Source organism: Ctenopharyngodon idella, chromosome 9 (genome assembly GCF_019924925.1).
Source record: "Ctenopharyngodon idella isolate HZGC_01 chromosome 9, HZGC01, whole genome shotgun sequence".
Classification (NCBI taxonomy): Eukaryota; Metazoa; Chordata; class Actinopteri; order Cypriniformes; family Xenocyprididae; genus Ctenopharyngodon; species Ctenopharyngodon idella.
Genome location: NC_067228.1, coordinates 21,834,909 through 22,073,454, shown reverse-complemented (window position 1 = coordinate 22,073,454; position 238,546 = coordinate 21,834,909). Strand labels below are relative to the sequence as shown.

At 36.8% G+C, this 238,546-nt stretch overlaps 2 protein-coding genes across 2 annotated transcripts; one reads left to right on the top strand and one right to left on the bottom strand.

Moving 5' to 3' along the window:
• Window positions 1-885: 885 nt before the first annotated feature.
• chpfa (chondroitin polymerizing factor a) lies at window positions 886-12,587 on the top strand. The gene is made up of 4 exons (XM_051904624.1): window positions 886-1,391; window positions 4,149-4,713; window positions 9,270-9,452; window positions 9,710-12,587. The coding sequence occupies exons 1-4, from the start codon at window positions 1,102-1,104 to the stop codon at window positions 10,970-10,972; spliced, it is 2,301 nt and encodes a 766-aa protein (XP_051760584.1). The 5' UTR covers window positions 886-1,101; the 3' UTR covers window positions 10,973-12,587.
• A 721-nt stretch (window positions 12,588-13,308) lies between these two features.
• asic4a (acid-sensing (proton-gated) ion channel family member 4a) lies at window positions 13,309-121,746 on the bottom strand. Its single transcript, XM_051904636.1, has 10 exons — window positions 120,628-121,746; window positions 29,914-30,058; window positions 29,544-29,671; window positions 26,346-26,499; window positions 25,353-25,406; window positions 23,288-23,441; window positions 23,080-23,171; window positions 22,331-22,410; window positions 21,977-22,096; window positions 13,309-18,686 (listed from the first exon to the last, which is right to left on the bottom strand). Exons 1-10 carry the CDS (start codon window positions 121,201-121,203, stop codon window positions 18,570-18,572), a joined length of 1,620 nt encoding a protein of 539 aa, XP_051760596.1. The 5' UTR covers window positions 121,204-121,746; the 3' UTR covers window positions 13,309-18,569.
• Window positions 121,747-238,546: the final 116,800 nt, after the last annotated feature.

Below are 238,546 nucleotides of genomic sequence, written 5' to 3'. Positions count from 1 at the left end.
AAAGTTTTAGTTACGAGTCAAGTTTTGTTCCCTCTTTCTTGAGCTACTTACTGCAAGGGTAATTCATGTTATGAAGTATATTTTCATGTCCACATTATATATGTCATATATATTAATTATTTATTAATTTGTTCATTTATTAAAAGTTACAGAAATTATTGCATGAAAGGAGTGACCTGAAAACCCGTAGAAGCCCTGATTACTCATGCAAACATTACGCAATCCTGTCATTGGTGGGAGTGTTTTTTTGTTTTGTTTTGTTTTTTGTTTTTTTTTACAGAAAGAACTAAGTATTAAAGGTCCTCTTAGAAACCTCAATTGTCAAGGTATTTATGAAAATTATAAACTTCATATCTTGTTCCATTACAACTATATTCATCAATGCTTGAAAAAAAGGGCTAATAATTGCTTTTAAATATCACCAGGAAATCATGACACTTAGATGACTACCTCGGTGCAAAAAGAAGTCATCAGGAGCATTTATTATTATTATTATTATTATTATAATTATGCTATTAAACATGACATTTATTTTGTCTGATTACAGTGTAGTAGTCAGCCATCATTAATGTGAGCCCACATCGCCCTCTAGTGGAAAAATACAGGCTTATATTTAATAAGCTTCAAAGTCCGAGCTCATGACAGAAAATATAAAATGTTATGATGTTTGTAAAGTGGCATTGTGACCTAAATTCTGTTCAGGTTACCATTTTGAAATTTCATTGGCGTTTTAAAGGGACCGCTGAGCCTTCAGAATCAAACGTCATTACAAAGAGACAGTGGCTTTAAATGTTATTGGGCTTCAAATGGGGAACGCCCCGCCCACAGGAAATGTGAGCCCCGCCTATTAGGGGGATACCCAGGCTCTTTGTAATGACGTTTGGTCTTGTGGGCGGGGTGCTCGATTTCCTTAGGGAGGAGCGACAGAGCCACTGACACGTACGAATGTCTCAATAATTTAGAGGAAGATGATACAGTTACAGGAAAGGAATACGTCCAATGCGTTTCCGTTAGTATTCGAACCGCTTTCTTAATGTGCCCTTCTCTGTTCAGAAGGTCGCGCTTAAAGGAGGTGTGTACCGCACCAGAAGTCGGAGTACAATGAGGTTTTCTATGTTGATCAGTCTGTTAAGGCCGATCGGCCCGGTTATTATCGGGATCTCTCTGGGATTTACTCTGAGTTTGCTGAGTGTGAGCTGGGTCGAGGAAAGCTGTGATATTAATGCCATAGGAGATGAAGGAATCGTTTTATCCCAGGATGGAAGTCTGAAAGGAGCCCGGAGACCCAACTCTATTTCCCCTGGGAATGATGGTGAGGAGGAGAAGGATTTCCAGCCGAGAATAATCCCATATAAACCAGTGAAACAGACTCAGCCCAAGAAACTTTTCAGGTAGACAAACCATTCTGCCTGCTTCATCTATCTTTTATGTTGTGGTTCACGCCAAAAATAACATTTCAGGTTAAAACATAAGGAATAAATATCTAGGCCAAATATCTGTGTGTGTTTTTGAACAGGCATACCTGATGGAGGCCTGCCTTGTTTAATTTTAAAACACCGTTATGTATACGTGTATACTAGTAGAGACAAAAATTCTTTAAATGTTCCCAAAGACAACTGTTGGGGCAGAAAAGTTATGTCTTAAATAAAATCTAAAATAGCCCACTTAAGGGATGGAGTGGGGTTGAGGTCAACGTAAATGTACAGTAATTATTATTATGAAGGGCAGCTGTGAATAGGACGTTATGTATACAAGCTTCTCTGTGTTCTCTGTCTGTGAGAGAATATTTCCCTAATGACTGTCTAAAAACTGTAGAAGAACCACACAAAAAACATAAACATTGTTGTTTACTTATGCTGGAACTGAAGGCTGTTTTCATGAAGTTCAAGGTTATTCTTGTAAATCAGTCGTGAATATGTTATTGATTTCCTCAAAATGAAAGAACGTTGAGATTAAAATTGCATTTTGCAACATAACCTTTTAATTCTTTACATAGCTACTAACATGACAGCCAATGACATTTTGACAAGATAAGTGATAAGATGAGACAAGATAAGTAGTAAGTTAAAGATTAATATATTTTTTTCAGCCAGTGCAAACATAAACCTTAGTTTATTTTCATCTCATAATGAAGACTAAACACAAAATACTACTCTTGATAACTGAGAAACTCTTAAAAAAATAAGATACTAACTGAGAAAGCTTTGAGTTCGGTTTCAACATTTAGTAATGTGACTTGAACTCTACATGTCAATGCTGGTGGTTTATGCTTTGACAATTACAGATAAGTCAAAATATTTGCTTTTGCTATTTAAAGGATTTTGCAACAAGATTGCCAGTGACTCAGTGGCATTTCAAACACTGAGAGGTATTTCAATATTTGTTTTTTTTTTTCTTCATGGGAATGAGATTAAACGGGGCTGTGGCAGGCTTATACTGTAACTATACCACTCTCCTACTTTTGATACGTCCCATTGGGAACTCTGTAATCCTTACGGGTGGCTCCCATGGTGCTCATTTCTCAATTTCAGTCATTGCTTACAATATTCAGAGGTAAATTAGGAAGGTTACAGTCAGTACTGTTAAAGGGTTAGTTCACCCAAAAATGAAAATTCTGTCATTAATTACTCACCCTCATGTTGTTCCACACCCGTAAGACCTTTGTTCATCTTCAGAACACAGATTAAGATATTTTTGATGAAATCCAAGAGCTCTCTGACTTCTCCATAGACAGCAATTTAACCACCACTTTCAAGGTCCAGAAAAGTACTAAAGACATCGTTAAATTAGTCCATGTGACTACAGTGGTTCAACCTTAATCTTATGAAGCGACGAGAATACTTTTTGTGCGCAAAAAGAAAACAAAAATAATGACTTTATTCAACAATATATTCTCTTCTGTGTCATTCTTCTACGTTCAGCGCTTCCAGGTTCTACGTCAGAACGCTGGCTCATTAATGGCCGGCTCTTGCGTCAGCATCACACGCATGCGTCGGCCAATACTGAGCCGGCGTTCTGACGTAGAACCTGGAAGGCTATAAAAGGCTCCCCACACAATGACATCTTCCTCCTTGCTTCACTGTGGTAGAGATGCATATATTATTAGACTTCTCACTAGATTTTTGAAGACATCGCTCTGGAGCATCACCATGCAACTTGTGTTTCAACTCTGCCAAACCACTCTGAATCAAATTTATATTTTACTTACATTACTTATAATATAATGTTATAATAGTTGTTATTTCTCTTTGTTGCGACATATTTTTTTTTATAATTGCAAATGCATTCTGTATCTCACAATTGTCTTTATATATCACATATTTAACTTTAGTGCTCAATTTTAGTGCTTAAACTTTTTTCCGTTAGTTGCAAACGCAACATTTCTCATTTTTATTTAATTTTATTTAATCTGTTATTTACGTTTGATTAAATTTCTGCCTTATTTAATTTACCTAAAGTGTATATATTTTTAATAGTTTTACTTTCAAATTTTATTTTTAATTAACAATAGCTACAATGTTTTCAATGCAACTTTTATAATTGTGATTATATAAACAGTCAAACCAAAAATTATTCAGACATTTTTGATTTTTTTGATATATTTGTACTAGTGGGTGCAGGACACTATAGTTCATTTATGTAGGTGAGGATAGCAAAATAAAGTAAACTGTGACATATTATACCCAAAAATTCTTCATACAGTGGACCACCAATAAAATTGATAAAAATTTGGAACCAAAAATTATTCAGACACTTTGACCTGACCATGTTTCGCTGAAGTGTTATCTGACATAATTAAGATTAAATTTTTCTGACACAGTTTAACTCTGAGATCTTGTCATATTTTATTACCATTTTTTAAACTTTAGTGAATAAACTGTAATAATGAATGAAATGTTCAAGGTGTCTGAATAAATTTTGGTTTGATTAGATATCTCGTACCTTTATAACATGCAACTGAAAGTTTAAATCTTACAATGTGGCCAATTTTCCTATCTCTGAAATTACTAGTTTATTTATTTTTTTTTAACTCTAATGTGGAAACAGGCTTCCATGGTTGGCGTAATTAATCATTGCCATGACAAAGTTACAGTCCTGAGTTGAACAATCATGAGTTATAAATTGTAATGATCTGTCTGTTTCCACAGGGCGAAATACATCAGCACAGAGTTGGGAATTCGAGAGCGTCTTTTCGTGGGAATACTCACCTCCAAAAACACCATCAACACTCTGGGTGTGGCCGTCAACCGCACCATCAGCCATCATCTGGACAATGTTGTGTTCTTCACCGGCACACGAAGCCACAAGATACCCCACGGGATGATGGTGGTCACCCACGGTGATGAACGCCTCATCTGGAACATGTTCCAGACCATTAAGTACATCCTAGAACATTACATCACAGAGTACGACTGGTTCTACCTCGCCCAGGACGACACGTACACGCAGGCGGATCGTATCAAGGCTCTGGTAGAGCACTTGAGTATGAACCGGGTGCTGTACATGGGCAGCCCAGAAGAGTTCATTGGAGGTGAGATGCAGGGGCGGTATTGCTATGGGGGGTTCGGATACCTGCTGTCCCGCAGTCTTCTGTTAAGACTCCAGCCCTTCCTGGAGAACTGCAGGAACGACATCCTCAGTGCCAGACATGACGAGTGGCTTGGACGATGCATCATTGACTATGCTGATACGAACTGCGTGGAAGAATTTGAGGTGAGATATGTCCTGCTTTCAGTGGAAGTTTACAGATAAAGTGTAAATAGTTCCACTATGTCTTAGAGCTGCATGATTAATCATTAAGAGATCGTGATCTCGATTCAAACACCAATGCAATCTTATTCCTAAATGACAACAATTTGGCTATTAAACCTTTGCCTTTGTCTTGACAAGTACAATCACAGCAGACATTCAAATCTGCATTGGCGCTGACCCAGAGAGAGCAGTTGTCATGTGTAGGTATTAAATAGCTTCACAAACAGTCTTTCCAACCACACAGTATCATTACTGCTTTGTAAAAATCATTGAAATTATCACAGAAGTACTGGGATAAAAGTTTATAGTTCAGATATATACACTGATGTCTAACGGTAGCGATCAAAATAGAGTAAATCATCTTTTGAAAGTAACTTGGCGCTTCAAATAAAGATTGTATCAATTATATTGTTACACCAGTAGGTGGCAACAAGTGACTCTTAAAAAATTTATTTCTCATTGAATCATTCATTTAAAGTCCCCCTGTGGTGAAAATCAAGTTTTTAATGTTGTTTATGTGGTGTTTTTAATATGCTTTAAGACAAACCATATGCAAATTCATAAGTCAACACCATTGTATTTTCTCTTTAAAACTGCAGTGATCTAAAGACAGTTTCAAAAACGTGCAGCTCTGTGTCTTAGGAAAATCTGTTTTTATAATCAATAAAGTCTGTATCGGTACAAAAATATTGTATTATGAACTGCACTACCGTTCAAAAGTTTGGGGTCAGTAAGATTTTACTGTTTTAATATATTTTAAAATGTTATTTATTCCTCTAATGGCAAAGCTGAATTTTCAGCATCATTACTCCAGTCTTCGGTGTCACATGATCCTTCAGAAACCATTCTAATATGCTGATTTTAATCTTACTGACCTCAAACTTTGAACGGTGGAGTAGTTTCAGACCTGTGACTTAACGATGACACTGTGTAAATGACATGTAAAACGACACGCATGGCTGTGTTAAGGGATAGTTGACTTCCATTGACTTCCATAGTATGGAAAAAAAAAATACTATGGAAGTCAGTGGGGCCCATCAGCTGTTTGGTTACCGACATTCTTCAAAATATCTTCTTTTGTGTTCAGCAGAAGAAAGAAATTCATACAGGTTTGGAACAACTTGAGGGTGAGTAAATGATGACAGAATTTACATTTTTGGGTGAACTATCCCTTTAAGAGTCGTCAACTGACGGTTAACAAGCGGCAACATGTTTAGCTCATTTGGGCAATGCAAGTTCAAGTGAATCATTTCTGATCCTGTACCTGTTCGTTCCACTATTTTCTCTCTTTACAATCAATAGCAGTCAAGCTTCAGTTTTCCTCTTTCTGTCCAAAAATACACAACATAATGTGTAATCAAATATATTTAAAGGATTAAATACACCTGCACGTCACCTCTGTTTTTCAGAGCAAGCGCACAACCCTGAGGCCAAATGTAGTCTGATTAACGTGTTTACATGCTGGATGAGGCTGAGCTACAATCACATTATCCAGCTCTATTAGTCAGACTTCACAAAAAGCTGTCTAATACAATTTCACTCAGACTAAAGCATTTACGTGACATTTTAAAAAGACAGTTTTTTAGCGTAGCTTATATCAAACCTTTTAAGTGTATTTAAACACTTAATGACATATTTCTTTGAGCACCATAGGCTAATCATAAAATTAAGTGCAAATTAATAGTGGTGTCTAGGGAATTTTACAAGTTTTACAAGTATTATCATTGTTTTATTTCCACACATAATCATAATTATGTTTGTTAGATAAATGTCTGTGGAGATATTAGACTTTGGTGTTAATGGAAATGCTTTTGTGTAAAAAAAAAAAAAAACTTGACATATTTTCAACACCATATTATTTGAATGAGCTATCAGTGTCTGTAATTTCCATCTCTGTGGCCTTGATTGAAGAGAGTCAGACTCCCTATGGTAAACCTGCAGTGTTTGATGACAGACAGCTTTATACTAGCAGTGTGTCTCAGTCTTACTGCGAGGGACCCAACGGAGCCTTATTCTTGATGAAACTAAATCTCACTGCCTTTCAACTCACCAGCATACGTATGCAACAACCAAAGACAAGATTCAGATGTCTCCTTTGAAATAGGCTGCTGTTCTCAGCAATTAAAGGGAAGGTCTCCAGTCTACTGCTTTAGTCTGTCAGTCAGCGCAACATCTGAAGTTTCACCCCATTCAGGTCTTTACACTCACTGCCAGTAACTGCTGGAATTAAATTCAAGACGCGTTCTAGTTGCTCTTCCCACATCTTCAAGTATAGAAACAGTACAAAACAGTACTCTTTTGTAATGTTTTTTTGCAATTGTAATGTGGCATCATGACTTTTCTCACCTGAAATACCTTTTAGATTTTGCAGTCTGTCTCTTCTGACTCCCGTAGACAGAGGTTGGAGCCTCTATTTCGTGCACGCAACGTGGATAAGCTACAACAGTTAAACATGTAAGCTGGATAGATGCTAGCTCTGGATTGTCAATATTAATTTTCTCGATTTTATGGTATGGTTTCTTTAATCTAAAATCTTTTAGTCTGTGATGTTTTCTGTTGATGCGCAGCGTGAACAACTTTGTGCTTTGTTACTTAAAGCTTCTTTCCGTAACTTTTTTTTGGTTAAAAATGATCCAAAATCAATTTTAGAGCAAGTACATAACCAGCCAGTGTTCAAAACTATCTCCTTACCTTAGCCCGATTCACAACGGTAAGCTTGTAATAATGTTTTATAATTCGGGTGGTACTGGTGGGGTTGCCATAATGCCTGTCTTGTCTTATAAGTGCAGACATTCACTTGTACATATTTATACATTTTACTTGTTTTTAGGTTTAGGTTGTTTATGTGGCTGTGATTTCATTTAGAATGGTGCAAATTGTGGCTTAGTGTTTCCTCATGTTCTTTTAATAGTTTGATCAGATTAGATTCACTTTTCTCTTTATGCAGTCTAATCGGCTCAGGTTCTTAGTGTCTGCACCCCACAGGCCAGTGTACACCTAGACATTGTTTAGCATTGCCTTATACTTTGTTTTTGTTTCTTTTACTTAAGTTATAAAGGACTACAGGAAATGTGAAGCATGATAAAGATTATGCATGTGCTTTGTGGGAATAACCTACTACAACAGATCTCTGGCAGTATTTATGATTTCTATTTTTTTTTTAATACAGAAAAAACTATTCAACTATTCATTGTGGGTTGTTAATATAGTTTCCCTACCATTTTTGTACTACAAATACCTTAAATTATATATTCTATGCAAGATATTCTGTGCAAAGGATACCAAATTCCACCCCTTAACCACTTCTCAATAATAAAAAACACAGGCAGATAATAGTATTTTAAAGTATCATAAAATTTTGTGTGTGTAATTTCAGCCTTTTAATAACATTTCTTTATTGAAATCTCTCTTTTTTTTCTTTTTTTTTTTTAACTCAAATTCCCCACAAAAATATCAAAATGACATTTTGTACAGGAAATTGTCTAGTGTATTCAATTCCTTGTCTGTGTGATCTCTATACATTCTAGAGCCATATATAAAACAGTTTGTCAGTTGCACAGAAAAGGACTAAATGTCTTTAATGCAGGCCTCACACTTTCTCTTTTTTGTGGTTCAAGTAGTTCTGAAAACCTCTTATTTTGCCTTCTCTTTCATGCTACAGTGGTCTTTCTCTGGTCTTTCATTTAGCTTGTATAAACACCTGCTAAAATTTGTATTGGACTCATTTTCTTCTAAAATACACTACCAATACTGGCAACTTTTTTCTTTGTTAATTAATCACAAGTAAGCATAAGAATTTAAGCTAATAATTTAAAAATAAAACTTTCATGTTTGTCTTCTTTTTTACCATTGCGCTTTGGCACCTTTGGCCCAGACAGAATCACAGCTCAAAATTGAATCTCACCTTTAGAGACCGAACCATATGTCACACTTTTGTTTGGAGGGGTCTGGGGTCCTCCGGTTAATCTGTTCTTGAAACAGGTACTGAGACCTCTATTAATCCATCAGAGGAGCATTAGATGTCTGGATGTCAGTGTGGAGCTACTGGGGAGAAAGAACCAGTGAATCAGACACACTAAACATGATGTACTGTCTCCATTTCGGCATTTCATCCAGTTATAAATCCACCTCTGCCTTTACCATCAAAGCACTTTCTGTCTTTCAGCACATCATTGTAACGCCTCCTACATCCTTTTATATAGCAGAGCTCTTGCAGGGCCAAAATTGGAAGCATTTACTTTGCTTAAAAATCATTTGTTGAGACCTGGAGCAAGCGTTCAGAAGAAATCAAGTACCTCCTCTGAACAATGATTTCCAATGGAATACACCAATATTGATACAGATAAGTGTTAGATGTGTTAGATTATGGCAAAAGGTAATCTAAATGTAAAAATGGTAGCAATGAGCATGCGCAATTAAACACACTAATGCACACTAATTGACATTTGAAATAAAAACCTCTCACTAACAATACTTTATTTTTATTTGTGTGTTTTTTGTTTTTGTTTTTTCTTCAGGGGCAGAAGTATTATTATTATGAAATGGGAAAAAATTCTGACCCTAGTAAGGAAGATAATGTGCAGTTTAATAATGCACTGACTGTCCATCCGGTGTCTGATCCTGAGCAGATGTACAGACTTCACAAACACTTCACTGAGATCGAGCTGCAGAAGACATACGAGGAGATCGAAAAACTGCAGGTACCCTTATGCTAAACCTGTGCTGACTAGTAACTGCGAAGAAATGGTGTTTTCTCTTGACCTTTTGAGCACTATGATTCATTATGTGCTTTTTGTAAGGGTGTGTAAAATTGCTAGCACTTTCCTTTCTTCATTTTCAAAGTGCTCTGGTAAAGTGCAGCATTACGAATTTTCAAATGGAGGTAATAATCTGCTACTTACATATCTTAAAATGCTTAATGGTATATCCTACACCTTCTTCTCTACTTTTTTAACAGGCGGAAATAAAAAATGTGAGCGTGGTGGCTTTTGAGGGCAACCGTAGTGCCTTGTGGCCAGTAGGAATCAATCCACCCTTTGAGCCCAAAACACGTTTCGAGGTCCTGCGGTGGGATTACTTTACCGAAGATCAGGTATACTCTTGCATTGATGGCTCTCCAAAGTGTGAGCTTCGTGGAATCGATAAGCTGGACGTAGCTGACGTCATTGAGACGGCTATGGGTGAGCTGAACAAGAAGTACAAGCCGGTTCTGCACCTGAAGAAGCAGCAGCTTATTAACGGATACAGGCGCTTTGACCCCACCAGAGGGATGGAGTACACCCTGGACCTACAGCTGGAGGTGGTTAACCAGAAAGGACATAGTCGCTCCATCACCAAGAGGGTTCACCTGGTGAGGCCTCTCAGTCGTATTGAGATCATCCCCATGCCTTATGTTACAGAAGCAACTAGAGTCCACATCATCTTACCCGTCACTCTTCAAGACCGAGAGCATGTTCAACAGTTTTTGGAAGTATACGCCACAAATGCGTTCGAAACCAGCGAGAATGCCATCTTGACATTTCTCTTTATCTACGATCCAATTGAAGCCCAACAAGTCAACCAGAATGACATCTTCGCCAGTGTCAAAGCGCAAATCAATGCTTATGAGCACCGCTATCCTACGGTCAAAATCCCCTGGATCAGTGTGAAAAGCGAAAGTCCCTCTCAAATCAAATTTATGGACATCATCTCCAAGAAGCACCCGGTTGACACGTTGTTCTTCATCGCCACCGTGAAAACCAGCATCAACTCGGAGTTCCTCAATCGCTGTCGGATGAACTCCATCAACAACTGGCAGGTGTTCTTTCCCATCCATTTCCAATACTACAATCCTGACATTGCTTATCATAACCAGCCTCTTCCCAATACATTGGATTTGGTCAAAGAGGCTGGCCACTTCGATCGCAGTTCCTTCACCGAAGCATGTTTCTACAACTCGGACTACATGGCTACCCGAACGCGCATGTCTTCGGATGTCCAGGAGAACGAGGAGATCCTGGAGAACCTGGATATTTATGACATGTTTGTCAAATACTCTGGCCTCCATGTTTTCCGAGCAGTGGAGCCGGCCCTGCATCAGAAATACAGCTACCAGCCATGTAATCCTCGTCTTAGTGAAGATATCTACCAGAGGTGTGTGCAGAGCACCCTCGACAGCCTTGGATCACGCTCTCAGCTCGCCATGCTGCTGTTTGAACAGGAACAGGGCAACAGTACTTAAAAACCAAACCTTGAAGATTGAGAAATGACTAAGGGGTGATAAACTGTTTTCGTCCATTAGGCTGATGCTTTACTAGTAGGCAGCCTGTGGAGTCACAGCGCTGAACACATCACAAATGGTGTCGGTACCAAAAAAATGACTAAAAACAATTTAAGCCTACTTAAAAATAGCAGATTTTTGTGACACCAGGGGATTTATGATTTTGCTATCTTTCTCATTTGAGCAGATTGGTTTATGTTGGCTCCTAAACCAAGCAGCTGTTAGCTGTTGAAATGATCACTATCGTAACACATCTAAATCGCTGTGCCTTCAAAAATATGCTGTCCTTTTACTATACTTTTGTCCGCAGACACTTTTCCTTAAGCAGATTTGTTTAAAAGAGTTTTAATATTTATTTAACGTAACAGGGTTTTTGTAGTATGAAGGAACCGTATCCAGATTCTGTGTTCTAGCAGTCGGTTTATTATTGTTGAAATGTTTTTAAATGTCAATTCACACTCGGTACTGAATTTATTAACCCTGTAGCGCTAACTTGTTAAATCTTAGGCTGATTTTAAAGTAAAATCATTGTCTTACTGACCATTAGTGCCAAAGAAACAAATGTCAAGAAAGTTTCAAACACTACTTTGACCAAAACTTTTCAACCAGCATGGTTCCATGTATAATTTATGCTTGAATTCTGAACAGCAGAGCACAGACATTATTACAAATACTTGCATTTAAATGCATATCAATATTTGTAATATTGAAACCACCTCAAAGAGATTTGTCAGATTAAACAAGTAAACTTTTTATAGTTTTGCACTAATAATTTCATTGCAAATCTGCCTTGTATAACGGTAATACTGCACAATACGCCTGTCAAAGCATTTCATTTTGTTCAAGAAAAGATTATAGGGTACATTACACGGTTATAGTTAGTTCCTGTGCTGTCTACCAGAGAGGAGTGCAATACTAGTGCAATACTATTAAGATGGTCTTCTTAGAGCCTGCTGATGGAAACACTCCAGATGAAATATACATCTGTTAATACATTTTTGAAGATGCACTACAGAGAGCCTCTATTACAGACCATTCTAAAACACAATGTGTTTTCGTGGGAACATTGGGTTATATAAGATAATTTTTTGTGGGTCTTCTTTTTTGTTCTTCAGAACTATTTCTTGGTACGTGTTACTGTATTTACTTAGTGTTGTGTCGAAGTTTTTTATTTAAGCAATCATAAACTTAATGCAGTACACTGACGACATCTTACAAAAGTGACTTATGTTAACACAATATCATGATGCTGGATGTCAAATGTTTGTGCGTTCGACGAGCTGTGAAAGGTTTTACAAAGTGGTGTTTTGTACGTTTTTAAATGACACATGCACAACATGAATGGACTCATCACAGACTGAGCGCAGATTGAAGACGCTACTGGCCTTTAGGGGTCAGCAAAGGAGCGTGGGATTACAGCTGCTCTCAGATATGTATACTTTCACAAGACTGTTTCTTAACCTCACCTTTGTTGATTTTTTTATTTCACTATAAATATTCTCTATAAATCTATTGTATTTTGTTTTAATATTATTGTACAAAATGTTTAATAAAGACTTTATTTTAGGGCTCAGTACGCGCTTGTCTTTTTTTCCTCCTATGCTTTCATCAAGCCTCTTCTTAATACTGTTTATATTGCATTTTATATTTATTTTCAGGTCAGATTCTCTTTACCAAAGCAACTGATAAGACATTTAATGCATATATTTTTCTGTGACCATTGCTGTAGCATAAATGAAAGGTTACAAATCAACACCCAATAGGTTCCAGATTAAACATCAGGCTTAAGGAGATGCTGTAAATTTTCATATCTATTTATATGTCCTCTCTTTTAGAGCCCTTAACCACACACTGCCTTTGGGCACACATTGAACCCATAAGCAAAAGGCAGCTGAAGTCAGCAGTATCTAATTATATAGGACTCATTTTACATGGGCTTTCACTCCATCTTATCTTTTTCCCAGCAGTTCACTCGTATATAGTTCAATTACATTAATCTATTTACATCCAACAATTACACATTTCTTTGTCATTTCAAACATTGCTCTCTCTCTCTCTCTATATATATATATAAACACACACACAAAATTAGACTAAAACGAATTAGCAATAAAAAACTACAACTCTTTTTCTTTTTCATTGTTCATACAATGGAAGTAAATGATCACCAAAACTGTTTGGTTACCGCATGCCAACGTTATTCAAAATATCTTTTAATTCCACATAAAGTCACATAGGTTTGGAATGAAATGAGCAAATGGTGACAGAATTTTCATTTTTGGGTGAACTATTCCTTTAACAAGTGCTTAAAAATGCTTAATTTTGAACTTTGTGGTTGATATCTAGATGATATTGTGGGAACTTTAGATCAAGATGTCATGAAATTTTATATTATGCTGAATCTTTTAAATTTAACATTTGTTTCTTTATACTTTTTCTTCAGGGTCTATTGACTGCATCTTTGTCATGCTGTTGTTTACCACAGAAAATTATCTTTAGTTTGTAAAAACAAAAATTGTGGTTATATTAATGTTCTTCTTACAATGGAAATGTGAGGAAAACATTCTGGACAGAAATATGCAGCTTGTATTTTTATTAAAATGCTTTTTTCTTTCTTTTTTTTGTTAAATAGCCAACACACTCTCATGGCAATTCATAATATTTTAAGTTTTGGCAGATTGGTGACTAATTTTATAAATTTGTATGATCTCATTTGTACGATCTGCTTGCATCCAATTGACGGTTAGGTTTAGGGGTGGAACCTCATGCTTAATTCTTCTCTAAAAATTATGCAAAATCGCCACCTTGTAAAATAGTTCTCATGAGATCTGTTGGTAAATAACAGAAATGTGTGTTATTTCAGTTGTAAAGTTGTCTAAAGCATCCCATTAGCCTTCTGGTTATGCATTGCAAAAGTAAATTTTTTAAATTTTTTATTGTAAAATGAAGGACAAGTCAAAATTATTTTCTATGGTAATCTGCTATGCTTGCTATGGATACTGTCAAGAGGGTTCAACCCAGAACATTCACTTAAGGTTGTCCAGCATCCCCAGTGGAATCATAAGCCATCAAAAAGCACATGGTGTGACTTGCTTATATCTCAGTGAATAAAAGCAAAGCAATTAATTTATCAAGATTTTATTATTGGACTGCAGTACGTACCATCGTTACATTTATAAAATGTGTTCTAACAGAAACCACGGTCATAACAGCAGACCTTTGTACAAACTGTATTATGCGTTCTCTGTCGTCTGGTATACAGTCCATTAGGTTCTGGAGTGTAATGGGTAATTAGCCTGATTAGTCTTGATGCCTTTAATCGTGTGGAAATCTCAACAGTCTGTTTGCGCTATATGCTGCTTCAGTGCCTCGTTTTATGGCCCCCTCTCGGAGCTAAATGGTGCTCTGGCTGGCAAAAGCGGGAGGAAAGGAACAGCATGTCAAAGTTAAAGCAGCGTAGCACAGTTTTAAAAATACACACAGAGCTCAACGCTGCCCCAATCAGTCCAGGATGGAAATGACATGTGAAGATGAATTAATAGCAGATAAAGCAGGGGTGTCCAAACTCGGTCCTAGAGGGCCACTGTCATCCATCTTGCCTCAACACACTTGCCTGGAAGTAGAATGTCTAAAACCAGCTGGTTCAGGTGTATTTAATTGGGGTTGGAGCTAAACTCTGCAGGACAGTGACCCTCCAGCTAGGAACAGGATTGGACACCCCTGAGATAAAGGAATATTACAGTTCTCTGGACAGATTTTACATATTTCTCCAAACTAAGCTCAATAACTATTAATATAGAACTAAAGGGATAATACACCCCAAAATTTTGTCATCAAGAATGGCAGTAACCAAACAGATCTCACCCCCAATTGACTACCATAGTATTTATTTCTCCTACTATGGTAGTAAATTTTATACAGGTTTGGAACAACTTGAGGGTGAGTAAATGATGACAGAATTTTCATTTTTGGGTGAACTATCCCTTAACACAGCTACCCAAACTCCAGGTTTATGCTAAATTCAGTACTGAAGAATCAGATTGCTACCTTTCAGTTCATGAATGTGAATTTGAACTGAATTGGCTACACTCCACAGGAAGTTGAATTTATGGAATTTACTGAATTGGTCCCACTATATATTAGGTGTCTTTAACTACTATGTAATAACATTTAAATAAATAATTTGATACAATGCACTTGTATATATATATATATATATATATTTTTTTTTTTTTACATTGTACTTATATTTAAAAAAAAAAAAAAAAAAAAAATCCCTACATGTAATTACAGCTGTATTTAATATCTGTAATTACATCTATAATTACACTGTTGACTCTTCCCTTACACCTTAAAGGAACACTCCACTTTTTTTTGAAAATAGGCTCATTTTCCAACTCCCCTAGAGTTAAACAGTTGAGTTTTACCGTTTTCGAATCCATTCAGCCGATCTCCGGGTCTGGCGGTACCACTTTTAGCATAGCTTAGCAGTCGCAATGATATTATAGGAAAAATATCAAAAGTCTTTGGTCATTTTTGAGCGAGATGCTAACGGTCTAATCAGATTCAATGAACTATGCTAAGCTATGCTAAAAGTGGTACCGCCAGACCCGGAGATCGACTGAATGGATTCGAAAACGGTAAAACTCAACTGTTTAACTCTAGGGGAGTTGGAAAATGAGCCTATTTTCAAAAAAAGTGGAGTGTTCCATTAACCCACCTTTAAACCTACCCATACCACCAAACCTGTCCCTAACCTTACCATTCTATATAGCAGCAAAAGTGTTTTGCAACACGACATGAACACAAGTACATTGTTGAACACAAGTACATAAGTTAAACACTAAAGTGTGACCCTGAATTGTTATTCAAAGAAAATAAATGCAGGTAATGCATTCTGGGATCTATCTTGTTTTCTCAAGTTATGGATCCAAGAAAATGAAGTTGTAAATACATTTAAATCCAGTTTGGCATAGAAGTTGTGGTTGAACACTTTTCGTCCCCAGACAAACTACTCCACAACTGAATTTAGAAATGGAGAATTTGCTGGAAGAAACACTATAACAAAATGTGGGTGATTTTTAATCCACTCACACACCAACGCTACATGGTGGAATTGGACATTGTCCCAAACCGCAAGTTGCTCCGGTTGTTCCTGCTGTGCCTCCAATTTTGCTCTCTCATTTCCCTTTCCTCTTCCTACATCTTCTCCAATTTCTTGCCCATCATCTCTTTCACCAGTAGCGTTTCAAGAAAATGATGTAATTTGTATGAAATCATGAATCAGTACAAAACATTTAGGAAAAGATAGCTGTGTCAATTGCTTAACAACATTGAGCTCAGTTTGGAGAAATGTCTAATTGGTGTGCAAGCATCAGATCTTCCTGCTGGATTGCACAAAAACACTGTCAACTGCTCCATAGAAAACAGTTTCCACCCTAATAGCAAGGACTATAAAAGATAGTCCCCTTTTTAAAAAGACCAGTGAATCGTGCACACGCAATTGCATTTCAACATTTGGGGCAATTCCTTCTGCACAGGTAAGATAGGCCACAAATGCAGAAATTTACAACTGTACAAGTGCATGAGGTTGACAGATAATGCCAAATCAAATCTGAGTGATTTGTTCCAGTGCAATTCTTGGACATGCACTAGTATGTCAGCTCTTCTGGTCTCACTGCTGACAGCACAGTTATTTATGGCAGTAAATTGTATTATTATGCATAACCGGCTCAGTGTGCCATCAAGACTCTGACTGGGAACCTTTAAAAATGCCACTGTGATACAGTTTTATGAATATTAAAAGCCAATATTAACCATGATTACTTTCATATGGATGGACTATGTGCTGCATGTTTTGGATATGACATCCAAATACGAGATGCATCCCAGAAAATATGAAAATGATGCAAAATCTCTCTTGTTGATAGGATCTACCCAACAGAGCAACTAATCTATACAGGATATACAGCTCTGTCACAGATATAAGACAATTCTGTTGTGCCCTATTTCTGAATGTGGGGAAATAAAAAAAAAAAAGTTAAAAAAAAAGAAATTATATATTTTTATATGTATTTATTATATAAGTTCTGCTCATTTTAATAGCACAACCTTTAAACCATGTCTTACACACATCATAATAAATTAGAAATGAACCCAATAATAATCAGGCATTAATCAGAGAAGAACTGCACCTGAAATGTGTGATCACAAAGTAATACATGTCAAAAAAAAAAAAAAAAAAAAAAGAAAGAAAGAAAAAAATGGGGTGCTACACAGTTGACTTACAGTAATATTAACCATATCTGTAAACACCAATTCAATATCGGCATTTGTGATATTAGGACTGTAGTGAAAATGGAAACGTTTTTAGTCTATGAATTGTCAGTGCCTGCTGAATTTTACACCCAGAACAGCCGGTGGTTTCTGATTGAAATGCTTTGCACATCTGGCCTTTTGTCAAAGAGACTGCTAGACATTTCACAGCTAAGAACCCTGAGAAAAACTCATCGACCGACTTTTAAACATCTAGCCATACGCTGCGGTGCATCAGATTACTCATAGTTTGCGAGTATGCTGAGCAAACCTGGTTTATCATTCTCTGTGGAACCGCTGCACTCTGTCTCATTCAAAAGTGAAACTAGGAACATAAGGTCTGTTTTATTAAACACTTTTGGAGGTCTGGGAGAGTGGATCCATCAGCTGATGGATGGATGAAACAAACCTTTTCCATATGGTTACCGCAATGGCTCTGGTGGGCTGGTGGGCTTACTGTACGCATCATTTGGCTCTCCAATGGGAAGTAACCTCACAAGAAGATTATGTTGTTACTGCTAATGACACCCATTACCACTCACACGTTACATCTCTATAAATAACATTACAAAATTTGTGGATTATTCAATATACTTTAAGTTAAACCATTTGAGATAAAGGAAACATTTACCAGACATATCCAATAGAGATGGATACAAATTACTTTTCTGAAACACTTAAACTATTCTACACCGTCCCCATGATTTCAGTGAAATACCAGAGTTAAGATATTTCTCTTAACCTCTGGATCCTAAGGGTTGATAGCCATGATTCAAATACATCATTTACATTTGTAGATTAATCTGAATTATAATATTTCACAAGATAAGAACTCACCGAATAAAACTAACAGCTGACAAAATATAAAGTAAGAATGTAATGCTTTAAACATGATCTGAAGTATAAAGTGGCTCTAGATGTCATGCAGTCTATGCCTTGATATAGTAGAGGCCCAATACCAAGGTATTCGGTGTAGAAATCGCAGAGTTTCCACTGATGTCATTTCCTGCGAGATGGGGGGGGGGAAAGGACAGGATTTCAGAGTCTCCTGCTGGACCGTAATGTCCGATCCGTGCCTGTGTTCGGTTAGAAGCGAGGGTTTAGAGTTCGACTTTGGCTGTAGCTTTAACTGGTGACAGCGAGAGAGATTAGCGCTGAGATCTGAGGGTCTTTCATTGAGCCCACCTTCAGCACTGAGGGCATTCTGCAGACGTCAACAGCGCTAGACTTGCCAGGCGGCTTCCTAGCAGGCAAAGTCTTCGAACACTCGGTGGTGGGTACGGTGGTGATGATGGTGATTTGGGAGGATGGTGTTAGCATAAGCTCCCTCTGAGTGGCTCCGGCTCTTCTCGTCAGAATCCTGTCAGGAACAGAGAATGTCAGATGGGATTCTGCGAAGATACTTTAACTCCTACTTCTTACACACTATTCCATTGTGAATAAAACGCCTTGAATGACTAACCCTGTGAATCATTGTTTAATCTGTGGTGTGATAAAAAGAAAAAGCCACTCGAGGCTGAGAGTTACAGTGGTTTATCATAGTTAAACCCCTTTGACAATAATAAATTCACTGTTATACATGGTCTTAAGTGGCTTATTGCATATATAAAATGGTGGCAAAAGTACAGTGATTAAAGACAGCATCTGACATGTAGTGACACATATTCATCTATAGGCTGTTATGAATTAAAAGTTCTGTAAGTAATTTCAACTGCTTCCTATTAGACTGAAATAGGCAGCCTCTATCTATTCAACTTTCTTTCCAAAATCTTGTCACCAAAGTCATGCCATCACAGGGGTTTTTAAACAGGGGTCCGGGAATCTCCGGGAGTAAAGGAGGCCCATGGAAACTTTCAGAAAAAAAGTATATACACTACGTTCTACTTTTAAAAATGTTAATGAAAGAGGTCTCTAATGCTCACCAAGGCTACATTTATTTGATCAAAAAAATACAGCAAAAATTTCGCTCCCCTTGTGACATAGGAAGGGGATCTTATTATAATATTACCGCCTGTTTCCACTCACGGCACCGCCATTTATTTATTTTTTTTGCAAGCGACAATGGTGTACCAGTATTGTTTATACCTCAGTGTATTGGAATTGCAAGCTTGAGGGCGGGGAGCATGAGCTCATTTGCATTTAAAGATATACACAACAAATCAGTGCATTTTTTCTCCCACTCATAAATAGGCAGTTAAAGGGATAGTTCACCCAAAAATGAAAATTCTTCATCATTTACTCACCCTCAGGTTGTTCCAAACTTGTATACATGTTTTTGTTATGTTGAACACAAAGGAAGATGTTTTAAAGAATGAGGGAAACTGAACAGTTCTGGGGCACCATTGACTTCATAGTATTTTTTTTTTCCTACTATGGAAGTCAATGGTGCCCCAAAGCGGCCTGGTTACAAACTTTCTTCAAAATATCTTCCTTTGTGTTCAACAGAACAAAGACATTTTTACAGGTTTGGAACAACTTGAGGGTGAGTAAATGATGACAGAATTTTCATTTTTGGGTGAACTATCCCTTTAAAACATGGTATAATAAAAAAATCCATGGGGTATTTTGAGCTGAAACTTAACAAGACACATTCTGGGGACATCTGAGAGTTATATTAAATCTTGTAAAAATGGGCATAATATGTCACTTTTAAAATTTAATTTATTCCTGTGATAGTAAAGCTGAATTTTCAGCATCATTACTCCAGTCTTCAGTGTCACATGATCCTTCATAAATAATTCTAATATGCTGATTTGCTGCTCAAGAAACATTTATTATTATTATTATGTGAAAAACTGAAGTTTTTGTGCTGCTGAATATTTTTGTGGAAACTGTGATACATTTTTTTCAGTATTCTAAAGTTTAAAAGAACAGCATTTATTTGAAATCTTTTGTAGCATTATAAATGTCTTTACTGTCACTTTTTATCTATTTAATGTATTCTTAACAAATAAAAGCATTAATTTATATTAAAAATATCATACTGACCCCAAACCTTTGAACAGTAGTGTATATATATTTATATTTAACATTTATGAGATTTCATAAAATTAATCACAACTATTTTAACTCTATTATGATAATATTTTCACCCTTTTTTTTATTTTATACAGTGATAATATACTGTAAAACTCAATTATGTTTAGGAAACATCATGTTGTCTTCATAAAAAAATCGTACTATTTTTCACACAGTATAAACGCAACTGTATACATTAAAATAAATATATAAAATATATAATACATAAAAAAATAAAAATAAAAAATAAAAACATGTCTCTATATTTTAGGAAGGGTGTCAAGGTGATAATCATATTTAGTGGTCCTTGGCATCAAAAAGTTTAACAACACCTGTGTCACTCATCCCAAATGTGCAAAAGAGACTATTTCTGATTGCTGTTGACGGAGTCTAGGGTGGTCTCAGAAAGGTGTGATTTCTCAGAGCTCTATTTCAGTGGTCTCTGACAGATAGCAAGAACATTTTATGTGGCATTCCCCCCCCAAAAAAACTCTTAACAGCATCTTTAATACTACAAAGCAAGTTAATACTTGCAGGGTTGCCACCTCTCACGTTTTCAGGCTCTGTCTCACACTCTCATGCTGCCCAACTAAATCTCACACCAAATAAGAAGACAAGCAAAATAAATGGCTAAATCTGCTCATAGGATTTTCCGACCAGCACTGGACTTGTTAGGTCTAACACAGAGACTGAAAATTTCTTCCCGTACTCCGCAAGGTGATCACTACAGAGCTAGGAGAAATCCTAGCAGATGAGTCGCGTGTTTGTGTCCCCAAACAATAAGGGCGCGAAATTAACACCTGCCAGGCTCCAACTGCGGCTGGACACTCTGGCAGCTGATAATTTCATTGTCTATTAGTTGAATATGGAACCTTGAGTCTCTTTTTGACAATATGTGTCAAGATTAGAACAAATTTTTAATATTTAAAATATATTTTGTAATATGAAACATGTCACTGCCCACTAGGGTGAGGAGCCCACTAAAAGGATTTAAATACCATTTCCATGATAACACAATGTCCGACTTCAAAACATTTTGAATTTTGACTTTTTAAGCTTTGAAATGATACCTAATTCATGATGATTACTGAAACATGTGATAGGAAAAAAAGACAATAAAAAAAGAGGTTAAAACCTTAAAAAGGGGCGTGCCCATGTCATCAAAATCTCACTCCAGCAGGAAACCAAAGTTGGCAACCTTGACACTTGAAACATTAATATAGAATTGAAGGACACAGGTAAGCATAACCTACATATCAGCTATTTCACATCGGTTTCAAAGTTATTCAGATTTTAAGGCTGGAACTGTCAGTTTTATAATGATTGAACAATCTTAGGTCACGACCCTCTGGCCGTGCTGAATCGAATTAGTTTTGAGCATACTCCATTTCTCATGAATATAATGTGCTCTGCCAACATCTGTGTTCTTCTTCCATGAACAGAAGATCGGATTGCAATAAGAACAAGGGAGATTTGATTCAATCCTGGTCTAAGCAGACAGCCTGGCATCCCAATCATGGCTCAATATCCTGCTGCTGATGTCGTATTTCCCTCCGGGCTTTGTTCCTATTCAGAGAGTTGATCTGTGCTGCATCCTAACACTAGCGCTCCAGAGATTAGCATGTGGCTTACCTTAGCTTTCATTTCCTCCAGGTTTACTGTGGCGACTGTGCTGGCCTGTTGCTGCTGCTGGGTTTGCTTTTTGTCATCTCTCTGTGGCCTGAGCAAACGCTCCAACCTGTGTTTGATCACCTAGGAAAGCGAGGAGGAGTGAGGGTGAAGAGGGCAGCAGGGAAAGTAGGACAAATGAGGGCTATAAACAGTTTTGCAACATCAGCATTTCTGCTGCTCAACTCAGAGGTCCAGTCTTATCTGCTCTTATGGGAAATACTGCTCACAATGGAGAAAACCAATGCAAGAGAAGAGCTATTAGTTAAAAATGAATGATTGTGGAATAGGCAGAGGGCCAAAACAATGTATGCTTACCTCATATACATAATCCAGAATCTCCAAGATGGTAAGAACGCTGGCTCCTATAAAAAGACCCATCTGCCCGCCAATGTCCCCTGAAAGCAAAAAAGACAAATAAGATTTTTTTTTTTTATGTGAATTTCCATTTTCAGACCATTTAACTTTTTTATATGCTATATTTCTGACTGAAACAGTATTGTTATTGTTAAGTGAAACTATTAAAAATGTTTTTGCTCATTAAAATAAAGCTGAAATAAAATAAAATGTAAATATTTGATGAAACACTTACATTGAAATGAAAATGAAAATTAGAAATGTAGCCTTGGCAGTTAACTGAAATAAAATAAGTTAATGTTAATGTGATAAAATTACTAAAACTAAAAAAATACGAAAGAAAAAGCACAAAGTTATTAAAAATTTTATATATATATATAGTTTTATATATAAATAGACTGAAACAAAAATGTTGAGTGATCTAATAGTCTGTTTGGCTTAAGTGATTTAAACAAAAAAGAAAAGTAATTTATGAGAATGCAGAAGTTATTATAATTTGGTTAAATTATATAAAATTATACAAAGACAAACATTTTCTTCTTTGGAACAATGTGAACCAAGGAATTGCTCACAATAAGACCAGGAAAGTAAACAGTCAATTTTAATTTCATTTTGCCTTTAAGCTCAGAAATGCTCCAGTTCAGATGCACTGAAAATTAATAAACAAAGTTTATAAAATGATGTGGTGAAATGAAGCATAAGAGACCCACCTAATAATCCTGCAACGTCATATGCTTTTTTCTGTTCTATTGTTTCATAATTTAGAGCTTCAAAGAAAATGTCCAAAACAAGAAAGTTGTCTCTAAAACAAAAGGACAATAAAATAGTTATTTGTAAATCATACAGTATATATTTATTATATATTCAGAATCAGAACAGTACAGCCTTTATCTGTTTAAGGTGGAAAGGTTGCCACACCTGATGTAGTCTTCTGACTTGTCGTATTTTCTAGATAGGTAGCGAGCTGAGCCCTTGCTGGGGATTTTAACCATGGACAGCTCTTTACCATAACGGGTCAGGTTACAGGGAGTTTCACAGGAGCATGTGTCACCTGAACTTTTCTGTAGCAGTGCTGCAAAGAGGACACACATGTCAATTTAGAGCAGGAGACAGGTGTGTGTGTGTGTGTGTGTGTGTGTGTGTGTGTAAGTGAGAGAGAGAGAGAGAGAGAGAGAGAGAGAGAGAGAGAGAGAGAGAGAGAGAGAGAGCAGGTGCTCTAGCCCACACCTGCACACCCATTCTTCATTCATCAAGCTAATGTGGAGAGATAACACCAGTGCTAAATAATCATCCATAAGATGCTTGAAACACACTCAGCATGTTGTTCAGATTTAATTTGGTTTCTGAAGGGCATCCAGAAGAGAAGCACACACACTCGACCTCCTTGAGAGGAAGTATCACGAATGTCATGCTTATAAATTTTGTGTACACTGAATGCACCACGTATTTAGCATTAGTGCCTTCCATTTACAACAAAATTTAGTAGACACACCACAACATCGTCTATTTGATTTATATTATTATATGCAGGTGTTAAGGAAGCTACTTTGCAATTTGCCAAGCCTTTCATAATTTAAAGTAGTTCAGTCAAGCTACCCTTTTGAAAGACTCGAGCCACACACATTTGACTGTGCTAAAGTGGAACTATTGCAAGTATACTTTAGGTACACTTTAAATAACTTGCATTTAAAGCCTGATATTATACAAAGGTCATACAATCCTTAGTAATAGTGATATAAAAACACTTTTTAGGCATAATAAGAAATGTGCATTGTTCAATAACGAAATACCCCAAATAAAGTTTAATTATAATTTTATATCAGTTAGTCTTAAGTGATTTGTCAATAAATAATGGATTTGAAGTATACTTAGTATGAAATAAATGTATTTTAAATAAATGTATATTTAAAATTAAAATATATATACACACACACACACACATACATGTAACTAGCATCATATTTCATACATAGTATATACACAACTGTTTTCTAATTTAATGTTTTAAAATGTAATTTATGTGATGGCTGAATTTTCAGCATCATTACTCCAGTCTTCAATGTCACATGATCCTTCAGAAATCAAACATTAATATCAATGTTGTGCTGCTTAATGTTTTGAAAACCGTGATACATTTTTTTTCAATATTCTTTGATGAATAGAAAGTTCAAAAGAGCAGCATTTATTTGAAATATAAAAATTCTGTAACATTATAAATGTCTTTACTGTCACGTTTGATCAATTTAATTCATCCTTGCTGAATAAAAGTATTAATTTCTTTCAAAAAGAAATTAAAAGATACACTATAAAATACTATATATACTATAAAATGATAATGCTTTATATAAGAAAGTGGCAAGTGTGTTTGATTAAAGATGTTTTTTATGCGTTATTAGGCTGTGTTGTGTTGTTATGTGTGTGACACATAGACATGTTTGCGTATTAGAGTGAGAAAATAAATAATTATTAAAGTAACTTTTCAAAGTAGAGATTTCAGTATAATATTTGAATAGGTCAATCCAGTGAATGCAATCCATTCTTTCAAGATATATCTGCATTTAGTTCAACTACCCATTAAATAGGGTCGGGTTTCCTTTTGACTGTGGAGATAATTAAATTTCTGGCTTATTAGATAAGGACTATCATAATTGTACCGATACATCTCTCATCATCAACTTTTCATGAGCCGCTCCATTTAGAGTGTCATAAAATCAGTGGAACAAGACACCTACAGCGAGTGATAACACCGTGAGGGTATGAGAGGGTAATGCACTACAGGGATCTCCAGTTTAATGCTGCCCTGTAAAGGATGTCAAAGCACTGGAGAACATTCTCCTTCTTGGACTGACTGAATAATCCTGTCTCTCCCACCCCAGACCACACACGGAATCATCTGTTTATCTGGGATTTAATTATTTGTGCCCACAACCTCCAGAGATATTACACTCCAGGGCGTTAGCAAAAATGAAAAATGCTTGCTTACCAAGTGCTTTGTCCACACATTTGATATTGCTGGGAGTACAGATATCGGCATCTCCTGAGAAACAAAATACATAATGACTCTGATCAATCACGAGCAAAATGATTGCTGTTATTTCACCGCCAGCCAAGGAAGAAAAAGTGCGAGCGGCAGAGAAACAGACAGTGCGGCTCTGCTTTGTTATTCATCCTAAAATGATGGAAGGCAGCGTGTGACTGAGGGAGATGGGTTTGCTTTCACCACGCCTCCCTCATGACCATCAGTCTAGGCCTAATTGCACCCAAAATGAACTGATCCTCCCCAAAGGCACATTTATAAAGTCTTTAAAACCCAATCCTCATCGACACACAATACCGCAGGAGGTCCAACTCGCCCCCCGAATCCATCAAAAGCACAAGCGGTCTGAGGAAATATGTATGGCACCTAAGAGAAAATGGCCTTTGAGTTAATGCTTTTGGTCTCTCTTTTCAATTTGCATTATGGGAGATTGATTTGGAAACATTAAAGGAGAAAAGCAGAGAAGCAGAGCTTCCATTAGAGCCCGGCCTCCAACAGTCACACGCTCTCTGAAAAGCCACACTGATAGCAACTCAGGTGTGGTGGAGTTAATTAGAAAAGAGGTTTCTGGGGACAGAGAAAGTCCTTCCATCCATACGTCGTCGGTTTTCAAAAGAGAAAATAAATGTGTTTGCTTTTTTGCAGTTTGTCAAATGATTCGAGTGGAACGTAACAAATCAGCAGGTCTGGTTTCATCGTCGCTGTCAGATTGCGATCGACTAGATTTTCCCCCCAATCGCCCGAATGAACTACCCGAGCTCCTTGTATTGTGTGACTAGACAGTAAGTTAATTTAGAGACTTGCATTAAGCTTTCGGCTCCACTGCCTGGAGCAAATTAGATGAGAAGAGTTTATTCATTTAGTATTTTAGCAATTAGCAGAATACATTAGCACGCTGATTAGGTTGAGTGGGAAATGAATGCAGCGGTGTAGCGTTACCCGGCATGTGCACCATCCTGCAGTTGCACTCACGCAGAACCTCAAGAGTCTCGCAGCGCAGACGGCAGGCGCTGATACTGTAGGTATCGTAACCTGGGATCATCTGCTCACTGGTGGAGCGGCAGTTCCCCCATGGCTGGGGCAGATAGGTCAACTACACACAGAGAGGGAGAGCAATGAGGAGAACAAGGAAGATAAAGAGAGAGGGAGGCAGACAGAGAGAGAGAGAGACAGAAACAGAGAGAGAATGAGTAAATGCAAATTAAGTATGCAAATAAGCAGCGTTCTTAAGCTGAGCCACAATTTTAGAGAGCGTAAAAACCTGAAGCGATTGAGAAAAGTGTAAGGTTTTATTTATGTGGCTCGATGTTCAGAAGGCAAGCTTAATGAGTGGCCTGCCTTTGAAACAGAAATATTGCATTCAGCACTCATAATATTGATCATGTTCCAGTCTGACAGGGTGCTTTTAGACAGATCTGAGTTTTAAGACAGAATACATTGCCCCACATTCCAAAATATACTGGACTACAAAAGTTTGCGTTTGTAATACAAAAGTACTTTTGAACGCACTTCACCCTATCAATTTCAAAATGCATGGTATTGATGTCATTGTGAAAGATACATGCATCCTCGTAATTTTTAATCAAAATGTCATAACTTTATCTTCCAGTGAAGCAGACTTCTCTCTCTTCTGACGTATTCCGGACTTCTCCAATCCTTAAGTCCCACCATTTTCTTACAATCGACTGCAAGCTTGCATTCAGATCTGCCTTCAATCAACAACCGATGGATAGAAACAAGTCCCCACACTAAATTTTTTTTTTCTTTTTCGATAATCTTTCTCACACGTATGTAGTGCTGGGCGGTTTGACCAAATATCTGTATCACGTTTTTTTTAAGATTCTGGCGTTTCCACGATATGTCACGTTTTGTTTGTTTGTTTGTTTTTTTTCCCCCCTTTTTTTACTGGACCTTTATTTTGGCATATTTTACTGTCAGAAGTACATTGAATATATTACATGAATATTGTAAGGACAAATAAAAATTTATTAAAAATGTAATCAAATCAGTTCATAAAGCTAACAATTTAGGTTAAAATGTAATCATATTAAAATTATTATTTATTTTAAATTAATATTAATAAGTAGGCTACATTTTTACTGTGCAATTTCGGTAATTTCAATGAAGACCTTTGAGTTTGTGTCTTAATAAACAGTGTTATTATTATTATTATTATTATTATCTCTATTAATCGAAGTACACTCGATTGTACAATAGCATATTTCTGTTATTTCAAGTTATACCGAACTTTTATTTTGACAGAGTCGTGAAGACGTTTGACTTTCTGTGTATATGATATGACAAATGTCGATAGTTTTATCAAATTAAACGGTGAAATGTTCATAAAGTGACTCTAAGAGCAGCTCTGCAGATGAAGTTCATGTATAGTGAGTGAGACAGCAGACACTGAAATCATCGCGAGCGTCACGCGTGCTTCAGTATGTGTCGTAGTAGACGAAAATGCGGCCTCAATAATACAGACTTCAGATTTCAATAATAGTCTTTTTTAGCTTTAATATTCACAGACACTAGTTCGTATCGATATCTGATTCATTGTACACCCCTACTTTTGATTTATTCATCCAAAAATGGCCAAATTCTGTGACGTTCCGCTTTATACAGTAAGTTGTATTTGTGACTGGATTCTCTGATTTCATCCGTGTTTTCTGCATCGCGGAAATCATATGTCTCTACATGGTATTTGCAGTATTAAAGAGAGTTAATTTTGTGAGTTATTTATTGTTGTGTTATAAAGTTGTTTCCATTAGTGTAAGAAGGGTATGCTTTTAATATTAGTCTGCTCTTTATACACTCTACATAGCGCTTCATGGCCATGGAATAGAAACTGTTTCAGCTACGCACCAGTATGGCGTACATATCGATATGTATACATATCGGTCTCGAAATTGAAACCGGTATACCATATGAACCGGTATGCCACCCAGCACTACACAGATGTACATTACAATATGGGGAAAAAAGTCGGTCACTACTTCAATTTTAAGTAAAATTACTCATCTGTCAGGACTATAGTTTATTATTATTGGCAGTTCAATATGCTCTATGCTCCTGCTTAAAATACCTGATGTCAGTAGAGTTAAGGGGCTTTCGCACCGGAGGAACCTTTTCATAGGTACTAGAACTATTGGCTGAAGTACCCGGATTTTGCCGTGTTTGCACCGCAGGAACTAGGAACAATTTTAGTTCTAGAAACTACTTTTGGGGGAACTAAATTAGCTCCTACTTCAGAGTAGGGTCTAAACCAGCACTATAGGAACTATCAGTGACGTGAGTGTACACAACAAACACAGCTCCGATCACGGTGTCTTCTACCACTGTTTTTTAGCGTTTGTATATGCTGCGCTTAAAGATGCTGCTGTTGGCCGCTTCACAGTTCCTATTCCCGGTGCGAATGCAACCAGGAACATGGCCTGGGGGAGAAATTAGTTCTCGGGGAACTATCCTAGTGGCTAGTTCCTATAACTGAGTTCCTAGAACTATTCGGTGCGAAAGCCCCTTTAGTTGGGGTGCTTGGGCTCGAACTGCAATTATTGATTGAACTCAGACTTGGACGCACTTGGGTGGACTTGTACTTGAACTTGACACGGACTGGACAACAAGTAACAACATAAACTAAAGATGACAAGACATTAATAAATGTCTCACACTCAAACTCAATTGGTTAAGGACTTGAACTCGACTCGACATGGTGCACTCGGACCCAACACTAGGTACAGTAAAAGTCATCCATGCCTATGTCACAAATAAGTAAATCTGGACCTGGTAATACATGCCTTATTTGTGGTTCAACTTTGCAAGCAAGTTGGCCCTTCAACTGCCAATCACTTTCTCAACTCTGTGTCTCTTACAAAGAAATCCTCCTCCACTAAATGCATGCTTTTATTTCTTCACTTCAATATAACAAGTAACAACGTGTTTTTTTCTGAAATGTTGTATAGCAAGAGCTGCCTAACAATTAATCCAAAATTTTTACTTTTGTGTTCAGAAAAAGAAAGAAAAAAAGCAATTGGGGGAATACTGATGTGACTAGATGGTACTGTACTTGGAAGGTCTGATTTCATTATAGGTGGTACTTGGCCTGAAAAGTTTGAGAATGATTCAAGGGAAGGGTTATACCCTTTGTTCTTGACAGGATACAAAGGTCTGGAATCCCGGAGAGACTCCAAAGCCCAGCTGATGGATGTAGGGCGGCTCATCCTGACTGTGGATCTGAACACGGATTCCTGCCTCTAAAGATGTTTCATCTGCAAAAAAAAAAAAAAAAACTGAGGTAAGAAAGCAGAACAGGCAATATGAAAGGGAACACAAAGATAAGCCTCACCTATCCCCCTATCAATACAAATGGGAAAACAACATCACGAATAAACCTTGAATTTAAACATGTTTATCTTAACAGCTTGTGCAGACACTTCTGAGAACCAGAAAATATGGGATGACTTTGCAACTTTCGGACCAGAAATCATCTCTGTGTGGCATTATAACTTACTTGTCTCTTTCCAGATAGGCAGATATTCATCTTGCTGGATATCCAACATAATCTCCAGCCCGTTTCCCATCCCTCCTTGCTTTGTCTTCCTGGAGGTTGATTTGTTGCCGTTGAAAGTATAGCATTTCCCGTATCTTGTGTAGACCTATGAAAAAACACCAAAGATTAATTAAAACTGTCATACTCTGGCATCGGGGAAGCTATAACAACAAACAAGCTACAATCTTTAGAAGCCATAATTTGTTTCTATAAGATTTAATGAACCTTTTGATCCCTCACAGAGATGCCTTTTGAGATGCTTATGATTAATTGGGGAAAAGGCCACTTTAAACATCAAAAGTTGTGAAGCATTTCCAGCTCACATGAAAAGCCAAAACAGACAGTAATTAAAAGTTTTACAATGTATCATTCTGTCAGTGGGCATTTGTATTCAGTGGCATATTAAACAATGTTTTCTCTGTCTCATTCCTGTCATATTTATTTTGACGAGAGAGTGAGACAGTTCTACACTTCGTACTACATTATCATGCAATGTGTTTGTTCCTCAAACAAAAGGAAAATGAACAGTCCACATCCTCAGAAACATATCTGCCTCCACAATGAAATCATCACATCAAAATAATTGCTCCACATGGGTAATAATATTGATAAGAGTAGACTAAATCAAAAGCAATAACATTTGAAATTGTACTTAATATCCTTACATAAACCACAACCACTAAAAATAAATAAAAAGCATGCAATTTGTTATTTATAGTCCCTTTCTCTCTTCAAGCAAAAGTGACAAAAAGACTATTATTTGGGTACAATGCAGCCTGATGCACAGGACTCCATAATGAAATACTCAAGAATAAAAGACAAAACCACTGGCAAATAAATGTCAGGAGGTAATGGATCAACAAAAAGCACATGTGGATGAAGAATAACTCTAAGTGGGTGTCCTGTACCTCAAAATAAAAAGGAAGAAGAAGAAAAAAAAAACCCAGACACAATAAAAAACATTTTCATGAAATAATTTCTCTTCATATCAGTCCTGGGAGCCCAATTCTTTCTGACCTTTACTTCAGAAGGTTTTCAGTTCCAATCTTTAGCTAACATGCCAAATCGAACCACTACCACAAATAAAAACAAAGCCTGATTTGTTGGATTAACTGAAAGCAGACAAAGAAAGAAAGAAATGTTAGAAAGACTCTTGGCATTTCTGAAAAGTCCAGTATAGCTCTGGTCTCCAGCACATGTTGTGTTTTGGATGTGGTCCCAGTATGGGATGAAAAAAAAAAAAAACCCCGCCTGTCCTCAATTATTCAACCTCATATCATTCAAAACCTGTATAGCTTTCTATCGCATGATACGAAAAATATGATACTTAGTGTGATTATGAAATCGCAAAGGCTGCGATTATTTTTTTTTTTTATGCGCAGCTTGTCAGTGAAGTACGGCTCCAAATACTAATCCATCTGAAAGCACTGCGAGTTTGAATCGCTTATAATGTACATTTGAAAAAGCAACACGCGTAAAACATCTTTCCAGACATGAGAAGCATTTATTAACATCTTGTCCAACAAAAGACAACATTTAATAACATGTTTTTACTCCAAACTCACTTCATAACGACATTTGAGCATCCTTCTGTGAGATGATGTAGCTTCTCACACAGAATAAGGCAGTCGTGTGTTTATTAGTCATATTTAGTTAATCAAAGCGTTTCAATCTGTTTATTCAGCTACAGCGATATGACGCGTACTATCTACTTCTACTGCAGGGCATATTTAGAGTTTCTGTGCAAGAGCGCCCTCTGGCTTTCAGATGGAGAAACAGAGAGCTGTAAAGCTCTGACAAGCTGCGCATTAATTAATCGCAGCCTTTGCCAAATGGCGTGCGATTTTATCTGTTGACAGAGGCTATTTACACTAACTCATTGGTGTGGAGAGTTGGGTGGGTGGCGATATCTTTTAACTCTTTCTTTTCCCTTTTCTAATCACATATCAGCTTGGAGTAGTGTTTATTTTAAATATAAATTAAGAAAAACAGATTTTTAATAGTGGGAATAAAGGGTTAGGAGTAGGTAATGTGAAGGACAAGTATGGTCCCAATAAAGCAGCACCCATTTATGATTTTAATAAATATAATAATGTGCACTAAATATGTTATTACTGCATACAGTTTTATAATATACTTCAAGTGCAAATAGTATCTGCTACTATTAGTATAATTAGCATCCAACAATTTACATTTAGTGCAAAGAAAATACTGCTATTTGCACTTAGTGTAAATAGCATCTATCACTGTTTGCGCTATTTGAAAACATAAAAATAAAAGCCAACTCAAAAATATTAATAAAACACAATTCATAACGAATGTAATGTGTACAACTCATGCAGTAAATTTAAAGTCATACAATGGACTAGGTGCACAAGATGATGCCGGTGAGCTCCGGCGATGCAACTGTGCGCATGGTTACTTCCACTCATGCCCTTCCGGTCTTAGCACTTGCATTTGGTGCAAGAAGAAACTTAAATATGAAATTTGGCTAGATATAATAGATTTTTTTTTTTAATTAAAGAGAAGATGGTGGTCTATCAGATGAAAGAAAACATCCTTGTTATATTATTGTGTAACGTTACTTCTGTGTGGAAATTCAACGAGATACGCGGAGATACGCAATCTTTGACTTTCAATCTTTCTCCTGTTGATTATGGGGTTCAGGCTCAGCGGTGATCCACAGGGATCTCTTTATCCATATAAAACACTCAAGTGTGTAATATATATCTCCTGATTTTGTTGTGATAGCTGGAGGACAAAATGGCTCAAAAACCGCCTTTTCTTTCTTCGTGGAACAACACTCTTCATGAAGATCTAATGTTTACGATTGTCAACCAAAGCATCAGTCCTCATCAGAGATAAATAAACATGGGAATATGATATGGACTCAGTGTAAGTAACTTTATTTGGTAACATTATTATCGCTAACTGTATTATTTAGTAGCCATGTAATTTAAATGCATAATTTTCAGTGTTTGTATTTCCCCTGTGCGTTTCTATTAATTACTGCATTTATTTAGTTCAAGTGAGACAAGTAAAGAGCATCTGTTGCATAAATCATTATCTGTCTCGTCTAAGCAGCAAAAAAACGTATTTTGCTACGGGTAAAAAAAAACAACCTATATTAAACTGTTTGTGCTACAGTTAAAAATGTAAATTAATCACATTCTTTTCACAGCCCTTGTTTTTATCTAAAAAGATAATTGATGGAAAGAAATCGTAAAATATGTAGTGATCATATTGATGGAGCAATTTATGTAGATAAGTGAAAATATATGCGCAGAACTGAGAAAATAGTATTTATGGAAATAAATTTATCACAGGGCAAATGTGTGAATGTTCACAAGGCATTTTATGCAGACAACTCTAATCGTAGTTGTATATTTACAGGCATTATTGTCATTGTATATGCGTATGCAACATGAGTTCGTTAATCTAACCAATGCATGCATGCATTTAAATGCCATTGGCTGATGTGATTGTACTATATATCTTAGTTGTATTTTAAGTGATATACTGTAACTTTTTCAGATCCTATAAACAACTATAAGAGATCATTTTCAGCTTTCTCCGGCACTCTGCACCGGCATAAACGAAACCGGAAGTGTATATGCGTACACTCGCTGATCGAAAATCCAACATGGTCAATAGCTTTGTGTGAGAGATAGATTAAATTTAAAGCTGTTGCTTGGCCATTATCTTTCAATGTATGGAAAAGAGTAACATAGACATTTTGCAAAACTCATAAGTTTTACTTGCGAACAGCATAATTATGGTGATCCACCAACTAGACTAGTACCTACCCAGAATAAACCAGTCTACAAAGAAATCCTTGCTGGTTTAAGACGATCTTTTAATCAGAGTGACTGACATTAAAAATGCTCCAGCAGTGAGGCTTGTTCTGATGAGAAGGGAACGTTAGGGGCCACACTTGTATGTAACACATGGCTGTTCATTTAGCAGCCTGCATGTGGAGTCTGATCTCAGCTGGCTCCGTGCTGAATCATAGCAGGGCTCTCCGAGCAATACGGGCATGCAGTAATTGCCAGCTGCAGCTGTGGAGGCCGCACACCATACAGCTGTAATTAAGGTTGGAGACAGCCAGTGTTTTCACAAGCAGACGCTGGTCAAACGTGATAAAAGAACACGGATAAACATCATTTTACATAATCAGACTGCAAACGGAAAACACACAAACACCAACATAGCTGTACTGTTTAGTATATAAAACGCATATAAGTGTGTCAAATACATTGATGCAACATGATAGAATAAAGAGTAAAAGGACACTATTTTTAATATCTTGTATAAGCCAATGAAAGAACTTTTAAAATGGTCAGAATGTTAAATATGACATTTAAAGTAGTCATTTTAGTCAGCATCAAAGCCAGGTTTTCAGCATGATGGTGTGCAAACTGCCTTTTTGACTGACATGAGCTATTAATGTGAGAAGGGACAGTGGAGACCGGCAACAATCGATTCAGTCCTGTTTATTGACATGTTTAAGTTTCCATTGCTGCTCTAATCCGGTCCGATAGAAAACCAGGGGGACTGTATAGAAAGAAACGATAGGAAGACCTCTCATTCCACAGTTCTGCTCTGAAACTTCAACTTTCAGGGGACGGTCCACTTTGTGTTCACAAATGATTTTTGGGAGGGCAATGGAAGCTTTCCCATCATGCAGCATTGGAAATGGCTGCTGGCACAGTCTCCTCTGCCTCATTTCTCTGCTTTAGAGCCCAGTGCCCAGAGCGCCTTTGATTGATGGACCATTTTCTCTTGTAACATCTCGCCCAAAGTCAGCAAAGGTAAACAGTCCAACTTTAGTCTGTTCCCAGAAACAGCCACCCTGCCTAGTGTGTTACTAAATCCCCCAGTTGAACAATTGCCACTGTTTGATGAGTTAGGGGCATTCAGATTATTATTATTATTATTTAAATGTAAATCTAAGTTTTGCTTAGGCCCCCGGATTGCTGCTGATTGGCAGTCGGTCCAATCCACTTTCAACAGCGTTTCTCAGAAATCACCAACAGCACCTTTACGGTAATACTTTTTTTTTTTCTAACTGAAAAATGTATATATATATTATGCTTAAACCTTCAAAATCCAAAATATATTACAAAATGTACTTTGAGAGGCAAGAAAATCTTAAATCTGTTAAAAATCTATTAATATTTTGGACATATCTTCTCCATCTGCAAAAGCTAAGCTGAATTTAATGAATTTGCTGGAATTACATTCATATAGCTGTCTGGAGGTGGAGAGGATAATTTTGTTGTGACAAACACAATATTTGCTTACCTTTGAAACCATTTCACAGTGAACCACTAACACACAAGCTTTCATCCTGAAGCAAAGCATTTGCATAAATCTTCCCTTACCACTAACACCCAACTTAATTGGGCTTAATGTCTGGCCATTAACTGTCCTCAGCTACTATTTCCCCTCTAAATTGCTTTGTTTCTTTCCTCTTCCACTCAGTTTGATGTGCCTTTACTGTCTTTCACTTCCTGCACTGAATTTCTGCACAAAGATGAAGTAAACCCCAAAGCCTCTCATTTGTGGCAGGCATCTGACAGATTCCACTGTTGGCTGTTCTTCAATTATCCAGGGAAGCTACATGAGAACTTCAGTTTCTTAACATGCAGGATGTGAGTTGGTGGAAAGAGTCTAAGTTTAAAAGAATTTAAATTCAGCACTGGTGTTTGAAGGATTTGAGCTAACTGCCTCATAAGAAATTTGTGAGGATCAGAGTGCTTGAGAGTGTAAAATGTATCAGTCGTTCTCTGGTCCCAGTAAAATGTTGTGCTTTGATTGACAGAATGGTGATTTAACCATTAACCCAAAAGATATAGCCGAATGGTACAACTACTGACTGAATCTCAATGTTAAATTAGTAGAATTTAAGGGTACCCTTGTACATGACAATCTGTGGTGCGTTTCCCAAAAGCATCTTTAGCCAACTATGTTCACAAGTTTCATCATTAGCAACATAGTTCAACAATTTTGTGTTCTGAAACCCACTCTCAACAAGTGGTTAAGAATATAGTTTCTTGTTAGTATGACATGGACTAAAATAATAAGCTAACATGCAGTACAATCTATCCCTGTTGCTGGTTAGGTATGTTTTGAAGCATGGCAGCTGGTTTGAGCTGGTTTAAGCAGGTCCTTAGTTGGTCATGAGCTGGTCATGAGCTGGTTTAAGCTGGTCACGTGCTGGTCCTAAGCAACTAGCTCCAGCTCAGGACCAGCTTAAACCAGCTCATGACCAACTAAGGACCAGCATAAACCAGCTCAAACCAGCTGCCATGCTTCAAAACATACCTAACCACAACCAGCATATGCTGGTTTTTTTCAACAGGGATATCTTTCATTCTATACTATATCTAATTTCTTTTTACAACTTTTAATTTGTCAAGAGAATAAAAGCTCCATTTTTGAAGAGTGTGAGCTCTTGTACCCAGGTGAACACCAGAGTATGTTTTAGAGGACACCTGTGATTGAATTAAACACCTGCAAATAAAGCAAAACAACAGAGAACAAATAGCGAATTAGTCCTCATAAGCCATGATTGTTATTTACAGCAATAATAGGACAATAATTCAGTCTCACATTTATTAATTACCATATTTACCACCTGTGTGGCCTCAATAACAATGGTTTTATATTGTTGAACTAACATGGTTACTACATCCACGGTTTTGGGAAACAATTGTGACTAGCTAGTTAATTTCTCCACGATGCATCATTCGATGGTAAAGCCACAATGAAATCAAAATCGACAATTCTTATTTTTTTTATGGAATATTGCAGTATTTATTATAAATGATTTATCTGTGCACATTATTATTTATTTTTTTAAAAATCCATGTGCATCTTAAATTAAAATAACTTCCCGTCCCTCTTGCAGCGACATCTCTTCTCTGTGTTTACTGGCGTGAGGGCAGGACAACCTGTCATTCACATGACATCACAGCAATAGCAAACCACAATGATCCAATCAATTCCTGATAGACAAAATAAGTCCCGCCTTCCATTTTTTCTTGCTGGAGAAGCCGTTTCACTTAGATATACGTCACAATAGGGAAGAAAAGATGATCGAAACTTCCATTCAATGCCAACTTTGATCAGAGAGTTACGGCATTGCACAGGAAATGCACCCCTGAGCAGCAGTTGTTAATTTATTCAGTAGTTATACCCAGAACAGGTAAACATGTTTTTCCACATATAAACAGAAAACAGGAGTCATGTCGCTTAAATTTACCAAAACATAATGAGACAAAACCAAAAATGTGTATTCCAAGATTGCTACATTGCTAAAAACAATAGTTGCAGAAAACTCAATTGATTTTCACATTAACATGTCAATTAAAAATAATACATAGCAGACATAAATATTGTGTGAAATAGTCATATTATTAAATATTATGTCTTCAAGGGTTAGTTTACCCAAAAATGAAAATTCTGTCATTTATTACTCACCCTCATGCCGTTTTACACCCGTAAGACCTTCGTTAATCTTCGGAACGCAAATTGAGATATTTTTGTTTAAATCCGACGGCTCCGTGAGGCCTACATAGAGAGCAATGACATTTCCTCTCTCAAGATCCATAAAGGTACTAAAAACATATTTAAATCAGTTCATATGAGTACAGTGGTTCAATAGTGATGGGCAATTTTAAAACACTGCTTCAGGAAGCTTCGGAGCATAATGAATCAGCGTGTTGAATCCGCAGTTCGGAGCGCCAAAGTCACGTGATTTCAGCAGTCTGGCGGTTTGACACGTGATCCGAATCATGATTCGACACGCTGATTCATAATGCTCCGAATCTTCCTGAAGCAGTGTTTTGAAATCGGCCATCACTAAATAAGTCGTTATTTTTTTTTTTTTTTGGCGCACCAAAAATATTCTCGTCGCTTTATAATATTAATATTGAACCACTGTACTCACATGAACTGATTTAAATATGTTTTTAGTACCTTTATGGATCTTGAGAGAGGAAATGTCATTGCTCCCTATGTAGGCCTCACTGAGCCATCAGATTTAATATCTTAATTTGTGTTCCGAAGATCAACGAAGGTCTTACGGGTGTAAAACGCACGAGGGTGAGTAATTAATGACAGAATTTTCATTTTTGGGTGAACTAACCCTTTAAATACTGCCTCTATAGGCAGCTCACTAGGTTTTACAACAGAGCACTAGTCTTTCTTTTACCTAACATATCAAAATCTTCAGAGTAAACGGCGGAGACTTTTAAACAGTCAGACTAAACAGTTGAGCCAGAAAGTGCCGTGCAGCATTACGCTCCATTAGTTCAGCTCTCGTGGGCAGCCGCTCAACTCTGCATCTACGGTATCTCTTTGGCAGGCTATCAAACACGTTACATTTATTGTATAAATTCTTAACTTCATTAAACAACTGACTGGCAGTATCTTTTCCTAAGCAGCTTATCCCTCATGCACACCATGCAGAAAAATGGGCCACGTCTCGAGGACTCATCGACACCATTTTACACTTGTTCTGAGAGGATTATCACAGTTCTTTATCTTTCTGCATCAATCTGAGGTAGAAATGCTCACAGATCCGACACAATCTGACACTAAGATGGGACATATCAACACAAAAGCATGTCCATCTCCACTGAGTAGAGCCCCTCTATTGTGACTGTTCTTAAACTGAAAAATACATCAAGTAATCACAGTAAAGAGGACTATCAGTCAAACGTTTCAAGGTCTAAGGGAGCATGGGAGTGTGATAATAATATAATGGGGGAAATCCCTTCAAGATAGCATCAAAGCTTTCCATTACAATGCTACAAACTGAGAATACTGGCAGAAACATTGTGCCTCCTTATAGGAATATTTCAGGTTCAAAACAATTTAAAGGGTTAGTCCACCCAATAATGAAATTTATGTCATTAAGTACTCACCCTCATGTCGTTCCAGACCTGTAAGACCTTAATTCATATTCGAAACACAAATTAAGATATTTTTCATGAAATCTGAGAGATTTATGATCCCCAAGAGAAAGCAATGTAATACCACATTCAAGGTCCAGAAAAGTAGTAAAGATATCGATAAAATAGTCCACGTGACTGCAGTTTAACCTTAATGTTATGGAGCAACGAGAATGACTTTATTCAACAATTTCTTCTTCTTGTCAGTCTCCTTTGTGGTTGACGTAGTGAACACAGTGCAGCACTTCCGGGTTCTATGTCAGAATGCCGCTGTACAACGTAAACAGGAGACTGACAGGGAAGAGAAGTAGAAATTGTTGAATAAAGTTATTTTTGTTTTGTTTTTGCGCACAAAAAGTATTCTTGTCGCTTCATAACATTAAGGTTGAACCACTGCAGTCACGTGGACTATTTCAACAATGTCTTTACTACTTTTCTGGACCTTGAATGTGGTATTTACATTGCTTTCTTCTGGGGATCAGAAACCATAAGATTTCATCAAAAATATCTTAATTTGTGTTCGAAGATGAACAAAGGTCTTACGGGTGTGGAACGGCATGAGGGTGAGTAATTCATGACAGAAATTTCATTTTTGAGTGAACTAACTCTTTAAGCTCTATCGAAAGCATCTGTAGCATGCTGTTCTTACTCTTTGCACAGTTTGTGAAAATAAAAATCATGCACTTACAATGTATTTACATGTTTTTATGTATTCTTTAGGTAAATACAAATGCCAAGCAAATGTTCTTGGTTCATAGCTATGCCTATAGTAGATTTAGCTGTGTAGATGTGTTTGACTCCTGCACTCTTCTTCAAGGTGAGATGTCACCACGGCTTATTCTCAAACTGTTGCTGTCCTCCTCAACACTATCAATCAGACCTCCAGAGAGACTGAAAAGTGAAGAGGATGAAATGCTGAAGCATCTCTCTGTGCTGCCGCACCATTAAAAGGTACATACTGATAATCTCCAGGGACCCCCAGGTAAGCTTCCTTCCTTTCTCTGTCTACATGTTGGAACATGTCAGTTTGCAACAGAACGGTGGATGGCCGCAACTCTTTTGACCCCGATCACAACTATAAACTGAAGTACCTGTGAACTCTAGAGAGAAACATAGACTACTGTTCAAAAGTTTGGGGTCAATAAGACTTTAAGCTAATAATTAAGTTAATAAAACTGATCAAAAGTGACAGTAAAACATTTATAATGTAACAAAACATTTCTGTTTCACATAAATGCTGTTCTTTTCAACTTTTTATTCATCAAAGAATCTTGAAAAGAATGTATTAAGGTTTCCACAAAAATGACTGTTTTCAACACTGATAATAATCACAAATGTTTCTTGAGCAGCAAATCAGCGTATTAGAATGATTTCTGAATAATCATGTGACATTGAAGAACGGAGTAATGATGCTGAAAATTCAGCTTTGACGTCACAGGAATAAATTACATTTTAAAATATATTAAAATAGAAAGATTCCACAATTTTACTGTATTTCAAATCAAATAAATGCAGCCTTGGTGAGCAGCAGAAGAGGCTTCTTGCAAAACCATTAAAAATCTTACTGATCCCAGACTTTTAAATAGTCGTATATATATATATATGTATATATGTATATATATATATATATATATATTAGTTCTGAAAAAAGGGTTATCCATTCCATATAGACCTATTTTTTTTTTTTTTTTCAAATATTACAGACTAAGAGTATTGAATATTATACTGCTATCACATATGTCATCTGTTTACTGTACACACAGTATTTCTTGAGACCTGATGATACACTCTCTGCCTGAGGGTGGTCAGATAAACTATTTTACTTGAACTCTGATAGCCTGAACCAGAGCTCAGCTGAGCGGGGAAATTTGCAGCTGTGCAGCTTGTGTAGCTCTGCAGACCTTTTTTTTTTTATTAACCATCTGCCATATGGGCCAATTTTGGATTCACTTGTCCCCTTTTCTCCACACTTTTACTTTGCCGCTCAGTGATTGTTGACCGTGTCTGCAAATAAGCAAACACCTTGCCAGCAGCATTAGTCGAGCTGTCGCCTATGTTTTTGAGATGTACTTTGTTTCCTTCCGCTTTAATTAAGGTGCCTTTCTTATTAACATAAGCCTGCATTTTACCTGCTTTCAATTTCTTACCAAGGCTCAGACGAATACCAATCCAGTCTGAGACCACAGAACAGCTCTTTCACTGCGTCTTAACTGTGATTGCTGAGATATAGCTGAGAAAGAAAGCAAAATAACTTCCTTAGGTGCTATCAGCATGACACCTTGATCATATTAAAATGGTAGAAAAATACAAGTGAATTAAGTTCGTGTTTTTACAGCTTCTGGAATCAGACCGCATGCCAACACTTGACAAACAGGTTTAAGATGTTTTAAAAGTGCTCAGAATGCAAAGTGTGTGCGACAGAGTAATGAATGTCACTCCTCTCATGTGAATAAGACATGCAACACTTGATTTATTCACAAGGTGGTGCAATAGCCACAAAATAACATACTGTATAAGCAAAAAAAAAAAAAAGTATTTGGTATACGAAAAGTTCAAGTCATTTGATTACAATGTAATGAAATAAAATTGAAAATGCAAAAGTGTGACGTGATGTGACACAATGTTTGAAAACCTTAAGAAATATGAATATCAGCCCATCTGTCCAGAGCTTTCACACCTCCATTATGGGACTTTGCCTGCATTTCTCTCTCTCTTCTAAATGAAGAGATGTATCTGAACTGCTGGTGTGCTATTAGTGGTGTGGAGCAGGGCCATCCTCGCAGATGTTCGGCATGTGGACTCCATGCTTGCCAAATTGGGATCACAAGATGGCAAGGTACTCTAGTGAGGCCACTCTGTCTCCCTATCAGGGTCGAATGGACGGTCAATACTCTTCTTCCATAAAGAGCAACTAATAAGCTTAGCTTTCTCAAATACACGTTTAAAAAAGTTTCACACTGCTGACTCGCAGCTGCTTGATTTGCAAGTTTATCTGGCAAACATGTCTTAAATATTATTTTTTTTCTCATTCCCTGCTGAATGAGTGACAGATGTTTTTCGGATGCATTGCAGGCAAAAGCACAAGATTCTACATCAGAGCCTCTTACAAGCTTACAAGTGATTCCTGGAGTCCTGAGTGTAGCAGACAAAATGGAAGAGGAATAGACATTTAAAATATGTTTGATATATTCTCTTTTTTTTTTCTTTTTTGGTCTTTCTTAAAACATTATATATATATATATATATATATATATATATATATATATATATATATATATATATATATTATATATACACAGTCAAACCAAAAATTATTCAGACGTTTTTGATATTGTTGATATACTTTTCTAGTGGGTGCAGGACACTATTTATGTAAATGAGGATAGCAAAATAAAGTAAACTATGACATATTTTACCCAAAAATTCTTCATACAGTGGACTACCAGTAAAATTGATAAAAATTTGGGACCAAAAATGATTCAGACACTTTGACCTGACCATGTTTTGCTTAGTTTTATCTGACATAATTAAGATTATTTTTTTCTGACACAGTTTAACTCTGAGATCTTGTCATATTTTATTAACATTTGTAATAAATATTATATATAATTTATTTCACTACTATAGTGAATAAACTGTAATAATGAATGAAATGTTCAAGGTGCCTGAATAAATTTTGGTTTGACTATATATATTAATTGAAATAATATCCACATTTGAAGTCAGTAAGAGTATCTTGCACCACATTTATTTATTTATTTTTTTTTTTTGTCCAATCAAAGGCTCTTAAGGAAGTTTTATTTCAGCCTCAGAGTAAAAAAAAAAGTTACTTATGATAGTTTAAGATAAGAAACAAAATAAATGAATAAATAAACAAAGACTTTTTTTGAAAGATACAAAGACATTACTGTGAGTTGTAAAGTCATATAGCCTAAACTTTGTGTTTCAATAGGAAATACAACAAAGGATAGAAAACTTCTCTTGTTAGGTAGATATTTCAAAGAAATGCAAACAGAAAAAAGACTGTTTCAAGACCGTTTTGGTGTCAACAAAAATGAAGGTAAATACCAATCTCCCCCCATTTACCACTGTAAAAACAGTCTCTCTTCCAGTCAAATTCATGTGTTATTAACATGCGTCAATAGCGCTGAACTATTCCTAGCCGAGAGGGTGTCAAATAATGTGCATCTGAAAAAATTGCCTGTTGCTTGGCATTTGCATTCGGCGCAAACATCATTTGAATTTTTCATTTTCTAAAGGTTCTTTATGATTTTGCAAATGCAGTTGCAGTGACACATGCTGGTTATCCCTGATTCCACCTGTGTGCTGTGCAATCTGGAGGGGTAGAAGTGACACGGATGCCCTCGCTGATAACATAAACTCCATTCTTGGAATTATTTTTTACATTCAAAGACTGTCATGAGATGGAAGTTAATTGATTGATTCACCTTATGAGCCCCAGACAACCCTGAGCTGAGCGAGCCGAGAAACATGCTTCAATATCTTCCCCTTCATTTGGACTGAATGAAATTAAGATTTTGTTCAATTAATCTGATGCGCCACTCAAATTCATAATGGAGCTGTGAACTCTGGGCAGGGTGAGCCAGAGTCATGTACAATGTTGAATTCCAGAAAGTTTGATCTTGTTTTGATTATTTTTTCAATCAAATCTCAAGGTTGTGAAACAGGGGACCAGAGAAATGGAAATCTATCCGCTGATATCCACCACAGCAGCTGACAGATTTTCACTTACCTAGTCGCACAGCTGAACCTAATCACAGCAGAATACAAAATATTGCGTTTCATCACTGAATGCATTAACAATTCCCAATAGCACACATTATATATGTAAACAGCAAAGCGTGTTGGCGGTGAGATAAGAAAATGCTGTGAGTTAATGATTTGAGATGGTAATCTTGATACACAGGTCCATTACGTGTAAATAGCGAGGGCATGAATTTGTAAGGCGGGGGATTTTGTCATTTTAAAATGTTTAACTGTATCAATTAGTCTCTGGCAAAATTATTTTCGGCAATAACCTGAATCTGTTTCGACTGGTGAATAAACAAAGGACAGAGGTCCGGATATCCATAAAAATTTGATTTAGAATGCGAGACAAAATAAATTACCAAGCTGTCAGACAGATGCGAGCTCTTCTCTCTCTCACTGTCTATCTCTGTCTCTTGATGTGGACATACTGTCCTGTAAAAGGGGAGCTGACAGAATTTTATGTGACTGCTTGGTGCCTGAGATGAAGGAACAGAATTAATCATGGTCTAGAGGTCTAGTATAGCATTCAATTCAGGGTTTAATGAATCAGCTTTCGTGTCCTTAAGTTCACCTTGCATGTTTTAACATTTGCTATTAGTATTTATTTACCTTGAATTAGCTTTTGTTTTCATGTTTTCAGTTTTAATTTTATGTTTAGTTTTAGTAATTTTATTATGTGCTTCTGTCATTTTTTAATATTTATAATTAGCTTTAATTTATTTTTATTTCAGTTTTAGTTTATATCAATATATCAATCATTTCAGAGTAAAATTAAGGAATGTGAAATGAGAAAATAGTGACAAAATTGTCAAAAGACAAACTATGACTAAAACAAAAAAACAAACATTATAAATTAAGCATTTTGTGAGTAAAAAAATGCACAAAATGCTCAATTTAATGCACATGGTGGCAATAGATAAAATTTTTTTTTTCTTTTTAAAGCTTATTATCATAAATCAATTATGTTCTGCACAATAGTTGTTACACCTTACACTTTTCATTGTACAAACTACAGAAAGAGTTGCATCAGTCAAAATTTAAATGAAAACATTTTTTTGTGAACTGAAATAAAAAAAAACATTAGAAATTTTTGGAATTAGAAACACAGAAACTAAACTAAAATATATTTTCATGACTCCAAATCTTTAAAATTAACAATTAAATTTTAGCTTTTGATACATAATGATTGTAAAGGTTATAAATAACACACTTGCAATCAAAAATGAAAATGTCACTAGTTAACACTATCAATAAGACTAATTTAACACTAACTTTGGCAGCACAAAAATATGTGACCCTGGACCACAAAAGCAGTCATAAGGGTCATTTTTTTTTAAATTGAGACTTATCATCTGAAGGCTGAATAAATAAGCTTTCCATTGATGTATGGTTTGTTAGGATATTTGGCCGAGATACGACTATTTGAAAATCTGGAATCTGAGGGTGCAAAAAAATCTAAATATTGAGAAAATCGCCTTTAAAATTGTCCAAATGAAGTCCTTAGCAATGCATATCCACTCACAAAAATAAATTTTTGATATATTTACGGTAGGAAATTTACAAAATATCTTCATGGAACATGATTTTTACTTAATATCCTAATGATTTTTGGCATAAAAGAAAAATTTTGACCCATATGATGTTTTGTTGGCTATTGCTACAAATATATTATGACTTATGACTTACGACTTATGGTTTTGTTTTCCAGGGTCACATATAAAAAAACAACAACAAAAAACTAAAACAGAAAAAGCCAAAATGCAACTAAAACTTTTTTAGAGAAAACACATATTAAAAAAAATAATATATTTAAACAACAAGAACAACAATAATAATAAAAATAAAATTCAAAAGTATTTTTTTCTGGCATAAGTTTGGGACATCAGTTTGACCAGCCAATAGCAGATGGGAGGAGTATTTGTGAAACCTGTTTGAAAACAGACATTATATTTCCAGTTCCGTTTGGTGATGCTAGTGGTGCAGAAACAAAATATTTCACCTTTAAAACTGACAATCATCTAGATTGTCATGGCATCCCTGAGGTGAAATGCACAGCAATCAATCTACCTCAACGAATCTTCAAGGTCTAGGCTACACCTTGAGGTTTACACACACACAGAGTGCACATTTTTAGAGGGTATGCAACTCTATTGATGTGTTTGTGTGTGTGTGTGTTGTGGTTGTAGTTGGTTGTGGGGGACAGTGAATATATAGATCAATGAGGTTAGATTCCCTGAGTTGCTCTTTGTCTGGTGGTAATGCTTTGTGCAGAGGTGGCAACTCCAGGCTTGCTCCCACCCAGGGGGGTAAAGTCAGACATCTGATACTGATGTCCAGGAGTTTGTGCTGAACCCAGGGATGCCTAAAAGATTTCTCAAGCAACCATGTCCACCTCCTCCAGCCCAGCACCAGCAGCCACCCTCTGGTTTGCTTGATGGGTCATTTTTAAACACAGCAGGGCCCAAAAAACACCAGCGAGACTGCTGTTTCTTCATCTATCATTCCTCCACTTCTCTGTTTTAGCTATAAATCTTAAACCTCTTAACTGACACTTTAAAGTTTTTCTTAATAATTATATATCTATTATCATAGATGTTATTTTTTTAAAGGTTGTTTCCTTTAAAACTTTTTTGTGCACTGTTAATCTGTTAAAAAAAAAATTGTTTGCTAACAAAGGGTTTTTATAACAAAAAAATGTGAGTTGTGTACTCATTATAATTTTATGTTCTTGTTTTTCACAACAAGGACAGTCAAGTAGTTTTGTTGAATATTAATAAATGTTTACCATAACATTTGAATATTTGGAAAAATAAAAAGTTATTTTTTTACTAAAATGATGCCATTTTAAAGAAATAAAATTAGTTTCAGAGTAAAATTAAGGAATTTGAAATGAGAAAATAGTGACAAAATTGTCAGAAGACAAAAACTATGACTAAAACAAAAAAAACAAACATTATAAATTAACAGTACTGAATAAAAATGCACAAAATGCTCAATTTAATGTTTATGGTGGCAATAGATAAAAAAGTTCTTTCTTTTTAAAGTATCATAAATCAATTATGATCTGCACAATAACCTAAACCTTACACCTTTCATTGTACAAACTACAGAAAGTGTTGCATCAGTCAAAATTTAAATGAAGTTTGACCCTTCCAGGGAAATCTCCAGACAGAAAATTAACAGGTGTGTGCCCATTTCTTTCCTCTTTTGTATGTCTTGAAGTTCTCTGTAGGATATCAAAGAATGTGAGTAGTAAATTAAATCAAAGATATTGGACAGCCTGAACCCTTGTGGCTCCTTTGTCCTCTGTAGACACCGTGAAGTCTAACTTGAACAGAATTTCAGCCATGAATCTCATTATCACTCCAGAACATACAGAACATTACCTAAACCACATGCATCACCCATTGAGAAAGCGGATTCATTTAAGCAGTTTATATTTTGGCAATTTACATTCAATGTAACAGATTGTGATCTCCAGTTAGTGAGGGGTTATTTCTTTTTCCAGACCACGCAGAATGTACTCCATATCTGATCTAGTGTGATGCTCATTTCTCAGTGACCTCTAACCCCACACATTAGCTCTGAGTGTACGATACTTCATAAACAGATCAACAAACTCACCCTTTCAAAATCCCAGTTTAATTAAAACCCAGCCTGTCATACAGTAATTCAAGGTCTCCTTTATTAAAAAAAAAATATAATAATGAAAAAAATTAAAAAGTGTCCTCTCCAGAGAGTCCTCCAGTCAGTGGGAAACAGTTTGCAACAATACAGCTTAATTTCCCATGAGACCTTGGGCATAGCAAGTATTTAACAATAGGAGGGACAAGCCCACAGTGTGTAAGCAAAAGGTAAGGTCTTTTTTCCACCCCAACGTCACCTGAGAGCCATCTCAGTATTTTACTGCAGGATTGCACTTTTCATGACACCTGATCATAAAAAAAAAAAAAAAAAAAAAAAAAAAAACCTCTTTGGTACAATACAAACCATGTCCCAACTCTGATCTAATAAGACCCTTTTGTGTTGGGGCACAGAGTACAAAATCAATCTGTTCTGCCTTCTAAAACATGCACAGTGTGCAAATATGCTAATTCACGTGTGGAATCACCTCAACGGTACACAGGACCAACCCCTACATGGACAGAGTAAATATAGCCTTTATGTGGGAAAATGCGACACAGGTTTGGCGAAACGGGTTCCTTGCGAATGCATAAACTATGCAGCAATGCTTTGCACCTCAAGCACAATGGATCCTTTGAAGAGCTTTGCAGTCAGAGCCTGACTGAGATTTGGTGCTGAGGGAAAAGACTCCACTGGTGCAAGCCTGGGTGCTTTTGTACGCAATGGCAGCATGCAGAACAAACTGTTAGAGCTCTGTACAAAAAGAAAAAATATATAAATATATGAGTATAATTTATATTGTGGGTGGTATTGTTCTCTCAATCTCCTCTACCGGAGGCTTAAGAGCTTCAAGACTTGGCACTGTTCTTTGGATTGTGGATATCGTTGTTTTTCCATGGAATCTGTAGAAGACATTCCTCCAGCTGGGGTTTCGAAGTCAGAAATGGATCTACCTTGACATACTTTTTCTAACTCTTCCTTGAGTACCTGGTATCTCCAGTTTCTCATACATCTTCTATTCAATGTTACTGTCAGTTGGGACAACCACATCTATCATTTATGTCCTGCTACTGTCTATGATCACTATGTTGGGTTGGTATTTGCTTGTGACTGGATGTTGAAGTCCCATTGGATCTCAGGCTTGTCATTTTGAACTGGGTAGTTTTCAGCAAGTATTCGGCACTGACGTATGCCAGGGAATTGTTTGTGCTGTTCACTGTATATGTTGTTGCCACCTGCATCTATCTTCCTGTTGTAAGGCGTTGGATGGTCTCTGGGGCTTTCTTGCACAGTCTGGGGTCTTTTGTGGCATTGTAGACCCTTGTCACTATTGATTTGGTGCTGAGCGCTCATGATTAGTGCCTCTGCGCTTTCCCAGTTTGGCCAATTCCAGTAACAGAAGGGATTTTCCACAGTCAGTTACCTTTGTTATCTAGGTCATGCCATGGCATGTCCTGCGCTCCCTTCTCCAACAAATCTTTATTAAATACATTCATTGGCATAACCAATTACTAGATAGATGCAGAAGAGAAACTCTTCCTGCAAGGTACATCGATAAGCCAGTTGGAGTCATTTGATCCATTCACTTAACAGATTCATTCAAAAACACTGATTCATTCATTCATTCATTCAAAAAAAAAAAAAAAAAAAAAAAACTGTCTTTACAAGTGAGTCATTTGAATTATTCACTCAACTGATTTGTTCAACAACACAGATTCATTCAGGAACATATCTACTTTGGTCTACATATGGGTCAATGACGTGACGGGTCTTTTTTTTTTTTTTTCAAAGACCTTAATAATAATAAAAAACAAAGATATGACATCCAAAGTATGTAAGGTAGTACAACTAGATCTCTTTTATTGAATCCAAAAGTTTTTAATTATATTTTGCTACATATAAAGGTATTGTAAAGATTTTGAAGGGTCAAAAGGTCATTCGGTTTAACCGTCCAAAGGCCAATACAGCCATTTCATTTGTGATTAAAATATCTTAAAATGTAATAAATGTATATATTTTTTATTTTGGCATGATTTTATAACATCATATATAAACATAGTGCAAAATGGTATAAATATTATGTGTAGAAATCGTTGCTGTGTTATGAGAAAGAATGTCCGGAAAAATTAATTTCATTGATGTCATTTGGAGTAACCAATATAAAGGGGACATTTTGGATCAAGTCATGCGGTCAGTATCATGTGACAGGATGTGACATCATTCAGACACCTGGTCCACATGGTCATGAAGCAAAATAACTAACTCTCTCTTAACTATTTGAAAAATTCATGTTTTCACTTGCTCATATGCTTGTCCCGAAACATCAGGTCATTCGGTTCAACCGCTATAAAACATGGAAAATGTTGTAATATTTTAAAAACTCTCCTTTTGCTAGGTAGCTAGCAATCTAACTAGCTAGCTAGCTAGATATTAGCCTGTTAGCGTTGTTTGAAAATATCATCATTCTGCATAACCAAAAGTGTCATTCGGTAAAACCGAAATTTTGGTTAAACCGAATGACTTTTTTTCGTGACAAATTTTGTCCATCTTGTAAAATAATTACAAAAGCAGTGTTAATTGAATATAAAAACCACATAATCTCATTGTTAACACTTAATAAAACTTCAAAATTAATTATATCTCCATTATGTTTTTTTACACTTTTAAAAACCTTATTTGTTAACGACCCATATACTAAACACACTGTGGTTGATTCTTATATGACTTTGTTTGAAACTATTTTTGTTGATAGAGCCTTTTGCTTTTAATATTGCTTACATTTTTATTTATTTGGTAAAAATATGCTGTTTTCTTCTAAACAATCTGATTTAAAAAAATCACACAAAGCGTGACATCTGGCTTTCATCATAAATCAGACTGATTTGATTCAAGTAACAGCTGAACTGCTGTGATCTTCTCAAAGTAAAAGTAGCATAAAGAAAGCTAAAAATTTCGTAACTAATCTCTGTAACTACAACCTGTACAATGAGTAAATCTTGAATGTGCTCTACTGTGTGGAGAAAATGAACTAATGCTCAAGGGAAGAGGGTTATTTAGGGTTATGCTCAGATTTAAAATCTATCTTCACTTGAAAAACTTCTGGTTAGATAGAACACCAAGCTGAATGCAATATCGGCCCTTCAGGAGAAATATTGTTTTACTCACAGCAGCTAAAGCTCTTTGTTTGATGCATGTATTTCATGAAGAGCGTTTGACTCCTCTGGGCCTTATGTTGCTGCTGTAGAACAGAACGGTCAATTACGAAGAGCCTGGTGCATTTTTTATTAATGCATGGAAGCAAATATCATACTAAATCGATCACAAGACAAGTGTCAAATGCAAACAGTGTTCCATAGATAGAGCTGATTGAAGAATTCATGTGGGGATTGAGGTCTAAGATGTGTGAATGATATGTATACAAGCTGAAATTCATGCAATTCACAGAGGAAAGCTTAGCCGTTCCAAATCTTTGCTTTTCATGCAGCTTGTGTTCTGACTGAGGCTTTCTATTCTATTGACAAACAGCATATACAGAAGAAGATTTCATGCAATTCACCCACTCAGTATGGATCTTTTTGAGGAGATCTGGGGATTAAGGCAATAACTTGCAGGGAAAAAAGCGGATGATCTTATACTGCAAAATATGTAAGATATCTTTTAAAAAAAAAAAAAAAAACTCTTTTACTTAGGAAGAACTTGGGAGCAACTTTAAAGGGTTAGTTCACCCAAAAATGAAAATTCTGTCATTAATTACTCACCCTCATGTCGTTTCACACCCATAAGACCTTTGTTCATCTTTGGAACACATCTTTGGAACACAAATTAAGATATTTTTGATAAAATCCGATGGCTCAGTGAGGCCTCCATTGACAGCAAGATAATTAACACTTAATGCCCAGAAAGCTACTAAAGTCATAATTAAAACAGTTCATGTGACTACAGTGGTTCAACCTTAATATTATAAAGCGACTAGAATAGTTTTTATGAGAATACTTTACGAATCTTTTTTTTCGAATCAGCCAAAGTCACGCCCCCCAGTGGTGAACCATTGAAATTTCGAAACATTTATGACGTAACAAAGCTTCGTTTACTGAAGTCACGTGACTTTGGCAGTTTGATACATGCTCTAAACCATTGATTCGAAACAAAAGATTCGTAAAGCTTCGAAGCTTCATGAAGCAGTGTTTTGAAATCGCCCATCACTAGATATTGTTGAATAAAGTCGTTGTTATTTATTTTTTTCCACACAAAAAGTATTCTCATTGCTTCATAACATTAAGGTTGAACCACTGTAGTCACATTAACTGTTTTAAATATTTCTTTAGTTGCTTTCTGGGCATCTGAAAGTGTTAATTATCTTGCTGGCAATGGAGGCCTCACCGAGCCATCGGATTTTATCAAAAATATCTTCATTTGTGTTCCGAAGATGAACGAAGGTCTTACAGGTGTGGAACGACATGAGGGTGAGTAATTAATGACAGAATTTTTATTTTTGGGTGCACTAACGCTTTAACTTGAGCAATGGGATGTTCTTCTACGGTTGTGGAAAAATATGAAAACCAGCAGTGAATGAAAAGAGGATGGCAAAATTTAGTCAATTTAAATATGTATTTCACCAAAAAGTAAAAAAATAAATAAATAAAAAAGTAATAATAATAATATTCTGGTCTGTCAAGTTTTGAAATTAAATATATATACATACACACATATTTTTTATATATATATATATATATATATATATATATATACACATATATACATATATATATATATAGCGTCAGTGTAAATGAGTACCCTCTTTTGAAAAGTAACATTTTAAACAATATCTCAATGAAAACAAAAACAATTTCCAAAACGTTGACAAGACTAAGACTCTTCAGAATTCCCCATAGGTGTTTGATTGGGTTCAGATCAGGAGCCACTGAATCACTTTTACCCTGTTTCTTCTTCAGAAATCAGAAAACAGTGGCCTTAGATGTGTGTTTAGGATCATTGTCATGTTGGAAAAGTGCACAACGACCAAGGGCACGAAGTGATGGTAGCATCTGCTCTTTCAGTATAGAGCAGTACATCTGTGAATTCATAATGCCATCAATGAAATGCAGCTCCCGACACCAGCAGCACTCATGCAGCCCCACATAAGGACACTGCCACCTTTGCGACGCCATACAGTTTTGAAGCCATCAGTTCCAAAAACATTTATCTTGGTCTCATCACTCCAGAGTATAGAGTCCCAGTAGTCTTCATCTTTGTCAGCATGGGCCCTGGCAAACTCTAGGCGGGCTTTTTTGTGCCTGGGCTTTAGGAGAGGCTTCTTTCATGGACAGCACCCATGCATGCCATTCCTCTGCAGTGTACGCCGTATTGTGTCACGGAAAATAGTCACCCCAGTTTGGCTTTCTACTTCTTTAGATAACTACAGTGAACTTGCATGCCGATTTTCTTCAACCCTTCTCATAAGAAGACGCTCCTGTCGAGGTGTTAACTTCCGTGGACGACCTGGACGTCTCTGTGAGATGGTTGCAGTTCCATCTTTTTTAAATTTTTGTACCACTTTTGCTACAGTATTCTGACTGATAAGTAAAGCTTTGCTGATCTTCTTGTAGCCTTCACCTTTCTGGTGTAAAGAAATTATTTTCTTTCTCAGGTCTTGTGACATTTCTCTTCCATGTGGTGCCATTGCTGACAGCATGAAATGAGAAGGGGTTTTAACACCCTTTTATAGTCAACTGTCTGCTGGTTGAATTCTTGTTAAATTAGACATTTGTAGTCTAAAATTTAGCTTTGCTCCAGAGACTTTCAGTGGGGTGTACTCATTTTTGCATCACCCTAATTTGAGTAAAACTGAAAATATTGTTCTCTAAGTTATATTATTAACCTTACTTTCATGTTACAAGTTAAACAGATGTTATATTAAACTTAGTCTTAACTTTTCCATTTTGGAAATTGTTTTCGTGTTCATTGAGATATTGTTTAAAATGTTGCTTTTCAAAGGGTGTCTACTCATTTACGCTGAGCACTGTGTATGTGTGTGTGTGTATATATATATATATATATATATATACTGTATACATACGCATCCTGCATTCGGTTGTGCTCCTTTCAGCTGTTTTTAAACACAAACATATCATGTTCGCCCTTCTGACCTGGGTTAGGTGAACCTGATTAGGTGAGACTGCCTAATCATCGAGGGCTTCCTTAAGACAAATTAATAAACTAGTCATCCACAAATCCCACATACTGGTCGATTTTGATTTTATGTAGGTTTTATACATCCCTAACATTGGGTAAATTACAAAGCTTAAACAATAATAAACCCTGAAGCACCAGCTTGTATGTTTAGTCGTTGGCAGATAATGTCTTAATCTATGTGTAATACACTGCATGCTGTTAGCGATGACACTAATCAATAGGCTCTTATAGGACATTCTAATCCTTAAATATCCAGTGGGGCATTCTTTTATCCCTCCAGTTTGCTCCTCACTGCCGTGTGCTGAGTGGCAATAGAGTGGACGTCTCACTCCCATCAGCTGTAAAGAGGGATTAAGTGATAGATTTAGAGCCCTAGTCTCCACAAGACCAGCCAGAGGATCTGGAGCGAAACAAGACCGGTTTTGTACTGAGAGTCCACTGGCATTTACGAAAACAACATAAAGCCCAATAAAAATAGGTAGCGAGGGGGACAAAATGCTATATTGTATTAAAAAAAAAAGTCAGGTAAAAAAAAAGTGCTTTGTGTAGTTTTATTCAAGTCAGAAATATGATTTAATATGACTGAATCAACCTGACTCAAATAGCTTACAAAGACAGAAACATTTTATGGATTAGAGCAAATGGAAATTGTTTCTTGAGGTAACAATTGCACCAATCTTACAGTACATCAGACTGGCAGATGAAAGCCATCTGTTATACTTAATGCTGACATTTTTCTAATTGTGAATATGTAAAATGATTCACTGGGTGGGAAACTCTCCTGTGTACCTGAATATATGACAATATGGTGGAGGATGGGAATAAGCAAAGCATCTGTCTTTAATTCCTGCCTCAGTAGATAATATCTGTATCTTTATCTACTGTATGACTCTCATGCAAAATATGCCTGTCACACCTTGGTTTAGATGAGGGTAAGTGCATATACAGTATGAGGGTATATACATTCATGCATAATAGATATATATGTAACTAATAGAAATCCTGAACAATCCTGAAATCCTGTTGCACTACTGTGCTTGTAATGTTCAAGGTACAAGAGGGTTATTGTACATCTATGGTTCAGCTTCTCCACAGCTGGGATTTTACAGCCTCCTTTAAACTGTAATGTGAAGCATTTCTCAAGGAAAACATGAGGTGAGTGGGTTGGGATATTGTTGGGGAGAAAAAAGGCAAAATGTGTCTAAAAATTTCATTTCTCTGAGTGTACTCTGTAATGGACAGGGGATGATGAAAAGGTAGGTTTTTCCTAGATGGATGTGGCTTGAGTTGGGCATTACAACCCACTCAGTTTGCATCAGTAATCCTCTTAGGAGCACTTATGCCACATTAGCCCTGTTTTCAGCCCAGGAAACCCAGCTCACCAGCACCTCCATTTCCCTTCTATTTTAGGAGACCCAAAATGGGCGAAAAATAAAAAAACATAAGTGACATTGAATTATTTCTCCAGCCGAACACTGCATGCGACTCAACATAGAACTAACAGCAGATCTGAGGAGAGAGATGGCATATAATTGAATCGAAAAGCACAAAGCCTCTGCAGATCGCATTCAAAACTACTCTGAGCCTGCAAATTTGCAAGCAAGTCACGACCCCGGCGAGCCCTAAGTGCAATTCTACGTCAAATCTTGCTCGCCTGCTTGTGTGTCTCTCTGTCACAGGCAATCCAAATTCCCCCATCAGCTGGGTGGCAGAAAACACGATCCCTGACAACTTTTCACATCAGCCAGGGATTAAGGAAGAGGGGTTTACGCTGGCCTTGCCAAAATCAGGGATAACATTTTTTGATTCAGCAATTTAAACTAATTTCAAGGCTGGCTCCGCAGCAATTTTCTGGATCAATGGAATGTCATAGTTGGCTTGGTCACCAGCCCTCTTATCGCAGGTGGCTGCAAGAGAACGTGCCTATGCTAATAGCTGACGTTTGGATGGTGGAGTGTGGTGTATTTAGCGCATCAAAAAATTGTCCTGATTCGAAGAGGCAGAAGTTTTTATAAATGATGCTGGAAAAAAAAAATATTACTTGAGACTTTATTCCAGCAAATAGCTCGAGTCGTTTTAAAAAGGAATCCTATACGCAGCTGTGATCTGATTTTCAGTTTCTTTGATTGCCGTTTTGAAACTAATTACATATTAACATTACAGCATCATTTTGCAAAATTAAGCTGTCTGTTAAACTGCTAATATAGTCCACAAGCTGCTCTAAAAATGTCCAAGTGATTCCCTCATTAAACTATAAGGATTGTGAAGCTATGTGAGTCACGAAGTCTTGACTGATGAAAGTAAAAGAAACCTGGGGGAAAACTAGAAATGATCCATATTATCGTTGCTATTTCAATTTTTTCAGGCAGCATATATTATAAAATGCATATAAAAAATAGTAAATAAATAACATAAATAATGTTGAAAATATAACCAATAGTTTATTGTTACCCTTGTTTTTTTTTTTTGTTTTTTTTTTTTACGAAGGATGAGATCCAAGAAACACTGGACTCTATTGACTTTCATTGTATTGATAAAAAAAAAGATATATTTTAGATACATTTTATTAAAAAAAAGATACATTTTAAGATATCTCCCTTTGTAATACAAAAGAAGAATAATAAAAAAAAAATAAAAAAAACCATACAGGTTTGGAATGACAGGAGACTATCCCTTTAAGTATAAAAAGGAAAACTCTGTCATCATTTACTCACTCCTGTTGTTCCAAACCTCTATTACTTTCTTTTTCAGTGGAACAAAAAGTTTTAATTTTTTTTGGATAAACAATTCCTTTAAAGTGCCCCTAGTACTGTGCTATTTGAAATGTTCCTAATTGTGTTTTGGAGGTCCCCTACAATAGGTTTACATGCATCCAAGGATCTGAATTTCAGCTCCGGAGGTTTTCTCTTAACTTGATTTCAGACAGGACCACTTTGGTAAGTTACTTGAGTTTACTGAAACACAATTTATCTTTGGCAGTATGGTTCCTTATGGGGGTTCTTGCTCCAAAATTAATTGAACATACAAGAGCTTTAACATTAACCCCCCCAAAACCATCAGCTTGGAAATACATAGACAATTAAGACACTTAGTAATGTCTTCAAAAGCGAACAGTGGTAATCGTGTAGATGTGGCAGTGGGACATCTATACTGTAGCTTGGTTATGAGGATGAGTGTCTCTCAGCAGTGAGGTCCATGCCAGCCAGGACTTAAAAGCCTTAGTAATCTGAAACAAAAGAAGACGACAACCAGAAGGTGCACAGTAATATGCTCATGCTTATAATGGGGAGGGAGACAGGGTTGCGAGCAGTTTGAGCATACTTACCAAGCAGTAATGCCACATATATATATCCCGTGTCTAATCGGAGAATGGTAGTGATTGGAGCGATTTGACAGCTGACCGCGTCAGCTGGTCGCAGCAGTATGGCTACGTGGCCTGACTGAATTAACGCTGCGCTCGATATTCAGTGATACGAAGTGTAACGATGGCATAGTTTTTTCCGTATCAATTCCAGCATGAGTCCTCATTCTTTTGAAATGCATGCGAAGTGGATTCGTAACGCTGAAAACAGTGTCTTCTTGACATGACGACAACATGGACCAAACTTTTCCAGGCCTCAGCTACATCTACAGTGTTTAATGGCGGGTCAATAGATGTTGTTCGTGGGCAGCCAATAAAGACCATGGGCCTCATTTATAAAATGTTGCACAGAAACCGTCCTAAATTTGATCTTACGATCATTTCTCCAATGTGCGTACGTGTGATTCACAGAATGAACGTACACACAGAAAACGAGCATACGCCTCTCTTTCATATGTGAAATCTATAAATCGCAAATGATCTTAAACTTGCGCTCAGCTGAATGGTTTCAGTTCTCCGCGTTTTAAATTACACTAAATTAATATCATTTACATATATATGATCACCAGTCATCGTCCAAATCCTTGGTGAACTGCAAGAATAACTTAGATTTCCAAAAACCTGCAGTAATCTGACCAGGAAAAGTGTGTACTCTTAGTGTGCTCTAAGCACTTTTCCACGTCAAAGACCGTTTTTATAAATATGAGCGTTGGCGTGGATTTAAGCGTACGCACACTCTAAGATCAAATCTGTGCGTACGCACGCTTTATAAATGAGGCCCCATAGGCTGGCATTATGCAAATTTGTTGCATTTTTATGTAGGTATGTACCAGGAAGCGAAATTGGAAATGCTGACGCAAAATCTACTCTTTCTTTTAGGATACAATAACTTTATTTGTCACACACTTTGATCTTTAAAACTTGGCACTCACAAACAGCTATATTAAACACTGAATGGAAGGCAATATGCAAAAAAGCATAGGGGCACTTTAAGTTTACTTATAAGATTAATTAAATGAATTAAACTAAAGAAGAGATTCTTGATATGAACACCTCCTTTTATTGCTGTGTAGTCACACCAAACACAGTACACCACTGTATCTCTTCATGATAGCAGCACAGACCACCTCAGGCTACATCATAAACTGAACTATGTAAATAACAATAACTTCATTTCAGTGAATTCACTTCAGATAACATTTTGCACAGCAGACATGAGAGTGAATATTTTTTTAAAAAGGGCAGTCAGACTCTTTGGTTAAGGGTATGGCGGAAAGCCTTGAGGCTGTAAAATAAATAAATATCTACAAATCATTTCAGTCGAGTGGCTTCAGGGTGGTACTGCTGAGGACAGTGTTATAACATTCTCAATTTACTGGAGCTGCCGGCACCTTCATTACTTTGAACATGAATAACTCAAATGTGCGTTGGAATCCTCAAAGTTATTGCATTTTGTGAATATGGAAAAAAAAAATAGATATCACTATTGTAATTCAGTAAATGTGTCATTTTAGACACATCCAATGTCCAGTGCTTCTGCATGAAGTCAGTTTTTCCTTATAAGTTAAAAACAAGAACAGACCTTTTTTTGTGCTTAGTATGTAGATATGTACTACTTGTGGGGCCGCTTTTACTTACAATTTACTCTTGTAATCACTATTATAATTAAGTATATTAATATGGGTAACACTTTACTATTAGCCGTCATTAATGTTAGTTAATAAAAATGTTCTTGTTCATGTTAGTTCACACTTCACAGTGCATTAAAGTTGGCATGAAATGGAAGCTATCTAATTAAACATCTGTTGTGGTTTGCTACCACTGTGATCTCATGTGATTGACAGGTTGTCCCGTCCTCGCACCAGTAAACGCATTACCAGTAGTTAATTGTTAATTCATGTTAACTAATGTAGTTAACTAATGTTAAAAAATGAAACTTTACTGTAAAGTGTAATGTGTGTACACAGGGCCTAAAATGAACACTCGCCAAGTGCCAAATATGAGTGAATGAAATGGTTTCAGTCACCAGTTGGCCAGTAACAATTTTTTGAATTATAACAATACAATGTCGTGAATGTGAACAAACGTGAACGACTCTCTGTACAGTTGACAGGCCAGTGCTTCGTCATCACGAATGTTTCAGCCTTTCCAATGTAAATATTCAAGCGCTAGAACACGTGAAAGGGAATTTGTTACTCACGCGCTGTGTAGGATGTTTAACATCCGAAGCGTGCTTATTGAAAGCCGCGTCTCTCAGACAGCGTGCAAAGGTGAGCTCTCTTTCATGCCTTCCTGCGCTTCAATGGACAAATTCACTCTAAATTATGTAAAATAATACGTCCATCTCAGTAAGTATCCTAGTAAACATAGTCGGTTATGTCTTAAAGGATTAGTTAACCCAAAAATGAAAATTTTGTCATTAATTACTCACCCTCATGTCGTTCCACACCCGTAAGACCTTCGTTCATCTTCCGAACACAAATTAAGATATTTTTGATAAAATCCGATGGCTTAGTCAGGCCTCTATTGCCGGCCTCTATTTTTTCGAATCAGTAGTTCGGATCGCGTATCAAACTGTCAAATCACGTGAACTACTGAAATTCCGAAACACTTATGACGTAACAAAGCCTCGTTTTGTGACTTTGGCGCTCCGAAAAACTAATTTGAAACAAAAGATTCATAAAGATTCGAAGCAGTGTTTTGAAATCGCCCATCACTAGATATTGTTGAAAAGTCGTTATTTTGTTTTTTTGGCGCACAAAAAGTATTCTTCATAACATTAAGGTTGAACCACTGTAGTCACATGAACTGTTTTAAATATGTCTTTAGTAGCTTTCTGGGCATCTGAAAGTGTTAATTATCTTGCTGGCAATAGAGGCCTCGCTGAGCCATCGGATTTCATCAAAAATATCTTAATTTGTGTTCCGAAGATGAACGAAGGTCTTACGTGTGTGGAACGACATGAGAGTGAGTAATTAATGACAGAATTTTCATTTTTGGGTGAACTAACGCTTTAAGTGAACGCAAACACAAAATGCATGAACCGTGTGTGCATTCGGTCTTAAAGTGACAGCATCCTAATAAACCTTTTTACATTTTTCTACATTTTTAACGTTAACCGAACAACAAAGGACAATCTAAAATTTTGGTGTCATACCTGCCTGTTTTTGTGTCATGGCTGGTAAAAAAAAAAATTTTGGCCGGTAAACGTTCTTAAGTCACTGGCCATTGGCAGGTGTGGTAAAAAATTAGTTTTAGGCCCTGTGTACACACTAATGGAAAGTGTTTTTTCTGTTTCAAATCCAAGTTATCCTGCGTTAAAGAACATCATTATGCCCATCATGACATCTTTTTAAATTTATGGTGGCAAATGTTGGTGGAGACAGAGAGGTGGTGGTGATGGGGGGAGGGGGGCAGATAAGGACTGGTGGAGGAAGGAGAGGTTAATCCCCCTGTTTAATCTCTAAGGGTATGGGAAGCCCTTATCTCCCTCTTTCTGGTGCCGACACACACTTTCTGCTCACCGAGGCTGACTGGCCGAGATCACTGAGCAGAGGGGCAGGGGAGGGCTGACTGCCAACCCTCATGATAGTCCCTCCGCCTCAGCCAGGCCCCAGACCCCGGCACGAACAACCGCACCGCTGATGCTATCGGCTGCCCTGCAAGCTAAAAGCATGGTGTTTCTCCCTCAGGCTGTTTGTTTTTCAGTAGGAATGATGAGGGAGTATCTCTGGAGGCCCAAGGCTCACCATCAGTTCAAACATGGGCTACAACAGACTGAAATCAGAACAGAGAAATAAGCAGCACCCACTGAATAATAGGCCGAGAGCCTTTCCAAGACAGAAATGTACAGCTTGTCAATTCAAAGTCTCCATGATGTCACTATCAGGACATCCATTTAAAAGGTGTTTCACAGCCTTTAATCAACCTTCCTGCTCAAAGTGTTAATGGTAATGCCAACAAAAGATGTTTGAACATTTTTTCTTTGGCTTTTATTCTGGAAGAGGAGCGGGAGGATATATCCATCTCCCTTGTGAGATAAGAACAAAGTTTGTGCTTGAAAAGAAAAACTCAGTGGGTGGAAAAATGAGCCTCAATACGCTGTGTACCTGTTCATTTGTTTTCATATAAGGCAAGCGTTCCACACTGACATTAACCTTACAACTCTTATTAGTGGATGAGCATGAAATATGAGGGTAGAGATGAGAGAGAAAGGGGGTTTGGAAGAAGAAAAGGAAGAAATGAGAAGGAAAAAGAAAAAGTGTGTGTGCTTGGCTCGCTCATCAGGTTAATGCTGTGGATTGCCCAAGGAAGAAATGTCACATCAGCTCTCTTTTAAAAGACCCACACCATCCGGTCATTACCAAGGACAGTGAACAAATGATTTTAAAAACTTTCTTTAGCCGCTTTTCCACCGTCGAGCCGAACAGTTCTAAGAACGGAAATGAACGGTTCCAGTTATATTTCCACTTGAGCTTGGTTCGGCACGGCACGATTACAAACCAAAACTCTTGGTTTAACGCACTCAAAGACTTCTAACTGGAAATGGACACTGCTCTCAAAATATGTGACCCTGGACCACAAAACCAGTCATTAGTCGCACTAGTATATATTAGTATACTGAAACCAAGTAGGTAGCACAATAATTGTTTCTGCATACAAAATCAGAGACTTTACACATTCAGATCATGCCTCCAACATGCTCCTGTTGCATTATTTTCACCATCTAATGAGTCTGCACAAATTGAGTTTACAACAAAAACAGCGCACAAGCACTAACTGTAAACAAATGTCGATTTCATGTGGCGATTTGCCCATAACTTCCTGTAAATTGCACAGATCATAGATCATGGCACATCATCATTCAGATTAAAATGAGCCCAAAGACAACATAATCCTATTGTGGTGATCACGAGATATTACTCACGGAATGTTGTAACATATTTGGCTAAAAATATGTCTCTCGTCTTTCCGGGATGCAATGTGTTATCCAGTGTTCCCGGAACCGTCCATGCTTATTTTCCAACGTGGAATAACACAAAATAGGTATAATTTTAAAGCTTAGAAACTCGGCTTTTAATGCATCTAACCATTTTGATCAACTCTTAGTGCTGAGTAGTTTCTATAAACCGGAGTGTACCGCCCGCCGGCGCCACCTAGCAACTATGGGCCGTGTCCCAAATGGCACACTTCATGTTCACTTTCGGTCCACAAGACCGTAGGGTGTCCCATTCGTCATTTAAGCTTAAAGAAGGGTGCTCGTGAGCGCCCCCTTTGCGGCTGCTATGCGCCCTCGATGCGCACTTCTGCTGAGCCCGCAAGTCTGTGAGCTACGCAGGCCCTGTCCCAAATGGCACCCTAACCCCTCACGGTCTTCTTCTGAGTCCGCATTTTCACGACGTAATGCTGCTTCTGCGTAGCTCACAGTCTTGAAGTGCGCATTGAGGGCGCATAGCAGCCGCAGAGGGGGTGCTCACGAGCACCCTTCTTCAAGCTTAAATGACGAATGGGACACCCTACGGTCTTGTGGACTTAATGGACACGTGCACGCAGCGGCCATTGTAAGTCCACAAGACCGAAAGTGCACATGAAGTGTGCCATTTGGGACAGGGCCGCAGAGGACTTCTACCCGGCAGTCAAAGCGGCATTACGTCGTGAAAGTGCGGACTCAGAGGAAGACCATAAGGGTTTAGGGTGCCATTTGGGACAGGGCCTAAAACATGAAAAATATATATTTGTTTGTTTTATCAGCAGTTTCTCAGCATGAGAATGTCCAATTGTAATGTAATTTATATTTTCTAAAAATTTTAAAAGTGTTCTATCAAACAATACCTACCTTTTGACTCTCCTTGCTCCAGTTTTGGAGATATGAGTCTTTACTTTTGTGTTTGTCACTCAGAAAAAAACAACTCTAAAAATGCCTTCAGGTCTTTAAAGGTAATTTTCTCAATATTTAGATTTTTTTTTTGCACCTTCAGATTCCAGATTTTCAAATAGTTGTATCTCGAACAAATATTGTCCTATCCTAACAAACCATACATCAATGGAAAGCTTAGTTATTCAGCTTTCAGATGCTGTATAAATCTCAATTTCAAAAAAATGACCCTTAAGACTGGTTTTGTGGTCCAGGGTCACATATAGTAAATTACTATAAACATTACACTATATATGTCAGATAATTAGCACATCTAAAGATAGGTTCTCTTAATTGCTACAGTTTTCTATCCAAACATCAAATGCATTTCTGAAAATCAACTAAAGAGAATGCGAAACATTGCGTGTGTCCATCAATGGACCTATGTTGATTATGTTCAGAGAGCGTCCAGGTATGCGAAAATCCGGTAAATGTACCTGCTGAAACTTTTATGTGAATTTTGAGAGTTTATGCACATATCAAGCATTTTCATTCAAGACGTCCAGCAACTGAAATGAAGGAATAGTGAGGAAAATATTGAGGCGTTCCAAGCAAGCCACCTGCTTTGTGAAAATGCAAACAGCGGGCAAATCACGTTTGGATTTGGTTGGATGCTAATGAATTTTGATAATGAATTACTGGCTATGCTCAGCGGCTCAATTTAAATGGGTTGAGAAGATTGTTCCCAGTTAAGCTGAAATGGCACAGCATTAAGTCCAAATGGGAAATGTTCCCTGAATCAATTTTCGCTACAACAAGAAGAATAAAACCATCGCCTAAACCATACGGGAACTCTGACCTAAAGCTAAAAAAACATAAAGCATTTCTCTCCATTTATTCAATAGGGATGCTATTCTTCTGCACAATAATGACACATTTATGTAACTATTATGTGCATACGACTGACAATATACAATACGTGCACAAGTTTCCCCAGTTGTGTTTTAAACTTCATGCCAGAAAGTAAAATTCTTCTGTATTCTTCAAGAGTCCTAGGCAATTTATAGCGGTTAACACACCCACAAAGGCTAATGGCTGACATATTAAGTGATCATAAGCTTTTAATGGCCATTAAGTCTCAAACACTTGGAGAGATCATCTATTTAAAATGAGCAGCTGAAAATAGCCCGTACAGCTGTCATCTTGTCAGTCTGGGAGACGGCTATGAACCTCCAAGACCAACTCTCTGCAACTCTTCAACACTTTTCTAAATGAATACCAATCCGAAATAGCATAAATTTTTGTTTGAAATGAAAGGCACTAGTGAAAAGAGCCATTAGCTTAACATTGGTAACAACACTCAGGCCTACATTTGAAATAGTTTTTGACAGTTGTTGTCAAAGTTTTGGAGAACGTGACAAACAAGAGAAGCTCTTGAACAAAAACAGATGCTAAAATGAGAATCATTAGTGCTAAACGGCGAGTTTAGATTTATGGTGGCGGTGAACATATACTGCCAGCCGAGCACTTGTTCCTGTCTCCTCCTGTGACAGAGAACACTTCCTGCATCTCAAAGGGCTTCAGATAAAGAGTCTCAAACTGATCACACACCCACATAGTGTAAGTTCAGCACCCCCTGCTGAGAGCTCTGTAGATTACTGTCTCTCACTGATCACTACCCATTGTGCAATGCAACAGTCTTCAATACTTCTGCCTAGTAAGTCTGTGATGGAGTATGTTTTATTCAGCACTGGTAATAGTTGCCCTTATACATCTGGAACTAAAGTGAGTTAAGTTGTTCACCTTATTCATTTAATGTTTGTAAAAGAAGTCACAAAGACTGGGTTTATTTGATCAAAAATACAGTAAAAATTGTAATAATTTGAAATATTATTACAATTTAAAATAACACTTTTCTATTTGAATATATTTATATACAATGTAATTTATTCCTGTGATGGCAAAGCTGAATTTTCAATGCATTACTCTAGTCTTTAGTGTCACATGATCCATCAGAAATCATTCTAATATGCTGATAAGAAACCTTTCTTATTATTATCAATATAGAAAACCATTGTGTTCTTTGATGATCATAGGGCCATTTATTTGAAATAGAAATCTTTTGTAACATTATAAATGTCTTTACTAGGTGTAGGACGGTTCAGATTTCTCACGGTTCGGTTTGTATCACGGTTTTAGTGTCACAGTTTCGGTACAGTTCGGTATGTGCTATATTCAGTAAAAAATAGGACGATTGTCAAATAAAGATAAAGAAAATAAAAACAAATAATCTAACTACAAGAAACAGCACAAATAAATAGGCTACATGAGAGCTAAGATATAGATAAAATAAACTGCTTTATTTTTGGTTTTTCAGGTATCTAACAGCTTTCAGGTACAGAAAATGAAAAAAGTAATCAAATATAAAATAACACTGCATATAAACTTCTTTGAATAGTTAAATAAAGATGAAACATTATTGAAGTTACAAAAGCTATTCAGTCAAGAGTGATTTCTTCTTCTTTTGTCGTTTGATTAACATTAAAACACAGAGAGCAGGAATATTAGACTGCTGTCCCTTTAAGACATAATTCAAGGATCCAGTACACTGATACTGATACACATGCGCTGTCTGTCTCGTTTTTCTCCTAAGACATAACCTAATGTTTGTTAGGATACTTGCTAAGATGCGTGTGTTGACATAATTTTTGTGTGAATTTGTCTGTTTAAGTGCAAGACTTGAAAGAGAATTTGCGCGAGAGTATTTGCGCGCTGTGACGCGGCTCTCCATGTACGCGCTTCGGATGAGTACTCACAAATCTCCTCACAGAGCGTGCGAGTTCTCTTTCGCGTCTTACGGATGAATGTTTAAATTGGAAAGGTTTAAATGAGTTTAGTTTAAACACAGGTAGCAACATGAGATGTTCAGGTCTCACCTGTGCTCGCGCGCTATCAACACCCGGGTGATGACGGCGTAAATGACTGGTCATAGAGCTTTCGGCACGTCATTGAACATTTGTTTACAACGAGTGACTGTTTTGTCCATGTTCTTTTGATCATCGCTGTTGTAACGTATTGGGAAACCAGAATGCATATCCATCGACTGACGTTGTTTTCAACAAACCATATTATAGATGCGTCGTCAGATTTGGGATAAACCGCGGTGCAAGCGCGTGCCGAACCGTGGGTGGAGAAACGAACGGTTCAATTTTTTTTTTTACAGTGAACCGTCCCACCCCTAGTCTTTACTTTCACTTGAATCAATGAAACTGCTGAATTCAACTTACGGAAAAAATTTAACTGACGCGACGCCAGTTTACACTTTCTTCGTAACTTGAATATGGAATGTGCAGGATGTAGCATAAGCTTCTTCGTAACTTGAATACGGAAGGCAGTCTAGCGGAAGCTAGATATTTTACTTCATAACTTGTTAAATATGGATTTTTTTTTTTTCACACTTTCTTCAGCTCATACTCTTGAACCCTGTTTACTGCCATTATAAAGCTCTGATGGATCAGGATATTTATTAATATTTCTCCGATTGTGTTCATCAGAAAGAAGAAAGTCATATACACCTAGTTTTACACCAATACACCAATTTTCATTTGAAAGTGAACTAATCCTTTAAATCAAGCAGGGTCATAAAATTAACAAATAATGCAGTCAATGTGTGTTAAACCACATATTCTCCAAATGTTCCAGAATATGTATAATAAGATGCAAAAGGAACATTTAACTTACTTCTCTCAAATGGATGCATGGAATTTTAATGATGAAGAAATCTGAACTCGGCAGGATGATTTTCCTTCATTTAAAGTGCATTTGTTTCCTTTTGTGTTCCATACCTGTGTGGTATGAGGAACTTGGGCCCGGTTTCACAGACAGTGTTTAGCCTAAGCCAGGATTAGGCCTTAGTTCAATTAGGGCATTTAAATAGCTTTTATAAATGTTCACTAGAAAAAAACATTTCCTGGAGTGCATCTTGAGACAAAACAATGGCTCTGTCATATTTTAAGATATGTCAGTGCGAGTTATACTGTATTCAGTTAAAAAAGCTCAAACATGGACTTTAGTCTAGGACTAGCTTAAGCCTTGTCTGTGAAACTGGGGGATAGGGTATTATTACAGTCATCATAATCGATTATTACATTATATAATCAATGCATTTTTACACCCCTAATAGCAAGACTGTTTGTGCATTCAAGGCAAAGAAGCATTTTTCTGACTCATTTGCCATTAGTATCTGTTAGGGAGACCTGCTCAGCACCAGCAGGCCTTCTGAGGCAGACAGAAGCCGTGCAGACAGCCATACAAGAAGCACATCTTGTGACTTTCAGCTGTCAATATGCTTACTTTCCTGGATCAATTCATTTCCTTTTTCTTGGCCACTTCACACATTTCATCAAGCCTCATTTTAAATGCCAGTGGTTTCATTGATTTCCAATAGGGTGACTCATGTCTCTTGGCCAGAGCCGGGGCAGGGAAATTTTAACATTCACTCCTAACACACTCCATTGCACTCAGATATGCCGCAACTGTACACAGCCCTAGTGAGAGGGTGTAAAATGTGTTTAATTCAACCGCTACACGCCGTCTGATATCAAAAATATCCCACAGACCACCTCAAGAAAATCAGACAGTTGAGTGTGAAGGAGGTTCAACCTTCTTGGTGTTCTAATATCTTTTCCTGTCAATGAAACGTTGCCCTTCAACCTCCCGAAGCTGTCGGGATGGAGTGGACACCATAAGAAATGTGGAGTGCAGGGTCAATCTCTTGACGAGTGCTCGACATAGAAGCGCACCCAACAGCACTCAGAGCGGAGGCTCTGTCCAGGGGACATACTTGGATGTCACATCGTATCACATCACAGGAAGTAGGAGAAGGTCAGTCAGTGCGCGAACGCCTCAATGTAAGTCTCTGAGCTAATGGGGGGAGGGGGCTCTGCGACTGGACTAAGCCAAAACAATCAGTCCCTTGATGATTAGAGAGTGTGAAAATAGCCCTCAGATCACACCCTGAATCCATCAGACCCTTAGCACGGAGACTTTGTGCCGCTGCCGCTACTAGGCAGACAAAGCTGCCCACACCATTAGTGTAATTGTCAGATTGAAAGCTTTACCGTAATTGGCCGGCTGGCTGCTAATCTCCAAGAGAGTCATCAGAGCTGCTGATTAATGTGTCATGGTCAAAATGTCGCCATGGACGATGAACATAGGAAACATGGTCTTGATGCGGTCTCCATGGTAACTCACAAGTGTTAATATGGTTTATCTCATTGTCTGATCCTTCTGTACGGAAGCTGCTCATTTTCATTGCTTATCTGAGTAATGCTAATTGCCCATTATTTCCAATTACTGTACATGGCTTCTTACAGTATTTTAACAAAAAAAAAAAAAAAATTATCAAGATGTATTCAGTTGAGCAAAAGTGACAGCAAAGACATTTATAATGTTACAAAAGATTTCTGTTTCAAATAAATGCTGTTATTTTGAACTTTCTATTCATCAAAGACTCTTGAAAAATTGATTGGAATGATTTCTGAAGGATCATGTGACACTGAATACTGGAGTAATGATGCTGAAAATTCAGCTTTGCCATCACAGGAATAAATTACATTTTAAAATACATTCAAATAGAAAATAGCTAGTAATTTTACACAATATTACTGTTTTTACTGTATATTTTTGATCAAATAAATGCAACCTTGGTGAGCATAAGAGTCGTCTTTCAAAACATTAAGAAAACCGTACCAACTCCAAACTTTTGAATGGTAGTGTATCATGATTCTTTTTTTATAATATCACAACAATACTTTAGATCCTCAATATTTTCATTTATTTATGAGTTAATTCCTATAATTTCCTACACCCAGTTAATGAAGAAGCTCGTCTCAACTCTGAAACCTTCTTAGTGTGCTCAGAGAAACTTCTACAAGACACAGTCCTGGACAAAAACGAACCATTTAAAAACCTGCTTTGGAGTTTGCTTTATGGTTGCAAATATTTATTTTCATTCAGCTGCTGTTTTCAAATCATGTAATGTGAACATTTGGTTTAATCACTGAAACACAAAATAATTTTCATTCAATTTAGACAATTAGTTCAATAGCAAACAATGCAATTTACACATTTTAAGAGGCTGCGAATACAAGATGTTGCATTATTGTTATAAACAGTCACCACAATAATGAAAATGCTTATATTAACAAACTAAATTGACATAAAACCCATAATGCATGTAACATCTATCCATGTGTGATCAAAAGGTTTATTACCAAATAAAGCCTGAGGTTTTCTGTTATGACAGTAGAACAACAGAGTGTACCATCATCAATACGGTAAATAATGTGTAAGAACTGGAACTAATGTACTCTAATCCATTTATGGTTTACCACTGTACTGTACTGCATAGAGACTTGACAGTATGTTCTTACAGTATGACTGACTTGATGCTTCAGTTGACCTTTCTAGACAGGGTTGAGTTACAGTAATTTGGTGGCCCCTGCCATGGTAAGACCTCTGTTTATCACATGGCGGACAGTTACGTCCAGGACTTCGTTTGACACAACGGTTCCCTGCCCTCTGCCTTACTCTCTCTCTCATGCCTGCCTCTTTCATAGCGCCTGTGCCGGCGTGCCCACCTCTCTGACCTCTCTGATGGGCCTCTTGTATAAAATAGTCATTGATTGGCTCTTCTCTCTAGAAGAAGTCACATTCTTGATGAATACGGTCAACAGCTGTAGTACCATTTGAGATAAATTGACGAAACTTTAACAAAAATGAATTGTCTACTTGTACTTTTTTCAAACAAAATGTATATTGATATAAAATGAATAAAAAAAATGAATGAAAGCCAAGCTAAGCCAAGTCTTTGTTTATTGGTTCACGTTTATTTGGAATAAAGCTACACATGGGTTCTTAACAACTTGCCTTCAGTGGAAATCTATTACAATGACAGTATTTGTGAAAATAGTACCAAACCAAATTAAATATACAGTATTTTCCATCAAACCAAATAAAACCTCAATCAAATTACATCTAGGTTAAAAAAAGCAACAATTACTCACACGGTTGACTTCATGAGACATAATGGGTCTGGGGGGGGGGGGGGTGACTCAACAAAGATGTATGATTATCACAATGCAATATTCCTCTGCAAAATCAGCCAATAAACTCACATCAGTGAGCACAGGGCTTAAGCTACATTCATATAATCAGTGTTAATCTCTATCAGTGTCTAATCTCTATCTGATCTTCTTGTGTTAAGCATTGAAAATTACAGTCATGTAATGCAAACACTAAATAAGTAATGCGCCTGCAGAACTATGATGATCATACCTGATGTCTTAAAATATTCTGACTGACAAATTATGCACCTAACAACAAAGCACCTGTCATGTCAATGTGAAATTCCCCGTAGACAGTTTTAGCTTACCTATGCACCTGCTATGACCACTCAGGTGACACTGATGATGCCCTGAAGACGTGGAGATCAAGGCAAACCTCATCAAGGTCTCGCCTAAAAAAGCAACGGCATTAACAGCACCTTGCTCTTGTCAGCAAAAAGCCACCAATCCGAACACAACGTTAGCTAACCCAGCACTCTGTGAGGCTGGATGGAAATCAAGTCTTCTCTCAGAGTCAGCTGGTTCATGTTATGATATGTTTGGGGAATAATTTTGCGAAAGGTAAAGACTATGAGTTGATGATGTGGAGGAATGAGAGCTCCTGCTGCAACTGATGAATTATTATTGATTTTACAATCATAAACACAGACAGAGGGATCAGAGATTGTACACAAGCACAGATGCTTCTGATTATGTGTTCCCTTGACAATTTCAAGATAAAATATATATTTAATACATGCTCACACACAAAAGAAAGAAAATGCCCTCCTGAGGAGAATTTTTAAAAAAATTGTATGCTCTATATTATTACTTTGTTACATAATGGAGATAAAGTAAATTGTCCATGGTGATGGATAAATGCCATTTTGGTTATAGGGCCTTATAGTTAATTAAAAAAGAATATTTTGTCGGCATTTAGTCAGCCTTATATTGCTCCAAAACCATTCGACATCTGTTCATTTGCAAAAAACAAATGAACATATGCAGATAAGCCAAAACATTATGACTAGTCACAGGTGAAGCGAATATCGTTGATAAAACAAGGCCACATATTAAGGTCTGGGTAGATTAGATGGTAAGCAAACAACCAGTTCTCGTAATCAACGTGTTGGATGCAGGAGAAATGTGCAGGAATAAAGATCTGAGCGACTTTGGCAAGGGACAAATAGTTATGGCAAGGTGACTGGGTTAGAGTATTTCTGAATCGGCTCCCGGTTAGGAGTGAGAATTTACCAACAGTGGTCCGAAGAGGGATCTCAAACCACAAACTCATCGATGCACGAGGGCAATGAAGCCTATCCTGTCTGGTCCAAACTGATAGAAGTTCTACTGTGGCACAAGTCAAACAAAATTTGAATGGTTATGGGAGGACTGTGTCACAACACACTCTGCTGCGTATGGGGCTGCATAGCCACAGACCAATCACAGTGCAAAATTTTCATTTTTCAAAAAATTACAAAAAGACATAAAAAGTAAAAGTAATCCATAATGAATATAAGTGGTTTAATCCACATACAGTCAAACCAAAAATTATTCAGACATTTTTGATATCTTCAATATATTTTTATAGTGGGTGCAGGACACTATAGTGAGGATAGCAAAATAAAGTAAACTGTGACATATTATACCCAAAAATTCTTCATACAGTGGACTACCAGTAAAATTGATAAAAATCTGGAAACAAAAATTATTCAGACACTTTGACCTGACCATGTTTTGCTTAAGTGTTATCTGACATAATTAAGATTATTTTTTTCTGACACAGTTTAACTCTGAGACCTTGTCATATTTTATTACCATTTTTTAAACTATAGTGAATAAACTGTATTAATGAATGAAATGTTCAAGGTGTCTGAATAAATTTTGGTTTGACTGTATAAAGAGAACAAACATCATTCGTTTTTGAGCATCAAGCAAGCCCAGTTTAGATTCTGTTTATCATATTTGATGTGCTCTATGTAAGAATGGTGATAATATTTATGTGAATAAAAGCTTAAATTAAATCTGTTCATCATAAAGTGATCGTGTCTCTTCAGACGATTTGGATTAAACTGCTCACTTCATATAGATTTCTTTTACGTTGTCTTTTTGTACTTTTTGAAGCACAAAATGTTGGTTTGCATGAACTTTCAATGGATGGATAAAAATGATGAGAAAATAAAATTGTAAAAATATCTTCAATTGTGTTTCAAGACAACGTTTTTGGAATGAGGGTGAGTAAATGACAGAATATTAATTCCTGGGTGAACTATCTTAGACATATTATACCCAAAAATTCTTCATACAGTGGACTACCAGTAAAACTGATAAAAATCTGGAACCAAAAATTATTCAGACACTTTGACCTGACCATGTTTTGCTTAAGTGTTATCTGACATAATTAAGATTAATTTTTTTCTGACACAGTTTAACTCTGAGATCTTGTCATATTTTATTACCATTTTGATGATGAACAGATGTATCTAACTTAAATTAGGCACATACTTCATTACAGTAAATTACTTTACAAATATCACCATTAGAGTAATTTTGGAGTTTGGGAAAAAGGTCAAAACGTCACTAAAGATCATTGCGCTGTTGAGATTTCAGGGAGGTCCTACATTTGAGCTTCATTTGAAATGAAAATACTAACAGACAAGAAAGAATCCTCTTAGGTTTACATTAGGAAAAAGAGACTATTTATATGTTCTGATGAAGCAATGTTATAAAGGGGGGTTGGGAACTCGGCGATGCCGTTTGCGGTTGTACTCTCGAGGCATTTCAATGGCTCTCTGCTGTTCACAGATCCCTTTGCAGAACACAGCAGCCAGTGGAAGCAAATGTTAATTAGCGCTTGTCAGCAGAGCCTTGCCTTTAAAAGGGGCCGTGGAAAAGGTCAATGTATTACATTATTATTTCTTCTGCTTTGTGACACAGGAACTTTCCTCCCAAGTTTACGAGTTAGTAATGATCTAGTGAGCCACACCAGAATTGTGCTGTCCAATTAGCTAAACTCACAAAGCCATATGGCACCTGGCTATTAGAGCTTCACAGAAGTCATCTCTGGTGTTGTGTTTTTAATGTTTTTATTTTAAATTTGGCAACAACAGTTCTCTTAGATAAATCAAATGGACAATTTTATCTTCTACTTTTAGTTGACCTTTGGAAGTCTCTCTTGTGGGCTGAAAATCAAAAGTGAGCCGTTTCAAAATCAGCCTCAGTAATCTCTCTGTGTGTGTGTGTGTGTGTGTGTGTGTGTGTGTATGTGTGTGTGCGATACCCTCAGCTCCATTAAGATAAGATCGTCCCAGCTGCATTAGAGTCAAAACAAAATTAGATCCATAAGAAACAGGTGTTCAAAATCAGCACAGTGCCGAACAGATTGAGGAGAAAGCGTGCGCCTTAATGTATTTATTGGTTTTACAAAGCAGTCAGGGTCTTAATGCTTCCAAGTCGCTATATTAACAAAATTTCATAACTGTCAAATGAGTTTCATGTAAGTCTCACGTTTCCAAATTTGCATTTCGAATTCATAACATAATTTTATCATTTTAAATCCTCTGCCATGTTCGGTGATAACAGAAATGAACAGTCGCTACTGCCAGAGCTGCATCACTAGGCGTGATTGCGTACGCCTCTCTTTTTAGCGGAAAAATCCTCATCCAGGTGAGAGTCTTTACTCCGGAGTGGGTCATTAATCAGGTATCATTCTCGTTCAATATCAGGCGAACGGGAGGGCAGAGATTATGCAGTATTATCGTCTCCACCTTCATCATCATGACATTTGTTACGCCTCACCAAAGAGGGGCAAATATTCCTCTGATGTGCTGCAATGTTTCAAAATCATCTTGGGTAAAGAGACAAAGGCTCAGACGCGGAGTTGTGCTAGCCCTTTTTAAAGATGCCTGTCCACTGACAGAGGTGGGGGTGGTGGTTTATTACCATGTCAATGGCAACCAAAACAGCCATGCTTTATATTCACTGCGTCCACTCGGCCCTGGCACAGATCTCCTGCACTCTCCCTGTAACCGGTCCACACACTGGTCCAATCACAGGCCATATATCCACAAACACATTTAGACTTTTGAAAATGACATTTCTAATCTGCAGCCTCAAGCCAGGTGGGATGATCTACAGCAGTTTACATCTTGGCATATAAAACATAAATCTGACTGGCTCGTAACTTATGAACATTATAATCCAGAGGCTCATGTGACTCATTCGGTGGAGCATCTCTTCCTGGCAGAGGAGCATCTTACAGTTCACTTTGCAAAGTTTACAGCTGTCCATTTTTTTCAGGAGTTTTGTGGAACATTGGGGAGACCGGGGCTAGTTGTCACATGAGGAACTTGTCACAAGGTTTATATCTCAGTACTGTATTGGTCAACGTGTGTTAAACGAAATGTTTTCTGTATATTTGGGTAATATTGATGGACATGCTCGATAGTTGTTGTTTTGTCAAATACACTATTTTGTAAATACAGTGTTCTATGTATAGAAATTGAATTAAAAAAATGAGTAAAAAGTGGAGTAAAAAGTGTGAAAACTAACCTCAATTTTAGTATATTTAGTATATTTATTTTTTTTAATTAATATTTGGAATTAGTTCTTATTTTTACATTTTCTGCTTTTTTTATTTTCTAATTTTATTTAAAATTTTAGTAATTTTGCTGTGTTTTTAGCATTTGTATTAGTTTTTTTTATTAGTTTTTATTGTTTTGGTTAATTAATTTAGTTATTGTTATTTGTATTAGTTTTGTTAGTACATCAAGTTAAACTAAATGAAAATGAAAAATGTTGGCCTTGGCAAGTACAGTAGCTGATACACTTGCATTTTTTCATATTATATTTTAGTTAAAAAAGTTTTTTTAAAGGTTTTAGTTTTAGTTAACTATAATATCACTGTACCTTATATCATAAATACTGTATAATATGGAAAATTCCATTTAAAAATGACAAAAGTAAACAATCTTGATAAAATAATGATAAAGAAGACTGCTGACACTATAATTAGATGGAAATATTTTTCTTTGAAAAAACATAAATCATGAATCCTATGGATTAATGTTTGTCTTAAAAAATATACAGTTTCAACTAATGGCATGTTTCTTGAAGGAGTGAAATGCCCTATAATAATAGCTTACACACTGTGGGTCAATTAATTTCACTTTCTTTTGATTTTCTTGACAGGGTTCAGGCTTATGAATTTATTTTAGTCTGAAATGTTTAATCAACCTTGTAAGCTTTAATTTAATAATTGCATACTTGCATGAACGAACAACAAAGGTGTAGAAATTAGATGCTTCCATGGACCAAACCAGCTCATTAGCTTTAAAGGGTGTGAGAGTTTGTCTTGACTAGAACGCTTTATCTTAATCTTAGTTTAGTTTAGTTTTGCATTACTCAAATAAATTGTTCATAACTGCATCATGTTGTTAGCTCATCCGGCTCACATAATTTCCTGACCTTGTTCCCCCTCTTTCTCTCCCCATCATTTCTCTACACTTAAAATACAAGTCTAAAGTGGCTAACTCGCTATTTATGGCTGTACACCTTTAAGCACTCTAGATTCATTTTCGGCCAGTTAGTCATCAGAGGGAGCAGATGGCTAATTTGAGGCACTTGCTGTGTGTGTTGTAGAGGATGTCACGGCTCACGTGTGCACGGTAAGATCAAGAGGGCGACTGTGGTGTTTTAGGTTCATGCTGTTACATGGAACCCAGGTATACTTGAGCTCCCTTGGGGCTCAACATGAAAGTCATTTACACTTCCACCGTGCTCAGTGTCACACAGAGTACCGGCACTATACACACATACTGCATTAGGGCGTAAAGTTACAGCTGCTGTAGACCTCTCCACACCACTCACCCCACAGAACACAAGCAGTTCTAGGATCAGTTAATGGCTGGGGCTTCTGTAAATCTATATGAGGACATCCTTTGAATAAATATTAGAATATGTCAAACTTTTTTTCTCAATATTATTAGAACTAAAAAGGTCCAACTAACTTTAGCCTCAGGCTTGACCAAAGAAACTGGCATCATTTAAAACACTGTAAACGTGCTTTCAATAAACTGATGGCAGTGATCGCTGAGTGATTTCTAAATTAAAATATATATAGTTGATGGATAATTATTATGTAATATTAATACTTCTGTCATGTTAAACTCTCTGTCATGTTAAACGCGGTGCTGTTGCAGAGCAAGTACAGAGACTTGCTACTGCCAATACATTCACAGACATCGCTGTGAGCATGTAAGACATGCTGCTGCTGCACATATAACATACATGAAATAAACCCCATAGCAGATTTATACAGGTGGAGCTGGGGGAGGTGGAGGGTTTCTGAAAGCGTGCTGCAGACTGCTAACAGCAAACAATAATGTGATCACTACCAAATGAGTTAAGGTCTTATCAGCCAGCGCCATCTGAGTTTCATGCCAGAACTTTGTATTTGTTATTAACAATCATTATTAACCCTTTCACACGTAAGTTCAAAATATACTGGTTGACCCCCCAGCGTGAGATTTTCAAGGCAAGCTTTATTTAGAATGAATAAAACGGTTCGTTCCTGTCTTTGATTCTGATTGGTCAATAGCTCTGTTTTATTCACGATAAAACACGACTATGGCCGCTTCACCCAATGTTCATGTGTATCACTACACAACACCTTTAGCAACCACTCTTAGCAACGTAAACTGTATGTTCTCAATTGATATTGTTCATTGAAGCTTATTGTGAGTATTGTGTAACAGTATTGTGAGAAAAATATTGAGTGAGCGTGTTTATTATCTGCATTCAGATTTAGTATTTTCCTTCAGGTCAGTCCTATGTTCATAATAAAAAATCTGTTTAAATGTCCGATGTATTATTTTGTCCTTTTAACAGTTAAGGGGTTTTCCCGTGACTGACAGCGCTAGTCAAAGCATTTGTCAGTTGCGTCTTGTTCTGTGTTCACAACAATTCAGTCTTTTCAATATAAAAGTCTTTGCTACTGACTGACACACTCATAAAGACAGTCTTTGCCGCCATCTAATGGCGTGAAAATGTAACTTCTGTTGCTGGTCACGGTCAGGGACTATTTTTTCTGACCAAATTTTTCACTATTTTTTCACTATTTTTTAGTGAAAGTTTACTTCATGAAAGTTGCATTGATACATATTTTTGGCTTTAATGTTTGTATTGTGTGGTAACCGTTTTATAAAAGCAATAATGTACTCAAGGCTAGTGCTAAGTTATATTCACGATACAGCACAGCCTCTCGTACCTTACTGCTTACGTATCACTTTATTGTTTCCATGGCGACGTGTCATTGCTTGTCATGTAACACACCGCAGCCACAATAGCGCTGTATGACTGATGTTTTGCTTTTGTTTCATATTTTCTCTTTTATTCAAAATATTCACAAACTTGTTAACTATAACATGAAATAAGTGATATTCCGATTGTCAAATATGTGTAAGTGGATGTGTTTTGTTGTTTAAACGTCTTTATAATGATCACGTTAGTTGAGCTATATGTGCGATGGGCACTGCCATGTTAGTTTGCACTGCAGTTCAGAGAATCGCATCTTTTGGATTTACAACACGTGAATTTATCCACTTTTCATGAAATGCATGAAATATTAAGTGGCCGGTGAACTGGGAGAAGAATAAAGTAAATTTTACAGTTACTTAGCCCTATACTATGTGTATCTGACATGAATAAAACACGTCGTCTAATTATAATGGAAAGGATTATTATTGCTGCTTCCATGGACATAAATGTGTATTTTACAAACTCTAAATGTATTGTTTTGTTAATACTTAATGTGTATTTAAAATGTCTGAAAACTAAAATAAACATTATGTGGTTGAAAACACTGCATATGGCTTAGCGTCAGCCAAAGCATGCAAGCACATTTGAATTTAGCAGTTGATCCAACCCGATCTCATGGCAATTTGTACGTATTTTAGGAGGTGGCTAATTCGTATATATATATATATATATATATATATATATATATACGAATATATTATTTATATTATTTAATATTTAATTTAATTTAATTTATTTAATATTAAAATTTAATAAATAAATAAATAAATAAATATTTATCTATCTATCTATCTATCTATCTATCTATCTATCTATCTATCTATCTATCTATCTATCCTGAAAAAATGTAGCAATGTTTCCACAAAAACATTTAGCAGCACAACTGTTGTCAACATGTAGAAATGTAGACCAAAGTAATGGCTGCTGAAAATTCAGCTTTGACAATAATAAATTACATTTAAAATATATTCAAACAGAAAATAGTTATTTTATCCAATCCCAAACATTTGAACAGTAGTGTATATCATTAAAGCTGAATATTTAGAAGAAAATTCAACACGCAAAAAATATTTTCGATTAATAGCATGAACTCCAAAACATTAGTTTATGTAAAATGTAAATAACATTTATTGGTAGCACTTTATTTTAGGGTCTTTTAACTAGTTGCTTATTAGCATGCATACTACTAGAATATTGGCTGTTTATTAGTACTTACTAAGCACATATTAATGCTTTATTCTGCATGACCTTATTCTACATTCTTAATCCTACCAAATACCTAAACTTAACAACTACCTTACTATCTATTAATAAGCAGTAAATTAGGAGTTTATTGAGGGAAAAGTTGTAGTTAATAGTGAATATGTGTTCCCTATATTAAAGTGTTACCCATTTATTTTATATTTACATAGAATTTATAGAGAATTTATGGCAAGTCAAACATCTAAAAATAGTCAAACCTTTATAATAGTAAATAAATAAAAAGCAAAAACCACCCCTAGCACCATCTAAACAAGCTGCCAAGACTGCACGCACCGTTAGCTGCTTATAAAAACTCTGCAGCCACCCAAGGAAGATCTGCCTTGACCAGAATCCCTATCATCCAATATAAACCAAAGCAGCAGTGGTAAAATGGCTATCAGGTTGCTGAGGCACATGTAGCTGCTCCAGGTTGGAAGTGTGTGGAGGTTGTGCAGTGATCTGTTCTACCCTACCAGACTACCAGTAAAGGTCAGGCGTGTTTGTGATGTGCTCTTTATCTGTCTCACAGGCCGGCTTTTCTTAAATTACCTCATTATGTTCATGACAATATCAAGTGCGCCCAGGAGGCCCATGTTCTGTACTACAGATGATGTCGCCACCTTGCTTATGCATAGTCACACGCTCCCGCCTGCTGTGCATTACAGCCGATAAGCCAGCCAGGTCACGGGGCCTGTAACCGGCAGCACGCAGCAACATGAGTGTCTTACAATCGCTGCCGTTTACATGATCCCTGTTTTAATTCACGGGGTGTGTTCATAAGACTGGACATCCCAAGGGCAGAAAGGTTATACGGCTGTTTTAAAATTCACACCTTTTGGGGAAAGTATCATTTGAAATATGCACATATTTTAAATACTGAACGGTAGGAAACGCAAATCCTGCTGGCCCCCCGTGAACCAAAAGACCGGGCCAGAAACTAGGCTAAAGGCTAAACCAAACATCATACAGTGCATTATAACAAAATTGAAATATACAAGCCTAGCAGGAAAACAGCTCCTGCGTTGTTGTGGAAGTAATTTCCCCAAATGTTATTGTGTCTATGAGAAACAGATTCAGAGTCTTGCTTATGGTCTTTGAGTCAATTCAAAAGCTCAAAATGTAAAAGCACCCTCTGAGAGTTAAGACAAGATCTTAAAAAAATATCAATACAGAAGTCATTGATTTTTTACTGGGGGAAAATTGGCTCCATTATTTCTTCTGCAATTCAAGCTTATTGTGTTTGCAGGCAAGTTCTTTTATGCCTGAAAGGGTGAACAACATTAATGCTGTTGACCTATGCAAACTCAAAAAGATCTGGCAAACACAGAGGACAAGCAATAATTACAGCAAAACCAGATCAGTGAGCGATGACAACTACCTCAACCACTTATCCAATGATTAGCCTCTCCATGACCCCCATCCAGCACCACAATCCAGGGGATTCTGGGGGATTAACAACATATTTGCATAATTAGGGTCAGAAACATTTAAGAAAAACCTCCTGCAAAAAATGTTGCATATAAATGCATAAGGTTTAAAATAAATTAAGGAGAGAATGCAATATCCATCTTTACTGCTTAAATACACACTGGTCCACATAAACAATCTTACCTGATATTGATCAAACTCATTGATCATTGAGGTTTGGAAATTAAGCACCAGCGTCTGTGCAATGCTTTGTGAAGAAGTTCATTATTAGAACAGGCGCTCATGATGACCATGATCCATAAGGTCAGGACATGGAGGCTGAAGGTCAAGTCTACCCTTGAGAGAATCTTGACAGATCCCAATATAGTGACGTTACAAATATATAATTGCTGTAAACTTTATTACATTAATCTTAAACACAATTAAATTACTATTAAATGTAAATTGCATTAACTCTGCATTTATTATGCAGTTATTTGGCTATTGGTTCGCATAAACCAATAGGTTGTGTTGCCTAAAAGATGCAAGTCAAAAAGAACAAATGGACCAATTATTGATATATAAACCCCTGTATCAATAACATATTGCTATAGGAACAAAAATCAAAATTTACTCTTTTATTGTTAGCCAGTCCAATATTTGTTGGCTAGATGGATTTGTTTGCTGAAACACAAGAGTGATGAAAGTACACTCTAAAAAATGCTGGGTTAAAAACAAGCCAAGTTGGGTTGAAAATGGACAAACCCAGCGATTGGGTTGTTTTAACCCAGCGGTTGGATTAAATCTTTGCCCAACCTGCTGGGTAGTTTTATTCAGTGTTGGGTGTAACGCGTAAGTAACGCGTTACTGTAATTAAATTACTTATCCACTGAAAAAGTAAAGTAAGGCATTACTGTTCATTTTTAGGTAATTTAATTACAGTTACTTATAATGTACTTGCGTTACATACTGTAAATTAGTTCAACAGTTCTGTATAAATCAATATTGAATTTAAAACCTAAATTTGTCATCTAAAGTTAAAAGTGAACGCTGCCTCTTTAAAATCGTTAGCTGTATTGAGTTGCGCATGAATTCGCACCAGTTGGCTGTGTAGTCGCTGAAGATGTCGGCAGAAGCGAGTGGCTGTTTTGCAGAATGGAAATATTCCTGTTACTTCACTTTTGACACAGGTAGGCAAGAACATTACGGTAAAATGTAAGCTATGTCCTAGACAGAAAAAACTGCGGGCGCTCTCTGAGATACGGTCTTCAGTCAGTGCGCTCTCGACCAAAGCGCACACACATAGCCCCTCTCGCGAGTGTCAGATTTTCGCGGTTTATTACACATAAACGTTCAAATACACACACATTTATGTCAAAATGCCCGTCTTGGCGTATATTCGCGTTGGTTATGTGAATGTGAACAGAATGTGTAACAGCATATTGTCTTTTAAACATGCTACCTTCTACTATTGGCTGTCTGTATTATAAATGATAATCAAACAACAAAAGAAAAGCTTTAATAAGGATTAATATATATTTAACTTAATACAGTTATGAGTTATTTTATATCTGATTATTCAATTTCTGTGGTATTTTTACTAATAGAAAAATATATATATAGCCTAGCATTGTTTTATTTGTATCTTTAAATATATATATATATATTTTTTTTTTTTTTTACCGTGGTATCGACTTTGGTATCGAGTATTGTGCACTTTTGGTGGTATCGGTACTGACTACTAGACTTTTGGTATCGTGACATCCCTATTTGTTACTAAAAATTTTAAGTATTATAGTATGTTTTAATAAAGCTAAAATGTTTTAAAAAGCTGTAAAAGGCTAAACTATTCCATGTTTGATTCATATTTAAATTGAAGAATTTCTTTCTTTTGTCTATCCGGTCAAGCTTTATAGGTATTTTAATAAGTAATAAGTAATGAGTTGAGTTACTTATTCAGTAATTAAATTACTTTTCAGACAGAGTAATTATAAAAGTATTTAACATTGATGATGTAATTAGTAATTAATTACTTTTTTTTAAGTAACTTACCCAACACTAGTTTTATTTAACTCAACTATTGTTTAAAAATTACTGTATTGCTTGCTTAAAATGAACTCAAAATATGTTGGAAATTAACATTTATCAACATGTTTAAGAAATGAACATTTATTAATAAGTTTAATTAATAATAATTAAACAATACACATTTATTAAATTGCTTATTAATAAATGTTCGCATTTTGATTATTACTGTTGCCTCTAGTAATATATAATAATTTTTAAACAGTAGTTGAGTTAAATAAAACTGCCTATCAGGCTGGGCAAACATTTAACCCAGCCGCTGGGTTAAAACAACCAAATCGCTTGGTTTGTCCATTTTCAACCCAACTTGGGTTGTTTTTAACCCAGCATTAGATTGGTTAAACCACAAACCTTTGCTCACCATTGTGTCAACTCTATTAAACTCAAAAGGTCAGACACTCCTTGAGGATCTGGGTCTTTAATCAAATGTATTCAAGATTCAAGTACTCAAAATATTAGTACCAGTAAAAACAAATGCAAACTTTGACCACAGTATGGTCAAATCATATTTCACTGAATTATGACAAAAAAATATCCAACAGCTAATAATTAGCAGTTTCATGTGTATTATGATTATGAAACCAGACCACCCACCAACACCTATAAGAGGTATCATTCTCACATTGGCAATCTATCAGTCTATTTCACACTACATATCATTAGAAAACACCCACTGCCACATAATTATGAACAAGTATATCAAAACAAGAACAGAACAAATGTAGCATAAAGATTGTTTGCACTCAAATTGCTCTAAGGCTTTGTACCCCCTCTTCTTTTTCTCACCCATTTGAGAGAGAGATTTTGCATATTTCATCTGTTTTAGGAGGGGAGCTTTTATGACTGCTGATGTTTGAAGAATAGCTTTGAGAATTCTTGCTTTTATTAAGGGCTTGTGAAGGCTCCTGCATCTTGTGTTCCACAGTTATTCTTTCAAGCATGTATAACACCAGTAGTACAAGAAGACTGAACCAGAAATCACAAAACTGTTCAAGGTTCATACAAATATTTTTGTACATTTGGATAGACACTGAAATGCACAATATCAACATATTTACAGCATCTAACACTTTAAGAGATGTACAAATGTTTATGAATCCTCTGAGGATTAGTAAGAACTGAAATTGCTGGAACATTTGCGAGGGCACAGCCGTCGGTGACCCAGTTTACTCAGACAAAGCCATATTTATTTATAAATGAAATTCAGGTGGGACTAATAAAAGTGAAGTGATATGCACTCTTTGTACGACTGAAATTAATTAAGCTCAAAACATTTTACATGTTTCTTGCTGTATTGGGTTGTGTATTTCAAGAACTCAAACTGAAACTGTTAAACTGTGTTAAATGCACTAAATAAAATTGATGGCAGCAAACAATTAAAGTGTCCCTATGTGCTATTTTAAAGGCTCCTAATTTTGTTTTAGAGGTCTAATACACTAGGTTTATTTGCATCCAATGTCAAAAAACACTTTAATTTTCCCCATAATATACATTGCAGCATCACCTCTTTTCTCACAGTGTCTGAAACGGTTCGATCAACGATCTGGTCTCTCAAACCCCGCCTTTCTGAGAGTCCACTCTGCTCTGATTGGTCAGATGGCCCAGTCTGTTGTGATTGGTCTACTGCTTACAGTTTGTGTCAGAAACAAAAGGCCCATTATATCTGAATTTCAGCTCCAGAGGCTTTCTTAGCACTTGATACATACAAACAGTAACAATGGTGTCGGTTTTACCATAGCAATTCGAGCATCCTCATTCTTTGGAAGTGCATGCAAAGTGGATTTGCTTTTGAAGTGCAGAAAACAGCTTCTTCTTGACATGTCGACAACACAAACCAAATTTTTCCAGGCCTCAGCTACAACTACAGTGTTTGATGGCGGGTCAAAGACCATAGGATGGCATTATGCAAATTTGTTACAAACCTATGTAGGAAGTGAGACTGCATTTGATGAAGACTCGTTTCAGGCAGTTCAGAATCGGTTGGGAGAAAATAACTCCATTTAATGTTCACGTTGATCTTTGAAACTTTGCAGACCTTTTACATTCACAGACAGCTACATCCACCTTATTTTTCACATAAGAGCAGGTGCGGCCATTTGTAAATTCTATGAGTCTGGTTTCCAGTGTCATCCACTTCCAGTTATTTTTAGCTGTACAAAACAGCTTATGCTGCTTGATATTGCAAACTGGTATTTCTTACCTTGTTATTTTAATGCATTGTTATAATTAGAAACACACTGGTTTGTAGCGCAAATAGTTGCATTTACTGCACTTTTTTATTCTTCTCTTTATTTCCCTGTAGCGGCTGATGAATCAGAGGTCTTGCACATTCATAGAAATCAGCTTACTTTCACGTTGAAAAACAAGGTATAACTCACTACATGAAAGTTATTATCTGAAAAAGCATAATAAGGGCACTTTAAAATAATTTGCTATACCATAAAATCATCCCATTAATTTAATATTCTGAATCTCAAAGGATTCATAAACATTTGCACATTTCTAAAGAGAAAAAAAAACCCAGCATTGTAATTGCTGTCTGTCCATATTTTCAAGGTTTTGTTGTCTGCTTGAACATATGAAAAATGTATGTGCTTTAACCAAACAAAATAAAAGAACTTATGGTCACGTTGCAAGAAGAGTACTTGTACTTGTGTTTTTTTTTGTGTGTGTGTGTGTGTGTGTGTGTGTGTGTGTGTGTGAAATCCAACAGTCACAAAGCACATTTTTCACTGCTAACCACTTTACAGTTACCAATAACAACCATCTTACTGGAAAGCAGCACATTCAGTGTTTCAGAGAACTCTTCTGTTGCCATCTTTCTGCTGTTGAGGGGCTATATTAGTTTTTGTCACCAGTCTTTGGAGACCTCTGTGAATTTATGCAGTAGCAACAAAGCTGTTTTACTGTGTAAACTGCCTTTTGTTTTTCTTTTGAAGGTCTTCATTTCTGCTTTTGATTCCATGGTAGGGCTGGACGATTAATCGAAAAGTAATCAAAACCGAAATTCAGAACCTCTAACCGACGTAATTTTCCCATGTCGGTTATTTTCGGTTTTTTAATCTTGTTAATACTTCCCACTTAAAAACATATTACCGCGTGTGTAGCCACGTGACTCCGCCCGTCCAGTGAATGGCATGGAAGCAACACGGAGGTGAACGCCGAGTCAACACACAGAGATGGCACGCGAGCGGTGGGTGAGCCTTTCGTCTTCACAAACTTTGTCAGTTGTATGTGTTTACGGTGTGGCAGTTTGGACATTCAAGCGATTAGACGATCGGATGTGTATTATTATATCGAGCTACTGCTCGCGCAACTGAATTTTGACACAAACACTCATACATACAGTATCTGCACAAAACGTGAAGATCGCGCGCACAGAGAGGAATGCAGAAACTAGTTGTCAACGCTGTCCTCTGATTTATCACTAAAGTAGCTTAGAAACTCAAAAATTATTATAGCATATATTTTTATACTTTTGAAGTAACTATTTACAACCCACAGCTTCACAATTAATAGAGCGATATTATGACTAACCATAGATAAAATCACTGCTGAAAGTGAGCTATGTCAGATCACTCTTTCAGTAGGAAAAAATCATGCATATTTACAGTATAAAGTGAACTTGTAAGTGAACTATGAGGGCAAAAAAAAAAAATAAACAGAAAAAAAAAATAAAAATAATAATAATCGTTCATTAATCGCAATCGAGGTAAAATGTTCAATTAATCAAGGTTTTGATTTTAGGTCATAATCATCCAGCCCTATTCCATACACTATAAAAAAAGATACAAATAAAAAACAGCACTGCAGTGAGGTCTTTTTACTGCTATGAAATGCCAATACTGTTGCTTTCAGCTGCAGAACATGAAATAGAGGCATCAGAACAAACTCCTCTAGCATCCAGATTCTACTCATCTAACACAATCAACATCAATGATGCAATATCTATTAAAAAAAACAGAGACGTGCTAAAATAACATAGTAGATGACATATGTATGTAGAAGAGTATATTTTAAAGCAAAAGATGTTTTTATGGAGCTGAGATTGTCAGTCACTGCAGTGTTAAGAAAGGAGGCACTTCAAACATTTAATTGATTAGAGAGGGAAATTATGATCCCATAATCTCAATTCAGATATGGGTGTTTTAGACATACTAATTAAAACAATTTACTCAAAATTATAATGATAAAGTAGTTCAGAAAATAAGCATTTAAAAACGACAGCTGCTATTTGCAGTGGCAGCATATGCTATTTACACTAAGTGAAAATAGCGATAGATTCTATTTACACTATGTAAAAGTACCAGTTCCAGAAAAGTACCAGAGTAAATAGTAATTAGATGTTATCTATACTTTATACTTTATACAAAAATACTAAGGTGCAAATAGCATCTGCCACATGCTATTTGCACTTAGTGTAAATAGACACTCCGTTAAAAAATATCTATACCAAATCTTTCCACATTTGCATTTTCTTCCTTTTAATAGTTACATTTAATGTCTGTTGTTTATATAGTGAACTACACTATTATTAGAGGTTGGGGAACCCATCTGGGTGGTAATTCTGGCACCCTTAGGCAATATATAAAATAAAATAATCATCTTCAAATACAATTTACATATATGATTACACAAAATAATATAGGCTAATATAATATTTTGTCATTACATTAGCAGTAGCGAGTAAGGTTCGCAGACCTGGCTTTTAACGTGATCAACGCGGGTTCAAATCCGCCTTTTGCCGAGCTTGCATTTATTTTCAATAAAAATGAAAATAATGTTCTAAAAGTGGAAATAAACTTAAAATAAAATAATAATAAAATAAAAATCTTCAAATACAATTTAAATATACGATTACACAAAATAATGTAGGCTATTACAATATTTTGTCATTACATTATTTCCCATTGAATGGATTTGGATTCACTCAGAATACATCACACTACAAAGTTATGCTGTTGCAAGTTGCCTTAAAGACTGTTGTCATAAAGTAAAGAAAGATGAGGAAGTGAGCAAAATTTCAACTCCTAAAAGTAGCATAATGCTTAATATTAACTTTTAAGAGCGAAAACTTGTGTGTGTATATACTGGAGCAAACAGGAAAGGGAATGGATTGACAAAGAAACACTATAACCCCTGGTCAAAGGATAAGGCTGCAGGTGTACAGTATATGGTGAATGGTGCAGATGAACAAGCTCCTGTCTCTCTTCACTGTTTGACATAGCATAGTTGGAAGTGGCGTCTGAGTAAATGCATCAGAAGCTGTAGTTAAAGTCGTCTGCTGCCCATGTGCGGTGACTGACAGCCTGGTGACAAGATACAAATGTGAGCCTTCATCACTCTGGGCACACATATAAACACTCGCCACCCCCGGGCTGCACTTTGAATTGCTAATTCATTTGCCACAAAAAAAACGATGAGGCGCGTTGGGAGAGAGAGCGCCGCCACTTTACACGCCTCGCATCCTCAGACTTCCAACGATGTCATCAGTTCAGGTTGTTTTTTGCTGTCCTGCTGCTGGCGGATGGACCGGACAGTCTTCCATTTTCAGTGGCTTTGATAAGCCTCGGTGTGGCACAGTTGGGGATGTGAGAGGGGAAATGATCAGTTAGAGATGCTGAAGCTAGGTGCACTGCAGAGAGACTTTGATTGACTTTCCACTATAGGGATAAACTGTGTTTGGGCTGAACATTGATGGTTTACAGCACTGCTTGAAGGAAACCAGGGGAGTTTGATGATGAGAGAAATAATTTAGAAGAGATGAAGTACAGTGCCTTTGTTTTCGCCTTAATATGGACCCTCCCCAGTCAATATAAATGTGGAAATACAAACCAAGCCCCTGCTAGGAGCTGAAATTTAGCCCCCTTCCCTTATCTTCCTTTATAACAATATTATTCTTAAAAACAACATGCAACAGCATTTGCAACACATTTAACTTTAGTAATGTGAATTACCTCTGATTGAAACCAAATATTCTGTGGGAAACAACAACAAATATTCATATGCATTTATATCAGGATGATATATATTTTGTGTTAAAGAAGGACAGATAAACGCTTGTTGTAATAAACTGCTATAGCTGCATCTTAAAGCAGCACAATATTTCTTTTAATTACACAGTTTTAATAACCTTTGACACAGTCATCTCCAGTTTATTTTTCTACTTTGTGTGAGAAGTTCTTTTTGTTTGTTTTCCCCCAATATTAGTCATTAAGTAATTAAACTTTATTCACTCCAGAAGAGCATTTGTTGTGAACAAATGGAGGATGATTATCATAAGTTTTAAAAATAAGTCTAGACCTAGAATATACAAGCCTATTGTGTGCAAATGTAACAGGCTACAAAACATGTTCAGTGTTTAATTGAACTCTGTGACATTATCTCTGTCTAAAATGGATCACGGGCTCAGGCCCTGATGTTGGCAGTCACGCTGGGAAATTTGATTAAATTTAAGGAATTAATTGGTTCAGATAGTTCAATGGAGGGGAAAAAAATCAGAAACTTCTCAACACTACTGAAAAGTAAGACCTAAAACATACCCAAAACAAGCAAATTTTGTACATTGTTGCTTTCCAAAATGTATCAGATTGCAATTAATAACACACAAGTACTCAATGCATTCTCACAATTACCTCAAGGGGTTCTGTATTGGGTATAAGCATAAATTCCAGTGTTATTTTTCTCTTTTAGGTAAACATCTTCAGCAAACTGTTCATCTGACATGACAGATCTTAATGAGGAAGTATAGACTACTGTTCAAAAGATTGGGGTCAGTAAGATTTTTTTTTTTTTTTTAAAAATATGTTTATTCAGTAAAGATGCATTAAATTTCTCAAACATAAAAGTAGTTAGTAGATAAACTGGTAGCAAATATCACTGAAAAAAAAAAAAAAAAAAAAGGAAGTTGCTGCAGTAGGGTATTGTCATATATAATAATTTACTTACGCCTCAGAGCATGCAGACGAAACGCAATAAACATGGTCATGCAGATCTGGGAGGGAATTATACCGAACAAGTTTGACGACAGAGTTTGGCTAAGGCATTTCAGAATGACCAAAACAACAGATGCTGTACAAGATCGGTCCGCTGGTTAGTCCAGTATGCCGTCCCATTGTGCAAAGTCACAGGACATTTTTTACGTGCACTGAGGAATGTATTCAGTAAATGTGTTTCCATTGTAGTTTATGTGCATGTCTTCTTATCGGATAAAAAAAAATTATCTAACTCAGTTGAGCGCAAAAATTTATGCTCATCTTGGCATTTCCATCCAGCTTTTTTTTTTATGCGATATCCCAAAATTTGCATAAAAATATAGTAAAGACTTTTATAATGTTACAAAAGATTTATACTTAAAATAAAAGAATCCTGAAAAAAAATTATCATATTTTCAACTAAAATATTAAGCAGCACAACTGTTCAACATTGATAATAATATGAAATGCTTCTTTAGCAGCTAATCAGCATATTAGAATGATTTCTGGAAGATCGTGTGACACTGAAAACTGTAAATTCAGCTTTGACATCACAGGAATAAATTACATTTAAAAATATACAGTATATTAAAATAGAAAACAGTTATTAACAGTAAAAATATTTTACAATATTACAGTTTTTATTGTATTTTCGATCAAATAAATGCTTGGTGAGCATAAGAGACTTTATAAAAAAAAAAAATCTTACCAACCCAAACTTTTAAACAGTAGTGTATGTTTATAGTGATTTAGCTGAATAATAACTATTTTCATGGCACAGATATCTGATGGTTACTCAATTGCCCCCCTTAAGAACTGAGGTTTGTTACCACCAGACCAACACAAACTGTTCCCACTGTACTTGCTTGAGCATGCTATATTTTTAAACATGCTCTCAAATCATCAGTCCCGCACTATATTATAAAAATACAGGTATCAGTATCAGCAAGTACCACAAAAAAGTCACAGTACTCGTAATGGTATTAGTGCAATCACGGTTTAAATTATTACTGGAGAATAGCAGGTTTAATAGAAATTCATTGCATGCAGAAGGAGCAATCTGCACTTCTGTACTTGATTGTTTTCTGCTTATGCTGTACACGTTAACATATGCCGAAACAAGATTTTATAATTGATGTGATACCTATGTGGGTGCGTTCTGCAACAGATGGGTTCCACCAGGTCTGAAATAGATGGGATTAGCCAGAGAGCAGCCTCGTCCTTTATGGAGAGATCTTTGTGTTCTGGCCAGAGCTTTGTCTGGGGACTTGTGCCTTGGCTAGTAGGGGTAACAGATGGGTTTCCCCATCTGATGCACGAACATGCAGCACTGGCTCATATAATTCCATTCATCTTTTAAACAAGTTTGGTGAAAAATCAATTTCAGGCTATTCAATAACAAAATGCTTGGGTCAGGAAATGAAGATATGAAGTGGTTGTTAATTTGCTGAAAGGCCTTTTGTACAGCACATCAATAGCATGCGCCATGAACTTCAGCAACGAGCGACCACGCTTAGAGCACTCAACATTACTTGTGTTTGGCTTTCTTCATTTATGGACTTTGTGGTTCAACAAACAAGCTTCTCCATATGGAGAATTTTGAGCTTGTGTCTAAGAACCTCTCAGGGAGAGATTTTCATCTGCTTGGCAGGTGTGCAACACATCTCTCAGACTCGTCCTCTATTGTAGAACCTCTTGTGCTGTAGAACATGGAACGTTAATGCATAAATGACCAGAAAGGCCATCAAGCCAAAGGCCTGAAAAGACAGAAATACAAAGCATTGTATGGAACACATCAACCTCTACTACTAATTTGTAAGGAACCAAAATGTTCAGATAATGGTATGAAAAGTTTCTCTTTTCATCACACTGATTGCTCCCCAGTGAATATTGCCATTTTCGTTATAAATAGCCACAGTACAACCATGGAAATGTCTCATATACTGTAGGAAACATTATTCTGCACCTTCAAGTCACGCTTTGCGTCGTGCCTAACAACACCCTTCAGCCGTGATTTATTCACGATAGAGCACTAGCCTCGAGTACTTTATTGCTTTTATAAAATGGTTACCACACAATACAAATATTAAAAGCCAAAAATATGTATCAACTTTCATGAAGTAAACTTTCACTAAAGCCTACTTCCGCCGGAAAAAATAGTCCCTGACTGTGAACAGCAACAGAAGTTACATTATTACGCCATTAGATGGCGGCAAAGACTCTTTATGAGTGTGTCAGTCAGTAGCGAAGACTTTTACATTGAAAGGACTGAATTGTTGTGAACACGGAACAAGACGCAACTGACATGCTTTGACTAGCGCTGTCAGTCACGGGAAAACCCCTTAACTGTTAAAAAAGGACAAGATAATACATCTGACATTTAAACAGATTTTTTATTATGAACATAGGACTGACCTGAAGGAAAATGCTAAATCTGAATGCAGGTAATAAACTCGCTCACTCGATCTCTTTCTCACAATACTCCTCTACATAATACAGTTAGCTTCAATGAACAATATCAGTTGAGAACATACAGTTTACGTTGCTAAGAGAACCGTTGGGTGAAGCGGTCATTGTCATGTTTTATCGTGAATAAAACACAGCTATTGACCAATCAGAATCAAGGACAGGAACTAACCATTTTATAATATCACATATAGCACTGGAGATTATAAACTCTGGATAGACATATAAGGGTAAAAGCAGCTGAGGTATCCTGTGATTAACCAAAACCCGACATTAAAGCGTCTTTGACAGGCTTTAAAGCATTTTAAGCAACTCCAGGCATGGTTTGAGAACCTACAGAGAATGCAAAATGATCAGGCCGCCACACACTCCATAATCTCCATGACTCTCCACGCTAAAGCTGATAAATTGTATTAGATTTCTCTTTAATGCACAGGGCTAGGACCGAGCCAGCCTCTGAAGTTTGGGCACATCTCTTTTCCCCAGACGGAGTGTCTGGGGTGACATGAAGAATTTAACTCAAACTCCGATGGGAACACACCAATCAGGTAGATATATTACAGGCCTGTCTTGATCAACTGATCCCGCACTCCGCTCTCAGAGCGCCCACTCCACATCCAATTTTTTATTTATCTGTTTTCTTCCTAAACATGGTTCTCTCTCTTACAACCTAGGCATGCTTTCGTTATTCAACCTTTTTTTTTTTGCACTACAAATAGGCAGGTTGGCTTGCACAGCTCTATAATGATTCAGCAAGCATAGTCCCTTCAGTGTGGATTTACAGGAAGTCACAACAACATTCATGTAGCCTCTCGCAAGTGCCTCGACGTCCACTAACAGGTGAGTTGATAAAATTCAAAGCAGGTTCCAGTCGAGCTCGGAGTCAGTCGGGACACTGCTTAACATTCAAATCATGAGGCTTCTGGCTAGTTTTAAAAAAGAAATGTCAGGTCATTATAGATTGCAATTTTTGCCTGAGTAAAATGAATACATGAAATCTTTATTACCCACCAGACACCGAGCAGGGGTGGAGCGACAGCTTCAGAATAACTCGGATTCTATTCTCTCCCGCCTTCCCTGGGTACATCAGAGAAAGTTTTCCCTTTTTTTTCCTCCTCATGCTTCTTTTACAAGTTCTCGGGCCTGTCATGTCAGGGTCAGTCTCTAATCACGAAAGGTCTTGATCAAAGCACCAGGAGTGAGGAAAGGAACACAGAGCCTAATTTCTCAGAGGGCAGGAATTAATACCGTTCCCCTGTCAGTGCAGAAACCCCAGCCCACCCTCTCCCACCCCTTCCAGCCTATACACTGCCTCTCACCGGGCCTGGCAGCTCACACACCTGTTAATCAGGAAGATTAAGTATATAAGGAGAATCCCGAATATATACTCCCGACAGATAGATGATAGAGCTGATAACGGATAGAGGCTAGCCAGACTCTCTCAGCAACCTGATTAAAAAACTTCTAAAGTTTGGGACTCTCTGGAATGCGCTTCCTTCCAATCCCAACATCAGTATGTTACAATGCACATTCTTTTATCTTGTCTTGTGAGCAAGGATGATTATCATTGTTGAGAATGACTCATGGAAACCAGCCAGGCATAACTCAACAGAGAGACAAACAGAGATGTTAACCGGTCAATTAAAGTCATTCTCTGTAAAAGACTAGACAAAATTGGACATTGAACTGAAAGCAAAAAGCACGTAAACAGAAAAAATGGCAAACAGAAGACATACATATTGTTGCTGTCAGGCTGAAACCTTGTCCAAAACGCTGGGGCTTTATATGTGGCTTTATATGTGACCCTGGACCACAAAACCAGTCGTAAGTCACATGGGTATATTTGTAGCAATAGCCAACAATACATTATATGGGTCAAAATGATCGATTTTTCTTTTATGCCAAAAATCATTAGGATATTAAGTAAAGATCATGTTCCATGAAGATATTTTGTAAATGTCCTCCCATAAATATATCAAAAATGTATTTTTGTGGGTGGATATGCATTGCTAAGGACTTGATTTGGACAACTTCAAAGGCGATTTTCTCAATATTTTGATTTTTTTTGCACTCCCAGATTCCAGATTTTCATATAGTTGTTCTATCCTAACAAACCATACATCAGTGTAAAGCTTATTTATTCAGCTTTCAGATGATGTATAAATCTCAATTTCAAAAAACTGACCCTTATGACAAGTGTTGTGGTCCAGGGTCACATACTGTATATGGTCAGACACTTGCATCTGTCATTATATTAAAATTTTACCAAAATCAAGCGGAGTTACAAAGTTTTTGACCAGCGAATGTCAGAAATGTTTTGTCTGCCATTAGAACGTCTGCATTTGAGGAAGTAAGTGCATCGCAATGCATTTTAATCAACTTACAGATTATTACATTTATTGTGGCATGCTCAGTTTTTTCTGTCATTTGGCCAAAATCTCATATTATAAAAGATAAAGTGCTACGCACATGCCATTTAAGATAGTATTGACTATGAATCGACAACAAATGTTCGACTGAGACACTCTTCTCCACTCTTCAAATACATAAAACATCTTTATTTACCCTTGCATTGCAAATAAGTTGAGATGGTCCAAAATATTTGCAGGCACTTCATTCATGCTTGATCTGGGGTGGCGTTATGAGGTTTTACAGAGTTTGAGGATCCAATGGAGTTACGAGGTTAGGAATATTTGCAAAACCCACAAACAGACGTAAAGGGTGATCAATAGTAATGATTTATCAAAAAAATAAAAATAAAATATGGAGATACGTTTCTGCCAGACAACGACGACATTCACCTTCTTCCAAGAGTTCTTGTTTTCCAGTAAGAGTGTTTTATATTCAACTTGCTTTGCAATTTATTAACTAATAGAAGTGAAAGCTTAATTGCTTTTGTAATTTTTTTTCCATAAATTTCTATGTAACTAGTGTTTAATTAGTATTAAATACATACACAAACAATATAAGTTCTGCATACATAAGGTACAAAAGACAAGACAATCTTTAAAACCCCCTGAACATCATTTTGATACCATATAATGAAAAGTAAACTACCAAACTGTTATATTATATTATATTATATTATATTACTATCTAAATTAGAAATACAACACATTAAAGCGCAAACCAAAATAAAGACCACATATTACTATTACTACTACTACTTGGCTGCTACTACTACTGCTACTACTAGTAATAATAATAATACTGCTATTATTTATTTATTTATTATTATTATTATTATTATTATTATCATATCAATAAGTATTTAAAGGTTGTCTTTCATGGACTTCTTTGGTATGATGAACAGCCGTGCATGGAGTTTGAAATTAAATAAATAATTATTTATTTCTTGGAGCTGTAATGCAGACATTTTTCCCCTTTATTTACAATTTTATTTCTTTTATTGTTCGAGCCACTAGCTTTTTGGATGTGTATGCTTTTGTTTATTTTTAATAGCTAAGCATTTACATTATAACAGCTACCTATAGGTTTAGCTTGAATAGCTAAAACCTGCATACACAACATGTTCTGCATTCACCGCATGGTTTGAGGAGGCTGAATATAACCAGCTTAAAAAAACAACATGCTGTATATGTTATCAATCAAATGGAAAGAGCACACATCCACTCTCTTTGGAGGGCATTTTTGGCCCGTGAAACTCCGATAACAGCATAACTGAGTGAGAGATCTCACCTCAATTATGGGTTTTCTGCTAATGAGAAAGGTGAGAGATAATTTTTTCTTGGTCAAATCAAACTACTTCAAAGCTTGTTTGCAACATCATATATGCCTATAATTTTGCAGCACACCCTGCACTGCAGAATCAAGTTATTGGAGTCAAAGTGAAGAGCTGATACCACCGGGCCAATCTTATATCCCTACATGCCTCATGGTGAGTGCTCTCAATACAGCCTTACTGGGGGGCCTAGCATGACACGAAAACTACTAGAGACTGGGGTGGACTAACATTCACTTCATCTAGCAAAACAGCACTAATTCGACCAGATGTTGAGAGCATAAAAGAAGCCCCACTTCTACAGAATCTGCTCATCTGAGTGTCGACTGCTTCATGAGGCTCTGTGCCCTAATGACGGGCAGGTTATTTGATTCTTGCGATTGTACATGCCCCGCTGTCAACAAGCCCCTTGACTCCTTTCGTTTGCTGCTCCGGTGAGCAGGGACACTTATCTGCGAGAAATGAAATCAAGGGTAATTGCATGTTCATGCCACAGAAAACGCCGACTACCAGACAGCGGGAGACTCCTTCCTTTCGCCAAATTATCCTGCTAACAGTCTGCTTCCAACTTGCTCTGTTAAGCATCCTGTAGAAAAAGATTTTCCTTGCTCTGTGTGTACAATTTAATACAAATCTTTCTCTCAATCTGTCTTTCCCTATCTTTCTCTGTTTCTGTCTTGTGTGCCTGCCAGGGGCATTTTCTTTAAGGAGAGACGCAGTGCCTCCTTAAAATATATTTGGATGAGAAAATAATCAACAGTGCAGAAATAAATCAAAACAAATATTATGAAATATGAGATGAAATCATGCGTAAATCACTCATTTTTCACTCAGTGACACGGTCCAACAGTGACACCAGCGTCTTTTTTGCCTGACTTGAGCTCATTATGCTTTCATAGAGATCCGTAAGTGTGGTGTACAGTAAATATGTGGGGGGAATCGCATTATATAAGTCACTGTGATTGGCTGAATAGTCAGTGTGATTTAAATGCCCACCTATCATGTTCGGAAATTGGCCTGAATGGGTCAAACTGGTAAACATGGATAGTTTAATTTCAAAGTAAACAACTTACTCATATATTCATCACCACTTTCACCCTAAATGGAAATGACCTTGAAATGACGATCCTGTGAGTGAGCTGGTTTTTAGTAACCACTTAATTTGATCTCCTCCGTGCATTTGACCTTCATTCTTTTATCAAGCATTTGATGACTAATGGTCCACAAAGAAGGTACTAATAAATATATATATATATATTTTTTTTTTAATTAACAAATTAAAGATAGAGGAATTATTCGTATTATTGTAATGTTGTAGTATTTATTTTTAAAAAGTATAATTTATTTTTAAAAAGTATAAACTTCCTCACTTTGAAGTGACTTGGTTTTAATAAAAAAGTATGTCAATATAAGCATACAAAAAACTGTAACATTAATAATAAAAACTGTGTTCCACATGGCTTTAACCCATAAACCCATAAACATCTAATTAAACTGGAACATGAATTTACATTGGACTAAAGACCAAAACGTTCCACATTTCGATCTGCATTTCAGAAGTCCGCCACACGCTAATGTACACAAACAGACTCGCAAAAAATACCACTGAAATATACAAATTCTCAAAAAAAAAAAAGAAGAATAACAAGAACCACAAAGTATCTAATAATAAATACGTTGTAAATAAAACTTGTAATATAAAGTTAATTTCTGATTCAACAACCTTGTGGACATCCCTGAAAGTTGTTACTATTCAGTGTAAGGTAAAGACGCTGCATGTTTAATTCATTGTGAGCTTTTCAAATCAGAGTTCATGAGCTCTTACATATTCCGAGCAGGCAGACCGCAATGGTCCCACTCTTGCTCCGCGGTTCACACCTTTTGTCTGCAAACCTTCACACTTCTGTTTTAATGAAATGCTAATCCCAGGCAAGTTATTCCACTGTTTGGGTTGGAAATGCTTTTATTTATGCAACATCCAAGTACATGTTCTGTCTACAGAGATCAAGCCACACTCCAAGAGCTGCATTCATAAAAAAAGAGAAACAGAAAGAGAGAAACAGAAAGAGAGAGAGAAAGGTGACCTCGTCGTGAGCTTCATTACACCTGCTGTGTTGCTGCTTTTCATGTATAATCTAAAGCTTTCCACTCAGTTTCACTGACTCATTTCTGTGTGGTTCCATTATTCGTTCAAAAGTTGTCAAAGAGGGGCTCTGTGAACGCTGTGGTTCCATTACACATAAAATATGCCTGAAATATGCCGCATTTTCTGCCTGAGAAATTTGCAGTGGCCTTGAGGTAAATAAATGCCTGGCATCAGCCTCAGGTTCATCTCAATTACAGATTAAACGAGGAGAGGATTATGTGATCTGCACTGATTGTTGGAGTTAGAAATCCCACAGAGAATCAAGGATTCCTCTACGTCACTGTTGGGGAAAATTGCTAAGTAGCATCTACATTTAATGTCATTTTATCTGTTCTAAATCTGATACTATCGCTAAATGAGATCACTAACATTAAGTCATTCAAATATCTTCAATGCAAAATAATAATAATAATAATGGTGATTTTTCTTATAATAATTTTTTGTATTTTTTAAAACTTGTTTTCCCATTAAAACAATATAAACTTGCGACATAAATAAATAAAAAGCAAGACATTAAAGGATTAATTCACTTGAATTGAATGAAAATTTCCTGATAATTTACTCACCCTCATGTCATCCAAGATGTTTGTCTTTCTTTCTTCAGTCGAAAAGAAATTAAGGTTTTTGAGGAAAACATTCCAGGATATTTCTCCATATAGTGGACCAACAGGGTTCAACGGGTTGAAGGTTGAAATTGCAGTTTCAGTGCAGCTTCAAAAGGCTTTACACAATTTCAGAGGAGGAATAAGGGTCTTATCTAGTGAAACGATCGGACATTTTCTAAAAAAAAGAAAAGAAAAAAAAAAATTACATACTTTTTAAACACAAATGCTCATCTTGCACTAGCTCTGCGATGCGCCACGCATTACGTAGGTCACACATGAATGAGGTAGACGGAAGTACAGAGCAACTGTTTACAAAGTGAATGTGCAAAGACTGTCAAACGGCCTTTACAAATAAAAGGTAAAACAACGATGTTGGACAATTTTGAAGTTGGAGGAGAAAATGAGATGGAGTTTTTTTTCCCCCTACTGCTGTACTTCCACCTATGTCACGCGTGACCTTTCCAACATGATTACGTAATGCGTGACGCATTGCAGAGCTAGTGCAAGATCACCATTTGTGGTTAAAAAGTATATATATATTTTTTTTTTTTAGAGGAAAAATCCTTGGATGGGATCATGTACAGCCCTTTGAAGCTGCATTGAAACTTGAACCTTCAACCTGTTGAACCCTGTTGAAGTCCACTATATGGAGAAAAAAAATCCTGGAATGTTTTCCTCAAAAACCTTAATTTCTTTTCGGCTGAAGAAAGAAAGAAATAAACATCTTGGATGACATGGGGGTGAGTAAATTATCAGGAAATTTTAATTCTGAAGTGAACTAATTGACCCTTCGCCGGGAGTTTGATTGACAGGCGATCTAACCAATCACAACGCCAAATCCGCCATTTTGTCCGACAAAGCAGTCAGGGGAGTTAGTAAATTTACGTCGGTGGACTTGAACTTGAAAAATGGTGTGTACTGACGTCTTTCCACAGTTGAAACAACATTCCTTCTGATGTTCGTTCATGTTTATTTGATGCTATCAATGAATTTGTAGGAATAGATGATCGCTTCACGAGCCGCTTGAACTGAGGTGCTACAGCGATCTGTCACGACACATTAAAGAGCCACAAAATGGTATTTATTGTTTAAATTTCTTTAAAAATTACAAAATTTGAAATTTAAGAGTTTGTTTCATATCAAAAGTAACCTGCTCTGTCTTGTCTGTCGACGCGTTGTCAGTGTCCTCTTTGCTCCGCGATGTATTTTTCACTGCGTGAGAGCAGCCTGGCTTGTCGGACGTAGCAACAGTAACTAGAGGGGGCGGGTCTTTGCGAACGGTCAATTCTTTAAACTTTGGGTTCAAAATAAGATATCTTAAATTATTTAAGCGTAAATCTAAAAATGTATGCTTAAATCAAGAAAAACAATCATCAAATTGTTTTAATTTAAGATATATTCTTTCTCTCTCTCTCTCTCAAAAAAAAAAAAGTCTTGAAAGGGGTTCTATTATGCCCTGCTACAAAGTCTTGATTTTGTTTTTTGGGTGCACTAGAATAGGAATAGGAAAGACTCTGTTTCATTCCTGTTTCGCTAAAGCCCCTCCTTCTGAAATGCTCTGATTGGCTAGCTGGCCCAGTGTGTTGTGATTGGCGAACTGCTTAGCGAATGTTCTGTAAATGTCACGCCCCTTACCATAACAGCGAGTTTAATCTGCTCAGGTGTAAATATTAATGATGACATCAAATTTTGCCATACCAATTCAAGCCCTAAGAATGTTTACGAACAAGAGGATCATGCAGAACCTTTCCAAGCACAGGATTTTACAGGACGTTTCAGAGTTCCATAGCTAAACACTACATCAACACTACAATGTTAGCTAGCAGGCTAGCAGAGCCAAACAGCTTTCCCCTTTGTTTACATTGTAGCAACAACATAAAACTTATAACTGGAACTGTTAATAGAAAACACAACAACAAATAATAAAACATACTTATAGGTTGTGATCCATAACTGATTGTCCAGAGTCCCGACAAAGTGGGAACTGCTCTGTCTTTCAGGAGAAGTGTTTGTGCATAGCTGGCATTGTAATCTCTTAGGTTCTGGAAGCTGTCCTCCATAAAATGTGCTGCACCCAGAAAAATGCATAATAGGACCCATTTAATATCATATCAAATTTTGCTTTTTAAGTAAATGTATCTTTTTGTACTGATAAGACAAAAATACTGATTAAGAAAAATGTTATGCGTTTGTCTTGTACCTAGCTACTTTAATAATGTCTTTCAACTATAGTCCAAGCTTATGAATTACTATTTAACTATAGTTTCAAAAGGTCCTTCCCTTAGCATTGCTCTTTATTAGCTGTCGAGGATGGATGGCAAGAACCTACTCCTGACTGTTTGGCTCACACTGTGGAATCTAAAGTTTGTATTGTAATATCACCTTCAGACAACATACATTCACTTTTTATTTGGCAAATGAGATTCTGGGCTTCTTTCAAGGGCCTTATGCATATAAACGAAATGTTAACATGTTCTTCATTTTCCCAAGAACAGGGCATGAAGGTCAAGAAGGACGAAAAGAGGGGAAAAATTGCACCGTGATTTGTGACTGAACAGCTGTGACATTTATTCCTGGTCTTAATGGTTCCTTCCTGAGGTGCTCCATTAGCTGTTCTTTAATCCCGACGAGAATGTCAAGGGCAACTGAAAACACGAGCCAGAGTTCTATCCTTCATTAACAGACGTATTTACTCTAAATGATGCCCTTATCATTGGCTTGAAAATACAAAAGAAGGATGAGGCATCATTTTTACCTTTGCAGCTCAGTGACATTTTGCTGAAACGCGTTTTGGGAAATATGCTACGTGGATGACGGCGATTCTGTTCTGGACAGTTTATGTGGCTGTGTGTGCAAAATCCACTAAAATTAAAGCTGCATTAATGCAGAGCTCTCTCCAAATGAGTCACTGTGCGAAAATCTCAGAACACTCAGGAGTGACGTTACAAGGCTAATTTGAAGTTAATTAATGAGGACTAGACTTCTTTTGTTTGGAATGATTTCCTATTTTAAAGTGAACAGGTGTACTCTGCATGAAACACTTACCAAACAGAAATCAATCCATTTGTTCTGCTTCCTGCTACAGAAAGCGTGAACAAATTCTTATACAATTCTGTGGCGAGTCACGGAATTGTTTGCTTTTACATTTTATATGGAGCTCATAAACGGAGCTCATTCTGCCGGGGAAAGCCAGGGACATGACACGATATTAACAGCCCAGCATCTCTCTCTCCCTGCATCTCCCGGGACACAAGTGTTAATCGGAGCCATCAGGTCCTTTCCTGCTGGATCAATGTCAGCACAAATTTCAGATTGCTTTCCTGATGCACGCCAACTTATCTGTGATTCAACTTTAATAGGTTATTGAACGGCACAAGCATTTAGGGAGCAGGGCCGTATTTCAAGTTATTGACAATCAAATCCACACAACTTTCTCATTACCATACATTAGGACAAACAGAATTAATCTTTGGGAGCACTGTCAGGTGAAAGGACAGCACTATGATTGAAAGAGGTCACAGCATGGGCTGCAAGAAAATAAATGAATAATATCCAGTTGGTATGATAATGCTTTTACAACATGGGTTCTGGGTTTTGTTTAACTTTCTATTAAAAAACTGATTATATGTCTATCTTTAAAAACAAACACGAGTATATACAGTAGCCAACATCTATGCATATTGTAAGGCTAGTGTTTGTTTTTAAGTGTCATGTGATTCCCACATTTCCCTTGTGTTTATGCCATGTGCTTTTGTTTTTATTTGTGTTACGTTGTCATTGGTTCATTGGTTTCATTACATTCAGGTGTTGTTCATTTGCTCATTAGTAGTCTGTGTATTTAAAGCCCTGATTTTGCCTTTTGTCTTGGTCTAGCTTTATCATCTTTTGATGCTGTAGTCCACTGTAGTGCGTTTCATGTCAACACCATGCTTTACTTAGTCAAGTTTAAGTTAGGTTTATTTTCAAGTTGTTGCTTTGTTTGTGCACTTTTCGAATCATGGAATAAACTGCATTTGGGCTTAGAAAATTTACTTAGCATCAGTGGAACCATTATACATATACAGTAGTGGGGTCCAAAAGTCTGAGATCTCAATTTCAAAATTCAAAATTTGTTCAATGTATTTTTTTTTAATAAGATTTTGAAAACTTTAAAAAATCTAAAGTTGTGGAGACAAATAAATAAGAAATGTATACTATTCTATACTATATGCTGTATATGATCAGTCAGGTAGGTTAGGGTTCAGACTTTCTATTCATCAAAGAAACTTAAAGTATCACAGTCCCGAAAAATATTAAAGCAGTCATGAATTGAGAAATCAACTATTCCTTGAGCTTTTGATATACAGGTGCTGGTCATATAATTAGAATGTCATCAAAAAGTTGATTTATTTCACTAATTCCATTCAAAAAGTGAAACTTGTATATTACATTCATTCATTACACACAGACTGATATATTTCAAATGTTTATTTCTTATAATTTTGATGATTATAACTGTCAACTAAGGAAAATCCCAAATTCAGTATCTCAGAAAATTAGAATATTACTTAAGACCAATACAAAGAAAGGATTTTTAGAAATCTTGGCCAACTGAAAAGTATGAACATGAAAAGTATGAGCATGTACAGCACTCAATACTTAGTTGGGGCTCCTTTTGCCTGAATTACTGCAGCAATGCGGCGTGGCATGGAGTCGATCAGTCTGTGGCACTGCTCAGGTGTTATAAGAGCCCAGGTTGCTCTGATAGTGGCCTTCAGCTCTTTTGCATTGTTGGGTCTGGCATATCGCATCTTCCTCTTCACAGTACCCCATAGATTTTCTATGGGGTTAAGGTCAGGCGAGTTTGCTGGCCAATTAAGAACAGGGATACCATGGTCCTTAAACCAGGTACTGGTAGCTTTGGCACTGTGTGCAGGTGCCAAGTCCTGTTGGAAAATGAAATCTGCATCTCCATAAAGTTGGTCAGCAGCAGGAAGCATGAAATGCTCTAAAACTTCCTGGTATACGGCTGCGTTGACCTTGGACCTCAGAAAACACAGTGGACCAACACCAGCAGATGACATGGCACCCCAAACCATCACTGACTGTGGAAACTTTACACTGGACCTCAAGCAACGTGGATTGTGTGCCTCTCCTCTCTTCCTCCAGACTCTGGGACCCTGATTTCCAAAGGAAATGCAAAATTTACTTTCATCAGAGAACATAACTTTGGACCACTCAGCAGCAGTCCAGTCCTTTTTGTCTTTAGCCCAGGCGAGACGCTTCTGACGCTGTCTGTTGTTCAAGAGTGGCTTGACACAAGGAATGCGACAGCTGAAACCCATGTCTTGCATACGTCTGTGCGTAGTGGTTCTTGAAGCACTGACTCCAGCTGCAGTCCACTCTTTGTGAATCTCCCCCACATTTTTAAATGGGTTTTGTTTCACAATCCTCTCCAGGGTGCGGTTATCCCTATTGCTTGTACACTTTTTTCTACCACATCTTTTCCTTCCCTTCGCCTCTCTATTAATGTGCTTGGACACAGAGCTCTGTGAACAGCCAGCCTCTTTTGCAATGACCTTTTGTGTCTTGCCCTCCTTGTGCAAGGTGTCAATGGTCGTCTTTTGGACAACTGTCAAGTCAGCAGTCTTCCCCATGATTGTGTAGCCTACAGAACTAGACTGAGAGACCATTTAAAGGCCTTTGCAGGTGTTTTGAGTTAATTAGCTGATTAGAGTGTGGCACCAGGTGTCTTCAATATTGAACCTTTTCACAATATTCTAATTTTCTGAGATACTGAATTTGGGATTTTCCTTAGTTGTCAGTTATAATCATCAAAATTAAAAGAAATAATCATTTGAAATATATCAGTCTGTGTATAATGAATGAATATAATATACAAGTTTAACTTTTTGAATGGAATTAGTGAAATAAATAAACTTTTTGATGATATTCTAATTATATGACCAGCACCTGCATAAGTGGTCATCATACTATAAGAATATCCTGTAAGTTTCAGAACTGAAAACTTCCTTGTTAGTCCAATAAAAGTGAACGTCTGATCCTGGAATGTGCCTATCTATGACAAAGATAGGTGAAACGCCGCCTCCACAGAAGAAATCAATGCCTACTTCCTCGTTGCAACATTAGCCCTGCCCACTGGTGTGTTATTGAGATGAGGAGAGAAGAGCAATACACAACTAAAAAATAACATTACCTTTCAATGGATGCTAATGCTAGGAATATGGTTATTTATTTTTAACAATGTGAATGTTTCAATTGAGCTTTATTTATTTGTATTCGGTACATTTCACTGTGGATTCTTTGGTAAATCAATCGCATTTTGGCGCAGGCTTTGGCTCAGACTTTTACGATATGGACTTGACAGTAAAGCAAAAATATGTTAGTAACTGTGTTCATTCTAATGCATGATCTGATATGTAATGATTCATGTACAGTCAGATGTTCTTTGTCTATGTGTCAATAAATCAAACCAATGACTAAACGGTCAACTTCATGTTGTTTTTGTCTTAGTAGGATGAAAATAATCTGTTATTTAAACAGTCATTAAATTATATATAGAAAGCGATCAAACAATGCTCCCTTTACAATCGCTAGAGCTGTCAATCAAACAGCATGCATTGAAGCTGTCAGTCAATCAGCGCGACTTTATCAGTGGCTGAGTTCGTTATGATGAAAGCATTCGTTAGTGTGCAGAAATCGAGTTGCAATGACATGTCTGTGACCAGCTACATGCTCATCACTGCACCCTTTCATGCCACAAACTAAATAGAATGCCATAGTCCTAAATATAATCAACACTTTACACGATTAGTTAACCTTGAGAGCTGTAATAGTAAAAATGTGCTAAAAGTTTTCGAGAGAATAATTCTTGGCTATTTCATATTGCAAAGATGTCAGCCAATCACAAGAGTGGGCGTTTGCACTGAAGTCTCACAGCAGACATGCCCCTTAAAACAGAGCATTCAAATAAGAGGGCTAAAATCAGGTTAGGAAAAATGCCTTTTATTTCTAAATTATGACAACTTTTGATGTAAAAAGCATACTAGCATTATAAACGCACCCCAGGAAACATTATAAAACAATAAAAACAACCTAGTTCATGACCCCTTTAAGCAGCACAACTGTTTTCAACACTGATAACATCGATTTCTGAAGGATCATGTGACACTGAAGACTTGAGTAATGACTACTTGAGTAATGACTGAAAATTCAGCTTTGCCATCACAGGAATAAATTACCTTTTGAAATCAATTAAAATAGAAAATAGTTATTTTGAATTGCACGTTTTTATCAGTATTACTGTTTTTACTGTATTTTTGTTCAAATGCATACAGCCTTAGTGAGCATAATAGGCTTCTTTCAAAAACATAAAAAAAAAAAAAAAAATTAAAATACTGACCCTGAACTTTTAAATGGTAATGTATATTACATAAAAATGAATTGTTGTAGTATTAAACTAGACAAATGTGAAATTTAAACATTTCCACTAGTTGTCTCAGACTTTTGGACCCCCATGTACATAGAAATTGATGTCTAAAAAAGGTCCAACAGAGACTAGCTGAATATCGAACACTGAAATGTGTTCCTTCTGTTGGTTATGAACGTGTCAAAAACACTGGGTGGCCGTTTAGTGGGTCCCAGCTGCTGCCAGCAGTTCTTATACTGCAAATGTCCGACATGGCCTTGAATCACACAGAGCAAATTTCACATCAAAAGCAACAGACTTCAGACACAGGCACTGAACTGACGGTACTCTGAGCTGAGGGAGAATGTGGGAAACCTTTTTTAAAAGAAGACTGAGCTACATACATCTACTGTCTGGGAGTAAAAATGGATTATAATAAAAAGCTATTTGGTGTAAAAAAAAAAAAAAAAAAAAAAAGCGACATTTTCTTTCTGTCCTTTAAACTCGGGAGAATGCTAAAAGAAGAAAATGGGACAGGGTAGCTTCCCACAATTATGATTTACATATTCACATCAGGACTGTGTTTTGGCTGGTTCTGTGACCACAAACAGCTTCAGCCTACAGCATGTGTGTGACTACAGCTTACTGTAGTAAACAGCCTCAGCCATTAGTGCTCCAAAGGTGTCAGAAAAATTTCACTCAGTATGTCAGCGCCCTGATTATCAACACTGAAATCCTGCCGGCTGCAGCAAACTCGCCCGAATTTCTCCTGAAGGTGGTTTACACGACCAGTCAATTTACTAACAGAAATCATAACTTGCCTCATTGCAAACATGAACTTCATCTGCAAACATAAAAAGACAGTTTAAGAGTTAGCATACATACCCCACTTGTTTATTACAAAACAATTACTCTCCACAAGGTCATTTCCGATACATTTTTCATACTATGGGCCTTTAAAGAACACAGCTGAATAAATAGATGCTGCATCACATATTGTGCGGCATGATGCAATGTAATTTTGTCCTTTCTAGTGGCTTCATTACAGTGTAATGTGTTCTTCAGGACACTTCATAACCAAAATGTACTTGGATGGGAAAATGAGGGGTGGCGAATCAAGCAGAGCTTGATGAATTAGATGACATTTCCATGCATCTGAAGGTCGAGTGGTTTGTCAACATCGATGAAACCTTGAGATGAATGACTGGCTAATGTGCTGCATACCTCACTGTGAACGTCATTGTTACGGCATTGTCTGCTGGGAAGGAAACACATAGAGATGTTTGTATACATATAGGCCATATAAATTTTGTTGTATTCAAACTGAGTAGAGCTGAATTAATCGTTAAAAGCGATCTCGATTCACACACCCATGTGATCTTATTCCTAAATGACAACAATTCGCCTGTGTCTATTAAAGGGTTAGTTCACCCAAAAATGAAATTATGTCATTAATTACTCACCCTCATGTCGTTCCACACCCGTAAGACCTTCATTCATTTTTGGAACACAAATTAAGATATTTTTGATGAAATCTGATGGCTCAGTGAGGCCTCTATTGCCAGCAATGTCACTGAACCTCTCAAGATCCAGAAAGGTACTAAAAACATATTTAAAACAGTTCATGTGAGTTTAGTTGTTCTACCTTAATATTACAAAGTGACGAGAATACTTTTTGTGCACCAAAAAAACAAAATAATGACTTTTCAACAATATCTAGTGACGGCCGATTTCAAAACACTGCTTCATGAAGCCTCAAAGCTTTACAAATCTTTTGTTTCGAATCAGTGGTTCGGATCGCGCAAACAAAGCCTCGTTTACTGAAATCATGTGACTGTGGCGCTGCGAACCACTGATTAAAAACAAAAGATTCGTAAAGCTTCAAAGCAGATATTGTTAAAAAGTCATTATTTTGTTTGTTTTTTGGCACACAAAAAGTATTCTTGTCGCTTAAGGTAGAACCACTGAACTCGCATGAACTGTTTTAAATATGTCTTTAGTACCTTTCTGGATCTTGAGAGGTTCAGTGACATTGCTGGCAATGGAGGCCTCACTGAGCCATCGGATTTCATCAAAAATATCTTACTTTGTGATCCGAAGATGAACGAAGGTCTTACGGGTGTGGAACGACATGAGGGTGAGTAATAAATGACATTATTTTCATTTTTGGGTGAACTAACCCTTTAAACCTCTGAAATAAAAAAACACAAACGGAACGTTCAAATCCAACCTGATCTCACGGCAAATCGTACGTATTTTACGAGGTGGCTAATTCGTATGAATTTGTATGACCTCATTGTATGAATTCATACGCTTTTTTTGCTAAATTGTACGTATTTTACGAGTTGCTAAATTCGAATGAATTCATACAAATGACCTAACCCTGCTCTAAATCTACCATCCAGATCCATCCAACAATGAAACAATAGAAGTATTTATGAGTGAGTCATTGAATCATTCATTCAAAATGATTTTTTTTTTAAAATAATTCATTCTAATTAAACATTTTTAAATGCACTATAGCAATTAACATTTTGTCAGAACATAGTAAATTTCCTGGGGTTTTTTTGGTTTTTTTAAGTTGCCTGTTCAGAATCATGGGAGAATCATGATCTCTTTTTGAAGAAAAAATGTGATTCTCAGTTCATCTGGAAATGTGCAGCTCTTCTGTTGAGTTTTTTTTTTTTTAATCATGGGAAATAATCGTTTGTTGTGCATTTACGTGTGCCTAGGGCCTTTATAGATAGTTAGTTGTCCAAAGTGGCCCATTCTAAGCTCCTCGTTAAGACTCGCTTGTTGCCAGATAATTACAGTCACACAGGACCATTTTCAGTATCATTTACCACACGCAATGCAGCTTATTAGTTCTAACAAATAAACATGCTGAATAAAATTACTAGAGAGTTACTGAGATTATTTTCAGTAAGCTGGATGCAGCTAAATATACAAAACCCATACTAAACGTGCTTGCATTTACAAGCTAAGGGCCCTAAAAAATTTCCATAGGCCCCATCTAATATCAAATAACAACAGTTCTACCAATGGACCAATATAGGTCCATAAGGAATGAAATTAATGAAAATTAGCTAGAAGTATTTTTGTTAATCCAAAAAGTATATCCAATTCACTGCTGCTCGTAGAAAAAACAAAACAAAATGACACTCCCCTCTGGAAGCTTGTGTTCAAGAGCCTTCAGCTCTGCTATCTGCACTGAGGAGAGGGAGGGTGAAGAGTTGCGGTGTTCTGCATCCGTCTCCTGAGGGAAGGATTAAAGCAAAGGGGTTTGTTGCTCAAAACAGAGACGAACATATTCGCTCTTTGTTTGACTAATATTTAGATTCATTGTGCGAGCACGAGATGCTCACAGTTTGTTTGACTTCAAGATTTGGAATCATTGTATACAGACTATGTGGTGATTTTTGATGAACAATTGATAGTGTGTTCACTGTTTTATAGCAGTTTGATGATTTTATATACTCGCATTATATTGAAGAAGGCCACTGCACAACAGCAGTTATCTACCAGTATTAATTTCAGAAACCTGACAGTTGACTTACACAAATCTAAGAAGTGTGAGAGGTCTCAGTTTTTCAATATCCAATCAATCAATCAATAAGAAACAAAACATTATAAACAAATACATATATAAATAAAAATTCTGAATTGCACAATGAAGGTAATGTTGTCATTGTAATCCAATGAGAATTGGACATGCTGATGCTAAATTTGCTATTTGTATTAGACCTGTTTGCACACGGAGTTCCGGGTATCAACACAAATTTTACGAAACAGTACACTCTGCTCCGTAATGTGCTCAAGTGTACAAACAAACCTCAAAGATCAGCAAAAGGCAGTGCCAAGTGTGTGACATTCGACATAATTCAGAGCACAGGGTAATCGTCCAACCAAGCAGACATGCCAGCCCTTCATGCTCTGCTAGACCGCAGACCAGAATACACTGAGTGACATTTATGTTCTTTTATTTTCCACTTTAATGTTGCCTTACCCTCTCTACACTGACATTTCCATGCACTAAACAGAACAAAGATTTTCACTTGTGCGATTTATTTGATATTTAAGCATATGCTGCTTTTTCACACAGTAATTAAACCGTGGCACGAAGACAGAGGAGAAACGCACATCCATTACCCGGACCAGCCCGTTCTCGAGGCCTGATTAATTTTTAAAATGAATTTGTAGCTGGTTTAATTCTAGGATTTTAGTCTTGTGGAGATTCAGGCTCCTTCCTGAGTGAATGTGAATCTTGCTTGACTGAGAACAAAATGAGCAAATTAAAACTTCTCAGTTTGGTCAGTTGATATGAATCAATAATGGCAGTGTATTTGGAAGGAAAATATGTGATATGTAAGAAACTTTAAAGTTTTGTGACTCAGAATTTTAACATTAAGTTTTTAAACATTATTTAGTTAAAGCATTAGGTATCATAAAATAACAATGAACAATACTTTTACAGAATTAATAAATTGTGGTTAATTTTAAAATGTTAATTTCTACACACTACTGTTCAAAAGTTTGGGATCTGTAAAAATTTTAATGTTTTTAAAGTCTCCTCCTAAGTCTCCTCAAGGCTACATTTATTTGATCAGAAAAACAATAAAAACAGTAATATTGTGAAAAATTATTACAATTTAAAATAAAGATTTTCTATTTAAATATATTTTAAAATGTAATTTATTTCTGTAATGGCAAAGCTGAATTTTCATCATCATTACTCCAGTCTTCAATGTCACATGATCCTTCAGAAATCATTCTAATATGCTTTGGAGCTCAGAAACATTACTTATTATTATGTATTTTCTTATATTTTGAAAACAGTTGTGCTGCTTAAAGGGTTAGTTCACCCAAAAATGATAATTTTGTCATTTATTACTCACCCTCATTCTACACAAATAAGACCTTCGTTCATCTTCGGAACACAAATTAAGATATTTTTGATAAACTCCAATGGCTCAGCAAGGCCTCCATTGACAGCAAGACAATTAACACTTTCAATGCCCAGAAAGCTACTAAAGACATATTTAAAACAGTTCATGCGACTACAGTGGTTCAACCTTAATATTACGAAGCAATACTTTTTGTGCACCAAAAAACAAAATAACGACTTTATGACAATATCTAGTGATGGGCGATTTCAAAACACTGCTTCATGAAGCTTTACGAATCTTTTGTTTCGAATCAGTGGTACGGAGTACGTATTAAACTGCCAAAGAAACGCCACCCAGTGGTGAACCATTGAAATTTCGAAACACTTCTCACGTAATGAAGCCTCGTTTACTGAAATCACATGACTTTGGCAGTTTGATACACGCTCCGAACCACTGATTCGAAACAAAAGATTCGTAAAGCTTCGAAGCTTCATGAAGCAGTGTTTTGAAATCGCCCATCACTAGATATTGTCATAAAGTTGTTATTTTGTTTTTTTGGTGCACAAAAAGTATTTTCGTCACTTCATAACATTAAGGTTGAACCACTGTAGTCACATGAACTGTTTTAAATACATCTTTAGTAGCTTTCTGGGCATCTGTTAATCATCTTGCTGGCAATGGAGGCCTCACTGAGCCATTGGAGTTTATCAAAAATATCTTAATTTGTGTTCCGAAGATGAACGAAGGTCTCACGGGTGTAGAACGACATGAGGGTGAGTAATTAATGACAGAATTTTCATTTTTGGGTGAACTAACCCTTTAATATTTTTTGTGGAAACCGGGATTTTCAGGATCCTTTAATGAACAGAAAGTGCAAAAGATAAGCTCTCAGAGCATTTGGCATGGAAATGGATATTACAATACAGTACACAACACGCTGCTGTGAGCAAGTAAGACATGCTGCTGTTGTACAAAAAAGTATGAATTACCCATGGCAGATCTATACAGGTGGAGCTGGGGAAGGTGGAGGGTTTCTGAAAACGCGCTGCAACTGCTACAGCAAATGCTACAGCAAATGCTGACCAGCGAGCTCATTGGCTACTGATACAGCAGTAACCAATCAGCTGTGCCCTATAGAGAATGTTGTGATTGCCATCTAGATTTAACATTGGATCAATTTAATGCATTCTTGCTGAATAAAAGTAACAATTAATTAAAATAGCATATTTATTAAAATACACTAAAATCTTGTAAAATCATTTAATTATTTAAAGGATGCTGACATCTAGCCTTAAAGAAAGGCTGATATGGAATCCAGGGGGCTGAACCTCTCCTAAATGAGGCCTCAACAGCTATGATTTGAGGCAACATATTTGACATGTAGTTCGGAAACCGGACGCAGAATATCATCGTGCGCCCCGATTAAAATCCAGTCAGATACCAAAGACAGACGACCGCTGTGCTCCTCTTCAGGGCTTATCACTTTCTTATTGCCTCTAAGCCACAGGGAAGAGGAAGTTCTGAATGAAAAATAAGCTCAAACAGAATTTCTTGCGGCATGTGTAAACAGTGTGCCAAAGAGTATATCCATCTTGCTGCATTAGAAAACGCACTGCATTAGCTTATTTTATTGGCACGCATGCATTTAGCTATATGCAGAAGTGCAAATGTATCCATACGGATGGGTTTCTCCTCATTATCAAACACAGCAGACTTCCCGCCAAAACCAGAAGAACAAGATAATTAGTCATGCCGGGCTAGGGCCTGGGAAGCAATCTGACAGAGGAATATATTGATTTAGGAGGGAGGGTGAAGCAAACAGCCGAAGTTAGGGGTTACTATCAATCTTCTCCTCCAAGTCTATCAGTATATGATGAAGCACGTATGCGCGCTCGCTCACATACACTCGTTCCAACAGCTCGCAGGACAGCTTGTCAGAAAGAGACAAATGTAAGTGGGAACTAATGTCTCTGTGGACTCTGGAGGGAGTTTACAGCCTCCAAACATTAGGGGCCTGATTTTTTCGCCAAGTTTAAAGCTATCCCTTGAGCTGCAGACTTTTCGGATGTAGTCGGCTGGCTAAATCGGAGGATGATGAGAGGAATGGTAACACGAAAAAAATCCCTCTGAGTGAAACGCCGCCTCTGCATTCATAATACAGCAATCAGTCTCAGGTGTGGGTTGTCTTATGGAATGCTGCTGCTGATGTGTTTAGCCTAAAGAGCGCTGATCTATTTGCCAGGGATTCGAATAGCCCCGCTGTGATTGGTTGTGTGTGTATGTGTGTTCGCTCCGTCTGCCCTTGTCTCCTTCACACAAACATAAACACTCACAATAGTCCCCACGTCCCCTAAAAGCAGGAATGCCTTGAGGATAAGCATGTTTACAGCTATGCCTCTCACATGCAATTGCGTCTCTGGCGTGCTGAAGGAGAGATAAACTGTTATGCGGGCAGCTGAAGGCTGAGGCTTTGAGTGGAGGATTTTTATGTATCGGTAGTTCAGCGGTTCAATAATCTGTGGAGACCTGCGACAGCGGAACTGGGCGGCTAATTGACGGGCTGTTTGGACAGAGCCGCGGGAACGCGGTCACTTTCACGCTCCCTCAGTCCTGTGTTTCTGTCAGGAAGACGGAAGAAGGAGAGAGGGGAATGCGGAGAAGAGCCAGACGTTGAGCCCGCAGGGGGACCTGATGTCACTCACACAGCACAGAGCTCTCGGGCAGCTCTCGGAGAGAAAGACATCCTACCTCAGGAGCGGAGAGTGCCAGTTCCTCGCTAACACAATGTGAAACACCTGTTACTGCCAAAAGCCTTCACGTGTCTCATACCTCAAGCAGACACGACACCGCTCCATCTCCAGAACTTTTGGCTGCTTCTGCAGCTACCGTACTTGTGCATCACTTTTGTACAACAACTGAACAAGATTCTTTGACATTTTAGTAAAGTAGACAGATGAAAATAAAATTGTGGGATCAGGACACCATGCGAGCTCGATTCGAACCCATGTTTCTCACACGAACACCACGGCTCAGTGTGTCTGGAACAAGGAGGTTGATCATTCTTGTGAAAGCTATCCATTAAAATGCACCTATTATGCAAAATTCACAAAATTCACTACAATTCAGCTTTTCCATCACAGGAATAAAGTACATTTTAAAACATTAAAATAGAAAACAGTTAATCAATGGAGAAAGATGCGTTTTGCTTCCAGATGGTGGAAGCTAGTTATGACTTCTACCAACACATGCTAACCAGCTAATCTTGACCCCTTGGTCTGGAGCATATGTGCTAAAAACTAGGTCACGGTGACAGTTTTAACCACAGGAAAGAAAGATGACTTAAGGAAATTTGCTCCATAATGAAGCAGCAATGCTGCAAAACGTACAAGACAAGACAGCTGACATTTGAAAGTGACTTGTTTTATTAAAGACATGTCACCATACCCCAGGAGCCACTCGCTCACATATTCAGTTCTAGTAAATCTATTAAAGCATGTGCTTCTCAACACTCCTGTTCCAACTGACCTGACAAATGCTAACAGTGGTCCTATAATAATATCTGTCCTCACCCTGGGCTTTAGATCAATCTAGGTCAGTGTCACTCAGTTATCCGTAGGAATATATGCACAAGGGATCTGTCCTTGCTTAAAACAAAATCGGAAAATACATCCGCAAACAGAGCAAGTGGAAGAGCAAACACAGATAGTGGAGCAGGCTAAAAGAACCAAAGACCTCTACGTACATGCTGGACTTAGCTAAAGCACTCACAATCCCCTTCACCACCAGGAGCTGACAGTTAGGTAGAAAGGAAAACTGAAGCACAGCTATTTATATTCAATTATGTCTAAACATCTTATTATGATATCTATTGTGAGCAATTATCATGAGTCAATAACAGCTGAGTGTTTTAATTATACCCCATGTCGAGGGGAACAGAAAGCAAATAATGCTGCAAATCACATGCACAAATGCACTCACACAGTGTTTTTCTATCATGGTGAGGACTTTCCAATGACTTATATTGTTTTTACACTTAATGAATGGTATTTTATATACATTTATTATATATAACAGAATCTTTTTTGCGTTTTTATTAATTAAGACATTATTTAGTGTGTGTATTAAAGGATTAGTTCACTTTTGAATAAAAATTTCCTGATAATTTACTCACCCCCATGTCATCCAAGATGTTCATGTCTTTCTTTCTTCAGTCAAAAAGAAATTAAGGTTTTTGAGGAAAAGATTCCAGGATTTTTCTCCATATAGTGGACTTCAGTGGGATTCACAAGGTCGAAGGTCCAAATTGCAGTTTCAGTGCAGCTTCAAAGGGCTCTACATGATCCCAGACGAGGATTAAGGGTCTTGTCTAGCGAAACGATCGGTCATTTTCTAAAAAAAAAAATCATATACTTTTTAACCACAAATGCTCGTCTTGCACTAGCTCTGCGATGCGCACGCATGACGTAATCACGTTACAAAGGTCATGCATGATGTAGGCGGAAGTACTGATCTAGTGTCTACAAAGCGAACTTGCAAAGATTAAGCCAAACGCCCTTTACAAAAAACAAAAAAAACAAAAAACAATATCAGACCATTTTGAAGATGGAGGAGAAAATTAGATGAAGTTTTTCGCCCTACCACGGTACTTCCGCCTATATCACGCGTGACCTTTCAACGTAATGCGTGGCACATCGCAGAGCAGTGCAAGATGAGCATTTCTGGTTAAAAAGTATATAAATTTTTATTTATTTTTTAAAAAATGACTGATCGACCCTTATTCCTCGGCTGGGATCGTGTAGAGCCCTTTGAAACTGCACTGAAACTGCAATTTGGACCTTCCACCCACTGAAGTCCACTATATGGAGGAAAATCCTGGAATGTTTTCCTCAAAAACCTTAATTTCTTTTTGACAGAAGAAAGAAAGACATGAACATCTTGGATGACATGGGGGTGAGTAAATTATCAGGAAATTTTCATTCAGAAGTGAACTAATCCTTAAAGCTAATGTACCTGATTTGGCTAACTGTCTGATTTGGGACATTTGGTTCCCACAGTGTAGTCAAAACCTGATCTAGAGTCCTTGAAATAGGGCTGCATGATTTTGTTCAAATATTATAATTGCGATTTTTAATCATGATTGTTGTCATTTGAAAAAAACTTTTTAAATTGAATCAGTTATTGCACTTTCACATAAGCACAAATCAAGAGAATGTCAACTCATACACAAGGTTTATTTGACCTCATCTAGTTTCCTGATTTATTATTATTTATGTATATTATTTATCATATACATTAACACAATCTCTAAATTATTAAAACCTCTAAAACCTTAAGCATTTGCGAAAAGCTAAAACAGTGAATATTAATTCTGTTAATGTTTTTATATTAAAAGAACAAAAAATACTTTAAATAGTAGCTCAGAGGTTGCGCACTTACATTTATTCAGCAACCACAATCACAAACAATATTGATATATGGATTTATTACAGTTTGTCACTGAGAAGGTTTGCTCACAGATTTAGTAACAGCAAATAGCACAAGTGGCCTTGTGAAGGAACACACTGGCTGTATTACACTCTCTGAGCAGAATATCTCAGTGGAGATTACTAATGTTTGTCTGCGTTTTCAGATCATCAGTGTTTCATCAGAGTGTGTGCATGGTTGCCAGGTTGAGAAGATTAAGTAAAACACTAGGCAGAAAATGTATCTATTTGAGAGAAAAGCTCTATGAAATCTGGCAACCCCAAGCATGAAAGCTCATGGAGGCTTGTTACCAATGCAAGTTAAAGGGTTAGCTCACCCAAAAATGAAAATTCTGTCATTAATTACTCATCCTCATATCGTTCCACACCCGTAAGACCTTCATTCATCTTCAGAACACAAATTAAGATATTTTTGATAAAATTCGATGGCTCAGATGTCAAAGTCACACCCCCCAGTGGTGAACCATTGAAATTTCGAAACACTTATGACGTAACGAAGCCTCGTTTATTGAAATCATGTGACTTTGGCAGTTTGATACACGCTTCGAACCACTGATTTGAAACAAAAGACTCATAAAGCTTCGAAGCTTCATGACACAGTGTTTTGAAATCGCCCATCACTAGATATTGTTGAATAAAGTTTTTTTTGGCACACAAAAAGTATTCTCGTCGCTTCATAACATTTAGGTTGAACCACTGTAGTCACATGAACTGTTTTAAATATGTCTTTAGTAGCTTTCTGGGCATTTGAAAGTGTTAATTATCTTGTTGTCAATGCAGGCCATTGAATTTTATCAAAAATATCTTAAAACAAAGGTCTTACGGGTGTGAAATGACATGAGGGTGAGTAATTAATGACAGAATTTTCATTTTTGGGTGAACTAACACTTTAACAGAAATGTCAATAGAAAAAAAAAAAAAAAACTTTTTCAGGAAAAATAACCAGAGGGCCAATATCACAGACGATTATACTTAACAGAAAGAAGCAGAAATCATGATCGCGGTTAAAATACGATTAATCGTGCAGCCCTACCTTGAAATATGATTTGACAATGTCAGTAACTCAGATACCTATTAATTTTAAATAAATACAAACTTCATGAACATTCTAGACTGATGTACTTTTTGTACAATTTTAAATGTGTTATGCATGTCAACTGCAATAAGCTTTCTAGGAAGAGGAAATTCTTGTATCCACAAGAGAGACAAAATGCTACATAAATCGAATGCAGTTTCATAATTCATTTACCTCGATGAGGCAAAATGGAAATGTTATTTTTATTAACATCAGCATGAATCAAAGACCATAAATTAAACATTTGTGCTTGGCAACAAATGAATATGAAATGAATATGCACATCCAATTTGAAAATTTCTCTTAGATTTTTTGCCATCTCGTTTGATTATGAAACAGTCTGATGATCCATGATGCAGACATTCAAAAGTACCTCTGTTCTTTTGATATAATGATTATTGTTGCAGTGTTTCTGAATAGGAAGAGCTCTAGGACTTGGGGCGTGGGAATGACAAATGAACAGCTCATATTATGAGTGCAATTGCTGAAACCAAGTAGTGGGGCTAAATGCCAGGGATGTGATTGATCGAAAATATACCGCTTTCCCTGCTGATGCAGTCATTAAATAAACGCAGCATCTGGAATCGGCTAGACACGGGCACGCCGTGTGCTCTTTTCCTCAGGCTAGTGATTCGCACGCACCCAGAGGCCAGGAGGCTCAGCTAAGGTCATCTCTCACACTTCATGCTAAAAATATCAGTCGGTCTGCTATTAATATGAAGCTTCCGGGATAGTCATAGTGATCCCTGTTTACTCTTACATTTGCAATGTTGTCACACAGGAAAGGCTAAAGAGATGCTTCTCAAAATTGCTCCTTGTTTTTCTGCCTGGGTTGCGCAGCCCGTGGGATGGAGGAAGTGTCTCGTCATGCGTGGAGACAGCAAGATGCCTGTAACTAATCTAACTGACAGCCTCTCAGACACAGATCACAGGGCTGATGGGAGAGAACGGTGGAGCAGAGAACTTTCCAAACAGATTAATTTATAAAGAAGTCTCTCTTTCTGTGGCTCACGAGGGGCCCGCTCCTGACATGGGATAGCCCATTTAAAAATCTTAAAATAATTCAAAAAAATTCTGTCCTCATTTACTAACACTCATGTTGTTCCAAACATGTATGAATTTCTTTCTGCAATGAAACACAAATGGAGAAATTGTGAAAAAATGCACTGCTGTTTTTTTCTCATGCAGTTACAGTGAATGGGAATTGAGGCTTTCAAGCGTCAAAGATGACGCAAAAACACCATTAAGTGCATTAGGTAGGTTCAGAGAATGTTTACAGGCAAAATCCAGTTATTTCAATAGGAATCCACATGACAGCGAATTTAACCATGCAGACTTCGGATTGTGTTTAGGTTTGTCAAGTGGATTCACCACAATGACCAACAGAAACTTCTATTTGAGCTGCGCTTCATACTTTGCTACACTTTTGACAGTAGACAATGGACCTTCTTTTGTCTGCGGAATTTTGCTAATGTGACCACACCTTAAGTCTTTTGAAATAATATGATAACTTTCTGTAAGGAATTTAAGTTTATATTTAGTGATAGGCCTTCCCTTCAAAAGCTGTTAACCACTGCTGATGTAACAGTGAGTTAGAAGAACCAAATCTGACCTGGTTTGTGAATGAATCACCATATCAACCAATTCAATAAAAAGATATCACTCAAAAGAATGATTTGTTCATGAAATCAGACATTGTTACTTCTCTCATTATCTCCTAAGAACATGTCAAAAAGGCCAAGGGCAGATGATTTTTAATTCAATAACAACTGTCTGTTCATTCGTCTCACAAAAATATTATGTGGCTCCGGAAGACTCATATAAAGGGTTAGTTTAACCAAAAATGAAATTTCTGTCATTAAGTACTTACCCTAATGTCGTCCTAAACCCGTAAGACCTTCATTCATCTTCAGAAAACAAATTAAGATATTTTTGATGAAATCCGAGGGTTTCTGAAGCACACATAGGCAGCAAGTCATTGCACATTTTGAGGTCCAGAAAGGTAGTAAAGACATAGTTAAAATAGTCAATGTGACTACAGTGGTTCAACCTTAATGTTACAAAGTGACGAGAATACTTTTTGTGCGCAAAAACAAAACAAAAATAATGATTTTATTTAACAATTTGAACTACGCAGTTGACGTAGTGAACGCAGTTTAACACTTCCGTGTTCTATGCCAGAATGCAGACTTATTATTGGATATGACAACAGTTTAAATTGTTAAATAAAGTTGTTATTTTTGTTTTGTTTTTGCACACATAAAGTATTATCGTCGCTTCATAACATTAAGGTTGAACCACTGTAGTCACGTGGACTATTTTAACTATGTCTTTAGTACATTTCTGGGTTCCGAATTTGTGTTCCGAAGATGAACAAAAGTCTTTGGGAACAAAAGGTTTGGGACGACATGAGGGTGAGTACTTAATGACAGAAATTTCATTTTCAGTCATACAGACTACTTTTATGACACTTTTATGGTGCTTTTGGATTCCTTTTTAAACTTGAAAGCTTCAGTCCCAATTCAGTGTTACTGGACTGAAATACTTTTTTTTTTTTTTTTTTCCCAGAAATTCTCCAATTGGGCTCCACAGAAAAAAAGTCATCCAGGTTTGGAACGACATGAGGGTGAGAAAATCGTCTTTTAATGTCTGATGCAGATAACTGGTTCCACTTGAATTCAACAAACAGCAAGCACAAACAACAGCGAGGACAACACTTCACATTTACCTGGCACATGTTTTACACTTTTTTTTTCGCAGCTTTGGTTTTATCTTTCTGCAGAACCATGGCATTTTTCCTGATGTGGCCAATGGGAAAATAGACCGAAGAGGTGAGGGTGAAGATACAAAAGAGGTGAAAGAAAGAAGTAATGAAAGAGAGAGAGAGTCTCAGCTGTCACTTCTAATTTCTTGTATCATAAATGGTACTTAGGATCAAACCTATGTATCTACCTGAGAGAGAAACCTTGAGTAGAACAGAAGACTAAAGCTCTACAACACATCAAAGGGTCACTCCATGTTATCATGAGGATAAGACAAAGAAAGTATCCGTCTCTGGAAGGTAAGGCTACGTATGTTCAACACATCCTATTAAGACTTGACAAATGTTCTTTGCCACTACCAAAGCAATATTCATTCATCCATCAGTACACATAACTTTAATAAATATGGCATGATAGACACATATAAGACCCTCCGGAGTGGACTTGAGTGGCTTATGGAATTTGTTTTATTCATTTTAACCAATTTAGCTAATGCAAAAATCATGTATGATTTCAAACTCTAAATATTTAATTCCAACAGTGACAGGATTGAAATACAGCACTGAGGAAACTTCACTCTTGGCATAGGCAGCATGAATGGAAAGCGAGCGAGAGTTTTTACAAAGCAATATTGTTGCCATGCACTCTTTCAGCGGCTGACACTGGTGGAAGTATCAAACATTAGAAAGTATACAAATGCACCCTGCTCTTCTCCCTTGAGGACAACAGCTGAATCCCCCGCTGTTGTCGGCACATTATAAGAAATCATGAGTACAGGAAAACAGGACCACTCCTGTGAACACAATGAGGGTAGCGTGCCCGGTCTGTGCCCTATTTACAAAGGCTATGTCCAAATGAATAGTCACTACAGGGGAAACCAGAGAACAAAGCATATCTATCTACTTCACCGCTGACAGAAATTGTTTTCTCTTGTAAAGATAAATTGGATTTGTTTGCAACACCTGCAGACTCCTCAGTTTCAACTGAGAACAGAACATTCGGTTCTAAAGCGCAAATAAACTCACTATTCCTGCAAAATGATACAGGAATATGGACATTTATTGCTCTTTAGACCTCCATTATGTTCTTGATTCTAATAATAAATGGCCCAAAGTTGTTTTTGCCATTTCCTTTTCCTCTAAAATTAACTTTCTGAAGCAAAAGTGCAACTTTGAAAACTGCAAGAATCAGAAACTTTCCTCAAGCTTACCACTGTGAAGTCGTCGGCCGAGCAGTTCTGTCCACTGAAGTTGCAGCTCTTCAGCATCTCTTCCAGCTGGTGACCCGTCCGGTTGAAGATGTCCTGCATGTCTGGCGCTGGATACTCCAAATCGGTGGGCTTGTGGCCGTCCTTGTTTTTGGGGGGCAAGCCGGTCAGGTTGGCCAGGTGGTAGATGTCGGCGTCAGTAAGAGCAGAAAAGCGGAAGCGATTGATGTTGCAGATGGTCACGGCGGGGAACACCATCTCCGGGGTGGCCTCTTCGTTCAGCGCCGTGACGTGAGGATGCTCCAGGTAGGAGATGGCACACTTTGCCGCCTGGTACAGAAAGAGAGCCAGGGACACCAGAAACGCGAGAGCCCAGAGGGTCTGTCTGACTCCCAGCCGGCCCGACACAAAGATGTGGTTAATCCCATGGAGCGAGCTGGCATTGGCAAAGCCGGCCAGGTCCTTGGTTGGGGGGCTGCAGCTCTCCTCGATCAGGCTCTCTTTGTCCCCATCCTGGTTGCCTTTCTGCTTCTCATCCTCCTCTGCAAATTTGATTTTGCAAACAAATTCGATCGGCATGTGGGCAGCCAGGTCTGCGTTTGGGATGCTTGGATAACAGCTTGGAGCCCCAGTTTCCACTAACTCCCGTTGCTCTGATGAACAAGATCTCAACTCCAGAAAGAAAACAAGGGAAAAAAAGGCATGCAGAGCGAGAGCGAGAGCGGCCGTTGCTGTCGCGTGCAGTGGAGGGAACTGCCTCTGTCTCTCAGTTTCAGCTCTCCTGTGCTGATGCTCGTGGTGCTGCGCTCGGACTGCTCATCTGAGCACTTGTTCGGCACGCTTACGAGTCTTGCTTACCAGCTGTGATAGACCTAGGGAAACAAACAACAACAACAACAGAAAAACATAAAACAAACCTCTTCTTTGCTTTATAGACACAGATGAAAATGCAGCATTTTGGCTCAAGCTAAAAGAGGCTGGGGGGGCTTCTTAATAATTCATGAGGAAGCAACACTGTGATTATTTCCTCTTCACCGGCACAAGCAGCAGCAACTCAAACACCCCCCACGCTCTCAGTCCTCTCGCTTTCTCTCTCCGTCTCCCGCTCTCTCTCTCACACACACACATACGCGTACATATACACTCGCATCCACCTCTCGCTCTCTCTCTCACTTAATCCACTTGTTTGAGATGCTTTCTTACCCCTTGACCACAATAAGTTGTCATCAAAGGCTGCTCCGCTAAACATCCCAGACAAGATGAGAACGTCAGGAGGGTCAGTGGATTTTAATGTCAGCCCCCCACCCATCCACCCCCACCTTAGTCCCAGAAGACATCCTAATTGCAACAATAATGAGGCGTGAGGAGCGAGCGTAAACAGCTCACAACTCTGAATAATCAATCTTCAAGAGAAAAAAAGCTAAGAAAAAGGGAAAAAGAGAAAGAAAGGATATTGATTGTGCAGAAGCATCAGTCAAAGATTAAGGAAAGCAGTACAACGGTCCTTTCTTATCAGGAATTAATGGTAGCATCACCGGGCTCTGGCACGAATTTAAATTAGTGCCTGTCTCCAGATCTAGGATCGGATGACACCGAAGATGCAGAAATAACGTATTGATCTTGACCCTACTTTCACACTTTTCATAGACGAGCACTCTCGTGCTGTTAATAGCCTTTTGCTATTGCCAAACAAAATTATGTAAAATGCATCTCCCTAATGCATAGTTTTCTTCTATAAATGCAATTAGCTTTACAGGTCACATCTCTGTGGGATGAAACATTTGGAGAAATGCAGTATTTTAAGGCTAATCAAAAGGCTTTAAAAATTCAAGAACCAAAACAAACTTTTTTAATCTCAATCTCCCTTACTTATCACTGATTACTATTAAGCATATACAACAGGTTAATAGTAATCAGTGATAAGTAAGGGAGATTAAAAAGGTTTGCGTTGGTTCTTGAATTTTTAAAGCCTTTTGATATGGTATGCTGGGTGGTGCGTTATCAAAAATGCACCTGGTGCAGATAGCCTATGTTTGATGGATAGAGTGTTTGATGGACAGAGTGTCTTACTCTCATGACACAAGCTGAAAGTATTCGGGCTGCGTTTACACCGGCACAAAAAAATCCGATTTTTTGCTCACATCTGACACAGATCGGAATTAGTTGCACATGTGTAAACACAAAAATCCGCACGAGATCCGATTTTTTCGCATCCAAATGTCCACTTCCAAATGTTAAATCATATCCGATCTCTGGACATGCGACCTACGTCTAAACACGCATATCCGATTCCCATTGGAATTCCAAGCCACCACAAGGCGAGGGCGACACGTTTGCTTACTAAAAGGTAGCTTTAAATGTTGTATTATGAAGCAGACGTGTCTGTATGCACTCGCACTAAAAATTTGCAGCTTTATTATTGAGGTAGAAACTTTATATGTCTATTTTTGCCTTGAAAGAAATTGTGCGCGCGCGCACACACACACACACACACATTCAGCAGCTGAATTTCAACCTCTGCCCGGTTAATTTAAAGGAGACCGCCGTGTGTTTTTTTTTTTTTTTTTTTTTTTAATTTTAATAAACCAAAAGCTTCACTGGGTAGGCTACTCTCTCGTGTGCGCGCTCACTCTCTCTTTATCATTCATTCAAATAAAAGTAATCTTACCTGCTACTTTACAGGTGCTGGTCATATAATTAGAATATCATCAAAAAATTTATTTATTTCACTAATTCCATTCAAAAAGTGAAACTTGTATATTATATTCATTCATTACACACAGACTGATATATTTCAAATGTTTATTTCTTTTAATTTTGATGATTATAACTGACAACTAAGGAAAATCCCAAATTCAGCATCTCAGAAAATTAGAATATTACTTAAGACCAATACAAAGAAAGGATTTTTAGAAATCTTGGCCAACTGAAAAGTATGAACATGAAAAGTATGAGCATGTACAGCACTCAATACTTAGTTGGGGCTCCTTTTGCCTGAATTACTGCAGCAATGCGGCGTGGCATGGAGTCGATCAGTCTGTGGTACTGCCCCGGTGTTATAAGAGCCCAGGTTGCTCTGATAGTGACCTTCAGCTCTTCTGCATTGTTGGGTCTGGCATATCGCATCTTCCTCTTCACAATACCCCATAGATTTTCTATGGGGTTAAGGTCAGGCGAGTTTGCTGGCCAATTAAGAACAGGGATACCATGGTCCTTAAACCAGGTACTGGTAGCTTTGGCACTGTGTGCAGGTGCCAAGTCCTGTTGGAAAATGAAATCTGCATCTCCATAAAGTTGGTCAGCAGCAGGAAGCATGAAGTGCTCTAAAATTTCTGCGTTGACCTCGAACCTCAGAAAACACAGTGGACCAACACCAGCAGATGACATGGCACCCCAAACCATCACTGACTGTGGAAACTTTACACTGGACCTCAAGCAACGTGGATTGTGTGCCTCTCCTCTCTTCCTCCAGACTCTGGGACCCTGATTTCCAAAGGAAATGCAAAATTTACTTTCATCAGAGAACATAACTTTGGACCACTCAGCAGCAGTCCAGTCCTTTTTGTCTTTAGCCCAGGTGAGACGCTTTTGACGCTGTCTGTTGTTCAAGACCGGCTTGACACAAGGAATGCGACAGCTGAAACCCATGTCTTGCATATGTCTGTGCGTAGTGGTTCTTGAAGCACTGACTCCAGCTGCAGTCCACTCTTTGTGAATCTCCGCCACATTTTTGAATGGGTTTTGTTTCACAATCCTCTCCAGGGTGCGATTATCCCTATTGCTTGTACACTTTTTTCCACCACATCTTTTCCTTCCCTTCGCCTCTCTATTAATGTGCTTGGACACAGAGCTCTGTGAACAGCCAGCCTCTTTTGCAATGACCTTTTGTGTCTTGCCCTCCTTGTGCAAGGTGTCAATGGTGTCAAGTCAGCAGTCTTCCCCATGATTGTGTAGCCTACAGAACTAGACTGAGAGACCATTTAAAGGCCTTTGCAGGTGTTTTGAGTTAATTAGCTGATTAGAGTGTGGCACCAGGTGTCTTCAATATTGAACCTTTTCACAATATTCTAATTTTCTGAGATACTGAATTTGGGATTTTCCTTAGTTGTCAGTTATAATCATCAAAATTAAAAGAAATAAACATTTGAAATATATCAGTCTGTGTGTAATGAATGAATATAATATACAAGTTTCACTTTTTGAATGGAATTAGTGAAATAAATCAACTTTTTGATGATATTCTAATTATATGACCAGCACCTGTACTTCCCTTCAGAATTCTAGATTTAATGACTGTAAAATAACAAACGCAAATTACCTTTATTTTTCCTTTATTTACCTTTATTTTCAGTCGTTCAGTCAGATTTCGCGCTGCAAAACATCCATAAAGCTGTTAACTTATCCATTCTGGCAGGTAATCATGGCCACCCGACGTGAAATATTATAATTTATATTATTTATAAATTTATAATTTATAATATATAATTTCAATAGCACGGCCATTCAAAAACCGAGGGTCTACCCTGTGCAGGTAAAACTATCAATGACAATCATTTTGGGCGGGAATTAATGTAAACACAGATATTGGATACCAGTCGCTTCTGAAGTGAATGTAAACACACTGGCCAAAAAATCGGATATGGTCAAAAGATGGGATCTGTGCATTAAGACTTGCAGTGTAAATTCAGCCCTTGTTTGACCTTTTATTGAAAGTAGCCTACCTGTTGATGCCTTCACGAGCACCTGTAAAAGCTGTTTTGTGGGGTTTGAGTTGAGTCAAGCGAGACGCGCGAAAGGGCCGTTTGCAAAATATGCTGTATTTTTGTAATTCCGCTAGGTGGAACTAATGTCGCAGAAACTGCATTTAAACTGCAAGTCTTAATGCACAGATCCAATCTTTTGACCGTATCCGATTTTTTGGCCAGTGTGTTTACATTCACTTTAGATGCGACTGATATCCGATATCTGTGTTTACATTACTTCCCACCCCAAAATGATTGTCATTGATAGTTTTACCTGCACATGGTAGACCCTCGGTTTTTGAATGGCCGTGCTATTAAAATTGTTTATATATTTCACGTCAAGTGGCCATGATTATCTGCCAGAATGGATAAGTTAACAGCTGTCAGTGTCATGGATGTTTTGCAGCGCGAAATCTGACTGAATGGATATAGACTGGAAAATAAAGGTAATTTGCATTTATTATTTTATCTACGGTCGTTAGATCTATAACTCTGAAGTTAAATAAAGTAGCAGGTAAGATTAAAAAAAACACGGTGTTAACAACCTCACTAACTAATAAGCAGTAATTAGGGGTTTATTGAGGCAGAAGTTAATAGTGAGAATTGGACCCTAAAACTAAAGTGTGACCATTTTTCCTATTGTACCAAAATCGTGCTAAAATGTGACCCCAAAACCGTGGTACGTTCCGAACTGTGACTTCTGTGTACCATTTCACCCCTAATACATACACACACACACACACATATATATATATATATATATATTAGAGGTATAATGGTACATGTATTCGTCCCGAACCGAACAGTACGGAAGTCACAAGACGAATACACTCACAGGCGAGCCACACTCCAATCCAGAAGGGAGTGTGCGCGGTAATGCAACGCTGTTTGCTACCAGTAAAAAGCGCAGGTGAAGAAGAGACGATGATCAGTATGTTTTCCTGTAATCTCTCAACCAGTGTTTCAACTGTGGAAAGAATAATATCTCACATAGCATTACATTTACCTCAGGCATTATTTCACTAGAGAAATAAAGTCTAGAGAGGAGCAATTCATATATGCACTATATTAGCTTATATATTCATTATATTTACTTAACCTGTTAGTACTGTCTTGACTATTTAATGTATGTTTGAATAAATTTGTCATGAAAACAAGTTATGACAGTAACTGTGTAAATGATTATATTAAAAAAAATGAATTGGAGTAAAAAAAAAAAAATATTAACTTTATAATTAGATTTAGAAGCTAATGAAAAACCTGCCTGTGCAATTTACATGTTTTTTTGTTCTTTTTATTTTTTTGAGTGCTTATAATATCTAAAAATAAATAAGTATACCCTATAGTTTACAGCATAAGCTAAGATTTTATCCCAAAGAAATCTTTAATCATAATTCAATTTATTTAAACACACAGATGCACATTTGTTAAAAAAAAACAGTTTAATAAAAAAAAATAATAATAATAAAAAAAAGCTAAGTACCGAACCATGACTTCAAAACCGAGGTGTGTACCGAACCGTCATGTTTCTGTACCATTAAATTGGTTTCATGAACATGCCAATGAGTTCACTTTACTCAAATCTCAATTCAATAGAGCACCTTTGGGATGTGGTGGAATGGGAGATTCGCATCATGGATGTGCAGGCAACAAATCTGCAGAAAATGCTATTATGTCAATATGGATATGAAGTTGAAATGACATGAGGGTGAGTAAATGATGACAGAATTGTAATTTTTGGGTGGACTAACCCTTTAAGGATAATCTACATGGATACATCACTTGATATCATCTGGGAGTGAATTATATATGCAGTATACCTGTGTATAATATCTGTATATAAAGTTTCCCTATTAAACAGTATTTTCAATATTGTTCTCTGTAAATGGAGATCTCCTACCTCAATATTTACACTATGTGCAAGGGCACTCCTTACTTTGAAGACTTGTATCCATAAATAAACAAGCATATGTCACCTTACATTTACACCTGGGATTGATAGTGAAGGAGCGCTGTTACTCTGACAAATGCCAATGTGTTTTTCTAATTGTAATGAAATTACTCAGGGTCTTCAGTTAATTATAAGGGACTTTATTAGGACAACAAAGACAAATATATGGGACAACAAAGTGATTCACCCCAGTGTGTCATGGCCCTACAGCCCAAATACATATATAATGCATGTTAATCATGTGCATGTGCATGAGGAAATGTGTCTTTTCCTCTTAATACCAGTGTTTAAGCAATGCAGGATTACTCTGAAGCAGAAAAAGCTGTTTTTATGTTAAATTTCTCTCCAGGCTTGTGTTTTTCAGTTTCCATGCCAGGTCAAGTTTTCTTAGAAGTGTTAGTGGGACCTTTTATTTTTAGCTCCAGTAATATTGACAGATTTACAGTACTTCTCAAAAAATGACTCCTCACTGGTTATATTTCGATGTTTTTTAAAAAAACATACACAGAGGTCTGGGTTAAGCCCTGAATATCAAACTGGCACTAGAATCACCCCTGCCTCTGGCTTTTGACACATGGCATTTATTTATTTTATTTTATTTTATTTTATTTTATTTTATTTTATTTTAAATTATTATTATTTAATGAGTATTTATATATGCAACACTTTATACAACAGTCACTTGATGGTGAGTCTCTAGAGCTTACTGGAGCCTCTGGGATTCCTTTTCCCCCTGAGCGGCAGTGTTCTCCAAAGCTATTCAGATAATATTTATGCATCTATCAGCCTCCTAATTCTCCAGTCAGTCAAACATCGAACATTCACAGCTAAAGGCTCAAAATATATTTAATATCATGAGAAACTCTCTGCATATAGCTCATAACCTAACACAGGTTTTCATTTTAAACCTCATGTGTAAGCCAGAATTTGTTGTCTTTAAAAAGTCTTTCCCAGAGGAGACTGTTTTCAGTTACATGTTGGAAGCAAAATGGGGCTTCATCATGTTGTTCTGATGGATGCACTGCAGGGGGAGGGAGGACAGGGTGAGGAATGAATCCTAACCTTGTTCCAGTGATATGAGACAGCAACATGCTCAGAGGACACATCTGTCATATGGCATAGGAAATCTCCTAAACCGAGTTATGCTGCCTTTGGTACACAACATGGACATGAGTCTGATGTGCCAGCGAGAACGGTTCACGTATAATATTTGCAGTTATCAACTTTTACAACTCTGCAAAATACACTGTACAGTACTGTATTGACAGGATTCTAACTAAAACTGACATCTGCTGGAATAAACCACTGACCAATAACAGTACCAATGAATTTTATTACATAGCATTCTGTGAAAATAGCCAAATTCAGTTGTGCATGCCACTTTTTTATAGATATTTGTGACTGTTATAATGGTTGCTTGAGCATTTCTATTCTGCACCAGCATCCCAAGGTGAGATATTATCAGGTGCAGTAAGTTTCGAATGGTGTGAGTGAGAGAAAATTCTACTGTGAGGGATATTCATTCAGGAAGTGTCAGGAACACCTCTTGAATATCACTTCTGTCACTGCTTCTATGGACATTATCTTGGCTAGCACATTTCTGCTATAGATTTGTCTTCAATTATAGAGGAGAGAATGTAAGACTTCCCTCCCTTTTACAGAGAAACAGCAGAATGGAAATCATGTGAATATCATGGGAATCATGCTAAATACAGAGGAACAGTGTTAACTAAAACAAAACGGTTAAAAAACATTTACATTTACATTTAAAATATACATTTCAGATGAAAAACTTAAACTTAAAAAACTTGGTAACTAAGTGAAATAAAATAAGTTGAAGTACTAAACTTACTAAAACTGAAATAAAATAAATGAAGTTTCAATTTTCGTCCCTTGTTGGCAAACGCTATTTACACTAGCTCCGCCCACCAATGTCTGGTTGGGCCACTCAATATTCACAATATTCAATGTCTTCAGTGGTGCAGCAGTAGCGAGTAAGACAGAATTTTCCGTACACAGAGACACCGGCAGTACACCTAGTGTAAATAGCATCTATCGCTATTTGCACTTAGTGTAAATAGTATCTATTGCTAAGAAAATATGCTATTTGCACTTAGTGTAAATAGCATCTATTGCATGCTGCCTAAAATAAAGCTAATAAAAATGACAAAAGCACAGCACATAACAAAATTACCTAAACTAAAATTAATATTTACAATAAAAAATTATTTATTATAAATACTATAATTATATATAAATAATATTAAAATAGCACTCAAGAGGAATCTCTGAGGGTATTAATACAATATTTACCATATTCTTTGAGAGGCTGACCTTTTGTCTGCAGTCCATGTGAAATGCTAAATGAATTAATGAATGAACTGCATAAATCAAGCAATTAACAAAGAAATTCTACTTCAGAATGACAAATCATGTCACACAGTCACTCAATAATAATATTCGAGAATGTCTAGAAAGGACATTTACAGTGCAAGATAGAAAACAGCCTTAGCCAAACAGGTTTATTTCTTGCCACCACCAAAAATAAAAAAATAAATAAACAAATAAATAACCAGCTCTTGTACACTCCAGTCATTAAGTTGAAGACATGAAATTTATTTTTGGATATGTTGGATTGGCGGTTACATGAGGTTTCAGCACAGAAATGCAGAGCAAAAGAGCTGGATATTTCTCATCTAGACCTTTTCCACAAAAGTGGTGATGGTTCTTGGACCAGAGCTAGTGCTTGGTTGGAGCCAACCATGTCTTAGTGGGTCATGTGGAGCTGATTTTTCCAGCCCCCAGAACTGCCTTTTAAGTGGTAAACACACAGAACACCGGGTCAGTGAAAAGGGGACAAAAGATCACCACAGTCTTTGTGTAGCAGTAACTAAATCTAATGATCATTTTATGTACAAGCAGACAGACCTTTCTGTGAGAACTTCAAAACTGCATTTTTTATTTCCTGTCCAGATGCTGTTGCTTCTTCGCACTACTTTTGATGTATTAAAGTGGATGTGGGAGATTTGAGAGCACTGCTCTGGTGCTGTAACCTTGCATGATCTTCTGAGGTTTCAATGCATAATAAGAGCTTTCATTGACAGGCTGAACCCGTTTTCACATCAAGTATGTGGAAACTCACTTTGTACCATGTGTAAATGCATTGCCCTGAAGAGCAGAGAGAGTTTCAGTAGACTGACAAACAGACTTGCTCTGCGAACTTCAGAGGAAGGGTCAAGGTTCATTGTTTTTCCCCTAGGACCCTTCTGACCCTTAGAATAATGTTTTATTGAAGTGTACAGAAACCACTCAATATATCAAAATGTGATTAGTGTTTCATGTCCAGCAGATGGTCCAGAACAACTTAATTTGGTTCTTTCACGCTTTCCGGCTCGTTTGATTTGTGATGGCAGGGAGGTGAAAGGTCATCAATTGGGAAAAGCTTGGAGTGGCCCTTGAAATATAGCCAAGCATTGTATCATTATCTCACTGGCAGTCATGTAAAGAGGAGTGTAGAGGTAATAGCGGTCCTAAAGGAAACAGCCTTTACACATGTCTAGTGATTGTCCTATCAGGAAAGGCTATTCAAAATTCTTAATTACACATTTTTACATTGTTGTAAGATTTATTTCCGTTACTCCAACTCAAAGTATGTCCATTATGACAAGTAATACGACAAATACCACTACTGAAAAACTTCTCTGTTGATATGCAGCAGTTATTAATTTCATTTCTTGCACAGTTCTCTGAAATACCAGATTCTGATCAACTGCAGCATCCAGTAGTAACATTCTTCCATTCAAAAGTTTGGGGTCAGTAAGATTTTTTTTTTTTTTTTTTTTTTTTTTTTTGAAAGAGGTCTCCTATGCTTAGCAGTTATTTGATCAAAAATACAGTAAAATACAGTAATGTTGTTACATAATCTTGTAATTTTAAATAACTTCTTTCTATTGGAATATATTTTAAAATGTAATTTATTCCTGTGATGTCAAAGCTGAATTTTCAGCATCATTACTCCAGTCTTCAGTGTCACATGATCCTTCAGAAATCATTCTGATATGCTGATTTGCTGCTCAAAAAACATTTCGAACTATTAACAGTGTTTAAAATAGTTGCGCTGCTTAATGTTTTTGTGGAAACCATGATACATTTTTTTCAGGATTACTGTCACTTTTGATAAACTTAATGCATCCTTGCTGAATAAAAGTAATTTCTTTCAAAATATATATATCTGATTGGCTGAGAGCCATGCAATATTCTCCCAGTATAAGCACTGGTACTATTTCACCGTTTGTATCACTCTGCTTTGCAGCGACTGTCTTGGTCGAGCAAAACCACCATATTTTTTATAAATACTACTGTTGTTATGTCACAAAATGTAGTTTTAAGGTTTTTTTTAGGCAAGAATGTAGTTATATAGTTTAGACCTCAAGTGACTATATATCATATATACTATATATAAACATAGCGCCTATTTTACAATTTGTATTGACGCTTTCGCAGATGCGAGCTCCAGGCCGTTCAGCGCTCATGTACCTGCAGAGAACAGCTTCATCTCAGTCTTTGGGAATTCGCCGCTGGCTCTTATGTAGATAGTGGTTAAAAGAGATATAATTAATCTGGGGTATATCAAATGGGCAATCTTTGGTCTTATTAATCTATTACTTGTTCCAGAGCTAAACGATTTGGGTTAAGGGGAAAAGTAAGTTTCATAACTTTATATTTAGGCTATATTTAACTTTAATCCTGTATTAGAATGCTACTTTTGTATGTTTGACTGAATTGTTTGCTTGTATTTTTTATTTATTTCATTGTGTTTATGTCTATAATGGCTATTGTTGTTCATTTAAATATTGTTGTTCTTTAAATATTATTTTATATAAATATGTCATATTTGGTATTGAGAAAGGGTCTGTCAATAGTATCAATGAAAGTTACATTATCATGCCATTAGATGGTGGCAAAGACTCTCTTTTTGAGTGAGTCAGAACAAGGAAGTTTCTGATTGTTTACATTATACATGGTTAGTCGGACTGAGTTCTAGATGATGATGTTCATTGACTGTGGCAACCAAAAATTCAAAAAGCAAAAAAAAAAAAAAAAAAAAATCAGTAGAAACAAGTTTTGTTGACATAGACATCACGAGATGAGAGACAGTGTTAAATTACTTTATGTCTCAAAGCACATAACATTACTATAATAATGAATGTAAACAACTTACAGAGCTCTAGTTGTACCACCTGACTGCTGCAGATTAATTTCGCCATTGACAGTGTTAACATAGAAACACATAAATCTGAGTCTGAGGACATGAACAGCTCCAAGTAGAATGTCACAAGTTGCCATCACGTAATTACGGTTACGACATGACATGAATGCAGCATAAGCTTGTTGTTTTGGTTCAGGAGGAACTGTAAAAGGCGGCTGCTGTTTGTTTGTGGCGCTCGGTGACTGTCTGTCTACAACTCATAGCCTTATTGAACACGCTGATGACATGTTGACAGGCAGGCAGGACCGAACGCAATGATTGGACAAACAATTGTTTTTTGGTCGTGAGACTTCCACAGGAGATGTAAATGTTTTAATACTGTAGACCACTTCTATTATTGATTGCTATCAGGATGTGAAGAGAGTTTCAACCAGTATAACAAAAAGTGTTTATAAGACAAATTGCCTACCCTACCTTTAATATTACTGTAAAATTTCATTTCTGCATATTTATTTACTTTGTAATGTAAGCAGGATAATGTACAGTCAGCCGAACATCTATATCGTAAAATAAACTGTAAAGTAATAAGTACTTGCTACTCTAATAAGAACTTCAAAAACAAAAACTCGTTTAAAGCCCTTTGAAGCTGTACTGAAACTGTAATTTTGACCTTCAAACGTTTGGAGAGACCATTGAAGTCCTGGAATGTTTTCATCAAAAACCTTAATTTCTTTTCGACCAAAGAAAGAAAGACATCAACATCTTGGATGACATGGGGTTGAGTAAATTATCAGGAAAGTTTTATTTGAAAGTGAACTAATCCTTTAAACTACGCCAGAGCGTGTACACACCTCACGCACCGGATGCCATGCGCAAGGCAGTTGGACATAGTGGTGTATTAGAGGTAAAAAATAATATAAATACTGTTCGGTTTCTCGCACAAACCGATCGTTTCATGTCTTAGGACATCAATGTGTCGTCACGAGCTGCAGGGTTTAATTTGGATTTGTCTGTGCATGTTTTTTTGACTCTTATAGATAGAGTTCCCATTGACATGCATTATACAACTGACAGACCACAACAGTTGGAGGTAAAAATCATCATTTGTGTTCTACTGAAGAAACAAAGTCACCTACATCTTGGATGCCCTGGGGGTAAGCAGATAAACATGAAATTTTCATTTTTGGGTGAACTATCCCTTTAGGTGTCAACTAAAACACCATTTTTCCCCAATTGTTCAATGTCAACCTCTTTCAACTTTTGTTATATTACTGACTGACTGAACAAAACCAAAAGTATTCTGCCCACAACAATTAATAACAGACTTCTCTGCTTTGACCTACAATACTCTGTGTGATCAAATCTGAGTTCTATTTTCCACAAGGATACAGCAAGAGCAAAGCAAATTTGAGAGTAACCTTTCTTCTCCGGCCTTCGGATAGTAGGAATTATTATTTTTATTTTTTTTCCCTTTGTTTCATTTCATTTCACTTTGTCCTTCCAAGACCTCAAATGGGAAAGAAAGGCACTTTCAACTGGAACACAACCTAAATGTCACAGGCTGATTTTCTTTTCTTTTCTTTTTTCGTTTTATATAATAAAGAAACCCAAAGAAAACTCATTCATGCACATTTTTACAACACAGCTGCCTGTAAATAATAAATGAACTTCATTTTTGGAGCGCTTCTTAATAAAAAGTCTTTTCCATCCTGGGTTCACTGGAAGTCATTGTGGCCCAGTGTGAACTGAAGTGGTTTTGCCCTGCATCCCTCTGGGAGCAAAGCCAGGGCCCTTTGTTTGTGTCCCTTCACTTCACCTCCTGCGGCAATAATATCAATCTTTCTCCAACCAGGCAGGACAGCACAAAGACAACACACAAACAAACAGGTCATGCACCACCAAGAGATTTTTAAAGCAGACACATTTTATTCAGTCAATAATATATTGACAAAACGACTAAACACAAGTATTTATGCATATACCCGTATGAAGCTCACACAGATGTGAGGATTTCATTTAATGTGCACGTCAAGACAGACCGTGACTAAGAGAAGTACCTTAAAAGGCTAATTTCACATCTATTCCCTCGGTTTAATTATCTATCTGTTTGCGTTTGATGTCTTCATGCGGAGTGGGGGGGGCTCATTATCGGACAGCTGCTGTGTTGCTCCGGTGCTCACTGGCTGTCAATTTCTGGACAGATGGGTTTGTAGACTGCAGCCTGAGAGGAACCACTGACCATCAACAGCACAAGCAGCCACCGCCCTCAAATCTCACAGTGTTAAATTCATTTTCACAAGAAACCTTGCTAAATATTGGTGCCACTGTCATTCCAAAACCTAGAGCTGCCTTGTGGCATACTACCACCTACATAACATACGCAGCATCCTAACTGTCTTGAAACCTAATAGAGTGGTTCAGGGATGACATCAAAACCCGGAAGACTAATTTGCCACTGATTTTCCTATGGGGTTTTATAATGGGGTTTTTCAATTTATGAGTAAAATAAGGTCTGTGGTAAACATAACTTGGCAATACTTGAACATTTTGTTCTACGTTTGGCGATACTTGAACGTTTTTATCTAGTTATTTATTAGCAGTGTTGGGGGTAACGTGTTACAAGTAAAGCTAGTTATGTAATCAGATTACCCTTTCAAGGAACTACACTGTAAAAAATGACCGTGATTTTAACGGTAAAAGACTGTAAAAATGGTACGGTGAAAAACAGTTAATTGGTTTACAGAAAGTTTCCGTACTATAAGGTGAATAACTGTAATAGATCTAATGGTACGGTAAAATACTGTTAAATATACAGTTTTTGGAAGTGAAAAATAAGTTATTGTATAATTTACAGTGAAAAACCGTAAACTGACATTCCCACAATTCCCTGCATGACACTTCACATTTGATATATTTTCGTTTAAATAACTCTGTTTCTTCTTATTTTTTTCTAACCAGTTATGTACATTAGAGTTTTATGTTACATCTAATGTTGATAAAATAATGTTTATTGCATTTTTAAAATGTCATCTTGTGTTACCGTGATGGTGTTTAGTGTTTGTGTGAATGACACTGTGTGTACCTTATATATTAGTATTGTCCTTCTCGGCTTTTGGAAAGCTGCTTGTGATGAGCTTTGATTCATCATGTGACTCTCATCACCACTGTGTTTGGTGGTTGTCAGTGTATTACAAAGGTACAAAACAGATATTAGTACTTCAATAGGTTGGTACATTAACATTATATCAGTTAATGAAATACGGTTTTTACAAAAATTTAACAGATTTTTTTTTACATTTTACATTGTGCAAAAAAATAAACAGTTATGAACCATAATTCTTACAATATAAACCTTTAAATTATACAGTTTTGAACTGTAAACTAAGTGCTGTCCCATAAAACCTAAAACGTTGCTACCGTATTTTCTGGCAACCACAGCTGCCGTTTTTTTACCGTACATTTTACGAGGATTTTTTTTACAGTGAGTGACGCATTACTTTTAAATTTACAACAAAATATCTGAGTTACTTTTACAAATAAGTAAGACAAGATACTTTGTTTTCCCATTTATTGACTGACAACCCTCCTGCCCCCATGTTGAGAGAAATTGGGAGTAAGTGCTGAGGCGCTATGTGAACATCATGGTTTTTTTAGTTCTAGACTAAATGTGAGCATGCATTTACTCATCTCACTTGCACAAAAACAGATTCTGTATTCCTAAAAATGAGTAAAAACAGTGAAATGCAAACTAAAAATATTACACTCTACTGTACAGGCGTGAATTTGCATTTCCTTCAGCCTGAGGCTTATTCATTTCACTTTTGGTGTGAAAGGGCCTTTACATTTGCCAAAAAACTTATTTTTTGTATTATTTATTTATTTTTTATTTATTTATTTTTTTTTTAAAAAGCAAACAAACAAGCCCAGCCCAGGTAAGAAAAAGTGACGGAAAAGCAATGTAACATTACTTTGCATGAAAAGTTACTTTTCATGCAAAGTAATGTGTTACATTGCTTTTGTGTCACTTTTTCTTACCTGGGCTTATCTATCTGTCTGTCTCTCTGTCCGTCTGTCCATCCCTCTATCTATCTGTCTGTCCATCTGTCTATATATATCTGACTGTCTTTTTTCAATTAATATATGTGAAAGAACAAAAGCACACACAAGAAAAAAAGCAAAACATTGTGTCTATGGAAGGGAAAGGAATGTACTGTAAGTAGTATGTAATGAGATTTGTATTAATTTGGAAGACACAAAGTATAAAATACAAATAAAATTTGTCGAAAATGAGGTATCTTAGGTGGCAGCATAATTAAGTTGCCTACCTTCTGGAACAGCTTTCGTGCTGCAACAGTGCCTATGATGTCTTAAAATGCCACCTCCATTGGCAGTTCACTAGGTTTTGGAACAGAGTAATGGAAACAGCTCAGTTTGAGCATTCTCTCAATCACTGCACAGACAGCAGCTGCTGAATGTCCTGGTGGAAGAACAGGGTTGATCAGATGGTACTGTCCAAAATGCCAGATGCCATAAAGAGCTGTTCTTTGAAAAGTATATCTATAAGATGTGAAATTTGGATATAGAGATTTTAGGCAAGAACAAATCCACAAACTAAGATCCTGATGTAATACTTTGTACTGGGTTAAATATATGTAGGTGCTACCTGTAAATTGCATGCGCATAATTTAACACATTGTGAATAGATCAGTGAATTTCAAACGCTCGTTGACATCACATGCACAAATTAGTGTAAGTGAAATGTACAGCGCCTAGCTTTTGATAACTAAAGAAGAAGAGTTTGCACTTTTAACGATCCTCTGATATCCTCAATGATTAAAGAATGACATGCCAATGGAACAGTGTCTGGTGGGACTGACCTGCCTCAAGATATTAGGACTTGAATAAATCACGTAATGTTGCTGTATCATCTATGTCCAGATCAATCTTGCCAGATCAATAAGTCTGTCTCAACTCATGATATCGTAGAAGCAGGAGAATAGGCACCTGGAGCACATTAACATGAGGGAGTGAGTGGTCGACAGTATGGCCAAACACGCTACACAACTTCAATTACATCAAAAGAGCTTTCACAGGTTTATAAAAGGACAGATTTGCATTACTATACAGTCTCTATGTTACACATGCTACATGTAAGCCTTTTACATGGTTACTTACCAAAGTAAATTAATAATAGACGTGAAATTTTAAATAAAATACATGTAATGTGTGACTGACAAGTGGATGTGTATTTATACAGCTATGTTGTGCATTTATATCTGTTCAACTAAAACAATGGAAAGAAAAAGTGGCAGTACCCTAGTCTCAGCTGAATACAGCATAAAGTAGTTGGCTAAGAGAGGGTGGTGTTATATGTGGCACATAATAGGCTGTTACTTCATCAACAAGGAGAATTACTGTTATTGTTCTAAAAACACACACTTGGTGAAGAAGTAGTCTTTCATTATCTGAAACAGAGATTAAACAGATGAATAGCGCAGGCCATTCCAAGTCAAGCTACAGTTCATTGTGTCATTTAACTTATTACAACTCAAAAAAGCAATAAATAGGATGAAAGGTAAAGATATAGAATTAACTGAATGATGTACACGTTGTTCTACATAAGGAATAAGAAACACAAGAAAAACACCAAATGTTAAATAAAATGTGAAATACTTTGCTTTTCCAGTAAGTATGGAGCCCCGGACATGACATGCAGGAAAAAAATAGTAGGCTAAATAGTGCACACAATTTACTATTTCGTTCCCTCGATTTACTAAATCGTGCGCACGATTTACTATTTCGTTCCCTCGATTTATAAATGATGCACATGATTTATAAATCGAGGGAATGAAATAGTAAATCGTGCGCACGATTTAGTAAATCGAGGGAACGAATTAGTAAGTCGTGCGCACAATTTAATTTTTTTTCTTGCATGTCATGTGCGGGGCTCCATAAGTAAGTAAAAAAAAAAAAAAAAAAAAAAAAAACCATCATGTCAATTCTGTTCCAATTAAGAAGAAACAGGAAAATAAAGGTGTTTGTTTTGACAATGAGAGTCCATACGGTCAATGCTGCTTTGGGTTTTCTAAAAAAACAGTCTTAAAGTGATAGTTCACCCAAATTTTTTTTCTCTACCTTATGATGAATATCCTGGTCATTCTTTTTCAATGTAATTGAAGTGAATATTGAAGCATCAAGCTCCAAAACTACAAAATGCACCATAATTAATTGTATCACACAAGCGTTCCATACGAGTCCTGAAAAGTGAAGCCAAAGCATCTTGATCGCCCCCAGGTGGCTGGAAGCAGTATAGGTCATAAACCCCACCCTCTCCATCAAATGTAATGGGACGCGACAACAAAACAATCAAATTACACTTTAAATATTTTTTTTCCAAAGACGGTTTCTGTCATTTTAAGGAAGCTTTTATCACACTGATGTTAGTTCAAGTGTTCGTTCTTTAAATAAATTTGGTTTTAGTTAGTTATTTGATGCTATAAAATGGGGGTGAGACATCATGATTGACAGCTGAGACTGACAGCTTCTCTATACTTCAGAGTGAAGTATAGTCAGTGAGACGTTTTTCTAGATCTTTTTGAGGAGATTGGAGCTTTAAGTTTAATATCTACATTTACATAACTTTTATTTCACACCGACATAATGAGTTGTTCTGAGTTTAGGCGGGACATCGCGGCTCCACTTCGCGCTCACTACAGGCCTCCAAGTTCACTATGCGCAGACTCGAGACTCAAGATGTCAGCGCCACATTGGCACACTGGCGGCTTCACTTACTACAATGGAAGAGAGTGAAGGTGCGTCGTCCATCTTTTTTTACAGTCTATGATATCACGAGATATCAATACAATTGTGCCCTATATTGCAAGTCTTCTGAAGACACACCCCATCTTTGTAGGGGAACACACAGAAATTTTAATTATTCATTCAATAATATTCATTGGTTCTCCTTGGCATGTTCATGATTAGTGACAAATCATTCTGTTGAGTCTGACTTTCTTAATGAATCAATTGATTTGGTTCTCAAAACCACTCTGATTGATTCGAGAATCGAGACTCAATAACTCAATCTGGTTGCAACAATTAACAGCCCACTCTAGTACAACATGTTCAGATATATGAATATATATATATGAAGAATATATGAAATATAGTGCTTGCAAGCAGAGTATATTTTACTACTCTTATGGTATTTTTATGGTGTTTTTGTGACCATTTTTGAAGACCATTTTTTAGCTCCAGTCCCCATTCACTGGATTTGCATGGAAAAGAGTAATTTTATCCTAAATTTATCCTTGAAAGTGATACAGGTTTGAAACAGCATGAGGGTGATTAAACGACGACAGAATTTTCATTTCTGGGTGACTTTGCCTTTAAAGGTGGGGTAAATAGATTTTCAACAACACTGTTGGACATTGTTGATATTTGAAATCAACCCAAACAAACCCACCCCTCTTTTCATTGTTCCGCCTCCAAAACTCACCCTCAAATCCTAACCACCCTGCTCCAAGTCAGTCTCGAACCCCGACTCGATTGCTACTGGCAGGCGAGGCGAGTGCACTAACAATGACGCTTATCACCACATTCTCTAGTGGTCGTCAGTGTGCAGTGGTTTACCTGCACAACTCACATTAGCTGGCCACTGTTACACACGCAATGTGAGAGTGGATGTCTGTTTATCACAGCTGACGCGCAACAAAATGCTTCATAAAGCGCAAATGATGAACGAATGACAAGGAAGCACAAAAAATGAACGTACAGTACACAAGAGTAAATACAAGTGTTCCTTGTTAGTCACCAACAGCACAGCAGCTCCAGACAATCAATGACACTCAAACCCAGTGTTACTCACATGTGAAGTGGAATCAAAGCAGCCTCTGCATCTGTTTTCAGGCCTTCCCGCTTTGCTCTCTCCAGCGCTAGAAAGCTTTTCTAATATAAACGCGGGTCCTAAAGCGCTTGCCCAGTCATAAACCTTCATTCCAGTGATATTCTTTTGAGCTCTTTTGTATTGTGTATTGTATCTCTCTTTCTGCGTTTATTTTTCTTTTCAAATCTCCCTCTTGCTCATTCTGTCTCCTCGACCATCATACGCCCCCTAATGGTGATTGGTTAGACGTTTGTTGGTGTTGGCCCGACTAACTTCTAAACAGTATTTGTTTCCAAAAAATACATACCCCACCTTTAAGCTTTGGTGAACCAGATTCATGTTCAAAAAGTGTGTCATCAGTTATGCAAAAACCAAAAAATTAACCACCAAAACCCTGATTATGAACACATGCCTTGCGGCGGCTGCTTGCTTTAATTAGATGAGCGGACTGTATAATACCAGATGACCTTTACCACCACCAGCGCTTTAGCCTCCAGATTGGGACATTTAGTTGTCGCTGTGGACAATTATCTTTCAGGTACTACCTGCTGTGTCGGATAATAGTCCTTAATTAGCACAGGAGCGGGGAATGCAGAAAGAGGTCTCTCCCCGTCTTTCGGACTGCAGCAGGGGACGGGAGAGTAGAGGAGAGTCAATCATGTCCACTCTATTGCCTACTCACTCACCCACCCAGCAGGGAGCTTTCTGCTCAGATCCAGTGCTTTCAGCAGGGTGGGAATGATGATGCATTCAGAGGTGAGTGAGTTACCAGGGGGGAGATGATGGTCCTGAACTTCTAGGGCTGCCCCTGTCTCTCTGTCTTTCAAAAATGTACAAAGAAACATTGAATGCACCGCTGGAGTGCGGAAGATTTCTCTGAAACTTCACAGTGACTTACAAATGCTTGGACCTGAATAGAATTCGAGTACAAGAAACGACAGGGGTGAACCATCCAAAAAACAGCAGGGACTACAACCCCACATATACAGCGTTCCTGAGTCAAGATTGGGTTTCATTCTCACTTTTCAAACAGACATTAAAGAGTTGTTTACGTAATTGCATATCGCTTTATTTCCAGACTGCGTGTTTATATCCGCATTGCGTTTTTAAAAGAGCTTTCATGGCTCCATCAGGCGTGCTGCGAATGCACCAGGCGGTGAACCCCTGACGAACAGATCAGTGGGCCTAGCTCTCGGATGGAGCAACAAACATGATCATTCATCTATCAAATACACTTGGGATGACATCTGTCACCAGGCCTCTTTTTTCTTCCCTTTCCTTTCCATTTACGGCACTAGCCTTATTGATCTAAAAGCACAAAGCAAAAGAAAACGTAGAGCATGACAGTCCAAAATACACGCTAATACTGATGTCACATACCAATGGATATTTTTTTCCACAATCCCAATGCAAAGTGAACGTCATCGGCATCACAAAGAGACAGTCTACAGTATCGACTTTCTGAAGTACTGTAAGGCGACACGCTCAGACGACGGGACCTGAATGTCACACGCACAAAAAGCACTGAATATTTCCTGCCACTCATCAATTATCCGGAAGCCGTGCGGAATGTACAAAAGCCCTTTAATTACATTTAATCTGCGGTCTGCATGCGAAACAGGAGGTTAACATAATATCACTGAGCCATCTTCATGGTTCAATAGTGCTAAATGACTCAACTAATGAAAGTCAGTCTGCTTCACTAACACCTTCTGACTGGTCATTTTTTCCTTTTTTGTGAAACAAGGCATTCTTGAAAATCCAATTTTCTCCTGTCCCCGTTTCTTTTTTTTCATGGCTGTTCACTTGTCATGTCTCATGCTTGGGAGATTATTATTTTTGTGCCGTTTTGCTAGTTCTCTCCAAATCTATCACTTACAGCAGGTACAATAGCCGAATTTAATAAATCCCTTCTGCATGGACTCCCTCCTGTGCAGTGGGCTTGAAAAAATGGAAGGAAACGCTCGGGCTGAATGAGTGTGTTCTTGGATTTAAATGTGATGTGGGTGTTCAGCAGTCTTAAGTGGTTCGGAGGGGGGCTGGGGGATCACTGGCGTTTATGCTGCTGAGCAAAGTAAACTATCTGCAAACTACACTTGCGGTGAATATTTAGAGCGTGATACTATTCCCAAGGTTTTACACTGAAGCATGTCCAACAAGTTAAAAGTTATGAGTGCAACAATTCAGCTCTGGGATCCGCAGGATAGAAAATATCAAGAACAGAATTCGAAGAAAATATCTAATAGATGACAACTGCAAAATAGGAAAAAAGTTCAGAAAATGTACAGTACTGCTCAAGGAGTAAATTACAGTGTGATTGCTGTATAAGGCAGGTGTGGATACTTTATTTCAATAGTTTTTCCCCCCTAATATACAGAATGTAAAGCTGCTGTGTTTGAGCTGGTTGGAACAGGACAAGTGTTATTCACCTTATTGTAAATTACATTTCTTTTACAGTCTTGAAATAAATGATCCATTTACAGCCTGATGCCACAGAAGAACCTTCTAAAGACCCATAAATGCCTTTCTACTATTCTCTAGTTCTTTACAAAAGTGCTTTAAGAACCCAGAAACTAATATTCTGATCTGAGAAAACTATAAATGTAACATTAAAAACCTAAATTCACAAAAAAAAAAAAAAAAAATCATAAAGCCAACCTAACAAGACCACTGCATTTCATGCAAAAGTGAAAATTCTGTCTTTATTTACTCATTCTTATTATAAACTCATATGACTTTCTTTAATGTTGCATTGATGTTCATCACATTTTCAGGATGACAAGATCCACAGAAGAAACAAAGTCATACATGTTTTGAACAACATTAAAGGGTTAGTTCACCCAAAACTGAAAATTCTGTCATTAATTACTCACCCTCATGTCGTTCCACACCCGTAAGACCTTCGTTCATCTTCAGAACACAAATTAAGATATTTTTGATGAAATCCGATGGCTCAGTGAGGCCTGCATAGACAGCAAGTTAATTTACACTTTCAGATGCCCAGAAAGCTACTAAAGACATATTTAAAACAGTTCATGTGACTACAGTTTGATACACGCTCCGAACCACTGATACGAAACAAAAGATTCGTAAAGCTTCGAAGCTTCATGAAGTAGTGTTTTGAAATGGCCCATCACTAGATATTGTTGAATAAAGTCGTTATTTTGTTTTTTTGGTGCACAAAAAAAATTCTCGTTGCTTCATAACATTAAGGTTGAACCACTGTAGTCACATGAACTGTTTTAAATACATCTTTAGTAGCTTTCTGGGCACTGAAAGTGTTAATTATCTTGCTGGCAATGCAGGCCTCACTGAGCCATCGGATTTCATCATAAATATCTTAATTTGTGTTTCGAAGATGAACGAAGGTCTTACGGGTGTGGAACGACATGAGGGTGAGTAATTAATGACAGAATTTTTATTTTTGGGTGAACTAACCCTTTAAAGTGAGTAAATGATGACCAAATGTTCATTTTTGGTGAACTATTCCTTTAAAAACCACATGCAGAGAAAGATGGGTTTTGTTGAAGCTAATGTGTTGAAGAACCATTAAATGACTGTTATTTTTTAATAATTTAGGTGTTTGTTTGTTTTTAAACTGACACATACATACCACATGTAGCCCAAAACATAGAATAACATCTCCTGCATGTTCCTCTGTTTCAAAATATCAAGATTTTCTCTCAGATTTTCTCTCTCAGTCTGGTTAATAGAGTGAAATAAAAAAAAAAAATGTACCCCTCTATGAACCAGACACCCTACCTCCTGAGGTCACAGAAGAGAATGGTGCACTGAGGTGGTAACAAAACACACCAAAAACAGTCCTGACACACTCTGTAGAGGCTGACAGCCAGTTTTGCATTGAGACTTCAGAGACAGTAGCATTTAAAAAGCAAGTCAGGAACATTTTAGCAAGGCTGGCTTCAACATTACGCCAATTTCTTTTTTCCCTCCACTGAAAGACTGCATTCATTTTTGCTCTGTTTTGCAGGATGGAAACACTGTAATTGTGGATTATTTTACCAATCACTCTCTTTGATGGCTTCATGAAAACAACCCACTCTCTCACCTCCCACTCAAATGAAACACTTTCAGGCCTTTGAGAGTTTAACAAAATGTTTGAGGAAGTAGATTTTGAAAGGGAAAAAAAGACTAATGTACTTCGATATTAATTGAGTCATTTTCCCTTTTCTTCGATATTGATTACCACCCCGATTCAAATGCCCAAATGATATTTTAACATTTACTTTTTCTGGTGAATTCTGAATGCATTCCACATTTAGGTTAATTTCTGCAGTACAGTGAGAAGTGATCTGACTGTTTTTTCAGCTATAAATTGGGTTCATGCACTATTCCACTTCATCATTTTTATAAGGCCAACGGTTTTCACCCCTTACTGACTATTCTTTCAGACAACTTAATATTGACACAATCTTATAATATAGAAAATACACACAGGCATATACTGAGGCCAAATGAATCTATTTTTCGTCATCTAAATCAATTGGAATGCCAAATTCTTCCACGTTCTTCATTCTCTGCTCGGTTAACAAGCATCTGTTTTGGCCTTCCTCTATCAGAACATATTGACAAAACATGAAAGATAAATGTGGTTCTGAGTTTTACCTAGAGCATAAACCTTGGCCATAATTCAGAGCCTATTGCTTACAGCCAATTGTATGAGTGAAGAGAATACTAATCTCTCTTAGTACCACTGTAAAGCTTTGAAGTTTGTTATGTCCTTGTGCTTAGAGTGTCTGTGCGCTAGACCTTTGAATGAAACCACAGGATACACACATGAAAATGACAAATTAACAAACAGAAATGATTTGATCTTTAAAAGGAAGAACATGTCATCGCTTTCTCCCTCTTTGTTCAAGGCTGGGTGTTCACAGTGTTAATTGCTCATCTTTTATAATCAGCTTGGCTCATTTACCAGAACTTACACTCTAGTTCAAACACTTCTCTAGTTCAAATGACTATTAACAACAGACATATTCTGGTTTGTTAATCTATCATCCAAAGAAACAACCCAAGCAAATGAATTGAACAAGTCGAACATTTTTGGGATAGTTCACCCAAAAATGTAATCTTTTTGTCTGAATTTAAGGCAAAATTTTCAGGGACTGACAATTTCATTTTTCTGTCCTTTTGGGGACTTCAGTGTTCAATATAAGAAAATAACCTGAAAATGTTTTTTGAATGAAATGATGGGTAAATAATGACAGAACTGTCCTTTTTTGGGTCACCTAACCTAACAGTCTACTAATACTCTAATGAGAGTTAGTTGACATGTACAAATTTACTTAGAGGTAGTAGAATGTCTAAAGTGGATCCTCAAAATAAAGTGTAGCCATTTTCTTCCCCCTTCCAAATCTACCGCTTAAACCTCTCTTGTTTTCTCTAAGTGAAAGTCTTCATGGCCCTACTGTATCTAGTCGCAGTGACAGGGACTTTCAATCTAAATAGAACCAGGATTTGAGTTTGGAGAGAAATCCATTGAATTGCGTTATGGCTGTGATATGAATGGAGCTCTGATTTGACCTTCCGTGTTCATAGGACTCCAATCAGCTTCCATATAGTTAGAGAGTAGGTACAGGCACCATTACACTGCAGGAGAGTCAGTCATCACAGATATCCTTTCCGACAATAGAGACCTGAAGTTTCCTTAACTCCAGAGCAGAGAACAGAGTGAATAGATGGAGTGGTAGAAAAGAAAAAGCCACAATATGGAACACACATCTACACATGAAACAGGACAGGAACATGGGTCACATTAAGTCTCTCAATCGGCCAGTGTATTGAACTAAAAGATCCAGTTGAGAATGACCTGCAATGCATGGAAAGTGATGCTTTTGAGCTGTCAATATTGGATAAAAAAAAAAAAAAAAAAAAAAAAAAACCCTATATGGCCCAAAATTAGAGGTTTGGCTCTTTGCTGTCAGATAAATAATGAATTAAGAGCCACAGACATTGATAAATTCATGTGATAAACAGTAAAACATAGAGTCGGATATCAGAACTAGTACCAATGTCATGGTACATTTTGAATTATAATGTCTAGGCTGAGATTACAGATGTGTTTCAGATGTACAATGAGATAAGACAACTAATTAAACAATTTAAATTTCCAGCTAAATTATCCAAAAATTATCCTCAAAATCCAGCTAATTATACTTCATATACTATAATCAGGCAATATGTCTTAAAGGGATTCACCCAAAAATGAAAATTATCTCATGATTCACTCACCCGCAAGCCATCCTAGGTGTATATGATTTTCTTCTTTCAGACGAACACAATCGGAGATATATTTAAAAACATCCTTGCTCTTCCAAGCTATATAATGGTAGTGAATGGCGCGCATGATTTTGAAGTCCAAAAAAGTGCATCTGTCCATCATAAAAATAATCCATACAGCTCCAGGGGGTTAATAAAGGCCTTCTGGAGCAAATAGGTTTTGTAAGAAAAATATCCATATTTAAAACTTTCTAAACTAAAATAACATCATTGCATCATGCGTCAGGTCAGAGGTTACTCTTTTGGCATAAATCAAGTTGCATAGGCCGTCTGCCGGAAACTAGTTATTTTAGTTTATAAAGATTTAAATATGGATATTTTTTCTTACAAAAACCCATCGCTTCCCTTCAGAAGGCCTTTATTAACTCCCTGGAGCTGTGTGGATTACTTTTATGATGGATGGATGCACTTTAGGTTAAATATTTTATAATATAACTCCGATTGTGTTCTGTCTGAAAGAAGATAGTCATATACACCTAGGGTGGCTTGAGGGTGAGTAAATCATGGGATAATTTTCATTTTTGGGTGAACTATCCCTTTAAATTACGAACAGCCTAACAAACACTAAACTAAAAAAAAAATTTAGAAAGTAACAAATTATCAAATAGAAATGATTAGGCCTTTAAAAGCAAGAACATGAACATGAAACCTGAAAAGTTATCATTTACTCACCCTCATGTCATTACAAATCCATATGCTTGTTGGACAATTAAAGCAAAATTTTCAGCGAAAAATAACAAACTAAACTAAACTGAAAACACATATGGGAAATAAAATATTAAAATAATAAATAAAGATTTTTTAAACAAATCATTTAAACAAAAAATAATGATTTATAATAAAAATAACCAACTCACTGTATATTCACTGTAGTAGTAATAATAATAATAGTAGTATTTTTTTCTGAAATTTTAAAGAATTAATATAACAGCAGAACAGCCTCAGTTGGGTATCATAATACAATATTCATATTAGACTTTGGAGTGTCGCTTGTCCAATCAGATTAGATACCCGGAACTAACTATTGTATAACAATCTTACAGCCTACAGTCTGTCCTGGATTAAAAGAAAAGTCTGTTAAATGTAAAGAAAAAAAATCACTTAATTTCCCCCTGAATGTTCAGGCCGCCTTGGACATGTGCTCTAGCTTTCACCTTTCTAAGCTGCTGACACATTAAAGTCCTCGCTCACTTCACCTCCACGTATTGTCAAACAGGACATGCCAGTCACATTTCCGTACCTCCTTTCATTAGTACAGTAAGACCCGAAGGAGGGACAGAGGGTGAGAACCTAAATACCTTTCTCTGAGTCGCCCGCATTCTCATTAACACATAAAAGAACCTTAATAAAGGTGTGACCTTGGCAGTGTTTTTGCGAAACCTGCGATTCAACAGTCAAGGTCTTAGGGCCAAGATAAGCCGCAGTGCATTTTAATCCCTCCTCTGCTGAGTGGGGCATCTGGTTAAATTACTGCCTTTTCACCTCGTTTCTTTGTAGTGAGGATTTCTGTTTCGTAAGTGCTTTTTTCACTGTAGATCCCCCTACCCAACACGTAAGATCCATCTATTGTGCGATCATATTGAAGCAGACTTAAGCTCCAATCCCAGGCGTCCACGCAACACCAGAGGAGCATATTCCCAGGAACATCACGAAAGACCTGCTATTCTGGGCGAGGGAAGGATTATAAAACTTTTCATATGTTTTCCCTCTCTCCAGCCTCAGCGAAAGCTCTTCCTGGTGCAGTTATGGTTGAATATCCAAAAGCAATTAACTTTTTCTTGCTGCCCTCTTGTACCAATGCCCCTTTGAACATCAACTTAGTCCAGTGCATGGTGCTTGAAATCCCAGGTTTCCTAGGCAACCAGCCGCTAGTCGGCTGCTGCAGGGAGTTCAGCGTCATAACACCAGTTCTTCAACCAGGTTAATGACCAATCACAGATAAAGGACCGGACACCCCTTATCTATGCATAAGACAAGGTGCGTATGGAGGGCGAATGCAAATAACTCTACAAAGCTCATTATTCTTTCTCAACTCAACCTCATATCACAAAATAATACACACAACACAGCTTGCTGTAACCAACACGCTTTATACATTCTCATGCTAACAACGAACTCTTTGAGGTCTAGTCTTGCAGCACACTTGGGATCTTGAAAAGGCGCCACTCAGTGACACAACTCCTTTTTTGTCACTTTGGTGGGGTGTCACACGGTTCACCTTCAGGCATCTGAGAAAGCAGCCCTCTCATCCTAAACAGACCGAGAAATGTTGTATGATGCAAAATGGTGGAATAATGTGCAAGAGAATCAAATGAATACAAACAAGGAGAAGCTAAGAGTTATGGAGGCTCAGACTTTCAGTTCAAACAATATGTATTGCTTACTAGTGTTGCGCAGTATACATGATGGTGCTCAAGTGTCAAAATACTGCGTCACAGTATTTTCCAAATAGAAGTGTAGGAACACAAGCCCAATAATTGTAGATGAAGCATGGGACAGCAAATTAAAGATGGCATACTATTGTTTAGTTTGGAATTACAGATAAAACTACAACTGAAAGTTTTGGCAGAACAGTTACTTCAGTTAAAATTAAGTGAATTAAGTGAAAATTAAGATTCAAGGGTTTAACCAAACTGCAGTGCAATGTGAAAGTGATTTTTTTTTTTTGTATAACACATTAAAAAATGTACTGTAATAATAATGATGATGATTATGATGACTATTATTATTATTAACTTACTTTTCACTGTGGTAGTAGTAGTATAATTATTATTATTATTATTATTATTATTATTATTATTATTAACTTTTCACTGTAGTAGTAATTCATAATAATAAATAATAAATTATTATTAATGTGAAAGTGAAGACATTCTTATATAACAAATTGTAATATTCAGTTATGATAATAATACAATATTATTATGATGATTAGTTTTTAACTTACTTTTCACAGTAGAAGTAATAATAATAATAATAATAATAATAGCTATTATTATTATTATATTGAATATTACAATAAAAATAATAATAATAATAATTATTATTATTATTATTATAAGTATTTTAATATAACATTATCATATAATCGATATAATAATGCAAATAAATAATAATAATAAAGAAAATATTATTATTATTATATTATTATTATTATTATAGTGAATATTATTTTTTAATATTTTCAAAATTTTTCAAAGTTTATATTGTGGAAGAATTACTACTACTACTACTACTACTACTAATAATAATAATAATATTATTATTATTATTAGTTTTTAACTTTTCACTGTTGTAATAATAATAATAATAATAATAATAGCTATTATTATTATTATATTGAATATTACAATAATAATATAAATTTTATTACAATAATAATAATAACAGTGATTATCATCATAGTTATTATTATTAATTTTTATATTAATTATACATTTCTATAGTAATTATTATTATTATTTAATATTCACTATAATAATAATAATTATTATTATTATTATATTTAATATTAAAATAATAATAACAATAATAATAATTAAGTTTTTTTTTTTTTTTTTTTCAAAATTGAAATTTAGTCTTTTTTATTTTCAGCGATCATGCCTTCAACTTAATAATCCTGTCTCTGATAGAACTCTCAACATACTTTACACAGAGACTTTAAGGAATGATTGAGGAACCCTTTAACAACTTTTCTGAATGTCTAAGAGATGCATTGCTATAAATTTACGTAAGGCCCGATCTCAGCTTTGTAAAACCAGAGTGCTGATTCTGGATCAGTCTATTTTGACCTTTCTGCCAGATGGCATTACAGTGTGTGGTGTTCGGAGCCAAGCTGACGATGGAGGTGCACAGCCTCAGGCTCTGACGATTGGCATACTCATCTCTCTACATGCAATGAGTTTGACATTACGCCCCTTCCTCACCCCAAACAGATCTGCACAGAAAAATGCTTATGTAACAACACACACAGCGAAGAACAAATCTGTCTCCAAAGTCACTGCAGGAGTTTAAAGTGACCTAAAATATACCGGGTAAATCAAGACACCAAATGCAGGAATACAAGAGTTCATAGTTACATTGTCAAAATATGCATCTGCATTCACAAAACAACCTTGTGATTACATAATAGTGTACATCTCTAACAATCTCCCAGAAGCATTGAGAAACAGACTGCGTCTCACAGATATAGCATTCAAAGGATGGATCATAACTATGTGTGTTGCTATATATATGTTGCTATAATATGGACAATGAAAACAAGAGCTGATGGTCAAATAGTCACTTTTAAGACCCCATGTCGGTCTCTTTTTGTAGTGGATTCAGAGACTCAAGATGAAACGAAAAATGCATGAGCTCCCTGGTGAAAAGATCTTTCTGGAAGAATTCACCTAGAAGACATACAAGTGCTACATATTGGTTTCTACAGTATATAAATGGAGCAAAAACATTTTGTAATAAAGTATATTAAGTGTAATTTATTTTGCAATAAAGTATAATAATGATCATTTATACAGGAAAAGAACAAAACATTCAAACAAAATGCATTTTTGACCAGTAAATAAATAGATAAAGCTGGCTTCCCATATAATTAACCACAGATGATTAGTGCCTACATACAGACCAACACACATTCGCACCTCAGAAAAAACTACAGCAATCCTAATTCAATCCGAATAAGTAGATGAAATGATCAACGTCAATAAGTGCAACACAAACAAATCCTGTACAAATAGTGCATCAAATCTTTCATTACATGAAATCCACCATACAGAGTTAAAAGATACATATATGTGCATAGAGTTGACAATTATGCAGAGCATTTCCCTTCATTCTACTGCCAAATTGGAGATCAGGGTAAACCTGCATGGATCTTTTATCACATTCTGAGGATAAATGAGAGCTCTTTCACTGAGGCTGCAGCATATCATTTACTGGGGGTGTAATGAGAAGGCTCAGGGAAGGCAATTAACATTTAAAATGAGAGTCAGCTCATTGAAGATGGCAGTGATGCCACGGGCCCTTGTGTGCTGAGAGACTTAGCAAATATTTGACAAATTTCGGACAATAAGAATGAAAGGGGGAGTCAGGAATGTCCCGTTGTCTCTATAGGCACATTGTGCATTAATTTCAACCTTTTATATTTAAAATTTCAGTCGCTCTGTCTGAAATTCCCCTAACAAAGTCTGTCTGAACCTCATCCATCCGAGAGAGGCCAAGATTTGAGCAACAGTTTGTGAGGTGATGCACTCATATTGTTCAGTCCCGTGCTGTCTGCTACACATTTGTGTCCAACAAACACAATGTAGATTACAGAGAAAATACAGGATTAAAAACTAAAAGGGACGCTGCAAGGACTAGCTTACAGAGCAGCCATTCAAACTAGTACAGAAAATCCACAGCAGTGTTCTCACAGAAATTCATACATATGATTTTGGATATTCATTAAAGGCGCAATATGTAAATTTTCACCACTAGAGGTCGCTTATTCAAAACAAAGGCGTAGCTTGATGACGCCTTGATTTTGTGAAATCATAGGAGGCGTTGTCTTCACGTCTACAGCCGGTGGAAAAGAATCAGGACCGGACTTGGGCAGAAATCATGTTCATGGACTGAGTGCTGTGCGAGCAGAAATGAGGCCACTGGAGCGATTGCTAATGAGAGACGAGCGCGACACATGGCTGGAGAGCAGCCGAACTTTTATTATGCCGCAGCCGCCGCTTCCGCTTCTTCCGGTGAAGCGCATGTGGGGTAATGCAGCGCTGTTTTATCATTTTAGATACATTTGTGTGTTGTTAAAGTGCTACTCTGTTTGTTCGCTCGGCGGCTACTATGAGACACTTGTTGCACACTGCGGTAAGCTAGATCGATATTAGGCATGGTAAAACATGGTACTCACAGTAAATCAAAAAAAACGAGATTTAAACAATAAGACTTACTGTGTTGAGCTATATAACATTTTTAGTTTTCTGTCTATAAATGTATCCGAACAGTTGCTCACCGTCTAATAAAACATATAACATATTAAAGCGTCTTTGGTGTTTCCATGGTTTCTACAAAATCGAGGGTGACGCGGGTATGATGTCATTGATAGACGACGCAAGGACACGGTCCTGGTTAAAATTGCTTATTTCTCTGGATTTAAACATTCTTGGAAACATTTGGGATAATGTAAGTACACAAGTCAACAAAACATATAACACTGTTTTAGTGGTTTTTGGATATTTTAATCCAAAAATCTTACATATTGTGCCTTTAATGCAATACTATTAAAGACATTACAATTTTTTCAATATTTTTCGCATTGGCATTTCAGAAGAGAGTTCTGAACCTTGAACCAAACCCAAAAATCGCTTAATCACATTACAACATTTGAAGCAAAATGTAGATTAAAATCAGAAAAAAATAAAGGTTAAAGAAACTTATGAGGGTAGCTTACAGAAGCTAATGCTATCTAGCAAGCCTGCAAAAATGTAGCATATAGGCCTACTGTATTGCTATTTATAATCCATAACAGCTTTCATTGGCCAAGGACTGCCCAAGAGGCTGTCTGACCGACATGTAAAGCAACCAATCACAGTTCGTTTTGTTCAGCGTCATGTTCAGGAGCGTGAAAATGTAAAGTCGACCTTCAATAACAGACTGGCATGCATCTAATAAATTATTCACTCAAGAACACTGCAAGTTTACTGCAACAATGGCACAACAATGGAGCTGTATACTTTTGAAAAAACAGCATTTAGTTGATCCTGATAAGCGCTCATTGTTACAGTTGTAAACACAACAGCTTTCTTCTCTCATGAAGGGGTTTTTGTGGACTGTTAAAGAAAACAACTTCAATGCGACTTCAATTTTGTGTGCCATATGCATCAGACATTTTCAGGCAACAGTCTGTAGGTGTGATGTCTGATGCTGAGATTACGGTAACAGTGACTTCTCTGATTGGTGAATCTCACTCATCTTCTGGTGTTTAGCAGGAATTGGGCAATTATCCTGAAATGTTTATTAATAAGTAAAATAAACATTTTAATAAATAAAGTTGATTCTATTTCAATTATTAAACCTTAAATTGTTTTTATAAGAGTAAATGCATATTTTACGGTGAAATACTTATACAGAAACATATAAATTAATAAGCCACATGAGGCTGTACAGTGATTTTACCCTATGGAAGACCAATGTTCAATAAACATGTCATTGATTTTATTATTTTAAATTTATCATGAATAATTATTGGAATAAACAGTTCTTCCATGTAAAATAGTTAATTATTCTAGCTGCAGGCCATTCGCACTTGGCCCATTAATATAGAATATGCAGTCACAGGTGTGAGTTTATAGTCATTTTACAGCTCAGCTATGAACGTGACTCATGCAATCAGAATTTACAGTTGGAACTATCCATTTTATAAACCATCATTTAACAACCTCAAAGCTCATGGTAGGTCTGTCTCCAAAGGTTTATACTTTCATCAATTTGTCAATGGAGATTCCGAATGGGAATTTTACTGTTTCAGTAGGCCTATATTGTATTGTGGCACAAACTCTCTGCATCATAACTATCGTGGATTGTTTTTTTTATAAAGGTACAGCATGCCAGCCCAGAGCGTATCTCTGTATTTCACAGCCTGTCCTTCCCTTCTCAGGTCTGAAGGACACATGAGATCCTGTGAATGGCCAATCAATCAATCTCCTGCAGAGGAGCAACCTCTCATGATAGGAGGTTTCTCGGTTTACTCATCTCCTGCTCAGTGTCACAGTAGCCAGACAGTGTGACATGAGCTCTCATCTAAAACTTTGCTTCGCTACTTACTGTCTACAGGCAGATGCTTTCTAAGGTTGAAACTTCACAGAACCTTATGACTGATTTTGAATGCTCAAGTTTAATTTACTTATAAAGCACATTTAAAAACAGCCACAAGAATGACGAAACTGCTGTACAAAACATTTAAATACAAACCCTAAATATACACACTTTCGAATGCTCATCACTCCACAATGGACTTGATTTGCACGATAAAAATAGACACAGTCAAAAAGTTTGGCATTAGCATGTTGTGAAGCTAATGTACCTAGGCTTATTGGAAAAATGTGCCTGTACCTGCATTTTTGCAAACCCCATAAACAATGTACCTATACATACTATTCACTGCAGTTTCCAGTTCAAATTAACACTAGTGGCATTAAAACACCAACTTTGATTCCTTTACGCACACATTATGAATACAGAGATTACCGGGGAGTGATTAAAGGCCGTGACACACCAAGCCGACGTCAAAGAACTAGCGGCAAGGAAAGCCTGTGTTGTTGCTTTGCGTTGACTGCGTCTAGGCTTAAACACATCGCAAAGACTGCCAACTAGCAATTCTGTGCCTGTTTGTAAATAACTGTCTATATCAGCAGGTATCAATAGTCTTTATTCGTCATTCAAAAAGAGAAACCAAGATTAGCACAGCATATATATAAACCGTAAACAAAGCAGCGCTTTCTTACCATTTTGAATATCAATCATGTTGATCACTTTCTTCATTCCAGGCAGCTCATATTTTTATCAAATATTCACGTATTGGCATGCTCAGGTAAGATGCATAAAATAAAAACAGCCTTCTGTATGTGCCGTCTTGACTTCTTTGCTCACTTTTATTCCCATGCAATGATTCTCGCTAAACTGAAGAGCCAATCAGAGTCTCTCACCCACACGCCTTCAATACGTTGAATCGGGTGAATTGCTGCTGACATGTGGAACACACCGCAAAAACTAGCCCGACAGACGCTCGTTAATGGCCGACCGTCGCCTTGGTGTGTAACGGCCCTAATAAAGACCAATTTTCCTGTGGTTCCTTGCACAATTTTTATTTTATGACCTCAAAACACTTTTACCATAGTTCATGATTTGTAAACGAATACATTTTGACGTTTACATCACATAAACAGCTTCAATTATGGCTTTTCTGAGGAAGTAAACTTGCTCGATAACTCACCTTGTACACTACACAGTCCTGTAAAACACGAGTCACGCTAAAAGAGCTCTCAAACATGTAGAAGCAGCTAAAATGGCATGAACAGTCCATTTAAGTAAAATAATCAATTTACAATAACATTTTCCCCCCTAATTCACCATGTTGGATTTACTTTTTCACTGAGCTCAATACAATGCATTCTGGGTTTGCCTTCCCCACAAAGGATAAATGAGATGCTACTTTTGAATCTTAAGAGGCAGAGAAATTAAGATACCTACCTTTCAGAACACCTTTCACGTCCAGAGGGAGCCGGTGTCTTAAAATGCTGCATACGGAGGAAGCTCGCTTAGTTTGGGAAAAAACAAATGCAGTCAGTAATCTATAAATTGGTTATTTGTATTTTAGAAGATGTTTGACTTTTTTTTTTTTTTAATGCAATGCAAAAGACAATCTAACCTAAATAAACGTTTTACACTCACAAGCCCTCAGAACAACTACCAGAAAATAAAATACTTAGTATTATTCAAAGTGGCACTGAAAAACGTTGATTGACAGCCAGTTAACTTGCACTGTTTGGTGTCTGCAAAAGCCAATCCCAATCTCACAGGATGCCCTGCTTGAATGGGAAGATACACCCGTCCATGATTGGAGAATTCCCTTGAGAGACAGGCAGAGGGGTTCAGAGGTAATAGGGGGGATGGGGGAACAAAGCAACATTTACAAAGAGAGAACGGCTGCTTTCTTTTCTATTTCCGTACTGCCTAAAATCGTCTGAGCGATGTGAAGCAGTAGCATGTCTGTTCTAGTAAACTTCAAACTCTGCTTTCCTTTTTTCATTGCCACTCTCAAACAGTGAACTGACAAATGTGATCTTTTGTCAGGAACAAGAAGCATTGTTACGGAAGTTCCACAAGCAAAAATAATTTGCTTAAAAGCTGCACGAGCATTTTGGTCTGTAGGGCACATTCCGAAGCGAGAATACAATTGCATCCAATTCAAATCTAATGTGGCTGACTGAAGAAAAAGGTTAACAATTGCCAGTATAACGTTGTATCTGCCTCAATGAGAACACAGGAACTGTGGGACACTTTTCAGCTAGAGCAGCAAGTTTAAAAAACAAACAATTACATGCATTGTTTGATTGGAATGAGAAAGTATTTTTTCGGCAATTCGCACGTACGCAGGGTCACTAATTATTTCAATTCACGTCTTTACCATAAAAGCAGTCCTTCTGGAGGAATTTCCCTGGGTATCCATAAAAGTGTGAATGAACTATATCATAAAAATGAGGTTGTAATAGAATTATGATCACATCAGCATTGTGCTAGTGTTTTAGAGAAATAAATTAAATCTTTTTGTTTTCAGGACGAGTGGCGGTGTTGTTTTGGATGTTGTTGCTCGACAGTTTTAAGGTATTACACAGGCAGCGATAACCTTCTATACATAGCGGTCAGGAAATCCTCCTTTATCGCAGCACAAAGAAAGCAATGACTTTCTTGAGCTGCCTTCAGATCCATCTGATGATGGGCGTACAAAACAGATCAGGATAAAACAAGCCGGAGAGAGATGCAATATTTCCTCCGAGGCAGTAGCATAATGGCCTGGATCTTGGCTGTGATAGATTTTTCTTTGACACCGCGTAAAGAAAATTTCCACGCTATCAGGATTCCATCTGTAAGCGCAAACAATGGCAAGATGGGTTGCTGCCTAGTTTATTTGTTTCGCGTTTGTTCTTCATTCCCGGTGGGTAATAGTTTGCGGAGAAGTGTCATTGACTAAAACAGACAAACATTTAAGCCGAGAGGTGCCCTGACTGTAAAACAGTCTCCAAAGCCACCACTATTGATTTCTTGTCCAGGGTACACAAACATAGGGCCAGGGGAGACTACCATCTTTATCGGTGCCTTCCATCTCCACTCTGACTGATAGGCTCGGTCATGAGTCCCGGGTAACGGTTTTGTCCTCTACATACATGGGTGACGCTAAAACCCCTCAGCATTGTTTACTTATATGGCCCTGTCATGAGCGAGCGCCGATGCTTACGGTTCTGAACTAATGGACTGATACAGTCAGACCAGGCAATAGAGCGATGGCAACAAAAAGCAATTCAGAAGGACACCCGGTATTTAAAAATGTCAGCTTCACTAAAAGGATGATTTCTCGTCTTGAAAGTTTTGCAATTAAAGGTCAAGCTGTTTTATACTCTGTTATATGGTGCTGTAAGACTTTATATCTGCGAGAAGTGTGTGAGTAATACCATAAAATTCACAATGACAATGAACTTCGATGAGCTTTCAGAATACTTTAGCAAGACTCTTGGCATTTTGCATGTCTTTGATTTATCCCTCAGCATACTGTGTGTGTCAAAGACGTGACACTCATCTTTTTCCTATCTATTAATTTATTCAAAAATACATAAAAATGCAATTCACACAATGTGTTGCATAATAACTTAATCACATCCTCTATGATAAGCATATCTTTAATTTGTTTTAAAAAAAGTTTAATTTTATTTTAAGTTTTGGGGGGCATCAAGTCAAAAATGTTACAAATACAATATTTTGATATAATAATAAAGAAAAAATAAACTGTTACTGTTATTTATAAATGTTTCACTTCTTATTAATATATGAAGTTATGAACAATTAATTCATGAAATTTGTAAAAAGAAGATACCTTTGAAAATTTTCTTTGAAAATAAGAGATGTGAACTCTCACATGTATTCATGGTGTAACGAAAATAAGTTATGACTTTTTGCTTGACGGTTACACCACATGATATATTTGATGTTTACTGTCATTAAATAAACTTCTTCAAAAATTGTTTTTCTAACCATATGAAAGCAACATAAATACAAAAAGTACTTAAAGGATTAGTTTACTTTCAAATGAAAATTAGCCCAAGCTTTATTCACCCTCAAGCCATCCTAAGTGTATATGACTTTCTTCTTTCTGATGAACACAGTCGGAAATATTTTAATAAATATCCTGATGCATCCGAGCTTTATAATGGCAGTGAATGGGATCAACAAGTATAAGCTAAAGAGAAAGTGCTTCCATCCACATCCATCTATCATAAACCTGTACTCCACACGGCTCCGGGGGGTTAATAAAGTCCTACTGAAGTGAAGCGATGCGTTTGTGTAAAATATTTTTTCCATATTTAACAAGTTATAAAGTAAAATATCTAGCTTCCGCCAGACCGCCTTTCGTATTCAACATACAAAGAAAGTGTAAAGTTACGTTTATGATGGATGGATGTGGATGGAAGCACTTTCTTCAGCTTATACTCGTTGGTCCCGCTCACTGCCATTGTAAAGCTCGGATGCCTCAGGATGTTTATTAAAATATCTCTGATTGTGTTCATCAGAAAGAAGAAAGTCATATACACCTAGGATGGCTTGAGGGTGAATAAATCTTGGGGTAATTTTCATTTGAAAATGAACTAATCCTTTAACACGTGTGTTAAACTACTTTTTTTTCTTTATTGTGGACACTCTTAATGTGTAATTGACCCAAATATTCTTAATAAGAACAGAGCACCAAACTAGCAAAGTTACATCTATCAGAAGAATTCAATTCACATTAGTTGGCCATTAAATTAACTTGTGATAACTGACAACACGTTTGACCAAATACGCTCATGATGCAGTATTGAATTTGACAGTATGGTGTCATTCTGAGATTCACATGCTAAATTATGAGAAATTAACCTGATCATTCACAAACATCCATCAAGGCATTATCCGTACCATTAACCAAACCTTGATGTCATTTTTCCACACATATTCATCTCTGAGGGGAACATGTAATGAAGACTGACCCAGAGAGAACAACTGTCAACATGAGGAGAAATTTCCTCTATTCTTCACGTAAGAGGCATCTCCCAGGCCCTGCAGAGAGCTGTCAAGCACTTGAAGAGCACACGTGGAGCAAAGAATAACTCAATTTGTAAAGAGGAGCCATCAGGCGAACACAATAAAATAAATATATAAAAAGGAAGCACAGGGCATATGGAATGAGACACCTGTTTCCACTTGAATACACGGTGACAGGTAAAGAGAGCTGGCCCTCTCCGAGGAACAAGGGCTTTAAAATGGCTACATGATGACAGGGTAGAGACAGCTTGGAGTCTCTACCCTGCAAGCAATTCCCAAGGTCTCTGACAACAAACAGATTCTGATCACTTAAGGAGAGGGACAATCATGGTGTATTGTTCCTATGCAAAGTAAGACACATTTGGCTGCTTGGAAAGTATTGTTAAGATAAATTAATTTAATTTAATCTACATGGATAATTATGTTCAATGATCTCATTAGTAATTGCAGGTATTTGCAAATAACATGTGGTTGTAGCACACATACATTTTTGTATGTTTGCATAGACATTGAAACGTACATTATTAACATATGACAGCATCTGGTCGACCAATATCACCAAAATGTCAGTATATAAAAATTTTATTTTAATTTTTTAAAAAGTTTTTCTGTTTGGCATAAGTGTAGGTGTCAAAAGCTATACTTGTATATTGACAGTACCGGGACTTTTATTTTGAATCTGTTTATTTTTACAGTTTTTTTGTTTTTGTTTTTTTTTCATTTTGATTTATTTTCAAATGATTTTACCAATTTATTAATTTAGTAATTATTATGTAAAATAACTATACATTTAATGGCAGCATGTGTTATTTACTATATTCAAATTAAAGAGTGTAATGTAAAAAAAAAAAAAAATCCATGTCGGTTTAACCACTATGTACAACGTAAGTATTTTATGTATTATGTTTATGTATTTTATGTAACTTTAGAGAATTTATGAAACCTTTTAGGTTCACAGAATACTGAAATCATGGAATTAACAGTGTCATTTTATTGGCTTAAACAGGAGCCAAAAATAGTATACTGTAAATAAAATATATGTATTTATTATTGATATTTATCTGCCTATATCTTTTTACATAGTTGAGAACTGGTACGGTTTAGGGTAGTGGTCAGGTTAGATGCTCCAAAATATCTATATAATGGTAAAATGTAAATATACAAATGTATTCATAATATAAATATAATATGTCCTTCTAGCTTACGTTTTGGATGCTGTCAACATGCCCGTATTGTACATTTATTGCACATATAAAATGTAAGTGTAAATGTTGGGTACAAATATTAAATACTAATGAGATCAAGCTATTATAACAAGTTTATTTAATCTTTTTATTCATCAGTAAGTAAATTCAAAGTGGTCAAAAAAGTACAATAAAATTAAAGATAAACAAAACTGCATGCATTTTGCGGAAAAACATTGATTTGGTTGTGCTTTGGCTCTGTGTGACTGTGTGGATGAATATGGTTATCCTGCTGCTCATAAAACATTCACTACTAGGCTTAAGAGATATAACCAGTTTAGATGGAAAGGATCTCAAGCTGACTAGTTGAAACTATACCCATTAATAAGCACGGTTCTTCCTTGAAAATAAATTCCAGCACAACGCTACAACAATCATAATGAAATAACGCTTCGCAATAGATAATGCTTTACAAAGAACTTTCTCAGAAAGCTATATGGCATATGATGAGATACACATGGGCGTGTGACACATGTACAATTTCCTACAAAAACCATCCCTCCTGTTTAAAATATAAACACTTATAATAGGCTTACCATAGTGAATCAGGGTAAGACAAAAGCACATTTTGGAAGAAGGATTAATGATGTATCGACTCAATTTTTAAATTATGTTAATTTTGAACGAAAACAGTTACATACCTTTAAGTGAAAAGATGTAATTTTGTCACCGATTATACTTAACACTTTAAGGCATGATTAACCTTATATTTGATTGTTTTCAGTGTCAGTCATAACTGAAGGAACAGTAGTTCATAAAGTTTTTAGCATCAGGGAGCGCATGCAAATTGACACCTGCCATTCAACTCTTATGACAAAATCAACTCCACTGCATTTTATGTTGTTATTGACTAACCTTAATAGTCCAATTGATTCCATTCTCTAGGGTCAACACATAAAACTACTCAATTAAAAACACAAATTAAAAAAGGCAGACTGTCTAGGGGCAAAAATGTTCTCATGCTTGGCTAAATCAATCTGTTTACTGTACACTCCCCGGAGCATTTTGTGAAATAACAAAGTTAACAATGTACTGTAGCTTCATCTCCCTTTGGAAACGAACTGAATACTGGTCATACATGACACACAGAGAGAAAACATAACCATAAATCTAATTACTTTGGATCACAGATATCTGACATACCAAAGCTGGTCAGAATTTTCATTTTCAGCTCTGGATTTGATGACAGACAAATCCTTTTAAACCAATTTCATTGCACCTATTGATCCTGAAGAGCTGGTGTTTATGGGATGAAAGCAGTCAGTTCTCTTGTTTCTCACCCCCCTCATCAACAATGCTCTGTTTATCATTACCTCAAGTCACAAAGATTTTGTTTAATCATAATATTCATGAGATGTCAGTTGACTGTGTGGGAATGACCTTGGCTTCATCATTCAGAGAGCTCAAAAAGTCAGGCAATATCAAAGGGGACCCAGTCCCTGAGATCTAGGGCAGAGACATCACCCCCATCCGTCACAGGCCCCTCTGCGGAACTGGCTCTCTGGGGAAGAAATTAGACATTTCAGCGTTTCTTTAGCTGGAGGTCTAATCCTCCGTGACTGCTGCCATGTTGCTGGAATCATGGGATGTGGGGAGAAAGTGTGCAGCGAGACACCTGACTGATTAATGCAAGAAACAAAAACAGCAAAACGAAGCATGCACAATATCCAAAGCAAAACATTTTATTTAAGTCTTGCCCAAATGCATTTAGAGTCACTGACGAATGGAAAAAGCTCCATTGATATTCCCCTTCCTGATCCAGTTTGTGATTGGCCTGGCTCTTAGAAATACCAATGCACTTTAAAAAGACTGGAAACGGTTGAGGCACACCTGTTTTTTGGCCTCTGAAAGGGTTGGAAAGATAAGAAAGCAAGCTAAAGCAGCGAGGCCAAGTACATTAGAAGCTGCTGTAATGCATATATGTGCTGCAACCGAATCCACAGAGAAACTGCATGTATAGTGACAGACCGATATATGGACAAAATCCAAAATACAATAATTCTGAGAGACTTTTCAATGGCTAATAACAGATATTTGCTATAACAAAATTGTATTTTATCTGCATTATTTCAGTCATTGGCACTCTTCTCTCTAAATATTGGTATATAATATATACAGTAAAATTGCAAAATATTATTAAATATAAAATAACTGTTTTCTATTTTATTATATTTTAAGAAGTAATTTATTCCTGTGAAGGCAGAGCTGAATTTTCAGCATCATTACTCCAGTCTTCAGTGTCACATGATCCTTCAGAAATCATTCTAATATGCTGATTTGATGCTTAAGAAACATTTCTTATTATTATCAATATTGTCAAATAGTTGTGCTGTTTAATATTTTGGTAACACTTTATTTTAAGATGACATAGTTACACTCTACTTCATGAACTTACTATAGTAATAACAGTAAAATATGCATAATTAAAAGTAACTAACTCTAAACCAAACCCTAACCTTAACCGTAACTCTATAGTAAGTACATATAGTTAATTAATCTTACTCAGTACTTATTTGAGTAAGTACAATGTACTGTAACTACATCACCTTAAAATAAAGTGTAACCACATTAGTTAATGCACTGTGAACTAACATGAACAAACTATGAACAGCTGTATTTCTAACGTTAACAAAGAGTAACAAATACAGTAACAAATGTATTGCTCATGGTTAATTCATGTTAGTTTTTACAGTAACTAATGTTAACAAATAAACCTTATTGTAAAGTGTTAGTCAAATGTCTTGACTCTTTACTGTTACTTTTGATCAATTTAATGCATCCTTGCTGGAAGAAAAAAAAAAACTGACTCCAAACTTTTGGATAATAGTGTATGTAGAAAACAGTTTTAAAAACCTTATAATGCAAATAAAGCAATGGCTAAAAGGGTTGCAGGCCATATGGCCATTATTACATTTACAACATCCTGTATTCACAGCCTCTTACTACTCTTATTCAAGTATATTAGAGGCTCTATATTACCCAATAAGTAAAGATTCTTTAGTTGTTTTTGTTTAGTTTGATGACACAGTCCAAGATGAAGAATACAGTGGAATGCCAAATTTGACACATGCTAATTAATCAATCTACTTGCTGCCCTAGTCGAAAGAGCTCAGATTGAAGCCATTATTAATGGGGAGCATTCCTCATTCACACCACCCATTTATTCTGTGGTGTCTCCCACGCCTGTCAATTTATGGGACTCAGGAGTGTACCTGAGACTAGGGAGAGCGCTCAGCCTTCTCTGACTCTCAGATTGTGCAGAGCAAGCACAACCGGCAGGGCACATTTAGAGGCAAATTAACATTATTTATGAGGAGACCATTGAAACCCCTGTTCTTAATTATTTTCCAAATTTCCATAAAATGCACTTGCCATTATGTCTGCTGTGTTTTAAATAGCAAGTGTCAAACAGAAGAGGCCCACTGAAGAAGAGGTAATGTGTGCACTTCAATTCAATTTTGCCTTTATTGCTGATTGATCATGTTTACTCATCAATATCACGATCTGAGATGGCTTATAATAGGTTTAGTGCAAAATTGCACCAAGAATGGCTCTGCTGTTTCCTAGGTTACTTTTTCTATCCAATCAGAAAACATATCAGCTATTGTTGTCCAGCACCTCAAAGGCCATAAATGGTAGATTAAATTAGGGGACTTCAGTAAAGCTCATTCAGCATAGCCTTGGGTAACAAACAAGAAAATAAAGAAATTATGGTTGTTCTTTACTGTGTACAATACCTCAAACTCATTCAGTTCAAGGCAGTTAAAGGATGGTGAGATGTAAAAAACAAAAAAGGCTTTCATGTAAGCAAATTTTAGAGCATGTCAATTGATGTGTCTAAATTATTAATAAGAAGATATTGTGAAAATGTGTTTGAAAGGACATAACCTGTTGTACCAACCCGATCTCACGGCAATTCATACGTATTTTATGAGGTGGCTAATTCGTAGGAATTTGTACGACCTCACTTGTACGACTTAGTACGTTTTTTGCTAAATCGTATGTATTTTTCGAGTTGCCAAATTTGTATGAATTCGTATGAAAATGACCTACCCTTAACCCCGCCCCTAAACCTTTAGACAAATCGTATGAATTCATATGAGTGAGGCTGTACGAAATTTGTACGAATTAGCCACCTCGTAAAATACGTATGCATTGGTCGTGAGATAGCGTTGGTTGGCAAATTGGTCGTGATATAGCATTGGTTGGGGTCCTGAGGGAAATTATTCTACCAGGGGATACATAGCACAACGCTATCAGATTGATAAAACCGTGTGGCCATTGCAAAGCAGGCAGCAAATCAGATTTCAGCCATCTCTTGCCTTTTTCTGTGCAATATGGATTTATTATAAATGATTTATCCGTGCACATCATTTTTTTTTAAATCACGTGCCCTCATAATTTCTTTGATCAAAACAACTTTTTTCAACCTCGCTCTTGTAGCGACATCTTTTCTCTTCTCTGATGACGTGTTTACTGGCACGAGGGCGGGACAACCTGTCACTCACATAAGATCGACCAATAGCAAACAATCCAACCATCCAATATACCCTTTTACAGCCCACGTGATCAAATAGTCGCGCGCGCATTTTGGCAACGGAAGTGGTGTTGTTCCCCAGTGGTTCTAACGTATTCATAAGCATCCAGTGATTTATATGCTCATAATTTCTCTCGGGTGTACACGCTCGGTTTCTCAACTAAATACGTATATATATTTTGGCCACTGTATATTTGGCCATCTGCTGACGTCTTCTATCCACTCCACTACAGTACACGGATCTGGTAGCCGGATACCATTTGATAAAGTCAGCTTTTAAACTTTAGTTAAACTATAACTTTCTCTGTCTGTGTTGCTGAATCCGCTCGCATAGCTTGACACGCTGCTGATTCTCGCCATAGTTTCGTTGCCAAAATGCGCGCATACGTTGCTACGTCATCATTGTGTACAAACAGTAAAAGGGTCTATACCAATAGCAAACAATCCAAAACCATCCAACAATCCAATTTATTTCCCCATGGACAAAATCAAGTCCCTTCCTACATTGTTTTTCTTGTTCTAGAAGCCGTTTCACTCGGATATACGTCAGATTATTGCAATTTCCATTTCATGCCGACTTTACCATCCCATACGGGGGAAGGTTTTGTAGGCATGTAGTCTGCAATACACACAATTTGGAAATGATACATTCAAAACCTTATTTTATAAGATGCTATGGACATTTTAACAGGTTCTCTGAAAATACAAACTAGTATTTTGTTGAATTTAATTTTCAGTGGAAAAAACAAGGAGACCAAAACAAATACAATAAAGGTTATAAACTCAATGCTGCAGTGGCCCATAAACTGTACTATAATACCAACAGCAGATACACCTGTGAACGTCATAAAAACCACATCACGACCCGCACACACATACAGCATTTGTAGCTTCTGACTTCATTACTATGACATGGAGTAATTTTATCATTATGGCTGTTGTCTTATACTCACTGTGGAATCATTTGGTAAAAACAAATGTTTAGTTATCAATGAGCAACACATTGGAGGCTATTTCCCCAGGCACAGCCTTTAAATAATGTCCTGGCTTGGAGTCAGAGCGTAGAATAATCAGACAGTCCTTAAACAGCACTGGCAGAATGATTTATTCCCACTTTGGTGCCCAGATTAGGTTTTTAATGTATTTAACGGATTGCATCCCTGTGGTGAAAACCGAACGAGCAGAAGGGGGGCACCTCGTGCTTTTGCCGTGTGACCCTAAATTAATTTTAATATTTGACAAATCAAATACATTTAGCTGGGAGACCTGGCTCTGGGAGAAAAGATTTATGAGACATTATAAAATGTGTGTGCAGCTAGGGTTGACTAAATACACCTCCATGCTCCTCTTCAGGGGACGAGAGACCTCCAGGAGCCCGAGGTCATAGCGTTATGGAAAGGAGGTCAAAGCTCGGCTCGAGTGTGGTGGCGTGTGTAGTGTTCAGAGCAGCTGGAATACAAGAAACAGCCTTGAGAAACAGCCACATCAGTCCCCTGATATGATTACTGACGCTGTGGGCAGCACAGAGCAATGGAAGAGCCTGATCTTTATTGACATTGCTGGGACTCTAGTCAGCTCCCATTCATGAAATAGACGTTAAAGATACATTTAAAATATGCACTCTCAGCCTTAGATGGCACGCTCATAGAGTGAGCGTAGACTTTTTGACGCATGTTGCACACAAATTGCACACAATTCTTGGTTTTGCACTCTCCACCAGGAAACAAAGTGGTAATGCTTCACAGTAAGGTACAATTTTGTTAAGCTTGTTAGTTCATGATACCTCCAGTAATGCATTAACTATGAACAAAAACAAGCATTTATTAATTGTAATTGTTCAAAAGTGAAGGTTAATTTCTACATATTTTAATATGTAAAGTCGTTTACATCAACATTAATTAAAGGGACATTTATTATTTTTTCATTACCATGTTGTTCCAAACCTGTATGACTGCAGAACACAAAAAAAGATATTTTGAAGAACGTTTCAACTCTTTTTGTCCATACAATGAAAGTCAAAGGAGTCCAAAATTATATTAGACCCCCATTAACATTCATTGTATGAACCCAAAAAAACAAAAACAAAAAACACTATGGACATTTTTTTCGTATCTATTGAAATAAACATAATAATAGCAACAATAGCATAAAGTTAATATAACAATTCCAAAACCATATGCATTAACTAATGTTAATGAATTTTGTAAAAATGTGTTGCCAACAAAATCTTCATAGTATCAACAGCTATGTTTCCAGAATCATTCCACCTATTTTTATGTGTATTTTGGGATATCACATAAAAAAACAACTGGATGGAAACGCCAAGATGCACATAAATTCTAAAAATGTGCATAAAAAAACATATGCGCTCAATTGAGTCGGATACATTTTTAATCCAACAAGAAAACATGCGCATAAACTAAGATGGAAACACATTCATAGAATAAATTCCTCAATGCGCATCAAATAATACATGTGACTCTGCATGATGGGACGGCATAACTGGACAAATCAGTGGACCGATCTCGTTGCACGGCATCTGAAATGTTGTTTTGGTCATTCTGAAATGCCTTAGCCAAAGTCTGTCATCAAAGTGGTTTATCAGGAAGTGATGTTTTTTTTTTTTTTTCACTGGATGGAAAGGTGCTTTATTCACGAATGTTTTATACGATATTCCAGTTTTGCGCACAAGTTAAATTCTCAACTTTGGATGAAAACATAAGTTGGATTTCCATCCAAATGTGAAGCGAATCTTTTCAATGTTCGCAAAAAAAGAAATGCTAATTAGGTGTGTTTCCATCAAGTTGTTCGAGTGGATGACGGTGGTACTGGTAACCTAGTAACCAACAGTAAAGTCAATTAGTCACGTTGTGTTACACTTATGTTTAGCTAGTTTCTGTTTTCATGACCTTTCAGTTTGTTTTCATTAGTCACATGTGTTTCTTTGTCTTAGTTTCCTGCCAGACATTAGTTGTCATGGACACAGATCGAATCATCACACCTGTTCGTTATCACCTCATTATCACTGTGTGTTTAAGTAGCTCTGTTTCACCCTTCAGTTGTCTGTCGATGTTTCCATGTTGTGTGTGTTTACCCATTTCACACACACACAGTTAAACCTTCTGTCTGTTCCTGTGTTTATTGTATTATTAAAATCACTTCGTATTGGATCCTGTTTACCTTTATCTTCTTCGTCTTGAGACACATTGGTATAATGTTTGCTATGTCTGAATTTATTCGGAAAATACGTTTCCATCTCCCATAACATGGTAGCAGGTTTCTTGCCTCTTCTTGTTAAGGTCTTGGCAAAACTAGTGCTATACATTATATAACATGAATTTCTAACCTTGCCAGGCTCTCTGCAATATTTAAATCTATCAACACAATCATAAAACAAGAGACAAAATGAATGAATTATCAAGTTTTCAGCTGCTTGTTAAAGTTTTTGAGTACCAATAACAGTAAAAGCAGCCTCATAGAGTTGATATATGGATAGATAGGTGACTCTTCACAAGATGATGGAGCTGCATTAGAAGCCATTATTAATCAAGTAAACGACCATGTGAGAGCTGCCCTTTAAATTCCAAGCCTGTTCCATGGGAATTGATGGCTATTAATATTTAACACATACAAGTGTAGCGTCACAAATTGATCTGTTCAACCAATTACTCCACATTTACTCAACTGGTGGTCAAGCAGCAATGCCGTGTGTGTGTATATGCTGACATCAACAAAAACCGCAGTGGGAAAGATTTATACATACAGGTGCTGTTGTGTTGAGGTTTTATTTCTGCCTTGCAGCAGCTAGGTCAGAATGCCACTGCCATTTCTCTGAGATTTTGTTTACAGTTAATATAAAGGGTATAAAGCTCATTGTCAGGATCCTGGCGGTGCACTGAAACATGCATTAGTCCTGAAATAAGGTGTGTGCAGACAGGGCTGTTGTTAAACCGATATTTCCGCTCATAAATATGCATGAAGCCGCAGTGTTCATGGAAAGCAATAAGGCGTCGTCATCACAGAGATCACCTCAGCGTCACTCTCCTCCACATTCCCTATTAATTCACTCTGACATCCCACAGCCCTTGACCCAGCCACTGTGAAGGTGAGAGAAGGAAAGACTGAGAAGGGAGGAGGGAAGTAGTATGTCGCTGTCATCCTTGCTGGGGAAAAAAAACTTCTTAAAGGGTTAGTTCACCCAAAAATGAAAATTCTGTCATTAACTACTCACCCCCATGTCGTTCTGAACCCGTAAGACTTTTAAATATTGAATGCTTTGGAGCACAGACTTAAGTTTGGTCTCTTTTTAAAGAAGACAATTGGCTCATTGTTAAAGTTATAAAAGTGACAGAAAAGTCATAAAACAAATGTTATGAAGTTTATGAAAATATACGGCACTATTTTTTTAAATTTCATATAAAATGTATTTTTCAGAACATGTGTGGAATCAAAATCTGCTAGAAAATCAAAGCCAAATCAAAATCGACAATTCTTATTTTTTATGGAACATTGCAGTATTTATTACAAATTATTTATTCGTGCACATCATTATATTTTTTAAATGCATGTGCCCTCATAATCTTTAATCAACATAACTTCCCGCCCCTCTTGCAGCGACATGTTTACTGGTGCGAGGGTGGGACAACCTGTCACTCACATGACATCACAGCAATAGTAAACCACAATGGTCCAATCAATTCCTGATGGACAAAATCTCCCTCCCTGCATTTTTTCTTGTTCGAGAAGCTGTTTCACTCGGATATGTGTCACAATAGTGAATAAAAGACTATCGCAACTTCCGTTTCATGCCAACTTTTAACTAGCTAAAACCAGCTTAGACTGGTTTAAGTGGTTTGTTTTGCTCTGACCAAAATCTAGAAGGCGCTAACACTAAAAATAATGTACCATAAAGTACCATAGTACTACCATGTTGTTTCAACATACACTGTCGGAGCTGTACCACAGCATGATGTTGTAAACTTTACTTACAGGGCTAGAATGTGATTCAGTCCAACTCAGTTTGATGTTATCTAAAATGTTATTTCCAAGAAATTACCTAGTGATAGTGATGCTGATTCTCTCTTCCTGTTCCACACTTCCAGTCTGTCTTTCCTGGAAAGTTCATGCATGCACTTACAGACAGCCTAAATAATAACATTGAAAATCATTAGCAGATTAACTCTAAATAAATGTCTCGATAAGTACACCCGAATCAACACTAATGATTCAGTCTAAATAGAAGATAAAGGCTTATGGATAATTACTGGCATTGGGAAAGTCCATAAATGGACTGTGTAGCAGAGGGAACCATCATGTCTTAATGAACTGTATATCCGATAATATACTGTAGAATGCATCTGAGTAACATTTAGCAAGTAAATGCAAGTGCTTTGAGTACAAAACACTAAAATATTACCTCAAGACAGTTCTCAAAATTTATTTTGATGATATGATGGCATGAAAAGCAGTACACCTTTGTAAGCATGCGGTCTTAGTTTCTCTTTAGTAGCATACATTATACCACCAAAAAATCTTAAATAATAACCACTTTCACACACAAAGCGCATTAAATTGTTGTAGATACGGAAGATTCCAGTAGAGTTGCCAACTTTCAACACCCAAATATATGGACATGAGGTCGAAAACAATTAGGCCTATATGTATATACAGTTGCAAGAAAAGGTATGTGAACCACTTGCAGAATCTGTGAAAATGTTAATAATTGTAACAAAATAAGGGAGATGATACAAAATGCATGTTATTTTTTAATTAGTACTGTCCTGAGTAAGATATTTTACATAAAAGATGTTTACATATAATCCACAAGACAAAAAAATAGCTGAATTTATTAAAATAACCCCATTCATAAGTATGTGAACCACTGATTCTTAATACTGTGTGTGGTTACCTGGATGATCTACGACTGTTTTTTTTTTGTTGTTGTTGTTGTTGTTGTGTGATGGTTGTTCATGAGTCCCTTGTTTATTCTGAGCAGTTAAACTGAGCTCTGTTCTTCAGAAAAAATCTCCAGGTCCCAAAAATTCTTCAGTTTTCCAGCATTTTTTGCATATTTGAACCCTTTACAGCAGTGACTGAATGATTTTGAGATCCGTCTTTTCACACTGAGGACAATTGAGGGACTCAAACACAACTATTAAAAAAGGTTCAGACATTCACTGATGCTTCAGAAGAAAACATGATGCATTAATAGATGGGGGGTGAAAACATTTGGAATTTGAAGATCAAGGTAAATTGTATTTAATTTGTCTTCCAGGAAACATGAAAGTATCTTCTGTTGCTTCCGAAGGGCAGTACTAAATGAAAAAAAATGTATATTTAAACAAAATAAGAAAAATTTGGACATCTTCATCCTGTTCAAAAGTTTTCACCCCTGACTCTTAATGCATCGTGTTTCCTTCTGGAGCATCAGTGAATGTTTTTTAATAGTTGTGTTTGAGTCCCTCAGTTGTCCTCCATGTGAAAAGACAGATCTCAAAATCATTCAGTCACTGTTGTAAAGGGTTAAAATATGCAAAAGATGGTGGAAAACCGAAGAATTTTTGGGACCTGGAGATTTTTTCTGAACAACAGAGCTCAGTTTAACTGCTCAGAACAAACAAGGGACTCATGAACAACCATCACAGTACTAACTGTAACTGTAAATTAATATATTTATAAATCAATAATTATTCTATTATATTTTATGATGTCTCAAAAACACACACACAAACTTTGACCCACATTAAATGGGACAAACTATGCCAACTTTCTAAACCCCAATTAAATAGTTGGAAAACAGAAGCTATATGTAGTTATACTGTTATAAGAATATCAATTTTATAAATATATTTATAAAATAAATCATAAATATGATATATATAATATTACTATTATTTTTAATTATATCATGTCACATAAATCACACATATACACAAAATATTGTCACCATTTAAAGGACAAATGATAAAATGATAAATATATTCACACGCTTGAAACGTTTCGTAAAAGCTATAATGGATTTGTTTGCACATAACTTCTTAAACAAGTCCTCTTCACACATGGCTTCTTAACATAAAACACGTCATTAAACATACAGAAAATCTGTATGTGTGAAAGCTCTTTGTGGTTCAGTATCAGAACAATACTTCACACAGTATCATTACTTACTGTGAGGCTCATATTAGACATAATGAAAGCAAGCACCGGTGAGCTGGTTAAGCCTGTGGTAATGGCAGCTGTGTTGATAAAAAAAAAAAGCGGCACATGCTTTTTTAGCTTCCTCTTTGAGAGGATTAACCTTTTCCCAGCTGTTTATGTTACAGCGACTCCTCAGCCAAACACACACCTGAGAAAGAACCGCCACAGCGTCCCTCTGGATCCTCTGGTCCACGCCCACCGTTTCTGAGCTCCAGGTGTGGGGTTCAGATGTGGATGAGAGACGATAAATACTGAGGTAGAGAGGAGCTTATGTACTTCTGTAGTCCAAGTGCACTCTGTTGACTCTCTGTAAACGTATGGAGTTTTTAAAGACTATTTACATGCTTTTACTCCATTATCACAACTGCTACAGAGCCTCTACATCATCAAGTGAGCATGAGGGGCTGACAGTGTGCTTCCTCTGAGTGTCTCCAGAGTGTGTGAGAGTTATTGTCATGTGCAGTACTCAGATCTTACATTGAATGAACCGCTATGGCGTTTTTAACTCTTAGAAATGTTCCTGTAGCAGATTTAAATGGGTCATGTCACAAAAAAACATGTTTTTCTTTGCTCTTTTGAAATAAGAGAGTTTGTGGTACTATGCAGACACAGCTTCAAAAGCTTCAAAATTCAATAAGACCATTTATGGAAAATAAGCTGCAAGTTTTTTAGAAACTCTCATGGTTATGACATCAATGGTAAAAGACTGTAAAAATGCTACAGTGAAAAACAGTTCATTGGTTTGCAGAAAGTTTCCGTACTATATACGGTGAATAACTTGTAATAGGTCTAATGGTACATTTAAAGGGGGGGTATCACACACAGTTTCTGCCAATCTCATGTTAATTTTGAGTACCTAGGGAGTAGTAGTGCATCCTTCATATCTCCAAAACGTCTTTAGTTTAATCATATTTATAAAAGATACATACACTGTACCGAGTATTTCTGAAAACAGCCGAGCGCCTGGAGGCGTGTCCTGTGAGCGGAGATAGAGTGACGAGCTGTCACGAGTACGCGCAGCTTTTGCGTAGCGATCGTCTACTCCATCGTCTCAATACGTCTACAATACATACGTCTATCAATGTAATGCGTGAGAACAAATCTCTCAGTTCCACTGAACGCTGGGTTCTTTGGGAAGCAAGGTTATCTTTCCCTCACAACCAAAAACACACTTAAACCGTAAACCCGAACGCGCGTTGATGGGCGTGCTCTTGCGGTCTCGCTCAGGTCCACGTGGGCACGCGGGAGAAGTGCCCGTACAAGGAATTCCGACCTTGTTGACATCACTCAGGCCAATACTCGAAAAAAAAGTCAGAATCCTGTGAGGATTTGGAAGAGAATTTTTGGAATAGAAATACTCCGTCATACATCCAACTCATGTTTTGAAACTTTGGCCATGAGCATGAGAATCCAACTCTTTAACAGTGTTTATAAGTCAGAATACATGAAATAGCATTTTAACCGTAAATTTAAAGGAATTTTTTTACAGTGTGTAAAATAAAAAGTTATGAACCGTAATTATTACAATATAAACCTCTAAATTATATGGTTTTGAACTGTAAACTAAGTGCTGTCCCATAAAACCGAAAATGTTGCTACCATATTTTTTACGGTAAAGTTCTGCCAACCATAGCTGCAGTTTTTTACCGTAAATTTTACAGGGATTTTTTTTTTTTTTTTTTTTTTTTACAGTGTACACGATTTGCAGGATAAAATTAATTGCTTGTTTTTCCTGATAAAACAATTTAATAAAAAAAAGTTTGCTGTGCTTGTATGAGGGTATGCATAATTTGTGGTTGTATATAAAAACTACTCTAAAATAACAATAATAATAGTAATAGTAATAATGCGCTGAATTCTGCAGATCGGCAAAAGTCATTTTCACAAAAGGCTGGCATTTAAATGGATATATAATACATATCTCAATACATCCTAAATGTCATCTGTTTGTTTGTTTGTTTGTTTTTACAAAGTATACCAAATTTTGGATGGATTTTCCCAACCACACACATAGAAAAACTTTTTGGTCCTGCACAAATCACATACAGTAAATAGGCTAAATGACTATTTTCTTTCAAAACGCTGAAATTCATCAGATGCAACAACTTTGGGGCACTATTAATTTTGTATCTACAATAATGGTAATAGAAAATTATTAGTAATATTATTAGTATTGTTTTGTTTGCTTGTTTTTCACTCTTGGAAGTGTCATTCAAAATTAATTTGTCTCAAAAATATATGGTTTTTAGTACAAGAAAACTTGATCAACTTTAGTGAACTTCAGAGAAAAATAAAATGCTACAAAGAAGTGTAAAAAAGGACAAGCAATCATAGTTATATAAAATAAAAAAGAAAAATTAAAAAATCAATACATAACCCTAACTTCATTTGAAAATGAAGATCCTACACAAACCAAGAAATGCTTTAATTGTCTGAACATTAAGTGAAGCCCTCAGGTCTACAGCATATAGATTCTCTTGCAACCTGCCCCATTAACTCTGATTTATAGTATCATCACCCTAATAGCTTCAGAGCCTGCTTCCACTCATTCTTATGCAGGGTGCGTCATGTGTCCTGTTTTCTCTGACTGTCTACCTGCTGCTTTTCAATGTGGTTTACAAGCTCAGACCCAGCAGTATCAGGTAAACATACACCTTTCTCCTTCTGCATCACTCTCACTCTCCCTCTCTCTATGAGCCTCTCAAGTCCTGTTTGCTCTTATCTATATAGCATTTGATCTGAGCAGAAGCAACAAAAATGCTACTAACTTAACATTATTTTTGTTGTTGTTTCCAAAATAGTGTAGATTTGCAACAAGCTACATTTAGCATTGTGTTATGTGAAAATAAAAAGGTATAGAAAAAAAAAACCCCGCTATGGTTTTAGCCCATTGCTATGAGATGCAGAATCTAATTTCACCAAGTACAACATGTTCCTGGATCAAGAACTTTTTTTAACCTTGAAACAACATTGCAATCAACCAATCAGATTTGAGGGACAAGTTTATGTTAAGTTTAGGCTTACAACCAGGGTTAGGTGCTTCTACATCAGTGTTATTCGCCTATAATTTCCTTCTGATTTTAAGGATAAGTTAAGGGTAGGGTTAGGTTTAGGGGTATAGGGATATGGTTACGATTAAATTTTTCGGACAGTAATGTTGTTCCAGGATCAACAAAGCCCATTGACCCAGGAACCCAGGAAAGTGTGCTCTGAGGCTATAATAAAACACTCTATTTTAAATTATGCATTTAGAGGTTCCAATTAATTTATAACATACACATATACAGTATATACACACACACTTGCTTTAAAAGTTTGGGGTTTGTAAGATTTCTTTGTTTTTGAAAGAGTTCTTTTATGTTCACCACCATTTATTTGATCAAAAATGCAGTAAAAACTGTAATATTGTGAAATATTATTAAAGTATTAATAATACAGTACTTAACTTTTTCTATTTTAATATATTTTAAAATGTAATTCCTGTCACGGCAAAGTTGAATCAATTTAACACATCCTTGCTGAATAAAACAATTTCTTTCAATAAAAAAAAAAAAAAAAGACTAACTCCAAACTTTTGAACGGTAGTAGGCCCCATGTTTAACCCTGTATGGTGCGTAATATGATATCAATGAGGAAAAAATTATTTGTGGCATTTTTCCTGCTTAAAATTGGACACTATAACAATATCAATAAACATTTTCATCATAAAGTTTGTTGCCTCAAGGCAACATTGTACCACAATGGACATTTTAATGTAGAAAAAATAAATATATTTATTGGAAACATCAATTTCTTTAACCAGACACTTGAACCAACAAATTCATCCAGTTTTTAATGTATTACAAATTTCATATTTAATAAAAAAGTAACATTTCATTTCCAGCTGTTGCTTTCAGGCAACATTGTACCATTGTGGAACACAAGTATTATAAAACCATCATATCATCAAGTTATCATATCAAGTTATCATATCTGTCTTCATCCTCATCTCCATCTTTGTTCTCAACCTCACTCTCTCCCTTGTCACTGTGACGTCATCTTCCTCATCACAGTATGACCCCTCATCCTCACCCTCATCAACTGGCAGTGCTACCTGTGTTTTATACCATTTTGAAGTGCTATAGAAAATGTGCAGATCATAATATGTGCAGATATAGTATGTGAATTATTCTGATAAGTGCATTACAAAATCATGCAAAAATGCAAATATATTTAGATAATTCTAACTCTTTTCCTTACAATATATTTGTATTCCAACCTAGTATGCATGGTATGGCCTTATGCGATTCCATTATGGTACAATGTTGCCTTGAGGCAACACACAGTTTTCTGTTATGTCCTTGATTTGATTATATATAATGTAAAGTTCTTGAAAATACTTCTTTACCTACCAGCAAAAGTGACTATATTTGTGGGTGATTAACTGGATGCAAAATAGTGAAAAATGAGCTCATTTTCAGCACATGTGCGTCACATGACTCCGTATTTTCTCACTTTTCATTGGGAAAAATATGGAGCCATGTGACATGTGCTGAAACAGGACACAAAATGGACCCCTGTGGGCAGGCCCGTCGCAAAGGCCCTGTGCGAACTTTTTGTGCGAGGCCCGGGGGTGGGGGTGGGGGATTGCTATAGTAACCGGGGTCTACTGTTGCTGTAGTGACGAACAATTTGTTGTTTGTGACAAAAAGTTTGCTTCGTATATTCAGTGGGTGTTATCACATTAAGGATAATTAGCTGAGCTAGGCGAAACTGTGCATCTCTTTAATTTCATACAGATTACATTGCAGGACATTGGACAATATTTGTATTAAATGAGAATTGTTTTATTTATTTATTCGATGAGTTTCAGTTCATTTTTGAGTTTCAGAAAGATTCTCGCGGAGGCAGAGACAGTTGAAAGCGCACAGTTTATTTTCTCTATTTTACAAAAGCACAAGGTTTTGATGTTATTGTGAGTGTACACGAATAAAAGTAGACCCTGTATAGTTGTCTTACACTAATCTGTATGGCCAAAAAGAGTTGTTTCCGCTGTCATTAAGAAAAAATCCATCAGAACGCGCCGGCGCGATCGTTGAACAGGGTTAAATGAAAACGTAGCCTATTTAGTTCACATATTTATGTTTAAATGTATATGTATATATAATTTTTAATTTCATCTATGTTGATTATGAGTGAACAGCATGAGTAAGACATCATAAGATTCACAATATATGTCAGGAGACATGGAGTGGGTCAGACATATCCACATCGCTATGATCAGATCAGACGCTTTCTTACTATATTTTTTTCATATTTGTTGTGTGTTTTTGTTGTTGAGAGGAAAGCGCGCATATAAACGGCGCTCTCAACAGCATGGACGTGTCGGGATGTTCATTAACAGTATGACGCTGCAAAAGTTTTTTCAAAGTTCTTTTTAACCCAAAACAAAGTACTCACTCAACTGGGCCTAGGTCTCCTTCTTCATTGATGTTCAGGGCATTCTGGGTCGAGTGAGCGGAGCGGAATCTTCAGAAAGGCTCTCGGCTCTAGAGGAAATATTAGCCGCTTTGCTCGTGCTCCACTCCGCTCACATGCTCTCGAACTTGACGTGCGATGCCGCGCTGACTGACATGTATGCGCGTAAAGCACGGTCACACACACAGAGCAATATTGTAAGTTACTGCGTAATACACTTTTTAACAAGCAGAATATTACAGTCACGATACACATAGTCTCACTTTTAGCTTCTTTTATAGTATTATAGTATTTCGAAGGACAAAAACATCTTCAACTATTGGCTTTACATCATCAAGTCAGCTGTCACTTTACTTTGGCGTGAGCCGCGAGGCCCTGTGCGGTCGCACACTTGGCATAGCCCTTGCGACGGTACTGCCTGTGGGTCATGTGACCAGTTTTTTTGCACTTTAATTAGTATTAGAGTTAAATGGGATAAAATAAAGCACTGTTCATTTTTCTACAAGTCAAAGGCCCATAGTCAAGTATTCCTTACATAATACAATTGAATACAAGTGTCAAGTAAAAAAGCCTACAAGCAACCAACAGAAATTCTGAGAGCTTGTTTAGTAGCTTAGCACAGCTACTAAGCAAGGGTAGCTTGACTATAGTTTAACCACTTTAAATGAACATCTTGGGAAGCTACAGTACAATTTCAAGGAAGATTCCCCAATATGGGATCTGAGGCATGAATCACACACGCGCTTAAGTTTATACCCTCTCGCCTCTTAATTGAGCGCCAGAGAGAGAGAGAAGACCCCCTGCATGGCACAGCTCATTTGGACGGGGTAATTAATTACATTACTGGCTGTATTCTAATTGGAAAAGGAGAAGGAGGCGGGGGTTTCTCCCCAACAGAGAGCAGCATTGAAGTGGCAGGTGAGCGTTCAAGAAAATCTAATAAGTTGCTGTTGATGCAGGAAGGTCTACGCAAAATAAGGTGAAGGCGCTGGTTCATCAGCCACATTCTCGTGCTGTTTTGCATTTCAAATCTAATCAAAGACCTGTCTCACGCTTTGATTGACAGTTCAGACAGGTAGATAGGCAGGTGTCTGTATGAAAACTCTCTGAATAGTGAATTATATGTCTGCGGCTCATTCATTCTGATCGGGAGATTGTAGAGTAATCTTCTGCGTTACACTTACTGGTAAAAGAGTGTTTTGTTTCTACACAATTTGGCTAATTTAAGTTTTCAGCCCTTATCTGTGCAATGTTTGGAAGATCTGAGTTTGTTGAATGTCATATTCAGGAAAAAACGTGATATCTCTTTTTATAAACACGACCGCATGTGAAGCTATGTGCGCTATGTTTTCTTTCCGGCAAAAGATTGTGTATAAAAGCCATGTGCTGAAAAGAGGAGTGTAATTTCTTTGCCACTGCACTTCCCTGCAACCCAGAGGTGCACTTATCCCTGAAAAATCCCTCATGCAATTTTATCATCAAACACGCACCTGTGAAAGCCTAGCGCGAATGAGGGCTGAAAGGAAAACCGTTTTTCATGTTCATGTACAAACAAATACAAATCTAAAGCAAAGTGAAGGAAATGGCGGACTTAAGGAATTCATAACATGTTGTCAAAATTGACTGATACATAATGGAAATGTAGTTCGTGTTGTGCCTAGGGGAGTGTGGAAAGAGCCGGAAACAATCAGCCGGAGCCTACCGGATCTCATTCTCCATCAGTGCCTATACTGTATCTGTCGACAGCACGTCTGTCGTCTCTTCTATCGCCTCTGACACCTCGGCACTGACCCAAAGTGCTGGCGTTATGTTAAATTTGCCAGCTATTTTCCCATCTTTGGCTTCTTTTTCGTAGTAAAACCCTTAATATCTGCATAGCCAAGTCTCTGCTGATGCGTATATGGCTGAAATCTGTGTCTGCACTCTGCACAATATCAAAGATGACCTTGTCATCTTCAGGCAGGATGATGTGAGGAAGAAAGTACCTGTATAAATCAAGCAGTGTGGAAATAACACGTCGAGCAAGCAAAAATGTTGGACCATATTTTTTTTTAAAAAAATGCTTCTCTCATAGGAAAAATTGCTATACATAAAAAAATGTGATGCTCATGAACATTAAAGTCTTACTAAAGCAGAAACTAAGGATATTATTAGTGCATCTTAGTCAACACAAGTCAGACAACATCATAAATCACAGTTAACAAAGTGCTGAACACATGATGTGGAACATCAGGACTTCTGTCGTGGATCACTAGAGTGTGCTCTTGGGGAGAGCACTTTTTGAATTGGTGGGTGATAATGAGTTAATTCACTGGGGGCGTGACTGTTCAAGCACGGGGCTTGTAATCAGAAGGCTGCTGGTTTGATCGCCACAAGGAACAAACAATTACCATAGTGCCCTTAAGCAAGGAACTTAACCCCAGGTCACTACAGAGGGACTGTCACTGTTTTAAGTGTACTGTAAGTAGCTTTGGATTATAGCGTGTATTAAATGACTTCTTACATGACATGTCAGCTTCCTGAGCTTTCTCAAGTTTATGGAGAAATTAAGGATTATGGTTATCAGGAATTATAAATCTTGACGTTTCTTTGATTCATATGACAGAAGAGAGAACGATTGATAAATGATCGAACGATAGATAGATGAAAAAGACAGAATGATAGATGGAAAGACAGAATGATAGATGGAAAGACAAAGAAAAATAGAAGTATAGTTAGGTGAAAAGACAAATACAAATATAGATATGGAAAGATAGCAAGATTGAATGGTACAAAGATAGAATGATAGATATATTGAATGATAGAAAGATAGAATGATAGATAAATGAAAAGAGAACAATAGATGGAAACAAAGAATGATAGATAGATGGAAAGATAGAATGATATATAGATGGAAAGACAGAAAGATAAATAGAAGGATAGTTAGATTGAAAGAAAAATACAAATACAGATATATGGAAAGATAGCAAGATTGAATGGTACAAAGATAGAATGATAGATGGAATGATAGAAAGATAGATAGACGTTTAGTTAGATGGAAAGACAAATACAAATATAGATGGAATTAAAGCTGCAAACAGCGATGAAAGGGCCCTCGCACCTGGGGCCACCACCACCCGGTGGCCTTAGGAAAACAGTGAATAGTGGGTGACATGCATGACGCGTGTCAAAGTTTCATGAGTTTTCGAGCGTGTTTAGGCCCTCAAAAATGTGATTCATTTCAGAGAAGAAGAAGAATAGACTGAGCAATTACAATAGGCCCCTCACACCATCGGTGCTCGGGCCCTAAGTATAACCTTCTGGGAACCAAAAACTAACGCTCTGGAAAGTTATAATAACATTTTAAGAACATTAGATTAACGTTAGAATAACATTATACAAACCAAAAACTAACATTCTGGGAACATTAGATTAACGTTAGAATAACATTCTGGGAATATTAAGAAAACTTTCCTGGCTAACCATACGTTAGATTAAAGTTAGAATAACGTTATGAGAACGTTAGATTAACGTTAGAATAACATTCTGGAAACGTTAGATTAATGTTAGAATAATGTTATACAATCCAAAAACTAACGTTAGAATAACGTTCTAGGAACGTTAGAGTAACGTTAGAATAACGTTAAACAAACCAAAAACTAACATTCTGGGAACATTAGAATAACGTTTTGGGAACATTAGATTAACATTAGAATAACGTTTTGGGAATGTTAGGTTAACTTTAGAATAACGTTCTGGGAATATTAGATTAACGTTAGAATAATGTTCTGGGAACCAAAAACTAATGTTCTGGGAATGTTAGATTAACGTTAGAATAACGTTATGAGAATGTTAGATTAACTTTAGAATAATGTTATACAAACCAAAAACTAACATTTTGGGAACGTTAGATTAACGTTAGAATAACGTTGTGGGAATTTTAGATTAACGTTAGAATAACATTATACAAACTAAAAACTAACGTTTTGGGAACGTTAGATTAACGTTAGAATAATGTTCTGGGAACAAAAGACTAATGTTCTGGGAACGTTAGAATAACGTTAAAATAACGTTATGAGAATTAACGTTAGAATAGCGTTATACAATCCGAAAACTAATGTTTTGGGAACGTTAGAATGTTATACAAACCAAAAACTAACGTTCTGGGAACATTACATTAACGTTAGAATAACATTCTGGGAACATTAGATTAATGTTATATTAACATTAGAATAACATTATGAGAACGTTAGATTAACTTTAGAATAACTTTATACAAACCAAAAACTAACGTTTTGGGAATGTTAGATTAATGCTAGAATAATGTTATGGGAACCAAAAACTAACATTCTGGGAACGTTAGATTAACTTTAGAATAAAGTTATACAAACCAAAAACTAACGTTCTGGGAACGTTAGATTAATGTTAGAATAATGTTCTGGGAACATTAGCTTAATGTTAGAATAACGTTATACAAACCAAAAACTAACGTTTTGGGAAAGTTAGATTAACATTAGAATAATGTTCTGGGAATGTTAGATTAACTTTAGAATAACGTTATACAAACCAAAAACGAATTTTCTGGGAACGTTAGATTAAAGTTAGAATAACGTTATGAGAACATTAGATTAACTTTAGAATAATGTTATACAAACCAAAAAAATTATGTTTTGGGAACGTTAATTTAACGTTAGAATAATGTTCTGTTAGCCAAAAACTAACGTTCTGGGAACATTAAAGCTGCAGTCTGTAACTTTTTTTGGTTAAAAATGATCCAAAATCAATTTTAGAGCATGTACATCTCCTTACCTTAGTCCGATTCACAACAGTAAGCTTGTAATAATGTTTTAAAATAAAATCGGTCCTGGTGGGTTTCCGCGGGAAATTCGAGCATGCAGCCATTCGTCTTTGCGCCATTACGTCACGTCTGTAAACAGAAAGGAAGGAGTCCCAGCTAGTAGAGTATGCATATAGGATGCTGCTGGTAGTGGATCATTTATAGCCTTTTCTCACAGCAGCTGCAATAATTAAACTTATCATTTTGTTGGCGGATTATAATCCAGAAAGGTCCAAATGACAATCATCAGTGACAACTGGAGATTCACCCATAGACAAAATACTTCGGACTGCGGAGTGGCTACAGAAATTGGGATCTACAGGTAACGCTAACACACATTAAATATACAGTCACGCAATGCTGATGTTGTTAACATTAACAATTTGAGAACAAATTATAACAACAATAATAATTTGCACGGTTTGATGTGATATGAGCTAAGCGATCGTTATATTTAATCATCATTGGCAGCGCGATTTATTGTAGGCTAATGCTTTTTTCCTCAGTTGTTCAGAACAAAAGTGGCAGACATGTCACTTACTTGTTCAGATGACATTTTCCGGTGAAAATTCTTAATTTGGTCATACTTCCAAGACGTTGAATCTGTAATTCCGAAGTACAGTATCCACCGATGTGGTGACTGACAGCAAACATTAGATTCGTCCGCACTGAGGAGCCGTGCCGAAGCACAACCCCACGTAAAGATGATAATTCCGCAAACAACTGCAATTGCAGGTTTCAAACAGAGATGGCGACAAAGAGGCAAAACTTACAGACAGCAGCTTTAAGAAAACTTTCCTGGCTAACGAAAAAACAAACCATAAATTAAAACTGCAAGCAGCAATGAAAGGGCCCTTGCACCCAGGCTTACCGCCACCCGGTGGCCTTAGGAAAACTGAACAGTGGGCGATATTCATTTAAGCAGATAAATAGAGCAGAAATATGGCAAAGTCATTTTGATGCACCACAGTTCCTGCTGCCAGCAGGTGGCGCTTTGACTATTACTGAAAATTGCCAAGTAGATGTCTCCAGGCTAGGACTATTATCAAACGTAAAGTTTGGAGCAGATCGGACATTGTATGCCTGAGTTACAACAACTTCCTGTTTCATGGCGAAACATTGAAGTTTGTCAGGCCGCCACGGACACATCCTTCAGCAAAAACTCAAGATCTTCGCAATTTAACGTCGCCAAGGCCTTTAGATTAGACTGACCAAATATGATGTTTTTCTGATTAAAGCTCTAGGAGGAGTTCGTTAAAGTACAACGTCTGGAAATAGCAAAAACTGCAAAAATTTTGCAGAGAAAATTCAAAATATCTCACTTCCTGTTGGGTTTACAGATTTTGCACCCAGGGACTTTTTGTAGGTATTGGGCTGTTACATCTGTCTACCAAATGTCATACTTGTATGTGAAATGTAGCGTGAAAGGCGCTTAATTGATCGCTATCGAGCCATTTCGCCACACCTAATTCTGAAACCCATATCTGAGGTAAAATTTCACCACTTCTGACGCGTGTGCAAAGTTTCGCGCATGTTTATGCCCTCAAAAATGCGATTCATTTCGGAGAAGAAGAAGAATTGACTGAGCAATTACAATAGGGTCCTCACACCACCGGTGCTCGGGCCCTAAAGATAGCAAGATAGAATGGTACAAAGATAGAATGATAGATAGATGAAAAGAGAACAACTGATAGATAAAAAGATAAAATAAGATCAAATGAGAGAACAATGCAACAACAACGAGAGATGGAACAACAGAAAGACAATGATAGAAAGACAAAATTATAAAAAGATAGAACAATGGAAATGGAAAGATAGACAGAACAATGGAACAACAGAAAGATTATGGATAAACAGATAGATAAACATGGAACAATGGTACGATTAGACAGACAGACAGACAGACAGACAGACTTGGGTGAATTCTTTAACAAGCGTACAACTATCGGGATAAGTTGAAACAACGAAACTTGTTTTGGAACGAGTCATCTGCTTCATAACAGCAGGTCTTGAAGTGGTATTAGTAGTAAGCTCATGCTACTCCCTCTTGTAAAAATCAGAGAGATTTGAGATGAAAACTCACAAAGATTTTCACAGTTCACAGTGTATTTTTCAGCAGTCCTTGGGTCATGTAACAGTCCAGACGTTAGTTTTTAGAAATTTAGTTTTCAGAAATTTAGTTTGTCCTTGCATTAAAGCCAGAGCTTCTCCGTGTAGTAAAAAGCACCTGCTCAATACATGTCCTTTATTGATCCCTGGTTATTGCAAGCAGTGTCTATTTAAACAATAATTGATTTCTTTCCTCGTAATATGTCAGTGACAATGGATTGAACCAGCCCATCAGGTGCTAAACTAACAATCAGTTGGAGGGGGAGTAGCTGTGAATACTGTCAGGGGAGCAGAAATGAAGAAAAGCACTTTTCCACATGCACATCTTCCTGTTAGCGTCTGTAAACAGATGGCTGAAGGTACTGTTCCGAGGGTTTATTCAGATTGCGTCTTCATATCAGCATTCACAAAGTTTCATATTGCGCTTCTCACTTCACTTCACAAGGCTCTCAGAAAACGCTAACGTCTAATCAAAACTGATGTTTCTGTTATGGAGATCAACCTAATTGAATAATTTCACAGATAAAGGAGTGAAAGATAAGCTGAACTTATACCCCCTCATTCAGACTCTGCCGGTTTAAGTTTGCAGGTAACTTTGAACAGCACCAGGCATCAACAAATCCCACGTATGCAAGAAAAACACTTCATAAAAACTATATAATGGTGTTTTACAGTATAGGTTCTTTGGATACAACAATGTATTTTTTGCATTTATTTTGTTTTCTGGATCTTAGGACGTAGCTGAATCGCTTATTACAGCAAGCAGGTCTCATGCATCTGTCATTCACTCGGTTCATCTTCAAGTGCGTGATGTTGCCATGTGAACTAGTGCTAGCTTAAGGCATAGTCGTGTTGAAAAGTGTGATGAATGCCAAGAGATGCATTAAGCAGAGAGCCTTCTGACCTGAACAGGCCATCAAGAATGGGGCTCCTAATGGGTTAAGCTTCTGCTTTCTGCATAAAAGAGTGCTACATTTTAACTTCTCTGTTTCTGCCATTAACAAAACATTATGTCTGAGCTATGAAAGGATAAAATGTTAAGAGTATCTGGCTTCCCGGTTTTTGACAGCATTACATTTTTGCTAAAAACAGGCTTGATTCATAACTAAATGTGACAAAAATGGAATTTGGGAATGTGAAAGCATTTTAGGGTATGTGTGACATTTTTATTTTAACATTAAATTCGCTCCTAACTAATAAAACAAGAAAAATAAAGTCACAAACCAACTGAGCAATGAAATGGTTGGAATGCTTGTTTTAGCAGTGCATTAACTGGTGTTTAAACCAATAGTAATGGTGTCTGAACAGTACATTGTGAATAACTGAAAATATAAATGTGTTTTCCTCTCTTTTGTCCTCAGTTGCTAGAAGATAATTAAGTGTTTAGGCTTTGAACGTCCCTGATGCATTTCCATCTTGGCTAGACGAACACAATACAAACACAATACACATAAAACACAGGCAAAAAACACACAAAGAACATTAAAAAAAAAGAGAGAAAACACTGGCAAGGTTGTTCAATGGAAGCGTCCAAGCTGTTCTGTTACCAGCAGTTCTGTTATCTTGTTGATTCAAATTGTCCTATTTAAATTTGGTCCTTGTTACTCAAATATGACAATTACCGCAGCACATTTTATTACCTTTTAAAAGATAAATTGTGGTAGTGTGAATATCAAATCACAAAGGATGTGATTTAATTAAATATATGCGCTGTGTGTTTCAAAGTGAAGCGCAGCTCATGATCTGGTGTTTTCAGTGTCATAAGGTCATGTAACTGCTCCTTACTATTGAAAGAGTAATCCACAATCGAAGTCTAAAAACAGACAACAGGTCAATACACAGGCAAGCAATCCAATCAAGCAACAAGGCAGGAAACTCAGGCAAAAGGGTAATCCAAGAGACAGGCAGTGTTGCCAACTGCTTTCAGTTGAAAGTAGCTAAAACTGGTCGCTAAATGTTGCTAGATGACGTCATACTGGCAAGTCCACTATTAATATAAATATAGATCAGTGGGCAAGTCACGGATTCTAGATAAGATTTGTCGTCCAAGAAGTTGCCAGATTTTTCGCTAGGCTTTTGAAAAAAATGTCTCAAAAGGGGCAGGGAAGTCACTAAATCTAGCGACAAAACCTCTAAATCAGCAGCACTGGAGACAGGCAAGAAATCCAAAAAAAAAACAAGCGACATGAAACCAGGGAGAATGCTCAGAAATGCAGTACAGACACATACAAGACTTCGCAAAGAATGATAGAGTGAACCAGGCTTATATAGGGTGAGCTAATCAGGCTAATATGAGACAGCTGAATGCAATGAGTGCTTATGAGTCTGGGCAGTGAATTAGGGCAAATGTAGTTTATAAGGGAATGACAATAGTCTGATGTGGAGTGCCCTCTGGTGGCTATGAAGGGCACTCCAGCTGGTGACTCTGACACATAACATGCATTTGCAAACAAAACATGCACCAACCATCTTCCTAAAGCTCTTATAAACCGGCTTTTTTATTGTAAGTTGTACGGGCTCCCTGCGTTTTTCAGCCAAAATAAAAACTTGATGGTTTAATGTTTGAAAATGAAGAAATTAAGCCATAATTATTAGGATTGTAATATTACAGTTGTACAGTACTTACCGTAGGGATCACTACACATCTACTTTCACATGAAACGCATGTGGAGCATATCCATCTTCAGAAACATACATTAGCAGAACTCTGTCTTTCTGTTTTATACACTTTTTTTTTTCAACAAAGCATATTTTAAAAGCATCATCAGATTTGAGATTAACCACAGTGCAAGTGCATACCGAACTGTGGGTGGAGTTCGGCATGCACTTGGTACAGTTCGATAAAACAAGCACAGCAAACCTGCTGCATTTTAGAATGCATTAAAATGAAGATATATATATATATATATATATAGATAGATAGATAGATAGATAGATAGATATATATACATACATACATACATACATACACACACACATATATATATATATATATATATATATATATGTATCCCCCCCACCCCCACCAAAACATGCAGACCTACCCTGCACTACTAGCTTTTCTTTCATTGATCTCACTATAGTAGCTGCCCCTATGGAGCGAGTGGCATTGTGTGCTTCAACATAAAGCAAAGGAAAACACAAGCGTTGGATTACAAAGACATATGGATACGTTGATACCCAATAATGCTGTGTAGAGTTCAACATGCTGCTGGGAGAAATGTTGCAGTGCCATCATTTTCCCAATAGCACTGCAACACGCTGTTAGGTTCGTCGTAACTTTCATTTTACATTATTTAATGTTGCTGTTGTTGTGCCTGTTTCCCAAAGCAGCACACTGTGTTCATTATAAAGTCGAACTTAAAAGCCACATTAGAGGAGCTGTCAGACCCCGGGATCCTGAATGGTGGCCAAATCTTTCAGGACTTGATGTGTTTCCAAACAGAAATCTCGCACAGACAGTTTACCAAACAAGACCATTTACACATTTTGTGTTATTTGTGTGATTAATAATGATCATGGGCCTTAAATGTGATGAGGAAAAATAGAAACACATTCATAAAACAATGCCTGACAAGTGACAAGAATATAAATGTAAATATGAATGCAAATAAATGACACTGCACTCATAAAAAGCACCTTTTATGAAAAAGCTCTTGACGTAAAGTTGTATTATGCAGAATAGGAAACAATGGACCTGCCTGGAATGATAAGTCTGCATGTATAGCTACTAACAGGCTTTCATAAATGACTAGGACTCCCTGAAACAGTATTTTTGGTGCTTTTTAGTAATAGGGGATGAGAGGAATTTCTGCCACAATTAGGCTGTCTGAGACAGTACATTAAGTGCAGTTCTTCATAATGAAGGCTGACACTGAAGTTGCACTACATTATCATTCAATAATGAAAAACAAAAAATAATGACTTTATTTAACAATTTGAACCGTTGTCATACGTAGTGAACTCAGTGCAGGCTTCCGTGTTTACGTCCGAATGCCAACTCAGTATTGGCCGTCAGCATCACATGCATGCGTCGTGGTGCTCACGTGTTCAGCTATGGCCAATAATGAGTCGGCATTCGGACATAAACACGGAAGCCTGCACTGAGTTTACTACATATGACAACGGTTCAAATTGTTGAATAAAGTCATTATTTTTGTTTTGTTTTTGTGCACAAAAAGTATTTTCATCGCTTAATAACATTACGGTTGAACCACTTTAGTCACGTTGTCTATTTTAACCATGTTTTTACTACTTTTCTGGACCTCAAGCGGTGCAATGACGTTGCTGCCTATGTGTGGATCAGATACCCTCGGATTTCATCAAAAATATCTAAATTTGTGTTTTGAAGATGAACGAAGGACTTACATGTGTGGAATGACATGAGGGTGAATACTTAATGACAGAAATTTCATTTTTGGGTGAACTAAGCCTTTAAATATTTTTTTCTGATCCCAAACTTTTAAATGGAAGTGTACCTTGATCTGAGTTTTTAAAAGTATAAAATGACCTTGTATTCTGCTGTGGTATCAAAATTGGTATTGAGAATCAGAATTTTGCTGATTCTGCTGAATTTTTGTCATAGAATCTTTTTTTTTTTTTTTCCAGCAAAATATACCTGATATACTATATCACTATTGTGAAATAAATTACTTTTGGTCATATCACCTCATAATCAAGTTTATTAATCGTGATTACAATATTGACGAAAAATGATTTTGATTTTCGTCATAATAAAACAACCTTAAATGTGACCAAGTGAAGAAGTATATATTTTTTTTAAACCAGAAACCTTGTAAATGTATGACAGCAAAGTTTGTTGTTAAAAAACATTTAATAGTGCAAGATAGTAACTATTCCAAAAAAAACAACAAAAAAAAAACACGTCCTGATCTGAGCCGCATGCCATGATGTAATCAGTGAGATTGAAACTAGAGCCAGTGAACATGATCAAATTGTCCTTTATCTGACAGGCACATTCATCATACAATGACAGATCCTTCTTTACACTGTCACTAAGTTCTTCCATTTGATCTGCTGCACTGCCTTCATGACGTCAGTAAACAAAACCATCTTTGAATTGCATTGCAAAAGATTTAAAATGGTATGCGTTTCTGATCTGCGTAAATCTCATTAGGCTTAAGCACACATTTGCATTTCTGGCAGTGCAGATATCGTCTGTTTTACAAACAGTGATATGTTCTCTGGCTTACGTCACGGGTAGAGATAATGGGTCAGCGCTAAAAAATGTTTTTTGGGCTCAGGATCAAAGACAAAAATCTGTTCAATAATGTAATATGAGTACCGCAGGGTTAAAGACATCAAAAATCTGTGCAAATTCTACATGATACAGCACAAACTTCTGTCACTCACATTTATATTCAATCCAAATGATGCACACCTGCAAATAAAAAATGGTTATCTAATTTTTAACTGCCGGTCCTTATATCCTAATTAGGCATATTTACTTAGGCAACAATCACATTCAATTTCACGCCATTTTAACTTTAAGTTAATTAAAACATGAATGTTCATTTGCACATTTTAAACATCCCCCCCCCCCCCTTTCTCTTCCTCCTCTTTCTCACACCTGCAAAACCGCAGAAAGAAACAGAGCACAATTTGCCTTTCAGTGCTTCTCTATTGAAACAAACTCACTTGTTACAAAAGTCTTCGGAAGCATAAAAACCAGATACTTTAATCCCCTTTATAAAAAGAATTAGATGACATCTCCAGGTAACCTAATTAGTTTAAGAAATATCACTGTTTGTAAATAGGAGGCCATTTCTCAGATGAATTGCCTACTGCATGCTTTTTTCCACCTAAATAAATCAGGACGGAAAACATGCAAGAAAGGAAACTCTTTCTTTGCACAGGACCCCTGGGTATTCCTTGAATTTACAAAGGAATTATTATTGCAAGTTTCCTTTGTGAGATTTATAACGTAAATGTGATCAGCACTGTCAACACGCCAGCAACAGTTATTGCTCTACACAGCATGATTCATAATTCTAACTTTGATACCATCAAGAATAAGTCATAAATCATGAATTCTATATTTGCAGTCATAAACATATTCAAATGTATCTTTATATTCACCACAAATTGTTACCTACAGTTCAATTTGATATTTTATTTATCTGTTCAGCTAACATTCAGAATATATCTAATCCATAACTAAATAATTGCTGCTAAAAATGCATAAATAAATAAATACAGGTTTTTGATGGCCATTCAACTAGTCATTCGATCTGATGTTAACAAGTTGCTAAGATAATTTAAGCACTGATTATGGGGGGGGAAAAAATGCATGTGGCAGATAAATATTGGTAATAAGGTGTAAAGAGTAACTGAAAACCCAGACTTAAGAAAAAGGAGATATACCTTACAGCGAAAATGAGTCCATTACAAGTCACCAATTCTAGTGCCACTTGAGTAAATGTCTTAGAGCATCTGATTTTACCAGTACTTAAATATACTCCTGCTGAATGAAGCTCAAAGATGCAACACCTATTCCTCAACACCTAAGAGACATGCCAGTGAAAATAAGAAACAGCTGATTTGAGAGGAGAGCAATCACTTTAATTTTCTAAAATTGAAATAAAACTGAACACCTCAATATTGTAATAAATCAAGGTCATCTACAAACACACAAGTCTCAGTTAAGCTCTAGTGCTCAGAAAGAACATAAGTAAACCAATATCCTTCAAAAAATTCTCTTCAATATAATCTCTACATGCACTGGACATGCTGGTTTCGTTCTCATCACCAGCTGCTTCATGTCCACATCTCATATATGAAACACCTGAGATTCAGCAACTACCTGCTAATGCACTCACATTCACGTAAAGTAGCCTTGTTGATAAGTTTGGGTGAATAAGTGCAAAACACACAATATAGTACCTGAAACATAAATACTGGGTGCATTCTGGTACTGCGTTATCCACGACACATACTTGCAATACTGCCCTAGATTTTAGCCAAACAAGTTATTTTTCAAGGCAGCATAACTGTCTAGCAGTCTTCATGTTTGGAACCTGCCTATGATGCCTTTATAAGACGACTACTAGTTTTTTTTTTTTTTGAACAGCACAAGAATATACTACCGGATCTACCAGCAAAGGACAAAAGTAAAAACATTTATCATTTTTGTCACATATGTACTTGTTATCCACAATCCACTGAAGTCTGATAAGGCAGCCACAGCATAATCATACATATTTGACGTGGTGCTTGACACATACCAGAGCAGCTCATGTTAACAGCTTTACAAAGAACCATAAGGGGCCTGGTGGACCCTTTCCCTCTCCAGTCCACACGGCCATCTCCAGAATCTGCAGCAAGGGCTCTGATTGATGTTTTTATAAGTAAGACCTTGCTCTCCCCTCCTCCTCCGGGTCTGCCCTGCACTTCCTACCATCAATCACGTATCATTTCCTTTCCATCGCCGTCTCTGACACAAATATAGTAAACATGATCTATGTGTGTGTGTATTTAAGTAATTATTAAGTATCTGGCTCCTCTAATAAATCACTGACATCACTTGCTGTAGCTTGAACTTTTTTCACTTTTTCCAAATATAATAACAGCTCACAAAAGGTAAGAACCTTATTTCTCTCATACTTCCAAAGTTCAACTGTTCCTTGCCATTTAGCAGCATACTGTAGACCAGATGCTTCCAACTACTGGCTCACAATAGATGGCAGAGATAGTTAAATATGGCCTCTCGAGTGTAAATATTGTAATGTTATCACATAGTTCTCTTAAGGATAGCAGCCTAGTTCATACAGAAATGTGAATGCAGAGCTGTGGCCTAGAGGACAGTCACAAAGATCACATGCACACATATTGTACTGTACGTCAAAAAAAAAAAAAAAGGTTTACGCTGAATACATTAAGTGCGCAATTAAAAACAGAGCTGTTTACGCATCTGTTTCAGTAATACACATTCAAACAGATGGCATTTTTATGAATGCCGATATCAGCATTTTATTTTTCATTTTATCGGAATGGACTAGATTTAGATCATCATCTAGCACTAACTGGGATGGCGATACATTATAAGAAAAAAATTCACCCTTTAAGAGCACTATCTCTTAAAGAGTGTTTTCCCTTTAAGAGTTGCTGGGCATATGATGACAGCAGAGCTGTGTGCATTTGTGTATAAAAATAAGCCACGTTAATTTCCATAACTTTATTAATGTTCCTTTGAAGTTACTTAGTAAGAGGTGAACTCTGTTTCAGAACACACACACACACACACACACACACACACACACACTTTATAATAAAGTGTGTGTGTATAAAACTCTTTATAATACAAAATTAATCATTCAAATCAAAACTCTCACATTCTCTAACCGGAGGTTTTAAAGACTTCCTCTATTATTATAATCACTTTCTTAGTCTAATTCAAACTAATTTTTTTTTCTATAACAGGTTACAAAGGGTACATTATCCTGTTGTATTGAATACATTGACTAGTGGTGCTTAACATAGAAAACAAACTATTTATTTTAGCTTTTTCGTATGGATTTATAATATCATCCATAACACACTGCCGTTCAAAAGTGTGGGGTCAGTAAGATATTTTTTTTAAAGAATTTATTACTTTTATTCTGAAAGATGTTAAACTGATCAGTAAAGACATACTGTATATAAATGTTACAAAATATTTATATTTCAAATAAATGCCTTTCTTTTGAACTTTGCATTCATCAAAAAGAAAATATATCATGATTTCCATGAAAATATTAAGCAGAACTGTTTTCGACATTGATATGAAATGTTTCTTGAGCAACAAATCAGCATATTAGAATGATTTCTGAAGGATTATGTGACACTGAAGACTGGAGTAATGATGCTGAAAATTCAGCTTTGCCATCACAGGAATAAATTACATTTTAAAATATAATCAAATAGAAAACAGTTATTTTAAATTGTAATAATATTTCAAAATATTCCTGTTTGGTCCCACTTTATATTAAGTGGCCTTACTATGTACTTACATGTAAATTAATCATTTGATACAATGCACTTATTGTGTACATACATGTTTTTACATTGAACTTATATTTTAAAACACCTGCATGTAATTACATCTGTAATTAATTTCTGTAATTACATTTATAATTACACTGTTGACCCATCCCTTACACCTTACCCCTACCCTTAAACCTACCCATACCAGCAAAGCTTTCCCTAACCTTACCCATATCCCACCTCAATAGCAGCAAAAGTGTTTTGCAATTCAATATGAACCCAATAAGTACATTGTACAAACCCAATTCCAAAAAAGTTGGGACACTGTACAAATTGTGAATAAAAAAGGAATGCAATGATGTGGAAGTTTCAAATTTCAATATTTTATTCAGAATACAACATAGATGACATATAAAATGTTTAAACTGAGAAAATGTATCATTTTAAGGGAAAAATAAGTTGATTTTAAATTTCATGGCATCAACACATCTCAAAAAAGTTGGGACAAGGCCGTGTTTACCACTGTGTGGCATCCCCTCTTCTTTTTATAACAGTCTGCAAACGTCTGGGGACTGAGGAGACAAGTTGCTCAAGTTTAGGAATAGGAATGTTGTCCCATTCTTGTCTAATACAGGCTTCTAGTTGCTCAACTGTCTTAGGTCTTCTTTGTCGCATCTTCCTCTTTATGATGCGCCAAATGTTTTCTATGGGTGAAAGATCTGGACTGCAGGCTGGCCATTTCAGTACCCGGATCCTTCTTCTACGCTGCCATGAAGTTGTAATTGATGCAGTATGTGGTCTGGCATTGTCATGTTGGAAAATGCAAGGTCTTCCCTGAAAGAGACGACGTCTGGATGGGAGCATATGTTATTCTAGAACTTGGATATACCTTTCAGCATTGATGGTGCCTTTCCAGATGTGTAAGCTGCCCATGCCACACGCACTCATGCAACCCCATACCATCAGAGATGCAGGCTTCTTAACTGAGCGCTGATAACAACTTGGGTTGTCTTTGTCCTCTTTAGTCCGGATGACATGGCATCCCAGTTTTCCAAAAAGAACTTCAAATTTTGATTCGTCTGACCACAGAACAGTTTTCCACTTTGCCACAGTCCATTTTAAATGAGCCTTGGCCCAGAGAAAACGCCTGCGCTTCTGGATCATGTTTAGACATGGCTTCTTTTTTCACCTATAGAGTTTTAGCTGGCAACGGCGAATGGCACGGTGGATTGTGTTCACCGACAATGTTTTCTGGAAGTATTCCTGAGCCCATGTTGTGATTTCCATTACAGTATCATTCCTGTATGTGATGCAGTGCCGTCTAAGGGCCTGAAGATCACGGGCATCCAGTATGGTTTTCCGGCCTTGACCCTTACACACAGAGATTGTTCCAGATTCTCTGAATCTTTGGATGATATTATGCACTGTAGATGATGATAACTTCAAACTCTTTGCAATTTTTCTCTGAGAAACTCCTTTCTGATATTGCTCCACTATTTTTCGCCGCAGCATTGGGGGAATTGGTGATCCTCTGCCCATCTTGACTTCTGAGAGACACTGCCACTCTGAGAGGCTCTTTTTATACCCAATCATGTTGCCAATTGACCTAATAAGTTGCAAATTGGTCCTCCAGCTGTTCCTTATATGTACATTTAACTTTTCCGGCCTCTTATTGCTACCTGTCCCAACTTTTTTGGAATGTGTAGCTCTCATGAAATCCAAAATGAGCCAATATTTGGCATGACATTTCAAAATGTCTCACTTTCAACATTTGATATGTTATCTATATTCTATTGTGAATAAAATATAAGTTTATGAGATTTGTAAATTATTGCATTCCTTTTTTATTCACAGTTTGTACAGTGTCCCAACTTTTTTGGAATCGGGTTTGTAATTACTGGCCTATCCATATCAGTCAGAATTTCAATATCAATGCATCCCCAATTGCATCTATTAAAGGCACTTCATTAGGTCCATCCATCTTGAAATAAAACGTTTTTAACTAAAACTGTTCAACTGTACCCCATTGGGGAACATCACCTGGTTAGTGATGTTTAGAGGAACGAGACAATGCAAGAATGACGGGATGACTGTAAATAATGTGGATAGAAAATGAGCGATGACTGTAAATAAGGCAGTAATTACAGACAGGAAGTGACAGGCAGGGGGTGCCGCCCACTCCCCCACTCTCCAAGTAAACACATGTGAAGGTGACAGAGAGGTCAGGTAAGCATGCAGACTTTTATAGGAAGCCAACACAAACACTAGATCCTCGCCATCAGATGAAGGATTGCAGCAGTGATGGATGGACCTGAACTGAACTACTTTTTCTATCAGAAAGGTAAAATAATGCATCTGTGGCAAACTGCTCCCTTGGAGGTTTTGTCGCAGATGCTCAGTGCACTAAAGAGAGTGTCCTCATATCACTGCGCTGACGTCTTAATCTAGAGTTAAAGGAGTTTGACATTTCAGTGCAATCATACAGATGATGAGATAGCACTTAATCTTATTGAGCACAGGTAAGCCAGCAAAATCCAGTGAGTATGTGACACAGCAAAGGGATCTTTTTTCCTGTGTGCTGAGCAGTCATTTCAATCAATGTCATTAGGATCCTAATGTACCTTAGTGGTTGAATCAGACACTGATGTTTCTTCATGATATTCATTATTTATTTTTGCAGATGAAAGCTCTGAACAAATGTAAATTGACAGTCTGTACACACGATATTGGGATTGTAACCTTTCGTAATCTCTGTGCATATGCAGTGGCTTTACTCGCAAGATCTGTGGAGTTTCTCAAAAGCTTGATTGAAGTTCATTCACATTTAAAGGGGTCACATGATGTTATTTTAAAATTTCATTAATTTGTTTATTGGGTGTAATAGAAAAGGTTAACATGAATTAATGATGCCTCACCTTTATTTTTTGAGTAATGATTCATAATGATGGTCTACAGGTTTTCATTAAAATAATAAATAGTTCCCCAAAATTCTGTAAACTGTTGAGGGCAATCATTTAAGACTTACTTACTCTTAATGCATTTCGGTCACTGGACTACAATCACACCCAAGACACATTGAGTGATCAGATTGCTCAAACCACATTCAGAGTTGGTCAAACGCTTGTGACAACAATACAAACCTAATTCATCAAGAATTGTTTCTTGTACGGTGGCCGAGAGAGCTCAACGTGCTGCAACTGAAGAAAAAAAAAACATGCAAATAGAAAAAACATCAGCATATTAAGAATAGTCACAATGCAATCAAATACAGAAACGCACTGCAAATAGCACAGACCATAAGGGAAATGTTTCAAGGGGACCCCAAGAAGTGACAAACCTGGCTGGGACATGCTGATGCTCTGTCCCAATTCAGACGCTGCATCCTTCGAAGGCCAATTGAGTCACCGGGGTGTGACCAAGGCTGTTCCAATTCGAATGCAGCGTCCAAATGCGTCTTTCGTTTCCCGTGAAATGAAGAACACAGATGGATTCTTCACGGCCTTGTCTACCCCAGAATTCATTGCGCGCAAGTGACGTCAGGATTTTTTTTTTTGAGAGAGAGAAATTGCAGAATTACACTTTTAAATGTAAGTATTATGTTTCAACCTCAAATATTTAATGATACAAATGTAAAAAAAAAACAACAAAAAAAAACGGTTCAAAAGATGCGAATATATATAGTTTATACTCTTTATTATATACAGAAATGGACCATGGTGAACATATTTAGACAGTTTGTGAAGCCTGTTTTGTTTTCAAACAGTTTAATAGAACTTTAGGTACAAACGTACCGTCACTCAACAACAGTTGCTAGGTGACAACACTCAGTCCGACCTTCGCAGCCTTCGAAGAATGCAGCCTTTGAATTGGGACACCACTTTATTGTTCAATGTCTACTCGTCAGTGGTGTTGTCGATGACCTGAAAGGTGAGTTTTTTGATTATTTTAACATCCTGATCGTATGTGCGTTGTGAGTATTTGCAGCGCATTTTTGTATTGGGTTGCGTTCTGAGTATTTGCAGCACATGTGTTGTCAAACTGTCAAGATGTTTTCATAATTTGCGGGTGTTTTTTCTATTTGTATGTGTTTTCTTCAGTTGCAGCGCGTTGAACTTTTTCAGCTACCGTATTCTTGAGCATGAGCAGCAAATCAGCATATAGAGGGTATGCACGTGACGTCACCGTCAGCCGTAGTGACTGCGGTTATGCCCACTGAGTGGCAAAAAGACACACAAAACACATTCAAAACAGGAAAGAGCTTTGCAATTGACTGTACAAATAGATTTGACAAGAAATCTGAGGTATATTTTTAGACTGCCGAAAGCTAAAGAAAAGAGAAGCAAATGGATCACTGCAATTCACAGAAACAGCTGGACTCCAGGCAGTGAAACGTGGATTTGCAGTTATCATTTTGTCAGTATGTTGAATTTTGGGGTAAAATCATATCCTATATATTGTATTGTTATATATTTTATTGACAACTCATCAATTAAATATTTACCATCTTATATTCTGCATAATTGGGTGTTTTTACACAATAAACACTGACAAAAACTATACAATTTTTAGGACTCGATGATATATAACATCAATATAAGTGATCACCTGGATTTAGACCTACCTACATTGTATTTATATAAAGCATTCACAGGCAAATTTGCTTTATGTATTTCCCTGGCATCGAAATCAGGCACATATAAATGTCTGGAAACACGATTCCTGGCTGTATGTCAATATCCATGGATTACTGGATCTTTGGTAAGTTGTATCAGGAATGCTATCGAGTCCAACCTTTAGTTTAATCGTTTGTTTTACTCATGTTTTCGCCGTTTCCCCTATTAAATCCAGTCATGCTGCAGGCTCTTTTGCCACTCAGTCCGGCTGAGGGGGCGTGTTCCGGCGGGAAAGTGATGTCAGTGCATACCTTCTATTAGAATGATTTCTGAAGGATCATGTGACACTGAAGACTGGAGTAACGGTGCTGAAAAATCAGCTTTTCATCACAGGAATTACATTTAGAAAATATATTAAAAACAGAAAAAAAATTAAATTGAATTACTGTATAACTACAATATTACTGTTTTACTGTATTTTGTTCAAATAAACAGCCTTGGTCAGCATGAGACTATTCAAAAACATTCAAAAATCTTACTGACCTTAAACTTTTGAATGGTAGTGTACCTTGGTACTAAGCAGTAAAAAAGTGAGAATGAAGAGCATATTATTAACACATACTAAACATTTCCCTAGCAACATGCACACTAATGTAGGAAGTTACTACATCAGTGTGCATGTTGCTAGTAAGTGATGCATTTAATGCTGAAATTAGAGACAGTAATAAACAGCCATGCGTCTCAGCTGACAACTTGTGATCAGATTACTTGAGAAAGATGCTAATACCAGGTGTAAACAGGGCCTGTATTCATCAGTTTGTACCAGAAACACTCATCAGGAAATCAATAAGCACTGAAAATTAAAAAAAAAATTGCAGAACACAAAACAAAAAATGCTGAGTCCTAATGGAATACAAATAGTTTTCCCATAAGCCCTAGAGACAGTGAAAAGTATAAACTCAAAGGGAAAACACAGTCTAACCCAACCGTTTCTAATGCAAATTAATGCTTTCATGTATCGCATTAGGATGATTGCAAAATAATACAAATATAATTGTGTATTTAACTGCATTTAAGATAAGGTACGCTGTCTGTCAGCGTCTACAGCAATACAGCAATCATTAAGTCGTCAACATCCGCTCCTCATCTGAAAATAAGAGATTTCAAGCACATGCCATTTTATTTAACCAGAAAATGTGCTGGCAACGTGTGTAAATACATGTGACTGAAGTAAGGTACATATATTAAACCACATCTGCAAGATCCCAAAAACAAGCACACAATAAATGGACACAAATAAATAGCTTGGACCTCTGCGTATTCTGACCATGAACTGCACATTCAATTATCTGTTCTGCAGTGACGGAGATATGAGGGGAAGTCATGTTTTTCAGTGGAAGTTCAATTTAATTCCACCTAATGTATCCTACAAGCTCACAACAAAACACAAATACAATCAAACAACATTCCCCTGAACATCAAATCAAAAAATAAAAGCCAAATGAAAAAAATGATAAGAAAAAATATAAGCACCCATTTCATAGAGCCTCAGCAATAACAAACAGCAAACAAGCATAATGAAGTTTCATACTCAGTTTGAAGCAGTCTGGCTATTTGAAACAAGGCAGGAAAATTTGCCAGTCCATCTGTTTGGCCAAGAGGGCTGAGGGGAGCCTGAGCCCCTGCGGTTTCTGTGGGAGTCTGAAACAACCTCTGACTATAGAATGCTCGCACAGACCCGCATTCACACCAAATGAGAGTCAGAGTCTCTCAGGGCCAGATGATGCTTCAGACTGGTTTGAGATCCATATCTCCCACATCTAGTATCTAAGCCATGAAGATCAGCGGCCTGGATCAGTGCCTGGAACAACTCTGGCACCTACTAGGAAAACAAATTTGTTTTGGTGAGAATGAGATTAGACGTGGCAAGACAGAGCAAAGAGTGAATACGGATGAGCAGGAGGTGTGATATTTTTAGTTGGTAGCTTGTAAGATTCAATCGCAGATATTCGCACAAGAGCACGATTAAATGATACTGTATGTACGAGTTACACTTCCACGAGAATCAATAACAGACAAAAACATGCAGTCATGGGCATGCTGACAAGGAATAATTGATTAAACAATATTAAAACAATTATTATAATTATCAGTGTTTCTCCAAGAGATCTGTGAATCACATCACAAAGCATACGAAATTCATTGTTGAATTTGCTTCTCTTTTTTTTTTTCCTGGTTTAAAACCGGAATCAGAAAGACATTATGTGGCAAGTTCAAAGTAATATGGAACATAAAAGAAGACATCTTCCCAACATTCTTCAAACTAAGAAAATCCATGATCCATTTTAGCGGAAGTGCGAGACTGTAAGTTTATGCTTATGTCTCCTAAATGCGAATTTTGTCATTGTTTTGGAACACACCAGCTTATTTATAACCTTAAGGCATATTAATACTAAAAACTAAATATAAATTTTGATTTTAGGGGGACTTTAAATTTAGCTAAAAACCCTAGACTTAAAAAACTTAAAATTGAATATAAATGAGAAATGTTGCCTTAGCAACAAATTGAAATAAAATTTAGAAGTTTATGTTGAACTATTAAAATTGTTCAAACTAAAAATACAAATAAATTAAAAATAGTAAATAAATACTACAACAATATACACTAAATAATAGGGCTGGGTAAAAAATATTGATTTCTCGATTTTAATCGGTTCTCATTTTTACGAACCGATATCGATTCATAAATCCCAAGAATTGATTAGTCTAGTCTGTGTTCAGTTGATGAATGAACAGAACATGTAGCGCACCTCCCATCCAATAAATCGCAATAATCTTTGTGCTTTGTTACTTTTGATATGAAGCAAAGTCTCAGATTTCAAATGACGTCCATCTTATTATGAGATTCAAAAAATAAATACCGTTTTGGTGCTATTTAATGTGACGTGACAGATCGCTGTAGCGCCTCAGTTAAACAGAAGCGGCAGCACGGAGCGCATGTGAACATCCTCTCCTCCGCTTTAATACCAGTTACATCGCGAAATAAACATGCCACAGTAAGGCCTCTGTTTATAAATTGCAGGGTTGTCCATAGATGCCCTCCTCTTTGACCTCTCTGATGGGCCTCTACAAGTCATTTGTTGTTCCACTCTTTTGCTGTCAGTACTGCTGGCAAACTGGAAATGCTTATTCAACTATGGATAACACGGTTTAATTTTATATTTGTTCTCTTGTACGTAGCCTACAGCGAGGTGAAAGTTCTATGATACAGAGCGGCGCACATAAGATGATTTAATTGTCCAGTATGTAGCCACACCTCAATGTCTACCACATAACAAACCGATGACAGCGGCTCACAGGCATACAGCACGGCATCAGTGCTTTGACCCGACAAGGGAAGAGCAGGTGTTATTCCGCATAGACTACAGGCCTCTTTGTGTCTTTAAGGGTCATGGTTCAGGTGCACTGACATGGGTCACGTGTGCCCCTGGTCTGTTGCTCTGGGGCTGACGACTCAAGCATGAAGCTCGATGTGGCATCCACCCACAGCAAAGCTGAACTCTGAGCCTCACAACCCCAAACAAATGTTCAAAATACATAAAAGAAAAGGGCTTTCTAAAAATTACAAGCTGCGACCTGATTGGCTGGCTTTAGCCATTTATAGGTGTCAAGGTCTGCCTGTTCACATGGTACCAGGCTGCTATTGTATGATGTGTCCATCAAGTTCATATTGAAGGTTGGCTAAAACATATCTGTTTTATACCCACAATTTGTATATCTATGGGGGTTATATGGCAAATATACAATGAAAAAATACAATGAAGAATCAATTTATTAATTTAAAATGTATTAATCCAAAATAAAGATGTGACGAAATGACAAATAAATTGACATTTAAAACTATTTATGTTAACCAAAAAGTTACATAAAAAAAAATCAATAAATTATTAAAAAAAAACTTAAATACCTTTAATAACTTACATTAAGTTATTAATAACTGATTGTTAATAACTGATTTCCTAAATGTGATTTTTTTTTTAAGTGGCACTGTCCAAATACAGATTTGCCACTGAACATCACCTAATAATTATAAAAGTTATTATAATTTTTTTAATATAAAAATATATAAAATAAAATATTTATTATAATAAATATAGTTTGTTATATTTATTTTTAATGTAAATATAATGAAATATATTATATTAAATAATAATATTTTTTATTATATTTACAATAAAAATAAATAAACTGTATTTTAATAAATATTTTTATTAAAACTATTAAAATAAATATTTGTATAATTCAATATAAATTTATATATACATATATATATATATATATATATATATATATATATTTTTTTTTTTTTTTTTTTTTTTTTTTTTTTAATAAATTGATAACTGATTTCCTAAATGCTATTTTTATAAACTTGAATATTTCACCATTCTCTTAGGATTACATTCAAATACAGATTTCTCTAAACATCACCTAAGAATCAACTGTGATTGATCACTTTACATGACAAACAGCCCCTTCCTGATTAAATGGCAGATTATTGGCAAAGCAGACCAGACTTCATGCCAACCGTTAAACGTCTGGCTATACCAATGACTAACTGTACCAAATTAACTACTGCTTATCCATAAACATAAGCCCTCCTCATCCTCTCTGATTGACCGATAAAAAACACTCCCCATGTCCTCATTTCCTTTCTCTCTCTGACCCCTTCACCCTCTCTCCCCACGGTGTTGCTCTGAACGTCCTGATTTTTTTGCTTGCATGCAGAGAATGCAGAAGCCTCCGCACGCGTTTGCATGTTATGAGCTCAGCGTTGGGAGTGTTGCCGCCTGTAGTGTGGCCCGCATGGGCTGCATAATTCAGTCTAGCTGTTGTGTCTGGGTGGGAGCTGGACCGCAGTGCATCTCCGTAGCGGCGTTAATGATGACAGCCAGGCCGATAATGGTGCGGGCTGCCAGACAGGATCCATACAGATAACCCAGGCACGACACTGATGGAGTCTCTTAGCGTCATTACCGTCCATCAGGTGGAATTACAGGGCAAAAACCAGCAGCAATATATGTCATTAGCAGAGTCACGGTTCAACAGACAGCCCTGCTAAAACAAGGGTTGAGACTAGAGCCATCAAACACAGCCTCTGCATCCAGCCTCACACACACACGCTGCTTTTATGTTATGTTTGATTTATCTACAGAATACGGCTACGGTCTCTTCACGTTAATACAAGCATATCATTTTACCCAATATTTTGTGCATCTCATGTACTTGGTTTTAATGTTCAGACAATTCATTAATATGCAAGCGCCTGAATTTTTCATGACTTTAAATTATTTTAAAGGCAAGAAAGAACCATTCGCAAGCAGATTGTAGACAATTAAGATAATTGTGAATGCATGAAATATTAATTCCTTAAGTGGACCTGTAGGAACAGCACACAAACACACACACACACATTAGAAGCTATATTACTGAGGACTTCTCATACATACAGATATTTTACTACACCCTACCCTTAAACCTAATCCTCATATATCTGATTTATAAGCATTGTGGGCCACTTCAAAAGTTAGATTTTAACAAGCTGGTTTGATACAGCTTCCCTCATAACAAATTCATTACAATCTTACAATCACAACCACAATGGAATGAGTGAGTGAGTGAGTGAGTGAGTGAGTAAATGAGTGAGTAAATGAGTGAGTGAGCGAGTGAGTGAGTGAGTGAGTAAATGAGTGAGTGAGTGAGTGAGTAAATGAGTGATTGAGTGAGTGAGTAAATGAGTGAGTGAGTGAGTGAGTTAGAGAGAGTGAATAAGTGAGTAAATGAGTAAATGAGTGAGTGAGTGAGTGAGTGAGTGAGTTAGAGAGAGTGGATAAGTGAGTAAATGAGTGAGTGAGTGAGTAAATGTGTGTGTGAGTGAGTGAGTAAATGAGTGAGTGAGTAAATGAGTGAGTGAGTGAGTAAATGAGTAAATGAGTGAGTGAGTGAGTTAGAGAGAGTGAATAAGTGAGTAAATGAGTGAGTGAGTAAATGAATGAGTAAATGAGTGAGTGAGTGAGTAAATGAGTAAGTAAACGGGTGAGTGAGAGTGAGTAAATGAGTGAGCGAGTAAATGAGTTAGTGAGTGAGTGAGTGAGTAAATAAGTAAATGAGTGAGTAAAAGAGTGAGTGAGTGAGTGAGTGAGTGAATGAGTGAGTAAATAAGTGAGTAAATGAGTGAGTAAATGAGTGAGTAAGTGAGTAAATGAGTAAGTAAATGAGAGAGTGAGAGAGTGAGTAAATAAGTAATTGAGTGAGTAAAAGAGTGAGTAAATGAGTGAGTAAATAAGTGAGTAAAAGAGTGAGTAAATGAGTAAGTGAGTAAATGAGTGAGTGAGTGAGTGAGTGAGTAAATGAGTGAGTGAGTGAGTGAGTGAAATTCTCTTTTACTTTCTGAACTGTTTCTTCTGCTCAGTGTTCACTACTACAGCACTTCAGCCTCTTGAAACTTTGCACTGCAGTACTGTGAGTATTGCTGGCTCTTATTTGATAAACTGTTAGAGCAACATCATAAGTTGCTATGGATAAAAGCTTTTGATAAATGACTATATGTAAATGTCACGAGACAAATCATTTAAGAAAAATGGCTTGGGTTCAAAACTCAAAGAGCGTTTACGCAGCACTTTTCTCTGTATGCAAAATACCCAAACAAATGTCTCTGCAGCTGATAAGTAATTCTTGTTTAGAATGAGCATTTATGCAAGCAGGCTAGATGAATATATGCCTGCTACTTTTTTTTTTTTTTTTACACGTATCAAAAATGTCAAATAATAAACTAATTTGATGATTTTTGTACTTTATATTAATTATATTGCAATTAAATGCAATAATATTGTCCTCATACAAATTATCAATTAACAGTAAATGATAAGTAATAATAACCTGGTAACACTACTACTACTAACTGCTACTTAGCTACTTACAGTGTAAACACCACTGGGGGACACATTCCATGTGGTCCCCTAGAATAATTTAATTTATGAAGGGAACTTTTTTACAATTGAAAACACGACACTACATACAGTCATAACTAGAAACATTCAGTAGTCCCTACCACCCATACCAAAATCTACACTTATTCTCTTAATACGATTCTGTAATATTTTTCATTCCATTAACTTGGAATGATTTGTGATCAGGTTCTAGTCAATTCTTTAAGATAATTGTTAAAACACATAAAATATTCACTTCTTAAGTGGTTCTGGTGCCTAGATATAATTTTTTCCCTTTATTGCTGAAATATGTATCAAAGAAATTAATACTGCATAACTTGCATTATTTATTTCTATAAGACATTTTCAAACTTTCCACTGATGAGGTACAGGGAGAGGTCAGGGAAAAGAAAATTATGCTTTAGGAGATCACATAGGCCTGAGGCCTTACAGAGAGTATTCCTCAGGTTTACTAAAGCAGCCATATGTACATTATCTGCTTCACAACAAGGTCATAATTCCAGAGAGAAAGAGTGAGCAAAAGAAAGAGACGGAGAGAGGAAGAGCAAGAGAAATGGGCCCACTTCCTCAGGGTTTATCATTATGAGCATAACGGCAGGATGAAAAGGTTTTCAAAGGTTTGTTTAAGGTCCTGCGGTGGACAGGTGATGACAGACTTTGAGGCAAAAATACCAAGCACCTATTAATAGAAGCGTGCACGCGTTATCTTCAGGAGCAAAAAGATGCTTCAGCAAACTTAATAAATGTCTTCCAAATCAATTTTGTACAGATGTGAATGAAACAGACTGCGAGACAGATGATAAGTCTGCCATTACAGAGGTGCCTTTCTAGTGTGTTTACTTGTGTGTGCTGCAGTCAGTGTATTTAAACCTCATTGATGATGATAGCATGATATTAACTTATCAAATAGACGGTGCTTCACGGTCCAGCTAATTAATTTCTACGCATACTGTGCTGATAATTTTTAACCTTCTTTATTTAATATGCTAGGAAGGCTATTTGGCACACAGGGTAGCTGTCAGAAGGGCTAGATCTCAGTAACTTTAAGGTCCAAATATGTGGGTCTATTTATGCCAGTGGTGTCGGATGCTGGTTTCAAACACCTAATTTAGAAACGCCTTAAATTTTGATTCAAATTGAAATTATCATCATGTTCTTTCTATCCACCAAACTAAAATTCTAACATTGTCAAATTTTTGTGACAGCTTTTGGGTAAACACAATAAAACCACACTGTCATGTGGTAAAGGTCAACTATATAATGATGAAGGTAGATTTTACCTGAAAGGTTGAACTTTAATCTTCACAAAAAAGTTTTTTTGGGTTTTTTTTTTTGTTTTGTTTGTTTGTTTGTTTTTTTTTGTAGTTATTGTTCACAAACATATCTGGTCAGGGTAGTTGTCACAAGTTTTATGCTTATTCTAAATATATATTTAATGGCCAAAACAACAATGTAACCTCAAATAGCAAGGTCCTATTGTGACAACTTATCTCATGACAGCAAGCATTGATATTTATCAAGAAAACAAAGAAGTTTTGAACTTTAAGTTTTAGTAATGTTGTTAAATGATTTTGTCATTTTTATTGGTTATTTATATATAGCTTTAATTTATTTTTTATTACATTTTTAGTAATTTCAGAACTTTAACTTAAAGGAATAGTTCACCCAAAAATGAAAATTATCCCATAATTTACTCACCTTCAAGCCATCCTAGTGTTGGGTCCGAGTCCACCTTTGTTGAGTCCGAGTCGAGTCCAAGTCCTTAACCAATCAAATTTGAGTCCAAGTCCGAGTCCAAAAGGGGCCAAGTCGGACTTGAGTCCGAGTCCTTTACATCCGAGTCCGAGTCGAGTCCGGCCGAGTCCAGAAAGATTTAAATGATTTGAAATTGCAATTAACTTTTTGCAAAGACTCTCCCCTCTTAGTTACTGTTGCTACATCCGACAAGCCATGCCGCTCTCACGCCACACATCATGTTCTCACACAGTGAAAAATACCTTGCAAAGCAAAGAGGACACTAACAAAGCACCAACAGACAGAGCAGGTTATTTTTGATATGAAATAGTCTTAGCGGTGACACTTTCTATGAATAATGAATTATAGCTCCATTTATACTTATTTATAAGCAAGTATTACTATTTTATAAACATACTTATAAAGACTTATTAAGACCTATACCGCATTATAAGAACAGTTATAGTTACAATTATATTATTTTTATAATTACTTATAAGTCATGCATTTTCCTTTTCAATACATGTTCATAATTCATTATACACTGATTTATGTGTTCATAATTCATTATACACCTATTTATGTGTGTCTGGGCAACACACACATCGGCACCAGTCCCTGAGTCAGAACCCGCTCCTGTCGCTGAGCCCGCTCCGGATTCAGCTCCAGTTCCTGAACCCGCTCCGGGCTCCGCTCCAGCCCGCAAGCCCGCTCAAGAGTCTTCTCTAGCCCAAACACCCAGAGTCTCGCCCAAGTATTTTCTGGGGGGGGGGCATATCCGTCCCCGACCTTGGTGGCCGAGCCTGGGGTCTGGGCCAAGGCCACGGAACCCGAAGGGCCTGACCCGCCGTGGCCTCCCGAACGGCCAGCTCGGGAGGCAATGTCAATCGTCACAATTTCATGACTCACACAAAACAAAAATTTAGCCGATCACTCCTAAAACTTTGCAGTGTGAACGTGACCACTGGTCCTATAGCAACATGAAAAGCAAAACTATTATTCTGATTGTCAATAGCGTTCCCTTTAAGCAGGTCACTTACCACGTTCATAAACAATGAAGTAGTCCATACTACACAGTGAATCTCTTATTAACATCGTGTCAAGAGTACAATTTGCGAACGTATAAAGCTTGCACTGATTCTGAACACATTTTGAGCGAGTTCTCCGCATGGCGACTCTAAATGCCTCTGATCAGGGCTGCGTTTCCCAAAAGCATCGTAAGCCTAAGTTGGTCGTAGAACAATTGCCACCAATGGTCTCTACAATCAACTTAGGCTTGCGATGCTTTTAGGAAACAAAGCCCTGATGATGGGCAATTGCATTCACGCGCTCAACGTACATAACTGCGATTAGCTACAATGCTCAACGCTGCAACAATACAATGTAAGTAGTTTCGTTTCATTTTTGAATAATACTATATTGTGTCCTTCAGTGCCCGGACTCGACTGTACTCGGGAAATTTTCTGAGTCCAAAATGTCCAAGTCCGTGTCAAGTCCGAGTACAAATTCACCCGAGTGCGTGACAAGTCCGAGTTCATTGAAAATTGGACTCGAGTTCGAGTACCCCAGCTCTAATCCATCCTAGGTGTATATGACTTTCTTCTTTCAGCCGAACACAATTGGAGTTATACAAACCCGATTCCAAAAAAGTTGGGACACTGTACAAATTGTGAATAAAAAAGGAATGCAATGATGTGGAAGTTTCAAATTTCAATATTTTATTCAGAATACAACATAGATGACATATCAAATGTTTAAACTAAGAAAATGTATCATTTTAAGGGAAAAATAAGTTGATTTTAAATTTCATGGCATCAACACATCTCAAAAAAGTTGGGACATTATTGCTGATATTGCTCCACTATTTTTCGCCGCAGCATTGGGGGAATTGGTGATCCTCTGCCCATCTTGACTTCTGAGAGACACTGCCACTCTGAGAGGCTCTTTTTATACCCAATCATGTTGCCAATTGACCTAATAAGTTGCAAATTGGTCCTCCAGCTGTTCCTTATATGTACATTTAACTTTTCTGGCCTCTTATTGCTACCTGTCCCAACTTTTTTGGAATGTGTAGCTCTCATGAAATCCAAAATGAGCCAATATTTGGCATGACATTTCAAAATGTCTCACTTTCAACATTTGATATGTTATCTATATTCTATTGTGGATAAAATATAAGTTTATGAGATTTGTAAATTATTGCATTCCTTTTTTATTCACAATTTGTACAGTGTCCCAACTTTTTTGGAATCGGGTTTGTATTAAATAATATCCTGGCTCCCCAGCTTTAGTGCCCAAGTTTTTAAAGTTCCAAAAATCACATCCATCCATCATAAAAGTAATCCATAAGACTCCAACGGGTTAATAAATGCCTTCTGAAGCGAAGCGATGAGTATTTTGTAAGAAAAATCTCCATATTTAACTTTATAAACTATAATCACTGGCTTCTAGCAACGGCCGTACGCATGTTCACAAGAGATCCGAGTTCCAGCGGAAGGGTGAACTTTGACCCGATGTATGATGTAGGCGCAGCGTAAGCTTAGATGAGAATCGACAAATGCAGAATTGCAGAGGATAGAGAAAAACAAAATGCTGGTCACAAATTAGACATCTAAAAAGAGAAGTTTAAAAAAAAATGTCAGAGGCTTTCGATATAAGAGAAGAGGAGCTACGTCATATGTTCTTCGTTGGGTCACAGGTCACCCTTCCGCTGGAACTCGACTCTCTCGTGAACACGAGTACAGCCGTTGGTGGAAGCCAGTGATTATAGTTTATAAAGTTTTAAATATGGATATTTGTTTTACAAAAACTCATCACTTCGCTTCAGAAGGCATTTATTTAACCACTGAAATCATATGGATTACCTTTATGATGAATGGATGCGCTTTTTGGAGCTTCAAAAACACAGGCACTCTTCAATGCCATTACAAAGCTGGGAAGAGCCAGGATATTATTTAATATATCTCTGATTGTGAACGACTGAAAGAAAAGTCATATACACTTAGGATGGCTTGAGGGTGAGTAAATTATGGAATAATTTTCAATTTCAACTATTCCTTTTTATTTCAGTTAGTTGCCAAGGCAGATATTGTTTATATTTTATTTTAATTAACAAAAAAGTTAATAGTTTTAATTTTTAATAGTTTTAGCTGCAAAGGACAATCAGTGGGATCACACACAAATCATATCACTCACCAGAGAAATAATGAGAGTTAAACTACTAAACCCCGAAGTTCATAAACCTGTCCAGGCACTGCTTGTTTTATGACTAATCCAGAAAAATGAGCAAATGTAATCTATAATGCCATCCATCTATCCTATTAATCAAATGACAAAAATCTGAAACTCGAAAATCCAAACTAGAATCATGACAACTCCACAAAAGGCAAAAACAATAAAAGTCACTGTGCAATATTTCAGGTTCATATGAAAATCCTGAGGATTAATGCGACCCAACCTCTGTGAGCCCTTCAGAAGCTTGCCGTGATCATTGCGCAGTGCTGAGATGCCATTTTCTGGTCCAATGACGCCACAGTGACTCTCATTTTGAACATACCCGGTGGCTCGGGTTCATGACTGGCATCTCAGACACGCATTAAAAGCTTTCCCTTTAGTACTGAGATGTTAAGTTTGTGATGTGAGGCAAGTCCCACTTCTCCAGCAGCTACGGAGATGAGCTCCAAGAGCATTCTGGGAGCTCTGCAAGTCAGCCTCTATTAAAAATTACAGGATCAGACATACACACACACACACACACACACATACACACTCTCCAATTGTAGATGGGTGGTGTCACGTCACCTCTCTCTGCAGACAAGTTCCGGAATACATCATCATGCCAAAACACAGCTCATTAAACACTATTAGCCAGTCATTTCAGCAAATTAAATCCCCTCTCGACTCTTCTTGCTTAACAAACAGCTCTGGGGTCAAAACCAAAGAGGGGGAGACTCAGGCAAATGAAAGCAGACCTCTCATAATAATAGCACATCTGGGACAAACAGACATAATACGATGTTGTTGTTAATGATCAGAGGTCGAGATTTGATTGTAATTACTTAAAGAGGATTCTAAATAGTTATCGAGTGACTGTAATCGGCTCGAGGCACTTTTGAAAATATGTTCTAAACAATGATCATCCCAGAGACATTACCGAAGAAGAAAATCAGATCAGCATGTTAAATTGAGAGCAAGCTATAGACGTTTCACAGAGGGACATGTTTTCTTATTACGTCTGTCTGGAGTACTTGATTGTGATTGGCCAATCGCATTATTCAGCAGTCAAATATTTCTTAAAAGGTTAGTTCACCCAAAAATTAGCTTTCTGTCCCTCCATAGAGATCCAATGCAACTACTACTTTCAAGGCCCATAAAGGTAGGAAAAACATCATTAAAGTACTCCATGTGATTCCAGTGGTTTAACCTCAATTTTATGAAGCGATGCGAGTGCATTGTTTGCGCAAAAAAAAAAAAAAAAAAAAAAAAAACCGTAATTAAGCACTTTATTTATGAAAATATTGATCTGCAAGGTGCGTTCAAGAGAGCATCACGACGCATATGTGTTGTGTTCACGCAAGAGCTGACACTGTTGCGTGAACACGCTTTGGATAATATTATTTTGTAAATAAAGTGGTAAATTATGTTTTTTGCACAAACAAAGCACTCTCATGGCTTCATAAAATTGAGGTTAAACCACTGAAGTCACACGGAGTACTTTAATTATGTCTTTCCTACCTTTCTGGACCTTGAAAGTGGTAGTTGCGTTTAATTTCTATAGAGGGACAGAAACCTCTCGAATTTCATCAGAAATATCTTCATTTGTGTTCAGAAGATGAACGAAGGTCTTAGGGATGTGGAACAACTCGAGGGTGAGTAATTAAAGCTGCAGTCTGTAACTTTTTTGGTTAAAAATGATCCAAAATAAATTATTGAGCAAGTACATAACCAGCCAGTGTTCAAAACTATCTCCTTACCTTAGCCCGATTCACAACGGTAAGCTTGTAATAATGTTTTATAATTCAGGTGGTACTGGTGGGTTTTCGCAGGAAATTCAAGCAATTCGCCATTTGTCTTTGCTTCACGCCTGTTTACATAAAGAACGAGTCCCAGCTAGTAGGCTACATCGCATGTGAGGTGGATCATTTACAGCCTTTTCTCACAGCAGCTGCAATAATTAAACTTATCATTTGGATAGCGGATTGTATGGTATGACAAATTAACTTTAGAGATTAGACGGTACAGAAATTGAAATCTACAGGTAACGCTAATACACACTAAATACACATAGTCACGCAATGCTTATGTTGTTATCATTAACAATTTGAGAACAAAGTATAACAATAATAATAATTTTCATGGTTTGACTAAGCGATCATTAGATTTAATCACCATTGGCAGCGCAATTTTTTTTTATGCTTTTTTTCCCCCTCAGTTAGTCAGAACAAAAGTGACAGACATGTTACTTACTTGTTCAGATGACATTTTCCGGTGAAAATTCTTACTTTGGTCATACTTCCAAGACTACAATCTGTGATTCCGAAGTACAGTATCCACACCGGTGTAGTGATTGACAGCAAACATTAGATTCATCCGCGCTGAGGAGCCGTGCCGAGGCACAACCCACATAAAGATGATAATTCCGCAAATAACTGCAATTGCAGGTTTCAATCAGAGATGGCAACAAAGAGGCAAAACTTACGGACTGCAGCTTTAATGATAGAATTTTGATTTTTGGTGAACTAACCCTTTAATATTAGCAGTTGTTCAGGCCAGTGCTATATATATCAGACCACTCATCCAGGTAACTGAAACTGGTAGTATTTCATGTCTCTCATATTACCCTGTGGACTTGCTCTTGTTTCATACAAACACAACTTGTCAGTTATCGACTGTCAGAAAAAAACCTCAGTATATTAATATTACTGTAATATTGCTGCAGTATTTGTCTGGACAAGTTTTCTTCTTTAAAATGCATAAAATTAAAAATTACACTACACTACCATTCAAAATACACTTTAAATTGTAATTTATTCCTGTGATGGCAAAGCTGAATGTTCAGCAGCCATTACTCCAGTCTTCAGTATCACACAATCATTCAGAAATCCTTTTAATATGCTTATTATCATCAATCTTGAAAACAGCTTAATTTTTTTGTGGAAACCGTGGTACATTTTTTTCAGCATTCTTTGATGAACAGAAAGTTCAAAAGAACAATATTTATTTGAAATAGATGCTGAAATAATGCTTCATTTTTGAGTATTACTTTCTTTCAACAACAAAAAAATCTCTTACTGATGCCAAACTTTTTTACGGTAGTGTATTTTCAACTCAAATCAATATTTCATGTCAATGTATTTATTATTTATTTATTTAATTGGTGAGCGGTCATGTAATAAGCCAAATAAATGCACAGTCAGCAGGACATTATTGCAAAATAAACCCCTTCAGAGCGAGACAAGTCCCGATCTTTATTTTGAAATAATGACCAATTGATGGTACATTATTTCTTACATATCAAACACCTTAATGGCTTTTTCATTACAAAGGTCTTGGGAATTAAGATCAATATACTATTGTTCCTTTTCAATTGCCTAATCAACCATAAAATATTGCAATTTACATAAACAGCAGCCACAGAGGGGATTTTTTGAGTGACATAAAGGCCAGTGTATGAGAGCTTTAGGGAGAAAATGAAAAGAGAGATGGGAGAGAGAGAGTGAGAGAGAGAAGGTTATGTGCACAGAAAGAAGTAATTGCACATCAGAAGCTGACAAAATGGTGTTTTGATACAGCAAAATTGGCAGCTGAAACTTTCTCTGCATACATACAGATAATCTGAGGATTCAGAGCCTCAGTGATGTGCAACTGCTAGCAATGGCGGTTAGAGGAAATGCTTTCTGAAGTGATTTCCAATGTCATTGACATCTAATGTCAGGAAAGAGCAAAGGCTGACCCAGCTGTTTCACCAGTCAGGGAACAGACATTTCAATTAATCCTCAGCACAAATACAATATTATTTGCCTTTGGGAGAGCTTTCCAAATTAGTTTGCAAAATAAAACATTTACATAGATTTACAGTGTTACCAAATGACATGTTCAGTGTTCAAATGATAAAATTACTGTGAGTTCAGCACATGGCAAACTACAGTGGGGTCCAAATGAATCCACACTGAAAATGTAATGCTGGAAATAAAACTAACACTCATTTTACATCATAATATGTAAGTCATTTTAAAGAATAAGAAAACTAATCATATGTGATATTAAGCATGTGACCTTTGTATAAAAGGTCAGATTTCCTTGTTTTCAGTGAAGCATGAGATGCTCTATGGAACTGTCAGAACAAAAATGGAGATATATTCATGCATGATTCATATTCATATTAATATCAATAATGTCAATATATTCTGAGTGAATACCTGTGACAGAATAGGGCACAGCTCTTCAACTCCAGTCCTGGAAGGTCAGTGATTAGCTGTAACCCTAACCAAAGCTAATTAAGGTGTTCAGAATTACAGACAGGAGGGTTAAATTGGGATTGGTACAACAGTCTGCAGGACAGTGGTCCTCCAGGACTGGAGTTTAGCCCTGGTAAGGCTTTTGTGTAAATGACTGCTGGTCGGACAGTGAATAGAAACATGACAGAATATAGAAATAGGAACAAAGTGAATATAAACAGGATATTGTGAATGTGTTAAACTGGATGAAATATGGATCGTCAGGTTTTGGACAAACTTGTGGAGCTTAAGTGCTGCTGTCATTAAAGCAAAAGGGGCAAATAAAATAATTAGACATTCTGAAATTCAAGTTCATTTTTCATTTAAATTCTTATACTAATAATATTAAATTAGAGTGAAAAAAATAATTAAAAACATACAGTAGTAGCATTTTAACTAGTGGTTTTATCCCATCTACAGGACTATTCATCATTTGTACTTCAACCTCAATTATGGAGAACTAATTATTGATGAACATTTTAACATTCATACATTGAAATATGTTCATTTCTTTTACTGTTTGTCAGAAATGATTGTCAAACCTCAGTGACAACTTAATAACTTGCCATCAGCGGAGTCACTCCCAATTAAAATATAAAGTAAATGATATTTAAAATAAATAAATAAATAAAGGAAAAAGATAGTCATATGCATTGCAGAAAAAGTGTAGAAAATTACAAACTTAGAGGGTTAGTTCTAGGGATGCCCGATACCAGGCTCATGTACTTGTACTCATACTCGTAAAAATACCCCCAATACCAAAGACCGATAACTCATGTGACGTAACGGACAGAATTTTCCGCGCACAGAGACATCGGCGGCAGCAGCAGAAACAATGTCAAATGCACACATAGTTGTCAAAATGTCCATCGTGTGGAGTATCTCACGTAAATACAGTCGGCTTATGGCTTAAGTGGACGTAAACATTTGGGTGAAAACAGGATATGTGTCAGTATCCATGGATTCGGTCTTAAAGGGACCGTAGCCTAATTAAATATGTGTCATTAATGTTAATAAAACAACAGAAGATGTTAAATAAATGTATACATGGTATATAAACCTACTGTATCTGACAAACAAGTTTATTTAATTTGTATCTCTATAGTATTTGTTGTATTGTTTGTAATTAAATTCCTTTTAATATAACAACAATTATATATATTGGTAATTATGCCCTTTGAAGGTTATTGGACACTGTGAAATTTTGGTTCTTTAAGTTTGTGACAAGCACATAAAAATTATTACTTTTTTCATTAGAGTAATAATAAAGAAGCTGTCCTACATTCATTAGTCTCACTGTGTTGTGCTTGGAAAACTGCAACATCACCAAAAAAAAAAAAATTAATAAATGTATAGGCATCAGTATCGGTATCGGCGAGTACCAGAAAAAAAATATCGATACTCGTACACGGTCCTTAAAAAATGGTATCGGTGCATCCCTAGTTAGTTCACCCAAAAATGAAAATTCTGTCATTATTTACTCACCTTCATGTCGTTCCACACCTGTAAGATCTTCGTTCATCTTCGGAACACAAATTAAGATATTTTTGATGAAATCCGAGGGTATCTGATCCACACATAGGCAGCAATGTCATTGCACCTTTTGACGTCCAGAAAGGTTTTAAAGACATTGTTAAAATGTATCCTCAGATTTCATCAAAAATATTTTAATTTGTGTTCTGAAGACAAACGAAGGTCTTACGGGTTTGGGACGACATGAGGGTGAGTAATTAATGACAGAAATTTCATTTTTGGGTGAACTAACCCTTTAAAAAAGGATCCCTGCATGTAAACATTTAGAAAACATTTCTTTAATTATTTATAAAGCTTAAAGGAATTGTTAACCCCAAAATGAAAATCATTTACTCACCCCCATGTCATTCCAAACCCTTATGGCTTTCTTTTTTTCATGACCCACAAAAGGTGAGTTTTTGAAGAATATCCAGGCCACCCTTTTCCATACAATGAAAGTGAATGAAAATTGGGGCTGTCAAGTTACCAGATGACAAGAAGTACAATGACATTATCAAAAAAGTAGTCATACAGATAGCTTTTGCAACAAACAGAACAAAATTTAAAATCATCATTCACTGAAAAAAGTAACATTGAAAGCAATGTGATCATTTTTTTCTCATTTGTATTGGACCTTTAATTAATTGGTTGATCTTTTTGAAGCTTAAGTGCTGCTAGTTACCATGTATTGCACCTGCATGGAGAAAAAAAAGCACATTATTCAAAATTAAAATGGGTTTGTAATGACAAATGTAATTTCTGTGTGAACTATCCCTTTAAATCCTGAACTGAGAGCAAAACAAAGCACAGAACAACCCAACGCGAGTAAAACAAACAAAACACGGGTTACCGTAAGACAGATCACTCTAGCCCAGCTCAATCTCTTTGATAAAGCGCATCTCAGTGGTTTAATTTCCAATGACGGAGAAATATTTTTAGCCTGACACAAAGAGAAACAAATGTCCTGAAAATAAAACAAAACGGGCGCCACGTCAGGGGATTCTAAAGTGATCTCACATCAATAGCTCAGGAGCTGTCACAGAGGGACATTTGTTCTGGAACCGGGAGGATGAAATGATGACATTCAGGGGCCCGTTTCGTGAGATGATGTCTGGAGCCACCCGCCTGACACCTCCATAAATCAGAATGACTTTGCAGAGTCACACTAATGGAGACAAAACAGAAGATTAATACGTCTCAAGGTTTTGATAAAGGTTAATTTGGTAAAAGTATGCATCCGTTTGAAGCAATTACCAGCCACGAATGGTCGGTACCTGCAGAATTAGGGTTGCCATGGATACCTGCGGAGCAAGTAATAGGAATGTTTCCCTGCATGACAACATCTCGAATTTATTCATCTTTCTTTTATTTACCAGTTCAAAATACACAAAAAATAGAGGCTTTTAAAGCGAGATGGCAGACCTGGCTTGTGTGTTACGCTTATGAATCTAGTATCAGTTATCTCTTCAAAACTCTGAATAGCTGTGACCACGTAACCTCTTATATTTATGCTATACATCCAGGAGACACAAAGACATAATGACAGGATGTTTCACAGGAACTGATATTGCACACAGAGCTGCATGTTGACGAGGGATCCATTTCTGATTTCTGCACAGAAACGTTTTCAAACATAACAGGTCAGGTCAATCTTACTCTGCGTGAAAAAAATAAAAAATCATTAGACCAGTTTAGACCATCTTAAATGAACTCATTTTAAATGAGTAATGCTGGTCTGTTATCGGCTTAGTTATTGTAGCAAACAGACCAACCTCAGTGTAACATGGGTGAAAGAAAAATGAGCAAATTGTTTGTGTCATTATTGAATGAAAATTCTGACCGCCCTATAGCTTTCTTTGGCATTTTAATAAGAGAACGAACATCAAATTCATTAAGAAATCATTTTTTGAGTCAGATCATTAGATCAGAAATTAGTGTGAATGATTGTTCGTAAATTGGACAGATCTGTTTCTTGAGTTCTCAAATGAATCAACTCACTGAATTGATTTGATCGCAGCAGTTAAAGGTGCAATATGTAAGAATTTTGCAGTAAAATATCCAAAAACCACTAGGCCAGTGTTATATATTTTGTTCACTTGAGTACTTACAATATCCCAAATGTTTCCAACTATTTGTAAATCATGAGAAAATTGCAATTTTAACCAAGGCTCCGGGACGTGTGAGGAGTCGCCTGTCAATTGCGCCATACCCACATTACCCTCGGTTTCCGGTTTTATTTTATAGAAAGAAATACCAAAGATGCTTTAATATATTACATGTTTTAACAGACAAGGGAACAACTGTTCTGATATATTTATAGACAGAAAACTAATTATTGTTATATAGCTCAACACGTTTAGTCTTATTGTTTAAATCTAATTTTCTTGATTTTTTGCGAGTACCATGCTTTACCATGCCTCAGAGAAAAACACTATATGGTCAAGTGGCTAACATAGCATAATCAGATGCAGCTTTATTTTTAGTAACAGTAATACTGAATTTTCTCCATCATACAATATGTTTTAAAATTAATTGCATGCCATTTATCAACACAAGCCATCCAGCATTTAATATGATATTCTAAAATCGATCTATCTGCAGTGTGTCTCAAACAAGTGTCTCACAGCAGTCGCTGTGCGAACGCACAGAGTAACGTTATTACATTTTCAGCACACTCAAATTGTATCTAATATGATAAACAGAGCTGCGTCACCTCATACTCATGACCGGAAAAGCGGAAGCGGCGCCGGCGACTGTGGCATAATAAAAGTTCAGCTGCTTGTGAGGCGTGTGTTGCGCAATCGCTCCAGAGGCCTCGTTCAGCTCCCACAACACTCGGTCCTGCTCTGCTTCATACTACAGTAGCGTTAATAATCACATCCATGAAGATGATTTCTTCCCGAGTCCTATCCCGATTATTTCCACCGGCTGTGAGGTGAAGACCACATGTCCCAAGATTCCGCGCTCAAACTTGGCGTCATCAAGCTACGCCTTTATTTTGAATAGGCCTCTAGCGACCTCTAGCGGACAGAAAATTTTACATATTGTACCTTTAAAGGTGTGATCGCATTTATGGTTGTTTGGTGGAATTTTGCAGGTGAAAGTCATTTCAGTGGGACTCTATGTTATCAGGAGTTTCGTGTGAATTGAAAATTTGAGCAGCTATCCCTCTAGCTGAATGTCTTTTTTTCTTTTCGCTTGGTATAGATAAATTAGTTACAAAGACCCATAGATGACCTTTGCCTTTGCAGAGATCTTGAGATACTGTGTCCATAAAATAAAGTATTAATGAAAGTTGTTTGAATATTGTCTAATATGCTGCTTGAACATCTTTGCACGTAAAACAAAGGCCTCATATGCCAAACAGACTTGCCAGATGTACTGCAGCATGACAATAAATAATCTAGAGACCAATTACTCTTGTGTGAGGCCATGGGTCAGACAAAACAAATGTATCCCCACAGGACACATCAACATGTTTTGCCTCATCTGCTCCTCCTGGGCAAAACACACCAAAACTCCAAGAGGATACAAAATAGGCTGCTTATTCACTAATAGGAATATGGATACTGTATTTGTCTTTGGGAAGTTGGTATTAAATGCTAAATTCAGAAGTCTGTACAGTCAATGAGTGGGAGTTCTTGAAACTAAGCAACAGAGAGATGACAAATTTACACTCAGACATTTACTACTACATTTTCCAAACTTTCACACTTTTGAAATGTGCAGTCTTTTTTTTTCAGTAGAAACAGGCATTTGAACCTTACAAACAACTTTATAGATAGATAGATAGATTTCTATATAATTTATTTCTAATAAAAATACATATGTGCTACATCTCACCTACAAAACGGCTAAACATAAAAAATAAACTTACACAGCCATATTATCTTTGCAAGCACAGACATTTTTTTAAATTTATAATTAGCATCAAACAAACAATATAATTCTTGTTCACAGTAATAAAAACTGATTAAAGATTAAAAGATTGTACAATTGCCCCGTAAGTGGCGATATGCACTAAAAGTGTAAATCGCCATTAAACAAAAAAAGAAGAAAAAAGTATAGCGTACTTCTTAACGTCTGTTTCCATAGTGGCTCCTGGAATCAGCACTTGGTTGAGAATGTCTTTGTGTGGTCAACGTTAACTCTGAGTTTCATACTCCGGGTTGGGTTAATCAACCGAGATTTCAGGGTATATGTGACGGTAAGTTAACCTTCCTTTCAGGAATACCCCCCAAATGAAAAGCCAACACAAATACAATACTGGATTTCCTTTGGATACAACTAATTTAACCTCTTAATATCTCATGACAGGATGCTTAAAATAACTTTAAACAGTGTTGCCATCATCACTTATTAAAAGCAAGTTTGGAAGTAAAAGTTGTTCATTTAGAGTTAGAGGTTTAGTTCTAGTTTGTTTGAAATGTTTGTCACCGTTATGGTGATCCGTGTTCCCTTTAGTAGGGCACTTGGACCTTGGTTTATGTTAAATTACTTTTAGTTCAGCCATTGCAAGAGTGTTTAAAAACACAATTGCTTGCATTGTGGCAAGGACGAGTGAAACATATTAGTGATGGGAAGTTCGGATCATTTTACTGACTCTGAACTTTGATTCTTGTTCATCAAAATGAACAATTTTTTTTTTTCGAGTCATTTCGTTTATTTCAGCATAATATTATTCAAATGTTCCATTAATAGCCAAATTCGCCAACACATCTACTTACGCAACATTAATCATATTTCGAATAAGAAAAAATTATAATGCACCCAAGGCCAAATTATGACAAAGAGAAACAATTAATAAATTGCTTCAGGCTATGCAGTCTGTTAGATTACCTCTGTCGTTCGTTCTTTTGTCACGTTATAGCTTCATAAGCTGAAAGCTATGCAGTCTGTACTGGAAACAGAATTGATTAGTTCACCTCTCGAGTCTTCAGGTTAGAGTCATTAAGGACAAAATTTAAAGTAACCAACTCTTTATTACCACATTCAGTGTTATGGAAAATAACCATCATGACAGAAATTCACAAATGCATAAATTGTAAGAAATAAAAAGCTACAATTTGAGACCAGAAATGCATCACAAAACTGTTAGAGTTGTAAAAAAAAAAAAAAGACTACCCGTGTTTGTAGGGAAGTTTGGGAATTATTAACTAATTTCTGTATCCAATATGGTTGTCACGTCAAACCCAAAGACTCGGGAGATGAACTAACCATTTCTCACAGACTGCATTATAGCCTATGGGGCTGTCACGGGATGAAGGAACGACTCTGACCCGAACCCGAAGACTAGACTAGAGAGATGAGCAAAAGAGGGTACCAGCATAGTGCCAAACTCAACAATTGCACCCAGCATGCATTGCAGCATGGGTCTTTTGATTTTAATGTTTTGTTTAGTTTTTTGAGAAACACCATTTGTGAGATTTGTATGATGAATGTTGAGGTCTAAGCATGTGTAATAAAACCAGGCAAAATGTTGTTACATCATTCAAAAGCAGTATCTTCTCACGTAGTTCCACTATATTATCGCAAATTCTGTTGCTTCAATGAGCATAGATTCAACACTACAATCTGACTTACATTCTCTTATTACAATGGCATTAATGAATAAAGACAATTTTTAGCATTCATTTCAATGTTGAAAGTGGTCTGACTTATTCTTTTTGTTGTTGTTGTTGTTGGTGTTGGTGTTGTTGTTGGTGGTACAATGTGTTTTTAAAAAAAATTAAAAAAAACACTGCTGCACACAATTATTATTACCCAAAGTCCAAGTACCCAATCAAATGGATCACTAATCAGCACAATGGTGACTTCAAATGAAACGTTCAATGAAACAACATCAGCAACACTCAATAAAGCTAAACCACTACTAATCATATTCAGAGAAATTAAGAATTTTATTTAGTTACATCTAAAGTTGTTGAACATCATATGAGGTTTGCGCACAAGATTTTACAAGCGACTGAGTTCTGAACTCCTTCCTTCAGCTCTCTGGAAGTGCAGTACATTATTTGTTACTTTACTTTATTTAACTGACACTTCAAAGCCACTTAAAGTACACACTGCATGAAGACCCCAGCAGCAGTCTGAGGTTAAGTGCCTTGTTCAAAGATGAAGTCATTGTAAAAGATCTCGTAAACTTTCAGCTGACAGGTCACCACTAGCCTGGTTTGAACTGATGGGCTTTGACTCGCTAGCGCAGATCTTGAACCAATGCATTACCAGCAAGACTGATTTGATTTTAACCATGTGACAATTCAAAATGTTTAAACATATGCTCTATTCACTGACTAGCATTACATCAGACTACTCTCTAAGCTGCTTGTTTATTTCATTTTTATCCGTAAACATATTAAAATACATCTCTCTACACTTCTGTTCTGTGAAATCTGTCAAGGTGATTTTTAATTTGATTTTTGTTGGCCTCTAAGAAAAGAATGAAATTACCCTGCGTTACACTATTACTGTACCAGAGGTTCTGTTATATATATATATATATATATATATATATATATATATATATATATACACACATATACACACACAGACACTCAATTTCCACAACGGATCACTAAAACAGCCTAGACAGCATGTGAAAACAAACGGCTCTATCATTCTGAGTTCAACCAATGTGTTTAATGTCTTCTTTGTTTCAGTATCATGTGTCCCAGTGTTTGAGCAGTTAGTATATTATTTATTTTGTCTGTGCAGCTGTCCTTGTCCTAACCTCCCTCATGGGAATGTCTTGATGTTTGTGACATTTTAATAACAAGGCTATTTTAAGATATATTTACACGGATTGCACCCAGTCACTTTGTTCTTCTGTTGGGTTTGATCCATGATTTCAACATCTCTGTTTGTACAGCAGTAAAAAAACTGTTCATGTAATGTCTGTCTATAATTACATACTGCCACATATTTTCTCCAATAGATCATAGTACGCTGTCAATTAGATATCAGAGAACTCACTTTAATAAACTCATCACTCCCACAAATACATTACAAGTGCAGAATTGATCTTCTTTCAGCTGAAATATTAATCACTCTACTTTGTAAAATACAATGACCTTTACAGAAAACAACAGAGCTTAATTAAGTTCATGACACAGATCTCAAATAAAGCCCTTCCACTTGTGTCTCTCTGTATAGGTCACCAATTATTAAGTATTAACACTTCTGTATGGCATATTCAACACTTTCTATTGATCATGCACGTATAAAAGAATTCTAGTCCGTGAGGTCTGTATGAACAATAAATATTCAGCAATTAATGCAGTTTTGTTAAATGTCACTTAGCTTAATACACATTCACATGCAGAAGAAATTATTCACAATCTACTATATTGACATACTGTAAAAAACTTGCACACAGCCTAAAAGGCAAAACCTGTCTGTTACTAGTAATACCACTGAAATACACTACTGTTCAAAAGTTTCAAGTTTTTTTTTTTTTTTTTTTTTTTTTTTGTTGTTGTTGTTTTTGTTGTTGTTGTTTTGTTTTGTTTTGTCGAAAGTGCCAGTAAAAACATATTTGGCTGGTTTCACAGATGAGGCTTAAGCCTAGTCCCAGACTAAAATGCATGTTTGAGCTGTCTTAATTGAAATCAATTTGCACTGACATATCTTATGCCAGTGCTATTGTTTTGTCTCAAGATGCACACTAGTAATATTTTTTTTCCAAAGTAGGTTTATAAAAGCTACTTAAAATGTCCTAATTGAACAAAGGCCTAGTCATAGTCTGTGAAACTGGGCCTTACAATGTTATAAAAGACGTTCTTTTGAACTTTCTATTCATCAAAGAACAAAAATTCACCTTGAAAAAAACTGTTTTCAACATTGATGATAAGACTGAAGGCTGAAGTAGAGGTTGCAATCACAGGAATAAATTACATTGTAATAACTGTAAAAAAAAAAAGAAAAGTATTTCACAATATTACTTTGTACTGTATTTATACATGCAGCCAGGGTGAGCATTAGAGACTTTTGAACGGCAGTGTACATAATCTTGAAGCAGATGCACTTTTATTAATTTTGCTCTTTTTTTCATTGAAACCTTTAGCTAATAAATGAAAATGAGCTGACTGTTCACTCTCCAAGAGGTTGGACCAAACATTAATATTGCACACAACTATCAGTTACATTACTGTGTATCAGTTAATTGATTGTGATGATGTTCCCTTAAATTCGCACATCTAAAATGAAATAAAAGCAATAAAAAATGATAGACACTTTACTCATCTCGAATTTCATTTTTCAACCTGTTTTACTAAGACAGGTGGTCCAAAACCTTTAGTGCACCTGAAAAAGAAAGCAACTTCAAACAGAATCTGTTTCAAGCTTTGAAGTCAAGTTAGTTTTTTGTGGTTAAAAGAGAGAGCGAAAAAGACAAGACGTTCTCGTAGTGGTTATATTTTAATTTCACAGTACTTGTGCAAAGGCCTTAGAAGATGTCAGATGAATTACCTACAAAAAAAACTCTCATCTTAATCTATTCTCGTCATAACCTATTTGCTAAGTTTGATTCTTCAGTAGAAAGAAGTTTATATGCAAAGAAGGTGGTTCCTAGACACCTCTCACAGACAACACTGGCCCACAGCTACAAGGAGCTGAATGGATTAAAGTTCAAAGGCAAGAGCCAGGGATTACGCACAGATTCAAAGTCTTCAAGGGTGCAGTGCAGCCCCTGAAAACGACAAGATTTCACCATGCCCCAGAGGCGGTGAGCGGCTCGATCATACACCTCCTGCCAGTCAAAACTGCACAGGTCGCACTTCGGCTCTGTGATGTTGAGTTGCTGCACTTACGCGTCGCCTGTTTGGCTGGTGTGGTTAGTAAGGACAGTGTCCACAGGAATGCACCAAATCCTTCCAATGTGTTGCACATCACAGAGCGGACAGCCAGGCTGGGTTCATGTTGCACAGTGTAACTGCAGGGAAGTCAATCTCGCTTCTGGTCTCCTCATCTAGTTGGGCGACATGGTGGTACTGGAAATAAAAAGTAATAGAGCTAAAGAAATAGAAGGAAGCCCAGTGATCCCACGAGGGTGAGCTGCCAGAGAGAGTATCTGATGGAGCCCATGTTTGGCTGGAGAAAGCTTTGGATTCCATGAAGAGAGGTTTGTTTCTCTAACACTCTCAGATTTAAAGTGTGAGTTCTACCGGCTTTTGAAGGATGTGATTGTTGGAGAGCTTCGTCCCACATTCGTCATGAGCTTTTTATAGGTCTCAGAGATGGAGTTCATTGTCTAATCTACCAATATAATCTAGTTTGAAAACTTTTAAGTTAGGCCATCCACTGAATATACACTTTATACATTGATTTCATTGCGATTTAATCTACAATTTCCTCATTAAGATTTCTCGCAAGTGAGCAAAGGGGGAAACTGAGTCTGAACTGAAGTTCACTATGAATCTACTATGTATCATCACAATGATTGTACCTGAAAAAATATCTTGGCTTTCAGATATCTTGGTTTTCATCCAAATACTCTTGTTCTAGTATGAAAGATAAAATAAATTAACAAAACACTGAAACTTTGAATGCTACTGAAAATTTGAGCATTACATTGTCCTTTTAGCCACATTAGCTTATGATCAGATCAGGTAGGCAATAAAAGTCTAAGTCATTATATACGTAAATATACATATATGTACATCACATATAGTAAAATTTCAATTAAATAGTTTTGTTTCTTATTACTTGTGTTATCAGTAATGACATTAGGGTATTTTGTGTAAAATTTCCTTTTATTTAGTTAATGTGTATGGTATTATTTCAGTATTGTATGTTATCTTGATGGCGTTTTGTGTTTGCGTATATGATATGCACCACCTATATGCGAGTACTGGCCATGTTTTATGATGAACATGATAACATTCATCATGTGGCTTTCTATTATAACACTTGTATTATCATGGTGATTATCAGTAAATTTTAAGGTAAAAAGCAGCTTTCAGTAGATCCAGGTATCTTGATATATTAACATTAATCACTTAATGAAATATACAAGTTATAAAATATACAGGAACTAATATGCCCTTTTAGTAATACCTGAAACACTGTCACCTTATTTTTTTTTTTTTTTTTACAGTGCATTTCTGTTAACCACAGTTTTTTAAAAATTAAAATTCTTTAAAATTCTGATTAAACTGTATAACACAATTATAATAAATATATACTTAATTAATATAATAGCTGTATATAATTTCCCCTTCAGCACTGTTAGCTTGTAGCTTAGCAAGCTACAGTTTCAAAGTAGCTTCCCCAAAACTGCAAAATGGATAGCCTAATGCCTCTTGCACAGATATAGATATCTGGTACAGAGGCTTACTGATCGATAGTGTGATTGACAAGCTTCTTGGAAACACGCTGAGCTCATTTAAGGAGTAAGCTACGTTGTTTGCATGCAGGATTTGTTTAACAGCACCAGTGCCAATAAGATGTAGATTGTGTAGGCAAGATGATGAAAGCAGGCATTTGAATCAGTTTAGATTCATACTTGTATACATGTGCCAATACACATCTTCAGAGTTTTCAGCCCTGCAGCCCCATCATGCTCAGATGACAATGATTCTTCTTGAAGTCTGAAACTGGGTGCCTTCCGGCCACCTCCCACACAGGAAGATGGCGAGTATGATGTCACTCCCACTGGCACAGATTTAAGGACAGCCAGAGCACTCCAGGTCTCTCTATACCTGACACTTCCACACACATACAATGTCCAAAAGTCACTAGATAAATGTCCTTCATTTTGCATTCATTTTGAATTTAATAAAAAAAAAAAAAAAAATGCATTCAATTTTTGAAAACCGTTCAGTCCTGTAGTCACGTGTATTTCTACATTTCTAACAAAGATACTTTAATAAACACGCAGAGAATAACCAGGAGAATACATGAAAATTAAATCACATTAATGACAATAAATCACAACGAGAATCAACAGAGGAATGAACAAAACATGAAGTGCTTATACACTAAACTAGATACAGGTGAGATTAATCAGTAACTTAGGTAACAAACAGGGAGAACGTAGTAACTATGGAAACAGGGAACTAAACTGAAAGCAAACACAGGAACAGGAAGATGAACAAAAACACAATGCAAAAATACAATGCATTATAACATAACTCTGACATTAGTCCCCCTTCCCACCAGACGAGAGTACCAGAGTGGAGGGAGGGGGTCTTGGAGGTGGAGGAGGAACTGGCAAAGGGCAGGGAACCGGAAGAACTTGCTGCTGGGAACGCTATAGCAGAGATGAAGGAAGGAGGAGCCAAAGTGGAGCCCTGAGAGACCTCCTGGGTAGAGCCTTGGGGTCTACTGATAGGGGCAGAGCTATCAACATTGGAGACGCATACAAAGCTTTGAGGACGATGGTCCAGAGAAACATCGTAGTCCCGGAAGTCCTAGGTGATGCCGCCAGCTTGAGGGACCGAGGTGAGGATGAGGGCCTGGCAGAACAGGATGACACCGGAGGGAGTGAGGACCAAGGTGGAGCTGGAGGGAAGGAGGAGCCAGGTGAAGCCGAAGGGGTGGAGGGCTGAGGACCAGCCAGAGGTGTGCAAGTCCGCAACAAAACCAGGGTGACGATGGACTAAGGTGGAGCCAGAGGGACGAGGGAGCCCAGTGAAGCCTGAGTGATGGTGGACCAAGGTGGGGCTGAGACAGCGTAGAGCCAAGGCAGAGCTGACGGGCTGACAGGCCAAGATGGAGCAATGGGTCTGGAGGCCTGGGGTAAAGCCCAAGCATCAGCTTCACAGAGTCACACTGGTGGTGAAGGGGTCCGAGGCAAAGCCAAGGAGCTGCAAGGCATCAGCGAGGCAGGTGAGTCTTGGGAGTTTGATGGAGCCAGTGGTGATGATGGTGACAATAGGGTGGGCAGGACGTTGGGTGGGACCAGGTCATCCAAAATGTAGTGTGTGGTGGACTGGGAGGAGAGGTGAGGACACAGGTAGGAGATGGTTTTGTTGTGAAAGCGATGAGCCAGCACTCTTCTACTGGCTCATCGGTGGACTGTCTTACTGGCGCTAACTCCTCGATGGACCTAGCAATTGGCTCCAGCCTCGGAAAGGATGTGGCTATGGCTTTGGAAGATCTCTCTGCTTTACACACCAGGCTGGGACGATGTGTCCTTTCTGTAGTGGGAAGAGAGATGGCTGCTGGAAGTGTTGGTAGTCCTGAGAAGTCTAAGTTAATGGTGTCGTCCTGTATTTTTAACTTCTTGTTCATAAAATTGTTAATAGTACTGTCTTGGTTTAATTTTAAGTTCTAAAACTGTTAATTTGCAGATGAAAAAAAAAAAACAAGATTTCAAAAGTGGACTTAGGCTTTTGAACCTACAGTACATAAATGCATTACCTGCAGTTTATTTTAATAGATGTGGCTGTGTCTACACCAATTAAAACAGTGAGTCACAGCTGACTTGTAAGACAGCCTTTTATTTTCATCAGTCATCAGCTTGAGAGTGAGAAAAGCTTCTTTCAAATGTGACTGTGGAGAGATTTACATGCTCTTGAAAGACAAAAAGAGCATACAACATTTATGTGTCAAATACCAAAGCATTTACCTAGAGATAGCATAAGCACCCAGGCCAGACACGTGGCAAAAAAACTGCGACAACAACTCAGACAAGTGGTGTTGACAAGTCTAGTATCCAGTCAAAATACATAACAGAGATCAAAAAAATAATAAAAAAAGTGTGTGTTCTGCATCAACATGAGGACATACCTGAATACAAACTTAGGAACAGAAATTCATTGAGTTCATCGAGGGTGGTGGTTTCTGTTGCTATAACATAATAAAAGGCTTTACTTAAAAATGAATACACTTTCGTGACTGTTTCTTAGGACATTAAAGAACACTTAAAAGTGCAGTTTGTAACAATGCCAAATTAGAAGTTTTACTTTAAAGTCATTTTAAATCATTGTTTTTATAATGCCATTCTTTAAAGAAGTACACTACATTAATTTTGATGTGAGTGACTAACATACTAAAGCACAAGTACATGATCATAATTTTAACTGTAGTGTGTTATTCAATATTATATTTAAAATTAATATATTTTAAATGTACTACATTCTAAGTTCATCATTAAAAAGGTATTTAAATACATGGCATACAAGTTTTAATAAAAATTATATTAAAGTATATTTTAGTTTACACAAACCATATTTTAAGGACATTTAAAACACATTTACATGCATTTAAATCCTAGTTTAGTGGTTCAAAAAAGCACTCTAAAGTTCAGCTAATCGCTAATTTATTAAATTAAATTGCTATTAGAGGTTTTTAGGAGATTTTGGTAGAGAATTATATATGGTAGATAGCGAGATAAGTTTAACCAAATAGTTACTGAAAAAAAAATCACCTGTAACACTTTAAAAATAGCTGTTGAGTAAAGGAGGTGTGTCTTCACAATATGACCCATAGAGGGTTCATCTTTTAAAATCTTCACAGAAGGAACTTTTCTTTTGCCCTCGTCTGAGACAAATCAATCAGACCACAGCAGGCCCAATCTGCTTCCATTTTCACCGCTGTGATTGTTTCAGAATGCTGCAGCTTTCTTACTCTCAGGTGCTAAATCCTTTGACGGTTGTGGGCGCACTTCTCTCCTCTATGATTTGAAGTGAAGTAAACATCTAATGGGAGCCGTGCTGAAGTCAGAATAGCACACATAGTGGAATTGATCCCAATCTTCTCCGGAAGATTGACAACACTGACTAGATCCAGTGGAGCAGAGGCAGCAATTTTTTTCCTTGTCTGTCGTTTTAAAACACTTTAGCATGGTCAAACATAGCATCTGTAAGTCGAGTCAGATCAGAGGCCAAAGAGTTACTGAACATAAACATATTCACTAAGATTGTGTCTTAAGAACTAGTCTGACCAACTAGCAGTTAAGGGGTAATCAGTCTTACTTTTTGGATTATTCTACCTTTTTATGCAACTGACTTTAAAAAGTTATGACCAGTCTTTAAGAAAAAAAAAATAGATAACTAATTAAGTTTCTTGTTGTTGTTGTTGTAGTTTGCTTTTTTGAGAGTAATAGGCTATACAAATCTGGTCATTTCAAATATCATGAATTATTAATTAATAAATATCAATGTTTTTGCGAGGGTTGCACCACATGACATTTTACAACCTTAACTAACCCCAAAAATCTAAATAAAATATGAATTATATTGACCTACAAATGAACTGTAGGCAAAAACAACAAAAAAAGCTAATCATAATACCAGTAAGACGAACAAAAAGATAGTACAAAACATAAAAGCATATGTTTACTCTAAAACTTCTTCACATTTGTTTGCATTACAATAACTGCATGAGTAACATGAGCAGCAGGTCATGGACCTTAGAAATGGCTTTGAGATATGATTGTGTAAAAGTGCCAGCTTTCATCATCCAGCCTGAAAGAAAATCAAAGCTGATTCTAATTGCTGCTTCACCAAACCACTCTCATTCTTAGACAAACTCCAGCTTCATTGCAGTGGATTCTGCAGTGTGGCCAATCCATTGAGATGAATTTTCCTTTCTACTTCGCATACAATCAAATCCAAAAATATACATATAATGGAAAGAAAGGAATGAGGCCAGCGTGGTACTAATATTTGAAAGATCAGAGCATGAGCCATGAATAACCATCCACAGAAAGAATAATGTAGGCCGTATGTTTGAATCAGTGCAGGAATTCAAGGACATTTAATTAGAGCTTTTACCCAGTGTGGTAAAGAGCCAGGATATGGAGTCATTTATACCTGTGTCAGATTCATAAGAAGCCCTTGTCACGATGTTGACAGCCCATGACATTATGCCAGTTATGAATAAAAGCTGTCGTGAAAGAATGAATCTTAATTGCTAGCAATAATCTGCTGTCTCGGTTTATGCCAAATTGCTACATTGTTTTCATAATAAACCAGGAGACCAGGCTGCATGTTCATTGGAGAACGATAATGATTTTTTAATCTGAGACAATTTGCCAATGTTCCCTTTACACTATACTGTAGTAATTACAATTACCCATAGCAGGGATAAGCAGAACTATCATCATATTTAACTCCTTATCTCTCCAGATAAGCTCACAAATCATGCTCCTGGGATAATTAGCTGCCTGGATTAATGAAACTCCACTAATTAATAGGCCTTTGTCAGTCTTCAGTGTCAAAATGATGTTTTACCTTTGACAGCGCTACACTGCTGCAATCCCCAATGTTCGCTATAGACCAAAACACAAAGGACGGAGGAAAATAACACATTCAGTTAAGTACAGTATTGCGGCACTTCTGGACTAATAACCCCAATGCAGACAGAACCAACTTCAGTTTTTGGTTTGTTCACACTAGAGCTTTAGGTCCAGATTAGAGCCTATTTGAGAGTTTGCTAAGAAGCTGCTTTCAAACAGCAGGAACTGCACTGGAACACCATTCATGTGATCTGCAATTAGTATGAAAGCAATCCAAATTAATTTGTATAAGTAACTCAATATTTAAGACATATATTTTGCTATTTAATAAACATAACATATTATAAAGTAGTGGCCTTGCCGATATATTGTTTTTTTTTTTAATTATCGGCATCGGCTGATGTGACAAAAGCAGGACTTTTATTTTAACAGCATGCAGAACGTTTATTTAGCTCATTAGTTTACTGTCTCTGCTTAACGGTAGTGATGCAGTACTCGTGACCGGTCTTGGTCTCGGCCGCATTTGGTCTCGATCTTGTCTTGGTCTCAGACTAAAAGGACTCTGGATTTTATTTCAAGACTGGTCAAGACCACAACTGCGGGGATATCACTAAATTTCAGTTGCATTGTCTGATTTCTTTGTTAACATCATTAATTTGATTGGATGTAAAAACTTCCTGCTTCAAATGTTATCAATAACTTATTTCTAATTTCATTTATTTTTGTTACTGTACAAGGAATTGTGTCAAAAAATTCACCAAAATTAATACAAATGCCCACAAAATTCAAGATATGATTGCAAAAAAGTACTTGTATAAGATCTATTACATATGATATAATTAAGCAATATCACAAGAAAGAGGGCTGTTTTCACAAATATGAGCATAATTGCAAATGTGATATTTTAGTTATCTCTTTAGATAATTGGTGTTTGTTTTGTTAGTGATTTCAATTGATTGGCAACAGCTCTATATAGTGTCTTATTATTCTAATTGTAATTATTGATTAAAAATAAGACATTTCTCAGGCAGTAAATGTGGATCTTTCAGATGAATTTGAGGAGTGCTAGTCTGGTCTTGGTCTTGGTCTTGTCTTGATCTCAACCCCCCAAAGTCTTGGTCTTGTCTTGGTCTCGACTTGGTCTCAGTTTAGGTGGTCTTGACTACACTACTTAACGGTTTTGTCTCATAAATTATTAGACAGTTATTAATAAAGATAGTAAATAGTATATGAAAAAGTATAGCACTGGCTTTTACTTTAATCTACCATCAACAATCAGCAAATATGCAGTTTACTTCATTTTTATTCATATTTTTAACAATTTCTTTATTTGTGAAAAATATGATAATAGGATTTCAGCATTAAAAAAAATTGCAAATCAAAAGTATAAATCTGTTTATTTTAAAGATTTATTTTTTCATATTAATTTTCAAATGATTTATTTCTGATTTAGTAAATATTATGTACAAAAATTCAGCAATTGTTATGTATGTGTTTTTACTATTTTTAAATTAAATAACGTGATATATATATAGGCCATTGGCCACCCTGCTCTCTAATATAATGGCATCGGCATATGCCACCAAAAGAAATCAATATCAACCACTATTATAAAGCATTTCTCGCTGCTAATAATGCCTTTGCAAGATATGGAAAAAATGCAAACTGATGGATCAGCAGGAGACACATGCAATACACATATGTGTCATTTTGAGTGAAGTGAAGTGAACACCACTTTCCATTTTTGGCAACTTCATCTCCAGTTGTTACCTGGTTACAGTGGTAAACAGCTGCTGCTAGTTCTCGCATTGATGACGCAAATGTACCGTAATACTAACATTTAAAAAGAGACCTGCAGGGCAAGGAGAGACAGGTAGAAACCAAAACATTCAGAGATTTCAGACAAATAAATAAAACAAGAAAACAGCCATACTACTGCAAGCCCCAGTGTATGTAGGTTGGAGAAAAGTTTCTTTTATCATCACAGCAGCTCAAAACCTATGAAGTTCTCTCTTCCACCGTCTGGCTGCAAGGTACACTTCTGATCTTTATTCCTGCCTGTGTACTTTCGGTTTATACATAACCCGCTGTGTTTACATTAATGGCCCGCCAACACACACTATGCGGTCAGTCAGCACTAGTTAGCCTGGTGTTGTTATTTTTAGTAGTCCTCATGAATGCCACCAAACATGGCACATATACAGGTTTTTCCTAGAAATATCAGCTAAACATCCCAAGATTGCAAATAATTCTACAAAGGAGATGACAACTGTTGGAATTTATTAAGCTGCGTTTCACACATTACGCACTATAATATTATGAAATAATGAATTCTCTCATTCATGTCCTTCACATTATGTTAAAATATGTGCGCACAAAATCAATGTGTTATGTTAATATCCATCAATGTGTGTAAAAATACAATCTCCTTATTGTCATCTCACTGCTTGACATTTCTCAGCTTTTTGACATCTCAAAACTTCAGAATTACATTAGACATGCACAGACATACATAACTCTAAATGATGTTATGGGGATATTAATGATGAAAAATTGCAGAAAGAAAAAGGGGAGAAACATATAACAAATGTACAGAGTACTGGAATACCAGATATGCAATATCTGGATTTTAAACCACTTATGAATGAAACATATGAATGATGAACATGTATATGAATTTATACACTACTGTTCAAACGTTTGGGGTTGCAAATTTCAATGTTTTTGAAAGTAGTCTCTTATGCTCACCAAGGCTGCATTTATTTGATGAAAAATACAGTAAAAACAATAATACTGTGAAATATTATTACAATTTAAAAGAACTGTTTTCTATTTTAATAGATTTTAAAAGTAATTTATTCCTATGATGGCATGGTTGAATTTTCAACATCATTACTACAGTCTTAAGTGTCACATGATCCTTCAGAAATCATTCTAATATGCTGATTTTCACATGTAACAAGGTCCGATCTGCTCCAAATATCACCAAAAAAACATTTTAACTGGTTGAGTGTAATTGTGGCTTCTGCTTTTTTAATCTTCTCTAGTACTCCAAGTACAGTTCATTAGTGTATTACTTTGAGTCAAGTATAAAAAGTCATCAAGTCATTGACTAAGTCTTCTGGACAAATTGCCCCTTTTTAGTGTTTATATTATGTTATTTATATTAAACTACAGCTTTTTCTGTCATGGTTTTATGTAATGTACATTTAAGGTACTGCATGAATTGCTGATAGTATTCTGTATTAAATGTCCTTGTTTGACAACTTTACAGTCAATGCTTGGCAAAATGATGAGTCAACAATGTGGTGAAAAGGATTTTCAAAAGTCATGGGAACTCTGTATAACTCCAAAACTAAAACAAGTGTATGCCATATGGGAAACTAAAATCATCTTCAATCAAATTATTCTTGTGAAATATTGTGAAATTTAGAGACCTGTCCTCCATTCAGTCAGTATTTCAATTCTGATACAGGAGTTTCTCACCCTATTCACACTGTAGTCTGACTTGCCAGAGTTTTTACACTGTTTCATTTTATCAAGACAGTTCCTCTCTGGAGAACCATCTCAGAGGCACAACAGGACAGGGTAGGCTAGTAAGAGGTACCCGAATCATTTCATGCTTGAAAGTCATTTGACAGTCTAAGTGAACAGTAGCAAAGGGGTGCCTGTGTTCAAGTGGCAAAATATAGGGAACCGCACCATTGTCAAATAACTCAAAACATACAGTGCTCTGCCAAGAATGCCATTATACAGATCCAGAATTAAAACTTTACCTTTAGGAAACATTAGAGTGATTGTTAGTAATGGAATAGCTTTGCTTTAAAATCAGTCATGTCTGTCTTGTCTCTTTTCATCTGCAGTAAAAGCTCACAGCTGCATATACAATTAGATAAGCCAAAATTAAAATGTTGGTCTTTCCATAATCCATCTTAAAGGCAAGAAATGGCAAATAAAGACAACTGTTTCACTGATTCGTGAGACATTGGAAAAAACATAACTGCAGTTGTACCTGCCATTTGTTTGTTAACTACCATTTAAAATTTTAACACCATTCCAGCTTCTGTGCCAATTTTCATGTCAAGAAAAATGTATGGGAAACTATATCAGTTCTTTAAAATCTAAATTTAAATATATTTTAAACATTCTAAAATGTCTCAGGTTATGACTGTAATCATGGTTCCCTGAGAATGGGAACAAGACACTGCATCTTGGACCGATGCTATGTGGAACAACATTAGCGTGAACGATGTCTGAAGCACGTTTAAACAAACTCCAGTTTCATTGGCTGGAGACAGCCTGTGACTTCATAAGCGGAGCGCCTGGAAGTAAAAGAGGGCACCCACAGCACACATCATCAACTTTTTTGTCTGAAGGAAATGTGCAAGCAGACCCAATGGCATGGCAACGAGACATAGTGTCTCGTTCCCCTTCTCAGGGAACCATGGTTACAGTCAGAACCTGAGACGTTCCCTTTCAAAAGTGGAACTCAACACTGCGTCTTGGATCGACGCTATGGGGAACAAATACCCACTCCACCATGCTATGGGTATGCCAGCCTCACTAGGTGAGAATATTAACAAACACAGTGGGCATAGCATACCTTAACTCAACAGATTACCTTCCCAAGCAACTATCGGCAGAGTAGCGTACAATTTTATTTGAAACCTTAACATAGCGGAAAATATAGCTCAACCCTGGGAAACCAGATACTTCAGGGTATCAGAGTGGAGCAAGAGAGATGTCAGACACAATCAACCTCTGCCTACAGCCACTGACCTATGCCACTCTCACTTTGGAGGGCAGGATGTCCTTAGACATGTGCCCATCCTCTTACCTAAACTGAAGTATCTTTGCCGAAAATGCAATGTGCCGACAGACATAAATTGCAATCATGCACTGCTCAGCGCACATATGAAACAGGCAACAGAAAGAGCGGTTTCAGATTCCTGTTTTGCTAAAAACCTGCTCTAATCATGTGCCAATTCGGCAAGGTTGCTCTCCACAGGAAGGAGCCATGACGATAATGTAGGATCCAAACATCAAGGGAAAGGACTACTCGTCAGACTCCTCCCATGCTCCGCCTACAATCCCCGTGATCGATCCTGCCTTGCCGTGGGATGTAGTTGCTCAACTCTCATCACTCAAGAGAAAAGCATAGGTGAGATTACATGTGCTTCATACACCGGTGACACTGATGGCATTCCCCATAGTGTCGATCCAAGATGCAGTGTTGAGTTCCACTTCGAAAGGAAACTGTATCTGGCTTTACTGTGTTAAAAATGTCTTCCATTACTTCCATTAACTGAATAAATATAGTTTCTCATGGGCTTAAACAGCACTAGTAACACATGCTTTAGGGATTTAAAATTAATCAGAGATGATCATAAGAATAATATTATTAATATGATAAAATATATTATACACACATATACTGTATATATACACATTTATATTTTATTTCAAAAATAAAATAATCAACCAAAGAAATATTACTATTTCTGACAGAAAGAACTTACTTTTTGAAATAAAATATTCCTCTTTTAATAAGTTTCAGTAAGTCCCTTTTCTTTTTCAACATAGTCAGTCAGATATTTACAAAAAAATATATAGCAAGATTTAAAATAAAGTCCACCCATGAGTTCAACAAGGTCATATAGACAAATATTTCCATACAAAACATTACAATTCGGCTTGATTTCTCCTTTTGTGAACTATCCCTTTAAGAAGAACTGCAATAAATCTTGTTTACAGCAACTGTTTAGACACTGTGTCAGGCCAAAAAGCAAGCACTGCTTCTAATTTTCTTTATCAAGCAAATTCAATAGAAATCTGAGAACACCAGCTGAGACTCTGAGGAAAAATATGAGTATTTCTACACTCTTATATTCTGTCTAGTCGCATGTATGCGAGTCTGTTAACAGAGACTTCACAGTGGTCTGTCTCTTCAAAGTAAAGCTAACAGCATTTCTGCCTCATTGAATGCAACTAGTTGCTTTGATATTATCTGAAACTGGAATGTCACTCGAAAGGTCATCCACTGACATTTGTAATTTCTTAAACAACTGACACAATAAAATGAATCTAAATGTGCAAGAAATGGAATGCAGTCTGAACTCAACTGTTAAATGTTGACATTTCTCCTCGGTGTATTTCCTAAGCACATTGGTTTTATCCTATCTAAGCCCTTCTAAGACTAATGAGTCAGAGAGACATTAATCAACACATAAACTGATAAGTGATCACAAATGGTCAAGTGCACTCGGAAATCCAATATTTACTTAGTTCTGCTTATGTTTATCAAATGACACCCAACTTTCCAATCAGAAGATATGGAGATAAAGTGTGATTTGCTCTATCGAATAAAGCACTCACTGAAACAAACCCAATCAGGGAAGATGGTCAACTCTCTGACCTTTTCTACAGTGTGGGTTGGATCCTATAGCCTGTTCCTGCCTTATCAAAGCACAGAGCAAACATACACAGACTGTGAGGGCTTTCTACTGCAAACAGGGGTTTAATCTAATTCCTTCACCTAGTTATCGGCTTCTCTCCGGTTTTAGATGTAAACTGAGTTCAGCTTTTAAACTTGCACTTGTAAAATCACACATTCTCTTTCCCCTAGAGAGAAGATAGTGTGTTTGTTGCACATTTAAAACCCATCTGATTAATTATTCAAGGGTATTATTTTCAGCATTCAATCTATTTCCTGCATCAGCGGTGCTGATAATGGGTCCCAGTGGAATAGGGGAAGTCATGCATGCATATTCCTTGTTTATTCCATGCTCACCTCATAAGAACTTCACAGATGTACTGTACCTGGCGCAGAAATCAATGCTCACACTGGTATCAGAATACATTCAGGGAACAATTTCACAAACAGATGATTATAAGAATTCAACTAGGTACTCCAGCTATGTATATTTGTTTGAGGCTTTTTTGTTTTGACAGTTTCAGAAACAGCTTGGGATGAGACACATTTTATTTATTTATTTATTTATTATTTATATCTAAGTCCCCAGAGGTTTGTATTTTTCTTTCCCTAGGTGCATAATAATTTCAGGCTTTTTCAGCTGCTAAGTGCACACTGTCACTATGAAAGTTTGTTCGGTC

Bases quoted from the DNA above. Each gene is read 5' to 3' on its own strand.
- chpfa (XM_051904624.1), top strand. From the start codon at position 1,102: ATGAGGTTTTCTATGTTGATCAGTCTGTTAAGGCCGATCGGCCCGGTT. The intron at 4,714-9,269 runs GTGAGATATGTC...TTTTTTCTTCAG, and splicing joins ACTGCGTGGAAGAATTTGAG to GGGCAGAAGTATTATTATTA. The intron at 9,453-9,709 runs GTACCCTTATGC...CTTTTTTAACAG, and splicing joins AGGAGATCGAAAAACTGCAG to GCGGAAATAAAAAATGTGAG.
- asic4a (XM_051904636.1), bottom strand. From the start codon at position 121,203: ATGCCGATCGAATTTGTTTGCAAAATCAAATTTGCAGAGGAGGATGAG. The intron at 23,172-23,287 runs GTGTGGCAACCT...CTTTTGTTTTAG, and splicing joins AAGTCAGAAGACTACATCAG to AGACAACTTTCTTGTTTTGG. The intron at 22,411-23,079 runs GTGGGTCTCTTA...TTTTGCTTTCAG, and splicing joins TGACGTTGCAGGATTATTAG to GGGACATTGGCGGGCAGATG.